Below are 269,753 nucleotides of genomic sequence, written 5' to 3' on the forward strand. Positions count from 1 at the left end.
AGGAGGGGTAGGGGGACTAGGGGAGAGGAAGGGGTGCCAGGAGGGGTAGGGGGACTAGGGGAGAGGAAGGGGTGCCAGGAGGGGTAGGAGGACTAGGGGAGAGGAAGGGGTGCCAGGAGGGGTAGGGGGACTAGGGGAGAGGAAGGGGTGCCAGGAGGGGTAGGAGGACTAGGGGAGAGGAAGGGGTGCCAGGAGGGCTAGGAGGACTAGGGGAGAGGAAGGGGTGCCAGGAGGGGTAGGAGGACTAGGGGAGAGGAAGGGGTGCCAGGAGGGGTAGGAGGACTAGGGGAGAGGAAGGGGTGCCAGGAGGGGTAGGAGGACTAGGGGAGAGGAAGGGGTGCCAGGAGGGGTAGGAGGACTAGGGGAGAGGAAGGGGTGCCAGGAGGGGTAGGAGGACTAGGGGGGAGGAAGGGGTGCCAGGAGGACTAGGGGAGAGGAAGGGGTGCCAGGAGGGGTAGGAGGACTAGGGGAGAGGAAGGGGTGCCAGGAGAGGTAGGAGGACTAGGGGAGAGGAAGGGGTGCCAGGAGGGGTAGGAGGACTAGGGGAGAGGAAGGGGTGCCAGGAGGGGTAGGAGGACTAGGGGAGAGGAAGGGGTGCCAGGAGGGGTAGGAGGACTAGGGGAGAGGAAGGGGTGCCAGGAGGGATAGGAGGACTAGGGGAGAGGAAGGGGTGCCAGGAGGGGTAGGAGGACTAGGGGAGAGGAAGGGGTGCCAGGAGGGGTAGGAGGACTAGGGGAGAGGAAGGGGTGCCAGGAGGGGTAGCAGGACTAGGGGAGAGAAGGGGGTGCATGGAGGGGTAGAAGGATTAGGGGAGAAAAGGGGGTGCCTGGAGGGGTAGGAGGACTAGGGGAGACTAAGCGATTCCAGGAGGGGTAGGGGGACTAGCGGAGAGTAAGGGGTGCCTGGAGGGGTAGGAGGACTAGAGGAGAGTAAGGGGTGCCTGGAGGGGTAGGAGGACTAGGGGAGAGTAAGGGGTGCCTGGAGGGGTAGGAGGACTAGGGTAGAGGAAGGAGTGCTTGGAGGCGTAGAGGGACTAGGGGAGAGGAAGGGGTGCCAGGAGGGCTAGGAGGACTAGGGGAGAGAAGGGGGAGCAAAAGTGCTAGGAGGACTAGAGGAGAGAAGGGGGTGCCAGGAGGGGTAAGGATGACTAGGGGAGAGAAGGAGGGGTAGGAGGACTAGGGGAAAGAAGGGTGTGCAGGAGGGGTGGGATGATTAGGGGAGAGAAGAGGGTACCTGGAGGGGTAGAAGGGCTAGGGGAGGGGAAAGAAGAGGGTGCCTGGAGGGGTAGAAGGACTAGGGGAGGGGAGAGAAGAGGGTGCCTGGAGGGGTAGAAGGACTAGGGGAGGGGAGAGAAGAGGGTGCCTGGAGGGGTAGAAGGATTAGGGGAGGGGAGAGAAGAGGGTGCCTGGGGGAGTAGAAGGACAAGGGTTGCCAGGAGGGGTAGGAGGACTAGGAGAGAAAAGGGGGTGCTAGTAGGGGTAGGAGGACTAGGGGAGAGAAGAGGGTGCTAGTAGGGGTAGGAGGACTAGGGGAAAGAAGGGTGTGCAGGAAGGGTGGGAGGACTAGGGGAGAAAAGAGGGTTCTAGTAGGGGTAGGAGGACAAGGGGAGAGAAGAGGGTGCCTGGAGGGGTAGGAGGACTAGAGGAGAGGGAGGGGTGCCAGGAGGGGTAGGAGGACTAGGGGAGAGGAAAGGGTACCAGGAGGGGTAGGAGGACTAGGGGAGAAAAGAGGGTGCTAGTAGGGGTAGGAGGACTAGGGGAAAGAAGGGTGTGCAGGAGGGGTAGGAGGACTAGGGGAGAGAAGGGGGTGCTAGTAGGGGTAGGAGGACTAGGGGAGAGAAGAGGGTGCGTGGAGGGGTAGAAGGACTAGGGGAGCGGAAAGGGTGCCAGGAGGACTAGGGGAGAGGAAAGAGTGCCAGGAGGGGTAGGAGGACTAGGGGAGAGGAAAGGGTACCAGGAGGGGTAGGAGGACTAGGGGAAAGAAGGGTGTGCAGGAGGGGTAGGAGGACTAGGGGAGAAAAGGGGGTGCTAGTAGGGGTAGGAGGCATAGGGGAGAGAAGAGGGTGCCTGGAGGGGTAGAAGGACTAGGGGAGCGGAAAGGGTGCCAGGAGGGGTAGGAGGACTAGGGGAGAGGAAAGGGTGCCAGGAGGGGTAGGAGGACTAGGGGAGAGGAAAGGGTGCCAGGAGGGGTAGGAGGACTAGGGGAGAGGAAAGGGTACCAGGAGGGGTAGGAGGACTAGGGGAGAGGAAAGGGTACCAGGAGGGGTAGGAGGACTAGGGGAAAGAAGGGTGGGAGGACTAGGGGAGAGAAGAGGGTGCCTGGAGGGGTAGAAGGACTAGGGGAGAGAAGAGGGTGCGTGGAGGGGTAGGAGGACTAGGGGAGATGAAGGGGTGCCAGGAGAGGTAGGAGGACTAGGGGAAAGAAGGGTGTGCAGGAGGGGGGGAGGACTAGAGGAGAAAAGGGGGTGCTAGTAGGGGTAGGATGACTAGGGGAGAGAGGAGGGTGCTACTAGGGGTAGTAGGACTAGGGGAGAGAAGAGGGTGCCAAGAGGGGTAGGAGGACTAGGGGAGAGAAGAGGGTGCCTGGAGGGGTAGAAGTACTAGGGGAGAGAAGAGGGTGCCTGGAGGGGTAGAAGGAATAGGGGAGAGGAAGGGGTGCCAGAAGGGGTAGGAGGACTAGGGGAGAGAAGGGGATGCCAGCAGGGGTAAGAGGAATAGGGTGCCAGGATAGTTAGAACTAGGGGAGAGAAGAGGGAGCAAAAGGGGTAGGTGGACTAGGGGAGAGAAGGGGGAGCAAAAGTGGTAGGAGGACTAGAGGAGAGAAGGGGGTGCCAGGAGGGGTAAGGATGACTAGGGGAGAGAAGGAGGGGTAGGAGGACTAGGGGAGAGAAGAGGGTGACAAGAGGGGGGGAGGAATAGGGGAGAGAAGAGGGTGCCTGGAGGGGTAGGAGGACTAGGGGAGCGGAAGGGGGGCCAGGGGGGGTAGGAGGACTAGGGGAGAGGAAAGGGTGCCAGGAGGGGTAGGAGGACTAGGGGAGAGGAAAGGGTGCCAGGAGGGGTAGGAGGACTAGGGGAGAGGAAAGGGTGCCAGGAGGGGTAGGAGGACTAGGGGAAAGAAGGGTGTGCAGGAGGGGTGGGAGGACTAGGGGAGAGAAGAGGGTGCCTGGAGGGGTAGAAGGACTAGGGGAGAGAAGAGGGTGCCTGGAGGGGTAGAAGGACTAGGGGAGAGAAGAGGGTGCCTGGAGGGGTAGAAGGACTAGGGGAGTGGAAGGGGTGCCAGGAGGACTAGGGGAGATGAAGGGGTGCCAGGAGGGGTAGGAGGACTAGGGGAAAGAAGGGTGTGCAGGAGGGATGGGAGGACTAGAGGAGAAAAGGGGGTGCTAGTAGGACTAGGGGAGAGAGGAGGGTGCTACTAGGGGTAGGAGGACTAGGGGAGAGAAGAGGGTGCCAAGAGGGGTGGAAGAATAGGGGAGAGAAGAGGGTGCCGAGAGGGGTAGGAGGACTAGGGGAGAGAAGGGGGTGCCAGGAGGGGAAGAAGAAATAGGGGAGGGAATGGGGTGCCAGGATAATTAGGAGGACTAGGGGAGAGAAGGGGGCGCCAGGAGGGGAAGGAGGAATAGGGGAGGGAATGGGGTTCCAGGATAATTAGGAGGACTAGGGGAGAGTAGGGGGTGTAGGAGGGGTAGGTGGACTAGAGGAGAGGAGGTGCCAGTAGGGGTAGGAGAAATAGGGGAGGGAATGGGGTGCCAGGATAATTAGGAGGACTAGGGGAGAGAAGGGGGTGTAGAAGGGGTAGGTAGACTAGGGGAGAGGAGGTGCCAGTAGGTATAGGAGAAATAGGGGAGGGAATGGGGTGCCAGGATAATTAGGAGGACTAGGGGAGAGAAAGGGGTGCCAGGAGGGGAAGGAGGAATATGGGAGGGAATGGGGTGCCAGGATAATTAGGAGGACTAGGGGAGAGAAGGGGGTGTAGGAGGGGTAGGTGGACTAGGGGAGAGAAGGGGAAGGTAGGAGGAATAGGGGAGAGATGGGGTGCCAGGAGGGGGGAGAGATGGGGGTGCCTGGAGGGGTAGGAGGACAAGGGGAGAGAAGGGGGTGCCTGGAGGGGTAGGAGGACTAGGGGAGACATGGGGGTGCCTGGAGGGGTAGGATGACTAGGGGAGAGAAGGGGAGGGCGAGGAGGACTAGGGGAGAGAAGGGGTGCCAGGAGGGGTATCAAGACGAGAGAAGGGGTTCCAGGAGAGGGAGGAGGACTTGGAGAGAGAAGGGTTGCCAGGAGTGGGAGGAGGACTAGGGGAGAGAAGGGGTGCCAGGAGGGGTATCAAGACCAGGGGAGAGAAGGGGTTCCAGGAGAGGGAGGAGGACTAGGAGAGAGAAGGGGTGCCAGGAGGGGTAAGAGGACTATTGGAGACAAAGGGGTGCCAGAAGGGGTAGGAGGACTAGGGGAGAGAAGAGGGTGTCTGGAGGGGTAGAAGGACTAGGGGAGAGTAGAGAGTGCCTGGAGGGGTAGAAGGAATAGGGGAGAGGAAGGGGTGCCAGAAGGGGTAGGAGGACTAGGGTAGAGGAAGGGGTGCCAGGAGGGGTAGGTGGACTAGGGGAGAGGAGGTGCCAGTAGGGGTAGGAGGAATAGGGTGCCAGGATAGTTAGAACTAGGAGAGAGAAGAGGGAGCAAAAGGGGTAGATGGACTAGGGGAGAGAAGGGGGAGCAAAAGTGGTAGGAGGACTAGAGGAGAGAAGGGGGTGCCAGGAGGGGTAAGGATGACTAGGGGAGAGAAGGAGGGGTAGGAGGACTAGGGGAAAGAAGGGTGTGCAGGAGGGGTGGGAGGACTAGGGGAGAGAAGAGGGTGCCAAGAGTGGTAGGAAGACTAGGGGAGGAATGGGGTGCCATAAAAAAACACATACATACATACACACTAGGGTTGCACCGATACTGATACTAGTATCGGTATCGGTGCCGATACCGATACCAAGTATTTGCATGAGTACTTGTACTCGTGCAAATGCACCGATACTTAAACCGATACCTCCAATTCCTACCCATATGCCATCTTGTGGCGTTTTTCAAACTGCATGTTCCCATTTCGTTTTAAGCTGGAGTGGAGACTTAACTAAAAATTGTTCACTTCTGTTCTGCCAATACAAATTGCTGTTATTTGTATTATTGTACCTCAGAGCAGTGCTCCAAAAGCTGCTATTTTACAGCTGGATGCCTCTCATCTTGCACAATTATGCTCAAAATATACTGTACTCTGAGGAACACCCTTAGCCAGGGCTGGACTGGGAATAAAAAGCAGCCCTGGAAAAATATGAAGACCGGCCATATTTTCTGTTGAGTCAGTAGAATACAAATGCCCCATATTTCTCAAAGGGGATTACTGGGATACTCCTTCCCCAATATTATTTTCAGAATTAAATTATATGACTTTGTATTAAGTACAAGTGTCAGATTTATCAGTTATATAGGCACCCTACAACCCAATTGCATCCAGTGATTGCCCCTTTAAATTGTAGCTTTCCAGTTCAAGCTGCTGCATTTATTGTTGATTTTATTTATATATGTTATTGTAATAATTTTATTTATAAACATGTTCTATGAACATTGTGACAACAAGCATATAAAACTGTTTTATTATTTAAAAATGTATTTTGAGATACAGTTCATAATTATAAAGAAGCGATCTTAAATCATTAGTCTGTATTGTGCTTGGTAAACTGTCATGACATTAAAAAGTATCGGTAATTGGTATCGGTGAGTATTTGAAAAAAAAGTATCGGTACTTGTACTCGGTCTTAAAAAAATGGTATCGGTGCAACCCTAATACACACACATATATATATATATATATATAATGTGTGTGAAAATATAAATATATATATAAACCATGTAGAGATAAGTGCATTCCCACTAACAAGCTTCATATGCCAGGGTGCTAAGTGTAATTGATAGAGCTGAAGGATGAAGCACTCTCTGGTCTTATCAAGTGTACAACACGATTTTATTTACAGTGACGTTTTGGGGTGTTTGTTGGTCTGATGAAGGGGTGAACACCCCGAAAGTCACTGTAAATAAAATCGTGTTGTACACTTGATAAGACCAGAGAGTGCTTCATCCTTCAGCTCTATCAATTACACTTAGCACCCTGGCATATGAAGCTTGTTAGTGGGAATGCACTTATCTCTACATGGTTTATATATATATTTATATTTTCACACACACACACACATATATATATATATATATACAAAACTAAGATTTGCACATAATCTCACACCGATGATTGCATACAGGCGGGGTACAAATCTAAGGGACCTGCTGGTCAAAACAGACCCCAAAAAATGCTATCTAAAGAAAGAAAAGGTTAACATCAAAGGTTCATATAAATGCCTGGGCTGCACAACGGGCAATGGCCTAATAGCCACTAAGACCTTCCACCATCCGCATACTAACAAGGTGTATCACATCAAACACTCTCTGTCGTGCAATACAACACATGTAATCTACCTACTCTACTGCCCATGTGCCAAATTCTATATTGGTAAGACCAGTGGGACATTACGTGAAAGAATGGCTAACCACAGGCGGGCGATAAGGGTGGCACTAGACACAGGCAATTCAGACCAACCTGTAGCCAGACATTGCACTCAAAAACAACATCAAGTCTCCAGCATCAGATACATCTTAATTGACCACATCCCCCAGCTTGACAGAGGAGGCGATCGTAATAAAGCCCTTCTCAGACGAGAAGCAGAATGGATGTATAGACTGGGCACAATACACCCAGGGGGGCTCAACTCAGCACCAGATTTTAAGGCACTGGTGTAGGTAGGAGATACATACAAAGGTACGATGGCCAGATACTGTGCACCGGATCAAGGTGGGGCTGAGACACAGACCCCAAGGGGGGTAGTGCCCTAGTCATATACCTTAGATCAGAGCAGGGGGAGACATGAAAGTGCCTCCCACTACTCTTGGAGTAAGACACAGAAGGGGCAGGTTACCAGTAAAACAACAACTCCCATAACCTTGATACACAGTAGCCTATTACAACAAAAGATAAGCATGGAAAGGATGAACAACATCTAAAGACACAGCAGGACGGAAATAGACTGATAACTGGAAGTGGAATGGCTATGCACACAGATCCAAGGCGTAGAAGTCTAGGAGACAGATGCACCACAGTGGGGACACTTGAAAATCCTGTATACAAAGAGACAACCTTAGTAAAATAAATAACAAACAACAACATAGAGAAAAAATAATAAAAGCACTAAATAAGAGGACATGCTACATCTAAATGTACAAAATAATATGATAATAGAATAGAAACTAAAGAAACTATATGTCAGAAATGTATGTGTAAAAGATGCAAGGTGCCTATAGGCACAAGTAGATCACTAGCCTCTAAGCAGACACCTTTTAAGACACAAGGGTCTAAGGAAAGAGGGGCTGAGTAACGCAATACGTGCACCTAGGGGAAGAGTAAATACACATGCATATTAGATTGCAGTGGGGCAACTAATAGACCTCTAAGTCTAAGTGCAATAAAGGAATTAATGGAATATGGCTACATAAAGATTGCAAGATACATAGAGAATACATAGCCAGCACTACTGGGTAACCACGGTAACCGAGATAAATATAAAAGGCACAATTAACACAAGCTATTGCAAATAAACACATAAAAGTTAATACCCACACAATACACAGTATATAGACTACACAGAGAAAGTGGAATGTAAAAATATAAAGTTTGCACAAATCAGCACACTAGTGTGAGAGTGATTAGATTACGCTGCAGTAGTGACAAGTCAGTGTATCACAAGATCACAAGTAAAATAAGGCAATAAAATGTCTATAGGAGAATAACAGGCATATAGTAAGCAAAAGTACTTAAGAGTATAAGTTGGAAATATGTAAATGCTGCACGGATAAGGTATATTGTGAATATACGAAACCGGAAGTCACATGACATGAGGTACTTCCGGTTACAAAGCACTGGAACGCATAGTGCGTTCCAAACACGAGTGGTTGGCGGTTTTCTGGGACACCAAGGGAGACACAGGTTATTAAGATTTGATTAATTGGTTTGTTTGTATAAATATATGTTTTGTTACACTTGAATGTTATGCTGATGATGGGGACAAGCTCCTCGAAAACGTTCCATTAAAAAAGAGAATTTTGTTGATCTCATTTTGAAAAAAGACCTGAGAGTGCTGTCATTTGTACAGGAAATATTTAAGGCATCATAGCACCCAGGCAGACGACCTTTGGAGGGTATAACCTGTGTGGTATGGACGGTATTATAATTTTCTATACACAGTGATACCCCCACCTCTCTACTGGTGACAATCCAGAAAAAAACCATCTTGATTATTATTATTATTTTGTATGCTACCACTGACTGAACATCACCTCTTAGTATACTGGACATTTACCACGACTGAAAGTGAATTGTAGAACCATTTGAGCCAGGAAGATCATTAACATTGCATGAACAGTATAACTAAAATGGAACCTGTCTTTTCCCAAACAACAGCATTACCACCACCAGGAAACACAGCAGTGCAACTGGAAGAAACCCCAGGTGAACATGCCCTGGTGGCACAAATAGGCACGGTGACCTATACACAGAATGATGCAGCGAGGATACTATTCGCCCCAATCAACAGAAGTACTGGTGAGACCCCTATAAATTTATACCACAACTTATTAAAACTCAAAAAACGTGAAATAGACCTTATGTTACATGGTAGCTACTTATCTGAATACTATAGAATTAGCCACATACCTAGGGGATTCAGGGTTAAAAACATCCCCACAATAGGACGTGACAACCCAGAGTTCAGAAGGAAATGGTGTCACATCCTAAACAAGTGCTCCCTAGATTTAGTACTCCTAGTAATTGAAGAGGTTACAAATATACTAGGAAGAGTGAAGATAGAAATATCAACATTTGAGGAAGCACATAACACCACACTTACATTAGACCAACAAGAAAATTGGCTACTCAAACTAAATCAGCAGATAGAAAAATATAAAACAGATTTAACAGTTTTCAAAAATAGAAAACTTGACACTGTTAACGCAGATTATACTCATGGTAGGGTATATAAATGGCTAACTAACTCTACAGAAGGTAGAAATAGAAGAACCTACAGACCCAGACGAGTGCAATTTGCAACAATAGATACAAGTGGTGCTGAATCGTCCGAAACGGACACTAACACCTCACACACGACCTCTATGTCACCAGGTACATATACACCACAAACAACACGAGGTGACACATATATACATAGGGGACACTCCACCCCAGAACGACATTTTTTAGGGGTAACCACCAGGTCACGGGGAGGAGGAGGAGACAGAGGCCACACATCAGGAGGGCGGGGAGGAAGATACAGGCCAGCACGCCGCAACAGAATGAGGACATAGTAGTCAATCTTAGTGAACACATACTAACCATAACAGAAAGACAAGTCCTCAACAAAGGCCTAACATTCATACCAAGCCATAGCACTCCAGAATTAGAACTTAAAATAGATATGTACAAACATAATAGAGTGCTAAAAATTAAGGAATTCTTCCAAGACACCCCCACACAAAAGATAGGAATGTCTCCAGTAGATAAATGTAAAAAGGCAAGTACATTTGAACCGCACAGTAATAGCGCGTCAACTAAGACATACATAAGACTCACCACGCAGGACCTTGAAACAATAAGAGTTAACAAAAAATGGGCACATAACTTAACACAAGAAGAAAGACAAGCCATCAAAACTTTGCAGGATGATCACTCAATGGTCATTCGCCCCGCAGATAAAGGCGGGGCTATTGTCCTTCTGAACTATTCAGACTATAGAGAGGACATCCTGCAACAGTTAAGTGATGCTGAAACATATACCACACTAACAAGAGACCCCACGGGCAAATTTAAGCAGGAACTTGACCAAGTATTAACACTTGGATTCCAGCAGGGATATCTCAATGAAAACTTATATGAATTCTGTACTACTAAATACCCAAAAGTGCCAATTCTATACACCACGCCTAAAATCCATAAAACTATGGATAGACCACCAGGGCGACCGATTGTGTCGGCGGTACAATCCATGACACAACCGGTAGCACAGTTACTCGATATATTACTGCAACCCACAGTAAAGAAAACAATATCCTACATCGCTGATACAAATGACCTCATACGCAAACTGGGGGATGTTGCTGTGGAGACTGGGGACATCCTGGTAACCCTGGATGTCAACAGTCTCTACACCATCATCCCTCATGACAAAGGGCTTACAGCAGTCAGGAACCATCTTATTGAAGATAGAGAATATGAGGGACCCCCAATTGAGTACTTCATGACACTTATGCAATTTTGTCTCACACACAACTACTTTCGATTTGAAACTCAATACTACTTGCAGACATCCGGCACGGCGATGGGGTCAAATATGGCCCCATCGTATGCCAACATATACATGTCTGAGTTTGAAAAGACATATCTGTGGAACAAAGATATAACATCTATAATTTTCTATGTAAGATATATAGATGATGTCTTTCTAGTCTGGAGGGGAGGACAAGACACACTATTAGAATGGTTCCAATACGTTAACAACACAAACACACCTGTGAGATTCAAAATAACACACAGTGCAGCAGAAGTACATTTCCTGGACCTTAATGTATACATACAAAATGGTACAATAGGCACTACACTGTATTATAAGCCCACCGATAGGAACTCCTTATTATGTGCCAATAGTTGTTACTCAAAGGAATCATAAAATCACAACTGATGCGAGTAATACGTAACAACACAGACAAAGCTACAGGGGTCTCCCAACTTCAGTTTATGAGGGACAAATTTATACAGCGAGGATACAAAAAGAATATGGTAGATACAATTGTACAAGAACTACTACCGTATACACAGACAACTCTTATGAACAAAGAAAAAAACAAAGATACAACCAACAGGCTCATAATGGCAACTACATTTTCACCAAATACCAGTGATGCTGGCAAGATCCTAAGGAAACATTGGCCTGTGATACAATCGGACCCAAAACTAAGATTTGCACATAATCTCACACCGATGATTGCATACAGGCGGGGTACAAATCTAAGGGACCTGCTGGTCAAAACAGACCCCAAAAAATGCTATCTAAAGAAAGAAAAGGTTAACATCAAAGGTTCATATAAATGCCTGGGCTGCACAACGTGCAATGGCCTAATAGCCACTAAGACCTTCCACCATCCGCATACTAACAAGGTGTATCACATCAAACACTCTCTGTCGTGCAATACAACACATGTAATCTACCTACTCTACTGCCCATGTGCCAAATTCTATATTGGTAAGACCAGTGGGACATTACGTGAAAGAATGGCTAACCACAGGCGGGCGATAAGGGTGGCACTAGACACAGGCAATTCAGACCAACCTGTAGCCAGACATTGCACTCAAAAACAACATCAAGTCTCCAGCATCAGATACATCTTAATTGACCACATCCCCCAGCTTGACAGAGGAGGCGATCGTAATAAAGCCCTTCTCAGACGAGAAGCAGAATGGATGTATAGACTGGGCACAATACACCCAGGGGGGCTCAACTCAGCACCAGATTTTAAGGCACTGGTGTAGGTAGGAGATACATACAAAGGTACGATGGCCAGATACTGTGCACCGGATCAAGGTGGGGCTGAGACACAGACCCCAAGGGGGGTAGTGCACTAGTCATATACCTTAGATCAGAGCAGGGGGAGACATGAAAGTGCCTCCCACTACTCTTGGAGTAAGACACAGAAGGGGCAGGTTACCAGTAAAACAACAACTCCCATAACCTTGATACACAGTAGCCTATTACAACAAAAGATAAGCATGGAAAGGATGAACAACATCTAAAGACACAGCAGGACGGAAATAGACTGATAACTGGAAGTGGAATGGCTATGCACACAGATCCAAGGCGTAGAAGTCTAGGAGACAGATGCACCACAGTGGGGACACTTGAAAATCCTGTATACAAAGAGACAACCTTAGTAAAATAAATAACAAACAACAACATAGAGAAAAAATAATAAAAGCACCAAATAAGAGGACATGCTACATCTAAATGTACAAAATAATATGATAATAGAATAGAAACTAAAGAAACTATATGTCAGAAATGTATGTGTAAAAGATGCAAGGTGCCTATAGGCACAAGTAGATCACTAGCCTCTAAGCAGACACCTTTTAAGACACAAGGGTCTAAGGAAAGAGGGGCTGAGTAACGCAATACGTGCACCTAGGGGAAGAGTAAATACACATGCATATTAGATTGCAGTGGGGCAACTAATAGACCTCTAAGTCTAAGTGCAATAAAGGAATTAATGGAATATGGCTACATAAAGATTGCAAGATACATAGAGAATACATAGCCAGCACTACTGGGTAACCACGGTAACCGAGATAAATATAAAAGGCACAATTAACACAAGCTATTGCAAATAAACACATAAAAGTTAATACCCACACAATACACAGTATATAGACTACACAGAGAAAGTGGAATGTAAAAATATAAAGTTTGCACAAATCAGCACACTAGTGTGAGAGTGATTAGATTACGCTGCAGTAGTGACAAGTCAGTGTATCACAAGATCACAAGTAAAATAAGGCAATAAAATGTCTATAGGAGAATAACAGGCATATAGTAAGCAAAAGTACTTAAGAGTATAAGTTGGAAATATGTAAATGCTGCACGGATAAGGTATATTGTGAATATACGAAACCGGAAGTCACATGACATGAGGTACTTCCGGTTACAAAGCACTGGAACGCATAGTGCGTTCCAAACACGAGTGGTTGGCGGTTTTCTGGGACACCAAGGGAGACACAGGTTATTAAGATTTGATTAATTGGTTTGTTTGTATAAATATATGTTTTGTTACACTTGAATGTTATGCTGATGATGGGGACAAGCTCCTCGAAAACGTTCCATTAAAAAAGAGAATTTTGTTGATCTCATTTTGAAAAAAGACCTGAGAGTGCTGTCATTTGTACAGGAAATATTTAAGGCATCATAGCACCCAGGCAGACGACCTTTGGAGGGTATAACCTGTGTGGTATGGACGGTATTATATATATATATATATATATATATATATATATTTTCACACACATATATATATATATATATATATATATATACAGGTAGCCCTCAGTTTACGCCGGGGTTAGGTTCCAGAAGGAATGGTTGTAAATTGAAACCGTTGTAAATTGAAACCCAGTTTATAATGTAAGTCAATGGGAAGTGAGGGAGATAGGTTCCAGGCCCCTCTCAAAATTGTCATAAGTAACACCTAATACATATATTTTTAAAGCTTTGAAATGAAGACTTTAAATGCTAAACAGCATTATAAACCCAATAAAATAATCAAACAACACAGAATATATAATTAAACTAAGTTAAATGAAAAAAAACTTTTGCTAAACAGCATTATAAACCTAATAAATTAATCACACAACACAGACTTCACTTGCATTTTTCTGAAAACATTTCTTTCTATGCATTCAAATATGGACTGATTTATAGACAGGAAGATCTTGTTCCTTTGAAATCTGCTCGATAGCTCAGGTCTGGTTCAACTGATTAATTTCAGCTTGCTTGGCTTTGCTGCAACACAAGCGGACAGCTCCACCTACTGGCTATTTTAATCAATGCACTGCTTCTCAATGCTTTTCAATAGCAGTCACATGACTGGGAAAAAAGGTTGTTATTCTGAAACGGTGTAAATTGAACCGTTGTAAAACGAGGGCCACCTGTATATATATATATATATATATATATATATATATATATATATATATATATAAATATATATTTTCACACACACATATATATATATATATATATATATATATATATTCCGGACTGGGGTTAACTGCCTGTGGCTCTGGTGACATCACAGCTTTTTTGGAGTGCTATTTAGCACCCAGGGCTGGATGTTGCTGAGTCACAGGATGTGTACCTGATCCGGTCTTGGAGTGCAGTTCCCTTCCATGTTTTGTATTTTCTATGGGTGATTACATCCACCTGTGCACCCCTTCTTTGATCTCAGTCTGTTTGGATTTGTGAGCTTGCATGATAGTGTGGCTGTGTTAGGGACTCAGGCAATGGAAAGGACCTTGACGTGGTGTCTGAGCTTTCCCATTTGGCCAGATGCGGTTACTAACCTTTCCAGTTGTGATTTTATCTTAGCTGTGAGCTAGCTGGTGAGTGCTGGGTGTTTCTATGTGTTGTATTACTTTTTATTTGTTATCCCCCTTGTTTCTTGCACCCATTCCGAACTGGGGTTAACTGCCTGTGGCTCTGGTGACATCACAGCTTTTTTGGAGTGCTATTTAGCACCCAGGGCTGGATGTTGCTGAGTCACAGGATGTGTACCTGATCCGGTCTTGGAGTGCAGTTCTATCCCAGTAGCTTCACAGCAGCGTAGAAAGCCAGCACCAGAATAAATCAATCACCTTTATTCACTGTATACATGTATACAGTGAATAAAGGTGATTGATTTATTCTCTGGTGCTGGCTTTCTACGCTGCTGTGAAGCTACTGGGATATACACCGGATTCCATTTTCACATGCTGCTTTTGTTTTGGATGGATCTTTATGGCCGTGCACAGAGTGGATGGTAATGTTGGTGAGTGCTGATCTTACTGTAAATTTATATACTGTGTGTATATGTATATATATATATATATATATATATATATATATACACACACTCTAATCTTTAGCATTGTTCATGCTTCTATTAAGCACTTCAAAAGCAGGAATATTCATTGGTTATCTTAGAACTTAAAACTGTGTCCCTACACAGTTATATTCCACACAGCCATTGGCTGCACACTTTAGTGACCTATTTATAAGTCTCCCTAATTGGCCACAACAGAGAATGTAACCTAAGTTACAACATGGCAGCTCCCATTTTTTAAAGACACTAAATCTTTACACTTAAACAGCTAATGAAAGTTTAAAAAATACATATACATGTTTTTCTCAGACTAATCTTTTCTTTGAATGCATCATTCTATCTAGAATTTGTTTAGTGTTTAATGTCCCTTTAAGAATTTTTAAAACAAAATAACATCTTGTTTATTGCATTTGTTTTTTCAATAGCCAAACTCCATCCAAAATTTGTCTTATTTTGAGAAGCCAATCAGGGCTTGAGTAACGACCATTGAGATAACAAGGCTAGCCACCGTCATTATGTTGGTATAAAATGCATTATTAGCAGCTGTTATGAGATAAAGACAATTAGGGATACATGTGTAGCAGGATTAGCCTTGGGAAGTCAGGAGGTTCATTTCATGTTTTGAAAATTAGAAAATAATACATTTTTAAGAACAAAATTACATGGAAATGGGGCAAATTAAATAATGAAAGTATACTGCAAAGTTGTTTTACTACACACGACTAAGCATTTTATATTAAAATCTCAATACTTAACTGTCCCTTTTATTGACTTTGTTTACCATTGGATTTCTATCATTGCATTTAATTGACTTTGTTTACCATTGGATTTCTATCATTGCATTTACCTCTGTTTTTATGTGTATATACAGAAAGGCAGGTTCACCAGCTGAGAACCTTGTCTGTCGCTCTTTAATTTAATAAATAGTGCCTACTGTGCCTTTATGTGTAATTCATAGATAAAGTGAGTTGATGGTTGACAGCATATTTCTTTATGTCATAGCATTACTTTTCATGCACTGTAAGTTAAAAGGACGTTAAAGTCACATTTTTATTTATGTATTATAAATTATTCACTGCATTATAAAACATGTGCATACAAAATAAGTTTTAAAAGCACTTAAAACTGTCATTTATTTTAGAAAATATGCATTGTTTTACAGACCTTTTACACACCCTCTTGAAAAGCCTTTTGTGTTGTTTACCTTACTTCCTTTGCTGTGGCCAATTAGGGACATGAGTTGCTGCACATAACAGCCAATCACTGTGAAGCATACAGGAGTTTCAGGTTTCTAAATTCTACGGAATGCTTTCCATCCTCTCTAGGGGAGTGAAAACAATACAGTTTTGAAAGGTAAAATATAGGAAATGCTTGCAAAATAAACCTATAAAACTGCATTCTAAAGTACTTTAATTATGCATGAATAAACATGAGAATTCATTTTTGAGTTTAACATCCCTTTAAATACTTCTCTCTCCTTACTGTAGTGAGGGGCGTACTGCATTATTAATGTTATACTTTTGGAGTAGGTAGATTTAAACACACATCTTTATATTCTTTCTGCTGGCTATAGTTCTTGACTCGTTTGGATATGGCAGTACAAGATGCTAGAGAGGTTGCAAAATTATTAGCGCTATTGAGTGCTAACTCCGCTCAAGGTAAATCAATAGCGCTCTTATTCTTGCGATCATGTTGCAAGATAAAAGTAAAATGTTAGCGCTCAAGCAACACCCTTGGGCATAGCTAACTACTGGAGGCTGGGTAGCATGGCCACGCTAAATAACTCAACTAATAGACTTCTAGGGGTGAACTTGAGAACTCCGGTCCTGGCTTTTGCTTAAGCACTAACTTAAAGGGACATAATACTCATATGCTAAATCAATATAAACCGGAAAATCTGTACTAATAATAACACAGATCACCTATAGGAGGCGATATACAAAAAGTTGCCCAGGTGTTAGACGTGCATGTTAAACACTAAATAAATGTTAAAAAATGTAAAAAATAAATAAGCACGAATGAGAAATATATATATATATATAAAACAATGTATACAAATAGATATATATACACACGTGGCACTGAGTAGTGGCCTATGTACGAGGTATATGGAGAAAGTCCCACAAAAGTCTGTATAAGGAAAAGGCAGCTCTCGGTCTTCACTCCAAAAATGATGTGACTTCTAAGATGGATAACTGTAATCAAAACACAAACAGAGGCGCCACATGTGTAGTTCAATAAAAAACACTGAATCCAAGCTGGACAAGATACAGGGTACTCACAAACGTGAAGGCACTCTCTTGTGCCTATTAGGAGCAGGCTGGTATTCAATCAGCAAACCAGCTGGCTGTAGAAGAGTCGTGGTGTCCTGTAACAGCGGATCTCCGGAACGGCAAACCTTGCCTAGATGGCTTCCAGAATAAACAGCTGCCTGCACTAGCATAATCCACATAGAACCTACTGCAAGACAACAAGCAACAGTTTCAAGACAACTTGAAACTGATGCAGCATAACTGTAAAAAGCTGACAGGAAAATATCACCTGAGCATCTCTATGTAAAAAAGGAAGATAGTTTACCTCACAAATTCCTCAGCTCAGCAGAGTAAGTTCTGTGTAAAAAACATAATTTATGTAAGAACTTACCTGATAAATTCATTTCTTTCATATTGGCAAGAGTCCATGAGCTAGTGACATATGGGATATACAATCCTACCAGGAGGGGCAAAGTTTCCCAAACTGCCTATAAATACACCCCTCACCACACCCACAATTCACTTTAACGAATAGCCAAGCAGTGGGGTGATAAAGAAAGGAGTAAAAAGCATCAACAAAGGAATTTGGAAATAATTGTGCTTTATACAAAAAAATCATAACCACCATAAAAAAGGGGTGGGCCACATGGACTCTTGCCAATATGAAAGAAATTAATTTATCAGGTAAGTTCTTACATAAGTTATATTTTCTGTCATGTAATTGGCAAGAGTCCATGAGCTAGTGACATATGGGATAGCAATACCCAAGATGTGGATCTCCACTCAAGAGTCACTAGAGAGGGAGGGAATAAAATAAAAACAGCCATTTTCCGCTGAAACAAATTAATCCACAACCCAAAAAAATAAGTTTATTTTCATAATTGAAAGAAAAAAAATTAAATCAAAAGCAGAAGAATCAAACTGAAACAGCTGCCTGAAGAACTTTTCTACCAAAAACTGCTTCCGAAGAAGCAAATACATCAAAACGGTAGAATTTAGTAAATGTATGCAAAGAAGACCAAGTTGCTGCTTTGCAAATCTGATCAACTGAAGCTTCATTCTTAAAAGCCCACGAAGTGGAGACTGATCTAGTAGAATGAGCTGTAATTCTCTGAGGCGGGGTCTGACCCGACTCCAAATAAGCTTGATGAATCAAAAGTTTCAACCAAGAAGCCAAGGAAATAGCAGAAGCCTTCTGACCTTTCCTAGGACCAGAAAATAAATAGACTGGAAGTCTTCCTGAAATCTTTAGTAGCTTCCACATAATATTTCAAAGCTCTTACCACATCCAAAGAATGTAAGGATCTTTCCAAAGAATTCTTAGGATTAGGACATAAGGAAGGGACAACAATTTCTCTATTAATGTTGTTAGAATTCACAACCTTAGGTAAAAATTGAAAAGAAGTGAAAGGTCTCGGCGTCAAGTATGACGCCGAAAATGACGAAGTTGTGTCATAGACGTATTTTTGCGCACCAAGAATGACGCAATAAAGTTTAGCATTTGACGCACCCGCGGGCCTAATACCGCCCGCAATTTGTAAGAAGTAGTCAATTGAAAAAAAAGACTAAACCCAGGTAAGAAATAAATTTCTTAAAAAAATGTTTATATTCCCCAAATATGAAACTGACAGTCTGCAGAAGGAAATACATGAACCTGACTCATGGCAAATATAAGTATAATACATATATTTAGAACTTTATATAAATGCATAAAGTGCCAAACCATAGCTGAGATGTCTTAAGTAATAAAAAACACCAAAAGACACCCATCCACATATAGCAGATAGCCAAACCAGTACCAAAACCGTTATCAGTAGAGGTAATGGTAAATTGAGAGTATATCGTCGATCTGAAAAGGGAGGTAGGAGATGAATCTCTACGACCGATAACAGAGAACCTATGAAATAGACCCCCGTTAGGGAAATCATCGTATTCAATAAGGGATACTCCCTTCACGTCCCTCTGACATTCGCTGTACTCTGAGAGGAATCGGGCTTCAACAATGCTGAGAAGCGCATATCAACGTAGAAAACAGCACAAACTTACTTCACCACCTCCATAGGAGGCAAAGTTTGTAAAACTGAATTGTGGGTGTGGTGAGGGGTGTATTTATAGTCATTTTGAGGTTTGGGAAACTTTGCCCCTCCTGGTAGGATTGTATATCCCATATGTCACTAGCTCATGGACTCTTGCCAATTACCTGAAATAAAGTTATAATTCAGCTGCTGGTAAAAAAAATTTTTTTAAAAAAAATGAAGAAATGAACAGCAGCCAATCAGCATCAACAGTGCTGAGGTCATGAACTCTTTTACTGTGATCTGATGAGATTTCACTTAACTCTGCCTGTAAAAAAAGAAGAAATAGTTTAGTTCTCCACACAGTATAAATTATGTTTTAATATAGATATATTTTGTGGAAAGAGAAAGAGAGTGTGTGAGAGAGAGTAAGAGAGAGATTTTATTAATAATTAAGAGATTTAAAGGGATATGGTGTTGGACTAGAAAGGGCTCAAATGTGTATATACAGTATGTTTGTGTGTTTTTGTATGTATATATGTATGTGTGTAATATGTATACATATATACAGTACATACAAATATATATATTTTCCATTAATATGAACAAACATGAGTGAAATATTACGTTTTTATATACTTATGTTGTAACCCTAACACTTTACTTCAGGTCTTCAGTTGAATTTTTTTTAGCACTATTATGTGTTGCAATACTTAACTCACCACTGATAGAGCACCCTGAGTAGGGCTGTCACTTCGGCCGTGTTTTCGTGGACAGTTATGATTTAAGCATGCTGCAGGGTGTGCCGAGAGGAACATGAATAGTTCTATCCAGCAGCACTATTCATGTGCTGTCCAGAGGCACAATGCTTGTTACTCCCTGCATATTGTGCAGTATGTGTAACTCATAACTGTCCAAGAAGATATAGCTGAGGTTGCAACCCTAACCCTGAGCTATCAATACATTTACATACAGTATGATATAAATAGAAAACCATATTAATGAAAAATGAATGCTCATTCCAACAACCAGGGGAAAAGGCAATGTTTGTAACTGCACAAAACATAGAAAGTACAGAAAGAATTGTCAGCATAGGCAAAACCTCACAATAGTACAGGGACATGTAATATCCTGGTATTATATTGTCAGAACTAAATATCAGCCATGCAGTCGTGTCCAAAAAAATTATTCTTGGGGGGGCACTTCCAGGAAGCCCACCAGTAAATACGGCCTTGGCAGGAGGGTGAGACTGGGCATGTTTGGAGGTGGGCCAGGCAGGATTGGGCGTGTCAAAGCAGGGCTGTTTATATCCCTTTAATGGTCCAGTCCTGCTCCAGTTATAATCCGTACATCAGATTGTACATTCTTTATCACTGTGTTGTTAATCTATGGGCCAGTGTGTATCTCCACATTTGTGTTCAATTATTAATACTCTCAGGTTGCAGTTCTGTATTCATAGTCATTTAAATTATTAGATTTGGTGCCTTGTTGACATTGCCAGATTGACAGCCTGTAGGCACTAAAATCTGAAGAACCCCCGTGCCTCGTTCACCGTTGTGCCGGAAACCTTAGCTTAGATGACCACCAGGGGCGGACTGAGACCAATTAGGGCCCTGGGCAACAATTAGGGAGGGGCCCCCATTATTTCACATTGACCCAAATGTATGCAAATAAATATGGTAGACCCCCTGCCCTGACCCCACCAGGCCTTCCAACCTCCAGGGCCTGAACCCATACTCCATGGCTCTCACAGCAACAGCCCCCCCACTCTAGGTCCCCCCGAGCAACAAAACCCCACATCCAGGCACAGGGCCCCCCACTAAACCCACACTTAATTGCTTAGTTACTGATAGGGCAGCTGTCAGGCCCAGCTTAATCAGCACACCAGGAGCCATGGAGATGCCATTTGTGGGGCCCCCTACATGCTAGGCCCTCGATCAAGGTCCGGCTGATCAGTCTGCCCCTGATGACCACCAGCAGTGAAATAAGAGCACTGCGCATGTGCATCGGCCATGTTTCTAAAGACCTCCTCAAGCACTGCGCATGCACGGGGGAAGCCGGATACTGCGCATGCGTAATACAAACAAAGATCAAGGTTGCTGGCTGACTGGTATATATAATAGGCAGAGACAGGCACCCCCCTATAGAGGTGCGTCTGTAGGCACATGCCTAGTCTGCCTTATTATAAATCCATCCCTGCTTGTCTTTTTTTCTGCATTAGAACTAGAGTTATTCTTTGGTGGCAGAGGCTTTCTGAAAGTCGTGCCTTGTCACACCACTATCTAGACATCTTGAGATTGAGTTGTCAGTGATGAAGAAATTGAAGTTGTAAGGAAAAGCTCATGAAAGTAAAAAAATTATTCTGTACATAAAGCTGCCACCATGAAGCTGGTAGATCTAATGCTATGGTTTGCCCCATCTTGTTGATAAAGGTGCTGTAGGCAAGACAGAAGGGTCTACCAATGAACAGGAGTGAGTGAGACTCTCCCGAAAGAAAAGCCCAGAAAGACTGAAGAAGGTGAAACTGGTAGAAGGGACTAAAGAATACATATGGAGAATGAACATTGACCTGTTATGTTGAACTATACTTTGGGTTCCCACTGAGGAATAAACTTTTCTATGGAGAATTCAAGCTTCTTCTACATAGAGTCCTCAAAAGAGCTACTGTGCTCAAGTAGAATGCTAATTTGTTTTGCCAAAACTTAGGCTGTGGCATCCACCAACTGGGGTGTTTGCTAGATTTACAAATAAGGTAAAGAGAGGAGAAAATTATTTCATTTCTGTGTACAGATGAAAGGAAAATGAAGCGATCTACAAGTAAAACAGCCTTCTCCAAACAGAAAACTAACAATCTGAGAGAAAAAAAGTGGACAGAAGCAGGAGGGTTTTTCACAGGACACTTTTTGCTTGTCTTCAGGTGGATGGCTTACTATTACACCAATTATCTAGAATCATCTCTTGCTTTTCGCTTTCATAGCGAACATGAGAGAAAACACGAATTATGCATCTTTTAATTTCTTCACTGACTGTTAACATATGAAGGCCCACCAACACACTGTTCATTGGACCTCATCAATATGTGTAAGGGCCAAAAGTCTGTGTCTATCAATCTCTCTCTATCTCTCTCTCACTCACTCTCTCACCTGTAAAGACTTTCAGGGCTTTATGTGTTTGCCAAATCTTAGTGTAGGAAATGTTCTGGAATTATCGCCAAGTGTACTCATTCAAACAGACATATATCAAATTAATTTTAATAACAAAACATAGTTGATTTGAAAATAAGTTTGAATAGCAAATTCTAAAATATTTCAAGCTAAAAATGTATTGGAATCTTAAACATGAAAACATGGATTATTTAGTCATAAAGTAAAATGATTTTGGTATTAAAGGGATTTTAAACACGTTGCAATATAATATGTTTATTTTGTCCCTTTTCCTGTAATGTAACTATGAAATTTGTGGAATTAACCACAAACCCTTCTGTAACCCTAATTCCTCTTAGATTGTATACCTTGGTAAATTACTGAACTATCCAAGGTGAAACATTAGTCTTCATTATAGATATTTGCAGTGTTATTGTGCACACAGGCAAATGGGTTTCCTTCTGTTCTGTCAACATAATTTGAGAAACATCTGACAGAATTCAAGCTGTACAATGATTTACCATTCACTATTTTCCTGTATGAGCAGTAATAGGGCCAGACTATACATATATACTTGTTATACATGAAGATCTGAAAAAACGTTGGTTCAAAATTTAGGACACCACCATATATTTATGGAGTGCAAACAACGTTCCTTTTACAGGAAGTAATCAACATTGTGGAACTCATCTAGCAGAAGTAATAGCCACAAAAAAGTTTTAACTGTGAGGAACCATACAGAGTAGCTAACACTTATATATATATATATATATTGAAGCTTTAGTTTGGTAGCTGGAGCTGAAATATCTAGCTGTGATTGTCTTTACCATTCAGGAACCAGGATGAAAAAAACTGGTCACCATGCCCTCTTTGGTCAGAGGGGGAATTACAATGAATGTTGCTTGTTGTCACAGAACATGGCTGTAAAACTAAAGCATCTAATCATTATTGTTGGATGCCTCTACTATTCTGTTTTCTTATTGAAAACTTTACTTTGAAGTTGACATTCTGCTGATAAATCAATACTGTGCTTAGGTAATCTACTTTATAGCTGCCAGATGGTGGACTGCAATTACATCCTCAATATATTTCTGAGTGTAAACAAACAATAATGGAGTGACTTCTTTGAGGACTCTGAATATATTGCTGTGTTGTTACTTATGAGTATATTTACCAATTCCTCCTGCAGTGTCCGCAGAGTTATTGCTCTCACATCTACTGTTTCTAGTCAATACAGATTCCCTGCATCATCTTGATTTATTGGAGTCTGTTTTTATCTGAATCCAAAAATGATTGGTGAAGGGAAGACCTCTGAAGATATTGTGACACCATTACAGATGTTATTTCAGATGAGAAGGAAAATATATCACCTTGTGACCTTATTTTTTTTTCTTCCAGGTAATATTGCAACAGACATCTTGTCCATTTGACTCCATGGATTGTTGATGCCAACCATTACAACATTCTCATTCATGCCATAGCCAAAAAAAACATAATTTATGCTTACCTGATAAATTCCTTTCTCCTGTAGTGTAGTCAGTCCACGGGTCATCCATTACTTATGGGATTATATCTCCTCCCTTACAGGAAGTGCAAGAGGATCACCCAAGTAGAGCTGCTATATAGCTCCTCCCCTCTACGTCATACCCAGTCATTCGACCAAAACCAAACGAGAAAGGAGAAACTATAGGGTGCAGTGGTGACTGGAGTTTAATTTAAAATTTAGACCTGCCGTAAAAACAGGGCGGGCCGTGGACTGACTACACTACAGGAGAAAGGAATTTATCAGGTAAGCATAAATTATGTTTTCTCCTGTTAAGTGTAGTCAGTCCACGGGTCATCCATTACTTATGGGATACCAATACCAAAGCTAAAAGTACACGGATGACGGGAGGGACAGGCAGGACCTTTACACGGAAGGAACCACTGCCTGAAGAACCTTTCTCCCAAAGACAGCCTCCGAAGAAGCAAAAGTGTCAAATTTGTAAAATTTTGAAAAGGTGTGAAGTGAAGACCAAGTTGCAGCCTTGCAAATCTGTTCAACAGAGGCCTCATTTTTAAAGGCCCAAGTGGAAGCCACAGCTCTGGTAGAATGAGCTGTAATTCTTTCAGGAGGCTGCTGTCCAGCAGTCTCATAGACCAAACGTATTATGCTACGAAGCCAAAAAGAGAGAGAGGTAGCCGAAGGCTTTTGACCTCTCCTCTGTCCCGAATAAACGACAAACAGGGAAGAAGTTTGTCGAAAATCTTTAGTTGCTTGTAAATAGAATTTCAGGGCCCGGACAACGTCCAGATTGTGCAGAAGTCGTTCCTTCTTTGAGGAAGGATTAGGGCACAATGAAGGAACAACAATCTCTTGATTGATATTCTTGTTAGTGACTACCTTAGGTAAGAACCCAGGTTTAGTACGCAGAACTACCTTGTCTGAATGAAAAATCAGATAAGGTGAATCACAATGTAAGGCTGATAACTCAGAGACTCTTCGAGCCGAGGAAATAGCCATTAGGAACAGAACTTTCCAAGATAACAGCTTGATATCAATGGAATGAAGGGGTTCAAACGGAACACCCTGTAAAACGTTAAGAACTAAGTTTAAGCTCCATGGCGGAGCAACAGTTTTAAACACAGGCTTAATCCTGGCCAAAGCTTGATAAAAAGGATGAACGTCTGGAACTTCTGACAGACGCTTGTGCAAAAGAATGGACAGAGCTGAGATCTGTCCCTTTAACGAACTAGCAGATAAACCCTTTTCTAAGCCTTCTTGTAGAAAAGACAATATCCTAGGAATCCTGACCTTACTCCATGAGTAACTCTTGGATTCGCACTAATGTAAGTATTTACGCCATATTTTATGGTAAATTTTCCTGGTAACAGGTTTCCTAGCCTGTATTAAAGTATCAATCACTGACTCCGAGAATCCACGCTTTGATAGAATCAAGCGTTCAATCTCCAAGCAGTCAGCCTCAGAGAAATTAGATTTGGATGTTTGAAAGGACCCTGAACCAGAAGGTCCTGTCTCAGAGGCAGAGACCATGGTGGACAGGATGACATGTCCACTAGATCTGCATACCAGGTCCTGCGTGGCCACGCAGGCGCTATTAGAATCACCGATGCTCTCTCCTGTTCGATCCTGGCAATCAGTCGAGGAAGTATCGGGAAGGGTGGAAACACATAAGCCATGTTGAAGACCCAGGGTGCTGTCAGAGCATCTATCAGAACCGCTTCCGGGTCCCTGGATCTTGATCCGTAACAAGGAAGCTTGGCGTTCTGGCGAGACGCCATGAGATCCAGATCTGGTTTGCCCCAACGCCGAAGCAGTTGTGCAAATACCTCCGGGTGAAGTTCCCACTCCCCCGGATGAAAAGTCTGGCGACTTAGGAAATCCGCCTCCCAGTTCTCCACGCCTGGGATGTGGATCGCTGACAGGTGGCAAGAGTGAGACTCTGCCCAGCGAATTATCTTTGAGACTTCCATCATCGCTAGGGAACTCCTTGTCCCTCCCTGATGGTTGATGTAAGCCACAGTCGTGATGTTGTCCGACTGGAACCTGATGAACCTCAGAGTTGCTAGCTGAGGCCAAGTCAGAAGAGCATTGAGAACTGCTCTCAATTCCAGAATGTTTATTGGAAGGAGACTCTCCTCCTGAGTCCATGATCCCTGAGCCTTCAGGGAATTCCAAACAGCGCCCCAACCTAGTAGGCTGGCGTCTGTTGTTACAATTGTCCAGTCTGGCCTGCTGAAGGGCATCCCCCTGGACAGATGTGGCCAAGAAAGCCACCATAGAAGAGAATCTCTGGTCTCTTGATCCAGATTCAGCATAGGGGACAAATCTGAGTAATCCCCATTCCACTTACTTAGCATGCACAATTGTAGTGGTCTGAGATGCAGGCGAGCAAAAGGTACTATGTCCATTGCCGCTACCATTAAGCCGATTACCTCCATGCATTGAGCCACTGACGGGTGTTGAATGGAATGAAGGACACGGCAAGCATTTAGAAGTTTTGTTAATCTATCCTCTGTCAGGTAAATTTTCATTTCTACAGAATCTATAGGAGTCCCCAAGAAGGGAACTCTTGTGAGTGGTAACAGAGAACTCTTTTCTACGTTCACCTTCCACCCATGCGACCTTAGAAATGCCAGAACCAACTCTGTATGAGACTTGGCAGTCTGGAAACTTGACGCTTGTATCAGAATGTCGTCCAGGTACGGAGCTACTGAAATTCCTTGCGGTCTTAGTACCGCCAGAAGAGAGCCCAGAACCTTTGTAAAGATTCTTGGAGCCATGGCTAACCCGAAGGGAAGAGCTACAAATTGGTAATGCCTGTCTAGGAAGGCAAACCTTAGGTACCGATAATGATCCTTGTGAATCGGTATGTGAAGGTAGGCATCCTTTAAATCCACTGTGGTCATGTATTGACCCCTTTGGATCATAGGTAAGATTGTCCGAATAGTTTCCATTTTGAACGATGGAACTCTTAGGAATTTGTTTAGGATCTTTAAGTCCAAAATTGGTCTGAAGGTTCCCTCTTTTTTGTAAAAACAAACAGATTTGAGTAAAACCCTTGTCCGTGTTCCGACCGCGGAACTGGATGGATCACTCCCATTAGTAAAAGGTCTTGTACACAGCGTAGAAACGCTTCTCTCTTTAGCTGGTTTGCTGACAGCCTTGAAAGATGAAATCTCCCTTTTGGAGGAGAAGCTTTGAAGTCCAGAAGATATCCCTGAGATATGATCTCTAACGCCCAGGGATCCTGGACATCTCTTGCCCAAGCCTGGGCGAAGAGAGAAAGTCTGCCCCCCACTAGATCCGTTTCCGGATCGGGGGCCCTCACTTCATGCTGTCTTAGGGGCAGCAGCAGGTTTTCTGGCCTGCTTGCCCTTGTTCCAGGACTGGTTAGGTTTCCAGCCCTGTCTGTAGCGAGAAACAGTTCCTTCCTGCTTTGGAGCTGAGGAAGTTGATGCTGCTCCTGCCTTGAAGTTACGAAAGGCACGAAAATTAGACTGTCTAGCCCTTGGTTTGGCTCTGTCTTGAGGCAGGGCATGACCCTTACCTCCAGTAATGTCAGCGATAATTTCTTTCAAACCGGGCCCGAATAATGTCTGCCCTTTGAAAGGTATGTTAAGCAATTTAGATTTAGAAGTCACATCGGCTGACCAAGATTTAAGCCACAGCGCTCTGCGCGCTTGAATGGCGAATCCTGAATTCTTAGCCGTAAGCTTAATTAAGTGTACTACGGCATCGTAAATAAATGAATTGGCTAGCTTAAGTACTCTAAGCTTGTCTGTAATCTCATCCAATGTAACTGAGTTAATGGTCTCTTCCAGAGAATCAAACCAGAATGCAGCCGTAACAGGCGCAATGCATGCAAGGGGTTGTAATATAAAACCTTGTTGAACAATCATTTTCTTAAGGTAACCCTCTAACTTTTTATCCATTGGATCTGAAAAAGCACAGCTATCCTCCACCGGGATAGTGGTGCGTTTAGCCAGAGTAGAAACTGCTCCTTCCACCTTAGGGACCGTCTGCCATAAGTCCCGTGTGGTGGTGTCTATTGGAAACATTTTTCTAAATATAGGAGGGGGAGAAAAGGGCACACCAGGTCTATCCCACTCCTTGTTAATAATTTCTGTAAGCCTTTTAGGAATAGGAAAAACGTCAGTACACGTCGGTACCGCAAAGTATTTATCCAGCCTACACATTTTCTCTGGAATTGCAACCGTGTTACAATCATTCAGAGCCGCTAATACCTCCCCTAGCAATACACGGAGGTTCTCAAGCTTAAATTTAAAATTTGAAATGTCTGAGTCCAGTTTACTTGGATCAGATCCGTCACCCACAGAATGAAGCTCTCCGTCCTCATGTTCTGCATATTGTGACGCAGTATCAGACATGGCTCTAATATTATCAGCGCACTCTGTTCTCACCCCAGAGTGGTCGCGTTTACCCCTAATTTCTGGCAATTTAGATAATACTTCAGTCATAACATTAGCCATGTCTTGCAAAGTGATCTGTATGGGCCGCCCTGATGTACTTGGCGACACAATATCACGCACCTCCCGAGCGGGAGATGCAGGTACTGACACGTGAGGAGAGTTAGTCGGCATAACTTCCCCCTCGTTGTCTGGTGAAATTTTCTTTACATGTACACTTTTATTTAAAGTAGCATCAATGCAATTAGTACACAAATTTCTATTGGGCTCCACATTGGCCTTTAAACATATTGCACAAAGAGTTTCCTCTGTGTCAGACATGTTTAACAGACTAGCAATGAAACTAGCAAGCATGGAAAATACTTTTGAAATAAATTTACAAGCAATATAAAAAACGTTACTGTGCCTTTAAAAACACCAATAAACTGTCACAGTTGAATTACAATGAACCAAATTTGTTATAGCAACCAAATTTTCACAATAAATGCAATAAGTTAGCAAAGGATTGCACCCACCAGCAAATGGATGATTAACCCCTTAATACCCAAAAAACGGATAACAGAATATAAAACGTTTTATCACAGTCAAAAGCACAGTCTCACAGGTCTGCTGTGAGTGATTACCTCCCTCAAAACTAGTTTTGGAGACCCCTGGGCTCTGTAGAGACGTCCTGGATCATGGAGGAAGGAATAGGAAGACTGTGAGTGAATTCTTACTGCGCAAGAAAGCCAAAATAGGCCCCTCCCACTCACATTATAACAGTGGGGAAGCTCAGTAAACTGAATTTATTCATAAATAAACGACAGCCATGGGGAAAAATAATGCCCAAAATTTTTTATCACCAAGTACCTCAGAGAAAAACGATTAACATGCCAGAAAAACGTTTTAAAATAAAATTATGAAATGATACTAATAAGCCTGCTGCTAGTCGCTTTCACTGCAGTGGGGGCTCAAATATAAGTTAAATGTATACAGTATTTTCTTAGTGAAGTTCCATTCCCCAGAAATACCTCAGTGTAACATACATATATATCAGCCTGATACCAGTCGCTACTACTGCATTTAAGGCTGCACTTACATTATATGGGTATTAGCAGTATTTTCTTAGTCAATTCCATTCCTAGAAAATAATATACTGCAACATACCTCCTTGCAGGTGAACCCTGCCCGCTGTCCCCTGTTCTGAAGTTACCTCACTCCTCAGAATGGCCGAGAACAGCAAATGGATCTTAGTTACGACCGCTAAGATCATACATAAGCTCAGGTAGATTCTTCTTCTAATGCTGCCTGAGAAAAAACAACACACTCCGGTGCTGTTTAAAATAACAAACTTTTGATTGAAGATATAAAAACTAATTTTAATAACCACAGTCCTCTCACACGTCCTATCTATTAGTTAGGTGCAAGAGAATGACTGGGTATGACGTAGAGGGGAGGAGCTATATAGCAGCTCTGCTTGGGTGATCCTCTTGCACTTCCTGTTAGGGAGGACATATAATCCCATAAGTAATGGATGACCCGTGGACTGACTACACTTAACAGGAGAAAGTTGAAGCTGGTTGGTCATGTATCAGATATCCTAATTCTAAGGATGCCTAGTCTGATGTAAGGGACACTGTGTATGTATGCGTGTGTGTATATATATATATGCAATGGTTTAGCCTTAAAATTCACATCAGCTAGCTGTGTAGTATTACCAAATATCCTCTAAAATCTGTCCAATAATTCAGGGTATGAACAGTACCTAGACAAGCTTTACAGTTCTGAAATGGAGAACAGCTGTATTTAATAGATATGTGCAATTCGTTTCGGATCGATTCGGAAAATTCGGAGATTCGGATCGAACCGAATTTCCGAATTAAAATACTGCCGAATTTACAGAATAAATCCGAATTAGTTCGGATTTATTCAGTAAATTCGGATGGCCATGGATTACACTAGTATTGTACAGTATATTAGGTTATATCACTCTGCTATGGGTTACACCTAATATACAGTACATAGTACTAGCCTAATCCCACCTAACACTTACCGAAATTCCGAATTTCCGAACCAAATTTCTTCGAATCCGAACCGATTCAAAATTTTCCGAATTCGAATCGATCCGAACCGAAATTCCAAAAATTCCAAATCGATCCGAACCAAATTTTTTCGCCATGCACATATCTAGTATTTAAACAGCTTTGAGGCTGCATAGAAGAACTGTAGAACAGAAGGACATACAGGTTACGCTTTCTGTGATGCACCAAATGTGATTTCACAAACGTCATGGTGACTCAAGAAAGCCAAGTCTCCAAAATCTCTCCCTTTTTGATATACACCCCTCCTTACCACACAACATCCACACACTCACAGTTACCCTGAAAATATGGTAGCGCTCCCAGGGGAATATAATAGAACAAAAGGCTCTGAAACAAGGTGATGATCGGATCCTTCTCTAGAGCTGTCTCATGCTCATTGGGACAACATTCAAGCTGCACGTAGGTAAGGACACTTACTTTGTCCTGTGCATTCCATGATGGACAAAAGTAAAAAGGAAGAAGCTGATGAGACTCATTTAATCTGACAAAAGAAGAGTTGTCAGTTTCTGTTAATTCCACTCAGGAGTAGGATCTCACCTAGTATTAGGAGAATCAACGTCTATTTCTTTAGATTCAGTTTAAATCAGGGGTCAAGTCCTACAAAATGAAGTGTGGGAACTCACCAAGACTTACACCTCCTTTACAATTAAAATTGTTTTATACACACACTGTATTTATATGTATATAATCTATACACTTTGGTTAATGAAAGCAAATTAAAACCAATGAAGGGTTGAATGGTTGCCTTTGGGCCTGAGACTCCTCCTCTGTCACAGAGTCTCACCCACTTAAGGTGCAATAGTCCTATTTCTGCTGAGGGGAGCTAAATAACCCCAGAGCAAGCCACACAGAAATGTAAGCACCATGTGTTCCACACAGTGCTTGGTGATTACACAGCAGGACCACTGACAGGCTTGCATTTAGTGCATTGTAGGAAGGTTACTAGAGGATCTCACTATCCCTTTAAACAGACTGTGCTCCAGCTCCTCCCACCAGCAGCAGCAGTGTTTACTGAAGTGTTTCTATTCTCTGTCCAGGGGGAACTGAGCTGAGCTGGGTCAGGGAACAGAGAGTCAGGAACCAGGAATTCAGTCAGCAAAAGCCAGGGTCATATTGAGAAGACAGAAACAAAATACAGATATGCACGTGCTAGGTCTGGACCTCACACAAGGGCGGAGACAGAATAGACTGGGTGATGCTTATATAGTAGTGATAGTGATCAACCTAAATGACTTCTGAGCCAGATTATTTTGCATAGAATCCAGCTCCAAATTGAAACCACTTGGTGACCTAAAAGAAATAGTCAATACATTTTCTTAGTAATCATATGCTTAATTAAAACACTACTTTGAGACACACCTTCAGAAGAAATGTCTGATCAGACCCTTAACAACTTTTGAGAAAAACTGTGCCTCCTGAATCCAATTCCTAAATATATTACTTATTATCCCCAGAAGAGAATTTGCTTCCCTCTTACGTATATATAAATGGAATGATAATTTCGGAGACAAAAAAAAGAATGGTGTAAAGTTTTTCTCCACCACAAAAAAAGCCTTAATTTCTGCATAAGTACAATAGATTAACTAAAAATTTCGAGCTATCTGATATTTTACCCTACATAAACTCAAATCTTTATATACTGTAAATGCAAAGATGGAAAGTGCTGGAAACAATGTGGGGAAGATGGAAATTTGCTGCATGTTTCGTAGGGATGTGAGAAAAGTAAATTTATGCTTACCTGATAAATTAATTTCTTCTATGGTACGACGAGTCCACGGATTCATCCTTTACTTGTGGGATATTATCTCCTGCTAACAGGAAGTAGCAAAGAGCACCACAGCAGAGCTGTCTATATAGCTCCTCCCTTAGCTCCACCCCCAGTCATTCGACCGAAGGTACAGGAAGAAAAAGGAGAAACTAAAAGGTGCAGAGGTGACTGAAGTTTAAAATAAAAAAATATAATCTGTCTTAAAATGACAGGGCGGGCCGTGGACTCGTCTCCCAAAAATAGCCTCCGAAGAAGCAAAAGTATCAAATTTGTAAAATTTGGAAAAGGTATGAAGTGAAGACCAAGTCGCAGCCTTACAAATCTGTTCAATAGAAGCATCATTTTTAAAAGCCCATGTGGAAGCCATTGCTCTAGTAGAGTGAGCTGTAATTCTTTCAGGAGGTTGCTGTCCAGCAGTCTCGTATGCCAAACGGATGATGCTTTTCAGCCAAAAGGAAAGAGAGGTAGCCATAGCTTTTTGACCTCTACGTTTTCCAGAATAGACAACAAAGAAGATGTTTGACGGAAATCTTTGGTCGCTTGCAAGTAAAACTTCAAAGCACGAACCACGTCCAAGTTGTGCAACACACACTCCTTCTTAGAGGAAGGATTAGGACACAGAGAAGGAACAATAATCTCCTGATTAATATTCTTATTAGTAACAACCTTAGAAAGGAATCCAGGTTTGGTACGCAAAACCACCTTATCAGCATGGAAAACAAGATAAGGCAAGTCGCATTGCAATGCAGATAGTTCAGAAACTCTTCGAGCCGAAGAGATAGCAACTAAAAACAGAACTTTCCAATATAGATTCTATGAATGCATAGGTTCAAACAGAACCCCTTGAAGAACTTTAAGAACTACATTCAAACTCCATGGCGGAGCAACAGGTTTAAACACATGCTTGATTCTAACTAAAGCCTGACAGAACGACTGAACGTCTGGAACATCTGCCAGACGCTTGTGCAGTAAAATTGATAAAGCAGATATCTCTCCCTTTAGGGAACTAGATGATAGCCCCTTCTCCAATCCTTCTTGGAGAAAGGACAAAATCCTAGGAATCCTGATCTTACTCCATGAGTAGCCTTTGAATTCGCACCAATAAAGATATTTACGCCATATCTTATGATAAATTTTCCTAGTGACAGGCTTTCGAGCCTGAATCAAGGTATCTTTGACCGACTCAGAGAATCCCTGCTTGGATAAAATCAAGCGTTCAATCTCCAGGCAGTCAGCCGCAGAGAAACTAGATTTGGATGCTGGAACAGACCTTGAATCAGAAGGTCCTGTCTCAGTGGCAGAGTCCATGGTGAAAGAGATGACATGTCCACCAGGTCTGCATACCAAGTCCTGCGTGGTCACGCAGGTGCTATCAAAATCACAGAAGCTCTCTCCTGTTTGATTCTGGCAATCAAACGAGGAAGGAGAGGAAAAGGTGGAAACACATAAGCCAGGTTGAATGACCAGGGTACTGCTAGAGCATCTATCAGTACTGCCTGAGGATCCCTTGACCTGGACCCATAACAAGGAAGTTTGGCATTCTGACGAGACGCCATCAAATCCAATTCTGGTGTGTCCCATTGCTGAATCAATTGTGCAAACACCTCCGGATGGAGTTCCCACTCCCCCGGATGAAAAGTCTGACGACTTAGAAAATCCGCTTCCAAGTTCTCCACTCCTGGGATATAGATTGCTGATAGATGGCAAGAGTGAGTCTCTGCCCATCAAATTATTTTGGTAACCTCTATCATCGCTAGAAAACTCTTTGTTCCCCCCTGATGATTGATATATGCTACAGTTGTGATATTGTCCAACTGGAATCTTATGAATCTGGCCGAATCCAGCTGAGGCCACGCCAGAAGCGCGTTGAATATCGCTCTCAGTTCTAGAATATTTATCGGGAAGAGAGCATCCTCCTGACTCCACACACCCTGTGCTTTCAGGGAATTCCAGACTGCACCCCAGCCCAATAGGCTGGTGTCCGTCGTCACTATGACCCATACTGGCCTGCGGAAACACATTCCCTGGGACAGATGATCCTGTGACAACCACCAAAGAAGAGAGTCTCTGGTCTCTTGATCCAGATTTATCTGAGGAGATAAATCTGCATAATCCCCAATCCACTGTTTGAGCATGCATAGTTGCAGTGGTCTGAGATGCAAGCGAGCAAACGGAACTATGTCCATTGCTGCTACCATTAATCCGATTACCTCCATACACTGAGCCACTGACGGCCGAGGAATGGAATGAAGAGCTTGGCAGATGGTTAAAATCTTTGATTTCCTGACCTCCGTTAGAAAAAATTTCATGTCCACCGAATCTATCAGAGTTCCCAGGAGTGGAACTCTTGTGAGAGGGACAAGTGAACTCTTTTTTACGTTCACCTTCCACCCGTGAGATCTTAGAAAAGCCAACACGATGTTCGTGTGAGACTTGGCTAGTTGGTAAGTCGAAGCCTGAATTAAGATATCGTCCAGATAAGGCGCCACAGCTATGCCCCGTAGCCTTAGAACTGCCAGAAGGGACCCTAGCTCCTTTGTGAAAATTCTGGGAGTTGTGGCCAACCCGAAGGGAAGAGCCACACTGGTAATGCTTGTCCAGAAAGGCGAACCTGAGGAACTGGTGATGATCGTTGTGGATAGGGATGTGTAGATACGCATCCTTTAAGTCCACGGTGGTCATATAGTGACCCTCCTGGATCATTGGCAAAATAGTCTGAATGGTCTCCATCTTGAAGGATGGGACTCTGAGGAATTTGTTTAGGATATTGAGATCTAAAATTGGTCTGAAGGTTCCCTCTTTTTTGGGAACCACAAACAGATTGGAGTAGAACCCTGCCCCTGTTCTATTTTCGGAACTGGGCAGATCACTCCCATGGTATATAGGTCTTCTACACAGCGTAAGAACGCCTCTCTTTTTGTCTGGTTTACAGACAATTGAGAAAGATTGAATCTCCCCCTTGGAGGAGAATCTATAAAATCTAGAAGATACCACTGGGTTACGATTTCTAAAGCCCAGGAGTCCTGAACGTCTCTTGCCCAAGCATGAGCAAAGAGAGAAAGTCTGCTCCCTACTAGATCCGGTCCCGGATCGGGGGCTACCCCTTCATGCTGTCTTGGTGGCAGCAGCGGGCTTCTTGGCCTGTTTACCCTTGTTCCAAGTCTGGTTAGGTCTCCAGACTGACTTGGATTGAGCAAAATTCCCCTCTTGCTTTGCAGCAGGGGAAGAGGTAGAGGAACCACCTTTGAAGTTTCTAAAGGAACGAAAATTATTTAGTTTGGTCCTCATCTTATTTGTCTTATCCTGAGAAAGGGCATGGCCTTTCCCTCCAGTGATGTCTGAAATGATCTCTTTCAGTTCAGGCTCGAATAGGGTCTTACCCTTGAAAGGGATGGCTAAAAGCTTAGATTTTGATGACACATCAGCAGACCAGGACTTAAGCCATAACGCTCTACGCGCTAAAATGGCAAAACCTGAATTCTTTGCCACTAATTTAGCCAGTTGAAAAGCGGCATCTGTAATGAAAGAATTAGCTAGCTTGACAGCCCTAATTCTATCCAGAATATCATCTAATGGGGTCTCAACCTGAAGAGCCTCCTCCAGAACCTTGAACCAAAAAGAAGCTGCAGTAGTTACAGGAACAATGCACGCTATAGGTTGGAGAAGAAAACCCTGATGAACAAATATTTTCTTTAGGAGACCCTCTAATTTTTTATCCATAGGATCTTTGAAAGCACAACTGTCCTCAATAGGTATAGTTGTACGCTTAGCCAGGGTAGAAATAGCTCCCTCCACCTTAGGGACCGTCTGCCACGAGTCCTGCATGGTGTCTAATATGGGAAACATTTTCTTAAAAGTAGGAGGGGGAGCGAACGGAATACCTGGTCTATCCCACTCCTTAGTAACAATGTCCGAAATCCTCTTAGGGACCGGAAAAACATCAGTGTAGGCAGGAACCTCTAGAAATCTGTCCATTTTACACAATTTCTCTGGAACTACAATAGGGTCACAAACTTCCAGAGTCGCTAAAACCTTCCTGATCAATAAGCGGAGGTGTTCTAGTTTAAATTTAAAAGTCTTCATATCGGAGTCTGTCTGAGGGAACATCTTTCCTGAATCAGAAATCTCTCCCTCAGCCAGCAAATCCCTCACCCCCAACTCAGAACATTGTGAGGGTACATCGGATATGGCTAATAAAGCGTCAGAGGGCTCAGCATTTGTTCTCACACCAGACCTACTGCGCTTCCCCTGCAACCCAGGCAACTTAGATAAAACCTCTGTGAGGGTACTATTCATAACTGCGGCCATATCTTGCAGGGTGAAAGAATTAGATGCACTAGAAGTACTTGGCGTCGCTTGTGCGGGCATTAATGGTTGTGACACTTGGGGAGAATTAGATGGCATAACCTGATTCCCTTCTGACTGAGAATCATCCTGCGACATACTTTTAGTAGCTAAAATATGTTCTTTGCAATTTATTGACCTTTCAGTGCATGAGGGACACATTCTGGGGGTTCCACAATGGCTTCTAAACATATTGAACAATGACTTTCTTCAATGTCAGACATGTTGAACAGGCTAGTAATGACTACAAACAAGCATGAAAACACTTTATTTAGTGAAAAAAATAACAATCTTAAAAAACGGTACTGTGCCTTTAAGAGAAAAAAAGCATACAAGTTCTGCAAAACTGCTTTAAAATGCACCACATTTTTCAAATTTTTGCAAGCAGACTCAATATGTGTAGTTAAGTTTGCCCCACAAGGAAATTTAACATTTAACCCTTTAATGTGTAAATCGGATTGAAATTAGGCCTAAATCCGGAAAAAACACCCCCAGCACCTTGCAACAGCCCTGCTGTGGCGCCTACCTGCCCTCAGGGGTAGTAAATATGGGGTTAAAGCTTCGATTTGGCCCAAAACATCCACAAGGGCCCTCAGAAGTTGGAGCTTGCTGCTTGCTGAGTGAAAATAACTGCGCATCTGAGGCGCGAAAATAGGCCCCGCCCATCTCACTCGATGTCTCTACAGCCTCAAAGAACCGCACCAGAGCGGTTTTAAACTAGCCATGTGGGTTCTGAGACCCAAAAAATAAGCCAAGTGTACCCTCAATAAAGTTGCCCAAAAAACGTTATTGCCCACTAAACTTTAACAGTGCTCCCAGTTCATAAAACGTTTGCCCACAAACATTCAAACTCGGTGTCAACCATTTTTGTAATTAGCCCCTTATGCAAGCTTAGTAATGCCTTTCTATAGCTATTAGGATTACTGCTTACCCTTACCCTCATGGGGATACTGTCAGCCTTTCTGAAATACACAGTCTCTCCAGAAAAAATGACTGAACATACCTCACTGCTATATAGCATGAAAACGTTCCTCACACTGAAGTTTCTTGTACCCCTCAGCCTCTGTGGGAACAGCACTGGATCTTAGTTACAAATGCTAAAATAATCATCCTCCAGGCAGAATTCTTCATCCATCTGCTGCCTGAGAGTAAATAGTACACACCGGTACCATTTAAAACAAAAAACTCTTGCTTGAAGAAATTAAAAACTAATATTTTATCACCTCTTTCACTTTACCCTTCCTAGTACTTGGAGTAGGCAAAGAGAATGACTGGGGGTGGAGTCAAGGGAGGAGCTATATAGACAGCTCTGCTGTGGTGCTCTTTGCCACTTCCTGTTAGCAGGAGATAATATCCCACAAGTAAAGGATGAATCCGTGGACTCGTCGTACCTTATAGAAGAAACTGAAGGACCTATGGGCAGATGTTTTTAACAAATGGAAAACACGTTGGGGACCTTACTCTCTAAACAATTTTATCATTATTATTATTACTAGGCGATAAGCCTGCCCAGAGGGCAGACTATGTTTAAAAAAATACAAACTCCCAAGCTAAAGTTAAAAAAAAATAAAAAAAGTAAATTTACAGAAAAAAATAAACAAAGCTATCCAAAATAAAAAATGTAAACCTAAACTAATACCCCTATAAAACCCCCAAAAATAAAAACACCCCCTAATCTAATACTAAACTACCAATAGCCCTTAAAAGGGCCTTTTGTAGGGCACTACCCTAAGTTAGACAGCTCTTTTACTTAAAAAAATACTAATTACCCCCTAGCAGTAAAACCCCCCACCCATCCCCTCCAAAATAAAAAAAAACTAATACTCAAAAAATCTAAGCTTTCCATTGTCCCTAAAGGGGCATTTGTATGGGCATTGCCCTTAAAATGGCATTCAGCTCGTTTACAGCCCATTAACTCCCTAATCTTAAAAATAAGCTAAAAACTAAAAATAAGCCCCAAATAGGTACTCACCGTTCCTGAAGTCCGGCTGTGAAGGTCTTCTTCCAGGCGGCTCCATCATCTTCTATCTTTATCCGGAGCGAAGTTGGAGCGGTGCGGAGTGGTCTTCCCCGATGCTTGGATCCGGAGCGGCGGTCCTCAGTGGCTGTTCTCAGCAGCGTGGAGGCTCCTCTTCATCTGATCTCCGGCGTACACTGAAAATTGAATGCAAGGTACCGCATTCAATTTGGGGTAACTTGCATTCCTATTGGTTGAAATGTTGAAATCAGCCAATAGGATTAGAGCTACTGAAATCCTATTGGATCCTCAAATCAGCCAATAAGATTTCAGTAGCTCTCTGTCAGGGTTTTTCCCTGTTTTGTTTGCCATGTGCTGCTGGCAGCCATTTTACTCACCTCTCTTGCTGACTATAGTGCATTGTGGGGGATGCTGCTCATTTCCTGTACTTCCGTTTATGGCCAGACTGGTGTGCATCATCTGTGTGAGACAGGATGCAGTCTCAGAATTGTGATGTCATCACTTATTATTTAAAGGGCCTCTGTTCAGTATGCTTTGCCTTTGCGTTGTCTCAGACCTGTTTGTGAGAGTTTCTGTGTAATACCTGGCTGTCTGACGTCCTTCCTGGTTCCTGATCCCTGGCTTGTTCCTGATTCTGCTGTTTTCCTTGTTCCTGATTCCGGCTCATCTGACTATTCGCTTTGGCTCCTGACTCGGCTCGTCTGACTACCAGCTCTGGTTTTGACTCCTGGCTTGTTATTTGACTTGTGGACTTTTTTAATTATTTTTTTGTTATTAAAAAGGTGTGATTATTTTTGCACTTCTCATCTCAGTCTGATTCCTGGCACCCTGACATTACGCAAAGGCCATGAATCCTGATGGTGCTAATAATCCACCTTTACCTGTCATCATTTCCAGGATGGATGAACAGGATCACCGCTTGGATCAATTTGCACTAGCCCTGCAAACCCTGCTGACTCGCACTGCACATTTGGACCAAAGTGTCCCACAACTTATGCCTGCTCCTGTTTCCACTGCTGCACCTAGTCCTACCAGGAGCATGTCTGGTTCTGCACCTCTACCTCAGCGATATGGAGGCAATCCTATTCAGTGCAGAGGGTTTTTGAACCAGGTGGGCATTTACTTTGAGATGTTACCTCAGGCGTTTCCCTCTGACAGAGCTAAGGTGGGATTTCTCATCTCGTTACTCTCTGACACAGCTCTTGCCTGGGCTAATCCCTTGTGGAAGACTAATAAACCTGTGATTTCAAATTACCCTGAATTTGTGGCCTCCTTTCGAAGGGTATTTGATGTTTCAGCTTGCTCCTCCTCTGCTGCTAAACGACTCATGTCCATTCAGCAAGGTACAGGATCTGTTGCTCAGTATGCTATTGAGTTCTGTACGCTTGCCGCAGAGGTTGGTTGGAACAATGAAGCCCTTGTTGCCACCTTCTTTCATGGGCTCTCTGATGCGATTAAAGACGAAGTTGCTGCCAGAGATTTACCAGAGGATCTCGAGGTATTAGTGTCTTTTTTGATCCTAATTGACATCAGACTCAGAGAGAGGCCCCCTTTCAAGGAGCGCTTGCGGAAGCCTCCTGTTCCGTTGTCTCCTACGTGTTCGTTCCCACCCATGCCTCCCTCTCCCATGCCTCCCTCTCCCATGCCTCCTGGTCCCGAGTCACCAGGTACTGCTGAGCCGATGCAGTTGGGATTCACGCGTCAATCCGCTGAAGAGAGGGCCTTTAGGAGGAGGGAGGGGCTCTGCCTCTATTGTGGGTTAAAGGGCCACCTTTTGAAGTCTTGTCCTACATGGCCAGGAAACGCTCACACCTAAGGTCCTGTCGGGGGCAGACCTTGGGTGGTTTATCCTCGTCCCTGGAACCGCTTAAGGAGAAACCTTTGGTCACGGTTGTCCTTTCCTGGGTGGACTCCTCCATAGTCACCCAGGCTCTTGTTGACTCCGGTGCTGCAGGCTATTTCATTGACAGTGGTTTTGTATCAAAGCACTCCATTCCTGTTTTGCCTCGGTCCGTTCCGCTTGCTATTGAGGCCATTGATGGCAGGCCCCTTCAGCCCGCACTTGTTACTCACGAAACTGCTCCGTTGTCCATGGCTGTTGGGTCTTTCCATTTTGAAACCCTCCAGTTCGGTGATAAACTCTCCACATTTTCCGGTTGTTCTGGGTTATCCCTGGCTCCAAAAGCACAATCCCAGTCTCGACTGGCGCAGGTCCGAAATTTTGTCGTGGTCCCCGCAATGTATTTCCACTTGTCTTCGGAAACCAGTTAAAGTTTTGTGCACTTCTTCGGTATCTAAATTGCCAGAGGAGTACCGAGAGTTCCTAGACGTTTTTGACAAGGTGCGTACTGGTACGTTGCCTCCTTACCGGTCTTACGATTGTGCCATAGACCTGCAACCCGGAGCCATTCCTCCTCGGGGCCAGGTTTACCCTCTGTCTGTTGCAGAGAATTGTGCTATGGAGGAGTATGTTGCCGATGCTCTGTCGTGGGGGATCATCCGCAAATCCTGCTCTCCTGCAGGGGCTGGTTTCTTCTTTGTGAAGAAAAAAGGTGGTGAGTTAAGACCATGTATCGATTATAGGGGTCTTAATCGTCTTAACAGTGGGAAGTGGTGAATACAGCGCCAGAAAGACAAGGGATATAAATACACACTACAAAGAGCTACGGTCTTTACTAAACTTGATTTGAGAGGAGCGTACAATCTCGTTAGGATCAAGGAGGGCCACGAATGGAAAACAGCGTTTAACACCAGGAGCGGGCATTATGAGTATCTTGTAATGCCTTTTGGCCTATGTAATGCTCCTGCTATTTTCAAGGAATTTATTAATGATGTCCTACGAGATATGTTGCAACAGTGTGTTGTGGTGTACTTAGATGACATCCTCATACACTCACCCACACTTGAGGCTCATCGTTCTGATGTTACACGGGTTCTTCAGAGACTACGTGAGAATGGCCTGTTTTGTAAACTCGAGAAATGTGAGTTCCATCAGACTCAAGTAACCTTCCTAGGTTATGTTATGTCCGTTGCAGGGTTCTCCATGGATCCTGACAAGTTATCTGCCGGCCTCGCTCAGTTGGTCTTCGGTCTATTCGACGTTTTTTGGGGTTCGCCAATTACTATAGAAAGTTTATTAAAAACTTTTCTACCTTGGTCAAACCTATCACAGACATGACCTGTAAAGAGAATGATCCACTCCATTGGTCACCTACTGCCATTAAGGCATTTGATAGTCTTAAGACTGTCTTTGCTGCTGCTCCAGTTCTGGCTCATCCTAACCCTGCCCTACCTTTCGTTCTTGAGGTTGATGCGTCTGAGACTGGAGTAGGTGCCCTCTTGTCTCAACGTCCTATGCCTGACGGTTCCTTGCATCCGTGTGGTTTCTTCTCTAAGAAATTGTCTCCAGCGGATTGCAATTATGAAATTGGCGACAGGGAATTACTGGCCATAATTTTGGCACTCAAGGAATGGAGGAATCTTCTCAAGGGTACTAGCGTGCCAGTGCTCATTCTTACTGACCACAAGAATTTAATGTATCTATCTGAAGCAAAATGATGGGCACTATTTTTGTCTCGGTTTAATTATGTGGTCTCCTACCTGCCTGGTAGTAAGAATGTTAGGGGCTGATGCCCTCTCTCGACAATTTTCGCCTCTGTCCAAAGAGGAGTCTGTACCTACTCCATTTATACCTCCTGACCATATTTTAGCTACCATACGTACTAATTTGACTTCTCCCGTGGGGGAGGAGATCCTGGCTGCACAAACCAATGCACCTCCTAAGAAACCTAGTGGTAAGTGTTTTGTTCCTGAGAATCTTCGAACTAAACTTTTGCACACTTACCACTATCCTAAAGCCGCAGGTCACCCAGGCAAGAACCAAATGATTTGGTCTGTCACTCGACAATTCTGGTGGCCAGGTCTTCGTTCTGATGTTGCTGCGTATGTTGCCTCCTGCTCAGTTTGTGCACAGAATAAGACTCCTCGACGTCTTCCTGTGGGTCTTCTTCAACCTATTGCTAATGGTGAGCGTCGACACATCTTTCCTTGGACTTCATTGTCGAGCTCCCTGTTTCCAATGGCAATACTGTTATCCTTATGGTGGTTGACCGTTTTTCTAAAATGTCACATTGCATTCCCTTGATGAAGTTGCCTACCGCTCAGGAGCTTGCTTCAATTTTTGCCCGGGAGGTCTTCCGTTTACATGGGTTACCCAAGGAGATAGTGTCGGACCGGGGTAGCCAGTTTGTCTCCAGATTTTGGCGTTCCTTTTGTGCTCAAATGGGGATCCAGCTTTCCTTCTCCTCGGCATATCACCCTCAATCCAATGGGGCTGCGGAACGGTCTAATCAAGCTCTGCAACAGTTCCTCCATTGCTATGTCTCAGATCACCACAATAATTGGTCTGAACTGTTACCTTGGGCAGAGTTTGCTCGTAATAATGCTATTAATGCTTCCTCCAAGTTATCTTCGTTCATGGCGAATTATGGGTTTCAACCATCCGTGTTGCCCGATTAATTTATGTCCCAGGGTATTCCACGTGGGTGCAGATTCAGGATTGCCTTCATGGTTTTATGCAACGCCAAAAGATCCAGGCTGATTGTAGGCGTCTGCCCGCGCCTTCCTACCAGGTTGGTGAGAGAGTTTGGCTGTCCTCCTGCAACTTGAACCTTCATGTGCCGTCCAATAAACTGGCTCCCCGTTATGTTGGTCCTTTTCGAATACTCCGACGGGTCAATCCTGTGGCCTACGCTCTTGAAATTCCTCCTGCAATGTGCATCTCCAATGTTTTTCATGTCTCCCTCTTGAAACCATTTATTTGTAATCGGTGTACCACTGTTTTGCCTCGTCCCCGTCCTATCTTTGTTAACAACCATGAGGAGTACGAGGTCAGCAGCTCGTATGTCCAGGGGCCGTGTACAGTATTTGGTTCACTGGAGGGGCTACGGTCCGGAGGAGCGTTCTTGGGTTCCCTCCTCTGATGTTCATGCTCCCACCCTCCTCCTTGCCTTCCATACCCGTTTCCTCAATAAGCCTTTTGCCCTCCCGCGGGGGAGGGGTTGTTGAGGGGAGGGTACTGTCAGGGTTTTTTCCCTGTTTTGTTTGCCATGTGCTGCTGGCAGCCATTTTACTCACCTCTCTTGCTGACTATGGTGCATTGTGGGGGATGCTGCTCATTTCCTGCACTTCCTTTTATGGCCAGACTGGTGTGCATCATCTGTGTGAGACAGGATGCAGTCTCAGAATTGTGATGTCATCACTAATTATTTAAAGGGCCTCTGTTCAGTATGCTTTGCCTTTGCATTGTCTCAGACCTGTTTGTGAGAGTTCCTGTGTATTACCTGGCTGTCTGACGTCCTTCCTGGTTCCTGATCCCTGGCTTGTTCCTAACTGCTGTTTTCCTTGTTCCTGATTCCGGCTCGTCTATTTGCTTTGGCTCCTGACTCGGCTCGTCTGACAACCAGCTCTGGTTTTGACTCCTGGCTTGTTATTTGACTTGTGGACTTTTTATTATTTTTTTGTTATTTATAAAGGTGTGATTATTTTTGCACTTCTCGTCTCAGTCTGATTCCTGGCACCCTGACACTCTCATCTTATTGGCTGATTTCAAAATTTTGCCACTGGGAAGCCAGCTCTGCACTTCCAATCCATGCCACCTTCGCTCCGGATGAAGATAGATGATGGAGCCGCCTGGAAGACCTCCGCTAGACTTCAGGAACAGTGAGTACCTATTTGGGGCATAAGGGGCATTATACACTAGATTTTTCTTTGCATAAATGTGTTGTAGATGATCCATTTATATAGCCCATACAGTTTTTGTTTTTTAAAAATTGATAGTTTTGCTTATTTTTAAATAACATTGCTCTGATTTTCAGACTCCTAACCAAGCCCCAAAGTTTTAGAATAATACCGACGTATACCTATACCAGCTTGCTTCTGTTTGTGTAAAGGGTCTTTTCATATGCAAAGGAAGGGGGAGGGGAGAGTGTCTGCTATTTCCCACTTGCAGTGGGTGTTCCAGTAACCTTTTAAACAGAGCTAAACTGGAAGCTTCTGAGTAAGTTTTTAAACGGTTTTATACTGGATTTTTATATCAGCATTTGTGCATATTATTCTTTATAGCAGTGTCTATTATATGCAGTTATATGAAAATTGGTGTATACTGTCCCTTTACTGTCCCTTTTTATAATTTTTTTTTTTTTTTTTAAGATTAGGGATTTAATAAGCTGTAAAAGAGCTGAATGCCCTTTTAAGGGCAATGTCCATACAAATGCCACTTTAGGGGCAATGGGTAGTTTAGTTTTTTTTTAGTGTTAGTTTTTTGTTTTTTTGGGGGGGGGTTGGTGGGTGGGGGTTTTTACTGTTAGGAGGAATTTAGTATTTTTAAATGTAAAAGAGCTGTTTAACTTAGGGCAATGCACTACAAAAGGCCATTTTAAGGGCTATTGGTAGTTTAGAGTAGGTTTTTTTATTTGGGGGTGGGGCTTTTTTAATTTTCATAGGGATTAGGTTTATTTTATAATTTTTGATAATTTAATTTTTTCTGTAATTTTAAAGTTTTTTATTTTTTGTAATTTTAGATAATTTTTTTGTAATTTAATGTTAGGTTTTATTTAAGTGTAACTTAGTATTGGGGTTAATTTAGGGGCTGTTAGGTTAGGGGTCTAAGTAATTAGTTACTTGTGTTGTGGGGGGTTGGCGTTTTAGGAGTTAATAGGTTAATTAGGATTATTGCGATGGTGGGGGTTGGCTGGGTGGTGAAAGAACCCCAACACCCTGCCGTTTTCGGAATCCACCAGAATGCAGCTTTGCTGCATCCAGGTGGATTCTTTTGGCTGCGTGGGCAACTGGCGACGAACGCGTTGCAAACACAATTATAGTATAGATGATCAGGTATTTGTAGAGCGACAACAGATTCTGCAGCGCTATGATGCGATCTACAAACAGCTGGGCTCATAGGCTTAAATTCTAAGGGGATCAAGGGGAAGGCAATGGAGTTAGGAAAGGTTAGTGTAGGTTGTATGCATCCCTGAATAGTCTTTAGGGAGCGCATGAAGCTGTTAAAACTAGGGGAGAGTCTTGTGGAGCAAGGCAGGGAGTTCCACAAGATGGGAGCCAGTCTAGAGAAGAAGTCCTGTAAATGGGAATGAGAGGAAGTAACAAGAGAGGATGAGAGTAGGAGATTGTGAGCAGAGCGAAGGGGACGGGAGGGAGTGTATCTGGAAACAAGGTCTGAAATGTAGGGGGGAGCAGTGCAGTTGAAGGCTTTGTATGTCAGAATGAGGATTTTGTGTTTAATCCTGGAGACAAAAGGAAGCCAGTGAAGGGATTAGCAAAGAGGTGCAGCAGATGAAGACATGAAGTATAAGGAAGATGAGCCTGGCAGAGGCATTCATTATGGATTGTAAAGGAACTAAGTAGCAGTTAGGGAGACCAGAGAGGACGGAGTTCCAGTAGTCGAGGCAGGAAAAGGTAAGAGAGTGGATTAAAATCTTAGTTGTGTCTTGTGTAAGGAAAGGTCTAATTTTAGAGATGTTTTTAAGGTGGAAGTGGCAGGCTTTAGCCAAGGACTGAATGTGAGGAGTGAAAGGTCTGAGTCAAGTGTGACCCCAAGACATCTGGCATGCAGGGTAGGGTTAATGATGGAATTATCAAAAGTTATAGAGAAATAAGGGGGGGGGGGGCGGGTGGAGATTTTGGAAGAAGGAGGGAAAATAAGGAGCTCAGTTTTAGAGAGATTTAGCTTAAGGCTGTGAGAGGACATCCAAGATGAGATATGAGAAAGACAGTTAGTGACATGAGTTAGTAAGGAAGGAGATAGGTCTGGTGCAGAGCGGTAAATTTGGGCGTCATCAGCATACAAATTATATTGAAACCCATGGGACTTTATTAAGGAGCCTAATGATGATGTGTAGATTGAAAAAAGAAGGGGACCGACGACCGAGCCTTGAGGTACCCCAACAGAAAGTGGTAACGGGGCAGAGTATGCTCCAGCGAAGGCTACACTAAAGGTACGGTTAGATAGATAGGAAGAGAACCACGAGAGAGATGTGTCACCCACACATCTTACTATTTCATGGTTTCCAAAAACTGAAAGACAAATTTTAAAAAGTACTTGATGTACCTGATGTTGAACAGTATAAAATATGTGATTCTTAAACACTGGAGATCCTCTACCGTCTCCACAGTGGAGGAATGGAAATCACAAATGGAATGGCTGTTGCAGCGTGAACGATTTCAATATCTACATGACGGCAGAACAGAAATGCATGAATATATGCTGGAACTGTGGAAATCTAATTCTAGTACTACTTAAAGTTAGTCGGCCTCCCCCCCTTCTTTTTAGATGTAATTTAGGATCTAGTCAATTAGTTAAAGGTCTTTGTGCATATGGTACCTGACCTCACCTGCAACTTGTAGGTTCCTTTTTTTACCCTCTCTCCCTTTACTGGACAATTTTCCCTGATGTAAAAGTGCTCACACACTGACATCAATTTAACCCTTTCCCACCATTGGACGTTCCATGCTGTTCTAATTGCGATGGGGTTTTAGCGTCATTAGGACGGCATGGAACGTCCTAGCCATTTGGCTGTCCTGAAGACATAGCGGCTTGGTAAATGTGATCATGGGCTGGAGGGCATGCCTAGTGTCATAGGCACTCCCCCAGACCCTATCCCATCATTGGGGCGTATTCTTCAGGCTCCATGGAAACAGAAGTTATGAAGCAGCGGTTAAAGACCTGCTTTGAGGCCGCGGACAGAAATCAACCCGATCAAATACGATCAGGTTTGATTGACACCCCTGCAGGGGATGGCATTGCACCAGCAGTTCACAAGATGTGCAGCGGACATGATACACTACTTCGTATCATTGATAAATATGCCCCATTGAAATCACGTGATTGCATGAACGATCGCATAATTTCAATTTGTTTTACATCGGAACTTTGTTATTTTATTCCAGGCAGGAAAGGGTTAATATGCTATATAGGTGTAGATGTTATTTGTTTACCATGTTCATTTTCAACAGATGCCTTGGTTCAGTTATGTAAGAATGCTTAAAGGGACAGTAAAGTCAAAATTAAACTTTAATGATTTGTATAGAGTATGACATTTTAAACAACTTTACAATTTACTTTGTTATCAAATTTGCTTCATTCTCTTTGTATATTTTATTGAAAAGTAAAACTAGGTAGGCTCATAAGAGCTCAGGAGTGTGCACGTGTCTTTAGTACTCTATTGTAGAAGTATTTTGCAACCATTTTTGTAGCTTTGTCATACAATGTATAACAAAGCTCTGCATGCTCTATCCAAATCATGATAGTTTAATTTTGACTTTACTGTCCCTTTAAATATATTGAAAACTTGAACATTTAAGTCATTAGCAGAATGTACTCTAAACCTCTATGGACTCTCTCTTCTGGATTCAGGATCACTTCATCAGACTTTATCATATTTTGACTCTCGTGTGACTGAATACTGTATTTGTTTGTCATTTGTGTTATGTTAAATGCTATTCTTCACTAAAGCTCTTTAAAAAACAAAATATGATAGCTAGTATATAAACAAATAATATATTTCCTAAAATTGCCCAGTGGCACAAGACATGTTTAGCTAAGGTTGTAGGGTTCCCTCGGTATGCTTTACTTACCTCAGAGGGCTTTTATGAATTGAGGTCACACAAGAGCAAACATTTTTAGTTCCAACTTTTCCAAGTCCACAAAAAACTGACACACATTGTTCTGCTTTTTCCTGGGGATTGCAAAAACTAGTGCAGAGGGCCACATGCAGGGCTGGATTAATAATAAGGCTAAGTAGGCATGAGCCTACAGGCGCCCTCCATAGAAAGGCAACAGTCTCTGCCTATTGTAAATACCAGTCAGTAGCAGCCTTAACTAAGATGACTGTCGGCAGTTAAATAACAGCACTGCGCATGATATCTTTGTTAAGGTCGCTGTGCGGCATCTGCACCGATTGCGGTGGCCTTAACACGCGCTGTGCTGTTAGTTGATCTTTTTAAGGTTGCGAGCACAGTGTGGAGTGCAGGGGGGGCGCTTTATCTTTTAGTTACTCTGAGTAATATGTTTAAAAATAGGTTTGCTATATTGAGACATACTATAGTCTTTATCTCTTGATATATCTGGGCTGTTTAGTTACAGACAATTGTATCTAAATAGATTGCACTCTGAGTTCTAGGTACATTTAGCAACCTGATACCAAAAGAATGCTCCCAAACTAAGTTTTCTGTAAGCCATCTTTATGATAACAATTATTTTTTCCCTGTTTGGATGACCCCTGGCCAGATTTGCTGGCTTCAGCCACTACTGTAATAGAAGTTTGAGGAAGTAAGGGAAAAGGATTTTAAGTTGCATTTTGATTCTTGTTCTCGATCTGGAGAAATTTTGTAATGAACACACATGCCACCTGACCCATTGGATTCTTGTCTTGAATATGCCATGTTGGATAGAAACTGAATAGAATCCTGAATGTTGATGTGAAAAAACAAAATTTATGCTTACCTGATAAATTTCTTTCTTTTGCGATGTACCGAGTCCACGGATTCATCCTAATTTGTGGGATATTGTCCTTCCTGACAGGAAGTAGCAAAGAGAGCACCACAGCAGAGCTGTCTATATAGCTACATAAAAAATACTATCTGTCTTGAATAGACAGGGCGGGCCGTGGACTCGGTATATTGCAAAAGAAAGAAATTTATCAGGTAAGCATAAATTTTGTTTTCTTTTGCAAGATGTACAGAGTCCACGGATTCATCCTAACTTGTGGGATACCAATACCAAAGCTTTAGGACACGGATGAAGAGAGGGACAAGACAGGAACCTAAACGGAAGGCACCACTGCTTGCAGAACCTTTCTCCCAAAAATAGCCTCCGAAGAAGCAAAAGTATCAAATTTGTAAAATTTGGAAAAGGTATGAAGCGAAGACCAAGTCGCAGCCTTACAAATCTGTTCAACAGAAGCATAATTTTTAATAGCCCATGTGGAAGCCACCGCTCTAGTGGAGTGAGCTGTAATTCTTTCCGGAGGCTGCTGTTCAGCAGTCTCATAAGACAAACGGATGATGCTTTTCAGCCAAAAGGAGAGGTAGCGGTAGCCTTTTGACGCTTTCCAGCACAAACAAACAAAGAAGATGATTGGCGAAAATCTTTGGTTGCCTGCAAATAAAACTTCAAGGCACGAACCACGTCCAAGTTGTGCAACAGACGTTCCTTCTTAGAAGAAGGATTAGAACACAGAGAAGGAACAACAATTTCCTGATTGATATTCCTGTTAGAAACAACCTTAGGGAGGAACCCAGGTTTTGTACGCAAAACCACCTAATCAGCATGGAAAACAAGATAAGGCGAGTCACATTGTAATGCAGATAGTTCAGAAACTATTCGAGCTGAAAAGATAGCAACTAGAAACAGAATTTTCCAAGATAGAAGCTTAATATCTATGGAATGCATGGGTTCAAACGGAACCCCCTGAAGAACTCTAAGAACTAAATTTAGACTCCATGGCGGAGCAACAGGTTTAAACACAGGCTTAATTCTTACTAAAGCCTGACAAAAAACCTGAACGTTTGGGACATCTGCCAGACGCTTGTGCAACAGAATAGACAAAGCAGATATCTGTCCCTTTAAGGAACTAGCGGACAATCCTTTCTCCAATCCTTCTTGGAGAAAAGACAAAATCCTAGGAATCCTGATCTTACTCCATGAGTAGCCTTTGGATTCGCACCAAAAAAGATATTTACGCCATATCTTATGATAGATCTTCCTGGTGACAGGCTTTCGAGCCTGAATCAAGGTATCTATGACCGACTCAGAGAAACCCCACTTTGATAAAATCAAGCGTTCAATCTCCAAGCAGTCAGTTGCAGAGAAATTAGATTTGGATGCTTGAATGGACCTTGAACCAAAAGGACCCGTCTCAGTGGCAGAGTCCATGGTGGCAGAGATGACATATCCACCAGGTCTGCATACCAAGTCCTGCGTGGCCACGCAGGCGCTATCAAAATCACTGCTGCTCTCTCCTGTTTGATTCTGGCAATCAGACGCGGAAGGAGAGGGAATGGTGGAAACACATAAGCCAGGTTGAACGACCAGGGTACTGCTAGAGCATCTATCAGTACTGCCTGAGGATCCCTTGACCTGGATCCGTAACAAGGAAGTTTGGCGTTCTGACGAGATGCCATCAGATCCAATTCTGGCGTGCCCCATAGCTGAACCAGTTGAGCAAACACCTCCGGATGGAGCTCCCATTCCCCCGGATGAAAAGTCTGACAACTTAGAAAATCTGCCTCCCAGTTCTCCACCCCTGGGATATAGATCGCTGATTGATGGCAAGAGTGAGCCTCTGCCCATCGGATTATCCTGGAAACTTCTATCATCGCCAAGGAACTCCTTGTTCCCCCCTGATGATTGATATAAGCTACAGTCGTGATGTTCAGGTTCAAGGATTAGCAGCACTCCAGAAGATAGAGTAAAAACACAGTCTTTATTCTTGCAAATTTAAAAACGAAAAAAATACACACAAAAAATGGTGCAGTACAGCACATCAGCAAAAAGGTTTACAAAGAAGGGGAGCGAGGTCCTGACATGTTTCGTGCTATTCAGCACTTAATCATGTTGTCCGACTGAAACCTGATGAATCTGGCCGAAGCCAGCTGAGGCCACGCCTGAAGAGCATTGAATATCGCTCTTAATTCCAGAATATTTATCGGTAGGAGGGCCTCCTCCCGAGTCCACAAACCCTGTGCTTTCAGGGAATTCCAGACTGCACCCCAGCCCAGTAGGCTGGCGTCCATCATCACAATAACCCACGCTGGCCTGTGGAAACACATTCCCCTGGACAGGTGATCCTGTGACAACCACCAAAGAAGAGAGTCTCTGGTCTCTTGATCCAGATTTATCTGAGGAGATAAATCTGCATAATCCCCATTCCACTGTTTGAGCATGCATAGTTGCAGTGGTCTGAGATGCAAGCGAGCAAACGGAACTATGTCCATTGCCGCTACCATAAGTCCAATTACCTCCATACACAGAGCCACTGACAGCCGAGGAATGGAATGAAGAGCTCGACAGGTGGTTAAACTCTTTTCCTGACCTCCATCAGAAATATTTTCATGTCCACTGAATCTATCAGAGTTCCCAGAAATGGAACTTTTGTGAGAGGAATAAGAGAACTCTTTTTCACGTTCACCTTCCACCCATGAGATCTTAGAAAGGCCAACACTGAGTCCGTGTGAGACTTGGCAAGTTGGAAAGTCGAAGCTTGAATTAAGATGTCGTCTAGATAAGGCGCCACTGCTATGCCCTTCGGCCTTAGGACCGCCAGAAGGGACCCTAGCACCTTTGTGAAGATTCTTGGTGCTGTGGCCAACCCGAAGGGAAGAGCCACAAACTGGAATGCCTGTCCAGAAATTCAAACCTGAGGAACTGGTGATGATCTTTGTGGATAGGAATGTGTAGATACGCATCCTTTAGATCCACGGTAGTCATATATTGACCCTTCTGAATCATTGGTAAAATAGTCCGAATGGTCTCCATCTTGAAGGATGGAACTCTTAGGAATTGGTTTAGGATCTTGAGATCTAGAATTGGTCTGAAGTTTCCCTCTTTTTTGGGAACCACAAACAGATTGGAGTAGAACCCCTGCCCCTGTTCTATTTTCGGAACTGGGCAGATCACTCCCATGGTAAAAAGGTCTTCTACACAGCGCAAGAACGCCTCTCTTTTTGTCTGGTTTACAGACAATTGAGAAAGATGGAATCTCCCCCTTGGAGGAGAATCTTTGAAATCTAGGAGATACCCCTGGGTTACAATTTCTACGGCCCAGGAGTCCTGAACGTCTCTTGCCCAGGCCTGAGCAAAGAGAGAAAGTCTGCCCCCTACTTGATCCGGTCCCGGATCGGGGGGCTACCCCTTCATGCTGTCTTAATGGCAGCAGCAGGCTTTTTGGCCTGTTTACCCTTGTTCCAAGCCTGGTTAGGTCTCCAGGTTGGCTTGGATTGAGCAAAGTTCCCCTCTTGCTTTGCAGCAGGTGAAGAGGAAGCGGGACCACCCTTGAAGTTTCGAAAGGGACGAAAATTATTTTGTTTGGTCCTTGTCTTATTTGACTTATCCTGAGGGAGGGCATGACCCTTCCCTCCAGTGATGTCTGAAATGATCTCTTTCAGTGCAGGCCCGAATAGGGTCTTACCTTTGAAAGGGATGGTCAAAAGCTTAGATTTAGATGACACATCAGCTGACCAGGACTTAAGCCATAACGCTCTTCGTCCTATAATGGCAAAACCTGAATTCTTTGCCGCTAACTTAGCAAGATGAAAAGCGGCGTCTGTAATAAAAGAATTAGCCAACTTAAGGGCCTTAATTCTGTCCAAGATATCATCTAGTGGGGTCTCCATCTGAAGAGCCTCTTCTAGAGCCTCAAACCAAAAAGCAGCTGCAGTGGTTACCGGAACAATGCACGCTATAGGTTGAAGAAGAAAACCCTGATGAACAAAAATTTTCTTTAGGAGACCCTCTAACTTTTTATCCATAGGATCAATGAAAGCACAACTGTCTTCAATAGGTATAGTTGTACGCTTAGCCAGAGTAGAAATAGCTCCCTCCACCTTAGGGACCGTCTGCCATGAGTCCTTTACGGTGTCAGAAATGGGGAACATTTTCTTAAAAACAGGAGGGGGAGCAAACGGAATACCTGGTCTATCCCACTCCTTAGTAACAATGTCCGAAATCCTCTTAGGGACCGGAAAAACATCAGTGTAAACAGGAACCTCTAAATATTTGTCCATTTTACACAATTTCTCTGGAAAGACAATAGGGTCACAATCATCCAGAGTAGCTAAAACCTCCCTGAGCAATAAATGGAGGTGCTCTAGCTTAAATTTAAATGCCGTCATATCTGAATCTGTCTGAGGGAACATCTTTCCTGAATCAGAAATCTCTCCCTCAGACAGCAAATCCCTCATCCCTACCTCAGAACATTGTGAGGGAATATCGGATACAGCTACTAAAGCGTCAGAAGCATCAGCATTTGTTTTTAACCCAGAGCTACTGCGCTTCCCTTGCAACCCTGGCAGTTTAGATAAAACCTCTGTGAGGGTAGTATTCATAACTGAAGCCATATCTTGCAAGGTGAAAGAATTAGACACACTAGAAGTACTTGGCGTCGCTTGTGCGGGCGTAACTGGTTGTGACACTTGGGGAGCACTAGATGGTGAAACCTGATTTCCTTCTGTATGAGAATCATTAAATACCAAATTCTTATAAGTCAAAATATGCTGTTTGCAATTTATAGACATATCAGTACAATTGGGACACATTCTTAGAGGGGTTTCCAAACAAATTGAACAATGAGTTTCCTCAGTGTCAAACATGTTTAACAGGCTAGTAATGAAGCAAGCAAGCTTGGAAAACACTTTATTTAATGAAAAAAAACACAATTTGCAAAAATGGTACTGTACCTTTAATAGAAAAAAAGGCATACACAAACTGCAAAACAGGTTAAAATTGCTTCAAAAATTCCGAATTTTTAACAGTGTACCCACTAAGCTTTAGAAGGATTGCACCACAAGTAAAAAAAGCAATAGACCCCCAAATGAAAAAAATGGATTGATAAATTGTCTAAAACCGGTTAAAAAACCCTAAAGCACCTTGCCACAGCTCTGCTGTGGCCCTACCTGCCCTTAGGAAGCGATAATATGGGGTTTAAAGCTTCAATTAGTCCCTCGGAAGACTATCAGGACCTCAGGAGAAGTTGCTTGCTGCTTGTAAATAGGTCCCGCCCACCTCACTCGATGTTGCTGGGGCCTACACAAAACTAACAAACCCTGCCTGAAAGCCATGTGGGTTATTAACAACCCCAAAGAACCCTCAAGCAAATGTCCCATAAAACAGAAAACGTTACTACCAGACACAAAAACGTTTGTCCCAAATTCACATAACAAACTGAGTGCCCACAAAAAATTAACCCTTTATGCAAGCTAGTAAAAACCTCTGATAACACTAGGATTACTGCTTACCCTTCCCCTAATGGGGACACTGTCAGCCTTTCTGAGTTAACACAGTCTCTGCAGAAAATATGACTGAACATACCTCATTGCTGTATAGCAAGAAACCGTTCCTCACACTGAAGTTTTCCTGTACTCTTCAGCTCATGTGGGAACAGCAGTGGACCTTAGTTACAAATGCTAAGATCATCATCCTCCAGGCAGAAATCTTCATCTATGTCCTGCCTGAGAGTAAATAGTACAACACCGGTACCAGTTAAAAATAACAAACACTTGATTGAAGATAAAATAAAACTAACAGTTTAACACCTCTTCTCTTTACCCTTCCTGCTTAGAGCCAGCAAAGAGAATGACTGGGGGGTGGAGTTAAGGGGGAGCTATATAGACAGCTCTGCTGTGGTGCTCTCTTTGCTACTTCCTGTCAGGAAGGACAATATCCCACAAATTAGGATGAATCCGTGGACTCGGTACATCTTTCAAAAGAAAGCAGTGCAGTTAGACTGAGTTCAGGCTTGTTCACTGAAGGACAATCAGGAGAATGTATTATAGGCAGCAAAGAAGAAAATAGCAGCTTCTGCCCTAGTACTGCAAGAAGCAGAAACTAAATCTGGGCAAATTGAGGCTGTGGAAATACCGAAAGGGCAAAGCTGTAAACTAGAAATGACAATTGTTGATCGCAAAGTGAAAAAAGTGCCTGTGAGATCCTGTAAGGCAGATTTACAGACAACAGGAAGGCATGTTGTGGGACTAGATTTATCAGAGCCAGCAGGGACTCCATCTTGAATTTCCAAATTGTGATAGAACCATTTACGTCTCAGATCTATTACTGGTCTCTAGGAGGCGTCTTTCTCCTTGAACACAAGAAGACTAAAATCCCTGGCAATATTATGCAGGGGGCAGATCCTGAGTAACTGTGAACTGAAGAAGCCTGTCAAACTGCTGCACTGCCAGTCTTGTTTGAGTCCACAAAATGTGGAAGGGAAGCACTTGACTTGTACACCAGTAGTCATTTGTCATTATCTTCATTACTCACTAAATCATGATAGATCTTGTACAGACATCTATAAAACAAGCATGTCCACCTCTCACTGGAGACATCTAGAAACCATCATTGTGATTTATATTTGGGGTCTTCAGGAGGGTTGACACAGCCTATCCTTTTAAATGGTGTATGAGGCCTCCATTTCTGGTAAATAAAATAAAAAACTCCTGCAAGGACTCACAAAATCAGGGTTTATGTAACCATGGTATTGTCGTTTTTTTCCTAGGGAAGTTGTAGATTTTCAGAATTTAGGAGTCAGAAGGAAAAACACTTAACACTAGACTGAATGGACAGTCAACGTCGGAGCCATAAGACTCTTTTTACCAATGTAAAATTTAAGTTAAGGCACAATATGTTGAACTTCAGGTGAACCAGATAAGGACTGATACAGATTAGTAGAAAAAGACTGTGGCTTTAATAACCAGGAATACGGCTACAATAAGATGAAACATGGCCCTCTGTTGCAAATAAGTGATTCCCAAATAATATTACATCTTTTTCTGCCCCACAGTCATTTGAGAGCAGCATCTCTTTATATAGTCTGATAATAACAGTGTCCCTCTGACCTAGAGAAGCAAATAATGCACATACTGAATTAGGCAAGAGAAAGTTTCAAACAATTTATCTGCCACTTGAAAATGTATTCCAGATTTAGAAAATTCTAAAAATAATGGTTTTAGGGTTTCAGAAAACTGTGTTTCCTTGGTAATAACACGTTGAAGTTTAAACCAATCTGTAGAAGAAGCAGATCATCTGCAACACCAAACAATTCCTTATAATATTAGATGAAATCAGATAAAGCAGTCGGACTAATAAAAGAGTCAGTGCCCAATCTTCCATCCTTAGAGGACAAAAAAAAAATGTAATAAACATAAATTGCGTAGTTTACTTCACATTTTCTATTACAATCTCAAAATTGCTTCATGCCCTTTTAACAAAAGGTATTAAAACTGTGATAACCACACACATTATATATTTTGTAATACACAATTACACGATTATTTGGCACTATTTATACACACTATACCTATTCTCAAATCTGCAGAGACAGAACAATGTTGCAGTCATTGCTGGTAAACATGTAACAAGCCTCAACAGAAACACTAATTCTGACACACACTAAAAAAGTGACAGAATAATACCACTTAAAGGGACAGTCTAGTCCAAAACAAACTTTCATTATTTAGATAGGGCATGTCATTTTAAACAATTTTTCAATTTACTTCTAATCACCAATTTTGCTTTGTTTTCTTGGTATTCTTAGTTGAAAGCTAAATCTAGGTGGTTCATATGCTAATTTCTAAGCCCTTGAAGGCCGCCTCTTAGCTCAGGGGATTTTTACAGTTTTTCACCACTAGAGGGTGTTAGTTCATGTGTTTCATATAGATAACACTTTGCTCATGCACGTGGAGTTCCTAGGAGCCCGCACTGATTGGCTAAAATGCAAGTCTGTCAAAATAACTGAAAAAAGGGGCAGTTTCCAGAGGCTTAGATACAAGATAATCACAGAGGTAAAACATATATTAATATAACTGTGTTGGATATGCAAAATTAGGGAATGGGTAATAAAGGGATTATCTATCTTTTAAAAGAAAACATATTCTGGCGTAGACTGTCCCTTCCCTTTAAAGGGATACTAAATCCAATTTTTTTTCTTTAATGATTCATGTAATTTTAAGAAACTTTCTAATTTACTTCCATTATCAATTTTTTTCCATTATCTAGCTATCTTTATTTAAAAAGCAGGAAAGTAAAGCTTAGGAGCAGGGTCATTTTTGTTTCAGAACCTGGGTTATGCTTGCTAAATGTAGCCACCAATAAGTAAGCACTATCCAGGGTGCTGAAACTAAAATGGGCTGGCTTATAAGCTTTATATTCCTGCTTTTAAAAACAGAATTTATGTTTACCTGATAAATTTCTTTCTCCTACGGTGTATCCGGTCTACGGCTTCTTCCTTACTTGTGGGATATTCTCTATCCCTACAGGAAGTGGCAAAGAGAGCACACAGCAGAGCTGTCCATATAGCTCCCCTCAGGCTCCGCCCCCCCAGTCATTCGACCGACGGTTAGGAGAAAAAGGAGAACCATAGGGTGCAGTGGTGACTGTAGTTTACAAAAATAAATTTAAACCTCACCAAATGCCAGGGTGGGCCGTGGACGGGATACACGTAGGAGAAAGAAATTTATCAGGTAAACATAAATTCTGTTTTCTCCTACATTGGTGTATCTGGTCCACGGCTTCATCCTTACTTGTGAGAACCAATACCAAAGCTTTAGGACACAGATGAAGGGAGGGAACAAGTCAGGTAACCTAAACGGAAGGCAACACTGCTTGTAAAACCTTTCTCCCAAAAATAGCCTCCGAAGAAGCAAAAGTATCGAATTTGTAAAATTTGGCAAATGTATGCAGTGAAGACCAAGTCGCTGCCTTACAGATCTGTTCAACAGAAGCCTCATTCTTGAAAGCCCATGTGGAAGCCACAGCTCTAGTAGAGTGAGCTGTAATTCGTTCAGGAGGCTGCCTTCCAGCAGTCTCATAGGCCAACCGGATGATGCTTTTCAGCCAGAAAGACAGAGGTCGCAGTCGCCTTTTGAGCTCTCCTCTTGCCAGAATATACGACAAACAAGGACGATGTTTGTCTGAAGTCTTTAGTTGCTTTTAGATAAAACTTTAAAGCACGAATCACATCAAGATTGTGTAACAGACGTTCCTTGTTAGAAACTGGATTAGGACACAGAGAAGGAACAACTATTTCCTGGTTAATATTCTTATTGGAAACCACTTTTGGAAGAAAACCAGGTTTGGTACATAAAACGACCTTATCTGTATGAAACACCAGATAGGGTGAATTACACTGCAAAGCAGACAATTCAGAAACTCTTCTAGCAGAAGAAATAGCTACTAAAAACAAAACTTTCCAAGATAGTAACTTAATATCTATGGAATGTAGAGGTTCAAATGGAACCCCTTGAAGAACTGAAAGAACTAAATTTAGACTCCATGGAGGAGCCACAGGTCTGTAGACAGGCTTGATTCTGACTAAAGCCTGTACAAACGCCTGAATATCTGGCATGGCTGCCAGACGCTTGTGTAACAAAACAGACAGAGCAGATATCTGTCCTTTTAAGGAACTAGCTGACAGACCTTTCTCCAATCCTTCTTGGAGAAAAGATAGTATCCTTGGAATCCTAATCTTACTCCATGAGTAACCCTTGGATTCGCACCAGCAAAGATATTTCCGCCATATCTTATGATAAATTTTCCTGGTGACAGGCTTTCTAGCCTGGATCAGAGTATCTATAACTGATTCCGAAAACCCACGCTTAGCTAGAATCAAGCGTTCAATCTCCAAGCAGTCAGTTGCAGAGAAACTAGGTTTGGATGTTCGAATGGACCTTGAATTAGAAGGTCCTGCCTCAAAGGTAGCTTCCATGGTGGAACCGATGACATATTCACCAGGTCTGCATACCAAGTCCTGCGTGGCCACGCAGGAGCTATCAGAATTACCGAAGCCTTCTCCTGTTTGATCCTGGTTACTAGCCAGGGGAGAAGGGGAAACGGTGGAAAGACATAAGCTAGATTGAACGACCAAGGCGCTACTAAGGCATCTACCAATGTCGCCTTGGGATCCCTGGACCTGGACCCGTAACGTGGAACTTTGGAGTTCTGACGTGACGCCATCAGATCCAGATCTGGAATGCCCCATAGTTGAGTTAACTGGGCAAAAACCTCCGGGTGAAGTTCCCACTCCCCCGGATGGAAAGTCTGACGACTCAGATAATCCGCTTCCCAGTTGTCCACTCCTGGGATGTGAATTGCTGATAGATGGCAGGAGTGATCCTCTGCCCATTTGATGATCTTGGATACCTCCCTCATCGCCAGGGAACTCTTTGTTCCCCCCTGATGATTGATGTACGCTACAGTCATGTTGTGAAATCTGAAATCTGATGAATTTGGCCTCCGCTAGTTGAGGCCATGCCTGGAGCGCATTGAATATAGCTCTCAATTCCAAAATGTTTATCGGGAGAAGAGATTCTTCCAGAGACCATAGACCCTGAGCCTTCAGGGACTCCCAGACCGCGCCCCAGCCTAAGAGGCTGGCGTCGGTCGTGACAATGATCCACTCCGGTCTGCGGAAACTCATTCCCTGAGACAGGTGATCCTGAGACAACCACCAGAGGAGAGAGTCTCTGGTTTTCTGGTCCATTTGAATCTGGGGAGACAAATTTGCATAATCCCCATTCCACTGTTTGAGCATGCACAGTTGCAATGGTCTTAAATGAATTCGAGCAAAGGGAACCACGTCCATTGACGCAACCATTAGTCCTATTACCTCCATGCACTGAGCTATGGAGGGTTGAGGAATGGATTGAAGAACTCGACAAGTGTTCAAAAGTTTTTACTTCCTGACCTCTGTCAGAAAGATCTTCATTTCTACGAGTCTATTATTGTTCCCAGGAAGGGAACCCTTGTGAACGGGGACAGAGAACTTTTTTCTATGTTCACCTTCCACCCGCGAGACCTTAGAAAGGCTAGAACAATGTCCGTATGAGCCTTTGCTTTGTGAAAGGACGACGCTTGTATTAAAATGTCGTCTAGGTAAGGTGCTACTGCAATGCCCCTTGGCCTTAGCACCGCTAGAAGGGACCCTAGCACCTTTGTGAAAATTCTGGGAGCAGTGGCCAATCCGAAGGGAAGAGCCACAAACTGGTAATGCTTGTCCAGAAAGGCAAACCTCAGGACTGATGGTGATCTTTGTGGATAGGAATATGCAGGTACGCATCCTTTAAGTCCACGGTAGTCATATATTGACCTTCCTGGATCATTGGTAAAATTGTCCGAATGGTTTCCATTTTGAATGATGGAACTCTGAGGAATTTGTTTAGGATTTTTAAGTCCAGAATTGGCCTGAAAGTTCCTTCCTTTTTGGGAACTACAAACAGGTTTGAGTAAAATCCCAGTCCTTGTTCTGTTGTTGGAACTGGGTGTATCATTCCCATTTTTAAAAGGTCTTCTACGCAATGTAAGAATGCCTGTCTCTTTATCTGGTCTAAAGATAAGCGAGACATGTGGAACCTTCCCCTTGGAGGAAGGTCCTTGAATTTTAGAAGATACCTCTGAGAGACAATTTCTAGTGCCCAGGGGTCCGGAACATCTCTTGCCCAAGCCTGAGCAAAGAGAGAAAGTCTGCCCCCTACTAGATCCGGTCCCGGATCGGGGGCTACCCCTTCATGCTGTCTTGGTAGCAGTAGCAGGCTTCTTGGCCTGTTTACCCTTGTTCCAGCCTTGCAATGGTTTCCATGCTGGTTTGGGCTGGGGTGCATTACCCTCTTGCCTAGTGGCTGTAGAGGTAGAAGCCGGTCCGTTCCTGAAATTGCGAAAGGAACGAAAATTAGACTTATTTTTAGCTTTGAAAGGTCTATCCTGTGGAAGGGCATGGCCCTTTCCCCCAGTGATATCTGAAATAATTTCTTTCAACTCTGGCCCGAATAGGGTCTTACCCTTGAAAGGAATATTAAGCAATTTTGTTTTGGACGACACATCCGCCGACCAAGATTTTAACCAAAGCGCTCTGCGCGCCACGATTGCGAAACCAGAATTTTTCGCCGCTAATTTAGCTAACTGCAAAGCGGCATCTGTAATGAAAGAATTAGCCAACTTCAGGGCGTGAATTCTGTCCATGACTTCATCATAAGAAGTCTCCTTCTGGAGCGAGTTTTCTAGTTCCTCAAACCAAAAAGCCGCTGCAGTGGTTACAGGAATAATACAAGAAATTGGTTGAAGAAGAAAACCCTGTTGAACAAAAATTTTCTTAAGTAAACCTTCTAATTTTTTATCCATAGGGCCTTTGAAAGCGCAACTGTCTTCTATTGGTATAGTCGTGTGCTTAGCTAGAGTTGAAACTGCCCCCTCTACCTTAGGGACCGTCTGCCACGCGTCCCTTCTGGGGTCAACAATTGGGAACATTTTCTTAAATATAGGAGGGGGAACAAAAAGGTACACCTGGCTTCTCCCACTCCTTAGTCACGATATCCGCCACCCTCTTAGGTATTGGAAACGCATCAGTGTGTACTGGGACCTCTAAGAATTTGTCCATTTTACACAATTTTTCTGGGACCACCAAAGGGTCACAATCATCAAGTGTAGCTAGGACCTCCTTAAGTAGGGCGCGGAGGTGTTCTAGCTTAAATTTAAATGCTATGGTATCAGGCTCTGCCTGCTGAGAAACTTTTCCTGTGTCAGAAATTTCTCCCTCAGACAGGCCCTCCCTCACCGCCAAGTCAGATTGATGTGAGGGCACTACAGATAAATTATCCTCTGCGTCTGCTTGCTCATTTTCTGTATTTAAAACTGAGCAATCACGCTTCCTAGGAAAAGCTGGCAGTTTGGATAAAAATGCTGCGAGAGAATTATCCATTACTGCCGCTAACTGTTGCATAGTAATAGCAATTGGTGCGCTAGATGTGCTGGGCATCGCTTGCGCGGGCATAGCTGGTGTTGACACAGAAGGAGGGGATAGCGGGCTATCCTCACTACCTTCAGCTAAAGAATCATCTTGGGCTATATCTTTAAGCGTGATTGTACGGTCTTTAAGCTGTTTGGACGCTATGGCACACTTCACACATAAATTTAATGGGGGAACCACCTTGGCCTTTGAACATACAGAACGTAGGCTATCTGAAGGGTCAGACATGTTTGACAGACTTAAACAGAACTTCAATGCAATAAAAATTATTTTTGACAAAAACGTTACTGTGTCTTTAAATAATAAAAGTGCACACTTTATTACTGAAACATCAAAAAACCATCAAATAAACATCCGATTTTAATGAAATTTTCACCACAGTGTCTTAATGCTTTGAAAAGATTGCACAGACCAATTAACCCCTTAATGCCCAAACCGGAGCTAATAACAGCAGTTAACCGGTTAAAACACTGCAGTACTATGCCACAGCTTCTACTGTGGCCTTTACCTTCCTTAGGGATTATTTAAGTAGGAAATAAGCCTCTCTGAAGTCTTTTCTGATGCCTCTGGACTCCCCACGTGAAGCTGCATGAACTGCCTAGTCAAAACAACTGCGCAATTGAGGCGCGAAAATGAGGCCTCCTCCCTCTTCATTCCAGAGTGGAGGGGCCTTTCTGACTAGATTAGGTGTCCAAATAAGTGCCAGGCGCAAATTAAACCCCAAAAGTGGTTTAAAGTCTGAAAAAACACCTTATTTATAGTGAAAACATGCTAAAAAGCAATCGATTAAGCCCACAATAGTGTCAACCAGCATAGAGCCCTTAATATAACACAACATACTCTTTACCACCCCCGTGGAGATGCTACTAGTTAGAGCGGCAAAGAGAATGACTGGGGGGGCGGAGCCTGAGGGGAGCTATATGGACAGCTCTGCTGTGTGCTCTCTTTGCCACTTCCTGTAGGGATAGAGAATATCCCACAAGTAAGGATGAAGCCGTGGACCGGATACACCAATGTAGGAGAAATAAAGATAGCAATAGAAAGAAGAAACATTGATAATTGGAGTAAATTAGAAAGTTGCTTAAAATGGCATGCTCTCTCTGAATCATGAAAGAAAATCATTATTTTGGTTTAGTATCCCTTTAATTCAGAGCTACAAACAAACTGTAGATGTCCCAGCATGAGCCTTGGCATCAACAGAACAAAAATGTAACTAGCACCTGCTACAAGGTGCACATGCTATGACAATCAGTTGACAACTAAAACTACCACACCCCCCATTTGAACCCACTTTTAAATGAGTGGTCTTATGATATATTTCTATGATAAAGAAGTGATTAGGGCCTCTTTAGAGTCTCTGGGCCCCCAAGATAGGACAAACTGGACCACTCATTAAAATAATAAAAAAAAAATATATATAAATTATGCTTACCTGATAAATTAATTTCCATTGAGGGGAGGAGAGTCCACGGCTTCATTCATTACTGTTGATAATTAAGAACCTGGCCACCAGGAGGAGGCAAATACACCCCAGCCAAAGGCTTAAATACTTCCCTCATCCCCCAGTCATTCTGCCGAGGGAACCAGGTACAGTAGTAGAAATTCAGGGTATAAATGGTGCCAGAAGAGTATTAAATTTAGGTCCGCCCATCGGAGACACGGCGGGAGCCGTGGACTCTCCTCCCCTCGATGGAAATGAAATTATCAGGTAAGCATAATTTTTGTTTTCCATCTAAAGGGGAGGAGAGTCCACGGCTTCATTCATTACTGTTGGGAACATATACCCAAGCTCTAGAGGACACTGAATGAAACCGGGAGGGTAAAAAGGCGGACCCTAATCCGAGGACACCACAGCCTGTAAAACCTCTCTCCCAAAAACAGCTTCCGCAGAAGCATAAACGTCAAATTTGTAAAACTTTGTAAAAGTGTTTACGGAGGACCAGGTAGCCGCCTTACAAATTTGCTCCATAGAGGCTTCATTCTTGAAGGCCCAAGACGAAGCCACAGCTCTAGTTTAATGAGTCGTAATCCTCTGAGGAGGCTTATGTCCCGCTGTCTCATAAGCCAAGCGAATCATACTCCTCAACCAAAAAGACAAAGAAGTAGCAGAGGCCCTTTGCCCCTTGCGCTTCCCAGAATACACCACAAAAAGGGACGTAGACTGTCTGAAATCCTTGGTAGCCTGAAGATAAAACTTCATGGCCCGAACCACATCCAGGTTATGAAGTAACCTCTCCTTAGAAGAAGGGTTAGGACACAAAGGAGGAACAATGATTTCCTGATTGATGTCACGGTTAGACACCACCTTGGGGAGAAACCCAAACCCAGTGCGCAGAACAGCCTTATCCGCATGAAACACCAGATAAGGAGGGTCACATTGCAAGGCAGCTAGCTCAGATACTGTGCGTGCCGATGAAATAGCAAACAGGAAGAGAACGTTCCAGGACAAAATCTTAATGTCTATGGAATGCATAGGTTCAAACGGTACCCTCTGCAAAACCTTAAAGGGACAGTTCACACAAACTTTTTCTCCCCTTTAAATTGTTCATAACGATTCATTTTACCTGATGGAGTGTTTTAAATTGTTTACAAGTAGCTCCTTTACCCCTATTTTGGCATTTTAAATAGCTGATTTAGCCTGTGGTATCCCAACCTATACTGAAAGTTTCTATACTGGAGTATGTTCTATTGACTAGCCTAAGTAAACACAGCCAGCTGAATAGATTACACTCTCAGTGGGGGGGGGGGCATGATAGTTAAGTAATAAGGTAATACATTTTCCATTGTTCTCTCTAAGTACAGGGAGTGCAGAATTATTAGGCAAGTTGTATTTTTGAGGATTAATTTTATTATTGAACAACAACCATAGTAACATAGTAGATAAGGTTGAAAAAAGACTGAAGTCCATCGAGTTCAACCTATACAAATCTAAAATACTTACAAAAAGCTCCAGTTAAGCTTAAATAACCCCATTAAAATGTGACCCATTTAATACTAGCAATCATATCCATGAATTTTGTTTATATACAGAAATTTATCCAGACTATTTTTAAATGTATCTATGGTATTGGCATTCACTACCTCCTTTGGTAATGAGTTCCACAATTTTATTGCTCTTACAGTGAAAAAACGTTTCCGTTGCAGGAGATTAAATCTCCTTTCCTCCAACCTTAAATTATGACCTCTTGTCAGAACCAATTTTCTTGGAATAAAAAGAGCTCACCTCTCAAGCGCCTTTTTTCTAAAGAGAACAGACCCAGTTTGGCTAGCCTCTCCTCATAGGTTAATTTCTCCAATCCCCTTATTAGCTTTGTGGCCCTTCTCTGAACTTTTTCTAGTTCTGCAATATCTTTTTTAGCAATCGGTCCCCAGAACTGCACTCCAAACTCAAGGTGAGGTCTTACCAGGGCTTTATATAATGACAGAATTATGCTTTCCTCCCTTGAATCAATGCCTCTTTTAATACATGCTAGTATCTTATTAGCCTTTGAAGCCGCTGCCCTGCATTGTGCACTCATTTTTAGCTTGTTATCTATTACTAGTCCCAAATCCCTTTCCTCCTGTGTTTGGCTAAGTCTTGTCCCATTTAAAAAATACATAGCCTGCTTATTTTTACTTCCAAAATGTAGAACCTTACATTTTTCCGTATTAAATCTCATTTTCCATTCACTTGCCCATAGTTCTAATTTTCGCAAATCCCTTTGCAAAGAGAGTTCATCCTGCTCTGACCTAATGACCTTACTTAACTTAGTATCATCTGCAAAAATAGAGATGTCGCTATTTAATCCTTGCTCCAAGTCATTTATAAAAATATTAAAAAGAACAGGGCCCAGTACTGATCCCTGGGGGACGCCACTGATTACATTTGTCCAATCTGAGTATGATCCATTTACTGCTACTCGTTGCTCCCTATCTTTTATCCAGTTATTTATCCATGAGCTAACATTTTCAGCTATTCCCAGTCCCTTAATTTTGTGCATTAATCTCTCATGTGGCACTGTATCGAATGCCTTTGCAAAATCTAAGTATATCACATCAACTGATTCCCCTTTATCTATATTTTTACTTACTTCCTCGTAGAATCTAATTAGATTAGTTTGACATGATCTATTTCTCCTAAAGCCATGCTGATTAGAACTCATAATCTTGTTTACACGAATATGCTCATCAATATAATCCCTTATAATCCCTTCAAATATCTTCCCCACTATTGATGTCAGACTAACTGGTCTATAGCTTCCTGGATCATCCCTGCTTCCCTTTTTGAAGAGTGGCAGCACATCAGCTTTACGCCAATCCTGGGGTACCATGCCTGGGGATAATGAGTCTTGAAAAATTAAGAGTAAAGATTTGTCTATAACAGTGCTAAGTTCACTTAACACCCTTGGGTGTATTCCATCTGGGCCTGGAGTTTTATTTACCTTAATATTTTTTAGTTTTTTTCCTGATATCCTCTAAACAAAACCCAGTTAGTGGTATGGACTGGCATGTTCTATTCTGTTCCAAAGTATCATTCAATGGTTCCTCTCTTGTGTATACTGAAGAAAAAAAAAACCATGTTCTCAATGAACCCAAAAAACTCATTAATATCAAAGCTGAATAGTTTTGGAAGTAGTTTTTAGTTTGTTTTTAGTTATAGCTATTTTAGGGGGATATCTGTGTGTGCAGGTGACTATTACTGTGCATAATTATTAGGCAACTTAACAAAAAACAAATATATACCCATTTCAATTATTTATTTTTACCAGTGAAACCAATATAACATCTCAACATTCACAAATATACATTTCTGACATTCAAAAACAAAACAAAAACAAATCAGTGATCAATATAGCCACCTTTCTTTGCAAGGACACTCAAAAGCCTGCCATCTATGGATTCTGTCAGTGTTTTGATCTGTTCACCATCAACATTGCGTGCAGCAGCAACCACAGCCTCCCAGACACTGTTCAGAGAGGTGTACTGTTTTCCCTCCTTGTAAATCTCACATTTGATGATGGACCACAGGTTCTCAATGGGGTTCAGATCAGGTGAACAAGGAGGCCATGTCATTAGATTTTCTTTTTTTATACCCTTTCTTGCCAGCCATGCTGTGGAGTACTTGGACGCGTGTGATGGAGCATTGTCCTGCATGAAAATCATGTTTTTCTTGAAGGATGCAGACTTCTTCCTGTACCACTGCTTGAAGAAGGTGTCTTCCAGAAACTGGCAGTAGGACTGGGAGTTGAGCTTGACTCCATCCTCAACCCGAAAAGGCCCCACAAGCTCATCTTTGATGATACCAGCCCAAACCAGTACTCCACCTCCACCTTGCTGGCGTCTGAGTCGGACTGGAGCTCTCTGCCCTTTACCAATACAGCCACGGGCCCATCCATCGGGCCCATCAAGACTCACTCTCATTTCATCAGTCCATAAAACCTTAGAAAAATCAGTCTTGAGATATTTCTTGGCCCAGTCTTGACGTTTCAGCTTGTGTGTCTTGTTCAGTGGTGGTCGTCTTTCAGCCTTTCTTACCATGGCCATGTCTCTGAGTATTGCACACCTTGTGCTTTTGGGCACTCCAGTGATGTTGCAGCTCTGAAATATGGCCAAACTGGTGGCAAGTGGCATCTTGGCAGCTGCACGCTTGACTTTTCTCAGTTCATGGGCAGTTATTTTGCGCCTTGGTTTTTCCACACGCTTCTTGCGACCCTGTTGACTATTTTGAATGAAACGCTTGATTGTTCGATGATCACGCTTCAGAAGCTTTGCAATTTTAAGAGTGCTGCATCCCTCTGCAAGATATCTCACTATTTTTGACTTTTCTGAGCCTGTCAAGTCCTTCTTTTGACCCATTTTGCCAAAGGAAAGGAAGTTGCCTAATAATTATGCACACCTGATATAGGGTGTTGATGTCATTAGACCACACCCCTTCTCATTACAGAGATGCACATCACCTAATATGCTTAATTGGTAGTAGGCTTTCGAGCCTATACAGCTTGGAGTAAGACAACATGCATAAAGAGGATGATGTGGTCAAAATACTAATTTGCCTAATAATTCTGCACTCCCTGTATTGAGCTTTGGTTTTCTAGACAAATATAAGATAAGGAACCAAGTCTGTGTACATAAAAGTGATAACATAATGAGATCTGATATTACCTGAAGCTCAACCCATTGTAATAAGCTGTGGTGTCAAAGCACAAAACCAGCTACTTCCTATACATAAATAAACCGAAAAATGCAATTTCTCATAAATGTTATACTCTGCAGCTGGTATAACAAGTCATTGAAAATACATTCATATAAAAACAATTTTACAGTGCACTGTCCCTTTAAGGACTAAGTTTAGGCTCCAAGGCGGACACGACTGCCTAAAAACAGGTCTGATTCTAGACAGAGCCTGAACAAAAGATTGGACGTCGGGGAGCTCAGCGAGTCTCCTATGCAACAAAACTGATCATGCCGAGATCTGTCCCTTTAAGGAACTAGCGGCAAGACCTTTCTCCAAACCATCTTGGAGAAAAGACAGAATCCTGGATACATTCACCTTATGCCAAGGATATCCATGCTTCTCACACCAGGACAAGTAAGTCCTCCACACCTTATGGTAGATGCGACGAGTGACTGGCTTCCTTGCCTGAATTAGAGTATCAATAACACTTTCAGAAAAACCTCTCTTGGCCAAGACTAAGCGTTCAATCTCCACGCAGTCAGCCTCAGAGAATCTAGGTTTTGATGCTAAAAGGGGCCCTGTGAAAGCAGATCCCTGCAACAGGGTAACCTCCACGGTGGAGAGGATGACATCCCCACTTGATCCGCAAACCATGTCCTCCTCTGCCATGAAGGAGCAATCAGAATGGCAGAGGCCCGCTCCTGTTTGATGCGTGCCACTATGCGAGGTACAAGTGGTAAAAGAGGAAAAATGTAAGCTAGACTGAATCCCCAAGGAACCACTAAGGCATCTATCAGCTCCGCTTGGGGATCCCTGGCCCTTGACCCGTATCAAGGTAGTTTGCAATTGAGTCTGGACGCCATGAGAACTATCTCCGGCGTTCCCCATCTGTGACAAATCTCCGCGAACACTTCGGGGTGAAGAGACCATTCCCCCGGATGGAGAGACTGTCTGCTGAGAAAGTCCGCTTCCCAGTTGTCCACACCTGGAATGTGAATCGCTGAGAGTGAGCAGTCATGGGACTCCGCCCACTCCAGAATCCGAGGCACCTTCCTCATCACGAGGGAGCTCCTCGTACCCCCCTGATAGTTGATGTAAGCCACAGAGGTAATGTTGTCAGTCTAGAATCTGATGAAACTGACCGATCCCAGAGAAGGCTAAGCCTTCAGAGCATTGTAGATTGCTCGTAGTTCTCCTCCCTGGACCACTTTCCTTGTGCCATCCTGGCACCCCAAGCAGCCTGACAGACTGGCGTCCGTGGTTACAATCTCCCAAGATTGTCAAAAGAAGGATGTCCCCATGGACAGTTGCTCCAGACGACTCCACCAAGAGAGGGAGTTCCGAGTCCGAGCATCCAGGGATATCAGCTGTGATAGATCTAAATGATCGCCGTTCCACTGTCTCAACATGCACAATTGAAGAGGTCTGAGGTGGAACCTGGCGAATGGGATGACATCTCTGTTCAACACCATGAGACCTATCACCTCCATACATTGAGCCACTGATGGGCTTGAGGAGGACTGAAGGGCAAGACAGGTGGACGCCCAGGAACTCCACACTGATGCTGGGAACCAGGGAACTCTTTCCTGAGTTGATCTTCCAACCGTGAGATTGGAGCAGAAGAAGAAGAGCCCTTGAATGATCCTCTTCAAGGCTGAGCGACAGCGACTGAACCAGGATGTCGTTCAGGTAAGGTGGCACCGCAACGCCCCTGGATTTGGCCACTGCAAGTAGCGCCCCCAGAACCTTCCTAAAGACTCTCTGGGCCGTCGCCAAACCAAAGGGAAGGGCCACAAACTGGAAGTGTTGGTCCAGAAATGCAAATCTTAGGAATCTGAAGTGGTACCTGTGAATTGGCACATGAAGGTAAGCGTCCTTCAAGTCTATAGTCATCATGAACTATCCCTCTTGAACCAGGGGCAGAATAGATCTGATCGTTTCCATTTTGAATGATGGAACACTCCGAAACTTGTTTAAACACTTTAGGTCCAGAATCGGACGGAACGTGCCCTCCTTCTTTGGAACCACAAAAAGGTTGGAATAGTACCCTAAACCTCTTTCGGCTAGGGGTACTGGTATGATAACCCTGAGAGAGGCAAGATGTCTCACACACTCTAGAAAGGCCTCTCTCTTCTCCGGTCTTGAAGACAGGTTTGACAGGAGGAATCTGCCCTTGGGCGGATGGGATCTGAACCCTATCCTGTAACCCTGGGAGACAACTTCTAGTACTCAAGGGGCCTGAACGTCCTGCAACCATGCTTCTGAGAATAGAGATAATCTGCCCCCTACGTGATCCGGAGACCGGTCGGGGGCCGCCCCTTCATGCCGATTTCGTCTCGTGGGCTTTTTGCTCTGCTTGGACTTATTCCAAGATTGAGCCGGCTTCCAAGATCCCTTGTACTGGTCCGCTTTCGCGGAGGGTTGTTGGCGCTGGGCCTTGCCCACACGAAAGGGATGAAAAGTAGATCCCTTAGGCTTTGCCTTCTTATCCTGCGGTAGGAAAGCTCCCTTGCCTCCCGTAACCGTGGATATAATCGAATCCAATCTTAGACCGAACAGGATCTTTCCTTGAAAAGGCAAGGACAACAGCCTCGCTTTAGAGGTCATGTCCGCAGACCAAGATTTTAGCCACAGAGCCCTGCATGCTAAAACAGAAAAACCTGACGCCTTAGCATTCAGGTGAATAATTTGCATATTGGCATCACAGATGAAAGAATTGGCGATCTTCAGCACCTCAATCTTCTCCTGTATCTCGTTGATGGAAGTCCCCCCTCGACCATTTCACACAGGGATTCACACCAATATGTCGCAGCTCCAGTGACCGCCGAAACGGCTGCTGCTGGCTGAAAAACAAACCCAGTGTGCTGAAACATCTTTCTCAACATGTTTTCCAGCTTTTTTATCCATGGGCTCTTTAAACAACAAACTATCCTCGAGGGGTATAGTCGTCCGTTTCGCGAGCGTAAAAATGGCCCCATCCACCTTAGGAATGGTCCCCCACAGCTCAAGATGAGAGTCCGGAACGGGGAACAGTCTTTTAAAAGAAGAAGGGGGAAAGGATGACCCTAATCGCTCCCATTCATCCTTAATATTTGCCATCTTAACGAGGACCGGGAAGGACTGAGGCACTACCCTTGTCAAGCTTAGGAATCGCAGGTTCCTCTGGTATCTTTGGTTCCGGAAACTCCAGAGTAGCAAGCACCTGTTGTAGCAGAAAGCGCAAATTCTCCATCCTAAACCTATAACCTGGCTCCTCCTCCGCCGGACCGCCCCTGCACTAAGGAAAAACGCGTCAAAAAATGGCCACGTAAAGTTTCCGCAAGTAACCTGAAAGTTCCACACATTGCCAGGGCCTCATCTTGCATATAACGCAGCAATAGCACAATAAACAATATCATGTATAAACCCCCCCTGTTCATAATCCCCCTTCCAGGAATATTAAGAGAAAAAGGCACCACACTGTGACCCTGTCTTCTATGTTATCATTAGTAATAAAAAATGAAACGATCTTACCAGAATCTATGCCATGGAACAGGAACATGGCCCTTCAAGTGTGACAGGTTAGTAGCCTCGCTCCTGACATGGACCTGAGTGAAGAAAGTAGGCAACAAAACTCGTCAACGAGTTATGGAGCTGTTAATATGAGTCGGGATGGTTTCGCAGAAAGACTCTCTCTGCATCTCCGGATTCTAACTTTCGTCCAAGCTCTCAGTGAGAGGCTGACAGGACTACTTAAAACTCCAGTCCCACTGCGAAGAGTACTACCCTCCATAAGAGACTACTCTGAAACTCCAGCACTCCTCTGCCATCCTCCTGTGACGAAAGGCAAAGAATGACTGGGGGATGAGGGAAGTGGGGGAGGTGTCTTTGCCTCCTCCTTAATTCTCAACAGTAATAAATGAAGCTGTGGACTTCTCCTCCCCTTTAGATGGAAATTGATTGTTTTACTGGTCTCATTATCACAAACAGGGACTGTGTGACCCTTTCTATATTGTGGGAGGCAACAGAGTAGGTACAGTATCCCCAGATATTGTTACATAGGATTATCATTCTGGTGATCACTGTTATGGTAATCACCTAATGTCACCCTATTTCTGTACTTATATAGGGGTGTTTCTTTAAGAGAGTATAGAAAACCCTTAGCGTTATTCACAGGTGGTTATTTCTGTACCAATCACCTGATACCTAGAGGGTAATATTGTCTTTGAAAACACTACCCCATAAGTAAATACATTAGGTAATTCTAATGACAACTACTTAATAATCACTGGTGTATGGGATCCCCTCATTCCAAAATGCCATCTTATGCCCGTTTGTTTTAAAAGAGGTTGATAGGGGTTTTAATAGAGTCCTCCTCCCCCTTACTAAATAGCACTCTGGTGCCTAGCTGGGGAAGGTGGTCACCATTACCATGGTGATTACACACAATGTAGAGGGGCATGTGACATTCAAAATAGGGTGACCCTAGGGAGAAAAGGTCCTCCTATTTTAAATGAGAGTTCCTTTGTCCCTCTAATTCAATATTTGTTAAAGACTGATTCCCCTCTCTCAGCCAAAACAAAGCAATTTGTCTGCTGATGCAAGCGATCACCATGTTTATATTTTAGAAAGACATTTGAATAGGCTAATATCAAACAAGTCTTTGCTTGTGGTGTTGATTGTGAGACTCTTACAGAACTCATATCACAACCTGCAACAATTAGAGGCCATAGTGGGTTCAAAACTTGTGATCACTACAGCTTGGCAAAAGGTTTTCCCCAGCTAGAGACATTATGGTTATGAACAAAAAAAAAAAACAATATAAAGTATTTGCCATGTGCTCAGAGGCCAGGTCCATGGTTGCCCTGTCTTCTTAACAGGGGCTGTTGAACTTGGGTACAGCCAGAACAACTAGATATAATGTTCAATATCTCCATCCCGGTTAGGCCATATGTGCTCCCTATTTCATGTTGACAGCGCCTGGTTGACCTTCATGTAATAACTTCTCCAAATTCTGCATCCTTGACTGTTTTTAGAAGTGATCTTTCACTTTCCTTTTTGTACCATTGTCCTCCTGTAGTGGTAGATAGGAACTAGCTTTTCCATTAGTGTTGATTATGTATTGTTTTGTTGTAATATAATTTTATAATCCCAAAAGCAAAGCTTATGACTGTATATTACTTTTTGTTTATTTTCTGGATTAAAATGAGTGATATATTGTCTTGTGAGTAGGTTAAAAGAGCATCCGTATTTGCGTATATTAAACTTTTTAAAAGCCCAAATAATAGCCAAAGCCTCTTTGTCAGTTTGGAGGATTTAATTCTTTACTCCCAGGACAGGAAAGCTACTGGTCTCTCTTAACTTTATTTGAGACATACAGCTCCCAAACCCATAAGGTGATGTTTCTCAGGTAGCCATAATACAAAGAGAGAAGCACAATTTCAAGAACTATCAACCAGCTCAATAACTAATTAGCTTGTTCTATGGAAATTTACCACCTGGGTGCAGCTTCTTTTAGCCCAGTAATGCTTTTCACAGAGTAAAACTTTCCTGTAGAATATTAGTCTGATCCTGCCTATTATGGTCAGTCCAGTGCCAAAATACCAGGTAATATCTCTCTGAACAAGGAACACAACAACCCCAGACAATCTTTTTTCGGGCTTCATTGGGCCTCATCAGTGAGGTGTAGCCATATTCCTCTTAGAACACAGAGCAAAAAGAGTCCACGACTGGTTGCCCCTTTTTTTCCTTAGTGAGACATAATACACACAGAGAGAGGCACACTCTCAGGAACAAACAACAGCTCAATAACAACATTTATGCTTACCTGATAAATTATTTTCTTTCCTGGCATGGAGAGTCCACGAATCCATTCCAATAACGAGTGGGAATTCAACTCCTAGCCACCAGGAGAAGTTATGAACACCACAGCAAAGCTTTAAGTATCACGCCTACTTCCCACAATCCCCCAGTCATTCAGCCGAAGGAATATGGGAAAGAGAAGAGGACACAAAGGATATAGAGATGCCTGAAGTTTAGAAAAATGTCAAAATAAAATAAAAAGCTGTCTAAAAATTTAGATAATGGTAGGTCATGGACTCTGCAGTGCACAAATCCATTCCAATTACTAGTGGGAACCAATACCCAAGCTAGAGGACACAGAATAAAAAGGGAGGGAGAATAAGACAGGTGGACCTAAACTAAAGGTACCACTGATTGAAGAACTTTCCGCCCAAAGAAAGCCTCAGCTGAGGCAAAAACATTGAATTTGTAAAATTTGGAAAAAGTATGCAACGAGGACCAAGTGGCTGCCTTGCAAATTTGCTCCATGGAAGCCTAGTTTTTAAAAGCCCAGGAAGAAGAGACAGCCCAGGTTGAATGAGCCGTAATCCTCTCAGGAGACTGTTGTCCAGCTGTCTCATAGGCCAACCGAATGACACTACTTAACCAAAAGGAAAGAGTAGTTGAAGTGGCTTTCTGGCCCTTAACTTTGCAAGACAAAAAACAAAACAAAAAGGGCAGAGGATTGCTGAAAATCCTTAGTAGCCTGCAGATAGATTTTTTAAGCACAAACTACATCCAGGTTATGTAATAGATGTTCCTTATGAGAAGGATTAGGACAAAGCGAAGGAACGACAATTTCCTGACTGATATTACGGTCCAAAACAGCCTTAGGAAGAAAACCCAATTTGATATGAAGGACCGCCTTATCCGCATGGATAATGGGGTCACACTGTAATGCCAAAAGCTCTGTACGAACAGAAGAAATAGCTAGTAAAAACAAAACTTTCCAAGGCAATAACTTATCAACAGAGTGTATAGGCTCAAACTGAGCCTTTTGCAGAACCCTAAGAACAAGATTAAAGCTCCACGGAGGAGCAACAGGTTTAAACACAGACCTGATTCTGACCAGGGCCTAAACAAATGACTGAACATCTGGTAAGTCATCCAAAGGTTTATGTAACAGAACAGAAAGAGCAGAAATCTGACCCTTCAGGGAACTAACAAACCCTTCTAAAGACCCTCCTGGAGAAAGGACAGAATGTGGGGAACCCTCATATTATTCCAAGAGAAACCCAGAGATTAGCACCAGTAAAGGTATGTGCACCAAACCTTGTGATATATCTTGCGAGTTACCAGATTACAAGCCTGGATCAAGGTTTCAATAACCTTTTCAGAAAAACCTTGTCTAGACAGGACTAGGCGTTCAATCTTCACGCGGTCAGTTTCAGAGAATCTAGGTTTGGGTGTAGGAAAGGACCCTGAAGTACAAGGTCCTTCCTCAGCGGCAATTTCCACGGGGGAGAGGATGACATCTTCACCAAGTCCGCAAACCATTCTGCGAGGCCAAGCTGGATCAATTAGAATCACCAAAGCCTGCTCCCGTTTGATACGGGTTATCAACTGAAGGGGGGGGGGGGCAAATGGAGGAAACAGGTAGCCGTGCGGATGTGACAGGGTGAAAAAGCATGCAATATTGCACTGCGCTGAAATCCACGAAAAGTAAACATACAAAAAGAATGGTGGTAGACTTGAATAACCAATAAAGAAAACGATATTAACCCCAAAAAACATAAGGGATTACTGTTTCAAATAAACATGTAAAGCATGTGAGTTGCAATATCATGCTGTTCCTATATAGCCTTCACATTAACCTCTCAAGAGACAATGCCTTCCAAAATATTAAAGGAAACAGTTTTAACCCTTTAAATACTCCTCAAAAAGCAGTACAGTGCCCTGCTTCTGCTGCCCAATAATACATATCCCCAATATGAAAAGATAATAAAGTCCCCTTTTTTATGTCCACTTGAAGGAATTAACCCCCAAAAGTGCCATATCCTAACCTAGAAGGCAAAAAGCACCTATGGATTATGCTGCAGAGCAGGTACAGCATCTCAGGTATGACAGACACAGTCGACCTCTGACAGGGTCCTGAAGAGAAAAGCAGAGTAACGAACCCTGGTTTTCTATATAGGGGTTAGCATAAGAGTTGGAAAAAAAGCATGGACTACCCTGCCGACTTCCAACAGCTAAAAGCCACCATAACTCTTAGTAAAAAGGATTACATAAACACAGCAAAGCCCCAATCCTTGCTAATTTTCTTCAGACACCATCTTCGCAAGCCTCCATGATGTACAAAGGCAAAGAATGACTGGGGGATTGTGGGAAGTAGGAGGGATACTTAAAGCTTTGCTGGGGTGTTCTTTGCCCCCTCCTGGTGGCCAGGAGATTAATCCCCACTAGTAATTGGAATGGATTTGTGGACTCTTCATGCCATTGGAAAGAAAACAGAATTTATGCTTACCTGATAAATTACTTTCTCTTGTGATGTATCGAGTGCACGGATTCATCCTCTACTTGTGGGATATTCTCCTTCCCAACAGTAAGTGGAAAACAGAGCACACAGCAGAGCTGTCCATATAGCTCCCCTTCCAGCTCCACCCCCCAGTCATTCGACCGAAGGTTAGGAAGAAAAATGAGAAACCATAGGGTGCAGTGGTGACTGTAGTTTAAACAAAAAAGCTACCTGACCTAATAGCCAGGGCGGGCCGTGGACTCGATACATCACAAGAGAAAGTAATTTATCAGGTAAGCATAAACTCTGTTTTCTCTTGTAAGATGTATCAAGTCCACGGATTCATCCTTTACTTGTGGGATACCAATACCAAAGCTTTAGGACACGGATGAAGGGAGAGAACAAGACAGGTACCTTAAACGGAAGGCACCACTGCTTGTAAAACCTTTCTCCCAAAAAAAGCCTCAGAAGAAGCAAAAGTATCGAATTTGGAAAATTTGGAAAAAGTATGCAGCGAAAACCAAGTCGCTGCCTTAAAAATCTGTTCAACAGAAGCCTCATTTTTAAAAGCCCATGTGGAAGCCACTGCTCTGGTAGAATGAGCAGTAATTGTTTCGGGAGGCTGCTGGCCAGCAGTCTCATAGGCCAAACGGATGATGCTTTTCAGCCAAAAAGAAAGAGAGGTAGAAGTCACCTTCTGACCTCTCCTCTTACCAGAATAGATAAACAATGAAGGTGTTTGTCTGAAATCCTTAGTTGCTTGTAAATAGAACTTTAAAGCACGAACCACATCAAGATTGTGTAACAGACGTTCCTTCTTCGAAGAAGGATTAGGGCACAGAGAAGGAACAACAATTTCCTGGTTAATATTCTTATTAGACACAACCTTAGGAAGGAAACCGGGTTTGGTATGCAAAACTACCTTATCTGCATGGAAAACCAGGTAAGGTAAATCACACTGTAAAGCAGATAACTCTGAAACTCTTCGAGCAGAAGAGATAGCTACCAAAAACAAAACTTTCCAAGATAAAAGCTTAATATCTATGGAATGTAAAGGTTCAAACGGAACCCCTTGCAGAACTGAAAGAAGTACATTCAGACTCCATGGCGGAGCCACAGGTCTATAAACAGGCTTGATTCTGACTAAAGCCTGACTAAACGCTTGAACGTCTGGTACCTCTGCCAGACGTTTGTGTAAAAGAATAGACAAAGCAGAAATCTGTCTTTTTAAGGAAATAGCTGATAATCCTTTCTCCAATCCTTCTTGGAGAAAGGACAATATCCTAGGAATCCTAATCTTACTCCATGAGTAACCCTTGGATTCACACCAAAAAAAGATATTTTCGCCAAATCTTATGGTAGATTTTCCTGGTGACAGGCTTTCTAGCCTGAATCAGGGTATCAATAACCGACTCAGAGAAACCAGGCTTTGATAGAATTAGGCGTTCAATCTCCAAGCAGTCAGACGCAGAGAAATTAGATTTGGATGCTTGAAAGGACCTTGTATTAGAAGGTCCTGCCTCATTGGTAGTGTCCATGGTGGGACAGATGACATGTCCACTAGGTCTGCATACCAGGTCCTGCATGGCCACGCAGGCGCTATCAGAATCACCGAAGCCCTCTCCTGCTTGATTCTGGCAAGCAGACGAGGGAGAAGAGGAAACGGTGGAAAAACATAGGCCAGATTGAAGGACCAAGGCGCTGCTAGAGCATCTATCAGCACCGCCTGGGGATCCCGGGACCTGGACCCATAAAGAGGAAGTTTGGTGTTCTGACGGGACGCCATCAGATCCAATTCTGGAGTGCCCCATAGCCGAGTCAGCTGGGCAAATACCTCCGGGTGGAGTTCCCACTCCCCCGGGTGAAAAGTCTGACGACTTAGAAAATCCGCCTCCCAGTTGTCTACTCCTGGGATGTGAATTGCTGAGAGATGGCAGGAGTGATCCTCCGCCCACCTGACTATTTTGGTTACTTCCGTCATTGCTGGGGAACTCCTTGTTCCTCCTTGATGATTGACGTAAGCTACAGTCGTGATGTTGTCCGACTGAAATCTGATTAATTTGGCCGCGGCTAGCTGAGGCCATGCCTGAAGCGCGTTGAATATCGCCCTCAGTTCCAGAATGTTTATCGGGAGAAGAGCTTCTTCCCGAGACCATAAGCCCTGAGCTTTCAGGGAGTCCCAGACTGCACCCCAGCCCAACAGACTGGCGTCGGTCGTTACGATGATCCACTCTGGTCTGCGGAAACAAATTACCTGAGACAGGTGATCCTGAGACAACCACCAGAGAAGAGAATCTCTGGTCCCCTGGTCCAGCTGTATTTGAGGAGACAAATCTGCATAATCCCCATTCCACTGTTTGAGCATGCATAGTTGCAGTGGTCTGAGGTGTATCCGTGCAAAAGGGACTATGTCCATTGCCGCTACCATTAATCCGATTGTCTCCATGCACTGAGCTACAGATGGCCGAGGAATGGAATGAAGGGCTCGGCAAGTGGTTAAGAGTTTTAACTTTCTGACCTCCGTCAGAAATATTTTCATTTCTACCGAGTCTATCAGATTTCCTAGGAAGGAAACTCTTGTGAGGGGGGAGAGAGAACTCTTTTTGATGTTCACCTTCCACCCGTGAGACCTCAGAAAGGCCAATACAATTTCCGTGTGAGACTTGGCTCTTTGGAAAGTCGATGCCTGAATTAAGATGTCGTCTAGATAAGGCGCCACTGCTATGCCCCGCGGTCTTAGAACCGCCAGGAGGGACCCTAGCACCTTTGCGAAAATTCTGGGAGCAGTGGCCAACCCGAAAGGAAGAGGCACAAACTGGTAATGCTTGTCCAGAAAGGCGAACCTGAGAAACTGGTGATGATCTTTGTGGATAGGAATGTGCAGATAGGCATCCTTTAAATCCACGGTGGTCATATATTGACCCTCCTGGATCATTGGTAAGATTGTCCGAATGGTCTCCATCTTGAATGATGGGACTCTGAGGAATTTGTTTAGAATTTTGAGATCCAGGATTGCTCTGAAAGTTCCTTCTTTCTTGGGAACCACAAACAGGTTTGAGTGAAAACCCAGCCCTTGTACCGCAATTGGAACTGGGTGGATCACTCCCATTGTATGTAGGTCTTCTACACAGCGTAAGAACGCCTCTTACTTTGTCTGGTCTGTAGACAGACGAGAAATGTGGAACCTTCCCCTTGGAGGGGAGTCCTTGAATTCTAGAAGATATCCCTGGGATACAATCTCTAAGGCCCAGGGATCGAGTACATCTCTTGCCCAGGCCTGAGCGAAGAGAGAGAGTCTGCCCCCTACTAGATTCGGTCCCGGATCTGGGGCTACCCCTTCATGCTGTCTTGGAGGCAGCTGCAGGCTTCTTGGCCTGCTTACCCTTGTTCCAGCCCTGGTAAGGTTTCCAGGCTGACCTGGGTTGGGAAGCGTTACCCTCTTGCTTTGCAGCAGGGGAGGATGAAGCGAGACCACTCCTGAAATTCCGAAAGGAACGAAAATTATTTTGTTTGTTCTTTATCTTGAAGGACTTGTCCTGAGGGAGAGCATGGCCTTTTCCCCCAGAGATTTCTGAAATAATCTCTTTCAATTCAGACCCGAAGAGGGTCTTTCCTTTGAAAGGGATGTTCAAGAGTTTGGATTTTGGCGGACACATTGGAAAGCGGCATCTGTGATAAAAGAATTAGCCAGCTTAAGAGCCTTAATTCTGTTCATAATGTTCTCATATGAGGTCTCCGTCTGGAGCGCATCTTCCAGCGCCTCGAACCAGAAAGCAGCTGCAGTAGTTACAGGAACAATGCACGCAATAGGTTGGAGAAGAAAACCTTGTTGAACAAAAATTTTCTTAAGTAAACCCTCTAATTTTTTATCCATAGGGTCTTTGAAAGCACAACCGTCTTCAATTCAATTCAAATAGCCCCCTCCACCTTAGGGACCGTCTGCCACGAGTCCCGCATGGGGTCAGATATGGGGAGCATTTTCTTAAAAACAGGAGGGGGAACGAAGGGAATACCTGGTCTATCCCACTCCCTAGTAACGATATCCGCAATCCTCTTAGGGACCGGGAACACATCAGTGTAAACAGGAACTTTCAGGTACTTGTCCATTTTACATAATTTCTCTGGAACCACCATAGGGTTGCAGTCATCCAGAGTAACTAATACCTCCCTGAGCAATAAGCGGAGGTGTTCTAGTTTAAATTTAAAAGCCAATATATCTGAATCTGTCTGAGGAGAAACCTTTCCTGAATCGGAAATTTCTCCCTCAGACAGCACATCCCTCACCCCAACTTCAGAGCGTTGTGAGGGTATATCGGATACGGCTACTAAAGCGTCAGAATGCTCATTATCTGTTCTTAAAACAGAGCTATCATGCTTTGCAGGTAACACGGGCAGTTTAGATAAGAACTTTGAGAGGGTATTATTCATAACTGCCGCCAAGTCTTGCAAGGTAAAAGAGTTAGACGCACTAGAGGTGCTAGGCGTTGTTTGAGCGGGCGTAACTGGTTGTGACACTTGGGGAGAGGTTGACGGGCTAACCTCGTTACCTTCTGTCTGAAAATCATCTTGGGCCACATTTTTAAGTGTAACAATATGTTCTTTAAAGTGTATAGACATATCAGTACAAGTGGGACACATTCTGAGACGGGGTTCCACCATGGCTTCTAAACACATTGAATAAGGATTTTCCTTGGTGTCAGACATGTTTAACAGACTAGTAGTAAAACAAGCAGGCTTGGAAATCACTTTAATCAAGTAAAAACACACTTTGAAAAAAAACGTTACTGTGCCTTTAAGAGATAAAAAAGGCACACAATTTTGCAAAACAGTGAAAAAATGCAGCTAACTTTTCGAAATTTTTACAGTATGTACCTAAAGCATTAGTAAGATTGCACCACTAGCAATAAAAACGATTAACCCCTTAATGCCCAAACCGGATCGACAGTAAGCCAAAAAAACGGTTAAAAAACGTTCAGCACCTTGCCACAGCTCTGCTGTGGCCCTACCTGCCCTTAGGAACCAGATTTGTGGGGAAAATGCTTCTTATAGGCCCTCAAACTGCAGCAGGACCCTCCATGTGAAACAGCCTGAACTTCTAGTCAAATATAACTGCGCATCTGAGGCGCGAAATTAGTCCCTTCCCACCTCACTACGGAGCTTGTGAGGCCTAAAGAAACACTCCAAAGTGTTTTAATATTAGCCATGTGGGAAACAACCCCTGAAAGAAACCCAAAGGAACCTTCAAAGTGTCTCAAAAAAACGATATTTTCAATAAAAACAGTTTGCCTTGAAAGTAGTGTCAACAAGAATAAACTAGCCCTGTTATGTAAGCTTGAAATTCCATACTTAGTCTCTGAATACAGCTTACCCTTCTCTCATGGGGATATTATCAGTCTTCTCTAGCATTATCACAGTCTTGTCTAGAAAAAAAAAAGACTGAACATACCTTATTGCAGCCTAACCTGCAAACCGTTCCCCCCAACTGAAGTTTTCTTGCACTCCTCAGTCCTTTGTGGGAACAGCAGTGGATTTTAGTTACAACATGCTAAAATCATCTTCCTCCCTGCAGAAATCTTCGTCTCCTTTCTGCTAGAGAGTAAATAGTACACACCGGTACCATTTAAAATAACAAAATCTTGCTTGTAGAAAATAAAAACTACATTTTTTTTTACCACATTCACTTTACCCTTCCGATTGCTTAGAGCCGGCAAAGAGAATGACTGGGGGGTGGAGCTGGAGGGGGAGCTATATGGACAGCTCTGCTGTGTGCTCTCTTTGCCACTTCCTGTTGGGAAGGAGAATATCCCACAAGTAAAGGATGAATCCGTGGACTCGATACATCTTACAAGAGAAAACTTGTTAGTTTGTTCTATGGAGATTTACCACCTGAGTGCAGCTTCTTTTTAGCCCAGTAATGCTTTTCACAGAGTATAACTTTCCTGTAGTATATCAGACTGATCCCGCCTATTAAAGTCAGTCCATCAAATAAATACCAGGCAATTCCTCTCTGAGCAAGGAATATGACAACCACAGGCGACCGTTCTAGCCTTCATTGGGTCTCATCAGTGAGGTGTAGCCATATTCCTTAGAGATAGATAATAAAAGAGAGAAGTGCACTCTCAGGAAAGAAGAACTAGCTCAATAATGTGTTAGTTTGTTCTATAGTATAGTAGTAGTTCCCCATAGTATGAGAGCAGACGGCTAGGGCTGATGCAAAAAAACACACCATATAGTTGTAATGGAACAGTCCATGTGTATTAAATACTTATTTAGAAATATTTTTTATTAGCTTTTATTTCAAACAAAGAGAAATAAAGTCCTAAAAATAAATAAAAAGAGCATACTTAACAGTCACATTTGTCCTTCATACCAGACCTTCCCATTTTAATCCATCATCTTATCAAAGTAGAAGACATCACTTGCAATCAGTAGTAGCTAATCATCATCTAGATAGCTTATACATTTCGTACATTAACTCAAACATTGACAGCTAGAAAGAAAGTTGAGAGCTGCCCTACAAATAAAGTAGGTCATTAATGCCCAATCCATGGATCTACTAGTACAGTATGCCGAGTGTACTGTATAAAAGGTAGATCTTGTTATACTATCCAAGTAAACCTATAATAACCAATATCATCATACTTTATACTATATGAAAAGATTCAGTTGTATCTTGCATCCATGGAACTCGGTCTGACATTGCAAAAATATACTTAATCCTATCATGTGTATTAAATATTTAGGAGTGTGAGCCTGGAAAAAAAGAGGAGTTAACAAGTCAAAATGTGTTAGTTGCCAATCTTACAAAGATGACCTCTATTTCTGGAACAAATATGGGAGGCCCAACCATTGCTCTGTAACCAGATTATTCCCAGTTCCTTCAACCCACACTGCAGCCTTCATTGCTGTGGTATTGCAACACCTTTAACAGTGCCCAGGTAGCCATCAAAAGGTAAATTTGTGTTTCAGCTCTTGCACCCAATTGGAGTTAGATGGTGTTTTGTAAACAACATGACAGGGAAAAGCTAAAACAGACATTCCTTGCGCTTGTATCCATTCCATGCCGGAAACAGCGGCTACTAACCAGCAGCACATAAAAGGGGTAGGACAGCTGAATAATACATTACTTCTGTCTAATAATTCTTTGGAATAGTTCTTGATACACAGCAGTACAGGAAATAGTCACAGATAGTTTTAATATCTTCTAGTCTTGCAGAATAATCAGACATCATGGAACCTATGTCTTAATCTATTGTGAGGTATTTTCCCTTTTTTCAGATACCATGGGGTCTAATGGAGCATATTCTAACATACAGTACATCCTCAAATTGTTAATAAGAATTTGACTATGTAATTCTCATATATGAACAGGTGCATTAACAACCATTCATTTCTGCCTCAGAACCTGGCTTACAATGTAGCACATCAGCATCTATAGTAGAATGGTCTATCATTAGTGCAATAACTACTTTTAGTGTGACCTGATTTACTTACAAACCCATTACAACCTGATTTCTGAGTGCTGTGGGTAAGCAATCCCCAAAGCAGCAGGTACTCACCATTTTCTGCAGCTTTATGACCTATTTAGAAAATTATTTGCCAGTCTTTTGGCATCTTTGAAGAAAATTTAAAGAACTCAGCCATTTCTGGCCGACATAGACAAAACGCTTCAGACAGAAAAGGTAATCAGAGGAGAGAAGCTGTTTCATGTTCCAGATGTAAAACGTCCCAGGATATGCAAATATCTGTGTCAGTGTCAGTCTTTTAGGTCTCAATATAAAGGTCTCTGCTCTGGTGAGATTATCTTGGTCTCCTCAGTACTGTAAGGTCCCTCAAATAATTTTAAAAAGGCAATTTTTAGCTTGAGAACTGTTTATCTCACTATACAGAGTTCTGGATTCAAATGAGACATTTGCATTGCAAAATAATGTTAAAAAAAGTCCCAACTGATTTTGTGAGATTTCTCTCCTTACCTGCAAGCTTTTGATCATCAGGCCCTTAGTGTCCCAAAATGGTCATAATATAAGTCTTAGCAGCCTTGTTGTCTGCAAGGGCAAGTGATCAGTATCTGTTACTGTCAGAATGCAGGCTGATAAGCAACAAGCAGTTCTTTGTTTAAATCTGAAGATCAACACAGTCAGTAATGCCTCAATGATGTGAGCCTTAGAAAAACCATAACAGCTATAGGCCTTCTCTTTGTGCCTGCCCTCCATTGGCTTCTTCTAACTGTTAATTCCCTAACTGGCGTCTTGTCAATGCACTTACTGCTGCCACTAGCTCTGTCTACCTTATTGTTGACTTACAACTGTTAGAATGCTAGAAATTAGACTTCCTAGAGTCCAAATAACAGGAGTCACAAAAGGCAAACCAAAACAAAGCAATCACCTGCCACCCAGTGACACTGCCAGTCTGCTTTCCTGGCAAGATTAGCTGTGACTTCAACTATCTGACGTTACATCTAGTGGGTCTTGAGATCGTACATCTGAGAGTGAATTTTACTGAGCAACATTTGCAGGTTATAAGATTACTAATTATGCAATACCAGTATCAATTTTAGGTTGATGATCCGCTTAGTGTTCAACTCTACAACAGATTCAGCTTACCAGAAGTAAACAATTCTCAGTTTAGCAGTAAGCAGCAGGAAATGTGGCAGTATCAGTCTCATAAATATGGAAATTATTTAATAATCCAGAGGCACAAACAGGCAAAAGGAAAGGGCTGTAAATTCAAGATCAGCTCCTCCACATAAGATAAATGAGGTGCATAAGACCTTACATTCAAATACAATTTCTGCACCAGGCTGCATACAAACTGCATGAACGTCTGTCTCTCTACAGCACACACAGTCACACACAGCACTCAACAAAAAGAAGCTTTGAATATTCCAGTTCCATTGAAATTTATTTTCTAAACTCTCAGAAAATAATATTCCTTGCTCTCCCTCTTTCAAAGGGTAGACTAAGAGTGGAAAATGCATCATCCGGGAGAAACAATCAAGTTACCAAAATGTATGCAGACTACGATGTACACAATTTCAAATTTATGTCACACGCCCAACTTGCTGTACAAGAAGACCACCTTTTTATAATGTTACCTAAAAAAATTGGGGGGAGGGGGAAATCAAATCAGTGTCTATAGGGTGCAGGCAGCAAAAACATAGCAGGGGACTGGGGTGTAGTGTAGCCTGACCGCCCACACATTTATGCTTTTGCCGACAGATGGGCCTGCAATATGTTGGCCTACTCTAGGAGCAAAGGCTTAAGTGCCGGTAATGCTGCAAAGCAAGATACACACTTCCCTGGCACAGACAGGGTTAATACAAGCACATTTCACTGTCCATCAGGCCCCGCAGGAAGCCACTCCCACATTGCTGGGAGGGTATTGGGGAAGTCTAATGGGAGAACATGAAAGCAGAGGTAAAAAAATAGATCAGTGAATTCTCGTCAGCTCTTCCACTATCTTAATAAGGTCGTCAATTGTCATTTCAATCTTCATCCCATTGCCATCATCAATCTGCAAGGTAGAGAGTGACACCAAATGTTTATGTTTGTGCTACTACTGTAAGAAGAAGAGAATTACATTTCTATTAACATCTCACCTGTAAATTTGCCACCACCTCCTGCATCTTTGGTCGGCTGATGTCCAGGAAGCTTTCAATCAGGTCCCCATCTATGAATCCTGTTGCAGGCTCAGTCTTCCGCTCTGTGTGGAACGACCTCCAAGTGATGCATAGTCAAGGAAAGCATTACCGTTTCATCAAAGCAAAAGAATAGAAAGCACGAGTGCTGAGAATATCACAAGATACATAGAAAGTTAATACCGCTGCAATATCTCCAAACTTATATGGCAAAAAAGGAAGTGTAGAACCATATTCTCACCAACGCAGGCACCCTCCCTACTGTGCTAATGACAAAGCAAGCCCCAAAGTAAGCCCTTCTCAAAATAGATCTATAAATAAGTTTTAAATCAATTTTACAGTTTGTGTTTGCAGCACATGAGAGATCGCTAATGAGTGATGTGCTCATTTATACCTTTTACAATTATAGGGAAGTTCTGGTGCAAAAACCACATGTCCTACCATGTCACTTTTACATTGCCTTTAAAGTCTAAGGGGAGTTTTGTAGATAATTATTTTTCTACAAAACTCCCCTTAGACTTTAAAGGTGAATTTTGTAAATCAGGGGTGATTAAAGGACATTTAAAATAACTGACAACTACACAATACGCACTTACTTTGAATTTAAAATGTGCAGTAGAATATTTTCGGGCTAACTTCAAAGTTAATCCAATTTTCCCTCCCCTTGTATCATGTGAAAGCCATCAGCCAATCACAAAATGCATAGATGTATATACTGTGGACTTTGCACGTAATGGAAGCATATTGGATTTTTTTTTTTACAAATGCTGCATTATCTGAATCGTAAAACTTTATTTTTTCATTTACTCTCACTTTAAGTGGAGGTCCATGGGCATAGACTACAGCATTATAGCCAAAAAGCATCGCCTATTAATGTGCATTCAGAACGCTACACAACCACTATACACCTCCCTTTGATGAACTTTTACAGTAGTTTGGTTTCACCGTTTTTGTTTTCAACAGATACCAATACAGAGGAAATGTTATCTCCGGTGCTGCTTGTTCCTGCTCTCTTATTGCGGCAAACAAGGTGGTCATAACTCAAAACAGCCCTCTTTAGAGAATTCCCTGCAACCTCACCTAAACTGGGCCCTGTATCACTGGACATTTTTAGGAAATATATTATAAGTGTATTTAATAGCCGTAAATGTATACATGATCCTTAAAGGGACAGTCTACAACTACAAGTTAGAGGACACGGACAAATAGGGAGGGACAAGACAGGCAGTCCTAAACAGAAGGCACCACCGCTTGAAGAACCTTTCTCCCAAAAGAAGCCTCAGCCGAGGCAAAAATATAAAATTTGTAAAAAGTATGTAGAGAAGACCAAGCTGCAGCCTTGCAAATTTGTTCCATAGGAGCTTCATTTTTGAAAGCCCAAGAAGAGGAAACAGCTCTTGTGTAATGAGCCGTAATTCTCTCAGGAGGCTGCTGTCCAGCAGTCTCATAAGCCAAACAAATTATACTTTGTAACCAAAAAGAAAGTAGTAGCAGTAGCTTTCTGACCTTTACGTTTCCCAGAGAAACAGACAAAGAGAGCAGAGGACTGGCGAAAATCCTGTAAGTAGAATTTAAGAGCATGTACAACATAAAGAATAAGGCAGAATACATATTATCGATTGTATTTTAAATCAAGCCCACATTTAAACAATTGTGATGACATATATGAAAAGCCACTTGATATGAAAAATATAGGAGTTGTAACAAGAAAAAGATACAATTGATGAATCAAATTAAATCCATTTATGTGATGAAAAAAACAGCACTGCTGTGACTTTAATTCAATGCAAGCAATCTGACCAATAACGAAAAAGGAAGTTGTATATAAGAAGGTAAACGCGGCACTAACAGCATCTTGATAAAGCCCAAGACAGAGGGTGAAACGCGTAGAAGCTGTAAGCCTAAACATTCGTCCGTATTGAGCATTTTACTGTAAACGCGTAGAAGCTGTAAGCCTAAACATTCGTATTGAGCATTTTACTAAGCACCCAGAGGATCTGTGTCTTTAGCTCCAATAAGTGTGAGTACTATCTGCGTACATTTGTACTAAGTGCAAAATATCACACTTTCTATTCAATACAGACAGCGGTGAGGGTGGCTTATTTTATCTTAAATCACTTGCTCAAGTGTATTCCTGAAACTTTTTGGAATAACAAATTCTACGCTGGATTAATTTAACGCTTGGTGACGTCACCCATTCTGAAAGTAGTAACTAACTGTTTTTCAAATCTGGCGGGTTTTCGCCAACCGGAACACAGAGTTTAGAACATAGGAGCTGTCGAGTCAAGGAGACTATCATCAGATACAAGTGCCCTTTCCCCTGCAAGGCATCAAGGTAAAGTAATTGAAATAACCGACTGTATCCATTTTTAAGAAGTGACGGTAAGACTGTTACAATTTAACTCCTCTAAGTGGCTTAAAAGCAACAAAATGTCAAGAATGGCTTGTTAGTTCTGTTGGGAGCGCGCTCCAGGACATTAACCCCTTAACGGAGACCTCGAGTGAAATCTTTATTCACATTATATATTTTAAAGGTCTAAATCTTTTAAATGTTTATTATTTATTTTGAATTTTCCATATAGATGTTGGTTTTTATTGTCAATTTGAATTTTATTTTAAATAGTCTGTGCATAAATTGGAGTGTAAGAAAATCTCAAGTTTAGATACTATTAGTACAAGGCAATTTTGAATACAATTATTGTCCACTATTGTGTACCTTACATTCCACATATATTGTAATCAAGAGAATATCTTGAAAGCGTTAAGTATTGCAACTTTCCGAGTTCCGAGACTCTTCGAGAAGAAGAGATAGCAACAAGAAACAAAATTCCCCAAGATAACAACTTAATGTCTATGGAAAGCAACGGCTCAAATGGAGCCAGCTGTAAAACTTTAAGAACAAGGTTAAGGCTCCAAGGAGGAGCAACAGACTTAAAGACAGGCCTGATTTTGACCAAGGGCTGCACATCTGGCACATCCGCCAAACGTTTATGTAGTAAAACTGATAAAGCAGAAATCTGACCCTTCAGGGTACTGACTGACAATCCCTTTTCCAGGCTTTTCTGAAGAAAAGATAAAATTCTAGGAATTCTAATTCTACTCCAAGAGTAGCCCTTGGATTCACACCAATAAAGATATTTACGCCATATATTATGGTAAATTTTTCTAGTAACAGGCTTCCGAGCCTGAATCATGGTCTCAATGACCGACTCATAAAAACCATGCTTAGACAGAATTAAGCATTCAATCTACAAGCAGTAAGCTTCAGAGAAACGAGATTTGGATGAAGGAAGGGACCCTGAATCAGGAGGTCCTTACTCAAAGGTAGTCTCCAAGGTGGGAGAGATGACATCTTCACTAGGTCTGCAAACCAGATCCTGCGAGGATCACCGACGCCCTCTCCTGTTTGATACGAGCAATGACTCGTGGAAGGAGAGCAAATGGAGGAAACAGGTATGCCAACCTGAAAACCCAAGGAACCGCTAGAGCATCTATCAGAACGGCCTACAAATCTCTTGACCTTGAACCGTGCCTTGGAAGCTTGGCATTCTGACGGGATGCCATCAGATCTAACTCCGGCACCCCCCATTTGAGGATTAAGCTGGAAAAACCTCTGGATGGAGTTCCCACTCCTAGGGAAAATCCGCTTCCCAGTTGTCTACTCCTGGAATGTGGATGGCAGATAGAAAGCAAATGTGGGTCTCCCCCCACTGAAGAATCCGAGTAACCTCCTTCATGGCTAAGGAACTCTGAGTTCCTCCCTGGTGATTGATGTAAGCCACAGAGGTTGTGTTGTCTGACTGGAACCTGATAAACTGGGCTGAGGACAACTGAGGCCAAGCCAATAGAACATTGTAAATCGCCCTCAACTCCAAGATTTTGATGGGAAGAGCAGACTCCTCCCGAGTCCAAAGGCCATGAGCTTTTAACGAGTTCCAGACTTCTCCCCAGCCCAGCAGGCTGGCATCTGTGGTCACGATCACCCAGGAAGGTCTCCAAAAGCATGTGCCCTGTTCCTGAGAAATCCACCATGGGAGAGAGTCCCTTGACAACTGATCTAACTCTATTCTCTGAAATAGATCTGCATGGTCGCCATTCCATTGTCTGAGCATGCACAACTGGAGAGCTCTCAAATGGAATCGAGCAAAAGGAATAATGTCCATGGAAGCCACCATCAGACCGATTGCCTCCATACATTGAGCCACTGAAGGATAAGCAGTAGCCTGAAGAGAGAGGCAAGAGGAAATTATTTTGTTTTTCCTGACCTCGGTCAGAAAAATCTTCATCAATAGAGAATCTATTATGGTCCCTAAGAATGCTACTCTTGTAGCAGTGGAAATGGAGCTTTTTTCCCAGATTCACATTCCATCCGTGGGAACAAAGCAAATACAACAACATCTCTGTGTGAGATTTTGCTTGTTGAAAAGATGGCGCCGGAACCAATATGTCATCCAGGTAGGGTGCCACAGCAATTCCACGAGAACGGATCACAGCCAAAAGAGCCCCCAGAACCTTTAAAACAATTCTGGGAGCCGTGGCTAGACCAAATGGAAGGGCCACGAACTGGAAATGTTTGTCCAGGAAGGCAAATCTCATAAATCTGTGATTTTTCCTTTGAATAGGAACATGAAGATACGCATCCTTTAGGTCTATGGTTGTCATGAACTGACCCATCTTGTACTAAAGGAAGAATGGAGCGTATAGTCTCCATCTTGTAGGATGGAACTTTGAGAAACTTGTTTAGACACTTCAAGACTAGAACCACAAATAGGTTGGAGTAGAAACCGAGACCCTGTTCCTGCACTGGAACTATCACTCCCAGGGAGGAAAGATGTTGTATACATTTCAAGAACGCCTCTCTCTTTAACTGGTCTGCAGATAATCTTGAGAGATGGAATCTGCCTATGGGAGGAAGTGTCTTGAATTCCAATTTGTAACCCTGGGATACTATGTCCATACTCCAGGGATCTGGAACATCTCATATCCAGGATTGAGAAAACTGAGAAAGTCTGCCCCACACCTGATCCGATCCCTGATCGGGGGCAAACCATTCATGCTGATTTGGAATCAGCTGCAGGTTTGTTTGATTGTTTCCCCTTGTTCCAAGACTGATTGGGTTTACAAGAAGACTTGGATTGTTCCTGCTTGGAAGAAGAAGGGGAAGGCTTTCCACTAAAGTTATGAAAGGAACAAAAATAACTCTGACGTCCTTTAGGCCTATTCTTCTTATCTTGAGGTAGAAAAGACCCTTTTCCACCTGTAATAGAGATAATATCTGCTAAACCGGGTCCAAACAAGGTTTTGCCCTTGTAAGGAATCACCAGAAGCTTGACTTTAGAGGAAACGTCTGTAGACCAGGCTAGGACAGCGAAATTAGAAGTTTTTAGAAGGAATTGGCCAATTTTAGAGCTTTAATCCTATCTTGAATTTCACCCAGGGAAGTCTCTACTTGAAGAGAATCAGAAAAGGCGTTGCACCAATAAGATGCCGCATGAGTCACGGTGGCAATACACACCGCAGGTTGACATTGGAGACCTTGATGAACATAAATCTTTTTCAAATAAGCCTCCAGCTTCTTGTCCATTGGATCCTTAAAAGAGCATCTATCCTCAATAGGAATAGATTTTCTTAAAAATGGGAGACAGGGAAAAACATAATTTATGTAAGAGCTAGTGACGTATGGGATATACAATCCTACCTACCAGGAGGGGCAAAGTTTCCCAAACCTCAAAATGCCTATAAATACACCCCTCACCACACCCACAATTCAATTTAATTTCTCGTGCCAAGAATGACGCAATAAATAACAGCATTTTGCGCCCTCGCAAGCATAATTTGCGTTCAAGTTTACCAAAGAAAAAAACAAGTCAAATTGAGAAAAGACTATACCCCAGGTAAGACAAACTTCCTAAAACATGATTCCCAAAACGAAACTGCTGGACTGCAAAGGGAAATACACATAGACTTGACTCATGGCAAATATAAGTAAAATACATATATTTAAAACTTTATATTAATACATAAAGCGCCAAACCATAGCTGAGAGTGTCTTAAATAATGATACATACTTACCAAAGACACCCATCCACATATAGCAGATAGCCAAACCAGTACTTAAAGCTATCAGCAGAGGTAATAGTATATGAGTATATTGTTGATCTGAAAAGGGAGGTAGGAGATGAATCCCTACGAACGATAACAGAGAACCCTTGAAAAGATTTCCCACAAGGAAAACCATAAAATAGGCGATACTCTTCACATTCCTCTGAAAAACTCTGTACTCTGAGAGGAATTGTGCTTCAGAATGCTTAGATGCGCTTATCGTAGAAGAAATCGTTAAAATCAAGCACAAACTTACTTCACCACCTCCATAGGAGGCAGTTTGTAAAACTGAATTGTGGGTGTGGCAAGGGGTGTATTTATAGGCATTTTGAGGTTTGGGAAACTTTGCCCCACCTGGTAGGTAGGATTATATATCCCATACGTCACTAGCTCATGGACTCTTGCCAATTACATGAAAGAAAAGACACCCCTGGTTTCTCCCATTTCTGTGAGATAATCTCCCTAGCACGGTCCGGCACAGGAAAAACCTACGAAGTGGAAGGTTCATCAAAGAAACTATTACGTTTACTAGATTTCTTAGGAGTGACAACGACAGGGGTATCGGAGTAATCTAAAGTAGCTAAAACCTCCTTTAACAATACACAAAGGTGTTCAAGTTTAAATCTGAAAGATACCACCTCAGTCTCAGAAGAAGGAATTATACTGTCCGAATCCGAGATTTCACCCTTAGAAAGTCCCAATGTATCTTCCTCATCAGAATTATGAGAAAGGGCAACTTGGGAAGCAGAACTGAGCACAGGCACCTTACTTTCTGAATTTCTCTTGCGTTTTCCCTGTAATCTGGGAATGGCAGCTAATGCCGCAGATGCCGCTGAAGATACCTGGGGAGCAATTTCTGCTTTTAAATAAACTCCACTAGGAGTTATAGAGGAACCGCAGGACACTGCATGTGACGCCATTGAGGCTTGTGACGTAGCAGGAGAAAGCTGAGGTATTATTTTAACAGCATCACCCTGAAAGACATTAGGCTCAAACATTTTACCTTTATTTTGCAAGGTTTTCTTGACACATGAAGAACAAAATTGCATATGAGCTGCAATTTGTGCATCTAAACATAATAAGCATGAATTCATGAGAGCAGGCTCTTGCTCCATATAAGACATGTTGTGAAACAGTAAATAAACTTGTACATATAAGTTTCAAAGATTTTAATATTCAATTAAAATAAGCTAAGGAAAAAATACACTTTAAATATTATCCCAAATTAGGATCGATCCCCAGCTAAAATTATGTTGGAAAAGTTAAGAAAAAACAGAATTTATGCTTACCTGATAAATTACTTTCTCCAACTGTGTGTCCGGTCCACGGCATCATCCTTACTTGTGGGAATATCTCTTCCCCAACAGGAAATGGCAAAGAGTCCCAGCAAAGCTGGCCATATAGTCCCTCCTAGGCTCCGCCCACCCCAGTCATTCGACCGACGGACAGGAGGAAAAATATAGGAGAAACCATATGGTACCGTGGTGACTGTAGATAGAGAAAATAATTCATCAGACCTGATTAAAAAACCAGGGCGGGCCGTGGACCGGACACACCGTTGGAGAAAGTAATTTATCAGGTAAGCATAAATTCTGTTTTCTCCAACATTGGTGTGTCCGGTCCACGGCGTCATCCTTACTTGTGGGAACCAATACCAAAGCTTTAGGACACGGATGAAGGGAGGGAGCAAATCAGGTTACCTAAACGGAAGGCACCACAAAAGAAATACTGTATATAATACAATATTAAGGTAGCGCCACACAGCAATGAATATAGATGAGCAAAAACACCGTATGAATACAGTGTAGTAAAAAATAAGCAATTCACAATGTTATCCAAAAAAATAGACAATCAATCAAAAAATAAAAAATCAGAGAATCATATGAATCAAATGATAAAGTCCCCTTTAAAAAGTCATTCCAATATATGAGAAAGTCACATGAAATTCAAACTTCCCTTTTGGAGAGTCCTTGTCTGAATGCGTGTTTGCGGTGCAGCTCCCTTCCAATCACTGGTGTGATCTCCGTGAGGTGTGGATCTGTAGGCAAAGAATCTGTAGAAACAGAAAGGGGTGTGGAGCGCAGCCAAGGGAAAACACACAGATCTAAGTGCAGATTAAAAAACACCTTTTCACTTTATTCAAAACAATAAAAACATCAGGATGTACACACTTACAAGCTTCACCCTCAAACATATGAGGTATGTGCTGACACTCTGTATAAGTTGTCCAAAACACGGATAAACTGGATACTGTATAGTCAAAAAGTGTCTGTGTCCCACTGTGAGATAACCACTGAGCCTACTGTGAATGTATAGCTGACCGGGATAAGTGTATCCCTTTGTATCTAGTAAATAGCACTGAGAATCAAAGTCCCAATATCACAGTGCAGAAACAGGTAGGGCCGTGATGCAACTCAAGGGAACAAACTGTAATCGTTGGGAGGCGGTAGATACAGTGGCAGCGCGGTCCTATGATAGTAGCCGGCTAAAGGAAACGCCGCTGCACACAATGCTAACCTGATCCTCCGTCAAAGAGATGGGCGTGGCCTTACGCGTTTCGCTGGGCTCCTCCCAGCTTCGGGAGGCTGCAAAACCTTTCTCCCAAAAATAGCCTCCGAAGAAGCAAAAGTATCAAATTTGTAAAATTTAGCAAAAGTGTGCAGTGAAGACCAAGTCGCTGCCTTACATATCTGATCAACAGAAGCCTCGTTCTTGAAGGCCCATGTGGAAGCCACAGCCCTAGTGGAGTGAGCTGTGATCCTTTCAGGAGGCTGCCGTCCGGCAGTCTCATAAGCCAATCGGATGATGCTTTTAAGCCAAAAGGAAAGAGAGGTAGAAGTTGCTTTTTGACCTCTCCTTTTACCAGAATAGACGACAAACAGAGAAGATGTTTGTCTGAACTCTTTTGTCGCTGCTAAGTAGAATTTTAGAGCACGGACTACATCTAAATTGTGTAGCAAACGTTCCTTCTTTGAAACTGGATTCGGACACAAAGAAGGTACAACTATCTCCTGGTTAATATTCTTGTTGGAAACAACTTTTGGAAGAAAACCAGGCTTAGTACGCAAAACAACCTTATCTGAATGGAACACCAGATAGGGCGGAGTACACTGCAGAGCAGATAACTCTGAAACTCTTCTAGCAGAAGAAATAGCAACCAAAAACAAGACTTTCCAAGATAATAACTTAATATCTATGGAATGTAGAGGTTCAAACGGAACCCCTTGAAGAACTGAAAGAACTAGATTTAGACTCCAGGGAGGAGTCAAAGGTCTGTAAACAGGCTTGATTCTAACCAGAGCCTGAACAAATGCTTGAACATCTGGCACAGCTGCCAGTCGTTTGTGTAGTAAGACAGATAAAGCAGAAATCTGTCCTTTTAGAGAACTCGCAGATAATCCTTTATCCAATCCTTCCTGCAGAAAGGAAAGAATCTTAGGAATTTTTATCTTATTCCATGGGAATTCCTTGGATTCACACCAACAGATATATCTTTTCCATATTTTATGGTAAATTTTTCTAGTCACTGGTTTTCTGGCCTGAACCAGAGTATCTATCACAGAATCTGAAAACCCACGCTTTGATAGAATCAAGTGTTCAATCTCCAAGCCGTCAGCTGGAGGGAGACCAGATTTGGATGTTCGAATGGACCCTGAACAAGTAGGTCCTGTCTCAAAGGTAGCTTCCATGGTGGAACCGATGACATATTCACCAGGTCTGCATACCAAGTCCTGCGTGGCCACGCAGGAGCTATCAAGATCACCGAGGCCCTCTCCTGTTTGATCCTGGCTACCAGCCTGGGAATGAGAGGAAACGGTGGAAACACATAAGCTAGGTTGAAGGTCCAAGGTGCTACTAGTGCATCCACTAGAGTCGCCTTGGGATCCCTGGATCTGGACCCGTAGCAAGGAACCTTGAAGTTCTGACGAGACGCCATCAGATCCATGTCTGGAATGCCCCATAATTGAGTCAACTGGGCAAAGATCTCCGGGTGGAGTTCCCACTCCCCCGGATGGAATGTCTGACGACTCAGATAATCCGCTTCCCAGTTTTCCACACCTGGGATGTGGATCGCAGATAGATGGCAGGAGTGATCCTCCGCCCATTGTATTATTTTGGTCACTTCTTTCATCGCTAGGGAACACCTTGTTCCCCCCTGATGATTGATATACGCAACAGTCGTCATGTTGTCTGATTGGAATCTTATGAATCTGGCCTTTGCAAGCTGAGGCCAAGCCCTGAGAGCATTGAATATCGCTCTTAGTTCCAGAATGTTTATCGGGAGAAGAGACTCTTCCCGAGACCATAGTCCCTGAGCTTTCAGGGGTTCCCAGACCGCGCCCCAGCCCACTAGGCTGGCGTCGGTCATGACAATGACCCACTCTGGTCTGCGGAAGCTCATTCCCTGGGATAGATGGTCCAGGGTCAGCCACCAACGGAGTGAATCTCTGGTCTTCTGATCTACTTGAATCACTGGAGACAAGTCTGTATAGTCCCCATTCCACTGTTTGAGCATGCACAGTTGTAATGGTCTTAGATGAATTCGCGCAAAAGGAACTATGTCCATTGCTGCAACCATCAACCCTACTACTTCCATGCACTGAGCTACGGAAGGACGTGGAACAGAGTGAAGAACTTGACAAGCGCTTAGAAGTTTTGACTTTCTGACATCTGTCAGAAAAATCCTCATTTCTAAGGAATCTATTATTGTTCCCAAGAAGGGAACTCTTGTTGACGGAGACAGAGAACTTTTTTCTATGTTCACCTTCCATCCGTGAGATCTGAGAAAGGCCAGAACGATGTCTGTATGAGCCTTTGCTTTTGAAATGGACGACGCTTGTATTAGAATGTTGTCCAAGTACGGTACTACTGCAATGCCCCTCGGTCTTAAAACCGCTAGAAGGGACCCGAGTACCTTTGTGAAAATCCTTGGAGCAGTGGCTAACCTGAATGGGAGGGCCACAAACTGGTAATGTTTGTCCAGAAAGGCGAACCTTAGGAACTGATGATGTTCTTTGTGGATAGGAATATGTAGGTACGCATCCTTTAGATCCACGGTAGTCATAAATTGACCTTCCTGGATAGTGGGTAGAATCGTTCGAATGGTTTCCATTTTGAACGATGGTACCCTAAAAAATTTGTTTAGGATCTTTAAATCCAGAATTGGTCTGAAGGTTCCCTCTTTTTTGGGAACTACGAACAGATTTGAGTAAAATCCCATTCCTTGTTCCGTCCTTGGAACAGGGTGTATTACTCCCATCTTTAACAGGTCTTCTACACAATGTAAGAACGCCTGTCTCTTTATTTGGTTTAAGGATAAGTGAGACATGTGGAACCTTCCCCTTGGGGGTAGTTCCCTGAATTCCAGATGATAACCCTGAGAAACTATTTCTAGTGCCCAGGGATCCTGAACATCTCTTGCCCAAGCCTGAGCAAAGAGAGAGAGTCTGCCCCCTACTATATCCGGTCCCGGATCGGGGGCTACTCCTTCATGCTGTTTTGTTAGCAGCAGCAGGCTTTTTGGCCTGCTTACCCTTGTTCCAGCCTTGCATAGGTTTCCATGCTGGTTTGGGCTGTGAGGCATTACCCTCTTGCTTAGAGGATGCAGAATTAGAGGCCGGTCCGTTCCTGAAATTGCGAAAGGAACGAAAATTAGACTTATTCTTGGCCTTGAAAGGTCTATCTTGTGGAAGGGCGTGGCCCTTTCCCCCAGTGATGTCTGGGATGATACATCCGCTGACCAAGACTTTAGCCAAAGCGCTCTGCGCGCCACAATTGCAAACCCTGAATTTTTCGCCGCTAATCTAGCTAATTGCAAAGCGGCATCCAAAATAAAGGAGTTAGCCAACTTAAGTGCGTAAACTCTGTCCATAACCTCCTCATATGGAGTCTCTCTACTGAGCGACTTTTCTAGTTCCTCGAACCAGAACCACGCTGCTGTAGTGACAGGAACAATGCACGAAATGGGTTGTAGGAGGTAACCTTGCTGTACAAAAATCTTTTTAAGCAAACCTTCTAATTTTTTATCCATAGGATCTTTGAAAGCACAACTATCCTCAATAGGAATAGTAGTTCGCTTGTTTAGAGTAGAAACTGCCCCCTCGACCTTAGGGACTGTCTGCCATAAGTCCTTTCTGGGGTCGACCATAGGAAATAATTTCTTAAATATAGGGGGGGAACAAAAGGTATGACGGGCTTCTCCCACTCCTTATTCACTATGTCCGCCACCCGCTTGGGTATAGGAAAAGCGTCGGGGTGCACCGGAACCTCTAGAAACTTGTCCATCTTGCATAATTTCTCTGGAATGACTAAGTTGTCACAATCATCCAGAGTAGATAACACCTCTTTAAGCAGTGCGCGGAGATGTTCTAATTTAAATTTAAATGTCACAACATCAGGTTCAGCTTGTTGAGAAATTTTTCCTGAATCTGAAATTTCCCCATCTGACAAAACCTCCCTCATGGCCACTTCAGATTGGTGTGAGGGAATGACAGAACAATTATCATCAGCACCCTCCTGCTCTTCAGTGTTTAAAACAGAGCAATCGCACTTTCTCTGATATGCAGGCATTTTGGATAAAATATTTGCTATGGAGTTATCCATTACAGCCGTCAATTGTTGCATGGTAATAAGCATTGGCACGCTAGATGTACTAGGGGCCTCCTGTGTGGGCAAAACTGGTGTAGACACAGTAGGAGATGATGTAGTATCATGTCTACTCCCCTCATCTGAGGAATCATCTTGGGCAATTTCATTATCTGTGGCAGTACTGTCCTTACTTTGTTTGGACGCTATGGCACAATTATCACACAATTTTGAATGGGGAGACACATTGGCTTTCATACATATAGAACATAGCTTATCCGAAGGCACAGACATGTTAAACAGGCTTAAACTTGTCAATAAAGCACAAAAACCGTTTTAAAACAAAACCGTTACTGTCACTTTAAATTTTAAACAGAGTACACTTTATTACTGAATATGTGAAAAAGTATGAAGGAATTGTTCAAAATTTACCAAAATTTCACCACAGTGTCTTAAATCATTAAAAGTATTGCATACCAATTTTCAGAGCTTTAACCCTTAAAATAACGGAACCGGAGCCGTTTACAAAATTAACCCCTATACAGTCCCAGCTACAGTCTTTGCTGTGACCTAACCAAGCCCAGAGGGGAATACGATACCAAATGACGCCTTCTAGAAACTTTTCCAACTATTTTCAGGTCCTCACACATGCATCTGCATGTCTTGCTCTCAAAAACAACTGCGCAGTAATGGCGCGAAAATGAGGCTCAGCCTACAACTGGGAAGGCCCTTCCTGACTGGAAAAGGTGTCTAACATAGTGCCTGACGTTAAAAAACGTTCCCCAAGTTAATAAGTGTGAATTATCAGCATTAACATGTATAAAATGTCCAAATAAAGCAATCGATTTAGCCCATAAAAGTGTCTACCAGTTTTATAGCCCATATTAAGCCCTTTATTCTGTTTGAAACTAAGAAAATGGCTTACCGGTCCCCATGAGGGGAAATGACAGCCTTCCAGCATTACACAGTCTTGTTAGAAATATGGCTAGTCATACCTTAAGCAGAAAAGTCTGCTAACTGTTTCCCCCAACTGAAGTTACTTCATCTCAACAGTCCTATGTGGAAACAGCAATCGATTTTAGTTACTGTCTGCTAAAATCATCTTCCTCTCACAAACAGAAATCTTCATCTTTTTCTGTTTCAGAGTAAATAGTACATACCAGCACTATTTTAAAATAACAAACTCTTGATAGTAGAATAAAAAAACTACATTTAAACACCACATACTCGTAACCATCTCCGTGGAGATGTTGCCTGTGCAACGGCAAAGAGAATGACTGGGGTGGGCGGAGCCTAGGAGGGACTATATGGCCAGCTTTGCTGGGACTCTTTGCCATTTCCTGTTGGGGAAGAGATATTCCCACAAGTAAGGATGACGCCGTGGACCGGACACACCAATGTTGGAGAAAACATTTTATAAACATCAAATAAACTTATAAAATACCCCTCAGGCAACCCCACACCTCAATTACTGAAATTATCAGGTAAACATAATTTATGTTTTTTCTCCATTTCGGGGTGATCCGGTCTTAATTGGTAGCGGTATAAAATATACCTTACCGCTACCAATTAAGACCAGATCACCCAGAAATGGAGAAAAACATAAATTATGCTTACCTGATACTGAGGTGCCTTACCGCTACCAATTAAGACCGGATCACCCAGAAATGGAGAAAAACAAATTATGCTTACCTGATAATTTCCTTTCCTTCTGATGGAAAGAGTCTACAGCTGCATTCATTACTTTTGGGAATTAAGAATCTGGCCACCAGGAAGAGGCAAAGACACCCCAGCCAAAGGCTTAAATACTCCTTCCACTCCCCTCATCCCCCAGTCATTCTGCCGAGGAACAAGGAACAGTAGAAGAAATATTAGGGTGAAAAGGTGCCAGAAGAATATAAGGGCGCCCGCATAAAATTACGGGTGGGGAGCTATGGACTCTTTCCATCAGAAGAAAACGAAATTATCAGGTAAGCATAATTTATGTTTTTCTTCTTAAATGGAAAGATTCCACAGCTGCATTCATTACTTTTGGGAAACAATACCCAAGCTATAGAGGACACTGAATGCCAAGACGGGAGGGTACAATAGGCGGCCCATACTGAGAGCACCAGGCCTGAACCTCTACCCAAATAAAAAATCCTGCTTCGTCCGAAGCAGAGAAAAAAACTTTAAAAGGAAAAGCCCCAGAGACACTGACTCGCAGCCAGTCCAGAGCCAAACTAGAGACCGCAAAACAAGTCTTCCAAGAGACATCGTCGCACAAAAGACGGCCCACCCACTCACCCCTCACAAATGAAGGGTAAAGCAGCCGAAATCCCCAAGGGGAACAAGGCAAAGGAGGACCGAGGAAACCGAAAGGCCCGTAATGCAAAAACAGCACCTCCAAGAATGGGCCTAGCACACAGACACCCAAATGAACCCAAACAGGGAAGGAGGCCACGCCTATATCAGGCGAAACCCGGGATAAAACCGGGCACGGAGACCAAAATACGTCTCCCCAACATCCTGCAAGCAAGGAACGCAACTAGAGAGGCAAAATCCTCCCAGCTCCTGCCCTAGAATACCCAAGTATTCGACTGTGACAGAGCGTGTAACAAACCCAGGCGAAACTCCAAGTTCGAGAACAGAGTCCCTAACAGGACGACACAGAGGAAGCTTGCAAGGAAGAAGAAGCAGTCATCAAAAAACAGACCGCACAAACAGCCCCCGACAGAGGGCACGCTCCAGGCAACCTAAGCCGCCGGACCTAGTCACCGGTCCCTAAAAAGGGGAACACAAAGCTTCCATCGAGGCCCCCCGAGGAGAGAATACCCTCAGAACCCAAAGGAAGAGGAAACAAACAATCTCCTGTCAAAGGAGAAAGGAAAAATCATCTCCTAGCAGACTGAGCTATCAAAATAGACTCAGCAAGCTCACACATCCCAAAGGATACTGTGACCCATAAACCACTTGGGCATCCTGACCTGCAGACTCACAATATAAGGGAACAAAAATCTTGAAACTGGTACAGGAATGAACATAAAAATGGCAGAGCCATCCCACCAGAGTACAAGTACAACCCTACTCTGAAACCAGACAAGGCCATAGACCATAGACCTAAGGATCTATCAAACAGGCCCCACAGTCTGACATGGAACCAGCAGGGTTCTAGGTGGAACCAAGTCCCCCTTCCACTTCCCAACCAGGAGAAGCCCCAAGTAAGGACTCCGTCTCGCTAAGAATAGAATATCCCCTAAAGAAAAAAGGGAAGAGGCCGGAAGGGCAATAACCGTCTTCAAGGCCCGAAGCCACCGACTAAACAGGAAGAAAAAATTCCCCGCAAATGTCCTAGAGAGGACCCCTTTACAAGTAGCTTGCCCCACAGAGGCACAGCCAACCCATTCGCCTGCAGAGCAGAGAATCCACGGGTACACTGGCAAACTAACAGGGGAATGCAACCCTAAGGCGCACCAGAAACTGGAATACAGTGCCAGCAGCATGGTAGAAACCCACATTCTTGAGGCGCAAGTCACCCAGCTATCCCCAGATGACATGGGTTACCAATGTTAGATGGAGCAAGGACATAGCTCCAGTTGCCACCATCGTGGAACATCCCGACCAGCCCTGAGATCCAAAACAACCCAAAACTGTGACCGGAGCGAAGCCCCAGACAGAGGAAGACTCAGGAGAAAAACAGGTCCGGGTACCTAATAGTTCAGGCAATTATACCCTGGAACTAAACACCCCGACTGGCCAAAAAAACAGACAAAGGGAATGCAGCATATCCAGAGAATCCGGACAGCGAAGAGAACTCGAAAGCCCCAACCAAAGGAAGGAACTACTCCTAGATAAAGTCCAACTCTCCAAGGAGCAAGGCTAGAAGTCAAATGAAAGGACTTCACAAGGCATCAGGGCAACAGAAGGGATACCTCGAGTTCCCAAAACCCTACTAGCAGGGCTAATCTCCCCATCACCTCCACACAGGCAGAGGACAGAGGGAAGAGAAAGGTGCTAAACCTTCCCAGCTCTGGGAAACCCCGAGCCAAGCAAGTCCCTAAAGGGATCAACCAACGTCCGGAACACAGATCTCCAAAAGGAGATCTAACCACCCAGAGACAATGGAAGAAGACCCAAAGGTCTCATAACTCAGACAGACCCTACGCGGCCCAGAGTAAGAGTCGTATCTAGATACACTAGAAACAGCTTACACGCACCCCCTTAAGGTACCAAATCTGCAACAGGTTTCAAAATAGAAAACCTTCCGCATGCTAAACAGCTATCCTACAAGCTGTTGGATCAAGCCCCAATAGGACCATCCAAAAGCCTAAAACTGAAGGCCAAACCACTCAACCAGTGGTAATGGGCGCTACACCTGCCAGCCCTCCCCCACATGGAGGAGGAAACTCTAGGTCCAGATGAAATCAGATGCCAGATAGAGTGATGCAGCGGAACCCTCCCCTGCCCGGTCATCTATGACTGAAGGCTATAAGGACTGAAACAATCCTTCCCTGCCTCGCAAACCCACAGGTCCTCTTGAATGCTTAGTTAAACATAAAAAACAGAATTTATGTTTACCTGATAAATTTCTTTCTCCAACGGTGTGTCCGGTCCACGGCGTCATCCTTACTTGTGGGATATTCTCTTCCCCAACAGGAAATGGCAAAGAGCCCAGCAAAGCTGGTCACATGATCCCTCCTAGGCTCCGCCTACCCCAGTCATTCGACCGACGTTAAGGAGGAATATTTGCATAGGAGAAACCATATGGTACCGTGGTGACTGTAGTTAAAGAAAATAAAATATCAGACCTGATTAAAAAAACCAGGGCGGGCCGTGGACCGGACACACCGTTGGAGAAAGAAATTTATCAGGTAAACATAAATTCTGTTTTCTCCAACATAGGTGTGTCCGGTCCACGGCGTCATCCTTACTTGTGGGAACCAATACCAAAGCTTTAGGACACGGATGAAGGGAGGGAGCAAATCAGGTCACCTAAATGGAAGGCACCACGGCTTGCAAAACCTTTCTCCCAAAAATAGCCTCAGAAGAAGCAAAAGTATCAAACTTGTAAAATTTGGTAAAAGTGTGCAGTGAAGACCAAGTCGCTGCCCTACATATCTGATCAACAGAAGCCTCGTTCTTGAAGGCCCATGTGGAAGCCACAGCCCTAGTGGAATGAGCTGTGATTCTTTCGGGAGGCTGCCGTCCGGCAGTCTCGTAAGCCAATCTGATGATGCTTTTAATCCAAAAAGAGAGAGAGGTAGAAGTTGCTTTTTGACCTCTCCTTTTACCTGAATAAACAACAAACAAGGAAGATGTTTGTCTAAAATCCTTTGTAGCATCTAAATAGAATTTTAGAGCGCGAACAACATCCAAATTGTGCAACAAACGTTCCTTCTTTGAAACTGGTTTTGGACACAGAGAAGGTACGATAATCTCCTGGTTAATGTTTTTGTTAGAAACAACTTTTGGAAGAAAACCAGGTTTAGTACGTAAAACCACCTTATCTGCATGGAACACCAGATAAGGAGGAGAACACTGCAGAGCAGATAATTCTGAGACTCTTCTAGCAGAAGAAATCGCAACTAAAAACAAAACTTTCCAAGATAATAACTTAATATCAACGGAATGTAAGGGTTCAAACGGAACCCCCTGAAGAACTGAAAGAACTAAATTGAGACTCCAAGGAGGAGTCAAAGGTTTGTAAACAGGCTTGATTCTAACCAGAGCCTGAACAAAGGCTTGAACATCTGGCACAGCTGCCAGCTTCTTGTGAAGTAATACCGACAAGGCAGAAATCTGTCCCTTCAGGGAACTTGCAGATAATCCTTTTTCCAATCCTTCTTGAAGGAAGGATAGAATCCTAGGAATCTTAACCTTGTCCCAAGGGAATCCTTTAGATTCACACCAACAGATATATTTTTTCCAAATTTTGTGGTAAATCTTTCTAGTCACAGGCTTTCTGGCCTGAACAAGAGTATCGATCACAGAATCTGAGAATCCTCGCTTCGATAAAATCAAGCGTTCAATCTCCAAGCAGTCAGCTGGAGTGAAACCAGATTCGGATGTTCGAACGGACCCTGAACAAGAAGGTCTCGTCTCAAAGGTAGCTTCCAAGGTGGAGCCGATGACATATTCACCAGATCTGCATACCAAGTCCTGCGTGGCCACGCAGGAGCTATCAAGATCACCGACGCCCTCTCCTGCTTGATCCTGGCTATCAGCCTGGGGATGAGAGGAAATGGCGGGAACACATAAGCTAGTTTGAAGGTCCAAGGTGCTACCAGTGCATCCACTAGAGCCGCCTTGGGATCCCTGGATCTGGCCCCGTAGCAAGGAACTTTGAAGTTCTGACGAGAGGCCATCAGATCCATGTCTGGAATGCCCCACAGGTGAGTGACTTGGGCAAAGATTTCCGGATGGAGTTCCCACTCCCCCGGATGCAATGTCTGACGACTCAGAAAATCCGCTTCCCAATTTTCCACTCCTGGGATGTGGATAGCAGACAGGTGGCAGGAGTGAGACTCCGCCCAAAGAATAATTTTGGTTACTTCTTCCATCGCTAGGGAACTCCTTGTTCCCCCCTGATGGTTGATGTACGCAACAGTCGTCATGTTGTCTGATTGAAACCGTATGAACCTGGTCCTCGCAAGCTGGGGCCAGGCCTGGAGCGCATTGAATATCGCTCTCAGTTCCAGAATATTTATCGGTAGAAGAGATTCTTCCCGAGACCAAAGACCCTGAGCTTTCAGGGATCCCCAGACCGCGCCCCAGCCTATCAGACTGGCGTCGGTCGTGACAATGACCCACTCTGGTCTGTGGAACATCATCCCTTGAGACAGATTGTCCAGGGACAGCCACCAACGGAGTGAGTCTCTGGTCCTCTGATTTACTTGTATCTTCGGGGACAAGTCTGTATAGTCCCCATTCCACTGACTGAGCATGCACAGTTGTAATGGTCTTAGATGAATGCGCGCAAAAGGAACTATGTCCATCGCCGCCACCATCAACCCGATCACTTCCATGCACTGAGCTATGGAAGGAAGAGGAACGGAATGAAGTATCCGACAAGAGTCCAGAAGCTTTGTTTTTCTGGCCTCTGTTAGAAAGATCCTCATTTCTAAGGAGTCTATAATTGTTCCCAAGAAGGGAACCCTTGTTGACGGGGATAGAGAACTCTTTTCCACGTTCACTTTCCAGCCGTGAGATCTGAGAAAGGCCAGGACAATGTCCGTGTGAGCCTTTGCTTGAGGAAGGGACGACGCTTGAATCAGAATGTCGTCCAGGTAAGGTACTACTGCAATGCCCCTTGGTCTTAGCACCGCTAGAAGGGACCCTAGTACCTTTGTGAAAATCCTTGGAGCAGTGGCTAATCCGAAAGGAAGCGCCACGAACTGGTAATGTTTGTCCAGGAATGCAAACCTTAGGAACCGATGATGTTCCTTGTGGATAGGAATATGTAGATACGCATCCTTTAAATCCACCGTGGTCATAAATTGACCTTCCTGGATGGAAGGAAGGATAGTTCGAATGGTTTCCATCTTGAACGATGGGACCTTGAGAAATTTGTTTAAGATCTTGAGATCTAGGATTGGTCTGAACGTTCCCTCTTTTTTGGGAACTATGAACAGATTGGAGTAGAACCCCATCCCTTGTTCTCTTAATGGAACAGGATGAATTACTCCCATTTTTAACAGGTCTTCTACACAATGTAAGAACGCCTGTCTTTTTATGTGGTCTGAAGACAACTGCGACTTGTGGAACCTCCCCCTTGGGGGAAGTCCCTTGAATTCCAGAAGATAACCCTGGGAGACTATTTCTAGCGCCCAAGGATCCAGAACATCTCTTGCCCAAGCCTGAGCGAAGAGAGAGAGTCTGCCCCCCACCAGATCCGGTCCCGGATCGGGGGCCAATATTTCATGCTGTCTTGGTAGCAGTGGCAGGTTTCTTGGCCTGCTTTCCCTTGTTCCAGCCTTGCATTGGTCTCCAAGCCGGCTTGGCCTGAGAAGTATTACCCTCTTGCTTAGAGGACGTAGCACCTTGGGCTGGTCCGTTTTTACGAAAGGGACGAAAATTAGGTCTATTTTTTGCCTTGAAGGGCCGATCCTGAGGAAGGGCGTGGCCCTTACCCCCAGTGATATCAGAGATAATCTCTTTCAAGTCAGGACCAAACAGCGTTTTCCCCTTGAAAGGAATGTTTAGTAGCTTGTTCTTGGAAGACGCATCAGCCGACCAAGATTTCAACCAAAGCGCTCTGCGCGCCACAATAGCAAACCCAGAGTTCTTAGCCGCTAACTTAGCCAATTGCAAAGAGGCGTCTAGAGTGAAAGAATTAGCCAATTTGAGAGCATTGATTCTGTCCATAATCTCCTCATAAGGAGGAGAGTCACTATCGAGCACCTTAAGCAGTTCATCAAACCAGAAATATGCGGCTGTAGTGACAGGGACAATGCATGAAATGGGTTGTAGAAGGTAACCCTGCTGAACAAACATCTTTTTAAGCAAACCTTCTAATTTTTTATCCATAGGATCTTTGAAAGCACAACTATCCTCTATGGGAATAGTGGTGCGTTTGTTTAAAGTAGAAACCGCTCCCTCGACCTTGGGGACTGACTGCCATAAGTCCTTTCTGGGGTCGACCATAGGAAACAATTTTTTAAATATGGGGGGAGGGACGAAAGGAATACCGGGCCTTTCCCATTCTTTATTAACAATGTCCGCCACCCGCTTGGGTATAGGAAAAGCTTCTGGGAGCCCCGGCACCTCTAGGAACTTGTCCATTTTACATAGTTTCTCTGGGATGACTAAATTTTCACAATCATCCAGAGTGGATAATACCTCCTTAAGCAAAATGCGGAGATGTTCCAATTTAAATTTAAATGTAATCACATCAGATTCAGCCTGCTGAGAAATGTTCCCTAAATCAGTAATTTCTCCCTCAGACAAAACCTCCCTGGCCCCCTCAGATTGGGTTAGGGGCCCTTCAGAGATATTAATATCAGCGTCGTCATGCTCTTCAGTAACTAAAACAGAGCAGCCACGCTTACGCTGACAAGGGTTCATTTTGGCTAAAATGTTTTTGACAGAATTATCCATTACAGCCGTTAATTGTTGCATAGTAAGGAGTATTGGCGCGCTAGATGTACTAGGGGCCTCCTGAGTGGGCAAGACTCGTGTAGACGAAGGAGGGAATGATGCAGTACCATGCTTACTCCCCTCACTTGAGGAATCATCTTGGGCATCATTGTCATTATCACATAAATCACATTTATTTAAATGAATAGGAATTCTGGCTTCCCCACATTCAGAACACAGTCTATCTGGTAGTTCAGACATGTTAAACAGGCATAAACTTGATCAGAAAGTACAAAAAACGTTTTAAAATAAAACCGTTACTGTCACTTTAAATTTTAAACTGAACACACTTTATTACTGCAATTGCGAAAAAACATGAAGGAATTGTTCAAAATTCACCAAATTTTCACCACAGCGTCTTAAAGCCTTGAAAATATTGCACACCAATTTTGGAAGCTTTAACCCTTAAAATAACGGAACCGGAGCCGTTTTAAGCTTTAAACCCCTTTACAGTCCCTGGTATCTGCTTTGCTGAGACCCAACCAAACCCAAAGGGGAATACGATACCAAATGACGCCTTCAGAAGTCTTTTATAAGTATCAGAGCTCCTCTCACATGCGACTGCATGCCATGCCTCTCAAAAACAAGTGCGCAACACCGGCGCGAAAATGAGACTCTGCCTATGCTTTGGGAAAGCCCCTAAAGAATAAGGTGTCTAAAACAGTGCCTGCCGATATTATTAAATCAAAATACCCAGAATAAATGATTCCTCAAGGCTAAATAAGTGTTAATATCAATCGATTTAGCCCAAAAAAAGTCTACAGTTTAAATAAGCCCTTGTGAAGCCCTTAATTACAATCGTAATAAACATGGCTTACCGGATCCCATAGGGAAAATGACAGCTTCCAGCATTACATCGTCTTGTTAGAATGTGTCATACCTCAAGCAGCAAGAGACTGCAAACTGTTCCCCCAACTGAAGTTAATTGCTCTCAACAGTCCTGTGTGGAACAGCCATGGATTTTAGTTACGGTTGCTAAAATCATTTTCCTCATACAAACAGAATTCTTCATCTCTTTTCTGTTTCTGAGTAAATAGTACGTACCAGCACTATTTGAAAATAACAAACTCTTGATTGAATAATGAAAAACTACAGTTAAACACTAAAAAACTCTAAGCCATCTCCGTGGAGATGTTGCCTGTACAACGGCAAAGAGAATGACTGGGGTAGGCGGAGCCTAGGAGGGATCATGTGACCAGCTTTGCTGGGCTCTTTGCCATTTCCTGTTGGGGAAGAGAATATCCCACAAGTAAGGATGACGCCGTGGACCGGACACACCTATGTTGGAGAAAACAATGATAACTTGAGCACTCAGCGCTACTACCGAATCAGTCCAGCAGAAACAGCGCCACGTGTCTGAACAGCCACAAAACCGAACGAACACGACAGGACCAGCCTGTACTCGGGGTCCTAATGGGCAAGCTGCATACATTCTCCAACATAGGGGAAAAACGGAAAACAGACATTATTAAACATAGGACTAACGTGTCCAAACAACATCCGGAGAAGTAACAACGAGTATTGATCCCATATGGTTCCCGAAGGAAACAAACACAAATAAAAGACATCCCATCGGATACAAAATAAAATATAAGGCAACCTGAAGGTTAAAGCCCAAAAGACACAGGCCTACCCACAGGACCAGCCAAACGGAGCCCTATCTTTAAAAAAAAAAAAAGGGAAAGTTCTCAAACAAATGATAAACAGGAGATAACCCCCCCATGTCTAAAGATGTGCACTATTCCAATTATCAGACTGAAATTCCCCATATCTGTTAACGATAGGGTCATTCAATAACTGAAAAAGATGTCTAAGCAACACACTAAGGCGCACAATCCTGTAACGAAAGGCACAACTCTCCGGAACAGTTACACCCGTGGGAAACTGTAGAGGCCCACCCCAAGGCGGAAGACCCAGGACAATAGGGCACAAGCACAATCTCAAATAAACGTCTGGACTTTGCAGACCATTGTTAACATTATCTGGAAGCGAAAACGTGCTGCAACCTCTGGGGGGGAACACGCCACCCTGCATGGAAGAACCATAAACTGGGTTACCCGCATGTGTAGAAGTATGAATTGGTAGGGGACTCGCCTCCTGGAGGACGGGCCCCCCCCCAAAGGCGGATGGCTCAGCAGGCCCCTGATTCCCCGCGCCGAGGAACCAGGCGCTCTAATATGGCATACGGAACATCGACATGTGTCAACGAGGCCAATCTGGAGTCATCACCAGACACTAAATCTGAAATCAAAACAGTCTTGGTATCAGAATCCTCTGTAACCGAATCTGAAATGAGCACAGTCTCAGCATCAGAATCCTCCATAACTGGATAGAGGAAATATCAATATAGACTAAAGTATTAAAACAAAAACGGCACCTGACACCCACAATGGCTGGGGCACTCACCACCTCCTATGACCAGACTCCTGCGGACTAGAATATTCTTCACCACACAGTCAGGAATGCGGAAATGGGGAACGGAACCACGCCCGAACACAAGGTGAACCATACAGTCTAAAAAAGTGTGCCCAACCAAAAGGCAGCGTCACTTCCAAAGGCCTCAAAGTTCCAACCACGAGCCCATAAACATCACACATAAGCACTTTGAATCACATAACCAACATGATTATAAACCCCCCTGTTCAATAACCCACTTCAGGAGATATTAACCCTCGATTCCAAGATACTAACGAGACTCACTGAGACCCATATGTCATATAGTTAGACCCGCAAGGTGTTGTAGCCTCTCGGGAAAAAACATTCACATTACAGTACATTGACGATAAAGTAAAATGAAACGATCTTACCAGAATCTACGCCGTGGAACAGGAACACGGCCTTTCAAGTGTGACGAATAGTGGCATCACCTCCGCCATAGACTTGAGAGAAGAAAGCAGGCAGCGGAGGGAAGGTTAACAACGCAGTTTGCTTGAGGAGCTGTTAATATGAGTCGGGATGGTTTTGCAGAGAGACTCTCCCTGCATCTCCGGACTCTAACTTTCATCCAAGCCCTCACTGAGAAGACTACTTAAAACTACCCTCCATAAGAGACAAAAACAAGAATTCTGACACTTCTCTGCCAACCTCCTGGGACGAAAGGCAAAGAATGACTGGGGGATGACGGGAGTGGGAGGAGTATTTAAGCCTTTGGCTGGGGTGTCTTTGCCTCCTCCTGGTAGCCAGGTTCTTAATTCCCAAAAGTAATGAATGCAGCTGTGGACTCTTTCCATTTAAGAAGAAAACAACTTTTTCCTCAGAAATGTTATGAAGTAAAGCCAGTCATGTGACCGCAACTGCTGAGCTCAAATTACTGCTGCGATACAGAGAGACTACTTACTGGTACACTGAGTACCAGAAATAACCATTTTTTCAAACCTGACAGTTTAAAATGTTGCATTGTTTTATTTTAAAGCAAAGGGGAAATGAATAAGCTGCTGAAATAGAAAATTCACCCTTAGTTTCAGTTTAAACTTGTATTGTTTTATCAAGTAAATACGTGTCAGAAAATAAAGCCTAATAAAAACATTTTACCCTTTCTTTTTAAAAGAGTTTAAATGTTAGTCTCACACTAACATTTCAAGCCCCAGTGTAACCCATACAACATGATTATCTATGTCCCAATAAAAAGCAGTGTATTTTAATTTGTTAAGTGCATGGTCTCCCTAACTGGAAGAAAAAGCACTTACCTGCTCCGCTGTCCGGCATGTAGACAGTTACAAGGTATGAGAAGACAGTTCCTCACAGAGACCTTTGAAAAAGAAAGAACAGAGTAGACAACTCTGGCTTTCTAAAATAGGGCAGCAATTGTTAGTAAAATGCAGTAAGCACCTCTTTACAAGTTCCTAACTGCTTTAAAGCCACCACTACCCGACTGCAAGGAATGACGTGGAAAACGGCTATACCCTAAAACTTGCTTGTAGATTAAATCAAAATTTTTCTTCAGACACCTAAACTTTACCTCCTCCATGCACCAAAGACAAAGAGAATGACTGGGGGTTGTGGGTAAGGGAGTGATACTTGGCAGTTTAACTGTGGTGCTCTTTGTCTCCTCCTGCTGGCCAGGAGTGATATTCCCCACAGTAATTACTCAAGCCGTGGACTCACATTATCTTAGGAAAGAAAATCCCTTTATTACCCATTCCCCAGTTTTGCATAACCAACAGTTATATTAATATATTTTTTACCTCTGTGATTACCTTGTATCTAAGCCTCTGCAGACTGTCCCCTTATCTCAGTGCTTTTGACAGACATGCAGTTTAGCCAATCAGTGCAGACTCCTAAATAACTCCACGGGAGTGAGCACGTTAGCTATATGACACACCTGAACTAGTACTGTCTAACTGTCTAACTTAAAATGCTCTGAGCTAAGAGGCGGTTTTTAACGGTTTAGAAATCAGTTTGAGCCTAGCTAGGTTCAGCTTTTCAAAAATACCACCAAGGGAACAAAGCAAATTTGATGATAAAAGTAAATTGGAAAGTTGTTTAAAATTACATGTCCTATCTGAATCATAAAAGTTTAATTTTGACTAGACTGTCCCTTTACGGCTTCTAAAATATTTGGCTCCTGAGTGATTTTTGCATCATAAAGTCCTTTTAACTTTTTTACAGCACACACGTGGAAGGCTGTTGGGTAACACAGGCTACACACTGCAAAAAAAGCAAACAAAGAACACCTATGCACAATACAAAAAAACAAAACAAAAAAAAAGATTTTGTGTGATTTCTCTCTATGCCAATGAGTTTTTGATCGTGTCAAGCCATATTCTCATATAATACTACACAAGATCTATTTCACAAAGGTCTGACAACTCATTCTGGCAGCATAATCATGCACACATCCATCTCCAAATTCACAGAAAGCACAATGGTGTACAACACAAATACAAAACAGAAAAATAAATAGTAAATCGTACAAATATTTCAGTAAACAAAACAACAAAAAATGGACAAGGAGATGCCAACGTTGTGTAACATATGGAAAAATAGGAAAAGTGTATTCATGCTCTCACAAACATGAGGCACATTCAGTGTGTGCCAACTCAGGCTGTGTGGGTATAAGACTTACCCAGTTCTCCTGAGTATAGCACCAATCCAACCACCAATGTGCTTAGGTGAATGTTCCCCTGATCTATGTAAATCTCAGAAGCTGAGCTTTCATGATAACCAGCATGCCTGATGAAATATAAAGTACTTAATAAAGATCATTACCATGAACTATTGGCTTTTGTGAGGCTGTACCTTTGTGTGGTATAAAGGGCTCTGAAAGGGCTGTTGTACAGGTGATCCCTTTTGAAACACAAGTCCCTCTTTCAAATGAAGTCATACGAGGGGGAGATGGGGGCTCTGTCCCCCTTCCTGCTCAGCAAAATACCTTGGGCCAGATTACAATTGGTGTGCTATATCGCTGGACCTCACTAACAGCGCACGACTGTAATGCTCGTGGGATTCTCCTCTATCAGACCGAACTCGGCCGGTAGTCTTGTTATCCCGGCGTCGAGCCAGAATGATAGGGAATATCCCTGAGGAGAGAATGTTAGTAAGTTGAGAAGAGCGGCACTCACCACAGGCAGGACAGTCCCCAGCGGCAACGGCAGAGCAGTCCAATGACACACCACTAGAATGGTCAGACAGGCAGGGTTCGGCAACAGTAAAGCAGTCCAAGAGTATACCACTAGAATGGTCCGACAGGCAGGGTTCGGCAACAGTAAAGCAGTCCAAGGGCACACCACTAGAATGGTCAAGGCAGGCAGGGTTTGGCAACAATATATCAGTCCAGCAATGTAGGGGTCAAACAGGCAGAGTAGTCAGACAGGCAGACTTCAGCAGCAGTAAATCAATCCAGCAATTCAGGGGACAAACAGGCAGAGTAGTCAGCAACAGGCAGGTTCAGCAACAAAGATCAGTCCAGCAGTTAAAGGGTTAAGGCAGGTAGAGTAGTCAGAAAACAGGAAGGTTCAGCAACAATGGTATAGAACGATCTGTCACACCCAGGAGCACACAGAGTAACACCTATACTTGGGCAGTGACAGATCGTTAGTGCAGGGTTTAAATAGGTGCCGGATTCACGCCAGAGAGCTCCCGGCAGCATCAGGGGAGTGCGGCTATGACATCAGCGCCGCACGAATCCTGAGCCGACACTGCTCCTGGCAACGAGCAGGAAGGAGACGCCGCGCCCCTAGCAACGGCTAGAGCGGCGCGGCGTGACATAGCCCCCTCCACAAGGGTTCCCTTTGGGAACCAGAGTCAGCCTCAAAGGATGAGTAGCATGGAATTTGGAGACCAAAGATGGGGGATGCACATCACAGGCAGGGACCCAGGGAGTAACCCTTCCAATGTACCAGGTATTGCAATTGTCTGCGCCTGTATCTGGAGTCCAGGATCTTAGCTACCTCATATTCGGACCAGGAGTGAAGAAGGAGGAGCTCGGAGCCGGGTATATCTATTCTTGATGTATGGTTTAAGCAGTGAGATGTGGAAGACTGGATGTATGCGTAGGGTTTTTGGCAAGGCCCCTTTGTAGGCAACAGGAGAGTCTTTTCAGGACCTTGTAAAGGGACGATAAATCTGGGACCCAATTTGTGACAGGGTTGACGTAGACGCATGTGTCGAGTAGATATCAAAACACGTTCACCCACTGGAATGGCACGTACAGAAGTCCTATGACGATCAGCAAATTTCTTATATCTGGAGACAGCTGAACGTAGCTGAGAGCGAATACGCTGCCAATGAGTGGGGAGTCCAGTGACGTGTCAGTCTGCGGCATGGACCCCAGTGGACTGAGTTAAAAGAGGGAACACACAAGGTTGATATCCTGCTGCGGCTTGAAATGGAGAACATTTAAGGGAAGAGTGCCAATGAGTGTTTCTTGCCAGCTCAGCTAGTGGTAGCAACTCAGACCAGTTGGTATGGCTAGCATTGACAAAGGCTCTAAGGTAGGCTTCAAAATCCTGGTTTGCTCTTTCAGTTAGTCTATTGGTCTGTGGATGGTAGCCAGAAGACAAGGAAACCGTGGTTCCAATCGATTTACAAATGGCCCTCCAAAAGGCAGAGATAAACTGTGAACCTTTGTTGGAAACAATGTTCACAGGAATGCCATGAAGTCGTACCACATGCAAGAGAAAAAGGGACGATAATTCTTGAGCAGAAGGTAGTTTGATTAGTGGTACGAAATGAGCCAGTCTGGAAAAGCGGTCTACCACAACCCAGATAACTGTATGGTGGTCAGAAGAAGGAAGATCCACAATGAAATCCATTGTTATATGTGTCCATGGTTGTTTGGGAATAGACAATGGTTGGAGCAAGCCAGGAGGCAAAGATCGGGGAGTCTTGTTGGCAGCACAAGTTGTGCAGGCTTTTACATAATCCTGTGCATCAGACTTCATAGTAGGCCACCAAACATGTTGGAAAAGACACTTGAAAGTCCTAGTTGAACCGGGATGTCCTGAGAGTTTGCTATCATGAGCCTAGGCTAACACAGGGATACCTCGATTCCGGGGTACAAAGAGGATATCGGAGAACATGGGGGTTCCAGGAGGTTTACTAGACTGAGCATGTTGCAGTCTCTGCAGAAGGGTAGTATTGAGTTGAGCAACCACACAGGAGGGGGGTATGATATGTTCAGTAGGAGCTTCTGAGGAATCACGTGAATGAGGGAACTGACGGGAAAGGGCGTCCGCCTTCTTGTTCTTGGTCCCAGGAAGACCACAAAGTTAAAACAAGAAAAGAACAAGGCCCACCTGGCCTGTCGAGGATTGAGTCGGTGAATAGTCTCTAGGTAAGTCAGATTCTTATGGTCGGTGAGAATCTGAATAGGATGGGCGGTGCCCTCTAACCAATGACGCCATTCAGTTAAGGCCATCTTAATGGCTAGGAGTTCACGATTACCTACATCATAGTTCCTCTCAGCAGGGGTAAAGCGTTTAGAGAAAAAGGCGACAGGGTGTGACTTGGAAGTCAAAGGGTCCCTTTGGGTGAGAACTGCTCCAGCCCCTATCTCGGAGGCATCAACCTCTAAAGTAAACTGTAGGTCAGGATCAGGATGGCGGAGCACAGGAGCTGAACAGAAAGCCTTTTTCAGGCAAGAGAAGGCATTAACGGCCTCAGGAGGCCAATGTTTGCAATCCTTGTTCTGTTTTGTCAATTCAGTGAGAAGAGCTACTGTTTGAGAAAAGTTCTTTATAAACTTGGAGTAATAATTGAAGAAACCCAGAAACCTCTGTAATTCCTATAAAGATGTAGGTTGAGGCCATTCTAGTACCGCGGTGAGTTTAGCAGGAGCCATGGCAAAACCCTCCTTCATGATGGCATAACCAAGGAATTGGATTTGCACTTGATCGAACTCGCACTTTTCTAGCTTGGCTACCAAGGAATTATCCCTGAGGCGAAGAAGCACCTGTCTCACGTGCCTATGATGCTTCTCTAAAATGGGAGAGAAAACAAGGATATCATCCAGATAAACAATGACAGTGCGGTTGAGGTGATCACGGAAGACATCATTGACAAATGCCTGGAAGACTGCAGGGGCATTACACAGCCCAAAGGGCATTACAAGGTATTCGTAATGCCCAGATCTTGTGTTAAAGGCAGTCTTCCATTTGTGACCTGGAGAGATGCGAATCAGATTATATGCTCCACGTAAATCCAGTTTTGTGAAAAAGCGGGCATCCTGGAGTGAGTCATACAGTTCGGTGATCAATGGTATGGGATAGCGATTCTTGATGGTTATGTTGTTCAAGGCCCTGTAGTCAATGCAGGGTCTGAGCCCACCATCCTTCTTACTGACAAAAAAGAAGCCAGCCCCAGCAGGAGAGGAGGAAGGACAAATTAAACCTTTAGCTAGGTTCTCTTGTATGTACTCCTCCATGGATTTGGTTGCAGCCTTGGAGAGTGGATAAGTCCTCCCTTTGGGAAGTGGGGCTCCGGGGAAGAGGTCGATCTTGCAGTCGTAAGGACGGTGTGGTGGCAGCACGTCGGCTGCTTTTTTCTCAAACACATCAGTGAAGTCTGCAAATACTGAGGGAAGGTTTGGAGGAGTCTGTATAGTGGCTATGGGAATACGGGTCAGAGGAATGACTTTAGCAAGGCAGGAGTGGAAACAGGAGGTGCCCCAGGAGGCCAATTGTCCCTCAGTCCAATTTAACCGTGGATTGTATTCCCTGAAGCCAAGGAAGACCAAGGATGACAGTCTGTGCTGGGGAATGAATAACCTCAAACTGCAGCTGTTCAGTGTGGAGGACTCCCACAGTCAGGGGTGTTGACTTGAAATGAATCAGGCCCGAATCAAGGGGGTGCCATCCAGGGTAGTTATTTTGAGACAATGTCTTTTCTGTAGAAGAGGCAAACCAGCTTGAATCATGAAACGGTGATCCAGGAAGTTTCCAGCTGCCCCTGAATCAATGAAGGCTTGAGTGTGGACTGTATTCTGAAGGAAGGTAAGGGTAACAGGTACCAGGATCCGAGAAGAGTGAGGGGATTTAGTTGAGACCATGCTTAGAGGTACCCCAGCGTTATCCTCTAATCATCGGCTTTTCCCGGCCGAACATCACAGTCCTTTAGTTGGTGGGTGTTAGATACACAATAAAAACATAGTCTCAGTCTCCTTCTTCTCTGCCTTTCAGACTCTGAGGGTTTGAAGGAGGAGAGATCCATGGGTTCCTCTACCGAGGTAACTGGAGCTGCTAAAGGGGTAGCGGATGCTGCCGAAACTGGGCAAATAGGAGGACGGGAGGGAAGGACCCTCCTTGTTCTGTCTCTCTCGGCTTGCCTTTCCTGAAAGCGAGAGTCCAGATTGATACAAAGCACTATAAAGTCATCCAAAGAAGAAGGTATATCACGATAAGTGAGTTCATCTTTGATGCGTTCATGGAGACCCCTCCTAAAGGCTGCCTTGAGAGCACTGCCATCCCAGGTGGTTTCAAGTGCCAAGGTGCGGAACTCGACGGCAAATTGTGCCACAGTTTTATTACCCTGGCAGAGATCCAGGAGAGAATATTCTGCAGCAGAGGTATGGCTAGAAGTCCCAAACACAGAAGACAAAGCAGATATGAACTCATCAGCATCATTCAGGAGTGTAGCGTTCTAGGGACTTGTCCTTTAGCAAAGCATCATGCAGGAGTGTAGCTAGGGCCTTGTCCTTTAGCAAAGAAATGATAAAGGTCACCCTTGACTGATGAGACCGAAAGGTGCGAGGATTGTTGCGAAAGTGCAGCCTGCATTGGTTTAGAAAGCCCCTGCAATCAGTAGTACCTTCATACTTGTCAGGCAAGGATATCCGGGGTATGCTTCCAGAAGCAGAGGAAGAAATCACAGTACTGGGAGTAGGGGCTGGTAGTGTAGCTACAGGAGCGGCATCCCTCGCTGCAACTAGTAAGGAGAGCTGAGCGGTAATCGCTTCTAGCTTGGAATCCATATTCTGCAACTGTGCGGTATGGGTTCCCAACATCTGTCCCTGAAGATAAACAGCTTGTGCCACCTCATCTGGCTGCATTGCCCAAGTATAATGTAATGCTCGTGGGATACTCCTCTATCAGACCGAACTCGGCCAGTAGTCTTGTTATCCCAGCGTTGAGCTGGAATGATAGGGAATATCCCAGAGCAGAGAAAGTTAGTAAGATGAGGAGAGCGGCACTCACCACAGGCAGGACGGTCCCCAGCGGCAACGGCAGAGCAGTCCAAGGACACACCACTAGAATGGTCAGACAGGCAGGGTTCGGCAACAGTAAAGCAGTCCAAGAGTATACTACTAGAATGGTCCGGCAGGCAGGGTTCGGCAACAGTAAAGCAGTCCAAGGGCACACCACTAGAATGGTCAAGGCAGGCAGGGTTTGGCAACAATATATCAGTCCAGCAATGTAGGGGTTAAACAGGCAGAGTAGTCAGACAGGCAGAGTTCAGCAGCAGTAAATCAATCCAGCAATTCAGGGGACAAACAGGCAGAGTAGTCAGCAACAGGCAGGTTCAGCAACAAAGATCAGTCCAGCAGTTAAAGGGTTAAGGCAGGTATAGTCAGAAAACAGGCAGGTTCAGCAACAATGGTATAGAACGATCTGTCACACCCAGGAGCCCACAGAGTAACACCTATACTTGAGCAGTGACAGATCTTTACTGCAGGGTTTAAATAGGCGCAGGATTCGCGCCAGAGAGCTCCCAGCAGCATCACGTCAGCGCCGCACGCATCCTGAGCCTACACTGCCCCTGGCAATGAGCAGGAAGGAGACGCCAGATCTGACACTGCCCCTGGCAACGAGCAGGGAGGAGACACCGCGCCCCTCGCAACGGCTAGAGCGGTGCGGCGTGGCAGCGACTTGAAATTACAAGTCCATAGTAAAGTGCGTTTACCAGAGAAGGGTTAGGGCGGATGACACCCAATATATAACAAAACCACATATATAACAAAACAAGAACACAAAATTGTTGTGTGTCTTTGATAACCTAAGTAACGTGGATAACCAAGATATTACCAGCTCACATAACACAATATTAAGACCATTCCCTGGGCGACACTGTTTTCTTCTTCATTGCACATCCTTTATACTTTATAATCCTCAGTTATCTGGAAGAGCAGACCCATAACAGTCATGTATGCACCCAATAAAGAACAATCCACATTTGTGCACCATTATTTATACAATTAAATAATACAACTGCTAGAAGGCTTCTGAAGACCACTGCATCCTAACCTCTCTGCAACATTTGAGGCAGCAAAATAAAATCACAGCAGACTTGTCTACCTGGGTGCTTGACAACCAATTGTGCTAGAGCAGTGAGTGTGATTGCACAAGAGACTGGTGACAAGAGTGGGTGGACAGGTTCCCTGCCTAAGAACCTCACCAGCCATACCTTGTTAAATGAGGGGCTGTAGTATATCAAACTGCTTTTGAATATAAAGCCTTTTGGATTACCTGAATTTAGCCCAACTTCCCTTACCATTGCACGCCATCCCTCATTGCCATTCACTACTTAACGGCAATGCCACCCCAGCAACCCCCCCCCCCCATTTAAATTTTCAGCAATATTTCCTAAACTTTGTTATCTCAACCTTAAAACACAAGGCTACATACATGTACACTGATGCCAATTAGTGCTCAAGACACATGTACACTCCAATCTCAGTATGCTCATAAAAAGAGCTAAGTTTCAACAAAACATAATTTATGATTACCTGATAAATTTATTTCTCTTGTAGTGTATCCAGTCCACGGATCATCCATTACTTATGGGATATTAACTCCTCCCCAACAGGAAGTGCAAGAGGATTCACCCAGCAGAGCTGCTATATAGCTCCTCCCCTAACTGCCATTACCAGTCATTCGACCGAAAACATGCAGAGAAAGGAAAACCATAGGGTGCAGTGGTGACTGTAGTTTAATGGAAAAATTACCTGCCTTAAAGTGACAGGGCGGGCCGTGGACTGGATACACTACAAGAGAAATAAATTTATCAGGTAAGCATAAATTATGTTTTCTCTTGTTAAGTGTATCCAGTCCACGGATCATCCATTACTTATGGGATACCAATACCAAAGCTAAAGTACACGGATGACGGGAGGGACAGGCAGGCTCTTTATACGGAAGGAACCACTGCCTGAAGAACCTTTCTCCCAAAAACAGCCTCCGAAGAAGCAAAAGTGTCAAATTTGTAAAATTTGGAAAAAGTATGAAGAGAAGACCAAGTTGCAGCCTTGCAAATCTGTTCAACAGAAGCCTCATTCTTAAAGGCCCAAGTGGAAGCCACAGCTCTAGTAGAATGTGCTGTAATTCTTTCAGGAGGCTGCTGTCCAGCAGTCTCATAGGCTAACCGTATTATGCTACGAAGCCAAAAGGAGAGAGAGGTAGCCGAAGCTTTTTGACCTCTCCTCTGACCAGAATAAACGACAAACAGGGAAGACGTTTGTCGAAAATCCTTAGTTGCCTGTAGATAAAATTTCAGGGCACGGACTACATCTAGATTGTGTAGCAGACGTTCCTTTTTCGAAGAAGGATTAGGACACAAAGATGGAACCACAATCTCTTGATTGATATTCCTGTTAGTGACCACCTTAGGTAGGAACCCAGGTTTAGTACGCAGAACTACCTTGTCTGAATGAAAAATTAGATAAGGAGAATCACAATGTAAGGCAGATAACTCAGAGACTCTTCGAGCCGGGGAAATCGCCATTAAAAACAGAACTTTCCAAGATAACAACTTGATATCAATGGAATGAAGGGGTTCAAACGGAACCCCCTGTAAAACATTAAGAACTAAGTTCAAACTGCATGGTGGAGCAACAGTTTTAAACACAGGCTTGATCCTAGCTAAAGCCTGACAAAAAGCTTGAACGTCCGGAACTTCTGACAGACGTTTGTGTAAAAGAATGGACAGAGCTGAAATCTGTCCCTTTAAGGAACTAGCGGATAAACCCTTTTCTAAACCTTCTTGTAGAAAAGAAAATATCCTCGGAATCCTAACCTTACTCCATGAGTAACTCTTGGATTCGCACCAATATAAGTATTTGCGCCATATCTTATGGTAAATCTTTCTGGTAACAGGCTTCCTAGCCTGTATTAAGGTATCAATAACTGACTCAGAAAAACCACGTTTTGATAAAATCAAGCGTTCAATTTCCAAGCAGTCAGCTTCAGAGAAATTAGATTTTGATGTTTGAAGGGACCCTGGATCAGAAGGTCCTGTTTCAGAGGTAGCGACCAAGGTGGACAGGATGACATGTCCACTAGATCTGCATACCAAGTCCTGCGTGGCCATGCAGGCGCTATTAGAATCACTGATGCTCTCTCCTGTTTGATTCTGGCAATCAATCGAGGAAGCATCGGGAAGGGTGGAAACACATAAGCCATCCCGAAGGTCCAAGGTGCTGTCAAAGCATCTATCAGAACCGCTCCCGGATCCCTGGATCTGGACCCGTAACGAGGAAGCTTGGCGTTCTGTCGAGACGCCATGAGATCTATCTCTGGTTTGCCCCAACGTCGAAGTATTTGGGCAAAGACCTCCGGATGAAGTTCCCACTCCCCCGGATGAAAAGTCTGACGACTTAAGAAATCCGCCTCCCAGTTCTCCACTCTCGGGATGTGGATTGCTGACAGGTGGCAAGAGTAAGACTCTGCCCAGCGAATTATCTTTGATACTTCCATCATTGCTAGGGAGCTTCTTGTCCCTCCCTGATGGTTGATGTAAGCTACAGTCGTGATGTTGTCCGACTGAAACCTGATGAACCCCCGAGTTGTTAACTGGGGCCAAGCCAGAAGGGCATTGAGAACTGCTCTCAATTCCAGAATGTTTATTGGTAGGAGACTCTCCTCCTGATTCCATTGTCCCTGAGCCTTCAGAGAATTCCAGACAGCGCCCAAACCTAGTAGGCTGGCGTCTGTTGTTACAATTGTCCAGTCCGGCCTGCTGAATGGCATCCCCCTGGACAGATGTGGCCGAGAAAGCCACCATAGAAGAGAATTTCTGGTCTCTTGATCCAGATTCAGAGTAGGGGACAAGTCTGAGTAATCCCCATTCCACTGACTTAGCATGCACAATTGCAGCGGTCTGAGATGTAGGCGTGCAAAGGGTACTATGTCCATTGCTGCTACCATTAAGCCGATCACCTCCATGCATTGAGCTACTGACGGGTGTTGAATGGAATGAAGGACACGGCATGCATTTTGAAGCTTTGTTAACCTGTCTTCTGTCAGGTAAATCTTCATTTCTACAGAATCTATAAGAGTCCCCAAGAAGGGAACTCTTGTGAGTGGAAAGAGAGAACTCTTCTTTTCGTTCACCTTCCATCCATGCGACCTTAGAAATGCCAGTACTAACTCTGTATGAGACTTGGCAGTTTGAAAGCTTGAAGCTTGTATCAGAATGTCGTCTAGGTACGGAGCTACCGCAATTCCTCGCGGTCTTAGTACCGCCAGAAGAGCACCCAGAACCTTTGTGAAGATTCTCGGAGCCGTAGCCAATCCGAATGGAAGAGCTACAAACTGGTAATGCCTGTCTAGAAAGGCAAACCTTAGATACCGGTAATGATCTTTGTGAATCGGTATGTGAAGGTAAGCATCCTTTAAATCCACTGTGGTCATGTACTGACCCTTTTGGATCATGGGTAAAATTGTCCGAATAGTTTCCATTTTGAACGATGGAACTCTTAGGAATTTGTTTAGGATCTTTAAATCCAAGATTGGCCAGAAAGTTCCCTCTTTTTTGGGAACCACAAACAGATTTGAGTAAAACCCTTGTCCTTGTTCCGACCGCGGAACCGGATGGATCACTCCCATTAATAAAAGATCTTGTACGCAGCGTAGAAACGCCTCTTTCTTTATTTGGTTTGTTGACAACCTTGACAGATGAAATCTCCCTCTTGGGGGAGAGAATTTGAAGTCTAGAAGGTATCCCTGAGATATGATCTCTAACGCCCAGGGATCCTGGACATCTCTTGCCCAAGCCTGGGCGAAGAGAGAAAGTCTGCCCCCCACTAGATCCGTTCTCGGATCGGGGGCCCTCGATTCATGCTGTCTTAGGGGCAGCAGCAGGTTTCCTGGCCTGCTTGCCCTTGTTCCAGGACTGGTTAGGTCTCCAGCCTTGTCTGTAGCGAGCAACAGCTCCTTCCTGTTTTGGTGCAGAGGAAGTTGATGCTGCTCCTGCTTTGATATTACGAAAGGAACGAAAATTAGACTGTCTAGCCTTAGGTTTGGCTCTGTCTTGAGGCAGGGCATGGCCTTTACCTCCTGTAATGTCAGCGATAATTTATTTCAACCCGGGCCCGAATAAGGTCTGCCCTTTGAAAGGTATATTAAGCAATTTAGATTTAGAAGTAACGTCAGCTGACCAGGATTTTAGCCACAGTGCTCTGCGTGCCTGAATGGCGAATCCGGAATTCTTAGCCGTAAGTTTAGTTAAATGTACTACGGCATCTGAAATAAATGAGTTAGCTAACTTAAGGGCTTTAAGCTTGTGTGTAATCTCATCTAATGGAGCTGATTCAAGTGTCTCTTCCAGAGACTCAAACCAAAATGCTGCTGCAGCCGTGACAGGCGCAATGCATGCAAGAGGTTGCAATATAAAACCTTGTTGAACAAACATTTTCTTAAGGTAACCCTCTAACTTTTTATCCATTGGATCTGAAAAGGCACAGCTATCCTCCACCGGGATAGTGGTACGCTTAGCTAAAGTAGAAACTGCTCCCTCCACCTTAGGGACCGTTTGCCATAAGTCCCGTGTGGTGGCGTCTATTGGAAACATCTTTCTAAATATCGGAGGGGGTGAGAACGGCACACCGGGTCTATCCCACTCATTAGTAACAATTTCAGTAAGTCTCTTAGGTATAGGAAAAACATCAGTACTCGCCGGTACCGCAAAATATTTATCCAACCTACACATTTTCTCTGGTATTGCAACTGTGTTACAATCATTCAGAGCCGCTAACACCTCCCCTAGTAATACACGGAGGTTTTCCAGCTTAAATTTAAAATTTGAAATATCTGAATCCAGTTTGTTTGGATCAGAACCGTCACCCGCAGAATGAAGCTCTCCGTCCTCATGTTCTGCAAATTGTGACGCAGTGTCTGACATGGCCCTAATATTATCAGCGCACTCTGTTCTCACCCCAGAGTGATCACGCTTACCTCTTAGTTCTGGTAATTTAGCCAAAACTTCAGTCATAACAGTAGCCATATCCTGTAATGTGATTTGTAATGGCCGCCCAGATGTACTCGGCGCTACAATATCACGCACCTCCCGAGCGGGAGATGCAGGTACTGACACGTGAGGCGAGTTAGTCGGCATAACTCTCCCCTCGTTGTTTGGTGAAATATGTTCAATTTGTACAGATTGACTTTTATTTAAAGTAGCATCAATACAGTTAGTACATAAATTTCTATTGGGCTCCACTTGGCTTTAGCACATATAGCACAGATATCTTCCTCTGAATCAGACATGTTTAACACACTAGCAAATAAACTAGCAACTTGGAAATACTTTTCAAGTAATTTACTATAATATGAAAACGTACTGTGCCTATAAGAAGCACAGAAAAAGTTATGACAGTTGAAAATTAATAAACTGAAAAGTTATAGCATCAAATCTTTGTAAAAAACACAATTTTAGCAAAGGATTGCTCCCATTAGCAAAGGATAACTAACCCTGATAGCAGAAAAAAAAAAAAAAAAAAAATACAGAAATAAACGTTTTTTTATCACAGTCAACTACAATCTCACAGCTCTGCTGTGAGTGATTACCTCCCTCAAAACAAGTTTTGAAGACCCCTGAGTTCTGTAGAGATGAACCGGATCATGCAGGGAAGACAATAAACTTCTGACTGAATTTTTTGATGCGTAGCAAAAGCACCAAAAAAGGCCCCTCCCCCTCACACATAACAGTGAGAGAGATCAGTAAACTGTCATAAATTAAATAAAACGACTGCCAAGTGGAAAAAAAAATAGTGCCCAAAACATTTTTTCACCCAGTACCTCAGAAAATTAAACGATTTTACATGCCAGCAAAAAACGTTTAACATTAATAAATTGAGTGTTATTAAAAAGCCTGTTGCTAGTCCCTGCAAATTAGGCTAAAGTTTTATGCATACAGTATAATTCCAGTGAAGTGCCATTCCCCAGAATACTGAAGTGTAAAATATACATACATGACAGCCTGATACCAGTTGCTGCTACTGCATTTAAGGCTGAGTTTACATTATATCGGTATGGCAGAATTTTCTCATCAATTCCATTGTCAGAAAATAATAAGCTGCTACATACCTCTTTGCAGATTAATCTGCCCGCTGTCCCCTGATCTGAAGTTTACCTCTCCTCAGATGGCAGAGAAACAGCAATATGATCTTAACTACTCCGGCTAAAATCATAGAAAAACTCAGGTAGATTCTTCTTCAAATTCTACCAGAGAAGGAATAACACACTCCGGTGCTATTATAAAATAACAAACTTTTGATTGAAGGTATGAAAATAAGTATAATCACCACAGTCCTCTCACACATCCTATCTATTCGTTGGGTGCAAGAGAATGACTGGTAATGGCAGTTAGGGGAGGAGCTATATAGCAGCTCTGCTGGGTGAATCCTCTTGCACTTCCTGTTGGGGAGGAGTTAATATCCCATAAGTAATGGATGATCCGTGGACTGGATACACTTAACAAGAGAAAGTTTATTTTAAACTTTCATGTGTCTATAATCTTCTTCCACCTCTCCACCCAAATTGTTCTTGTTTTCCCCCTTTTCTCCCTAAGAACTCTTAACTGATATGGTATTCTCTTTGCTAGGTTGTATCCAATGGTTTAGACCACACATTGTTTTTCATACGTAAATATTTCCACTTTTATATTTTCTTTTTTTATAATATTGCTTTTTACTAAAGGAGTCTTTGGATTGAACCAGGAAAATAAAAGAAATCAGGGTCACAAGGTAGCATATGTATACTTTTGTGGAAAGCTTGATCAGGTAGGACTTTTAAAAGGCACAAATTTATACCCAACAAGTATTAACATTCATTTATCTGGTGAAGGATATAAGGAGTGTTCAATTTTGCCCACACTCTTGATTACTTTGTTTAGTCTGTTCTGGACATCTAGGAGCAAATTGTACCAACTCTCTGAGACTGACGTTACCAGACCTGTAAAAGTACAGATATTAGTAATGGACACAGATAGTGACGGCAAAAAAACATCAAAGGCATCCTAGCTAAACCCACCAATCATTCCATTTACTGTTCCAAACAACACAGAACCCTGTGTAGGAGGGGATGTCTCTCCAAGGTTCTGCATCACAAGAGAGCCGTGGCAGAAGACATTCACAAATTCACCAAGGTGAAACAGACCAACTTCCTGCAAATGTTGCCGTTCCTCATCTGTGGTAGCAGCACTGAAAAGGAGATACAATAGACGCAGTTACTAGCCCTCTAATTATAAGTGAAATTATCACAGTTTTACCACTATTGTGCACATCCTATATCCCAACCTCTCGTAACACTCAAGACACCCAATTCATCCACACATACTAGCATCCCCCACGTCAGCTCTTGCTCTTACCTGTCTTTCTGGCACACAAATAAATTAAAAGCATTTTCAGCTCCCAGGAAGTTATCATCATCTAAAATTTCTACTGCACTCATCCAGTTGGGGTTAAAATCCCGAGCAATCTAGGGGAAAAAAAACAATGCTTTCTCAGCAAATGGGCAAAAACTGTGAGTCTACAAAACAAAGCACTCAAGAGACGACCATTGGGACACATAATTAAAGGAGAACAAAAGTCATAACAATTCATACATGCTTGCAATTTACTTTGGCTTCTAGTATTCTTTGCTAAAGAACATTCTGTACTCATTTCTCCTCTCACCGTTACACTACTCTAATCTTTCAAGTCTCTTGCTCATTCCCCTTTGCCATTTCCTACAATGTCTATGGATTTAAAGGTCAGTGGCCAATCACAGGGATTCACTTTCTGCATAATTTTGCTTTCCCAAATGACTTACTTCTTCAAAATTTCCCTCCATGGGCTTATAAGCCAGCAACAGCACAGAACGCATTAAGTCTCCCACCAGGATGAAATCCCCCTTGGTTTTTAAATACAGGGCCATGATGTTGTTGTAGTGGTTGCATTCTGTGCGTAACTCTTTTTCTGCTGTCCACTCGTAGAGACGCACCTGGTTAGAAAAATCAAACACACTATAAACCTTACTGCTGTACCCAATCAGTGGTCACCCATACGTTTGTAAAATTCCCTGCCGCCTCACCGTGCTGTTGATGCTGGCCAGCAGCTTTCCATTAAATTCCACCATAGAGTAAACTGCTCCCTTCACCTCCTTCTCTGCCACCGTCTGCAGCTTCCCTGAAAGCAGTAAAGACAGATTTAGCATGTAAGCTCTTGAACCCAGCTGTCTTGTAAATCACTTCTATGCAAGGTCATTTACCCATTCATATGGGCTATTATAGCCCCTTATAAATGTTACATTTGTATATTGCACCTATGTTTATAGCGCTGCAGAATCTGTTGGTGTTCTACAAACAGTAACAACAACAGACATGTTTACTTATACAAATATAATGTTGTGGAGAGTGTAGTATGACCTGTAAATTAATTTACAGATAGAGACAAAAACTAAATATCCAGTTGTAAAGTTCACAGTAGATAACAAAGTAATTAAAAAAAATGAGTCAGTTTATATGTGTTCAGTGCATAAACATTACATGTTAGCAACATATATTTTGTTTATCCCAAAGTCCACACAAACCGACACCAGTTTTACACAAATCAGCTTACTGTAAAAGTAACAAACACTCATTTAAATGTAACAAAATACAAAAGAAGATTTGCACAAAACCTTTAATTCTGTCTGGATCCCAATCCCTTTCTCACCATCGCTGTACTGGAACACCACAATTCTCCCTTGCTTTGGCTCTGCCTCATCTGGATACACCATTGCTGTCCCCACCAGGAAGTATGTGCTAGGGTCTTTCCCCAGCTTGCAGGAGACCAAGCTAAGCGCATACTCATTCTGTAGGAACTGATGTGTGTGTAATACTAAGACACAGAAAAGAAAGGGGTTAAATAAATTTCAGGTAGAATAGGAAGACCAGGTTTTTATCATCTTGATTGCTATGGAGAGTTACTATCCTATATATACAAAGCCTTGATGAGCCTAAAAATTGCACCTACCATGGACATAATAATATCAGTTACTTTTTGATCAAACAACATATTACAATTCAGTTTTTCTAGGTGTGCACTTACCTAGAGTCAATAAGTATTATGGAATTACCATATGTATAACATACTGCATTTGCAGCAAAAAGGAATTAAACATATTACATATAGAATACACACAGTGAGAAAGGACATGGGCCTATAGATATAGCCAAAGGTAAAATGTATCAGTCTCTGGTTAAAAGCACTGATTTATGTTAAAAAAATGTCTTATGAGCTGTATTGAAGGCTCTTATATCCCTGGCAGGCCGTCTATGCACATTATACACACAAAACTGTGTCTCTTCCAGCCCTCTTCCTTACCCTCAAATGTATGCTGGTCAATAATCAGTAGATTGTGAACTTCAACTTCCTCCCCAAACGATGTTTCATGGGGTGACGTACTCCCAGAGAAGAGCTTACTGCAACTCACACTGCTAGAGAGCGCCTGACCGCAAGAGAAATGAGAAAACACACTATACACACAGCAGATTTACATGAACCAAAAACCTGGTGAGAAGTTATCTGTGCAACAAATACTGTACAAGAAATGATGGGAGGAAAGGTCAACAAACCCAAATAGGAAACAGAAATAACATTTTAAGAATAATTCAGGACTTTAATTCAGGACTTATTAATGTCTGTTACAGCAGATCAAGTAGAATACAGTATAAAGAAGCATTTTAACAAGAAACTGTTTGCACTTTTTATAAGAGGGCTTGACAAATCCTAGATGTCAAGAAAATATGATGACTGGAATTTTTCACATGGCTCCTTCTGAGTGCTTACCATGTTACTGCCCTTGTTTTAAAATGTCAGGCACAAACGAACAGCCATTGTACATAAAATACAACTTTCAGTAAACATTTGGCAGTGTAAAAAGCTGGAACACTTAGGGCTAGATTTATCAAGCCCCTACGGCAGCAAGTTCTCACAAGAACTTGCTCGCCGTGATTTATCAAGCAGCGGTCACCAGACCGCTGCTTCCCTAAGTTCTTCGCCACCTCTAAGGTGGCGAAATTCAATCTCCTTAGTCGAGTCCGACCGAGGAGATTGACAGCTCCTGCCCGCGCGTGATTGGCTGTGCGCGGGCAGGGGGCGGGATTGCATGAGAGCGCAAAAACATAATTTTTGTAAGAACTTACCTGATAAATTCATTTCTTTCATATTGGCAAGAGTCCCAGTGACATAAGGGATATACAATCCTACCAGGAGGGGCAAAGTTTCCCAAACCTCAAAATGCCTATAAATACACCCCTCACCACACCCACAATTCAGTTTAACGAATAGCCAAGCAGTGGGGTGATAAAGAAATGAGTAGAAAGCATCAACAAAGGAAATTTGGAAATAATTGTGCTTTATACAAAAAATCATAACCACCATAAAAAGGGTGGGCATCATAGACTCTTGACAATATAAAAGAAATTAATTTATCAGGTAAGTTCTTACATAAATTATGTTTTCTTTCATGTAATTGGCAAGAGTCCATGAGCTAGTGACATATGGGATATCAATACCCAAGATGTGGAGTCTTCCACTCAAGAGTCACTAGAGAGGGAGGGAATAAAAATAAAAACAGCTATATTCCGCTGGAAAAAAGTTAATCCACAACCCAAAAAAATAAGTTTATTTCATTTGAAAGAAAAAAACTTAAATCAAAAGCAGAAGAATCAAACTGAAACAGCTGCCTGAAGAACTTTTCTACCAAAAACTGCTTCCGAAGAAGCAAATACATCAAAATGGTAGAATTTAGTAAATGTATGCAAACTGGAGACTGATCTAGTAGAATGAGCTGTAATTCTCTGAGGCCTGACCCAACTCCAAATAAGCTTGATGAATCAAAAGTTTCAACCAAGAAGCCAAGGAAATAGCAGAAGCCTTCTGACCTTTCCTAGGACCAGAAAATAAAACAAATAGACTGGAAGTCTTCCTGAAATCTTTAGTAGCTTCCACATAATATTTCAAAGCTCTTACCACATCCAAAGAATGTAAGGATCTCTCCAAAGAATTCTTAGGATTAGGACATAAGGAAGGGACAACAATTTCTCTACTAATGTTGTTAGAATTCACCACCTTAGGTAAAAATTGAAAAGAAGTCTGCAAAACTGCCTTATCCTGATGAAAAATCAGAAAAGGAGACTCACAAGAAAGAGCAGATAGCTCAGAAACTCTTCTAGCAGAAGAGATAGCCAAAAGGAACAACACTTTCCAAGAAAGTAGTTTAATGTCCAAAGAATGCATAGGCTCAAATGGAGGAGCCTGTAAAGCCTTCAGAACCAAATTAAGACTCCAAGGAGGAGAAATTTATTTAATGACAGGCTTAATACGAACTAAAGCCTGTACAAAACAGTGAATATCAGGAAGTATAGCAATCTTTCTGTGAAATAAAACAGAAAGAGCGGAGATTTGTCCTTTCAAGGAACTTGCAGACAAACCCTTATCCAAACCATCCTGAAGGAACTGTAAAATTCTAGGAATTCTAAAAGAATGCCAGGAGAATTTATGAGAAGAACACCATGAAATGTAAGTCTTTCTAGAGACAGATTTACGAGCTTGTAACATAGTATTAATCACTGAGTCAGAGAAACCTCTATGACTTAGAACTAAGCGTTCAATTTCCATACCTTCAAATTTAATGATTTGAGATCCTGATGGAAAAACGGACCTTGAGATAGTAGGTCCGGCCGTAACGAAAGTGGCCAAGGCGGGCAACTGGACATCCGAACCAGATCCGCATACCAAAACCTGTGTGGCCATGCTGGAGCCACCAGCAACACAAAAGACTGTTCCATGATTTTGGAGATCACTCTTGGAAGGAGAACTAGAGGCGGGAAGATGTAAGCAGGATGATAACACCAAGGAAGTGTCAGTGCATCCACTGCTTCCGCCTGAACATCCCTGGACCTGGACAGGTATCTGGGCAGTTTCTTGTTTAGATGAGATGCCATGAGATCTATCTCTGGAAGACCCCACATCTGAACAATCTGAAAAACACATCTGGATGGAGAGACCACTCCCCTGGATGTAAAGTCTGGCGGCTGAGATAATCTGCCTCCCAATTGTCCACACCTGGGATACGCACCGCAGAGATTAGACAGGAGCTGGATTCCGCCCAAGCAAGTATCCGAGATACTTCTTTCATAGCTTGGGGACTGTGAGTCCCACCCTGATGATTGACATAAGCCACAGTTGTGATATTGTCTGTCTGAAAACAAATGAACGGTTCTCTCTTTAGCAGAGGCCAAGACTGAAGAGCCCTGAGAATTGCACGGAGTTCTAAAATATTTATTGGTAATCTCGCCTTTTGAGATTTCCAAACCCCTTGTGCTGCCAGAGATCCCCAAACAGCTCCCCAACCTGAAAGACTCGCATCTGTTGAGATCACAGTCCAGGTTGGCCGAACAAAAGAAGCCCCTTGAACCAAACAATGGTGATCTATCCACCATGTCAGAGAGTGTCATACATTGGGAATCAAGGATATTAATTGCAATATCTTTGCATAATCCCTGCACCATTGATTCAGCATGCAAAGATGTAGAGGTCTAATGTGAAAAAGAGCAAAGGGAGTTGCGTCCGATGCTGCGGTCATGAGACCTAAAACTTCCATGCACATAGCCACTGAAGGGAATGACTGAGACTGAAGGTGCCGACATGCTGCAACCAATTTTAAACGTCTCTTGTCTGTTAGAGACAGAGTCATGGACACTGAATCTATCTGGAAGCCTAAAAAGGTGACCCTTGTCTGAGGAATCAAGAAACTTTTTGGTAAATTGATCCTCCAACCATGTTTCCGAAGAAACAACACTAGTTGATTCGTGTGAGATTCTGCAGTATGTAAAGACTGAGCTAGTACCAAGATATCGTCCAAATAAGGAAACACCGCAATACCCTGTTCTCTGATTACAGATAGAAGGGCACCCAGAACCTTTGAAAAGATTCTTGGAGCTGTTGCTAGGCCAAATGGAAGAGCAACAAATTGGTAATGCTTGTCTAGAAAAGAGAATCTCAGAAACTGATAGTGTTCTGGATGAATCGGAATATGAAGGTATGCATCCTGCAAGTGTATTGTGGACATATAATGTCCTTGCTGAACAAAAGGCAGAATAGTCCTTATAGTCACCATCTTGAAAGTTGGTACTCTTACATAACGATTCAAAATTTTCAGATCCAGAACTGGTCTGAATAAATTTTCTTTCTTTGGTACAATGAATAGGTTTGAATAAAACCCCAAACCTTGTTCCTGAGGAGGAACTGGCATGATTACCCCTGAAGACTCCAGGTCTAAAACACACTTCAGAAAAGCCTGAGCTTTTACTGGATTTACAGGCATGCGTGAGAGAAAAAATCTTCTCACTGGAGGTCTTACTTTGAATCCTATTCGATACCCTTGAGAGACAATGATTTGAATCCATTGATTTTGGACAGAATTTATCCAAAAATCCTTGAAAAATCTTAATCTGCCCCCTACCAGCAGAGCTGGAATGAGGGCCGCACCTTCATGCGGACTTAGGGGCTGACTTTGGTTTCCTAAATGGCTTGGATTTATTCCAATTTGAGGAAGGCTTCCAATTGGAAGCAGATTCCTTGGGAGGAGGATTGAGTTTTTGTTCCTCATTCTGACGAAAGGAACGAAAACGGTTAGAAGCCTTAGTTTTACCCTTAGGTTTTTTTATCCTGAGGCAGAAAAACTCCTTTTCCTCCAGTGATAGTTGAAATAATAGAATCCAACTGAGAACCAAATAAATTATTACCTTGGAAAGAAAGAGATAGTAATCTAGATTTAGATATCAGCATTCCAAGATTTAAGCCACAAAGCTCTTCTAGCTAATACAGCTAAAGACATGGATCTAACATCAATTTTGATAATATAAAAAATGGCATCACAAATAAAATGATTAGCATGTTGCAGTAAGCGAGTAATGCTAGATATGTCAGGATCCAATTCTCGTTGCGCTAAATTCTCCAACCAAAAGGTTGAGGTAGCCGCAACATCAGCCAAAGAAATAGCAGGTCTGAGAAGATGACCTGAATATAAATAGGCCTTCCTTAGATAAGATTCAAGCTTCCTATCTAAAGGATCCTTAAAGGAAGTACTATCTTCCATAGGAATAGTGGTACGTTTAGCAAGAGTAGAAATAGCCCCATCAACTTTGGGGATTTTTTCCCAAAACTCTATAGATTTTGCTGGTAAAGGATACAATTTTTTAAACCTTGAAGAAGGAATAAAAGAAGTACCTGGCTTATTCCATTCCCTAGAAATCATATCAGAAAAAGCCTCAGGAATAGGAAAATCCCCTGGGGAAACCACAGGAGGTTTAAAAACAGCATTTAAACGTTTATTAGACTGAACGTCAATAGGACTGGTTACCTCAATATCCAAAGTAATTAACACTTCTTTTAATAAAGAACGCATATACTCTATTTTAAATAAATAAGTAGATTTGTCAGTGTCAATGTCTGAGGAAGGATCTTTCATCAGCTAAATGAGAAGTTTTAAAAGACCTTTTACGTTTATTAGAAGGTGGAAATGCAGACAAAGCCTTCAGAATAGAATCAGAAACAAATTCTTTAAAATTTACAGGTATATCATGCACATAGAAGTTGAAGGAACTGCAACTGGCAATGTACTATTACTGATGGAAACACTATCTGCATGTAAAAGTTTATCATGACAACTATTACAAATGACATTTGGTGAAATAATTTCTACACTTTTACAACAAATGCACTTAAGCTTTGGTAGAACCGATGTCAGGCAGCAATGTTCCAGCAGAAACTTCTGAGACAGGATCAGATTGGGACATCTTGCTCAATGTAAGAGAAAAAACAACATATAAAGCAAAATTATCTATTTCCTTATATGACAGTTTCAGGAATGGGAAAAAATGCAAAAGCATAGGCCTCTGATAGAGAAAAAAGCAAGAGGCAAACATCAATGGGGTATTGAAATAATGCAAAAAATTACCGGAAATTACACACTCGCGTTACTAATGACGCCGCCGTGTGAAAGGTCTCGGCGTCACTTATGACGCCAGAAATGACGAAGTTGAGTCATAAACGTATTTTTTCGCGCCAAAAATGACACAATAAAGTTTAGCATTTGACGCACCCACGGGCCTTATACCCGCAATAGCAAGAAGTAGTTAATTGAAAAAAAGACTAAACCCCAGGTAAGAAATAAATTTCTTAAAGTGTTTAAATTCCCCAAATATGAATCTGACCGTCTGCTGAAGGAAATACATGAACCTGACTCATGGCAAATATAAGTACAATACATATATTTAGAACTTTATATAAATGCATAAAGTTCCAAACCATAGCTGAGGTGTCTTAAGAAATAAAAAACATACTTACCAAAAGACACCCATCCACATATAGTAGATAGCCAAACCAGTACTAAAACAGTTATTAGTAGAGGTAATGGTAAATTGAGAGTATATCGTCGATCTGAAAAGGGAGGTAGGAGATGAATCTCTACGACCGATAACAGAGAACCTATGAAATAGACCCCCGTTAGGGAAATCATCGTATTCAAATAAGTGATACTCCCTTCACGTCCCTCTGACATTCTCTGTACTCTGAGAGGAATCGGGCTTCAACAATGCTGAGAAGCGCATATCAACGTAGAAATCTTAGCACAAACTTACTTCACCACCTCCATAGGAGGCAAAGTTTGTAAAACTGAATTGTGGGTGTGGTGAGGGGTGTATTTATAGGCATTTTGAGGTTTGGGAAACTTTGCCCCTCCTGGTAGGATTGTATATCCCATATGTCACTAGCTCATGGACTCTTGCCAATTACATGAAAGAAATTGCGCTCGTGTGCAATGTTAATCACCTACGGGTAATTTCACCCCTCCACAGGCGAGCTGAGGCTTACAGGGGCGTGTATACGTGCCCCTGTACGCCTCAGCTATGATAAATCTAGCCCATAATGTCGCTCTGGTAATGTCAGTATATGCTGTACAAAGTAAAGGGCTTGTAACATATAAAAGCAGTACCCCAGTCTGGTCAATAAAAAGAGAAACATTTTGATGTATTTATGCTACAAAGGGGGCAAATAATGTGGTTAGATTATGTGTGTATTAGTCTTTGGCATATTTGAAGCTGCAAAAGTCTAAATTTAGAGTGAATGTAAACTTTAATCAATTAGTGCCCGGTTTTTAAATATACTATAAAAACAGCAGCACTTTCATTGATGAAAGTTTACATTGCACCGTATTTTTACAAATGCTTACCTTTTACTTCTTCAAAGCCGTATCGGCATCCCCCGCCTGCAGGTCCTCTGTAAATACGTCACCAATGACGAAACAGGATTCCTCTGATCATGGCAGGGCCTCACAAGATGGACGCTCTGGGGGTGAAGTCGTGATTGGAGGAAGCCGGTTTCGTCATTGGTGATGTATTTACAGGGGAGCTGCAGGAGGGGGATGCTGAACCGGCTTTGAAGAAGTAAAAGTTATTTGAAAAAATATGGTGCAATGTAAACTTTCATCATTGAAAGTGCCCCTGTTTTTAATAGTATATTTAGAAACTGGGCACTAATTGATGAAAGTTTACATTCACTTTAAGAATTGTTTACATTAATTTATATTGGGCATTTTCATTTATACCAGACATATTAAGATGGGGTAAATGTATTCTTATTTTATTTAGGATTATTGGTCTTAAAATTAAACACAGTTATTTAATTTATAAATAGGCATTTCTAGTAATAATTAACATTGTGGGTCTGAAGATAAAAAAACAAAAAACACTCAATAGTATGGAGAAAAATTACAACTTTATTTTAGCATTGTAATGCAAGGGTCTTGCCTTCACAGAAGCCTTCGTAGTGAGATAAACCGCTCTCAAGCTAAAATTTGCCTTTCTTAAATGCTTTGAGGGACGAGATTTCTTAGATAATCTCGCCACAGCAGAGAGCTTCAAATTGGGGCCTTAGTGTGAACTTTAATTTAGCATATTTACTGTTAACATAAACTGCCAAAAATAAGCATGCAATATTCACTAGCCATTAGCATGTGGCATAATTAGAGTTGAGTAACTTGTAATGGGCATGGAAGTCAATAGATTTTCATTTCTATTAGCGGCATTACACTGCAGTGGAATATAAAATGTTTAATTTCAAATGTTTAGAAAGAAGAATTAAATAATATTCGAAGTAGCTCAGCCAATTTACTTAGGTTCATATAAATAAAAAAACACAACTTTGGCTCAAGGACACTATGAATATATGAACCTAACGAAAACAATAATAAGGAAACTATGAATATATGAACCTAACGATAACAATAATAAGGATACTATGAATATATGAACCTAACAATAACAATAATAAGGATACTATGAATATATGAACCTAACGATAACAATAATAAGGATACTATGAATATATGAACCCAACGATAACAATAATAAGGATACTATGAATATATGAACCGAACGATAAAAATAATAGGGATACTATAAATTTATGAACCCAACAATAAAAATAAGGATATTATGTATATAGACCTAATGGTAAAAAAACAAAGTATGCTTACCTGATAATTTTCTTTTCTTCAGATGGAAAAAGTCCACAGCTGCATTCATTACTTTTGGGAATTTAGAACCTGGCCACCAGGAGGAGGCAAAGACACCCCAGCCAAAGGCTTAAATACTCCTCCCACTTCCCACATTCCCCAGTCATTCTGCCGAGGAACAAGGAACAGTAGAAGAAATATCAGGGTGAAAAGGTGCCAGAAGAACAAAAATAACACCCCACATAAAAAAGGGGGGGGGGGGGCTGTGGACTCTTTCCATCTGAAGAAAAGAAAATTATCAGGTAAGCATAATTTAAGTTTTTCTTCATAAATGGAAAGAGTTCACAGCTGCATTCATTATTTTTGGGAAAACAATACCCAAGCTATAGAGGACACTGAATGCAAAAGCGGGAGGGTACAAGAGGCGGCCCATTCTGAGGGCACCTGACCTGAAAACCCCTACCCAACAAAATCCCGCTTCATCCGAAGCCGAGAACAACCTTGAGAAAAAAAAAGGGAAAAGGCCCAAAGACACTGACCCGCAGATAGTCCACAGCCTTGCTAGAGACCGCAGGAAATAGACTCGACTGAGTCAACAGCCTCCAAGAGACACCGTCCCCAGCAGTTGGTCTCCAAACAACACGCCCCTTACTGAAGAAAGGGAACAAACTACCGTATTCTTCCACAAAGAAGAAAAGGCACAGAGAAAACATGACTGTACTTGTAAAGTGCGGCTAATCCCTCTTAAGGGACTCAAGGCGCTGCTCATTTTATCAACCTCGAAAGGAGGAAAGGCTGAGTAGACCTCGCCGGGGATCGAACTTGCAACCCTCGGTTTGCTACAGTGCAGAGTAGCCACAGTGCATTAGTATACTGAGCTAGCTTCCAGCTATCATAAGGAACTCCAGAAAAAAAACCTAAAAAGGCACAACCAGTCCTAAATAAAAACAGAGCAAAAACCTGAGAAACCGGGTCAGGCTAACAGAGACCCAACCAGTCTCATAGAAACAAGGGGAGTCAACGCCCAGACCTCAGAAATACAGAAACCACGGGATAAGGCCGGGAGTCTGAAACAGAGAGAGGATCTTCCCCTAACACAGTGCAACCGCACTCTAGAAAGCAACTGAAGACAAAGGTCCCCAAGTCGCAAAAAGGTATCTCAGAATACCGAAATATTCAGAACGAAACCTCGTGCAGCAAGCTCAGATAAGTCTGATGAACAACACCTGAAGCAAAAACACTGCACGCTGCAGTCATCTAAAAATGACTCAAATACTTGCAGGGCAAGTAGAAAGCAGCTTAAGATAGGATCCTTCAGATTGCTAAGTATCTACTAACCAGCGGACAACGTCGCAGGCTAAGAGCCGCCAGTCCTTCCCACAAATCTTGAAAGTGGAGAAAGGAGAAACCTCAAAAAGGCTTACTGTACCTCGAATGCTCCGAGGACAAGTAGCAGACCAACAAATCTCAGATCCTGTCCAACACCGGACCAGCCCAAGCGACAGACATGTCTGATAGACAGGGGGACAAAAAGACCCCAACCACAAGCCCCCAGGGAATGGAAAAAAAAGGGGGGGGACTCACCCAACCCAACAGAGCTTGGGTACCAACCCAATCCGCTCCTCCAAATAAGGCACTCCCAAGGAAAACCGTCCTAGAACGAACGACACCCTCAGGGAACACAAGATACCCCGTCTGAAGCAATCAGACCTCACAGGGGATGAGAATGGGTACAGGACTCACCCATAATTCCCAGTCCAAAGGGAAAAGAACATTCTTAGCCGGAGGTCAACACCCGCCTCCAGCAAGGTACTAGGCCGCAACAAAGTCACACAATTTCTCTAGAGCCCAAAGGCCCCAAGGGCTGCACTAAGGGAAATGAAAACGAGAACAGAGTCACCCGAAAGAGAGTAGAAGAAAGGCTAGTCTCCATAATCCTTTCAGATAAACGTTCCAGAGGACCACACCCAAGGGAGAAGAATGCATCCCGAACCCAGGCAGAAAAACATCCCCTAAGCAAAAAGCTTGGAAAAAGAGACAACACCTCCTATCGCCCCTGATATGGAGATGACTAACTCCCGAAGGAAGACAGAGCCTCACAGCCTTCACTTCCTAATTAAGTGGCCAAAGCTGCCATAAAAAACGGACAAAGTCCAGAAAGTCTTGACCCAAAGGAAGAGAACCTCTAAATGGAATAAGTCCTAAAAGGACACTTCCAAAGAGACTGTGAAAGGCAAAACTGTAAGAATGGCGGTATGAAGGGCCTAAATCCTCCAAGCCTCCAACGGGAAGGAACACTCTACGACTGAGCATGTTGCCGTGGATCTCAACGGAGTCCCGTCCCACTAGATTGAAAGGTGAATGAGGACTGAACCAATCATCCCCCATGTCCCTAAACAACCACGGGCCCTCAAGTCCTCTCAGGATGCCAGTTGAAGCTTGTAAAACAAGACAATCACACAATCATATTGTGATCACTAGGCGCCCTCACCGGACATAAAAAGGTGCCACGTGTCTAAACTAGGCCTCAAAGACAGAAGGATTTGTACCCAGTCAGGACCAGTCTGAAACCAAGGGCCCCAGCACTGTCAAGGCCACATAGAGTCTCCCCGATGATGGAGGGATAAAAAACAGTCAGACTTTTGTAAACAGAGCAACCACAAAATCGTGAGTATCAATTCCAGGGAGTTAAGTTCTCAAAGGAAACATCACACCACAACATGAGCTTTAAACCAAATAAAAAATCATCCTCACCGGATGAAAATAAAAGATAAGGCAACCCGTAGGTTATCGCCCAGAAAGAATGGACAGACCCGCAGGACCAGCCCAACAGGGGTCCGAGACTTCCAAGCTCAGAACTGGAAAAGGATACACAAATAATAGACTATAAGAAGATTACTTCATCCCCTTATGTCTATGTGTGCAAGCCAGTCGAAAAGTAAGACTGAGAATCCCCAGACCCATTAAGAGTGGAATCCTCCAGCAACGCCAAAAACGTGCCTTAGTAGGATACGAAGGCGCAACAGTCTATAACGAAAGGTGCAACATACCTCCGCCGGGACAAAAGGAAACACCGGCCCAGAAGGTTGACACCCTAAGGCCTCAGGGGCAGTTGTTCCCCCAGAAGGCTGAACTGGACCAGGCGATCCCACACCCGACGAGCCCCGGTTAACAAAACACGGACAATATCGCAAGCACACTCCCGGGAGGTGCAGATGCGCCAGCGCCAAAGATATGGCCATGCGGAACCGTTTTGTAACCTCCGGTGGGAACATGCCACAATCCCAAGAAAGGATAAGTAGCGTTTGGGTTACCTGCATGGGTAGTAAGAGTTGATAGTAGGGAACTCGTCACGTGAAAAATAGAATCCCCAGAAACGGATGGCTCAGTGGGCACCCGATTCCCCGATCCCGAAGAACAGAGCACTCTAAAATGGCATTCGGAAGTAGAGACTGAATCAGAGACATCAGTCTCCAAGAATCCTCCATAACTGGGACACTGCCGCCTACAGAGAACCAGACACCAGCGGACCAGGATTTCTCCGTCGCCACGCAATCAGGAAAACGGAAATGGGGTCACAAGGTAAACCGTGCAGTCCATGCAAAAGTGCGCCGACCGAAATGGCCGCATCACTAGACATAGACCATTATGTTCCAAAATAGCCATGAGCCGAAGCAACACTACACAGTAGCAGACAGAATCACATAATATCATTATAAACCCCCCTGTTCAATAATCCCCCTCAGGAGATATTAACCCTTGATTCCTAGATACAAAAAGGAGCCTCACTGAGACCCTACATTAAAGTTGAAATTACAATACATCCATGATGAAAGTAAAATGAAACAAACTTACCGGAACCACGCCGTGGAACAGGAACACGGCCCTTCAAGTGTGACAGATAGCAGGGTCGCCTATGCCATGAACTTGAGAGAAAAAAGCAGGCAGCGAAACTCGTCAACGCTGATTCCTTGTGGAGCTGTTAATATGAGTCGGGATGGTTTCACAGGAAGACTCTCCCTGCATCTCCGGACTCTCACTTTCACCCATGCACTCACTGAGAGGCTGACAGGACTACTTAAAACTCCAGTCCCATGCAGAAGAGTACTACCCTCCATAAGAGACTATCGAAAACTTCTGACACTTCTCTGCCAACCTCCTGAGACGAAAGGCAAAGAATGACTGGGGGATGCGGGAAGTGGGAGGAGTATTTAACCCTTTGGCTGGGGTGTCTTTGCCTCCTCCTGGTGGCCAGGTTCTAAATTCTCAAAAGTAATAAATGCAGCTGTGGACTTTTTACATTTATGAAGAAAATAATGATATTATGTGTATAGACCTAATGGTAAAAAAATGATATTATGTGTATTAACCCAACAATAAAAATAAGGATATTATGTATGACTTAACGATAAAAATAATAAGAATATTTTGTATATAAACCTTATTACACAAATGTTTCAGCAAAGCAAATAAATGATATTAGACTGCTAAATACAGTGTTGCTATAAAAGTATGTGTGGTGGATGTACACATGGTATGAAGTCATCAGACTGACCTGTGTGCTGGCACTGGGTCTCAGAGGGGAACTTCCACCACTTGCATCTTGTACTTCAATGCGGCTGGAAAGAACCCCAAAGCACTGTGATACCTCTTGATAACAGATTTTCCTGCAATTAAATAGGTAATTCAAGCACCAAGCAATTAATTTAGCTCCTGCAGTTCCACTTCCACATTTTGGTTCCACAAGGCTAACACAATATTAAAAAAAAAGAAAAAAACATACCGGGGTGATTCGTACAGCGGTACAGTGCGGATGTGAAGTTTCTGGATTTCATCTATAGTTCCGATAGTCAGAGTGCTGTTGTTAGCCAATGCCAGACTGTAGAGCACAGGAAAATGGTGACCAAAAAATTAAAGCGAATCAGAAAATACATTTGTGTTGAGGTAAAGAGAAATGTGAAAAAAAAGTAATACCAAGAAAAAAATGAAATTAAAATTTACTCCCCAGCTTTTAAAGTAAAGTTTACAGTAAGATAAAAGCACAGCAGAGTACTGTAGTTTTGATGAGAAGATATATAGGTACAAACTCCCAAATCCAAAACTTATTATGAAATCAAAACTTTATTATTTTTTTTCAAAAGAAAATTATCAGAAATTACTATATACTAATCTTCTCTGGCCGTTTTCTTTGGTTTAGTTTTTGTGTTCTAAAATGTAAATAATAGTCTATTTAAAAACAAAATGTATGCTTACCTGATAAATTTATTTATTTCCGGACATGGAGAGTCCACAACGTCATTCCAATTACTAGTGGGATATTCAACTCCTGACCAGTAGGAGGAGGCAAAGAGCACCCCAGAAAAGCGTAACTGCCTTACCCATAACCCCCAGTCATTCAACTGAAGGAAATGGAAAAAGGAAGAAACACAAGGGTGAAAAGTTGCCTGAGGTTTACTCAAAAAAAAAAAACAGCTGAATTAAAAAAGGGCAGGGTCGAGGATTCTCCATGTCCGGAAATAAAGAAATTTATCAGGTAAGCATAAATTTTGTTTTCTTTCCTATGACATGAAGAATGATATTATGTGTATTAACCCAACGATAAAAAACAGAATTTATGCTTACCTGATAAATTACTTTCTCTTGCGGTGTATCCAGTCCACGGATTCATCTTTACTTGTGGGATATTCTCATTCCCTACAGGAAGTAGCAAAGAGAGCACACAGCAAAGCTGTCCATATAGCTCCCCCTCTAGCTCCACCCCCCAGTCATTCGACCAAAGGTTAGGAAGAAAAAGGAGAAACCATAGAGTGCAGTGGTGACTGTAGTTTAAACAAAAAAATTTTTACCTGACTTAAATGCCAGGGCGGGCCGTGGACTGGATACACCGCAAGAGAAAGTAATTTATCAGGTAAGCATAAATTCTGTTTTCTCTTGTAAGGTGTATCCAGTCCACGGATTCATCTTTACTTGTGGGATACCAATACCAAAGCTTTAGGACACGAATGAAGGGAGGGAACAAGACAGGTACCTTAAACGGAAGGCACCACTGCTTGCAAAACCTTTCTCCCCAAAATAGCCTCCGAAGAAGCAAAAGTATCGAATTTGTACAATTTGGCAAAAGTATGCAGTGAAGACCAAGTCGCTGCCTTACAAATCTGTTCAACAGAAGCCTCATTTTTGAAAGCCCATGTGGAAGCCACTGCTGAGCAGTAATTCTTTCAGGAGGCTGCTGGCCAGCAGTCTCATAGGCCAAACGGATGATGCTTTTCAACCAAAAGGAAAGAGAGGTAGCAGTCGCTTTCTGACCTCTCCTCTTACCAGAATAGATAACAAACAAGGAAGATGTTTGTCTGAAATCCTTAGTTGCTTTTAAATAGAACTTTAAAGCACGAACTACATCAAGATTGTGTAATAGACGATGGATTAGGACACAGAGAAGGAACAACTATTTCCTGGTTAATATTCTTGTTAGAAACAACTTTAGGAAGAAAACCAGGCTTGGTACGCAAAACTACCTTATCTGCGTGGAACACCAGGTAAGGTGAATCACACTGTAAGGCAGATAATTCTGAAACTCTTCGAGCAGAAGAGATAGCTATCAAAAACAAAACTTTCCAAGATAACAACTTAATGTCTATGGAATGTAAAGGTTCAAACGGAACCCCTTGCAGAACTGAAAGAACTAGATTCAAACTCCATGGCGGAGCCACAGGTTTATAGACAGGCTTGATTCTGACTAAAGCCTGAGCAAACGCTTGAACGTCTGGTACCTCTGCCAGACGCTTGTGTAACAGGATAGACAAAGCAGATATTTGTCCTTTTAAGGAACTAGCTGACAATCCTTTCTCCAGTCCTTCTTGGAGAAAGGACAATATCCTGGGAATCCTAATCTTACTCCACGAGAAACCCTTGGATTCACACCAACAAAGATATTTCCGCCATATCTTATGGTAGATTTTCCTGGTGACAGGCTTTCTAGCCTGAATCAGAGTATCTATAACTGACTCAGAGAACCCACGCTTTGATAGAATTAAGCGTTCAATCTCCAAGCAGTCAGACGTAGAGAAACTAAATTTGGATGCTTGAACGGACCCTGTATTAGAAGATCCTGCCTCATTGGCAGTGACCATGGTGGGACAGATGACATGTCCACTAGGTCTGCATACCAAGTCCTGCGTGGCCACGCAGGCGCTATCAGAATCACCGAAGCCTTCTCCTGCTTGATTCTGGCAACCAGACGCGGGAGGAGAGGAAACGGTGGAAAAACATAAGCCAGATTGAAGGACCAAGGCGCTGCTAGAGCATCTATCAATACCGCCTTGGGATCCCGGGACCTGGACCCGTAGAGAGGAAGTTTGGTGTTCTGACGGGACGCCATCAGATCCAACTCTGGGGTGCCCCATAGCTGAGTCAGCTGGGCAAATACCTCCGGGTGGAGTTCCCACTACCCCGGGTGAAAAGTCTGACGACTTAGAAAATCCGCCTCCCAGTTGTCTACTCCTGGGATGTGAATTGCTGAGAGATGGCAGGAGTGATCCTCCGCCCACCTGATTATTTTGGTTACTTCCATCATCGCTAGGGAACTCTTTGTTCCCCCCTGATGATTGACGTAAGCTACAGTCGTTATGTTGTCCGACAGAAATCTGATGAATTTGGCCGCCGCTAGCTGAGGCCATGCCTGAAGAGCGTTGAATATCGCCCTCAGTTCCAGAATGTTTATCGGGAGAAGAGTTTCTTCCCGAGACCATAAGCCCTGAGCTTTCAGGGAGTCCCAGACCGCACCCCAGCCTAACAGACTGGCGTCGGTCGTTACGATGATCCACTCTGGCCTGCGGAAACATATTCCTTGAGACAGGTGATCCTAAGACAACCACCAGAGAAGAGAATCTCTGGTCTCCTGGTCCAACTGAATTTGAGGAGACAAATCTGCATAATCTCCATTCCACTGTTTGAGCATGCATAGTTGCAGTGGTCTGAGGTGTATCCGAGCAAAAGGGACTATGTCCATTGCCGCAACCATTAGTCCGATTGTCTCCATGCACTGAGCCACAGATGGCCGATGAATGGAATAAAGAACTCGGCAAGTAGTTAAGAGTTTTAGCTTTCTGACCTCCGTCAGAAATATTTTCATTTCTACTGAGTCTATCAGGGTTCCTAGGAATGGAACTCTTGTGAGGGGGGAGAGAGAACTCTTTTTGATGTTCACCTTCCACCCGTGAGACCTCAGAAAGGCCAATACAATCTCCATGTGAGACTTGGTTCTTTGGAAAGTTGACGCCTGAATTAAGATGTCGTCTAGGTAAGGCGCCCCTGCTATGCCCCGCAGTCTTAGAACCGCCAGGAGGGACCGTAGCACCTTTGTGAAATTTCTGGGAGCAGTGGCCAACCCGAAAGGCAGAGCCACAAACTGAAAATGCTTGTCCAGAAAGGCGAATCTGAGAAACTGGTGATGATCTTTGTGGATAGGAATGTGCAGATACGCATCCTTTAGATCCACGGTAGTCATATATTGACCCTCCTGGATCATTGGTAAGATTGTCCGAATGGTCTCCATCTTGAATGATGGGACTCTGAGGAATTTGTTTAGAATTTTGAGATCCAGGATTGGTCTGAAAGTTCCTTCTTTTTTGGGAACCACAAACAGGTTTGAGTAAAACCCCAGTCCTTGTTCTGCAATTGGAACTGGGTGGATCACTCCCATTGTATGTAGATCTTCTACACAGCGTAAAAACGCCTCTTTCTTTGCCTGATCTGTAGACAGACGAGAAATGTGGAACCTTCCCCTTGGAGGAGAGTCCTTGAATTCTAGAAGGTATCCCTGGGCTACAATCTCTAATGCGCAAGGATCGTGTACATCTCTTGCCCAGGCCTGAGCGAAGAGAGAGAGTCTGCCCCCTACTAGATCCGGTCCCGGATCGGGGGCAACCCCTTCATGCTGTCTTGGTGGCAGCTGCAGGCTTTTTGGCCTGTTTACCCTTATTCCAGCCCTGGTAAGGTTTCCAGTTTGCCTTGGGCTGTGAAGCGTTACCCTCTTGCTTTGCAGCCGGAGAGGATGAAGCGGGGCCGTTCCTGAAATTGCAAAAGGAACGAAAATTAGCTTTGTTCTTTGTTTTAAAGGCTTTGTCCTGAGGGAGAGCATGGCCTTTTCCCCCGGTGATATCTGAAATAATCTCTTTCAATTAAGGCCCGAATAGGGTCTTCCCTTTGAAAGGAATGTTCAAAAGCTTGGATTTAGACGACACATCGGCCGACCAGGACTTTAGCCATAGCGCTCTGCGCGCCAAAATGGCGAAACCTGAATTTTTCGCCGCTAACTTAGCTATTTGGAAAGTGGCGTCAGTGATAAAAGAATTAGCTAGCTTTAGAGCCTTAATTCTATCCATAATTTCCTCATAAGAAGGTCTCCGTCTGGAGCGAGTCTTCCAGCGCATCAAACCAGAAAGCAGCTGCAGTAGTTACAGGAATAATGCAGGCAATAGGTTGGAGAAGAAAACCTTGTTGAACAAAAATTTTTCTTAAGTAAACCCTCTAATTTTTTATCCATAGGGTCTTTAAAAGCACAACTGTCTTCAATTGGTATGGTTGTGCGTTAGGTAGTGTAGAAACAGCCCCTTCCACCTTAGGGACCGTCTGCCACGAGTCCCGCATAGGGTCAGATATGGGGAACATTTTCTTAAAAACAGGAGGGGGGACAAAAGGGACAACCTGGCCTATCCCACTCCCTAGTAACGATATCCGCAATCCTCTTAGGGACCAGAAAGGCATCCGTGTAAACAGGGATTTGGATCACCAAAGGGTCACAGTCATCCAGAGTAGCTAATACCTCCCTAAGTAAAACACGGAGGTGTTCTAGTTTAAATTTAAAAGCCAATGTATCTGAATCTGTCTGGGGAGGAACCCTTCCTGAATCAGAGACTTCTCCCTCAGACATCAAATGCCTCGCTCCCACTTCAAAGCGTTGAGGGTATATCGGATACGGCTACCAAAGCGTCAGAATGCTCATAATCTGTTCTTAAAACGGAGCTATCACGCTTTGCAGGTAACACGGGCAGTTTAGATAAGAAGGCTGTAAGAGAATTATCCATGACTGCCGCTAAGTCTTGTAATGTAAAAGGGTTAGACGCACTAGAGGTACTAGGCGTCGCTTGCGCGGGCGTAACTGGTTGTGACACTTGGGGAGAGGCAGACGGGCTACCCTTGTTACCTTCAGTCTGAGAATCATCTTGGGCCACATTCTTAAGTGCAACAATATGATCTTTAAAGTGTATAGACATATCAGTACAAGTGGGACACATTCTGAGAGGGGGTTCCACCATGGCTTCTAAACACATTGAACAAGGATTTTCCTTAGTGTCAGACATGTTTAACAGACTAGTAGAGTACACAAACAGGCTTGGAATCACTTTAATCAAATAAAAAACACAATTTGAAAAAAACGTTACTGTGCCTTTAAAAGATAAAAAGAGCACACGATTTTACAAAACGGTGAAAAATGCAGCAATCTTTCTATGTATGTAGCTAAAGCCTTAATAAGATTGCACCCCAAGTTTCAAAACGATTAACCCCTTAATGCCCAAACCGGAGCAGCCTAAAGCCAACACCTGGTTAAATCACTACAGCACCTTGCCACAGCCTTGCTGTGGCCCTACCTTCCCTTAGGGATCAGATTTGGGGGAATATAGCTTCTTTTAGGCCCTCAAACATCAGCAGGACCCTCCATGTTAAACAGCATGAACTTCTCTGCAATTCTAAGGCCCCTCCCACTCTACTCCGGAGCTGTGAGGCCTAGTAAATCACTCCTAAGTGACTAAAAAACAGCCATGTGGTAATAACCCCAGAAAGAACCCAAAGGGGCTTTCAAAGTGTCTTGCAAAACGATTTTTCCTTAGCCAAACAATCGATTGCCCTGAATAAGTGTCAACCAGTATATTAGCCCTATTATGTAAGCATTCAATTCCTTACTAAGTCTGTTAACATAGCTTACCCTCCCCTCATGGGGATATTGTCAGTCTCTTCTAGCATTATCTCAGTCTTGTCTAGAAATAAATGACTGAACATACCTTATTGCAGATCACCCTGCAAACTGTTCCCCCCAACTGAAGTTTTCTGGTACTCCTCAGTCCTGTGTGGGAACAGCAGTGGATTTTAGTTACAACATGCTAAAATCTTCATCACTTTTCTGCTAGAGAGTAAATAGTACAAACCGGTACCATTTAAAATAAACTTTTGATTGAAGATAATAAAACTACAATTCTAACACCACATTCACTTTACACTCCCGAGAGAGACCCTAGTGCTTAGAGCCAGCAAAGAGAATGACTGGGGGGTGGAGCTAGAGGGGGAGCTATATGGACAGCTTTGCTGTGTGCTCTCTTTGCTACTTCCTGTAGGGAATGAGAATATCCCACAAGTAAAGATGAATCCGTGGACTGGATACACCTTGCAAGAGAAATTTTGTATATAAACCTTATTACACAAATTTTTTACGTCATTCCAATTACTAGTGGGAACCAATATCCAAGCTAGAGGACACAGAATGAAAAGGGGGGGGAGAAAAAGGCAGGAGGACCTAAACAGGAGGACCTAAACAGAAGGCACCACCGCTTGAAGAACCTTTCTCCCAAAAGAACCCTCAGCCGAGGCAAAAGTATCAAATTTGTAGCCGTAATTTGTAGCCGTAATTCTCTCAGGAGGCTGCTGTCCAGCAGTCTCATCGGCCAAACGAATCAAACTTCTTAACCAGAGAGACAGAGAAGTAGAAGTGGCCTTCTGACCCTTACGCTTTCCAGAGAAAACAACAAACAGGGCAGAAAATTGCCTAAAATCTTTAGTAGCTTGTAAGCCCGCACAACATCCAAGTTACGCAAAAGACGTTCCTTTTGAGAAGAAGGATTAGGACAAAAAAAAGGAACAACAATTTCCTGATTAATGTTGCGATCCGATACTACCTTAGGGAGAAACCCCATTTTAGTACAAAACTTTCCAGGATAACAGTTTTATATCAACAACATGCATAGGCTCAAACGGAGCCTGTCGCAAAACTTTAAGAACTAAATTAAGGCTCCATGGGGGAGCAAAAGGTTTAAACACAGGCCTGATTCTAATCAGAGTCTGTACAAAGGCTTGAACATCTGGTAAATCTGCCAGACGTTTGTGCAAAAGGATAGTTAATGCAGAAATCTGACCCTTTAGAGTACTGACCGATAAACCCTTATCCAGTCCATCCTGAAGAAAAGACAAATCAGGGGAATCCTCACCCGGCTCCAGTAAAACCCCTTAGATTCACACCAAGAAATATATTTACGCCATATCTTATGGTAAATCTTGCGAGTAACCTGTTTCGACCCTGAATCATTTCAATGACCGCATCAGAAAAACCACGCTTAGACAGAACTAGGCGTTCAATCTCCAAGCAGTTAGCTTCAGAGAAGCTAGGTTTGGATGGAGTAAAAAACCCTGAAGTAGAAGGTCTTTCCTCTGAGGTAACCTCCAAGGAGGTAGAGATGACATCCTCACTAGATCCTGTGAAGCCATGCAGGAGCTATTGTAATCACTGATGCAATGACTCGTGGAAGGAGAGCAAACGGAGGAAACAGATAAGCCAGAGAAAACCTCCAAGGAACCGCTAGAGCATCTATTAGAATGGCCTGAGGATCCCTTGACCTTGAAACATACTTTGGAACCTTGTTGTTTTGACGGGATGCCATCAGATCCAACTCTGGATGAGAGAACATTTCCGGATGGAGAGCCCACTCCCCGGGAATGCTTCCCAGTTGTCCACTCCTGGAATGTGGGTGGCAGATAGGAGACAATCGTGGGCTTCCGCCCACTGCAGAATGCGAGTCGCCTCCTTCATGGCTAAGGAACTCCGAGTGCCTCCCTGGTGGTTGATGTAAGCCACTGAGGTGATGTTGTCTGATTGTAATCTTATAAACCAGACCAACGACAGTTGAGGCCACGCTGATAGGGCATTTAAGATAGCTCTCAACTCCAAGATGTTTATGGGAAGAGAGGACTCCTCTCGAGACCCAGGCCCTGAGCCTTTAGAGGGCCCCAAATGGCTCCCCAGTCTGACAGGCTGGCGTCCGTCGTCACAATTTCCCAGGAAAGTCTCAGAAAGCAAGTGCCCCGAGACAGATGTTCCTGTGACACCCACCACGAGAGAGTGTCTCTTATTAGAGGGTCCATATTTATCCGTTGAATTAAGTCCGAATGATCTCCGTAACATTGATGGAGCATACAAAGCTGCAGCCGGTCATAGATGGAACCGAGCAAAAGGAATGATGTCCATGGATGCCACCATCAGACCAATCACCTCCATGCATTGGGCCACAGATGGACGAAAGGCAGACTGGAGAGAAAGGCAGAAAGCAAGAATCTTGTCTTTTCTGGCCTCCGTCAGAAAAATCTTCATGGACAGGGAATCTATTATAGTCCCTAGGAAACACTTTGGTAGATAAAACAAGAGAATTTTTTTCCAAATTTACCTTCCACCCATGGGAACGTAGAAAAGACAACAGCATCTCTGTATGAGATTGGGCTAGTTGAAAAGATGACGCCTGAACCAAGATGTCTTCTAGATAAGGCGCTACAGCAATTCCCTGGGATCTGATCACAGCCAATAGAGCCCCCAGGCCAGGACAAAAGGAAGTGCAACAAATTGGAAGTGCCTGTCCAGAAAAGCAAACCTCAGATACTGATGGTGTTCCATGTGACTGGGAACGTGAAGGTGTGCGTCTTTCAGGTCTATGGTCGTCAAACTGACCTTCCTGTACCAAAGGAAGAATGGAACGAAGTGTTTCCATCTTGAAGGACGGAACCCTGAGAAATTGAGGTCTAGAATGGGCCGAAAAGTTCCCTCTTTTTTGGGAACCACAAATAGATTTGAATAGAATCCTAGACCCTGTTCTGCTAGAGGGACAGGAACAATAACTCCCAGAGAGTATAGGTCTTTTACAGTGTTTAAGAAAGCTTCCTTCTTTATTTGGTATGAGGATGGTCTTGACAGGAGAAATCTGCCCCTGGGAGAGCAAGACTTGAATCCCATTCTGTAACCCTGTGATACTATGTCCACCGCCCAAGGGTCTGGGACATCCCATATCCAGGCTTGACGAAAAAGAGAAAGCCTGCCCCCTACCTGATCCACACTGGAATCGGGGGCGGAACCTTCATGCTGATTTAGAGTCAGCAAAAGGCTTCTTGTTTTGTTTTCCCTTATTCCAGGGTAGGTTGGATTTCCAAGAAGATCTGGGTTGATCAAGTTTGGAAGAGGAGGACTTTGGTCCCTTAAAGTTACAAAAGGAACGAAAATTAGAGATCTGACTACCTCTAGGTCTATTCTTCTTGTCCTGAGGTAGGAAAGATCCCTTTTTAAGTAAGCCTCTAGCTTCTTGTCCATTGGGTCTTTAAAAGAGCAACTATCCTCTATAGGAATGGTAGTTCTCTTTAAAAGAGCAGAAATTACCCCTTCTACTTTAGGAACAGTGCGCCATGAGTCACGAATGGAGTCCGCAACAGGAAACATCTTCTTAAAAACAGGGGAAGGGGAAAAAGGAACCCCTGGCTTATCCCATTCCTGAGCGATAATTACAGACATCTTCATTGGGATAGGAAAAACCTCTTCAGAAGATGGGGAATCATAGACTCTTTCCAATTTAGAAGACTTTGTGGTTTTAACAGCAACCGAAGGTTCAGAGTCGTCTAAGGTAGTTAGGACCTCCTTCAATAGTAACCGGAGGTGTTCAAGCTTAAATCTAAAATTAACCTCTTAAGATTCTGAAGATTTCTCTGATAAAGTGTCAGAGTCTAAGATCTCGCCTTCAGAAGCTACTGAAGTATTCTCCTCATCAGACATCTGATCAAGGGTTGCTAAAACAGTCCTAGAATCAGAAGCCTTAGTATCAGGCAAATGTTTAGATTTTCTCTTACACTTACCCAATGCAGGGAAAGCTGACAAAGTCGCAGTTACTGCAGAAGAAATCTGAGCGGCAAAATCCCCAGATAAATAAACACTTCCAGGTGGAGGAGAGGACACAGTTTGAGAAACAATTAAGGCTTGGGACATCTGAGGAGAAAGCCGAGGCATATCATGCACAGCAGAATCCTGAGAGACACTTGGCTCAGAAGGGAGAATTTTTTCTTTACATTTCAAAGTCTTTGCTTAACAGGCAGCACAAAACTGCATAAGTAGGGCAATCTGGTTATCTAAGCCAGTGTTTTTCAACCAGTGTGCTGTGGCACACTAGTGTGCCGTGAGAGATCCTCAGGTGTGCCACGGCAGACTGACAACAGTGTGACATATTTTTTAAACTTTGCTTGTTTTTTACTCCCAGTGCAGGGGTAGTTTGTAGGAGGCATGGCATAACAGCACAATACATACAGTATGTGTGTGTTTGTGTATATATATATATATATATATATATATATATATATATATATATATATATATATATATATATATATATATATATATATATATATATGCTGTATTAGGCTACAATGTGTGTTTTTTTTAAATTTTGGGATGGTGGTGTGCCACAGGATTTTTTAATGTAAAAAAGTGTGCCACGGCAAAAAAAAAAAGGTTAGAAATCACTGATCTAAGCAAAGTAAACATCTATCTATAGAGATAGATTGATCCAGATCTGGGTCCATAGTCTGAATAAAGGCCCCACAAGTAATGTAGGAATATATGGATTTTTAATGCAAAATAAAAACAATGCTTCAGAAGATTATTTTAAATCATAAGGCAACAAAATAAAACAAAAAGAAATATTGCAATCAATATTGATTGCCTGAGGCTCCTACCAGTCAGAAGAATGTCCCACTAGTAATTTGTCTCTGAAAAACTCCTGATCGCTGAAAAACAGAAGCAGATTTCACAAAAAAACAGGCAGGACCAAAGACGGCTGTTCAATCTGAATAACCGCTCAGCTCTGTAAAAGCGGAAGTGCGGTCTACACGTGATCGGAACAAAAATCAACTGCGACACAGAATGTACTGCACTCTAAAAAGAGTGCAAAAACAACTGCAGTATGAAAAACGGTTTATATTTATAAGACCGTGTAAACTGACTAAGTATAAAAACTGAGCGGCAATCTCCTCTACTGTTATATAGAAGAATCCTGGTAGCCCAGTAAAGCAAATAATCCTCTACCCCAGAAACGCAATAAAAATAAAAGGTGACCAATAAAGAATCCATTGCCAATAGTAAATGCCCATAACTCATACTATAAACTAAAGTGCCATGTCCTAAATATGACTCCTTAACTAATAGGGAGTATCAAGTCCGAAATTAAGGATCTGAAAGAGGATTGACCTCCTAAGTGCTGGTATCCTTCTGTACCAAGAAGGCAAAAGCACTTACGTTAGATCCAAATGCATGATGAATGCTGATCCTTAGGTGTGGAAGGCGTCTTAGTTGCTGCCATAGACCTGTAGAAAAAGAAAGAACAGAGTAACCCACTCTGGCTTTCTGCAAAGGGGTAGCAAGTGTTAAAAGTAAAGCAAAGGACTTCCTCACTGCCTTTTAACTGCTAAAAGCCACCATTACTCTTACTCAAGAGATTAATGTGGACACAGCTAGACCCCAATCCTTGCTTGCAGGGACAAGTACCCATAAAAGGATTAAATTCTTCAGACACAAACTTCGCACAACCTCCATTGACAGAGGCAAAGAGAATGACTGGGGGTTATGGGTAAGGCAGTTACACTTAAAGGAACAGTACACTGTAAAATTGTTTTTCCATTAATGTATTTTAAATAACTTGTTATACCAACTGCAGAGTATAAAATATTTGAGAAATTGCATTTTTAGGTTTATTTGTGTATATGAAGTAGCAGATTTTGTGCTTTGAAACCACAGCCTATTACAATGGGTTGAACTTAAAGGGACAGTCAAGTATAAATTAAACTTTCATTATTCAGATAGGACTTTTAATTTTAATCAACTTTCCAATTTACTTTTATCATCAAATTTGCTTTTTTCTCTTGGTATTCTTAGTTTAAACTAAACATAGGTAGGCTCATATGCTAATTTCTAAGCCTTTGAGGGCTGCCTCTTATCACATGCTTTTTAAATCTCTTTTCAACACAAAGAGACAGAAAGTACACGTGGGCTATATAGATAACACTGTGTTCAGGCACAGAAAGTTATTTTAAGATCTAGCACAATACAATGCTAAATTTAAGACAATAGATAATAAACAGTCACAGTCATGTGATCAGGGGGCTGGAAGAAGGTTCCTAGATACAAGGTAATCACAAAGGTAAAAAGTACATTAATATAACTGTGTTGGTTATGCAAAACTGGGGAATGAGTAATAAAGGGATTATCTATCTTTTAAAACAATAACAATTCTATGGTTGACTGTCCCTTTAAAGGTAATATCAGATCACGTTATCACTTTGTGTACACAGACTTGCTTCCGTATCTTATATTTGTCTGGAACACCAAAGCTCAATACATAGTGAGAACAATGGACAATTATTTTATTACTTAACTATCCTGCACCCCACTGAGAGTGTAACTTCTTCTGCTGGCTGTGTTTACTTAGGCTTGTCAATAGCATATACTCCGGTATCAAAACTTTCAGTTTAGGTGGCTATAACACAGGCTAAATCAGCTATTTCAAATACTGAAATAGGAGTAAAGGAGCTACTTGTAACCAATTTAATACACTCTATCAGGAAAAAAGGATCATTGGGAATAATTTAAAGGGGAGATTTTTTTTGGGGTGAACTGGCCCTTTAACAGCTTTGCTGGGGTGCTCTTTGCCTCCTCCTGCTGGCCAGGAGTTGAATATCCCACTAGTAATTGGAATGACGATGTGGACTCTCCACGTCATAGGAAAGAAACAACAATATTACCTTTCTGATTACAGTACAGTAAGTACTATGTATACAAAAGTAATAATGATATAAAACTACCTTTAGGTTACATGTATAAGCTGTATTGTGACATAAATATTATGTAACTGACATAAGAAATAGTGGTTTACACTTGGTTCCATCCCCTCTCCAAAATTTTCCATTTTACAGATGCAAATATTACAAAATCCAAACTATTTTGAAATCCAAACTATTTTCGGTGCCAAGCAGTTTGGACAAAGGGTTTTCTACCTGTACTACATTTGCCAAAAATAAAAATAATTCTCAATTGCTTTTATGACAAAATATGCTATGCAATTTGAAGGATTTGTCTCTATGGCAAGGTATTAGTGCAAAATGTGCAAATCAGAGACTTAAGTAGCAAAGATTTCTCTGCAGCGTATTTGTACTCCCTCTACAGGATGATAGTGATGTGATTTTTAACATGTTTAAATAGTGTTTGTGCACAATATGTAATGATCCTTTTTTATACCCATTTTAATAATAGTAATAATAAAAAAAACATAATTTATGCTTACCTGATAAATTCCTTTCTTCTGTTGTGTGATCAGTCCACGGGTCATCATTACTTCTGGGATATAACTCCTCCCCAACAGGAAATGCAAGAGGATTCACCCAGCAGAGCTGCATATAGCTCCTCCCCTCTACGTCAGTCCCAGTCATTCGACCAAGAATCAACGAGAAAGGAGTAACCAAGGGTGAAGTGGTGACTGGAGTATAATTTAAAAGATATTTACCTGCCTTAAAACAGGGCGGGCCGTGGACTGATCACACAACAGAAGAAAGGAATTTATCAGGTAAGCATAAATTATGTTTTCTTCTGTTATGTGTGATCAGTCCACGGGTCATCATTACTTCTGGGATACCAATACCAAAGCAAAAGTACACGGATGACGGGAGGGATAGGCAGGCTCATTATATAGAAGGAACCACTGCCTGAAGAACCTTTCTCCCAAAAATAGCCTCCGAAGAAGCAAAAGTGTCAAATTTGTAAAATTTGGAAAAAGTATGAAGCGAAGACCAAGTTGCAGCCTTGCAAATCTGTTCAACAGAGGCCTCATTCTTAAAGGCCCAAGTGGAAGCCACAGCTCTAGTGGAGTGAGCTGTAATTCTTTCAGGAGGCTGCTGACCAGCAGTCTCATAGGCTAAACGTATTATGCTACGAAGCCAAAAAGAGAGAGAGGTAGCAGAAGCTTTTTGACCTCTCCTCTGTCCAGAATAAACGACAAACAGGGAAGAAGTTTGGCGAAAATCTTTAGTTGCCTGCAAGTAGAACTTGAGGGCACGAACTACATCCAGATTGTGTAGAAGACGTTCCTTCTTTGAAGAAGGATTTGGACACAAGGATGGAACAACAATCTCTTGATTGATATTCCTGTTAGTGACCACCTTAGGTAAGAACCCAGGTTTAGTACGCAGAACTACCTTGTCTGAGTGAAAAATCAGATAAGGAGAATCACAATGTAAGGCTGATAACTCAGAGACTCTTCGAGCCGAGGAAATAGCCATTAAAAACAGAACTTTCCAAGATAACAATTTTATATCAATGGAATGAAGGGGTTCAAATGGAACACCCTGTAAAACGTTAAGAACTAAGTTTAAACTCCATGGCGGAGCAACAGCTTTAAACACAGGCTTGATCCTAGCTAAAGCCTGACAAAAAGCCTGGACGTCTGGATTTTCTGACAGACGCCTGTGTAACAAGATGGACAGAGCTGAAATCTGTCCCTTTAATGAACTAGCTGATAAACCCTTTTCTAATCCTTCTTGTAGAAAAGACAATATCCTAGAGATCCTAACCTTACTCCAGGAGTAATGTTTGGATTCGCACCAGTATAGGTATTTACGCCATATTTTATGGTAAATCTTTCTGGTAACAGGCTTCCTAGCCTGTATCAGGGTATCAATAACCGACTCAGAAAAACCACGTTTTGATAAAATCAAACGTTCAATTTCCAAGCAGTCAGCTTCAGAGAAGTTAGATTTTGATGTTTGAATGGACCCTGTATCAGAAGGTCCTGTCTTAGAGGTAGAGACCAAGGCGGACAGGATGACATGTCCACTAGATCTGCATACCAAGTCCTGCGTGGCCATGCAGGCGCTATTAGAATCACTGATGCTCTCTCCTGCTTGATTTTGGCAATCAATCGAGGAAGCAGCGGAAAGGGTGGAAACACATAAGCCATCCCGAAGTTCCAAGGTGCTGTCAAAGCATCTATCAGAACCGCTCCCGGATCCCTGGATCTGGACCCGTAGCGAGGAAGTTTGGCGTTCTGGCGAGACGCCATGAGATCTATCTCTGGTTTGCCCCAACGTCGAAGTATTTGGGCAAAGACCTCCGGATGAAGTTCCCACTCCCCCGGATGAAAAGTCTGGCGACTCAAGAAATCCGCCTCCCAGTTCTCCACTCCCGGGATGTGGATTGCTGACAGGTGGCAAGAGTGAGACTCTGCCCAGCGAATTATCTTTGATACTTCCACCATTGCTAGGGAGCTTCTTGTCCCTCCCTGATGGTTGATGTAAGCTACAGTCGTGATGTTGTCCGACTGAAACCTGATGAACCCCCGAGTTGTTAATTGGGGCCAAGCTAGAAGGGCATTGAGAACTGCCCTCAATTCCAGAATGTTTATTGGAAGGAGACTCTCCTCCTGATTCCATAGTCCCTGAGCCTTCAGAGAATTCCAGACAGCGCCCCAACCTAGTAGGCTGGCGTCTGTTGTTACAATTGTCCAGTCTGGCCTGCTGAATGGCATCCCCCTGGACAGGTGTGGCCGATGAAACCACCATAGAAGAGAATTTCTGGTCTCTTGATTCAGATTCAGAGTAGGGGACAAATCTGAGTAATCCCCATTCCACTGACTTAGCATGCATAATTGCAGAGGTCTGAGGTGTAGGCGTGCAAAAGGTACTATGTCCATTGCCGCTACCATTAAGCCGATCACCTCCATGCATTGAGCTACTGACGGGTGTTGAATGGAATGAAGGACACGGCATGCATTTTGAAGCTTTGTTAACCTGTCCTCTGTCAGGTAAATCTTCATTTCTACAGAATCTATAAGAGTCCCCAAGAATGGAACTCTTGTGAGAGGAAAAAGAGAACTCTTCTTTTCGTTCACTTTCCATCCATGCGACCTTAGAAATGCCAGAACTAACTCTGTATGAGACTTGGCAGTTTGAAAGCTTGAAGCTTGTATTAGAATGTCGTCTAGGTATGGAGCTACCGAAATCCCTCGCGGTCTTAGTACCGCCAGAAGGGCACCCAGAACCTTTGTGAAGATTCTTGGAGCCGTAGCCAATCCGAATGGAAGAGCTACAAACTGGTAGTGCCTGTCTAAGAAGGCAAACCTTAGATACCGGTGATGATCTTTGTGGATCGGTATGTGAAGGTAAGCATCCTTTAAATCCACTGTGGTCATGTACTGACCCTCTTGGATCATGGGTAAGATTGTCCGAATAGTTTCCATTTTGAACGATGGAACTCTTAGGAATTTGTTTAGAATCTTTAAATCTAAGATTGGCCTGAAAGTTCCCTCTTTTTTGGGAACCACAAACAGGTTTGAGTAGAACCCTTGTCCTTGTTCCGACCGCGGAACCGGATGGATCACTCCCATTATTAACAGATCTTGTACGCAGCGTAGAAACGCTTCTTTCTTTATCTGGTTTGTTGACAACCTTGACAGATGAAATCTCCCTCTTGGGGGAGATAATTTGAAGTCTAGAAGGTATCCCTGAGATATGATCTCTAGTGCCCAGGGATCCTGAACATCTCTTGCCCAGGCCTGGGCGAAGAGAGAGAGTCTGCCCCCCACTAGATCCGGTCCCGGATCGGGGGCTCTCGGTTCATGCTGTCTTTGGGGCAGCAGCAGGTTTCCTGGCCTGCTTGCTCTTGTTCCAGGACTGGTTAGGCTTCCAGCCTTGCCTGTAACGAGCAACAGCTCCTTCCTGTTTTGGTGCAGTGGAGGTTGATGCTGCTCCTGTTTTAAAGTTCCGAAAGGGACGAAAATTAGACTGCCTAGCCTTAGCTTTGGCTTTGTCTTGAGGTAGGGCGTGGCCCTTACCTCCTGTAATGTCAGCGATAATCTCTTTCAAACCGGGCCCAAATAAAGACTGCCCCTTGAAAGGTATATTAAGTAATTTGGACTTAGAAGTAACATCAGCTGACCAGGATTTTAGCCACAGCGCCCTACGTGCCTGTATGGCGAATCCTGAGTTCTTAGCCGTAAGTTTGGTTAAATGTACTACGGCCTCCGAAATGAAGGAATTAGCTAGTTTAAGGACTCTAAGCCTGTCCGTAATGTCGTCTAGCGTAGATGAACTAAGGTTCTCTTCAAGCGACTCAATCCAAAATGCTGCCGCAGCCGTAATCGGCGCGATACATGCAAGGGGTTGTAATATAAAACCTTGTTGAACAAACATTTTCTTAAGGTAACCCTCTAATTTTTTATCCATTGGATCTGAGAAAGCACAGCTATCCTCCACCGGGATAGTGGTACGCTTAGCTAAAGTAGAAACTGCTCCCTCCACCTTGGGGACCGTTTGCCATAAGTCCCGAGTGGTGGCGTCTATTGGAAACATCTTTCTAAATATTGGAGGGGGTGAGAACGGCACACCGGGTCTATCCCACTCCTTAGTAACAATTTCAGTTAGTCTCTTAGGTATAGGAAAAACGTCAGTACTCGCCGGTACCGCAAAGTATTTATCCAACCTACACAGTTTCTCTGGTATTGCAACGGTGTTACAATCGTTGAGAGCTGCTAAGACCTCCCCTAGTAATACACGGAGGTTCTCCAATTTAAATTTAAAATTTGAAATATCTGAGTCCAATCTGTTTGGATCAGAACCGTCACCCACAGAATGAAGCTCTCCGTCCTCATGCTCTGCGAGCTGTGACGCAGTATCAGACATGGCCCTAGCATTGTCAGCGCACTCTGTTCTCACCCCAGAGTGATCACGCTTGCCTCTTAGTTCTGGTAATTTAGACAAAACTTCAGTCATAACAGTAGCCATATCTTGTAATGTTATCTGTAATGGCCGCCCAGATGTACTAGGCGCCAAAATATCACGCACCTCCCGGGCGGGAGATGCAGGTACTGCCGCGTGAGGCGAGTTAGTCGGCATAACTCTCCCCTCGCTGTTTGGTGAAATTTGTTCACATTGTACAGATTGACTTTTATTTAAAGTAGCATCAATACAGTTAGTACATAAATTTCTATTGGGCTCCACCTTGGCATTGGAACAAATGACACAGATATCTTCCTCTGAGTCAGACATGTTTAACACACTAGCAAAAAACTTACAACTTGGTTATAATCTTTTTTAGCAAAAAACGTACTGTGCCTCAAAGAGGTACTAACGATTAAATGACAGTTGAAATAGTGAACTGAAAAACAGTTATAGCATCAAACTTTAGAACAACAAAACTTTTAGCAAAGGTTTGTTCCCATTAGTAAAATAACAATAATTAAATTTGACATAAAAAATACAAAGCAACGTTTTTATTCACAGTCACTATAAGAATTCTCACAGCTCTGCTGAGAGAATTTACCTCCCTTCAAAGAAGTTTGAAGACCCCTGAGATCTATCAGAGATGAACCGGATCATGCAGGAAATGTAAAAGTAACTGACTGGTATTTTTTGATGCGTAGCAAAGAGCGCCAAAAACGGCCCCTCCCTCTCCCACACAGCAGTGAAGAGAAACGAAACTGTCACAATTAAAGCAAAAAAACTGCCAAGTGGAAAATAATGCCCAAATATTTATTCACACAGTACCTCAGCAATGTAAACGATTCTACATTCCAGCAAAAACGTTTAACATGATAAATAGTTATTAAAAAGGATTAGTGACCTTTAACAGAGTAGTTCCGGTGAAATACCATCCCCAGAATACTGAAGTGTATACATACATGTCATTTTAACGGTATGGCAGGATTTTCTCATCAATTCCATTCAGAAAATAAAAACTGCTACATACCTCAATGCAGATTCATCTGCCCGCTGTCCCCTGATCTGAAGCCTTTACCTCCCTCAGATGGCCGAGAACAGCAATATGATCTTAACTACTCCGGTTAAAATCATAGTAAAAAACTCTGACAGATTCTTCTTCAAACTCTGCCAGAGAAGTAATAACACGCTCCGGTGCTATTTTAAAATAACAAACTTTTGATTGAAGTCATAAAAACTAAGTATAATCACCATAGTCCTCTCACACATCCTATCTAGTCGTTGGGTGCAAGAGAATGACTGGGACTGACGTAGAGGGGAGGAGCTATATGCAGCTCTGCTGGGTGAATCCTCTTGCATTTCCTGTTGGGGAGGAGTTATATCCCAGAAGTAATGATGACCCGTGGACTGATCACACATAACAGAAGAAAAAAGAATTTTTTAAAGAAAAATAAAATATCCTTAAAACAATAGTTTACAGTTGGAAAGAATAACTGGATTATTTACGATTACCACACAGAGTGGATGAGCCTTACCTGTCAGGGTATCCTTCAGAGTTTAGGGGGCACATGTAGTTCACCTCTTTCAGGTTGACGTTAGAGAAGACCAGCTTATGGTTACTGCTGTATATTACAGTTGGCCGATCAGAGCAGGCAAACACATTAGTTGTAGACAGAGATCGGAAAGTTCTGAGCACAGTGGGCTGTGTACCAAGAGTCACTTTTTTCCTGTCACTCAGAACACCTTGGAAAAAGGGACACAGTATTTAGCGTTTCACAAAAACGAATATATATATATATATATATATATATATATATATATATATATATATATATTTTTATTTTTATTTAATTTATTATACCAAGACTGGTCTGAAGAAGGGGAGCTGCGTCCATGAAACGTTACCTAAATAAATGCTAATTGTCACTATAAGTTCAATGAGTGCGGATCTTGCATTCATATTACTTGAGTTTGTTCCTGACCCCCTGACAGCCGTTTTGGACATGGCGTGAGTAAGAATTCTTGAGATTATGTGACTTGTACATATAGATAGTACACACACTTTTGGAACACTTTCTAATTTACTTCTATTACCAAATATACCTCTCCCTCTCTCTTTGTCTATTCTTTGTTAAAACTTAACTCCTCTCCCTGAGAGCGTACTGAGGTAGGCTCAGGAGTGTGCACGTCTTGGGCACTATATACAGAACATTGTTACAAAAACGGCTGCCACATAGTACACACTGCTGAGCCTACCTTTGTATGCACTAATGGAAAGGAGCTAAGCTTCAACAGAGGAGACCAAGAGAAATAGTTTTTTATTACACAAGGTTTTAAAAAAGGTCTGTGTGCATTTAAATTGAACGGGATATTGGCATATCACGTACAATAAATATTACTTTACAAATGAATGATGTAGTAATGTAGTTGTAAAACAAACACTTCCCATTATGAAGTAAATAACCCCAGGGCATGGGCAGTACTACCCAGGGTACAAGTACCAGCATCTTACCAGTTTCTGTGTTGAGGCTAAAGTAAAACAAAGCTCCATCTCCCAATGCACAAAGCAGATAATGACTACTCTCAAATGATGTCATTAGTATGGATCGCGGGATGATTTCTAAGGAATAAAAACACAATCATTTTAACAAGCTATTATATAGAATACAAACATAAAATAGCTCATTCAAGCAGAACATTTAAATTTTATTATTTTGGGACCTTCTCTTCAATTAGATCCACTCCATGCAACCACCCTGGTTCATAAACCCAAACACAATTACCTCCCCCCAGCATTTCCTTGTGCAGGAGCTGGAAGTCCGGCAAGCTAAGGATGCGTGCAGATATATCGGTCCACAAGCCAATAGCACAGAGAGTTGACATGGCATCATTGCCTTTGAGAGGTGTGACATCAAGACAAGCGACTTCATGTTCCATCTCAGTGAAGCTGTGCAGAAAATTAATAGACAATTAAATAGGGTGAACAAACAGAACAAGAAATAAATAAATAAATCAAAAAGGTAAAAAAAATCATATTCTGCATCACCTGATCTGACGCAGCTCCCCAGCCAGGATCTCCAAGTAGTACAAGACCCTGCCCACAGCCAGCAGTACCTGACGGCTGTTACAGGAACAGACGCTGACCTTTCGGCCTTGTGGCTCTTTCCACTCACTCACCAAGCTCTGTGGATCCTGGGAAACCAGTCGCACAGAGGCCGACGTGATCTTATAAAATAAATAGAAGGAAACGTTTAGGGGTCAAGGTCGGATAGTACAGTACAGAGTATATGAAAATGTGATCTAATAGTAAGGCAAGTGTGCTGAGGGAATTCAGTATCACCTTCCATTATACCTGGATGAGCTGCTGATGGGCCACATTGCCACAGAAAAACGTTTGTTGATCATCAACAAAGCCGGCAAGGTCAGTCTCTTCTACTTCTTCCCCAGAAAGGGTCAGAACCCTGTGAGATATTCAAGAGAATAAGCAACCTAAATAAAAGAATTTATCACTACAAAATAGATAAAGTGATGACACAGAATGCACCAAAGACCTGACCTGGTCTGTCCTACAAATGACAAAACCAACGTGTCATCAGTTTCACGATTGACAGCTACTCTAAGAGGCCATAAACCTAAGGTGAAGAAGAAAATGAAATGAGTTTGTTAGAACCAACAGTCTCCGAACACCTCTAAATGATTCCCAGAAATAATAACAAGCGAAGTAGCCCCTGTATAAAGTATAACTCTGTCCACTCCCCACGTCGTTAGTATCGATGCTTTACTTCCCAGGCCAGACCTTTTCTTCAACTGCACTATGTCTTCAAAATACCTTTAATGCCTGGAAGGTCAATGCTGGCATGTTCATGAATCCCAATGCCATTCCTAATAATTCTCAAGGATCCTTCCTTAAAAGCCCCAGAGCAGGTCACCAGCTAAGGAAAATAAAATCACTGTAAGCCATTACTGAAGTCTGATATGGGAGTCACATGGAACAGAAGACGTCAGCAAGTCTAACCTGTCCTTGACCTTGTCTCTCCAGATCAACCACACACATGTCCACGATGGGTCCAAGGTTGGTGAAGGTTTCCATGGTCACAACATAGGAGCCCTGCTCATTACTATCTGCAGTGAGCTAAAGAGCCAGAGAGAGAAAATAGAGATAGGAGAGGGTTTGTGATGAACAAACAGGAGACACAATGTAGAGGTGATGAGACTACCTGTTTATACACAGTCCAACAATCGCATTATTCCTCTTCATTATAAAGTGTAAGAAAAATCACAGACAGCTCTAGAAGTGTATTTCTGTGTTTTAAAATCGTTATTATGTAAGAAATTATTACTGATTAACAAATAATGTGCTATCTAGTACTAACTAGAATGTTTTGAGGATTAAAAAGCAGAGTTGCACAGAGGAATTTTATAACAACATACTTGTCGCCCAATTTAAAGACATAATGTATTTTCAGCCATGCACTTAAAAACATCTATTGTAAAAATGACATGCTCAAATATGTTAGCCAGATAGGGTTAGTGATGCTATATGGGTTTAAACCTTGCAAAGTTTTGTTTAGGAGGTCCAAGGAAATTGTCAGTGCATGGGACTGCTGCTCCTCATTGGTTGTCCGACTGCTTAGTGTTCGGAATTTGCAGTGCTGCAGACTTTAAGTATGGGTTTAACTTCTTTGAGGGGGTTAAACACTTATCTTAGAACAAGTCAGTTTTGTACAGATTGGCTACTTCAAATAAGAAACATGTTGGATGGAGTTTGCCCAATGAAAAGCACTTGCAGCAAATAAGGTGCCAATTTGTTCTAATAACATTCAGATTCTGCTTATATGTTAATCTATTGGAAGAACGCAGTATTTTTGTTTTATTTTATTTTAATTATGAGGCATTTACTGTCCCTTTACGCAAATGTATATTAGTCATAGACATGCCATGAACAGAAAACACATGGCTCTAGGTGATTTTTGTAATACAAATTTGAATATTTACGAGTTCAGGGACATTTATAATTAAGTAATAACTTGCAGTAAAAGATCCAGAAGCTTACTTTTAGTTCAAATAGGTCTTTAAACCTGGCAGAAATTGTTTGAAAATAATATGCATGAAAAAAATAGTTAAATGATAAGGGAAAGGAGTAAGTCAATCAGTAGCAGACCTGATAGACACCCCCCCCCCATGGTAACTCCGTAGTAAGCAATAGTAATAATATACATGCTGCTCTATTTAATGAGGATAGATGGACCTGCAACAATAAATGGCTTTCCTACATTAGGATTGCACACAATCTGCTCATGACTAGTCAATAGACTGGCTACTATTGGTCCCAAGCACTTTATTACTAAAGCTACTGCAGCTGCTAGACCAATGGTAGTTCCGCCCCTGAAGTCAAGGACTCCATAATTAAATATTACCTTCACCAGCTGTGAATCTCCTAGTCGTGAGCCCACAAACACCACACCATTATCTAGGTATGTGAGGCACTCAGCAATGGAAGTCTGAGAAAGACAAAATGTAATAAGATATTGGCTAAGAGCTAACAACTCCAACACATCACACACAGATAATAACATATATGCCTTGTTATAAGGAAGATATATACAGGACTTATAATGGTGTTGTTCTAAAGAGTTGACACATTTGCAATGTTCTCACCTCCCCTAGAAGTTCCACACGCAAGTCCTTCAAAGTCACAGTGCCATCCATCTGCTCTTCCTTCTCCAACAGCAGCATAAAGAGTCGGCCCTCCATGTCTCCCAGCAAGTATCGTGAGCCATTCACATCTACACGGTTATGGCAAACAATGGTGCTTTGCTGAAAATAAAAGATCAGATAGCGCTAATTCTATTTCTCCCTTCTATATATTCCTCACACATATGGGATAGATTTATACATACATATATACGCACAAAAAAAATAAAAAAATAAAAAAAAAACATACATATTGCTCCATCCTATAGCCTTCATGAATGTAATTGTTCAAATACCCTTTAATCCCCTTCTCCTAAGCACTCATGTTCTTGGCCTCCATACATTCCATATAAACATACAAAGCCTCCTTTATAACCGCTGTATACATAAATGGCCATCTGTATACAATTTTAACATACATGCATGCCCCAGATATAAAGTCCTCACACATGTACTTACCCTCGGTCCTTATAATATTCTTGTAGACACGGCCTCTTTAGACACTTGCATATTCATGACGTTTCTCACATGCACCCTTCTCCCATTATGATTCAAGTAATGTTTTTCCTTCATACAAAACTATACATTCCCATATTATTATTATTATCAGTTATTTATAGAGTGCCGACAGGTACCGCAGCGCTAAAGACATGGGTCTAATATGCAAGGTGACAGTTATCGGAGCCAAAGGGATAGAGGGCCCTGCCAAGAGTTTCACTGTTGTAAATCATCTCTCATGAGGGTGATCTACAGAGCAGCTAGGCACGTAGGCTTACATGCTAAGGGGGTTCAGGGAGATAGCTAAAGGAGGAAAGGGACTAAGATAGAAAAATGTTAGTGTAAAATTATATGCATCCCTGAACAGTAGAGTCATAAACCCTTTAAATGCCAACGACGGCTCTGAGCCGTCACAAATTTTCACACTCAGGTGCCAACGACGGCTCTGAGCCGTCGCTAGCACTCCCGTACCTGGATGGAGGTTGGAGGACCCCATCCACTCTTACCCCGACGGTCACGTCATTGCGCAACTTTATTTAAAACTGACAACGGTCAGTTATAGGGAGATAGGGGCATGCTGCTTAGATGCCTGTATCTCAAAATACATTTTATAAAAATAAACTTTTTAAAAAAATAAATATCTGTTTAAGTATTATAGCTAAATGATCACTGTGGTAACCAGCGTTATCGCAGCGATCACCTAGCTGAGAAATGTCACATTTCCTTTTACAATATGGACCAATATTATATTTGTAATCCCATGATTAAATAGGAATGCTATTTAAAAAAAAATAATAATAATATTTTTATAATCAGTCTTTTAGCCTGCGTGGAAGATTAGTAAAACAGCCTCTTTACGCAGCTCTCTCCATCTTTCAAAACTTCTGTATTTTTACTGCAAAGAAGCTTATTTTTTGCAATAAAAATTATATATTTTTTAGCGACAGAATTATAGATAAGTGTCTCAGAGCTGAGGAAGCAGCTGAGTTCTCTATAAACTCAGACTCTGATTCCTTCACTGATGATGCATATGGTATATAAATGAAATATTTCTAGAAAGTACACACCAAGTCGCATCAAATGAGGGGCCACATGTATTGCTAGCACAAAAATAGAAAAATAGAAAATGTAATCAGTGGAATATGGCTCTTTGCTAAAACAACATATATATTTTTTAATGCTAAGTACCATATTGCGTTAATTGTTGTGCACCTCAATTATGTGCTAGAGATACATGTAGCCCCTCATTTGATGCGCCAAAGGGTATACTTTCTACAAATGTGTGCTTTATGTACCATATTTTAATTTTACAAGTGGCTAGCACTGTTTAATTGCAAACATGGCAATCATGAAATAGTCTAAAAAAAAAAATAGCCTTTCAACTTTTATGGGTTCGGTCTGCAGACAGACAGCTGTAGAACCCTGGGAAACTAAGATACATTAAATAAAAATAAAATGTATGCTTACCTGATAAATTACTTTCTTTCCGGACATGGAGAGTCTACAACGTCATTCCAATTACTAGTGGGATATTCACTCCTGGCCAGCAGGAGGCAAAGAGCACCCCAGCAGAGCTGTTAAGTGTCGCTTCCCTTACCCATAACCCCCAGTCATTCAGCCGAAGAGAAATAGAAAAAAGAAGATAACACAAAGGTGTAGAGGTGCCTGAGGTTTAGCAAAAAATACTGTAATCAAGAGGGTGGGGTCGTGGATTCTCCATGTCCGGAAAGAAAGACATTTATCAGGTAAGCATACGTTTTATTTTATTTCCTAAGACATGGAGAGTCCACAACGTCATTCCAATTACTAGTGGGAACCAATACCCAAGCTAGAGTACACGGAATGAACAGGGAGGGAGAACAAGACAAGCAGACCTAAATTGGGGTTTCTCCCAAAAGAGGCCTCAGCCAAGGCAAAAGTATTACATTTGGAAAATTTGGAAAAAGTATGCAGAGAGGACGATGTTGCCGCCTTGCAAATCTGTTCCACATAAGCTTCATTTTTTGAAAGCCCACGAAGAGGAGACAGCCCTAGTGGAATGAGCCATAATTCACGCAGGGGGCTGCTGTCCAGCAGTCTCATATGCAAAACGAATCATACTTCTCAACCAGAGGGAAATAGAAGTAGAGGTGGCCTTCTGAACTTTACACTTTCCTGAGAAACAAAACAAACAAACAAACAGGGCAGAAGACTGGAGAAAATCCATAGTAGCCTCTAGGTAGAATTTTAGAGCACGTACAACATCCAAGTTATGCAACAGATGTTCCTTATGAGAAGGATTAGGACAAAGAGAAGGAACAACAATTTCCTGATTAATATTTCTATCCGAAACAACCTTAGGGAGAAACCCCAATTTAGTACGATGGTCCTCCTTATCAGCACGAAAAATAAGTTAAGGCGAATCACACTGCAGAGCTGAGAGTTAAGAAACTCTGCGAAGAGAAGAAATAGCAATAACAAACAAAACTTCACATCCTCCATTAACAGAGGCAAAGAGAATGACTGGGGTTATGGGTAAGGGAAGTGACACTTAACAGCTCTGCTGGGGTGCTCTTTGCCTCCTCCTGCTGGCCAGGAGTGAATATCCCACTAGTAATTGGAATGACGTTGTGGACTCTCCATGTCTTAGGAAAGAAATACACATTTTTGGAAAGTACACCCTTTGGTACATCAAATAAGGGGATACATGTATGGCTAGCACATAAATAAACAATGTAATAAGTGGAATATGGCTCTTTGCTTAGAATTTTTTTTTTTTTTTAAGCAATGCAACTTATTTTATTTATTCGCTGCGCACCCCAAATTCATGCTAGAAATGCTTGAGGCCCCTCATTTGATGCACCAAGGGGTGTACTTTCTGCAAATGTGTGCTTTGTGTACCCCATTTTAATTTCTCAGGTGGCTAGAACTGTTTAATTGCTGAAAACAGTACAGTAAATTCTAAGATGCTTTTTTTTTATAATTTATCAAATTGACATGCCTGCAATAAGACAGTGGTAAAAAACTGTGAAATGTTCTTAATTTCTGCTTATTTCAGACAGGTCGCCTACTACAAATATTTATCCACACCGGTTTTGATGATAGAGCTTAGAAAAATAAAATTACATACTATTATTTATTGAGTCAGGAGTAAAAAAAAATACACTTATTTCACATTTTACCTGCTATTTTTTTAAACCTGATGATACATACACATATAATAATGGTATATTTTGAATCTGCTGGGTCTGCTGAAAAAAACAATATATAGTTTGTGTAGTTTACTCACACAAACTTTACTTCTAAAAGTCTTTAAACGTGAACTGCAACAAAAAGCTCAAAACAAGGCTTAGCACACAGGTGGGAAATGGCTTAGCAGCCAAAGGGTTAAGTAGCGCTTGAAAGTTTGAAAACTAGGGGAGAGTTGTGTAGAGCAAAGCAAAGAGTTCCACAAAATAGGGGCCAGTCTGGATAAGTCTTGTAGACGGGAATGTGAGGAGGTGACTAAAGAGGCGGAGAGGAGGTCATGAGCAGAGCGAAGGGGACAGGAGGGCAATTATCTTGAGACTTGGTTGGAGATATAGGGAGGAGCAGGGTTATTGAGAGCTTTAAAAGTTATAGTCAGGATTTTATGTTTTATTCTGGAGGTTAGAGGAAGCCAGTGAAGGACTGGTAGAGAGGTACAGCAGATGAGGAGCGATGTGTAAGGAAGCTGAGCCTGGCAGAGGCATTCATTATGAATTGTAACAGAGATAGACAGCAGCTATGCAAGCCAGAGAGGATGGAGTTGCAATATTTAAGGCGGGAAATGATGAGAGAGTGGATTAAAGTCTTAGTTGCTTCTTGTGTGAGAAAGTGGCGAATTTTGGAGATGTTTTTGGAGGTGGAGGCGGCAAGAAATGGTGGTTTTCAAAATCTTGAGCTGAGAGAGAAGTGGAAATAGCATGTGGGGGTGGGCGGAGAAGGGTGTTAAAAGTGGAGAACAGACGTTTTGGGTTTGAAGAAAGAGTAGAGAAGTAGTCCTGCTTGGAGAGGTTAAGGGCAGAATAGTAGGAGTTTAAAACGAACTTGTAATGCAGGAAGTCAGCTGAACAACAGGATTTTCTCCAATGTTGCTCAGCAGTGCGTGAACATCTATGTAGGTAGCATGTCAGTGGAGTATGCCAGGGCTGAGGACAAGTATGTGACTTTTTATTCCCATAAACTAAACATACCAGTCTCACATCTATGTCATACTAAGATACACTTTGCATCCTCAGGGGAAAAAAAAGAAATGTCTACATTGCATTTATTGATGTATAGACTCCTGTGATCACCTTGATAATGGGAGGGGCTATTGCCAGGTATTTGTCGCCATTGTGATAAGTAATAGATTCCTGCCCAATGATAATTGCTCCTCCAAAAGGCTCTGGTACTGAAAAGCACAAAGAAAAATGTAATTTGCTTTGAGTTCAAATATTTATCATCTTGCCCTTTTCACATGATTTTTCCCCCAATATATTTCTGTTTACCTGCAATTACCATGGTCGCTTCAGCTTCCACATTTTCTTGCTTCCAGGGCCCTTTGTTGAACTCTTTCTCCCTCAGGGATACCTCGTATGTCTTTACATGTCGTCCCTGGGGGTCTTGATATACAAAACAGATGGTAGGTGCCTGGCAACTGTATAGGAACTTTACATCAATCACCTGTAGTTCTTCCAAACGGATATTAAATGCCTTTAGTTCCTTGTTGTCTCTCTCAAGCGGAATCACCTTGAACAAACCATCGTAAAGACGTAGACCAATCATACGACAATCTGGATCAATGATCCCTATAATACCAGTCTCCGAGGGGCGACCAATGCGATCCTGAACAAAGGAATTTCAAGAAAAAAGCACATTTCAGAAATGAAAAGAAAACAGCAGAGAACCTAAACCGGTGGAGGGGAGATAACATAGAAGGTGAAGGAGTATAAAGGAACTTACAAGATAGACTAGCCTGTGAGAGACAGATTGTAACAAAGTGTGCATAAGAAGAATGTCTGCCCCCATCTCCTACCTGCACGTTGCCATGTGCTCGAGTGATGATATCAATGCTATCCCCACTTTGCTTGTACTCTAGGATGCAGGCGTTATATTTGGCCGTCAGCACAAACAGCAGGTCCTTACTTTCTCCCTGGACATAGAAGCATAATACAAGATGCACATTAATAATATTTAGCAATTCCTCCTCCTGGAAGCAATCCCCACTGTACACGTCCCCGTCCCCCCCCAACAGGAGTGGGAACATGACCAATGTTAAACAATCATTACTGCAACATGGGGATATATATGCAACATCCATGACCAGCACTTAAAGGGACATTATACATGTTTTCTTTGCATAAATGTTTTGTAGATGATCTATTTATATAGCCCATAAAGTTGTTGTTGTTTTTTTTTTGTTTTTTTTTTAAATGTATAGGTTTTGCTTATTTTTAAATAACATTCCTCTAATTTTCAGACTCCTAACCAAGCCCCAAAGTTTTATGAGAATACGGTCAGCTACCTTCTCCAGCATGTTCCTGCTTGTGTAAAGGGTCTTTTCATATGCAAAAGAAGGGGGAGGGGGAAGTGTCTTATTTCCCACTTGCAGTGGGCTTTCCAATAGAGCTAAATTGAGAGCTTCTAAGTAAATCTTTAAACCATTTTATACTGGATTTTTATATCAGTATCTGTGCATATTATTCTTTATAGTAGTGTCTATTACATACAGTTATATAAAAATGAGTGTGCACTGTCCCTTTAAGATACAAGTGTATGAAATAGGAGAACATGCAATGTTTTCCACAGGACATATTTAATGGGCACAACACTCGGCTTATTTTACTGACCACTGGTCTAGAACTAAAGCCAATCTTAAAAAAAAAATAAAAAAATTAGGTAATAATAAATGTTTTCATTGTTTGTTTTGCAAATAATCATTAATGTATGTAAAAATATGCAATTAATTTGTACTTTGGATAACATATTTATAAACAGAAAACATTACATTATTTCAAAGTATTAATCTTCCCCCACGAGGCTACTTTATTATGCCACCTGGTTGACAAAAAATTCTGTGGAGAACTGACATTTTACCACTATAAAGGAAACATTTCCAACATCTATGCTCAAAGAGAACATCACTGATATGCAGAAATCCAACATGGAAAGTACACCGAACAAACCATGACAAGGATATAATGAGAAAACAGCTTCTACGTCTGCAAATACTCAACATTATACATTATATTACAATATAGTTAACCCATTGGTAGTCAAAGAACAACAGCAATTTGTTATATTGATTTGGTAGCTAAGGGATTACAAGCAGAGTAAGGAACTAATTACAATAATCTTACTGTTCTGTCCAATGTCCATATATTCATATGTACATCTTTAAGTGCTATTTTAGTTATTGTGCTCCCTCTAGTAGTGTTATGTTTTATTATTGTATTAAATTTAATGTATATTCTCTGTTCTACCTCTGACCTTTTTGAGGTCACTTCCTGCCTCCATTTTAGTTTCACTTTGTGTGTGTAAATTAGTTTCACTTTGTGTGTGTAAAGTTTGCTACAACTTTCTGCTAATAGCTTTGTAGAGGCAAATTCTTTTTACCTGGCAATTATCCCTTCTGGAACTTCAGAATTCTTTCTTTGCATCAATAAAGCTTGAAGGATTCACAAATCTCTGCTGTGGAATTTGTCTGAGTTAAGCTACTACTGGATTCTACTAACTGAAAGTAGATTGCATGTCTAAACTTTCCATCAGAAGGCAGTCATCTTGCAAACAGTAGATGAAAACAGAATAGTAAAAAGAATTCCTTCAGAGTTATTAATCTTCAATAGAAAGACTCATGTTTGTTAAACTGAACACAGCTCAGTGTGTAACTAAAGGACTTTATATAAATGAGAAGCTGCATTGCTTGCTGCACCACAGCTCAGTAAATGTTTGTGCATTTAACAAGGAAATCTCAATTAAGCATTTGCACTGACTCACACAAGATGATCTGCAGCTGATAAGCTTACACTGAACTTTTGTATAAACTGTCAGTTTCCTCAGAGAAATTTATGACTGCAGTTAAAATAGCTCTAATCTAGTTACTTAAAATGTCTGAAAAGGAACTTGCAATACAAGCTACACTGTCACAGGAGAGAGAGCAGAACATTAGACCACAGCGTATAATAAAGCCCACTGAGAAAGTCATACAAAGTTATCAAGCTGAGAAAGATGAATTAGTGGATGCATTGGATGAAATGTGGGAGAAGGTTAGAAAATGTTTGTCTTTAGCAAATGAAACTCCTGATGACAGAGAACAGTTAAACAAGATTGCTGACAGACTTAATGCTTGTTATGAAAATTATGAAAAGTTGTCACGCAAATATTTTAATCTGCTATCAAAAACTAATGTTGAGGAAACTGTGCAAATTCAAACCCAGTTTAATGAATCTAGTCTACAGCGCAAGAAACTAGTGCAAAGCACATTAGCAACAGTTGAAAGCAGGATTGCAGACTTGCTAGAATCCAGATCACTGCGTGCTGCTTCAACAATTCGCTCTGCTAAATCTAGAAGTACTTCCTCTTCATCTATAAGCTCCGCCATTATCAAAGCACGTGCAGAAGCAGAAGCTGCAATGGTGCGCGCCTCTTTTAGCAAAAAAGAAGCAACACTGAAAATGGAGGCAGCAAAACAGGAGAAGGAAAAAGAATTAGAAGCAGCAAAATGGGAAAAGGAAAAAGAATTAGAAGCAGCGAAAAAAGAAACAGATTTAGAAATACTGCAAAATGAAAAAGAAGTAGCTGTCGCCAAGGCAAGATTAAAGGTACTTGAGGCAGCCAATACAAAAGAGCTCCTAGAATATTCTATCAGTCTGGTGGCATCAGACTACCCAGAGAAGCGAACATGTGATTATGTTCTTAACCAGAGTGGAAAACACTACAACTCCTTTGAGGAGGAAGAAGGAGGCAATGCTCTTAAAGACAGAGGTTGGAATGATGTGCACCCTACCACAAATTATATACATCTCAATAGCGATCCAATTGCTCCAGCCAGAACAGATGCAATTCAGCAGAAAAAAAAGCTCAGGTGTCAATGCACAAATCACACAACCTCTTGTAAACAAACAAGTATGGGGCCCATCACAGTCACCTCCATTAAGATCAGTAAAAGAAAAGGCTTCAGCTGGATTAAATGTATCAGCGAACCCATACTATCCCTCAGCATTCAATTCAGATTACCCAAGTGATCTTCAGGCACCTCAGGCACAAAGACTGAAAGGTTAGAGATGTCTGAGTTTGCAAGGTATATGATTCGACGTGAGCTTACTAATACAAGTCTTACAAAATTTGATGATCTGCCAGAGAACTACAGGTCTTGGAAGTCTACATTCAAGACTGCTGTTGAAGATTTAGGTATATCTGCTAGAGAAGAGCTTGATCTGCTGGTAAAGTGACTAGGTGCTGAATCTGCAGAACGTGTAAAGAGGCTCAGAGTTGTCCATGTAGACAACCCAGTTGCAGGTTTAAAAATGGTTTGGGAACGTTTGGATCTGACCTATGGTAGTCCAGAAGTAATTGAAAATGCCCATTTAAAGAAAATGCAAAAAGTTCCAAAAGTCACAGTTAGGGAGAATCGCAAGCTACAAGAGTTAAGTGATCTTCTGCTGGAACTAGAAGCAGCTAAAGCAGATCCATGTCTATCAGGACTGCGTTATCTTGATACTGCACAAGGTGTGAATCCAATTATGGTGAAGTTACCTCATGCTCTTCAAGATAAATGGGCAACACAAGGATCAAGATACAAGCAAGAGAATAATGTATCATTCCCTCCCTTTTCCTTTTTCAGTAAGTTCATCCAAGACATAGCATAGACAAGAAATGATCCAAGTTTCTCTTTAACCGAATTAAATCAGTGGGCAGTGACTTCTCCAGAACATGAGAAAGAAACTTCAAGATTCAAGAACTCAAAGAAATCAGTGTTTGTCCAAAAGACAGATGTTGCACCTTCCAGTCAGGGAATGCAAAGTGAGAAATTAAAGAATTTAATTCAAGAATGCCCATTGCACAAGAAGCCTCACCCACTTAAGAAATGTTGTAGCTTTAGAGAAAAACCTTTGCAAGAACCCATAGAGCTTCTTAAGAATGATGGACTAGGCTTCAGGTGCTGTGCTTCAACAGATCATCTTTCTAGAAACTGTAAAGCCAATATTAGATGTTCAGAATGCAATAGTGACAGACATGTGTTTGCTCTCCACCCAGAGTCTTCAAGTTTCCTTCCACTTGAAAGTATTGCCCCTGCTGAAAAGCATGACGGGGAGGAAGCAGAAGAGACAACAAACAAAACATCTGTTGCTTCAAAATGTACTGAAATATGCGGTGAAGGACTTAGTGGAAGGTCCTGCTCTAAAATATGTCTTGTCAAAGTGTATCCTAAGGGAGAGCCTGATAAATCAGTAAGAATGTATGCAATTCTGGATGATCAAAGCAATCGATCACTGGCTAGAACTGAATTCTTCAACATATTCAACGTAAATGGTAATCCTTCAGCTTACACCCTTGGTACATGTGAAGGTCAGTTTGAAACAAAAGGAAGAAGAGCTAGTGATTTCATAATAGCTTCTATTACAGATGGTACACAGTTGCCTTTACCTACACTTATTGAATGCAATCAAATACCAAATAACAGGGATGAGATTCCTACGCCAGAAATAGCACATTACCATCCTCACATGAAACACATAGCTAGTTGCATACCAGCTCTAGAGAAGAATGCCCAGATATTGCTTTTACTTGGTAGAGACATTCTAAGAATACACAAGGTACGCCAGCAATGTAATGGACCTCATAATACTCCATACGCTCAGAGACTTGACCTTGGCTGGGTAATAGTTGGAGATGCCTGTATAGGAAAGATCTACAGAACAGATATTACCAACTCCTTGAAAACTAATATGTTAATTAATGGAGTCCATCTTACTTTGAGCCATGCCCAAATCACTACCATGTTAAGGAGAGACCTGGAATCTATGAACATTCATACTATGCCAGTCAAGATGATATAGTTACTCCCTTACCAGATGATGACAACATTGGAAGTACAGTGTTCCACACAACACAGCATGACAATAAACTAGCTCCTTCTATTGAAGATAAAGAATTTCTTAAGTTAATGAACAAAGAGTTTTACAAGGATGACTCAAACAGTTGGGTAGCCCCTCTGCCATTTCACAATCCAAGACAAAGGTTACCTAACAACAGAGTTCAAGCACTCTCTAGACTTTCTTCTTTACAACGTACTCTAGACAAAGATCAAAAGATAAAAGAACACTTTGTATCATTCATGCAAAAGATATTTGAAAATAAGCATGCAGAGCCAGCTCCTCCACTAAATGAAGGTGAAGAATGTTGGTATATTCCTTCATTTGGCGTCTATCATCCACACAAACCAGGTCAAATAAGGGTTGTGTTTGATTCAAGTGCACAGTATGAAGGGCATGTCACTCAATAGTGTTCTTCTTACTGGACCTAACCTTACTAACAGTCTCCGAGTATTGATCAGGTTCAGGAAAGAACCTGTAGCATTCATGGCTGACATACAACAGATGTTCTATTGTTTCATTGTTCGAGAAGACAATAGCAATTACCTCAGATTTCTGTGGCATCGCAACAATGATACTAGTGCTGAGATAATAGATTATCGCATGAGAGTGCATGTCTTCGGCAACAGTCCATCACCTGCAGTGGCAATATATGGACTGAGAAGAACAACTCAAGAAGGTGAAAGGGAAAAATGGAACAGATGCCAGACAATATGTAGAAAGAGACTCCTATGTGGATGATGGAATCAAGTCTGTACCTACAGATGAAGAAGCCATTGATCTGCTTAAAAGAACACAAAAGATGCTATCTAGCAAACCTAAGGCTTCATAAAATAGTCTCAAACAGCAGCAAGGTGTTGAAAGCCTTTCCTCCTGCAGACCATGCAACGGACCTCAAAGAATTAGATCTAGGTACAGATACACCACCTGTACAACGAAGTCTTGGTCTATATTGGAACATATCAACTGATACATTCGTATTCAAAGTTTCTACTGATGAAAAGCCATACACTAGACGTGGTGTTTTATCAATTATTAACAGTCTTTATGACCCACTGGGGTTTGTAGCTCCAGGGACTATACAAGGAAAGTCTCTGCTTAGACAGCTTTCATCAGAGTCAAAGTCCTGGGATACTTTACTACCTAGAGAGAAATATCAGATGTTGGGAAAGTGGACAGATTCTTTGAAGGCTCTTGAAAAGCTCTGTATTCCACGTTGTTATGCTTCTACATATCTATCAACAGCTACAGAAACAGAGATCTACATCTTCTCAGATGCATCTATAGAAGCTATTGCAGCTGTGGCCTACCTAAAAGTGACCGACATTAAAGGAAAACCACATGTAGGATTTATCAGCAACCGAGTAGAACGCATCAGGAGATCTACAAAACCAGAGCAATGGTATTACGTACGTACTGACCAAAATACTGCAGATCTTACAACCAGGTCATTAACTTCAGCACAATGCATGAAATTGACATGGCTGACAGGACCAGCATTCTTGTTAAACTCTACAGATACAACATCAAGCAGTACTACATTTGAGTTTGTGGGACCTGATAAAGAGAACTACCTTCAAGCTACTACACTTCTTAGAAGTGTACCTGGTCTTGGATTACAGAAGTTGTACTTCTTCTATTTCACATGGACTGTGATTATACTCATAGACACTGGTTGACAATTTGTAAGGATTACAATAGAGAGATGACTGCAGGAGACAGTGCCAGCCCTGCTACAATTCAAGAATACTCGTGAAAATAACAGGGACTTATGTTTGCAATTGCATTTTGTATGTTTTTCTCTCTTTCTTTGTCTTGCAGGTCTCATGGATAAAGAGGCTTCAATCAACATTTTTATGTTTATTGGTTGATTTATATAGTGGTATCTACAGATACCAGACCGGGAGTGCTCTGTCCATATATTCATATGTACATCTTTAAGTGCTATTTTAGTTCTTGTGCTCCCTCTAGTGTTATGTTTTATTATTGTATTCAATTTAATGTATATTCTCTGTTCTACCTCTAACCTTTTTGAGGTCACTTCCTGCCTCCATTTTAGTTTCACTTTGTGTGTGTAAAGTTTGCTACAACTTTCTGCTAATAGCTTTGTAGAGGCAAATTCTTTTTACCTGGCAATTATCCCTTCTGGAACTTAAGAATTCTTTCTTTGCATCAATAAAGCTTGAAGGATTCACAAATCTCTGCTGTGGAATTTGTCTGAGTTAAGCTACTGTTGGATTCTACTAACTGTAAGTAGATTGCATGTCTAAACTTTCCATCAGAAGGCAGTCATCTTGCAAACAGTAGATGAAAACAGAATACTTACCATGATTACCAGAAAGGCTATCACAAGAAATAAAACCCTTATAGAGACACCGACACTCCATGAATGTCAGCTCAGCTACAACCAATTACCATATAAACTCCCATCACTGCCCCTTAGTAAGCAATTTCATTCTTCAGCCTTCACTGTTGGTGCCAGCAACAAGTAATGCACTTATGCGCCTGAGCTTTTCAACCTATTTATTAAGAGCATTTATGTTGCGCTTGGTTTTATGTTAAAGGGACAGGAAACCTAAATATTTTCTTTCATGATTTAGGTTGAGCATACATTTTTAAACTACTTTCCAGTTTACTTCTATTATTAAATATGCTTCATTCTCTTGGTATCATTTGTTGAAGGAGCAGCAATGCACTACTGGTTTCAAACTGAACACATGGGTGAGCCAATGACAATCAGTATATATATGCAGCCACCAATCATCAGCTAGAACCTAGGTTTTTTGCTGCTCCTGAGCTTTCCTAGATAAATCTTTCAGCAAAGGATAACAAGAGAAAGAAGCAAATTAAATAATAGAAGTCAATTGGAAAGTTGTTTAAAAATTGTATGCTCTGTCTAAATGATGAGTGTCTAAATATGACTTTACTGTCCCTTTAACCTCTTAGCGACTGAGGACGTGTCAGGCACGTCCTACAAAAAGTGTCCGTTAAGGACCAAGGACGTGCCTGACACGTCCTCTGGTAATCTGAGCGCTGGAAGCGATCGAGATCGCTTCCAGCATCTCAAACAGTATTAGAGCTAGAGAGAGATCTATCTCTATCTCTCTCTCTCTATATATATATATATATATATATATATATATATATATATATATATATATATATATATATATATATATATATATATATATATATATATATATAAAATATATATATATATATAAAATATATATATATATAAAATATATATATATATATATATATATATATATATATATATATATAGAAAGCCCCATATAGCCCCCCTCCCCATGTGGCTTCAAAGATGGCACTGCCCAGTGCATCATGGGGCTTCTGGGGGTATCCCTAGCATGCCTCATCATAGGGGCAAGCTAGGGTCATCCAATCTGAGCTTGCCCTATAATTAAATTTTTAATAATAAAATATCCCATTTGTCTGATCATGTCAATATTGACTCTGACCAGTATGGATCTCCCTCCCTCTCCTCACTTGCGTTTTTGTTGGAGAGAGATCTGTGTTTAGGAGAGAGAGATTTAGCTTAATATATTTGTTAAAAATTGTGAGACCCAAAAGGTTCTTTTCAGAGCCATTAACCCCTAACTTGCCAGTGATCACTATAAATCACTGGTACTCACAGCAGCACTTTTTTGCTCTCTGTGCATTTTTTTTAGGGGTTCATTTTTTTTTCAGTAATTTTTTGGTGAAATCCAAAAGCCATTTAGTTAATTGAAATTTAAATTGTGTTAATTTTTTTTTTTTAGTAATTTTTTTTTCTCTGTGACAGATACAAATAAATCATGTCAAAGAGAACATATAGTGCTGAGGAGGCGTATGCCATCCTTGCGTCAGAGTCAAACGCCTCTATGACCAATTTTGACCCTGCCATATGCTCAGATACATCATTAGATACAGTCTCAACTGATAGTGATGTATCTGTGGCTGCTAGCCCCCCTGCCAAAAGGAGACGTGTTGCTCCAGCTGCCATTGCTGCTAAAGGGTGGGTTATGCCTTATCACCAGAGGTCAAATATCCCACCCTTCACTGCAAATCCTGGCATCAATGTGGATGTGGCAGGATTTAGCCCCCAACAGTTTATGGAGGTGTTTCTGGGCAATGATGTGATGTATTGGAAAACATTGTCACCCAAACTAATTTATATGCCCATCAGTTCAGTGCTGCAAAGTCTGACACTTTTTTGGGAAAGCATTGATGTGCCAGAATTTAAAAAATTCTGGGCATTGACTATTCTGATGGGCATCATAAAGAAACTCTCCATCCACTCCTACTGGAGCAGTAGCCCCATTTACTCTACCCCCATTTTCTCCCAGTGTACGTCGAGGAAGAGGTATGAAATGATTCTACATTTCATGCATTTCAGCGACAACAGCCTGTTCCCCCCTAGGGAGCATCCCCAGTTTGACAGACTGTATAAAATCCGCTCCCTGATTACCCACTTTGCTGCCAGGTTTGCAGAGGCTTATACATGTGGAAGGAATATATGTGTGGATGAATCCCTGATGAAGTATAAGGGAAGGCTAGGATTCAAGCTGTATATTCCTTCCAAGCACTCCAGGTATGGTGTAAAGGTGTATAAGCTCTGTGAGAACGAAACTGGGTATACTCAGGCATTCCAGGTGTACAAAGGGAAAGGATATCCACCTTGACCCTCCAGGTTGCACAGAACATATAGGAACCACTGGCAAGATTGTCTGGGACCTGATATTACCCCTGATGAACAAAGGGTACCACTTGTATTTAGACAATTTCTATACAAGTGTCCTTTTGTTTAAGCTACTGTATTGTTTTGATACAGTAGCTTGAAGTACAATTAGAAAGAACCGCGCAGGTTTCCCAGGACAACTTGCACGCACCCGGCTACGATGGGGGTGAGACCTCAGCTCTGCGCCAAAAGGAGCTGTTGGCAGTTTAGTACAGAGACAAGAAGGATGTATACCTTCTTACCACCATCCACAATGAGAGGACTGTGGAGGTCTCTGTATGTGGCAGAGCTGAGAGCACAAGGAAGCCAGTGTGCATCAAGGCTTATAACCAGCATATGGGTGGGGTTGATCTGGCAGATCAGTTGCTGCAGCCCTACCTAATTATGTGGAAGACAACGGCCTGGTACAAAATGGTTGCAATTTACTTGATGCAGATTGCAACCCACAACGCTTTTTTGTTGTTCAAAAAAAATCAAACCCCGAAATGAAACAGACTTTATTACAGTTTCAGCTTCAGATCTCTGGGATTTTGTACCAAGATGCACCTGCTCCCCGGGCGGTGACGGGAGAAAGCAGAGTTGGGGCTACCCATTTTATTTTCAAAATCCCCCCTACTGCAGCAAAGCAGAATCCTCTGAAAAAAATGCAGACCACCTTTTACTTTCCTGATTGCCCTGGACAGCCTAGACTCTGCATTGGGGACTGCTTCAAGCGGTATCACACACTGGTAATTTTTTTACATTTTTTTTTACATTTGCCGTTGTGGTTTTTTTTTGGTTACGTTTACTGTTACTGAGTTTGTTTGTTGTTTTTTATTTTACTTTTACTGTGACAGATTTTAAAATGTTACTGTTCTATTTTTTATAAGTTCTAAAATTGGTGCTGTATTTTACAAAAACCCCTGTCAAACCTATGCATGGGGGGCATGGGTGTACTGAGGGGGTCTTGCAGAAAGCAACCTGGAGTGTTTTCTTGCAATAACTTACAACAGGCTCTCCTAAATCATAGTCAAAAAGCAATGTGTGTAAATTGAAAAAACATAATTTATGTAAGAACTTACCTGATAAATTAATTTCTTTCATATTGACAAGAGTCCATGAGCTAGTGGCATATGGGATATACAATCCTACCAGGAGGGGCAAAGTTTCCCAAACCTCAAAATGCCTATAAATACACCCCTCACCACACCCACAATTCAGTTTAACGAATAGCCAAGTAGTGGGGTGATAAAGAAAGGAGTAAAAAGCATCAACAAAGGAATTTGGAAATAATTGTGCTTTATACAAAAAAATCATAACCACCATAAAAAAGGGTGGGCCTCATGGACTCTTGCCAATATGAAAGAAATGAATTTATCAGGTAAGTTCTTACATAAATTAGGTTTTCTTTCATGTAATTGGCAAAAGTTCAAGCGTTAGTGACGTATGGGATAGCAATACCCAAGATGTGGAACTCCCCTCAAGAGTCACTAGAGAGGGAGGGGAAAAATAAAAACAGCCATTTCGCTGAAAAAAAAATTAATCCACAACCCAAATAAATTTATTCTCAAAAAATAAAAATAAAAACTTAAATCATAAGCAGAAGAATCAAACTGAAACTGCTGCCTGAAGAACTTTCCTACCAAAAACTGCTTACAAAGAAGCACATACATCAAAATGGTAGAATTTAGTAAAAGTATGCAAAGAAGACCAAGTTGCTGCTTTGCAAATCTGATCAACTGAAGCTTCTAAAAGCCCAAGAAGTGGAAACTGATCTAGTAGAATGAGCTGTAATTCTCTGAGGCGGGGCTTTACCCGACTGCAAATAAGCTTGATGAATCAAAAGATTTAACCAAGATGCCAAAGAAACGGCAGAAGCCTTCTGACCTTTCCTGGAACCAGAAAAGATAACAAACAGACTAGAAGTCTTTCTGAAATCTTTAGTAGCTTCAACATAATATTTCAGAGCTCTCATCACATCCAAATGTAAAGATCTCTCCAAAGAATTCTTAGGATAAGGACACAAAGAAGGGACAACAATTTCTCTATTAATGTTGTTAGAATTCACTACCTTAGGTAAGAATTTAAAATGAAGTCCGCAAAACTGCCTTATCCTGATGAAAAATCAGAAAAAGGAGATTCACAAGAAACAGCAGATAATTCAGAAACTCTTCTAGCAGAAGAGATGGCCAAAAGGAACAACACTTTCCAAGAAAGTAGTTTAATGTCCAAAGAATGCATAGGCTCAAATGGAGGAGCCTGTAAAGCCTTCAAAACCAAATTAAGTCTCCAAGGAGGAGAGATTGATTTAATGACAGGCTTGATACGAACCAAAGCCTGTACAAAACAGTGAATATCAGGAAGTTTAGCAATTTTTCTGTGGAATAAAACAGAAAGAGCAGAGATTTGTCCTTTCAAGGAACTTGCAGACAAACCTTTATCCAAACCATCCTGAAGAAACTAAAATTCTAGGAATTCTAAAAGAATGCCAAGAAAATTTATGAGAACACCATGAAATGTAAGTCTTCCAAACTCGATAATAAATCTTTCTAGAAACTGATTTACGAGCCTGTAACATAGTATTAATCACCGAGTCAGAGAAACTTCTATGACTAAGCACTAAGCGTTCAATTTCCATACCTTCAAATTTAATGATTTGAGATCCTGTTGGAAAAACGGACCTTGCGATAGAAGGTCTGGCCTTAATGGAAGTGGCCAAGGTTGGCAACTGGACATCCGAACAAGATCCGCATACCAAAACCTGTGAGGCCATGCTGGAGCCACCAGCAGCACAAACGATCGCTCCATGATGATTTTGGAGATCACTCTTAGAAGAAGAACTAGAGGCGGGAAAATATAAGCAGGTTGAAACACCAAGGAAGTGTCAACGCATCCACTGCTTCCGCCTGAGGATCTCTGGACCTGGACAGGTACCTGGGAAGTTTCTTGTTTAGGTGAGATGCCATCAGATCTATTTCTGGAAGCCCCCACATCTGAACAATTTGAGAAAACACATCTGGGTGGAGAGACCATTCTCCCGGATGTAAAGTCTGACGACTGAGATAATTCGCTTCCCAATTGTCTATACCTGGGATATGAACCGCAGAAATTAGACAGGAGCTGGATTCTGCCCAAACAAGTATACGGGATACTTCTTTCATAGCTTGAGGACTGCGAGTCCCACCCTAATGATTGACATATGCCACAGTTGCGATATTGTCTGAAAACAAATCAATGGTTCTCTCTTCAACAGAGGCCAAAACTGAAGAGCCCTGAGAATTGCACGGAGTTCCAAAATATTGATTGGTAATCTCGCCTCTTGAGATTTCCAAACCCCTTTTGCTGTCAGAGATCCCCAAACAGCTCCCCAACCTGAAAGACTCGCATCTGTTGTGATCACAGTCCAGGTAAGACGTACGAAAGAGGCCCCTAGAATTATACGATGGTGATCTAACCACCAAGTCAGAGAAAGACGAACATTGGGATTTAAGGATATTAATTGTGATATCCTTGTATAATCCCTGCACCATTGGTTCAGCATACAAAGCTGGAGAGGTCTCATATGAAAACGAGCAAAGGGGATCGCGTCCGATGTTGCAGTCACGAGACCTAAAACTTCCATGCACATAGCTACTGAAGGGAATAACTGAGACTGAAGGTTCAGAGAGGCTGCAACCAATTTCAAACGTCTCTTGTCTGTTAGAGACAAAGTCATGGACACTGAATCTATCTGGAAACCTAAAAAGGTTACCCTTGTCTGAGGAATCAAATAACTTTTTGGTAAATTGATCCTCCAACCATGTCTTCGAAGAAACAACACTAGTTGATTCGTGTGAGATTCTGCAGAACGTAAAGACTGAGCGAGTACCAAGATATCGTCCAAATAAGGAAACAACGCAATACCCCGCTCTCTGATTACAGAGAGTAGGGCACCTAGAACCTTTGAAAAGATTCTTGGAGCTGTCGCTAGGCCAAAAGGAAGAGCAACAAATTGGTAATGCTTGTCTAGAAAAGAGAATCTCAGGAACTGATAATGATCTGGATGAATCGGAATATGAAGATATGCATCCTATAAGTCTATTGTGGACATATAATGCCCTTTACCGGAATGCGTTAGAGAAAAAATCTTCTCACAGGCGGTCTTACTCTTTATCCTATTCTGTACCCCTGAGAGACAATACTCTGAATCCAATGATTTTAGACCTGATCCGGATGAATTGGAATATTATTTTAAATTTACAGGTATATCTTGTGCATTAGATGTTGAGGGAACAGCAACAGGTAATGAACTACTACTAATGGATACATTTTCTGCATGTAAAAGTTTATCATGACAACTATTACAAACCACATCTGGAGGTATAACCTCCACAAGTTTACAACAAATGCACTTAGCTTTGGTAGAACTGTTATCAGACAGCAGGGATCCAACAATGAATTCTGAGACAGGATCAGATTGGACATAGAAAAAAGCAAGAGGCAAAAAGGAATGGGGTCTTAAATAATGAAAATATTTGGTGCCAAGTATGATGCACAAAAATATTTTTTGGCGCCAAAAATGTCCGGAAACGACACACTCGCGTCATAGATGACGCAACCTTGTGAAGGACTCTGCGTCAACTAAGACGCCGGAAATGATGAATTTTGCGTCAACGAACGTAACTTTGCGCCAAAAAATCTCGCTCCAAGAATGACGCAATAAACTTTGGCATTTTGCGCCCTCGCGAGCCTAATTCTGCCCGCAAATTTAAAAGACAGTCAATTTGAAAAAAGAGACTATACCCCAGGTAAGAAAATACATTTTTATAAAAAAGCATTTCCCAGATATGAAACTGACAGCCTGCAAAAAGGAAATATACTGAAAACCTGAATCATGGCAAATATAAGTACAATACATATATTTAGAACTTTATATAAATACATAAAGTGCCAAACCATAGCTGAGAGTGTCTTAAGTAATGAAAACATACTCACCAAAAGACACCCATCCACATATAGCAGATAACCGTTTCAGTACTGGTTTGGCTATCAGTAGAGGTAATGAAATATGAGAGTATATTGTCGATCTGAAAAGGGAGGTAGGAGCTGAATCTCTACGACAGATAACAGAGAACCTATTAAATAGATCCCCATGAGGAAAACCATTGCATTCAATAGGTGATACTCCCTTCACATCGCTCTGACATTCACTGTACATGTAGCCCTCAGTTTACGCCGGGGTTAGGTTCTAGGAGGAATGGTTGTAAATCGAAACCGTTGTAAATTGAAACCCAGTTTATAATATAAGTCAATGGGAAGTGAGGGAGTTAGGTTCCAGGAACCTCTCAAAATTGTCATAAGTAACACCTAATACATTATTTTTAAAGCTTTGAAATGAAAACTTTAAATGCTAAACAGCATTATAAACCTAATACTATAGATTGTATCAAACTAAGTTTAATGAACAAAAACATTTGCTAACAGCACCTATTTAAATAATCACACAACAGACTGCATCATCATCAAACTAAGTTTAATGAACAAAAACATTTGCTAAACATCACCTAATAAAATAATTACACAACAGACTGCATCATCATCAAACTAATTTTAATGAACAAAAACATTTGCTAAACATCACCTAATAAAATAATTACACAACAGACTGCTTCATAATCAAACTAGGTTTAATGAACAAAAACGTTTTTTTACTTGCATTTTTTTGCAATCAGTTCTCTGCATTGTTAGCATGTTAGATAATATTGGGTCTGCACCTATTCTATGCATTTCAATCTGCAGTGATTAAGTAGTTAACCTCACCTGAAGCTGCTGGACAGGAAGATAATAGGGAAGTGCCTGCTAAATTTTGCTCGACAGATCTGGTCTGATCTGTGTACACAGATCAATTAAAGGCTGTTAAGTTGCATAACTTTGCTGCAAAACAAGAGGACAGCTCCACCTACTGGCTAATTTAATTAGTGCATTGCTTTCCAAAAGCTTTTCAATAGCAGTCACATGACTGAAATAAAGGTTGTTATTCTGAAACGGCGCAAATTGAAACGGCGTAAACCGAGGGCCACCTGTACTCTGAGAGGAATCGGGCTTCAAAATTGTGAGAAGCGCATATCAACGTAGAAATCTTAGCACAAACTTACTTCACCACCTCCATAGGAGGCAAAGTTTGTAAAAAATGAATTGTGGGTGTGGTGAGGGGTGTATTTATAGGCATTTTGAGGTTTGGGAAACTATGCCCCTCCTGGTAGGATTGTATATCCCATACGTCACTAGCTCATGGACTTTTGCCAATTACATGAAAGAAATTACCACCATTCACTTTCTCCAATTTTTTTGGCTAAAACGGTTACATCAAAGCACTCCATATACAATACCTAGGGGTATATCAAAGCGCCACCCTACTGGGGGCTGGGTCTGTCAGTAACTATGTATAAGACTCCACAAGTAGGTAAATGTAGGTGGTTTAAAAGTTACAATTTATTAAAATTAATTATAAATAGTTACAATTAATACAATGGTGAGTCATGGATCCATGAAGTTAACAATACTAATACAGCTTATAATCTTAATTAAGTGAAAGTAATAATAATAATTATTTAGAATTAAAGAGATAGAATTAAAACCAATAAAGCTGCGGGGCCTGATGGACTTCTGGCAGAATTCTATAAAATTATCAAGAATGATGATATCTCGGGAACATTAGTAGAACTTTAGCTATTTTGTACAGGGGAACCTAAAATCACCTTATTTTACGGACTCAACAGTGACTTTAATTCACAAGAAAGGGAAAGCAATAGACGAATTGGGGTCATACAGACCAATTTCACTTCTGAATCAAGACTACAAAATTTTAACGGCTATAATTGCAGATAGATTAAAGAAAGGAGTTGGTAAACTGATCCACAATGATCAATCTGGATTTATTCCAGGGAGAAACCCGGTTCGGAATATGCGCAGGGTGCTAGTTATTCTGGACCATTATTTTAACATTGCACAGATGTCTAATAAAAAAAATCACAAACAGACCTAGCTATGCTTACGATCGACACAGAGAAAGCGTTTGATTCCATAATTTGGGATCATCTATTTATGTCTCTCAAGAAATTTGGTTTTGAAGGAAACTTGATTCAGTTAATCAAAAGGATTTATACCAATCCACGGTCCCAATTGCTGGTTAACGGTGAATTATCTCAGTTTATAACTTTGCAAAGAGGTACGAGACAGGGTTGCCCACTGTCGCCCTTACTTTTTGATTTAGCATTAGAACCATTGGCGGTTCAACTCAGGCAAGAATTAAAGGGAATAGATTTTGGGGAACATAGTGTCGTAATTTCTTTGTATGCTGACGATATTATGTTGTTTTTACAACATACCAAAGAAAGTATTCCTAAATGTTTGGCAATCATCAATAATTTTACCTCTTTCTCTGGATATAAAATTAATAAGGAAAAGTCAGAGTTGCTTTGGATCAACCAAACAAGAGCGAGTTTGTCACAACATGGTTTCAAAGTAGTAAAATCGTTAAACTATTTAGGTATCAAAATAAGTAAAAACCCTAAAGAATGGTATAAGCTCAATTTCTCAGAGTTTTTTGATAGTCTAGAGCCTGGTTTCTCAACAGCCGGGCCGTGGCCCAGTACCGGGCCGTGATAGCCCTGCTGGTGGGCCCCGACCTGTCATGCCCCCCCTGCACACAAGGGGCAGACTGAGACCAATCAAGGCCCCAGGAACACTGTCTCACCCTGATCGAAATGTATTAAATTTTATGCAAATGAACATGGTAGCCTCTCTGCTCTGCCCCCAACAGGCCCCTCAACCTCCAGAGCCAGGACCCCCAACATTAAGGTCCAGAGAAAGGGCACCCAACCTCCAGGGCCAGACCCCACACTCCATGGCCCTCACAGCGACAGACCCCCGCCAGGGCCCCCACTAAACCCACACTTATTTGCTTAGTTACTGATAGGGCAACTGAAAACTCCAGCTTAAGGAATGTGCCAGGATCCGTGGAGATGTCATTTGTGGGCCCCCTACTTGCTGGTCCCTCGGCCCAGGTCCTATTTGCCTGGCTGATCAGCCCACCCCTGCTGCTCACTTTATATATATATATTTACACTGTATATATATATATATAAAACTACCGGGCCCTGGACATGTCTAGCTAAAATTTACCGGGTCTTGAGATCACTTTGGTTGAGAACCACTGGTCCAGAGGGTAGATTAGGTAAGTGGAACATACAATACTTATCGCTTTCTGCAAAAATAGTCTTGATTAAAACGATCGCTTTCCCCCGGTTATTGTTCCTAATGCAAAATCTACCATTATTGATGAATAAACAAGATGTTGCAAGGTACAATAGAGCGTGTGCGCAGTTTATTTGGAGTAAGAAGAAAATTCGAGAAACTACTGAGAAACTTGTTCAAAGCAAAAGATTCACAGGGCTGGCTTTGACGGACATTGTAAGATATAATATAGTGGCCCTTATGAAATATGGAGTAGACTGGTTAACGGAAGCTAACAATGTGACCTATTTTGACATGGAATCTATGCTATTAAAACCTTTTGATCTTAAGGCAATCCTACACCACCCATTTAGGAGGCTGCCCAGCAATGTTAGCATGCTCTTAACTTTTGCCAATGTGGTTCGTGCATGGCAGAAATTCTGCGGATTAGTAGGTCAAGATTTCCATATATCTAAATACTTGCCGCTTATTGGTACCCCCCGATTTTGTATCAGGGATAAATAATAATCCGGCCTTTAAAATTTGGTCACAGAAAGGGTTACGTTATTTTTCCCAGCTAGTTCAGGGTGAAGGGCAAGTGATACAAACATTTGAAAAATTGGCTGAACAATATCAGTTACCTACAAATACATTCTTCGCTTATTTACAAGCCCGAAGTTACCTCCTGAAATCTCTGCAAACACATAGAATTGTGTGGGACCAAGGAATTGATTCAGGAGTGAAATTATATGCGGCGGGGAAAAGATCTATATCATACTGGTATAAACTCTTATTAAATGTATCAGGGAAAGAACATATTAACAAAAGGAAAATGTTTCTCATTAAATATATTAATCCGGTGCAAGCCGAAGATATTGAGAGGAGTATTAAATTAGCAGATGCTGCCACGAGAGTAGTAAGTTGGAAAGAATCACAGGTTAAGCTTCTAAATAATTTTTATCTAACCCCAATGAGGATGAGCAAATGGGAACCGAATGGGGATAAGGGGAAATGCTTTAAATGTCAGAAAGTAGGAGCAGATCTGCAACATTGTATATGGAATTGCCCCAAGATCCGACAGTTTTGGAGCAGAATACAATTTTGGGTGAATAGGTTTTTACAAGAGGAGTGTGTTCTTCAATTAAGACATATTTTCCTTCTAAAAGAATATGGGCGACTTAAAGGTGAGGGACAATTAATCAATGATAAAGCTATTCCTTATATTAAAGGGACAGTCTACACCAGAATTTTTATTGTTTTAAAAGATAGATAATCCCTTTATTACCCATTTCCCAGTTTTGCATAACCAACACAGTTATAATAATATACTTTTAACCTCTGTGATTATCTTGTATCTAAGCCTCTGCAAACTGCTCCTTTTTCAGTTCTTTTGACAGACTTGCAGTCTAGCCAATCAGTGCCTGCTCCCAGATAACTTCTCGTGCACGAGCACAGTGTTATCTATATGAAATACGTGAACTAACACCCTCTAGTGGTGAAAAACTGTTAAAATGCAATCTGAAAGAGGTGGGCTTCAAGGTCTAAGAAATTAGCATATAAACCTCCTAGGTTAAGCTTTCAACTAAGAATACCAAGAGAACAAAGCAAAATTGGTGATAAAAGTAAATTGGAAAATTGTTTAAAATTACATGCTCTATCTGAATCATGAAAGTTTATTTTGGCCTAGACTGTCCCTTTAATGGTGGTGAAAAATAGTGAACAATCGCAACTAATAAATGGTGTGGCTCAAAACATTTAGGCTTTGTATTTAATAGTTGAATGAGAATCCAAATGTCTGCAGGTTAATAATGTTCGAATGAGACTAATAATTGGTGTGGCTCATAACATATATTTTGACTTTGTATTTAATGGTAAATGTGAATTCAAATGTCTGCAGGTTAATAATGTCTGTAAATGGGTAAACAGGGCAGTGGAGCGTGATGCAATACAGGTGTACAAATTAAAACAAATCAAAACAATGGATAATACATGTATGTGTTAACACGGAAAAAACAGTGGTAATCAATACAGTGGTAAACAATACAATAATGACAATAAAATGTCATTGGTGAAACAAACAGAATCTTTCTGCTAGAGTAATACAAACAATGGTTACTAAAAACCAAAATGTGAAAAAGTGTGAGTCAACAACGATAATGTCTTAACTCAAAAAAGTGTCTGAGAGAAATGTGTAGCAAACGATGATGGTAAAAATCCGGAAAGTGAAGGTAACTTGAAAATTAATAAGTGTCCAAACGTCAATAGTGTAGATGGCTTTTAAAAGTAATAAATACCAGAATGCTCCTTACCAGTCAACGCGTTTCGGTCTTCCAGTGACCTTTATCAAGACTTGATAAAGGTCACTGGAAGACCGAAACGCGTTGACTGGTAAGGAGCATTCTGGTATTTATTACTTATAAAAGCCATCTACACTATTATTTGTTTTTCTTTGGCAGAAGGATTATTCCTGAACCAACGCCAAAATTATTAACTGCCTTATCACTTTGAGAAGATTAGACAACATTCACACACTGAACATGGGAGCTGCTATAGACACACACTATTCACCTTTGGACACTTATTAATTTTCAAGTTACCGTCACTTTCCGGATTTTTACCATCATCGTTTGCTACACATTTCTCTCAGACACTTTTTTGAGTTAAGACATTATCGTTGTTGACTCGCACTTTTTTCACATTTTGTTTTTAGTAACCATTGTTTGTATTACTCTAGCAAAAAGATTCTGTTTGTTTCACCAATGACATTTTATTGTCATTATTGTATTGTTTACCACTGTATTGATTACCGCTGTTTTTTCCGTGTTAACACATACATGTATTATCCATTGTTTTGATTTGTTTTAATTTGTACACCTGTATTGCATCACGCTTCACTGCCCTGTTTACCCATTTACAGACATTATTAACCTGCAGACATTTGAATTCACATTTACCATTAAATACAAAGTCAAAATATATGTTATGAGCCACACCAATTATTAGTCTCATTCGAACATTATTAACCTGCAGACATTTGGATTCTCATTCAACTATTAAATACAAAGCCTAAATGTTTTGAGCCACACCATTTATTAGTTGCGATTGTTCACTATTTTTCACCACCATTAATATAAGGAATATCTTTATCATACAAGCCAAACTCAATTATCGAGGAGTGATTGTGTGTTGCAACCTTCCATCTCCTTATCTATTCAGATAATTATTATTACTTTCACTTAATTAAGATTTTAAGCTGTATTAGTATTGTTAACTTCATGGATCCATGACCCACCATTGTATTAATGTTAACTATTTTTAATTAATTTGAATAAATTGTAACTTTTAAACCACCTACATTTACCTACTTGTGGAGTCTTATACATAGTTACTTACAGACCCAGCCCCCAGTAGGGTGGCGTTTTGATATATCTCTGATTTCTTGCCAACATTCTTATTGACAACTAGGTGTCAACTTATTAAAGCCAGAGGTCTGTTTTTTAGCAGGCGCTTAGTATACCTTCCAATACCTAGGGGTGTCAACTTTTCAAATATATATACACTTTCATGGCAATAAATAAAACTGGGGTATGTGATACGCCCCAAACTAAAGATAGGCCTATCAGAAGAAATACTCTTACTTCCAACTCAAATTACAAGTCATACAACTGAAACTGAACCTTCCCAAAATCCTGGCAAATCTATGCATGGGGGGGCATGGGTGTACTCAGGAGGTCTTGCAGAAAACAACCTGGAGTGTTTTCATGCAATAACTTACAACAAGCTCTCTTAAATCACAGTCAAAAATCAATGTGTGTGTAAAAATAAAACATTACCACCACATACTTTCTCCAATTTTTTTGGCTATAACAGTTGCATCAAAACACTCCATATACAATACATTGGGATGTCAACTTTGCAAATATATGCATGTTCATGGCAAGCAAATAAATTGGGGTATGTAAAAAGGCCCCCAAATAGAAGATAGGCAAAGAAGATATGTTAAATGTGAAGAAAAAAAATCACAAACACATGCAAGAAGTTTGGCATTGCACCCCCCAAACAAGTCAACAAGCCTATGCATAGGTGGTGTATCACTGTTCTCAGGAGATGTTGCTGAACACATATTGGGGTGTTCTTTGGCAGTAACACATAACAGGAACTGAAAATCCATGCCTAAAGTACAATGTGTGTGAAAAACAGCACAAAAAAAATACTACCCAAAAGTTTGACAAAGACTGGTGGTTGAATTGGTGCGTGGAAAGTGTTAAAATACCAGCTTTTCAAATACCCTAGCTCCTGACTGCACGTGTAGTCTCCTCAACCGGCTCGTGACTGCACATGTAGTCAGTGAGTGGGACAGCAGTGTGTTTGCAAGTTGCAACGCGGGCAGTAGTCAGTCCGACTCGCAGAGCTCTAAGGACAGCAGCTTAAACGCTGAGCAGAAGTCAAAGGTTTGGGGTTTTTTGCAGCTAGCTCCCAGTAGTGCATTGCTGCTCCTGCTCTTGATATATGGATAGGAAGTGGAAGCTTAATAATGCTTGATAATGAAATGCGAGTGTCTTTATCTAATATTCCACTACATATTCAGAAACTGTGTTCATCCCATCAACCTCATACATCCCATTAAAATAGTAAGTATCTATTTATGTTATTAAACTTTTTTTAATTCTTGCACATACATACTGTTACTTGTAAATACATTTCGTTATTATATATATATGTATGTGTCCGTATCTCTTAAAACAAGTTAGTTTAACCTCCTGTTTGCTAGTACAACTGAATTACTGTGTCGCAAAATAATGTAGGTCTAAAAAGTGTGCCACCAACATGAAAGTTTGGAAAGCTCTGCCCTAGGGTGTCTACTTTTTAAATATATATATGGTTTGATAGGGGTAAATTACATTGGCCGGCTTCAAAAATGTCCCAAATAGGACATGGGTGCATGACAGATGTGAAAATTCCAAGTTGGAAAACTGGAATACACCCCCTAAAAATAAGGCCTTTTAGCCCCCAGAGAACCCGACACACCTTTACATGAGTGGTATGACTGTACTCCGGAGATGATATTAAATCCAAAGTTTTTTCCTTTTATTGTGACGTTTTGGGGTATTTAGCCCCTTCCTCAGACAGAAAAATACATATATTTTTCTATCTGAGGAAGGGGCTAAATACCCCGAAACGTCACAATAAAAGGAAAAAACTTTGGATTTAATACCGGAGAGTGCCTGTCTATTTTTGAAGTGTAGATACGAATGCTCAGGAGCACCCTGGATAATTGCCTTATTTTTTTTGGAGAGTGCTGGTCTATAATTGAATGAAGTATATATATATATATATATATATATATATATATATATATATATATATATATATATATATATATATATATATATATATATATATATATATATATCACCAGTTTGTGTTTCTATTGAAAATTTTCTTAAAATTGCTTGATCTCTCTGAATCATGTAAGTGCAATTCTGACATTCACATCCCTTTAATTATAGTGTCCCTGAGTGTTAATGGTAGCAAAGCACTAACAGCTAAAGGTTAATCACTATGTCTATGCATCACTATTATCCAAGGGGTTAAAAATCACTGTGATCCTGGCAGCAAATGGGTCAAGATAGATTTTGGGCTGGTTCCAGATTTGAAAGAAATTAGTCAAGCCGCAACATAAACAATAATCCAGCTCGGTCATACAATAAGAAGAATTTCTTCAACAATAAAAAAAACTAAAAAAACAAACAAACAACAAAAAAACATGGTCATCAAAATCCTATTCGTCCTATTGGATCACAACACTACCGTCCAAAACCTCCAATGACAAATAAGCACTTCCACCCACTACAAGCCCAATCCTTATTTACACACAACCTTGGCAAAGACCACCGATTACCATTCTCCAATAACACAGCTACTTTGCCCATGAACCCCAAATATTTCATCTCTATGCCAGACACACCCATTCCTCAATGACCTAAAGCCAATTCATTCAATGGTCTTACCTTAGGTCTGAAAAGCTCCATAACTGCAATCTTTCCGTACATCCCCACCTCTTTCACGGGCCGCAGGCCCTCTGGTGTCACAACATAGATTTCTAGCCTTGTGTTCTTAGCGATAAGGAGGTTCAAGTCATCTTCAGAGGTGAAGTGCCCTGTAATGGAGAATATACTATTTAAAGGCTATCAGTAGTAAGGATCTAACCAAAATGTAAAAAATTATGTGGCCAATCACTACATACGTTATAAAGAGTAAATGTAATCTATATTGTTGCATGAACTCCCCAGACTAAAAAGCAGGGCTTGACAAATGTGTGGCGCATTGCTTGGATTTGTGAGCCTGGTTGAGTGCAGTTGTCTCCTGTCATCTAACTCCAGCAGCCACCTACACAGTGCTGGGAATTCACAGTATTATGGGAATTACAGTTCCAATGAGCACAGCCACAGCATTCCATAATCATACAGACAAATATCTGGGACTAAATATCCCACAAACCCCCACTGCCAAACTGCTACTAAGCAGGTATTCACTTAATTTTCCATCTGTTTGCTTCTGTTTAGCATGCTTGAAGTATATCAAAATAATGGCTCAGGACACACTGCTCTTTTTACACACAAAAGTACCTGTTATCTGCACACCTAATTTCATGAATATTGTTTGCAGCCGTTTTTGATACAGGTTTGGGTTTAAAAAAATTTATAAAAAAAAAAATAGTGAAAAATCCTTTTTCTTTTTCACCAAAACACGCTTGTAGACATTGTAATCCACCAATAGAGGTTTAGCTCACACTAAGCCTCCTATTAGCTCGGATCAGGGCTCTGTGAAGAAGGTTCAGGATTAGCACGGCTTTCCATCGCCCTACAGGTAAGTATTTCTGCATTTTCTTTAAATTAAGTAGGTGCATTTGTTTGTATATTTGGTTCATGAAAACAAAACATATAGCCGTGTTTCGTCACAAATGCAAATGTCTAATAAATTATGCAAATATTGTTTTTGCATTACACATAACTAAACATTTTATATAAAAATATCAAGGTATTTCAAGTAGACTGATCCTTTAAGATCCCTGTAGACTTTTACTCTACCCTATATGTCCCTGTGTCCAATTTTAAGACGTTACCAATCATTGGCACAGGAGGTACCCAGGTTTAAAGGGACACTAAACCCAATTATTTTCTTTCATGATTCAGAGAGAGTAGAATTTTAAGCAACTTTCTAAATACTCCTATTATCAATTTTTAATCGTTCTCTTGGTATTTTCATTAAATGTTACCACCAATAAACAAGCACTATCCAGGGTGCCGAACCTAAAATGGGCTGGCGGTTAAGCTTTACATTCCTGCTTTTCAAATAAAGATAGCAAGAGAATAAAGATAATTTGACAATAGGAGTAAATTTGAAAGTTGCTTAAAACTGCTGCTCTATCTGAAAAAAGTGGGTTTAATATCCCTTAAGGAAGAAGTTGGTCATAGCTGACTTAATATGTATGTCAGGGTTGTATTGGATACAAACATGGGTTTTGTTCTGTGCCTTAAAGGGGCACTAAACCCAAAATATTTATTTCATGATTCTAGTAGAGAATACAATTTTAAATAACATTCCAATTTACTTCTATTATCTAATTTGCATCATTCTATAATTTCCTTTGTTGAAGAAATAGCAATGCACATGGATGAGCCAATCACATGAGGCATCTAAGTGCAGCCACCAATCAGCAGCTACTTCTAGATATGCTTTTCAACAAAGGATATTAACAAAATTAAGCAAATTAGATAATAGAAGTAAATTAGAAAGTTGTTTAAAATGACATGCTCTTTCTAAATCATGAAAGAAAAAAATGGTTTCATGTCCCTTTAATGTTCCAACTGTAATCCAGTGATTAAATAAAAATATTTGACTCATAATGTAACCCCCCATAAATCATTAAAACTGAAACACTGCCGTATACAGTCATTATTTATCCTACCTTTTTTTTTTTTTGCTAGAAAACTCCTGTATAAATTGTTATTCAGTGTTTAAAGGGATATTAAAAGGGACATGAAACCCAAACATTTTCTTTCATAATTCAGATAGAGAAAAAAATTTGAAACAACTTTCCAATGTACTTTATTATTTAATTTGCTTCCTTCTCTTGTTATCCATTGCTGAAAGATTTATCTAGGAAAGCTCAGGAGCAGCAAAGAATATAGGTTCTATCTGCTGATTGGTGGCATATATATATATATATATATATATACATATATATATATATATATATATATATATATATATATATATATATATATACACACACATACACACACCGATTGTGATTGGCTCACCCATGTGTTCACTTAGAAACCAGTAGTGCATTGCAGCTCCTTCAGCAAATGATACCAAGAGAATGAAACAAATTAGATAAAAGAAGTAAATTAGAAAGTTGTTTAAAATTGTAATCTGTTTCTAAATCATGAAAGAATTTTTTTGGGTTTCATGTCCCTTTAAGCAGCCCTTGCACTTGTGTAAAACTCTGCTCGTCTCCCACTCCATTGAGAGGTTAAAAAACAAGTTATGGAATCTGTGTTCTCATCAAAATGATGCAAGGTTTAAACCAGAGATTTGATCTGCAACATTTTGGGGGTTGGGGAATGTTGGTTTTAGTATTTAATCCCTTTGTAGAGGTTAAACACATAGTGTAGCGCTGCAGGAACCTATAAAGGGAATTTAAAATAATTAGAAGTACAAGGTTTTTAAACACCTTGTGGGGCTTAAACACAGAGTTTAGGCGTTGTTAGTATTAAAATGACTTTTTTATTATTGCCCTTTAAAATGATGGTAAAGAATACCCATTTGAAGCAGTCCCCACCATTTTATACTTTGCATAAAATTCACGTGCCTAGCCCCTGACAGTGTGCATGCGTAGTTGGCTTTATATTTGCAAATTTCAACACCAATTTAACCCCTTGACCCAATATGATGCATATATACACGTTGCAGCATCAGGAAGCTACAGCAGCCTCAGCTGTAAAGTGACTGCCAAGAGCTGTTGTTCCTGACTGAGCTGCAGGCATCTTTCGTAATATGACAACGGAACACGATCAGTACTCCGGTTCCATATGAAGGCAGATTTCTGCCCGCTACAGACAGTGACACTGTGCAGGTGGGAGGGAAGGTTGGAGACGGGTGGGAGGCCCAGCAGAAGAAAGGTGAGGGACCCTCCCTACAGAAAAATGGGTTTGAATGGAGGGAGGGGGCACTACACAAACATGGTGAAATGGGGGGAACCACTACACTGCAGAAAAAAAAATACATATTAAAAAAAAAAAAAAAATTAAAAAAAAACACATAAACTAAGTACTCGCAGGCAGCTGCCAGTACCAAAGATGGCTGCCACTAGTGGGAAGTATAGGGGGAAGATCACTACACTGCAGAAAAAGAAAAAAAATAAGCCCTGACTGCATACTGGCCAACTGTCTTGCAGTACCTAAGATGGTAGGATGAGTGTGAGTGGGGGTTAAGGGAGCAGTTTCAGAGGGGATCCAGGAGGTGGGAGGTGTCAGGTAGGAGGGTAATACCTACATTAATATAGTATTACCCTTACCAGCTAATTAATTAACCCCTTAACTGTCAGGAATTTCAGAACTGTGGTGTGCAGCTGCAATAGCAGCCTTCTAATTACCAAAAATCAAAGGCAAAACCATATATGTCTACTATTTCCAAATACCAGAGAAGCTTTTACAATCAAAAAAAGCCAAACATTTTTTTTTTATATGATCACATTTGGCTCGGAAATGGTGGCATGAAATATACCAAAATTGGTCTGGATCATTACCTTGGGTTGTCTACTGAAAAAAATATATATAGTTTTGATAGGTAAAAAACAAACAAAACAAGGCTCTATTTCTGTTTAAATGCTAAACATTCTCCGGTGCTCTGTGGTGGGCACATAGGGAGGTGGGCAGTTAGTGAGGTACTGAGCAGTGTAGCGCTGTGTTGCGGGCACACAGTGAGGTGTAGTGTTTTGTGCATACAGTGAGGTGTTGTGGGTACACAGTGAGTTGTTGTGGGTACACACTGTGTAGTTTAGTGTTGTGGGCACACAGTGTGATGTAGTGGGCTGTGCACACACTGTGCGGTGTAGAGTAGGGTTGTAGGTACACACTGTGGTGTATTATATGTGCTGTGGGCACATACTGTAGTGTAGTATATGTTTTGCTTGCACACAGTGTATGTTAGTGTGGTGTAGTGTTATGGGCATGTAGTATTGTGGGCACACAGTGAGGTTTAGTGTAGTGTTGTGGGCACACACTGTGGTGCAGTATATATGTTGTGGGCACACACTGTGGTGTAGTATATGTGTTGTGGGCACACACTGTGGTGTAGTATATGTGTTGTGGGCACACACTGTGGTGTAGTATATGTGTTGTGGGCACACACTGTGGTGTAGTATATGTGTTGTGGGCACACACTGTGGTGTAGTATATGTGTTGTGGGCACACACTGTGGTGTAGTATATGTGTTGTGGACACACACTGTGATGTAGAATATGTGTTGTGGACACACAGTGTATGTTAGTGTGGTGTAGTGTTATGGACATGTAGTATTGTGGGCACAGTGAAGTTTAGTGTTGTGGGCACACACCGTGGTGTAGTATATGTGTTGTGGGCACACAGTGGGGTGCGAGGAACACAGCAGACAGTTCATGCCTTGCTAAGCACCGTGGCTTCTACACTCAGATCCCCCAGCCTGTACCTGTCACGCAGCCGTTGACCGCGGTGGGCTTCTGGGCCGTCACTACATAGTTGTAGGACATGGTGCGCGGGGACTGAGAACCCGGTGACAAGCGCCAAAATAGTCGTCAACAGGCCGTGGGTTACAGACACCGGAAGCGAGGAACCAACAAGACAGGAAGAGGGGTACAGAGCGGCAGAGGGTGAGAGAGTTTGCGGTTTCAGCGGTCCCGTAGGATAAGAACTGGATAACTAGTCAGTGCCAGGACCCGTGCACGAGCAGCACCGCCTGTCATCAGCCTGTAATAAACAACCAGTTGTTGCCATTATTGTCTCCTATCGAAGTGGTTTGGGGACTGCCCGAAACAAATATGGCCACTGAGTCTAAATTCACCCGCAGTGGTTCTGGTTTCCCATTGGATGCTAACTGCAGATCGGCTGCGGCTCAAACGCAGTCACGTGACCAGTTGGTAATGGTTGCCATAGCACCGGGAAGATTACTGTCCTAGGACCATAGCGGTTGTGCTTAGCGTCTGCTCCGGTTACTTGTCCGTCACGGATCTCGCTCACTGCCAGACGATGCTGCAGCCGGGGAACTACAGCCTGGTGCTCTCCCTGCAGTTCATGTTGCTGCTCTTTGATCTGTTTGTTAATTCGTTCTCGGAGCTCCTGCGCTCTGCTCCGGTTATACAGCTCGTGCTGTTCATGTGAGTTATTCTTCCCAGGGCAATGCAGTGGTGAATGAGACCCACTGCACTTTATATAGTAAATAATAAACTTCTAAATACACTGCCTATGTTAGCTGTTTATACCGAGAGGCAGTGTATGTAGTAGTTTATTACTTACTATATAAAGTGCAGTTTTACATTATTTAGCTGTTAGCTGTTTATACCGAGAGGCAGTGTATTTAGAAGTTTATTATTTACTATATAAAGTTCAGTGTTTACATTATTTAGCTGTTTATACCGAGAGGCAGTGTATGTAGTAGTTTATTATTTACTATATAAAGTTCAGTGTTTACATTATTTAGCTGTTAGCTGTTTATACCGAGAGGCAGTGTATGTAGTAGTTTATTATTTACTATATAAAGTGCAGTGTTTACATTATTTAGCTGGTATCTGTTTATACAGAGAGGCAGTGTATGTAGTAGTTTATTATTTACTATATAAAGTTCAGTGTTTACATTATTTATCTTGTATCTGTTTATACAGAGAGGCAGTGTATGTAGTAGTTTATTATTTATTATATACAGGTGAGACTCGAAAAATTAGAATATCGTGCAAAAGTTAATTTATTTCATTAATGCAACCTAAAAGGCAAAACTAATATATGAGAGAGACTCATTACATGCGAAGCAAGATAGTTCAAACCGTGATTTGTCATAATTGTGATGATTATGGCTTACAGCTCATGAAAACCCCAAATCCACAATCTCGGAAAATAGAATATTGTGAAAAGGTGCAATATTCTAGGCTCAAAGTGTCCCACTCTAATCAGCTAATTAATCCATAACACCTGCAAAGGGTTCCTGAGCCTTTAAATGGTCTCTCAGTCTGGTTCAGTAGGAATCACAATCGTGGGAAAGACTGCTGACCTGACAGTTGTGCAGAAAACCATCATTGACACCCTCCATAAGGAGGGAAAGCCTCAAAAGGTAATTACAAAAAAGTTGGATGTTCCCAAAGTGCTGTATCAAAGCACATTAATAGAAAGTTATGTGGAAGGGAAAAGTGTGGAAGAAAAAGGTGCACAAGCCGCAGGGATGACCGCAGCCTGGAGAGGATTGTCAGGAAAAGGCCATTCAAAAGTGTTGGGGACTTTCACAAGAGCCACCACACACAGACGGATCCTGGACATGGGCTTCAAATGTCGTATTCCTCTTGTCAAGCCACTCCTGAACAACAAACAACGTCAGAAGCGTCTTACCTGGGCTAAAGAAAAACAGACCTGGGGTCTGTTGCTCAGTGGTCCAAAGTCCTCTTTTCTGATGAGAGCAAATTTTGCATCTTATTTGGAAACCAAGGACCCAGAGTATGGAGGAAGAATGGAGAGGCACACACTGCAAGATGCTTGAAGTCCAGTGTGAAGTGTCCACAGTCTATGTTGATTTGGGGAGCCATGTCATCTGCTGGTGTTGGTCCACTGTGCTTCATTAAGTCCAGGGTCAACGCAGCCGTCTTCCGGAGATTTTGGAGCACTTCATGCTTCCTTCCGCAGATAAGCTCTATGGGGATGCTGACTTCATTTTCCAGCAGGACTTGGCACCTGCCCACACTGCCAAAAGCACCAAAACCTGGTTCAATGACCGTGGGATTACTGTGCTTGATTGGCCAGCAAACTCGCCTGACCTGAACCCCATAGAGAATCTATGGGGCATTGCCAAGAGAAAGATGAGAGACATAAGACCGAACAATGCAGAAGAGCTGAAGGCCGTTATTGAAGCATCCTGGTCTTCCATAACACCTCAGCAGTGCCACAGGCTGATAGCTTCCATGCCACGCCGCATTGAGGCATTAATTGCTGCAAAAGGGGCCCAAACCAAGTACTGAGTACATACATACAGTATGCATGCTTATACTTTTCAGAGGTCCGATATTGTTCTATGTACAATCCTTGTTTTATTGATTGCATGTAATAATCTAATTTTCTGAGATTGTGGATTTGGGGTTTTCATGAGCTGTAAGCCATAATCATCACAATTATGACAAATCGCAGCTTGAACTATCTTGCTTTGCATGTAATAAGTCTATTTCATATATTAGTTTCACCTTTTAAGTTGCATTAATGAAATAAATTAACTTTTGCACGAAAATCTAATTTTTTGAGTTTCACCTGTGAAGTGCAGTGTTAACATTATTTAGCTGTTTATACCGAGAGGCAGTGTATGTAGTAGTTTATTATTTACTATATAAAGTGCAGTGTTTACATTAGTGGGCGGATTTACGGAAATTGCAGATCACCGGTCTTTATAGTGAAACAACATAGAGGTGCATATGGCACACCAGGTGCTCACTTCCTGCCACTGCTGATTGCTGGGCACTTTAGGCTAGATTATGAGTGGAGCACAAATTAGCCCCTTGCTGGGCACTTTAGGCTAGATTATGAGTGGAGCACAAATTAGCCCCTGCTCATGTGTTAAAGGGCCATGATACCCACATTTTTTACTTTCATGATTTAGACAGAGCATACAATTTTAAACAACTTTCCATTTTACTTCTATCTAATTTGCTTTATTTGCTTGATATCCTTTGTTGAAAAGCATATCTAAATAGGCTCAGTAGCTGTACATAGATGCCTTGTGTGATTGGCTCCCCAATGTGTATTGCTATTTCTTCAACAAAGGATATCTCAAGAATGAAGCAAATTAAATAATAGAAATAAATTGCAAAGTTGTTTAAAATTGTTTTCTATACCAGAATAACAAAAGAAACATTTTGGGTTTCATGTCCCTTTAACTCAGCTTGAAGTTTTTTTTTTGTGCATGTCGGGTTGCTTTCATATTACAAGTTGAAAGTAAAATGTTTGCTGACAAGTGGAACTTGGAATATCAAAAATGCGTTAATGTATTCCCCCATAGACTTCAATGGAGCGTGAAAAGTGTGTGGGGGGGATTAACACTCTACTCGCGCGCTAACCCAATCGCGTTTAACCAAGTGCACTAACCCAACATGAAATATGAATATTTCACATAGCAGAATATGATATATATCTATATAATTTTATATATAGGTATTGATATATACAGATATGTATGTATATTAAAAATAACATATTAACTTACTTTCAACTCGTAACACGAGCACTTCTTCTGATGCGCGCAAAGAGCCGCTATATACCCCTTATCACTCGCACACAACGGTTACCGCGCCACTGATAATCTAGCCCTTTGTGCACCCTCACCTAATTCCTGCTCTAATTAGTGACATGTTTATATCTTATCATTTCACAGTGTACATCACAGGCTGCAGATAGCGTCAGTACACAGTATGTCAGGGGTGAGCAAATGTATTTGCCATTTACAAGCTATATGTACCTAGAGTACAATTTAATAAAGTGATGGTAAAATTTCCAATTTGTATAATCCGATTAATAATGGAAATACAATTTTAGATGGTCTCCAATTCATCCATTCTAACAAAGATGAGGTATGACTTTTTAACATAGCAATGAAGTTCTAATACCCAGCGCTCCGGCCACCCACTTCAAAAGTAATTTTTTTTTTTTTGTGAGCAGATGGTTTGAACTGTTCTCCAATCAGCGCTCTAGTCCTATGGGCTTCACATTTTTTGTAGTTAGAGCGCCAATTGGAGAATAGTTCGAACTGTTAGCTCCCCAGAGTGGCCGTAGCATGGAGTATTTTAATTTCAATGCTACATTAAAGGGGCAGTAAACCTAGAAAATAATGTTATAGAATTCTGCACATATTGCAGAATTATATAGCATTAGCTTACCGCCATGTTTCTAAAGCAAAGGGTTATAGAGGTATTTCCCAACGAAAACAGAACGCCGTTCCTGGCTCTACTGAGGGGGTCTGTTTTTTTTTCTCCTAAGTGCATCTGGGCACGCTGTCTAATCACAGCCGGCTGATTGCGCTATTAAACTCAATGTAGCTCGCTCACGCTACCAGAGACTAGACAGCGTGCCCGCGATGCGCTTAGGAGAAGAAAACAGACCCGCTCAGTAGAGCCAGGAGCGGCGTTCTGTTTTTGTTGCGAAATATCTCTATAACCCTTTTTGTTGCAAAATATCTATATAACCCTTTGCTTTATAAACATGGCCGTAAGCTAATGTTATATAATTCTGCACTATACAGTACAGCATGTTCATAGAATTAAACAGAATAGTGATAGGCGTATCACTATACAGTACAGCCTGTTCATAGCATTAAACATAATAGTGTATTCATTAAGTTTATATAAGCTTATCACTATACAATACAGCATGTTCATAGAATTAAACAGAATAGTGTATTCATTATTAAGTTTATATAGGCGTATCACTATACAGTACAGCATGTTCATAGAATTAAACAGAATAGTGATAGGCGTATCACTATACAGTACAGCCTGTTCATAGCATTAAACAGAATAGTGTATTCATTCTTATCACTATACAATACAATACAGCATGTTCATAGCATTAAACAGAATAGTGTATTCATTATTATCACTATACAATACAATACAGCATGTTCATAGCATTAAACAGAATAGTGTATTCATTATTAAGTTTATATATAAGCTTATCACTATACAGTACAGCATGTTCATAGAATTAAACAGAATAGTGATAGGCGTATCACTATACAGTACAGCCTGTTCATAGCATTAAACATAATAGTGTATTCATTAAGTTTATATAAGCTTATCACCATACAATACAGCATGTTCATAGAATTAAACAGAATAGTGTATTCACTATTAAGTTTATATAGGCGTATCACTATACAGTACAGCATGTTCATAGAATTAAACAGAATAGTGTATTCATTATTAAGTTTTTTATATATATATATATATATATATATATATATATAAAAGCTTATCACTATACAGTACAGCATGTTCATAGAATTAAACAGAATAGTGTATTCATTCTTATCACTATACAATACAATACAGCATGTTCATAGCATTAAACAGAATAGTGTATTCATTATTAAGTTTATATATAAGCTTATCACTATACAGTACAGCATGTTCATAGAATTAAACAGAATAGTGTATTTATTATTAAGTTTATATAAGCTTATCACTATACAGTACAGCATGTTCATAGAATTAAACAGAATAGTGTATTTATTATTAAGTTTATATATAAGCTTATCACTATACAGTACAGCATGTTCATAGCATTAAACAGAATAGTGTATTTATTATTAAGTTTATATAAGCTTATCACTATACAATACAGCATGTTCATAGCATTAAACAGAATAGTGTATTTATTATTAAGTTTATATAAGCTTAACATCACTATACAGTACAGCATGTTCATAGCATTAAACAGAATAGTGCATTCATTATTAAGTTTTTATAAGCTTATCACTATACAATACAGCATGTTCATAGCATTAAACAGAATAGTGCATTAATTATTAAGTTTATATAAGCTTATCACTATACAATACAGCATGTTCATAGCATTAAACAGAATAGTGTATTTATTATTAAGTTTATATATAAGCTTATCACTATACAATACAGCATGTTCATAGCATTAAACAGAATAGTGTATTTATTATTAAGTTTATATATAAGCTTATCACTATACAATACAGCATGTTCATAGCATTAAACAGAATAGTGTATTTATTATTAAGTTTATATATAAGCTTATCACTATACAATACAGCATGTTCATAGCATTAAACAGAATAGTGTATTTATTATTAAGTTTATATATAAGCTTATCACTATACAATACAGCATGTTCATAGCATTAAACAGAATAGTGTATTTATTATTAAGTTTATATATAAGCTTATCACTATACAATACAGCATGTTCATAGCATTAAACAGAATAGTGTATTTATTATTAAGTTTATATATAAGCTTATCACTATACAGTACAGCATGTTCATAGCATTAAACAGAATAGTGTATTTATTATTAAGTTTATATATAAGCTTATCACTATACAGTACAGCATGTTCATAGCATTAAACAGAATAGTGTATTTATTATTAAGTTTATATAAGCGTATCACTATACAATACAGCATGTTCATAGCATTAAACAGAATAGTGTATTCATTATTAAGTTTATATATAAGCTTATCACTATACAATACAGCATGTTCATAGCATTAAACAGAATAGTGTATTCATTATTAAGTTTTTATAAGCTTAACATCACTATACAGTACAGCATGTTCATAGCATTAAACAGAATAGTGCATTCATTATTAAGTTTTTATAAGCTTAACATCACTATACAGTACAGCATATTCATTATTGGTACACAGATACACAGTTAATTATACAATACAGATTGGGAGCTGAGGTGTTTTCATCATGGGCCATTAAGTTGATCCTTCCCCTGGGCTAAGTAGTTGCCCCCTTTTAATAAACCATATTTTTAATCATCCCCTCTGACTTAATAGGCTATGATTCCACATTGTCATCTCCTGTAAATATCTGCACTGTGGTACCCTAATCCTTGCTATCTTCAATCAGGCTTATACCAGTGGTGAGGTTCTCACTGGTTCATGCAAACCTGTTCCTACAATTCTCAAGGACTGCACGAACCGGTGAGCGGGCACCACTATTTTGCAGGAAGATGACGCGTGCATTGGGGTGTAGAGGACACTGTGTTCCTGCACAGAAGCCAGTTAGATGTTTGGTGCAACTGAGTGTTGAGAGAACTTGCAATAACAGGAAGTGCCCCTGTCTATCACTCCCTCCTTACCTTGGTTGACCTTTAACCTGGCAGTAAGAGTATGATTTATATAGAGAATATGATTTTAAACAACTTTCCAATTTACTTCTATTGTCTTTTTTTGCTTCCTTCTCTTAATATATTTTGTTGAAGAAATGGCAATGCACATGGGTGAGCCAATAGCATTAAGCATACATATGCAGCCACCAATCAGCAGCTCCTAGATATGCTTTTGAACAAAACAAATTGGATAATAGAAATAAATTGGAAAGTTGTTTAAAATCGCATGCTTTCTTAATCGCAAAAGAAAAAAATGGGTTTGATGTCCCTTTAATTATCTGCAGATCCGATGCGGTGGGTCAGAGAAATTGAGTTGCCTACACATAGTTTGTTCAAGCTAGTTCTGAACCCTGAGCAATCCCCCTGATGTTATAGTGCTCACATACATTGTATTCCTTTCACAGCTTTTCACAACACAACATACTAGGTACATTTGTTTTTAGTACCCTATATGACATTAGGGAACCAAATAACAGGCACATCTAAATGGACCATGTGACATAGTATTGAGTTGAACTCTATGTATGTATATAAATGCATATGCTCTATACCAGTGATGGCAAACCTTGGCACTACAGATGTTTCTGGACTACATTTCCCATGATGCTCAACAGGACCGCTTAGTGCCTAAGCATGATGGGAAATGGGAAAAACAAAAAGCAACATTTCTGATATATATGTGTGTGTGTGTGAATGAGCAAGTGTGTTCTGTTGCTAACATTTCTGAATCCCCACTTCATATACCCTCACAAATCATTTCTGAATATCAAGCAGAACAAGTATATGACCAGGTACTTTTCATTTTATTTCAGTTTACAGGACGTAGGCACTCTCTTCGCAGCTATTGTCCTGTTCCTTATGCTGTTTAACACATTCGTATTCCAGGCTGGGCTTCTTGGCATTCTGGTTCAGCGTTTCCAGGTCACTGTGCTTATGTGCGCCCTGCACTTGGCACTCAGCATTGCATTACACGTATGGCTTATGGTGAGACATTTCCCTTCCTATTCTATGGTCCACAGACACATGTATATATTGATATGATATTCAAGATCTTGTGTAAATAATCATAAGGGAACATTATAGTGCTAAAACTACATGCTTTAATTGTTCAGAGCATGCAATACGTGCACTACTCATCACGGAAATCTGTGTATAACCCCTACAAAGAGCTGAACACAGCAGGTGATTGGCAGGGATAAGCAATTGCTACTGCTGTTAAAGGGACAGTATACACCAATTTTCATATAACTGCATGTTATAGACACTACTATAAAGAAGAATATGCAGATATACTGTTATAAAAATCCATTATAAAACCTTTGAAAAATGTACTTAGAAGCTCCCAGTTTAGCTCTGTTGATGAGGTTTGGCTGGGACACGCAGTGAAAGGGGCTGGGAAAACAAGAAGAGCAGCCGCCCCCCCTTCTCTGCATATAAAAAGACAGATTAGACCAACAGAAGCCAGCAGGAGTCTGTAAACGTGTGTACACATCTGACACTGTGGGGCTTGGCTAGGAGTGTGAAAATCAACACAATGTTATTTAAAAAAAAAAATAAAGAAAACCTATAGATTTTTACAAAAAACACTTCCATTTATGCAAAGAAATATCTTGTGGACAATGTCACTTTAAGGCATTAATAGCAAACTACTATAATGCAGAGCCCAGCAAGCTTTTAACCAAGAACAGCTATTTTCACAAATAAGCGCTCGTCAGGGGGCGCCAAGCAACATTTTGAATTTATTTTTTTGGCTTCCTAGTTGGCAACTATCAATTTGGAATCCAGCTATCAAGAATTAAGCACCATGCAAGGCCTGTACACAGTAAACCATATTACAAAACAATACTGAGTCTACTGAGAACAAAAGATGCAGGCACTCCCAGGTGTAAAAAAAAGTATACAAAATACTTTTTATTGTCAAAAATTAAAAAAAAAGTTTACAAACAGACATGACAATGATGGGCTGACGCATTTTGCGGCCCCTAGAGGCACTTATTTATATGAATAAGCGCCTCTAGGGGGCACAAAACGCGTCAGACCATCGTTCTCTGCTAGGGACCATGTCTGTCTGTAAACTTATTTTTTCACACCTGTGAGTGCCTGCATCTTTCGTTTTCAGTTGGCATTTTCCAGCGGTTTGATCTTCCGCGGCAAAGGCACTCCGGACTTGGAGAGTAGTGTTTGGGCTGTCTTCAGTTTTCCTTCAGGTGCACCCGGATGTGGTACCCTGCTACGTTGGACACTATGTGTACAATACTGAGCCTACCTTGTTATGCTCTTCAACAAAAAATACCAAGGGAACAAATTATATGTATTATATACAACAGACATAACCCTAACACACAGCAGTACACAAGTATTAATTAGCAGAAATTACCAGATCTGTTGTTCAAAAATCAGAAAATGTGTCACCACATGCTGCTTAATAAATGTCAATAAATCAGCCAAAAAGTGCCACTGCATAATCTAATCCTACAGCAGTCTGACAGTATACTCACTAGCAACAATGCCAAATGCAAGCATAGTTACACAAGTGCAATGTTTTTTACAATTACCATGTTGCCTGTGTTGCATTGGTGCTTGAAAGCGGATGGCATGGTGCAAGCCTTAGCAATGCACACAGTGGAAGAAAAAAGTAAATAGATCGTTTTCAGAGCAGTGTTTCAGACTCTGGCTGCAGGAGGATGCCATTAGGGCTCTGTGCTGCAGCAGCATTCTGGGACTTATAGTTCCTAACTGCAAAGCCTAGAAAGGGAGTCATGGTGTGAGCTTTAGCAGCATATACAGTAGATAAAAAAGTAAATAGCAAATGGAGTTTTCAGAGCAGTGTGCTTGACCCTAGCTGCAGGAAGATGCCATGAGGGTGCTGTGCTGTGTTTGGGCGACAATCCTGAGACTTTTCATTCTTAGCTGCACAGCTTAGAGAGGATCCAGCTTCACCGGATAAGACTGTGTACATTCTGCATCTTGGCTAGGTAGGTGCCTTAATGACCTCATTACCTTAGAAGAGCACTTTTGTGCACGCTGGTGATGCTAACCTGGGCTCTAATGCATTACAACATTTTATTATTGCACTAAGTGTTATTTGTTTGACTCTCACAAAGGTTAAAGTGTGCTCCAAAATGCAATGAACTGGCAATTCTGAGTTAAACAGGGCCAGTGATTGGCAGATACACACATATGCTGTCCCTGATTTAGCTTTGGACCAGTGGGGCTTTGCTGGTTCAGAGCCGACTTTAAAAGTACATTTTTTTTTTAAAAAAATTTATTATTTTTTTTTAGGGATGCACCGAAATTTCGGCCGCAGAAACATTTTGCTCGAAAATTGCATTTTTGGCTATTTCGGGTTTTTTTTGGGGGGGTTTTGTCTGTTATTTTCGGTAAAATTTGTGTAGCATATTTCACATTTGATTTAAGCCTAGAGCTGCTGTTTGAGTTCATTTCTTGACTTACTGTTTTGCATATAATACTTTTCTAGGACAATACTTTATTTGGATAATTGGTAAAAAAAACTGAATCTGATTCTGTTACACAGAACTAAATAAAGAATAATACAGTATATTGATATTTAATATTGTTTTAAGTAGGGATGCCGAAACATTTTAAGTAGTGTGTTGCTTTCAATAAAAGTGTGGTCATTTTATTTTATTGGCTTGCAGGTTTTCAATTCAGATTCATTCATTATTTATTCTAATTATGCAAAAAAAAACTAAATAAATAAAAAATATTTGAAAATAATTTGGAAAAAAAGACTTTCGGTTTTCAGCCAGGCGCATCCTGGATTTTCGGGTTCGGTCCAGAATTTCCATTTCGGTGCATCACTAACATTTTTGTATAGAATTGTGCTTCTCCCTCAGTCTCTTGAAAGACCTGTAAATGCTGAAAAACAAATAAGTGGTTTATGCAATATACAGATTTTGTTTTATGGACTCATGAGACAAGAACAGGCTTTATACAAATACAAGAGCTACTTAATGTCTATTTTAAAAGGGTTATTAAAGTCCAAATTAACGTTTCATGGTTTATAGAGAGCATGCAGTTTTATAAACCTTAGCAATTTACTTATGTTATCAAATTAGCTTTTTGGTATCCTTGTTACAGTGTAGGAGCTCAGGAGCGTGCATGTGTCATTAGCACTCTGACTTCAGTGCTCACAACTATGTCTGCAGAAATATTTTACATTGTTGCAAACATTGCTGCCATATAGTGCTAAAGACGTGCACAATCCTACATTGTTATGCTATTCAACAAAAAAATACAAAGGGAACAAAGTGTATGCGTTATGAGAAATACATTGAAAAGGTTTTTGGGTTTTTTTTAGTTTTTTTTTTTTTTTTAAATATTTCATTCTCTATCTGAATCATTAAAATTATACTTAAAAGTGAATGTCAAGTCACGTTCACCACTCTTCCTCATCTTGTTAATTACCTAAAATAAACGTTAGTTTAATTCATAATTTTTTTATAATTTAAGACTAAAACCATAATCGAAGGATTTATAAACCTACTTCGCTTACTTTCTTCCTCCACCCGCCATCTTGTCCCTCGTATCTAATTTGATTGACATTGCCCTTAACGAATTAAGCTAATTTGATTGACATTGCCCTTAACGAATTAAGCTCTAGCTCATACCCCGTGGCGTCCAGCCCCTTTTTGCACACGTAACGCGATCAAACTGCGCATGCGTTCCCTAACAAATCGTCATTGACAATCCATGCTCGTTCACATGTAGCACATGCGCAAACAATTCCGAACACCTAACGCATGCACAATGTCTATCTACCTGTCAACCGCGGTCCGCGATACCCAATGAAGTGTTTAACCCCTAAACCGCCGATCAAGGACCCCGCCGCTACCTAATAAAGTTATTAACCTCTAAACCGCCGCCATCTAACTTAACTACCCCGCCGCCATCTACCCCGCTGACATCTACCGCGCCGCCATCTACCCCGCCGACATCTAACCCATCTACCCCGCCGACATCTATTTTAAAAATATTAACCCCTAATTTAATCCCCCTACACCGCCGCCAGCTATACTAACTATATTAACCCTAATTATATTAGGGTTAATATCGTTATTATAATATATATATATATATATATATATATAATAACCCTATCTAACTCTAACATCCCTAACTAAACTCTTATTAAAATAAATATAATATTAATATTATTAATGAAAATATTCCTATTTAAATCTAAATACTTACCTATAAAATAAACCCTAAGGCCTAGATTTGGAGTTTGGCGGTAGATGGGCTGTTAACGCTCCGCGGGCTTTTTTCTGGCCGCACCATAAAATTAACTCTGGTATCGAGAGTTCAAAAAAATGCTGCGTTAGGCTCCAAAAAAGGAGCGTAGAGCATTTTTACCGCAAATGCAACTCTCCATACCAGAGTTGCTTACGGACGCGGCCAGCCTCAAAAACGTGCTCGTGCATGATTCTCCCATAGGAAACAATGGGGCTGTTTGAGCTGGAAAAAAACCTAACACCTGCAAAAAAGCAGCGTTCAGCTCCTAACGCAGCCCCATTGTTTCCTATGGGGAAACACTTCCTACGTCTGCACCTAACACTCTAACATGTACCCCGAGTCTAAACACCCCTACCCTTACACTTATTAACCCCTAATCTGCCGCCCCCGCTATCGCTGACCCCTGCATATTATTATTAACCCCTAATCTTCCGCTCCGTAAACCGCCGCAACTTACATTATCCCTATGTACCCCTAATCTGCTGCCCCTAACACCGCCGACCCCTATATTATATTTATTAACCCCTAACCTGCCCCCCTCAACGTCGCCGCCAGCTACCTACACTTACTAACCCCTAATCTGCCGACCGCAAAGCGCCGCCACCTACGTTATCCTTATGTACCCCTAATCTGCTGCCCCTAACACCGCCGACCCCTATATTATATTTATTAACCCCTAATCTGCCCCCCTCAACGTCGCCGACACCTGCCTACACTTATTAACCCCTAATCTGCCGAGCGGACCTGAGCGCTACTATAATAAAGTAATTAACCCCTAATCCGCCTCACTAACCCTATCATAAATAGTATTAACCCCTAATCTGCCCTCCCTAACATCGCCGACACCTAACTTCAATTATTAACCCCTAATCTGCCGACCGGACCTCACCGCTATTCTAATAAATGTATTAACCCCTAAAGCTAAGTCTAACACTAACACCCCCCTAAGTTAAATATAATTTAAATCTAACGAAATTAATTAACTCTTATTAAATAACTTATTCCTATTTAAAGCTAAATACTTACCTGTAAAATAAATCCTAATATAGCTACAATATAAATTATAATTATATTATAGCTATTTTAGGATTTATATTTATTTTACAGGCAACTTTGTAATTATTTTAACCAGGTACAATAGCTATTAAATAGTTAAGAACTATTTAATAGTTACCTAGTTAAAATAATAACAAATTTACCTGTAAAATAAATCCTAACCTAAGTTATAATTAAACCTAACACTACCCTATCAATACATTAATTAAATAAACTACCTACAATTACCTACAATTAACCTAACACTACACTATCAATAAATAAATTAAATACAATTGCTACAAATAACTACAATTACATAAACTAACTAAAGTACAAAAAAATAAAAAAGAACTAAGTTACAAAAAATAAAAAAATATTTACCAACATTAGAAAAATATTACAACAATTTTAAACTAATTACACCTACTCTAAGCCCCCTAATAAAATAACAAAGACCCCCAAAATAAAAAATTCCCTACCCTATTCTAAATTAATAAATGTAAAAGCTCTTTTACCTTACCAGCCCTGAACAGGGCCCTTTGTGGGGCATGCCCCAAGAAAATCAGCTCTTTTGCCTGTAAAAAAAAACATACAATACCCCCCCCCCCCCCAACATTACAACCCACCACCCACATACCCCTAATCTAACCCAAACCCCCCTTAAATAAACCTAACACTAAGCCCCTGAAGATCTTCCTACCTTGTCTTCACCATCCAGGTATCACCGATCCGTCCTGGCATCCGGTGCTGAAGAGGTCCAGAAGAGGCTCCAAAGTCTTCCTCCTATCCGGCAAGAAGAGGACATCCGGACCGGCAAACATCTTCTCCAAGCGGCATCTTCGATCTTCTTCCATCCGGTGCGGAGCGGGTCCATCTTGAAGCAGCCGACGCGGATCCATCCTCTTCTTCCGTTGTCTCCCGACGAATGACGGTTCCTTTAAGGGACGTCATCCAAGATGGCGTCCCTCGAATTCCGATTGGCTGATAGGATTCTATCAGCCAATCGGAATTAAGGTAGGAATATTCTATTGGCTGATCGGAACAGCCAATAGAATGTGAGGTCAATCTGATTGGCTGATTGGATCAGCCAATAGGATTGAACTTGATTCTGATTGGCTGATTCCATCAGCCAATCAGAATATTCCTACCTTAATTCCGATTGGCTGATAGAATCCTATCAGCCAATCGGAATTCGAGGGACGCCATCTTGGATGACGTCCCTTAAAGGAACCGTCATTCGTCGGGAGACAACGGAAGAAGAGGATGGATCCGCGTTGGCTGCTTCAAGATGGACCCGCTCCGCACCGGATGGAAGAAGATCGAAGATGCCGCTTGGAGAAGATGTTTGCCGGTCCGGATGTCCTCTTCTTGCCGGATAGGAGGAAGACTTTGGAGCATCTTCTGGACCTCTTCAGCACCGGATGCCAGGACGGATCGGTGATACCTGGATGGTGAAGACAAGGTAGGAAGATCTTCAGGGGCTTAGTGTTAGGTTTATTTAAGGGGGGTTTGGGTTAGATTAGGGGTATGTGGGTGGTGGGTTGTAATGTTGGGGGGGGGTGTATTGTATGTTTTTTTTTTTTTACAGGCAAAAGAGCTGATTTTCTTGGGGCATGCCCCGCAAAGGGCCCTGTTCAGGGCTGGTAAGGTAAAAGAGCTTTTACATTTATTAATTTAGAATAGGGTAGGGAATTTTTTATTTTGGGGGTCTTTGTTATTTTATTAGGGGGCTTAGAGTAGGTGTAATTAGTTTAAAATTGTTGTAATATTTTTCTAATGTTGGTAAATATTTTTTTATTTTTTGTAACTTAGTTCTTTTTTATTTTTTGTACTTTAGTTAGTTTATGTAATTGTAGTTATTTGTAGCAATTGTATTTAATTTATTTATTGATAGTGTAGTGTTAGGTTAATTGTAGGTAATTGTAGGTAGTTTATTTAATTAATTTATTGATAGGGTAGTGTTAGGTTTAATTATAACTTAGGTTAGGATTTATTTTACAGGTACATTTGTTATTATTTTAACTAGGTAACTATTAAATAGTTCTTAACTATTTAATAGCTATTGTACCTGGTTAAAATAAATACAAAGTTACCTGTAAAATAAATATTAATCCTAAAATAGCTACAATGTAATTATAATTTATATTGTAGCTATATTAGGGTTTATTTTACAGGTAAGTATTTAGCTTTAAATAGGAATAATTTATTTAATAAGAGTTAATTAATTTCGTTAGATTTAAATTATATTTAAGTTAGGGGGGTGTTAGTGTTAGGGTTAGACTTAGCTTTAGGGGTTAATCCATTTATTATAGTAGCTCCGGTCGTCAGATTAGGGGTTAATAATTGAAGGTAGGTGTCGGCGATGTTAGGGAGGGCAGATTAGGGGTTAATACTATTTATGATAGGGTTAGTGAGGCGGATTAGGGGTTAATAACTTTATTATAGTAGCGCTCAGGTCCGCTCGGCAGATTAGGGGTTAATAAGTGTAGGCAGGTGTCGGCGACGTTGAGGGGGCAGATTAGGGGTTAATAAATATAATATAGGGGTCGGCGGTGTTAGGGGCAGCAGATTAGGGGTACATAAGGATAACGTAGGTGGCGGCACTTTGCGGTCGGCAGATTAGGGGTTAATTATTGTAGGTAGCTGGCGGCGACGTTGTGGGGGGCAGGTTAGGGGTTAATAAATATAATACAGGGGTCGGCGGGGTTAGGGGCAGCAGATTAGGGGTACATAAGTATAACGTAGGTGGCGGTCGGCAGATTAGGGGTTAAAAAATTTTAATCGAGTGGCGGCGATGTGGGGGGACCTCGGTTTAGGGGTACATAGGTAGTTTATGGGTGTTGGTGTACTTTAGGGTACAGTAGTTAAGAGCTTTATGAACCGGCGTTAGCCCAGAAAGCTCTTAACTCCTGACTTTTTCAGGCGGCTGGAGTTTTGTCGTTAGAGCTCTAACGCTCACTTCAGAAACGACTCTAAATACCGGCGTTAGAAAGATCCCATTGAAAAGATAGGATACGCAATTGACGTAAGGGGATCTGCGGTATGGAAAAGTCGCGGCTGAAAAGTGAGCGTTAGACCCTTTAATCACTGACTCCAAATACCGGCGGTAGCCTAAAACCAGCGTTAGGAGCCTCTAACGCTGGTTTTCACGGCTAACGCCAAACTCTAAATCTAGCCGTATGATAGCTACAATGTAATTAATAAATTACATTGTATCGATTTTAGGGTTTATATTTATTTTACTGGCAACTTTGTATTTATTTTAACTAGGTACAATAGATATTAAATAGTTATTTACTATTTAATCGCTACCTAGTTAAAATAATAACCAATGTACCTGTAAAATAAATCCTAACCCAAGTTACAAATACACCTACACTATCAATAAATTAAATAAACTACAAATATCTAAACTAAAATACAATAAATTAAACTAAACTAAATTACAAAAAATAAAAAAAAATATTACAAGATTTTTAAGCTAATTACACCTATTCTAAGCCCCCTAATAAAATAATAAAGCCCCCCAAAATAAAAAAATTTCCCTGCCGTATTCTAAATTAAAAAAGTTCAAAGCTCTTTTACCTTACCAGCCCTTAAAAGGGCTTTTTGCAGGGCATGCCCCAAAGAATTCAGTTCTTTTGCCTGTAAAGATAAACACAATACCACCCCCCAACATTACAACCCACCACCCACATACCCCTATTCTAAACCCACCCAAACCCCCCTTAAATAAACCTAACACTACCCCCCTGAAGATCTCCCTACCTTGTATTCACCCAGCCGAGCAGAACTCTTCATCCGATCCGGGCGATGTCTTCAATCAAGCGGCAGAGAAGTCTTCTTCCATCCGGTGATGTCTTCAAGCAAAGCGGCATCTTCAATCTTCTTTCTTCGCTCCTCCGCCGCGGAGCATCCATGCGGCACGAAGACTGAACGAGGAATGAGGTACCTTTTAAATGACGTCATCCAAGATGGCGTCCGTCGAATTCCGATTGGCTGATAGGATTCTATCAGCCAATCGGAATTAAGGTAGAAAAATCTGATTGGTTGATTGAATCAGCCAATCAGAATTAAGTTCAATTCGATTGGCTAAACAAATCAGCCAATCGAATTGAACTTAATTCTGATTGGCTGATTCAATCAACCAATCAGATTTTTCTACCTTAATTAGGATACTATCAGCCAATCGGAATTCGACGGACGCCATCTTGGATGACGTCATTTAAAGGTACCTCATTCGTCGGGAAGTCGTCGTGCCGGATGGATGCTCTGCGGCGGAGGAGCGAAGAAAGAAGATTGAAGATGCTGCTTTGCTTGAAGACATCACCGGATGGAAGAAGACTTCTCTGCCGCTTGATTGAAGACATCGCCCGGATCGGATGAAGAGTTCTGCTCGGCTGGGTGAATACAAGGTAGGGAGATCTTCAGGGGGGTAGTGTTAGGTTTATTTAAGGGGGGTTTGGGTGGGTTTAGAATAGGGGTATGTGGGTGGTGGGTTGTAATGTTGGGGGGTGGTATTGTGTTTATCTTTACAGGCAAAAGAGCTGAATTCTTTGGGGCATGCCCCGCAAAAAGCCCTTTTAAGGGCTGGTAAGGTAAAAGAGCTTTGAACTTTTTTAATTTAGAATAGGGCAGGGAAATTTTTTTATTTTGGGGGGCTTTATTATTTTATTAGGGGGCTTAGAATAGGTGTAATTAGCTTAAAAATCTTGTAATATTTTTTATTATTTTTTGTAAATTTAGTGTTTGTTTTTTGTAATTTATTTTAGATTATTTTATTGTTTTTTAGTTTAGATATTTGTAGTTTATTGAATTTATTGATAGTGTAGGTGTATTTGTAACTTAGTTTAGTATTTATTTTACTGGTAAATTGGTAATTATTTTAACTAGGTAGCTATTAAATAGTTATTAACTATTTAATAGCTATTGTACCTAGTTAAAATAAATACCAAGTTACCTGTAAAATAAATATAAACCCTAAAATAGCTACAATGTAATTATTAATTACATTGTAGCTATCTTAGGGTTTATTTTATAGGTAAGTATTTAGATTTAAATAGGAATATTTTCATTAATAATATTTATATTATATTTATTTTAATAAGAGTTTAGTTAGGGATGTTAGAGTTAGATAGGGTTATTATACTTAATATTTAGATAATATAATAACGATATTAACTATATTAACCCTAATATAATTAGGGTTAATATAGTTAATATAGCTGGCGGCGGTGTAGGGGGATTAAATTAGGGGTTAATACATTTTATTATAGGTAGGACCAGTGTAGGGGGATTAGATTAGGGGATAATACATTTATTATAGGTAGGGCCGGTGTAGGGGGATTTAGATTAGATGCAAAAGAGCAGTTTACTTTGTGACAAAGTCCCACCAAAAGCCCTTTTAAGGGCTGGTAAAAGAGCTGAATTCTTTGGGGCATGCCCCGCAAAAAGCCCTTTTAAGGGCTGGCAATAGAGCAGTTTACTTTGGGGTAATGCCACGCAAAAAGCCCTTTTCAGGGCTATTTGTAGGGTTAGACTTGGGTTTAGTGGTAGGGATAGTTTAGTATTTTAGGGGTTAAATAATTTAATATAGGTGGCGGCGTGGTAGGGGGATTAGATTAGGGGTTAATTAATTTAATATAGGTGGCGGCGGGGTAGGGGGATTAAATTAGGGGTTAATAATTTTAAAATAGATGGCGGCTGGGTAAGAGCTCACATTAGGGGGTAGGTAAGGTAGATGTCGGTGGTGTAAGGGGCTCACTTTAGTGGGTAGGTAAGGTAGATGTCGGTGGTGTAAGGGGCTCAATTTAGGGGGTAGTTTAATATTGTTGGCGACGGTGTAGGGGGATCACATTAGGGGGTAGTTAATGTAGATGGCAGCGGGGTCCGGGAGCGGCGGTTTAGGGGTTAAATACTTTATTAGGGATTGCGGCGGGGGATCGCGTTTGACCGGTAGATAGACATTGCGCATGCGTTAGGTGTTAGGTTTATTTTGTAGCTAGTTTAGGGAGTTACGAGGCTCCAATAGATAGCGTAAGGCTTACTACGGCTGCTTTTTGTGGCGAGGTGAAAATGGAGTAAGATTTCTCCATTTTCACCACGTAAGTCCTTACGCTGTATATTGGATACCAAACTGCGCTGGTTTGGTATACCTGCCTATGGCCCGAAAAACTACGGGCGACGGCAGAAATATACGAGCGTAACTTCTAGGTTACGCTCTTATATAGGATACCAAACCAGCGCAAATTTCAGCGTCGCCGGCATTGAATACTATCATTGATAGCTAGTCATTGAATGCAACGATTGACGCCTGCGCTTTAGGCATAACATTTTTTGTGTCACGCAGGCGCAAATCGATTGTATGGGGAATGGTGCGCATGCGCAATTGGTTCGGCAATCGGGAACGCGCATTTGAAGTAATAAAGGCATTATCCGGAAATACATGGAGGGCGGAGCTAGGAACGGCCGGGAATGTAAATCTAAAGTGTATTTATAACTATAATATATATATATAAAAAATATAAAAAAAGTTGCGATCATACTATATATTAGATGAGGAATAGAATACAGGCTGCAAAAACCAAAAACTTTACATTCACTTTAAATGTCCCTTTAACACATGTGTAGGCAAGCAATGCTCTGAAGCTTTTTACCATTGCAGTGTTATGTCCCTTTAATAACAAAATGTTCTTATAGCAATTTTTACAAAAATTTAACAAATGTTGCACAGCAGAAAGAAAAAGAGGCTTACTCTAGTTTAGACAATTGATACAAAAGTATAGAATTGGAAACATTAAAATCAAAATAACTTTATTTAAAAATAATCATGAAAAAAAAATTATAATTGCGTACGCTTACACACACACAAGTTAAAAAAATCTTAAAGGGACAGTCAAGTCCCATGTTTCAAATAGGGCATGTAATTTTAAACAACTTTCCGATTTACTTTTATCACCAGTTTTGCTTTGTTCTCTTGGTATTCTTAGTTGAAAGCTAAACCTAGGAGGTTCATATGCTAATTTCTTAGACCTTGAAGGCCGCCTCTAATCTAAATGCATTTTGATAGTTTTTCACCACTAGAGGGCATTAGTTCACGTGTTTCATATAGATAACATTGAGCTCATGCACGTGAATTTACCATGGAGACAGCTCTAATTGGCTAAAATACAGAACTAAAATAAGGGGGCAGTCTGCTGAGGCTTAGCTACAAAGTAATTACAGAGGTAAAACGTGTGTTGGTTATGCAAAACTGGGGAATTGTAATTAAGGGATTATCTATCTTTTAAAACAACAAAAATTCTGGTGTTGACTGTCCCTTTAAACCCAGGGTGATACGTATGGTTTGTCTCCACTAATCAATCAAATAAGGAGTCAGATCTAGTATTTTAGCTAATGCCAAGTGGTGAAACAGCTAATGTCAACTAATACCCAAAATAAATAGGTTAAATAGTGCGTAGCAAAACCACTATATTAAAGCTTAGCTAATAAAAAGCTCCTTCTATATCGAGAACTTGATTACTTTTTATCTGACTACTGAAGTAAAGTAAATGACCATAACAGCGGAGGAGACTAGATATTATTATTATTATTATTATTACATCCTGGTAAGCAACATAAAAAGAGAGACTATGCCCACAGTGAAAGTGCCACCAACGCGCATTTCACAAACACTTTCTCAGAGGGGTCATGGTGTTACCTGTTCTTGTAGCATCAGGGGATGAGAAGCCATTCTTGGACAAACGTAGGTGTGTGATGCAACGAAACATATACTGGTAGCCCTCAGTTTACACAGCCTTATGTCCCTGCAGGAACTATTGTAAAAAGAATGTGTGTAATAAACCCACTTATGTAAAGTAAGTGAAAGGGAAGTGAATGGGTTTATATTCCAGATCCCTCTCATACAGCAGTGTGTGTGACCATCTAAGAAAAATATCAAACTACTAAATGAATTTACTTGATTTTTCATGATTTTTCTGTCTATGCTCACAATCTAGAAAACGCTTCAATCAGAATATTCTAAAGATGCAGAAGAGAGAGAGAGTTATATTCAGAAATGAAGGAATGAAAACAACCTTTGCTCTATCTGTGCATCTATAATAAAATGTAGATTTATAGGTGTTATTTCACGAGAATAAGAATATTTTATGTTTTCGTTTGGAGAAAACAAATATTTTATATCAGTTTCATGATGTTCATTTTACTTACAATGTTGTTGATCTTTTGATCCCATAGAATCTGCGCTGGAAAACTCAGAATGTCTTTATCTGGTCAGACGGGTTACAGGCTCTGTATGTGCTGCAGAGAGTCGGTAAGGCAGAATCCATATTATAGGTCTAGAGTTTTTTTTTTTCTTTTTGTAATACCTTTTTAATTTGTTTTTCTTGTTTGCCTTTTTTTCCTGTTCTGGAGCGCTAGCTGTGCCTGATACATTTGATACGAAAGACGGGCCAGCTCATAAGCTTACATTCCTGCTTTTTAAAATAAAGAAAGTTGTTTAAAATTGCATGTCCTATCTGAATCATGAAAGTTAAATTTTTGACTAGACTGTCGCTTTAATAAATGCACTAGAATGTCATTTAAATGTATTAAACACATAGTTAAAAGTTATGCAATGCACTACTGGGACCTAGCTGAGCAAATCTGGTGAGCCAATAACAAGAGGCATATGTGTGTAGTCACCAATCACCAGCTAGCTACCAGTAGTGCAGTATAAGCACATACTATTTTTCAACAAAAGATACCAAAAGAACAAAGACATTTTGATAATAGAAGTAAATTGAAAAGTTGTTTTAAATCACATGCTCTATCCGAATCATAAATGTTTAATTTATATTTTACTGTCTTTTTAAAAAATGCTAATATTCTTTATTTTTCCTATGCACCGCCCTGGAGCAAAAGCAATTCTCATAGCTTAACATACATGTGAGCAATGAACATTTAATATTAGATCATTTTAGCTTTATATGGGCTAAACTTTTATCCAAGTGGTCAGTAAAATCGCCCAGTTAGTGCACCCATCAAAAAGATCCTGGTAGAACACTTTTATTTTTAAGTTAAAGGGACACTAAACCCAATTTTTAAGCAGCTTTCAAATTTACTTCTATTATCAATTTTTCCTTTGTTCTCTTGCTATCTTTATTTTAAAAAGCAGGAATAACAGCTTTGGAGCCAGCTCATTTTAGGTTGAGAACCTGGGTTGCGCTTGATGATTGGATGGCTAAATGCAGGCACCAATCAGCAAGCCCTATCCAGGGTACTGAAAAAAAATAGGCTGGCTCCAAAAGCTTTCATTCCTGGTTTTCAAATAAAGATAGCAAGAGAACAATGAAAATTTTAAAATAGGAGTTAATTAGAAAGTTGCTTAAAATTGGTGCTCTATGTGGTTTCATATCCCTTTAACTTAGTGTTTCCCATTATTGTTTACTCTTCTGTACAATATACATGTAAGACTGTTTTGTTTGGTATTGCACTGTTCAATACTATCTACAATGGGATTTAGTCACTTTTTTCAATGAAAAATACTTTTAACAAAAAGTTTAAATATCTGAGTTTGATATTTGTCAACAAAAATTGCATAAGTCACTATTTCAAAGCAATCAAGGGATACACCACTTAAAAAGCCTCAAGAATATTCAGATATAAACAACATGTAGGTGGGTCAGCTAAAACTACATCATAACTAAACAGATACCTTGTTAAAAAAATCTGCCATCCCTATAAAAGAGCTGCACCAAAACATTATTTTTTTTGGGGGGGGGGGGATATAAATATATTAAAATGTTTAACTGCTTCTTGTTGATATGGATGATTGAACACGTTTTAGTATGTGTGGAAATAGAAAAAAATCAGTTTGTAGAAGAAAATTACAAGAAAGGCAGGTACTATAAATAATGTAGGTTGCAAAAAAAACATTTAATTATGCATTTTATTTAGTCTGCTTTTACTGTAATTATTCCTTCCCCAGAGGGAATGCAGATCCCTGACACTGCTACATGCTGCACAGTTATTGGTTGATATTTGCAGGAGGTCATTGGCATCTGTCCCTAATTGGCAAGGAGGTAGCGCAAACAATATTTGAGGCTTTTCAAGGGGTGTGTCCCATGCCTGCAATGCATGTTTTTCTAACAAAATGGCAGGTTTAAAATGTTTTTAAAACTTTTGCTCTGTTAGTAGATCTCTTGCAATACACTGAATCATTTCGGATACATTCATACAAAAAGAGCTTTAATGTTCCTTAATCTTCTGTATTTACAGTGGCTGTGTTATATTTCTACTTCTACAAGAGGACGATTCTGAACTTGGGTGATTCACGTTTCTATCATGACTCTCTCTGGTTACGTAAGGAGGTTGCGCGAGTACGAGGATAAGACAAGCGCTCCTGTGGTACATGTGTGCACACCTACCTAGTGGACATTACTCTGCTCACTGACAGATGTATGGATTACCGGATATGATCTGCACAAACTAGACTAGTTTCTTCTCCGCCGTGCACACACATATTTGTTAGATATCTTCACGCTGTCCCAAGCAGAGCAAACAGAACAATGCGGCAGAACATTTTCCCATTCGTCATTAGACACGTACCCTGCGAGCGGGACTAAACAGCAGAAACAAATTAGAGCAGGGCTAGACAAATCCCAGGAGTTGCAGAGCCATGGCTTTTAAAATGAGTATCTGCCTCCTAACTTGTTACATTATTCTGTACATATCTATATTGCCTCTTAAAATAGCTCATGAATTGTCTGTTTGGCTGCTACATTACACACTAAGGCCTAGATTACAAGTGGAAAGCTAATTTATCATGCGCTTGTAAATAGGAAAATTCAAGCTCACGTTCGCATTGCGCTGAACCTCTAATACCAGCGCACATTTGCGTGCACCGTTATTACTGAGTGGCGCACAAATATCATGCTAACGAAAGCGCAATTTTGCGCTCCACTCGTATTCTGGCCCTAAATGTATAGCCCTGCTTTATGGACATTATCTGGCACAAGAGCCAAACTGTGCGTTTAGCAGAAAAATCTGTTAGCGTCATTTGGTTTAAACTTTTCTAAACTTTGTATTCAGTGTTATTAATGATTTTTTTTTAATCTGGGATGGAACAAAGTGTTTCTATTTTGTGTACAACAGAGAAAAGTGTGTTATATTAATAAGTTATATTTTCATATACATAGTGTTTTTGTTTTTTCAGCTATAAATCTATTTTGAAAGGACTTTGTGATTGTGATGTTTATGTCTCTGTAATATTTATTATTAAACAGCCTCTGAAAACCTTTATTTACTGTATTCTCACGAACAATAATATATCTAATAGATGTGTTTTATAAGAATATATTTATTTCTAAAGCGCCACTAAATTCTCTAGTAGTGCTAGGTACATAATGTATATAAAATATATTGGTATATTTCTGCTGGAGCCCCGCTCAGCAACCTGAAAGGAAGATTCTAAAGCAAATAAATATATGCTGTATCATTTTTGTCTTACTGAGAAGGTTAAACACACAAGTCCCCAGAAGCGATGCAGCTCCCAAAGAGAACACACGGGGGATTGTTCATTAGCAGCAGACGAATGTCTAAAGAGCAACATTCCACCCCTCTCTGACTCCTATGGATGTTTTATTACTGCTTTGATGTAGTCTGTTCCATTAAAGGGACATGGAACTCAAATTTCCAATGTACTTCTATTATTTAATTTGCTTTGTTCTCATGTTACTCTTTGTTGAAGATATACCTAGATAGGTAGCGTGCACGTGCCTGAAGCACTACATAGTGCTGCCATCTAGTGCTCTTGCTAATGTATAACATTGTTGTAAAACTGATATGGATAGAGGATTCAGTAGAACGCTCGGGTCTAGATATCAAACACCTTACAGAGGATTGAATAGCTCCTTTAATTCTGTTCGAGGCAGTATTTATATAAATAAAGGGTAGTAAGGGCGCTAGTTGCTTAAGATATCAAAAAAATAGGTTTCAGCCAAAATTAGCAATTATATTTATAAGACTCTCATTGGTAAAAATGTATTTCTGCTCTCCTGGGATAGCAAATAATGGGAAGGCCATATATCGGCCAAAATGTGCAGCAGTGATAGATACAATCGGCTCAAAGCGGTGAATATATATTCAGCCCTTCTAGGATTTAAAGAACAGGTTATATGTGAAAAATAAGAATTCACTTAAAACAATAAAAACAGGGACTTCTCCCTTGAGTATGTGCACAGAAATCCAATATGCATCAAACAGATTTAAAATAGGCAACAAAAGGAAAAAATTGACTTTACAAGAGACGGTATCGTTACTACGTTGCAAAATTCAGCTTAATACTGTTGACCTGATGCGGTTAAGTACAAATTATGCACAACAATGGTTATTGGTGTACCGCTAATAAAAGTCTTTCTGACAAAGCCACATATATTTGGATCCAAAAGGTTTCTTTTTACAGTCCCGCCTTGGAGAGTATAGTCATTTTATCGGTGCCAGTATTTGGAATAAAATTACCTGTAATTTAGTTCATACCTTAGCTCCCATGTTCCTGGAGAATTGGTCTGTATCGTTCGGCTGGAAGTGTAATCACAACCGCAAGTTCACCCCACGTGACTCTGGCGGGTGACACTCAGGAGGCTTGTCTTTGCCAGCAATCCGGCCGTTCTGATTTTTTTTATGATATACCAATATTGCAATCAGGAGGGAGCAAGAGGAAACAAAGTGAAACAAACTTCTCTATGAGAGTGGTCCACAATCTACACCTGCACTTAGTGCCACGCACGCAGACCACAGGCTTGATGGACTATTATAAGAGCAAATAACCCGTGTTAAAGCGTCTCTTAAAAGAAAGTATAATACAGATTTCCAAAGTGAATAAAAACCACAGCTTTCGACGCGTTTCACCCTACAGGAGGGCTTTATCAAGATAAGTGTGCCTTATTCAACCCTTCTTATTTAACCCCTTAACGACCGAGGACGTGCAGAGTACGTCCTCTAAAAAAAAATACCCTTTACGACCAAGGACGTACCCTGCACGTCCTCAATCTGGAAAGCAGCTGGAAGCTTTCCGGTTATTGCAGTGATGCCTCGATATCGAGGCATCCTGCAATAACCTTTTTAAGCCATCCGGTGCAGAGAGAGCCACTCTGTGGCCCTCTCTGCACCGGAGATCGGTGGCTTACCTCGTTGGTGGGTGGGAGGCGGGTGGCAGCCATCGATGGCCTTGGTGACATGGAGGGGGGGCGGGATCGTGGGCGGGGATGATTGGGGGCACGCACTGACACACGCGGGCGCGGATGGGAACCGCTACACTACAGAAAAAAGTTTTAAAAAAATTGGGAATAAGTTTTTTTTTATAAATCAATCAAGGTGTGGGGGGGGGGGAAGCTACATTACAGGGAAAAAAAATTAAAGTTTTTTTCTGCAAACTGGGTACTGGCAGACAGCTGCCAGTACCCAAGATGGCCCCCAATAATGCAGAGGGGGAGGGGTAGAGAGCTGTTTTGGGCGGGGGATCAAGGAGGTTGGGGGCTAAGGGGGGATCCTACACAGCAGCATATGTAAATATGCTAAAAAAATGAAAACAAAAAATAAAAAAAACTTTTTAGTACTGGCAGACTTTCTGCCAGTACTTAAGATGGTGGGGACAATTGTGGGGGGGGAGCTGTTTGGGAGGGATAAGGGGGTGGGATGTGTCAGGTGGGAGGCTGATCTCTACACTAAAGCTAAAATTAACCCTGCAATCTCCCTACAAACTACCTAATTAACCCCTTCACTGCTAGCCGTAATACACGTGTAATGCGCAGCAGCATTTAGCGGCCTTCTAATTACCAAAAAACAACGCCAAACTCATATATGTCTGCTATTTCTGAACAAAGGGGATCCCAGAGAAGCATTTACAACCATTTGTGTCATAATTGCACAAGCTGTTTGTAAATAATTTCAGTAAGAAACCTAAAATTGTGAAAAATTTTACGTTTTTTTAAATTTGATCGCATTTGGCAGTGAAATGGTGTCATGAAATATACCAAAATGGGCCTAGATCAATACTTGAGGTTGTCTACTACGCTACACTAAAGCTAACATTAACCCTACATGCTCCCTAATTAACCCCTTCACTACTGGGCATAATACACGAATGGTGCGCAGTGGCATTTAGCAGCCTTCTAATTACCAAAAAGCAAAGCCAAAGCCATATATGTCTGCTATTTATGAACAAAGGGGATCCCAGAGAAGCATTTACAACCATTTATGCCATAATTGCATAAGTTGTTTGCAAATAATTTCAGTGAGAAATATAAAGTTTGTGAAAAAGTGAACAATTTTTTTTATTTGATCGCAATTGGCGGTGAAATGGTGGCATGAAATATACCAAAATGGGCCTAGATCAATACTTTGGGATGTCTTCTAAAAAAAATATATACATGTCAATGGATATTCAGGGATTCCTGAAAGATATTAGTGTTCCAATGTAACTAGCGCTAATTTTGAAAAAAAGTGGTTTGGAAATAGCAAAGTGCTACTTGTATTTATGAACCTATAACTTGCAAAAAAAGCAAAGAACATGTAAACATTGGGTATTTCTAAACTCAGGACAAAATTTAGAAACTTTTTAGCATGGGATTTTTTTGGTGGTTGTAGATGTGTAACAGATTTTGGGGTCAAAGTTAGAAAAAGTGTGTGTTTTTTCCATTTTTTTCCTCATATTTTATAAAAAATAAATTGGAGTAAATTATAAGATATGATAAAAATAATGGTATCTTTAAAAAGTCAATTTAATGGCAAGAAAAACGGTATATAATATGTGTGGGTACAGTAAATGAGTAAGAGGAAAATTACAGCTAAACACAAACACCGCAAAAATGTAAAAATAGCCTTGGTCCCAAACGGACAGAAAATGGAAAAGTGCTGTGGTCATTAAAGGGTTAAAGGTCATGCTTTTTCTTTATTGGTTCAGATTTTAAATTGTTTGGGTTTAAGGTGATATTTCAAAATGTAGTTCCTAAGGTGGTGTCTTTGTATTAGGCTTTGCTTAACTCAACTTAGATAATGCATTATAACGTTATGTCCCAAACATAGTTGGTATACATCAATAGCGTTTCTACTTCTTTGTATGTGCTTTATATAAATACATAATTATATACAATCCATATAAATACACAACGTGAAACAGTAGTAATCTGAAGCAGACATCTATCCTTCATATATAAACCATGTGGTATTTAGTGTAGAAAGATAGTAAGAATATATCTAATCGATATGTGGATATTTAAATATGCAAAAGAATATGGGATAAAAGACGAATTAAGAAAAAGAGATCTATTATGTGAATTGCTAGATGAATATGTGTCATCAAAAGAGGGATAAAAATGTGCCCTATATAAAATTATTAAGTGATAGATCTATAATGAATATAGTAAGTTGCTTAAAAATAAGAGGTTCTTAAACCATGTGTTTATAAAGATACATATAAAGTCCAATTTTTATAAGAATATTTTTATTCGAAAAGGAAAGGTGATAGGTCCAATTCTGAATTGAGACCTTTTGGGAATAAAGTGTCTTCTCTATATTGCCTCCACTCCAATGCCCCAATACAGCATATTTCTCACATTTCCTTTATGAACAGTTTTTAAGTGTTGGTATAGGTGGTGATAGGTCCAATTCTGAATTGAGACCTTTTGGGAATAAAGTGTCTTCTCTATATTGCCTCCACTCCAATGCCCCAATACAGCATATTTCTCACATTTCCTTTATGAACAGTTTTTAAGTGTTGGTATAGGTGGGTGTCTTCAACACCATTTTCAATATTTCATAGATGTTCCCTAATGCGATCTCTTATAGATCTTTTGGTTTCACCAATATAGAATACCGGTAAATTGCATGTGCATTTAATTATATATATTACTCTTTTGTGTGCATCTTATTATATCCTATATTAGAAAAATATCTTCTGAATTATTGATATTTATACTCTTTATTTTTGTGCTATGGTTACAAGCCTTGCAAGTATAACAAGGAAAAAAAACCTTGTATAGTGTTGCCCATAAGATCTTTTTGTATTTTAGCCTTTCTTTGTTTCCTCAGTTCACTAGGTGCTAAGATAGATTTAAAATTCTTGGGTTTTTTGAAGACAAAATTAGGTTTATCGGATATTTTATCACCTATTAGTGTATCCTCTTTCAGGAGGTGCCAATGTTTTTTGATGATTTTTTTAATTAAGTATTGGTCAGCATGATAGTCAGTTATAAGGAATTTCTATAGAATCCGTCTTTTCAGTGGTTCTATCTTTGTATTGTAATAGGGATCCCCTACTTGTGTGTTTAGCTCTATCTATAGCTTTGTCAATATTTTCTTTAATATAACCTCTTGCATTGATCCTATCTCCTAGTATCTCTACTTGCTGTTCAAAATCTTCTAGTCTGGAACAGTTCTTTCGAATACGAAGGCATTGTCCTACTGGGATATTTTCTTTCCAGATATCTAAATGACAACTCCGGGCATGAATGTAATTATTACAGTCTACTTTTTTGAAGTGAGTTTTTGTCTCTAGTTTTTGGTTTATTGCCATAATCTCTAAATCTAGGAATGTTACCACGTTTTACTATAATTATAGGTGAAAGTTAGACCGCAATTATTTTTATTCATTTCTTCAAACATCATTATTAGGTCTTGTTCAGGGCCCTTCCAGACTAATAGCAGGTCATTTTATATACCTCTTGTAGAGTACAAGGTTTGCACCATAGCTGCCATTGCCAAAAAAGTCTGTTTCCCAGGCTCCCATAAATAAATTGGCGTAGCTAGGTGCAAACCTTGTACTCATTGCCGTTCCTTCAACTTGAAGGAAGAATTTATCATCAAAAGAGAAATAGTTGTTTTGTAGTATATATTTGATGCTGTTAAGAATAACATTTCTATGTTTTTTTCAGTCATATTTGTATCATTACTTAAAAATTGACTAACAGCCTGGATACCTTTTCTATGGTTAATTACCGTATATAATGATGTGACATCACAGGTAGCTAGAAGATATACGGTAATCAACCATATAAAAATGTATCCAGGCTGTTAGTCAATTTTTAAGTAATGATACAAATACACTGTGTGCAGAATTATTAGGCAAATTAGTATTTTGACCACATCATCCTCTTTATGCATGTTGTCTTACTCCAAGCTGTATAGGCTTGAAAGCCTACTACCAATTAAGCATATTAGGTGATGTGCATCTCTGTAATGAGAAGGGGTGTGGTCTAATGACATCATCACCCTATATCAGGTGTGCATAATTATTAGGCAACTTCCTTTCCTTTGGCAAAATGGGTCAAAAGAAGGACTTGACAGGCTCAGAAAAGTCAAAAATAGTGAGATATCTTGCAGAGGGATGCAGCACTCTTAAAATTGCAAAGCTTCTGAAGCGTGATCATCGAACAATCAAGCGTTTCATTCAAAATAGTCAACAGGGTCGCAAGAAGTGTGTGGAAAAACCAAGGCGCAAAATAACTGCCCATGAACTGAGAAAAGTCAAGCGTGCAGCTGCCAAGATGCCACTTGCCACCAGTTTGGCCATATTTCAGAGCTGCAACATCACTGGAGTGCCCAAAAGCACAAGGTGTGCAATACTCAGAGACATGGCCAAGGTAAGAAAGGCTGAAAGACGACCACCACTGAACAAGACACACAAGCTGAAACGTCAAGACTGGGCCAAGAAATATCTCAAGACTGATTTTTCTAAGGTTTTATGGACTGATGAAATGAGAGTGAGTCTTGATGGGCCAGATGGATGGGCCCGTGGCTGGATTGGTAAAGGGCAGAGAGCTCCAGTCCGACTCAGACGCCAGCAAGGTGGAGGTGGAGTACTGGTTTGGGCTGGTATCATCAAAGATGAGCTTGTGGGGCCTTTTCGGGTTGAGGATGGAGTCAAGCTCAACTCCCAGTCCTACTGCCAGTTTCTGGAAGACACCTTCTTCAAGCAGTGGTACAGGAAGAAGTCTGCATCCTTCAAGAAAAACATGATTTTCATGCAGGACAATGCTCCATCACACGCGTCCAAGTACTCCACAGCGTGGCTGGCAAGAAAGGGTATAAAAGAAGAAAATCTAATGACATGGCCTCCTTGTTCACCTGATCTGAACCCCATTGAGAACCTGTGGTCCATCATCAAATGTGAGATTTACAAGGAGGGAAAACAGTACACCTCTCTGAACAGTGTCTGGGAGGCTGTGGTTGCTGCTGCACGCAATGTTGATGGTGAACAGATCAAAACACTGACAGAATCCATGGATGGCAGGCTTTTGAGTGTCCTTGCAAAGAAAGGTGGCTATATTGGTCACTGATTTGTTTTTGAATGTCAGAAATGTATATTTGTGAATGTTGAGATGTTATATTGGTTTCACTGGTAAAAATAAATAATTGAAATGGGTATATATTTGTTTTTTGTTAAGTTGCCTAATAATTATGCACAGTAATAGTCACCTGCACACACAGATATCCCCCTAAAATAGCTATAACTAAAAACAAACTAAAAACTACTTCCAAAACTATTCAGCTTTGATATTAATGAGTTTTTTGGGTTCATTGAGAACATGGTTGTTGTTCAATAATAAAATTAATCCTCAAAAATACAACTTGCCTAATAATTCTGCACTCCCTGTATGACCGAAAAACATAGAAATTTTATTCTTAAAAGCATCAAATATATACTACTAAACAACTATTTCTCGTTTGATGATAAATTCTTCTTTCAAGTTGAAGGAACAGCAATGAGTACGAGTTTTGCACCTAGCTATGCCAATTTATTTATGGGAGCCTGGGAAACAGACTTTTTTGGCAATGGCAGCTATGGTGCAAACCTCGTACTCTACAAGAGGTATATAAATGACCTGCTATTGGTCTGGAAGAGCCCTGAACAAGACCTAATAATGATGTTTGAAGAAATTAATAAAAAATATTTGAGTGTTGAGAAAGGCCAAGAGGCCGTAACGCGTTGACCACAGCTGGTAAGCACTATTTTGATTTTATTTAAGTTTTTAGTACCATCTACACTATTGTTGTTTTTATTTGCTTTTAGGTTTAATTTATGATTTAAAAGGAAAAAAAATATATATATATTTGATTGGAGTTTCTCCCAACCACCAAAGGCTCTCGCCATCAGGAACACTAGCCCATTAATTGGGTTTGACCTAAAAGACTGACTTTATTCTCACCATCAGGAACCTCAGACAGACTCTCACCACTAGGAAAATAAGGTTTCCTTTTCTACACATTATTAACTTTTGACTTTTATTTGGATCTTCACATTTAGCCTTTTTTAGGATTTTGTTTCTTGGATTGCAATCACTGACTTTGTTCTCTTTTTTTCCTTTTTTTTTTTTTTTTTAGCACTCTCTTTTTTTCATTTTTTGAGCAGCATTTTTTCATTTTTTTGCTTTGTAATTTTTTCAATTTTTCACATCATTTTTTTCACTTTTGAATAAGCAAGTTGACACTGTCTGTTTTCTTTATATTTGCAATCGCTAAGGATAATTTTTCACTCCCTTTTTATACACATTATCACCACCAACACTGGTACATAATATCTCTTACAGTATTCTCCTCCTAGTCGATATCAGCAATCCATTCATTTGATTTATTTTTTTAATCCACACGTTGGATTGATTTCTTTCAAACATTGTTTGGAATCTTAACTTTCTCATATTTTTATTGGGGCTACCATTATTATTGCCTCTGTATCATTTTATATTCAGTGTTTTTATATAGATATATTCAATATTTAATTTGTACAAGAGTGGATTCATATCTTATTGTTTTTATTGTCATTTATTACCACTGTACCCACTGTGGCATGTTTTTTTTTTATTCTTGTGTAAAGTACTAGATTTACAATTAAAATATTTCTAAACACACACTCTACACATTGTACAACACCTAGCCCATTTGAGGCGTTCTGAACACATTTATTTTCTTAATAAACCAAAAACTAGAGACAAAAACTCACTTCAAAAAAGTAGACTGTAATAATTACATTCATGCCCGGAGTTGTCATTTAGATATCTAGAAAGAAAATATCCCAGTAGGACAATGCCTTCGCATTCGCAAGAACTGTTCCAGACTAGAAGATTTTGAACAGCAAGTAGAGATACTAGGAGATAGGTTCAATGCAAGAGGTTATATTAAAGAAAATATTGACAAAGCTATAGATAGAGCTAAAAACACAAGTAGGGGATCCCTATTACAATACAAAGATAGAACCACTGAAAAGACTGATTCTATAGAAATTCCTTATAACTGACTATCATGCTGACCAATACTTAATTAAAAAAATAATCAAAAAACATTGGCACCTCCTGAAAGAGGATACACTAATAGGTGATAAAATATCCGATAAACCTAATTTTGTCTTCAAAAAAGCGAAGAATATTAAATCTTACTACCTAGTGAACTGAGAAAACAAAGGCTAAAATACAAAAAGATCTTATGGGCAACACTATACAAGGTTTTTTCCTTGATATACTTGCAAGGCTTGTAACCATAGCAACAAAATAAAGAGTATAAATATCAATAATTCAGAAGATATTTTTCTAATAAAGGATATAATAAGATGCACACAAAAAAAAGTAATATATATATCCTTAAATGCACATGCAATTTATTCTATATTGGTGAAACCAAAAGATCTATAAGAGATTGCATTAGGGTACATCTATGTAATATTGAAAATGGTGTTGAAGACACCCACCTATACCAACACTTTAAAACTGTTCATAAAGGAAATGTGAGAGATATGCTGTATTGGGGGATTCAGAGGGTTAAAGGGCATTGGAGTGGAGGCAATATAGAGAAGACACATTAGGGAACATCTATGTATCGATTAGATATATTCTAACTATCGTTCTACACTAAATACCACATGGTTTATATATGAAGGATAGATGTCTGCTTCAGATTACTACTGTTTCACGTTGTGTATTTATATGGATTGTATATGATTATGTATTTATATAAAGCACATACAAAGAAGAAGAAACACTATTGATGTATACTAACTATGTTTGGGACATAACATTATAATGCATTATCTAAATTGAGTTAAGCAAAGCCTAATACAAAGACACCACCTTAGGAACTACATTTGGAAATACCACCTTAAACCCAAACAATTAAAATCTGAACCAATAAAGAAAAAGCATGACCTTTAAATAAGAAGGGTTGAATAAGCCACACTTATCTTGATAAAGCCCTCCTGTAGGGTGAAACGTGTTGAAAGCTGTGGGTTTTATTCATTTTGGAAATCTGTATTCTACTTTATTTTAAGAGACGCTTTAACCCGGGTTATTTGCTCTTATAATATTCCATCAAGCCTGTGGCCTGCGTGCGTGGCACTAAGTGCAGGTGAAGATTGCGGACCACTCTCATAGAGAAGTTTGTTTCCTCTTGCTCCCTCCTGATTGCAATATTGGTATATCGTAAAAAATCAGAACGGCCGGATTGCTTGGCAAAGACAAGCCTCCTGAGTGTCACCCGCCAGAGTCACGTGGGGTGAACTAGCGGTTGTGAGTACACTTCCAGCCGAACGATACAGACCAATTTTCCAAGAACATGGGAGCTAAGGTATGAACTAAGTTACAGGCACTATTTACCAGATTATACAGACACAGGTAATTTTATTCCAAATACTGGCACCGATAAAATTATTATACTTTCCAAGGCGGGACTGTAAAAAGAAACCTTTTGGATCTAAATATATGTGGCTTTGTCAGAAAGATTTTTATTAGTGATACACAAATATATGTGGCTTTGTCAGAAAGACTTTTATTAGCGGTACACCAATAACCATTGTTGTGCATAATTTGCATCAGGTCAACAGTATTAAAGGGACAGTATACACTCATTTTTATATAACTGCATGTAAAAGACACTACCATAAAGAATAAGATGCACACATACTGAAATAAAAATCCAGTATAAAACTGTTTAAAAACTTACTTAGAAGCTGTCCGTTTAGCTCTGATGGAAAGCCCACTGCAAGTGGGAAATAAGACCCTCCCCCCCCCCCCCTCCTTTTGCATATGAAAAGACCCTTTACACAAACAGGAGCAAGCTGGAGAAGGTAGCTGATGGTATTCACATAAAGCTTAGGGGCTTGGTAAGGAGTCTGAAAATCAGAGCAATGTTATTTAAAAATAAGCATAACTATACATTTTTATTTAAAAAAAAACTTTATGGGCTATATAAAAAGATCATCTACAAAACATTTATACAAAGAAAAAATCAGTGTATAATGTCCCTTTAAGCTGAATTTTGCGTCTACCATAGAATTGTTATTGTTTTAAAAGATAGATAATCCCTTTATTACCCATTCCCCAGTTTTGCATAACCAACACAGTTATATTAATATACTTTTTACCTCTGTGATTACCTTGTATCTAGGAACCTTCTTCCAGCCCCCTGATCACATGACTGTGACTGTTTATTATCTATTGTCTTAAATTTAGCATTGTTTTGTGCTAAATCTTAAATAACCCCCTGTGCCTGAACACAGAGTTTTCTCCAACATTGGTGTGTCCGGTCCACGGTGTCATCCTTACTTGTGGGATATTCTCTTCCCGAACAGGAAATGGCAAAGAGTCCCAGCAAAGCTGGTCACATGATCCCTCCTAGGCTCCGCCCACCCCAGTCATTCTCTTTGCCGTTGCACAGGCAACATCTCCACGGAGATGGTTAAGAGTTTTTTGGTGTTTAAATGTAGTTTTTATTCTTCTATCAAGTGTTTGTTATTTTAAAATAGTGCTGGTATGTACTATTTACTCTGAAACAGAAAAGGATGAAGATTTCTGTTTGTAAGAGGAAGATGATTTTAGCAGACAGTAACTAAAATCGATTGCTGTTTCCACATAGGACTGTTGAGATGAAGTAACTTCAGTTGGGGGAAACAGTTAGCAGACTTTTCTGCTTAAGGTATGACTAGCCATATTTCTAACAAGACTGTGTAATGCTGGAAGGCTGTCATTTCCCCTCATGGGGACCGGTAAGCCATTTTCTTAGTCAAAAACAAACAGAATAAAGGGCTTATTATGGGCTAAAAAACTGGTAGACATTTTTATGGGCTAAATCGATTGCTTTATTTGTGCATATTATTCAAATTTAGGCTAACAATTGACATTTATAATCTTGGGGAACGTTTATAAACGGCAGGCACTGTATTGGACACCTTTTTCAGTCAGGGGGCCTTTCTAGTCATAGACTGAGCCTCATTTTCGCGCCATTAATGCGCAGTTGTTTTTTGAGAGCAGGGCATGCAGATGCATGTGTGAGGATCTAAGAATCTCTGAAAAAGCTTTTAGAAGGCGTCATTTGGTATCGTATTCCCCTCAGGGCTTGGTTGGGTCTTAGCAAAGACTGTATATGGGACTGTATAGGGGTTAAATTGAAAAACGGCTCCGGTTCCGTTATTTTAAGGGTTAAAGCTCTGAAATTTGGTGTGCAATACTTTTAAGGCTTTAAGACACTGTGGTGAAAATTTGGTAATTTTTGAACAATTCCTTCATACTTTTTCACATATTCAGTAATAAAGTGTTTTCTGTTTGAAATTTAAAGTGACAGTAACGGTTTTATTTTAAAACGTTTTTTGTGCATTGTTGACAAGTTTAAGCCTGTTTAACATGTCTGTACCTTCAAATAAGCTATGTTCTATATGTATGAAAGCCAATGTGTCTCCCCATTTAAATTTATGTGATAATTGTGCCATAGCGTCCAAACAAAGTAAGGACAGTACTGCCACAAATAATGATATTGCCCAAGATGATTCCTCAAATGAGGGGAGTAAACATGATACTACATCATCTCCTACTGTGTCTACACCAGTTTTGCCCATGCAGGAGGCCCCTAGTACATCTAGTGCGCCAATACTTATTACCATGCAACAATTAACGGCTGTAATGGATAACTCCATAGCAAATCTTTTATCCAAAATGCCTACTTATCAGAGAAAGCGCGATTGCTCTGTTTTAAACACTGAAGAGCAAGAGGACGCTGATGATAACTGTTCTGACATACCCTCACACCAATCTGAAGGGGCCATGAGGGAGGTTTTGTCTGAGGGAGAAATTTCAGATTCAGGAAAAATTTCTCATCAAGCTGAACCTGATGTTGTGACATTTAAATTTAAATTAGAACATCTCCGCGCACTGCTTAAGGAGGTGTTATCTACTCTGGATGATTGTGACAATTTGGTCATTCCAGAGAAATTATGCAAGATGGACAGGTTCCTAGAGGTTCCGGTGCCCCCCGACGCTTTTCCTATACCCAAGCGGGTGGCGGACATAGTAAATAAAGAGTGGGAAAAGCCCGGCATACCTTTTGTTCCTCCTTCTATATTTAAGAAATTATTTCCTATGGTCGACCCCAGAAAGGACTTATGGCAGACAGTCCCCAAGGTCGAGGGGGCAGTTTCTACTCTAAACAAACGCACTACTATTCCTATCGAAGATAGTTGTGCTTTCAAAGATCCTATGGATAAAAAATTGGAAGGTTTGCTTAAAAAGATTTTTGTACAGCAAGGCTACCTTCTACAACCAATTTCATGCATTGTTCCTGTCACTACGGCAGCGTGGTTCTGGTTCGAGGAACTAGAAAAGTCGCTCAGTAGAGAAACTCCATATGAGGAGGTTATGGACAGAGTTCACGCACTTAAATTGGCTAACTCTTTTATTTTAGATGCCGCTTTGCAATTAGCAAAATTAGCGGCGAAAAATTCAGGGTTTGCTATTGTGGCGCGCAGAGCGCTTTGGCTAAAGTCTTGGTCAGCGGATGTGTCATCCAAGACAAAATTACTTAACATTCCTTTCAAAGGTAAAACTTTATTTGGACCTGATTTGAAAGAGATTATTTCAGACATCACTGGGGGAAAGGGCCACGCCCTTCCACAGGATAGGTCTTTTAAGGCTAAAAATAAGCCTAATTTTCGTCCCTTTCGCAGAAATGGACCAGCCTCTAATTCTGCATCCTCTAAGCAAGAGGGTAATGCCTCACAACCCAAACCAGCCTGGAAACCAATGCAAGGCTGGAACAAGGGTAAGCAGGCCAAGAAGCCTGCCACTGCTAACAAGACAGCATGAAGGAGTAGCCCCCGATCCGGGACCGGATCTGGTGGGGGGCAGACTCTCTCTCTTTGCTCAGGCTTGGGCAAGAGATGTTCAGGATCCTTGGACGCTAGAAATAGTTTCTCAAGGTTATCTCCTGGAATTCAAGGAACTACCCCCAAGGGGAAGGTTCCACAAGTCTCACTTATCCTCAAACCAAATAAAGAGACAGGCATTCTTACATTGTGTAGAAGACCTGTTAAAGATGGGAGTGATACACCCAGTTCCAATAAAGGAACAAGGAATGGGATTTTATTCCAATCTGTTCGTAGTTCCCAAAAAAGAGGGAACGTTCAGACCAATTTTGGATTTGAAGATCCTAAACAAATTTCTCAGGGTACCATCGTTCAAAATGGAAACTATTCGAACGATTCTACCCACCATCCAGGAAAGTCAATTTATGACTACCGTGGATCTAAAGGATGCGTACCTACATATCCCTATCCACAAGGAACATCATCAGTTCCTAAGGTTCGCTTTTCTGGACAAACATTACCAGTTTGTGGCTCTTCCATTCGGATTAGCCACTGCTCCAAGGATTTTCACAAAGGTGCTAGGGTCCCTTCTAGCGGTTCTAAGACCAAGGGGCATTGCAGTAGTACCTTACTTGGACGACATTCTAATACAAGCGTCGTCCCTGTCAAAGGCAAAGGCTCATACGGACATCGTTCTAGCCTTTCTCACATCTCACGGATGGAAGGTGAACAAAGAAAAGAGTTCTCTGTCCCCGTCAACAAGAGTTCCCTTCTTGGGAACAATAATAGATTCCTTAGAAATGAGGATTTTTCTGACAGAGGTCAGAAAATCAAAACTTCTAAGCTCTTGTCAAGTGCTTCATTCTGTTCCTCGTCCTTCCATAGCGCTATGCATGGAAGTAATAGGATTGATGGTTGCAACAATGGACATAGTTCCTTTTGCACGAATTCATCTAAGACCATTACAACTGTGCATGCTCAAACAGTGGAATGGGGATTATACAGACTTGTCTCTAATGATTCAAGTAGATCAAAAGACCAGAGATTCACTCCGTTGGTGGCTGACCCTGGACCATCTGTCCCAGGGAATGAGCTTCCGCAGGCCGTAGTGGGTCATTGTCACGACCGACACCAGTCTAGTGGGCTGGGGTGCGGTCTGGGAATCCCTGAAAGCTCAGGGTCTATGGTCTCGGGAAGAGTCTCTTCTCCCGATAAACATTCTGGAACTGAGAGCGATATTCAATGCTCTCAGAGCTTGGCCTCAACTAGCAAAGGCCAAATTCATAAGGTTCTAATCAGACAACATGACGACTGTTGCTTATATCAATCATCAAGGGGGAACAAAGAGTTCCCTGGCGATGAAAGAAGTGACCAAAATAATTCAATGGGCGGAGGATCACTCCTGCCACTTGTCTGCGATCCACATCCCAGGAGTGGAAAATTGGGAAGCGGATTTTCTGAGTCGTCAGACATTTCATCCGGGGGAGTGGGAACTCCATCCGGAAATCTTTGCCCAAATAACTCAATTATGGGGCATTCCAGACATGGATCTGATGGCGTCTCGTCAGAACTTCAAGGTTCCTTGCTACAGGTCCAGATCCAGGGATCCCAAGGCGACTCTAGTAGATGCACTAGTAGCTCCTTGGACTTTCAACCTAGCTTACGTATTCCCACCGTTTCCTCTCATTCCCAGGCTGGTAGCCAGGATCAATCAGGAGAGGGCCTCGGTGATCTTGATAGCTCCTGCGTGGCCACGCAAGACTTGGTATGCAGACCTGGTGAATATGTCATCGGCTCCACCATGGAAGCTACCTTTGAGACAGGACCTTCTTGTTCAAGGTCCATTCGAACACCCAAATCTGGTCTCCCTCCAACTGACGGCTTGGAGATTGAACGCTTGATTCTATCAAAGCGTGGGTTTTCAGATTCGGTGATAGATACTCTGGTTCAGGCCAGAAAACCTGTAACTAGAAAAATTTACCATAAAATATGGAAAAAATATATCTGTTGGTGTGAATCCAAAGGATTCCCATGGAATAAGATAAAAATTCCTAAGAGAGACTTCCGGTGGGCAGGCCAGCAAAGCAGACGCACTCAGATTGAGCTCCGCTGGTCGGAACATTTATATCGAACGATTTACTTTATTTCTGCTGGGCCCCGCATGATAGACTTACTGGGCTAAAGTTCCGTAATGCCAGTTGTCAATTTAAGTGCTTCTCCCCAGCTTCTGTAGTCTGTCTCTATGCCAGTACCAAGCCCAGTCTTTAAGTGCGCGGAGCATTTACTATCAGCTCCGGCAACCGGAGGGCAATACCTGTTGGAGCGGTGTTTTACCGCCGGCGTCATCTTGGATCCTACCCGTCCCTGGCAGTGAAAAAGAGAGGTGAGGGACCTCGACCCACAAAAGCTGAACAAGCAAAGTGAACACTGATCGCACGCCTCTGCATATCGCTAATCACGGGCAGCTGTAAGTAACCGGAAAGTAACCGGAAAGACTGGGCTTGGTACTGGCATAGAGACAGACTACAGAAGCTGGGGAGAAGCATAGCAGAGGGAAACGCAATATTGAAGGGTCAATCCAGTTTAACATAACTTTACAGACAACCGATTAACCCCTTCTGAGAAAGAGGATTACAGAGGCTATTATTGGGGGAAAATGCTGTGCAGCAACACATATCTTTTGTATGACTTTCACTTTTAGTGGCACTGAATCCTGGCTGCACCACGCTGTCCTAGAGCGGGAAAAGTGTTACCTACATCCTAGTTAAAAACCTACACATTTTATGCCCACAAGGCCCCCCTGGTACATAACATCACGATTGCTGGTACACCTGTGTTTGCGCTGTTTCGGACTGTGCCTCCACCATTTATGAATGATCACAGCGAGACAGGTTATACTATCTGAATCATCAAGATAGGAATATACATAACTACAGAGAGACTCTGAGCGTGCACCTCTGCCCGCCACCTTACCTACAAGGCACCCGTTTGTACTGTCTGCAGGTGACAACGACTGCAACATCTGAGTACTTTCCCATATAATTTGTTTGCCCTGCACCCAGAAGATTTCATACCCCACTCTAATGAAAGTAGATAAATACTTCCACAAGCTGTCTCCCTCTGCCAAACCAGATATGTCTCACAGATCAAAGACCAGCGAAAAGAGACTGAAACATTTATCTGACCCCCATGCTGAGGGCCCAGCTGTACCTGACCCAATAGCGATCTCAGATTCAGTTTCACATTCTGCTCTCCTACACGAGTTAAAATCATTCTTTCTCCCTAGAATGGATTCCTTACAAGCAGGGGTAGACACGCTAACGAGCGAGGTGCGGCAGTTCTCCACACGCTTAAACGCAGCCGAAACCCGCATCTCAGATGTAGAGGACAGGCAATTTGCCTCGGATACTACAGTCAAACAATTAGTGAAGAAAACTCAACTACTCCAAGAACGCATAGATGACCTGGAGAACAGGAGTCGCCGCAATAATTTGCGGATTGTAGGAGTGCCAGAATCAATCAAAGGCAAAGACCTGCTTGAGTTTACGGCACTGAAACTCCCCAGACTACTGGGTATCCATGATGACATCCTACCCATTGATGTAGAACGTGCACACCGAATAGGTCCTGAAAAGACCTTGGAACAGATGGGAACTAAACCTAGACAGGTGATATTCAAATGTCTGAATTTCCAGGAAAAATTGAAAATTCTGAGAGCCTATAGATCGCACAAGGAACTGATATATGAGGGCTCGAAGCTACTTCTGTTTCAGGACTTCTCACTGGAGGTCTCTAGACAAAGGAAGGAATTCGCACCGCTCTGCTCCCAACTCCACGAACAGGGACGTCAAGTGGCACTCCTCTTCCCTGCAAAACTTCGTCTACAAACACCATATGGTGTTAAATTCTTCCACTCACCACAGGCGGTGAAAAGTTACCTGGCAACAGAAAATCAGCACCCCCCAACCTGAAGATCGTCTGCCCAAATGGGAGGTCCTCTCCCTTTGACTCTCTCTTCTGCTCCTTTGGGCCATAGTAGATAAAAAAATGGCTGAACTTTTTTTTTGTTACTCAATGTTGTTTTTCAAGAATGGAACTTATCTAGTTCCTAAAGGTTTGATGGACTTCAAAGAGAGGCGGGACGTTGCCTCTTGGGTAATGTTGAAATGTGTCTTGTTTTTTTATGTTTTACATGTTTCATTTGTTTTATTACTGTTCTGTTTGTTCTTGATTTGTTTACAGTTTCTAGCAGATTATGACACTGGGTCACTAACGCATACACTCCTCCCTGGGAGTGCTGAGCTGCCTCAGAGTAATGATCAAGCTGATCCAATTAATACAGGCCATAGTAGTTACACATATCTAAATGCTTGGATAGCGTATCTTGACAGTTGTGCTGAAGCGGGCACGAGGATAGTCACAAGCACACCATGTAGACAGGACACTAAGCAGGACACCCTTATAATTGCCATTACAGCAAACCCCTCCCTTAATTTCCCATGCCTCACGAGCAAAAAGTACACCATGGAGGTGCCCTATGCGCCTATTGTCCAAGAGGCACCATTCTTACTTCAAACAGGGACTCAGATAGACTCAGGCTCAAACCCTTCAGCACAAGTAGCTACTCCTCCTAGGGATAAGGGTTTGGAACAATTGCACTTGGTTAAAATTAGAACTGTTAATGCTTATGTTGGGAATATACTGTATATATGGTTCTGTTGTGTACACGCTAAACTTAATGAATACTTATTGTATATCAAGGTTTCTGTTGAAGGCACAAAATGCACTACATATGATGTTAGTTACATGGAAATAGGTCAAGATACTACCTTAATCCTTCAGTGTCCTTTCCCGCCCCTCCTCCCCTCTCTTTCTCTCTCTCTCTCTCTCTCTCTCTCCCCCCCCCCCCCCTTTTTATTTATTTATTTATTTATTTTTTTTCTTCTTTCTTCTCCCCCCTCTACTCATCCTTTGTAATTGGGAATGTCGCATAAAATAGTGACCTGGAACGTGGGTGGAATACACTCACCCATAAAACGTAAACTGATACTCACTCGCCTTAAGAAACTGGGCACAGACATAGCTTTATTACAGGAGACGCACCTAACAGACCCAGAACACCAGAAACTACAGAGAGATTGGGTGGGACAGGTAGTCTTTCTATCTCATACAAGTGCCAGCCGGGGTTTAATTATTATGTTCGGGAAAAAGTTAACAACTAGGATAGACAACACCTATTTAGACAAAGACGGACGGTTCCTGATAGTGCAAGCTACGGTAGATTCTGTGAAATATGTGTTCTGTAACTTATATGCCCCCAACCATAGAACTACTGGTTTCTGGTCGGAATTAACCCAGCAACTAGCTCCCCACATAGGCTCAAGTTTAATAATTGGTGGGGATTTCAATATCTCACCCACACACATTCTGGATACACTTTGGCTGGTACCCCACCATATCAGGGACCCTAAGGTAAATTACAAGGCCTGATTTGAAACTAAAATCTTTAACATGCTGGAGGCGGACCTGGGGGTCTGTGACATCTGGAGGCTGATGAATCCAGAGGGGAAGGACTATACTTGTCTGACCAAGGCTAAACATACCCTCTCCAGAATTGATTTATTCATGATTGCTGGGGAACTGACCACACTGGTACACCACTGTAAGATACACAATATTCTGATTTCAGATCACGCTCCAGTGGAATTGTCACTTGGGACCCGAAGACGGCACACTAACAGAAACATTCTTAGATTTCCGACCTATCTGACCACCTCAGAGGCATTTACCAAATATTTACAACACACTTGGACGGACTTTCTCACTGATAACGCAGTGCATACTGACAACACCCAACTCCTGTGGGAGACGGCCAAGACAGTGTTTGCTGGAGCTATAATTTCATATGTCTCTAAGTTAAGACACAAAACACAATATAAATTAAAGAGCTTACAAAAACAACTGGGCCTAACATACCAAACATATCTACAAGCTAACACGAAAATAACCTATGAGACATACTTAACAGCAAAAGCGGACCTTGAGGCTTTTATGAAACAACAGGCGACTGCTGGACTCTTAAAGACAGCAGGAAAATTCTATAGATTCGGTGGGAAGGCAGGCAGGATGCTGGCTACCTTGTCGAAACCCCAGACAGCTAGAGCCAACATAACAGCAATCAGAGCGCAAGGCCTAACACACACTAAACCAGAGGACATAGCGCAGTGCTTCGCGCAGTACTATGCAAAACTCTATACCCAACAGGACACGGCTCCAGAGGGAGCCCAGACGCAATTCTGGCGTTCGCTGCAGCCGCCCCAACTAACACAGACCCAAATTGATAGCTTAAACGCCCCAGTGACACTCGAGGAACTTACCTTCACCCTGGGATCCTTGCCAGTAGGCAAGGCACCAGGGCCAGACGGTCTACCGGCTGAATTTTACAAGTCACTACAGGCCCAGATTACGCCCACCCTGACCAGATTGTACAATATCTTCATTCAGACGGACACCCTCCCCTCTAACAACTTCACTTCAGCGCACATCACGCTGATTCCCAAGCCGGGCAAGGACCGCTCAAAGCCTGAATCTTACAGACCAATATCTCTGTTAAATACAGATTACAAATTGTTCATGAAGATTCTTGCTAACAGATTCAAGGTGATTCTCCCTGACCTAGTCCACCCGGATCAAACGGGCTTCGTCTTAAAACGTTCATCGGTGGTGAATCTTCGCAGGGTCATGCAGGTGATAGAATATTATTGGGCACAGGGGCAGGAAAAAGATAGGAAAGACACTCCGGAGGCCTTCCTGCTATCCTTGGATGCAGAGAAGGCCTTCGACCGGGTAGAATGGCCACATCTCCTAGATACTATGCAGAGGTTTGGTTTTACGGGTCCGTTCTTGGAGGTTATAGGTAAAATGTACCACCATCCGGTGGCACGGGTCATCGCAAACGGCCTCTTCTCCTCGGATTTTCAGCTACATAGGGGCACCAGACAGGGTTGTCCCCTTTCACTGCTGCTGTTCAACCTAGCACTGGAACCCCTCGCGATGAAACTTCGGCAACTCTTCCCAGGGATCACGATAAGAGGGATCCCCTTGCACCTGGCGTTATACGCCGATGACATGCTACTGTTTGTCGACACACCAGCCGTCCATATACCACACATACTACACATGATTTCGAACTTCGGTACCTTCTCGGGATACCAAATAAACACCTCAAAGTCAGAGATACTATGGCTACATAGACATACGTCCTCTACCCATAGCTATCCATTCGTAGAGGTCTCGGAGGGGCTAACCTACCTTGGCATTAAGCTCCATAGAGATCCCTCCAGGATGTATGATCTTAACATATCACGTAAATGTTCAGAGCTGGCTTCCCAGCTAACGAATTGGGCTAACCTCCCTCTAGGCCTCTCGGGTCATATTGGCTTGATCAAGATGACAATACTACCCAAAATCTTATACCCACTGCTTATGCTACCGTTTTTGCTGTCCAGACGGGACCTGAGGACACTCTCGCGTGCCATGTCGAGATTCATCTGGAAGGGAGGTAGGCCCAGAATAGCAGCGAACAAGCTACACCTCCCATACCTGGGGGGAGGCTTAGGATTGCCAAATCTCAAGTTGTACAACTGGGCAGCATTAGCCAGATTGGTCACCGATTGGCAGATGAATACGAAACATTTTACTGACATAGCGCTTGAAGAAGCGATTGTCGCCCCGCTAGCACCGGCTTATCTCCCCTATGCGGGAATGTCATCTCTTCCCCCTAGAGTTGCTAACAGTGCCCTATACCGTGACCCACTGAAGGCATGGCAGCTGATTCACAAATTTCTAAAAATCAACATCCCCTCCCCAAGGTATATCCCTATCCGCGGGAATGCAGACTTCCCAGCAGGTGATGAACATGCACCATTCCGTGTATGGGAAACCCGGGGCATTAGGACAGTGGGAGACATCCTGGACCCATTGCTACACACGATACGCTCTTTCCAGGAGCTAAAGGCGAAATACCAGCTTCCAAATCAGCATTTTTATGCTTACCTTCAGCTGCGGCACTATGTGATGTCTTTACAAACATCCCATGATAGCTTCTGGAACAAATCACCCTTCGCTATCGCTCAGACACTATTCTTAGTAGGTCGGTTCTCCCTCACACATTTTTACACACAACTAATAAAACATACTGAGGCCACCATACAGACCAACATGCTAGCTAGACTAGCTACAGACATCCATACTGAAATATCGGTACAAGATTTGAAAGACAGTCTAGACAGCACAAAACAAGCCACTCTTGCAATAACCTATAGAGAGGCGCAGACTAGACTATTACACAAGGACTATATTACTCCTAATAGATTAGCAAAATGTAACAACACATGCCCCAACCAATGTATTAAATGCAGCAGTCCAGCCCCCTCTTTCCTGCACTACTTCTATACCTGCCCAGCTATTAGACGTTTCTGGGGACATTTTCAATACTGGGCAAAAATCACCCTTGGGGTTGAAATAGAATTCACTACGGCCGAAATATATCTCTTCAAATGGGGAGATACACATCAACGACACCACAAGATCCTTACGATGTGCACCATACTGGCAAGGCACTGTATTCTGACAAGATGGCTTTCGAAACATCCCCCAACAATAGCACAATTTAAACACTTATTGATCAAACAACTTTACATAGAACAGTATGACGTAAGATTAGACGTGACCAGACGACTAAGGCCCTTCTGGAAAAAGTGGTGTTACAGAAGCATTAGTTATTTTGTTGTGAAGAACTTATTTCCCAGCAGCAATGCCTGAACCAGCCAAGCCAGCGCCTAAGAAGGGCTCCAAGAAAACTGTAACAAGTATCATTTCATAAAGGGTTAACTCTGTTCAGTTTTGAGAAAACTATTTTCTGAGGCAGGTTTCCTAGCATATTGTGTACTGTAATTAAGTTTATGTGATAAGCATTCCCTGCTAGGTGATAAGAAGGACTCAATTGTTTTCTTGTGTGTACTTGTTATCTGCGGTGGCCTGTCACAAGGGCGTTGTCTAAATGTGTGATGGGGGATTTTATGCTTCCCCCCCTGGGAGTGCCCTGTGTGCATGTAACCTAAATAAAAAGCAGGCTGGGCATCCCAGTCCTCAGTTCTTGGTTGTCCCTCAATCGCAGCGTTGACTCGTTTTTGTGGGCAGAAGGGTATCCTAGCTGTACTACAGCTAAGGGGGATTATTCTACATTTGCGAGACTCATATAGAATACTATGGAAAGCAGCTTCTCCCCTCTTCAGCAATAGGAATCCAGGCTACTAAGCGGTCCATCTCTCAGCGAGACTAAGAGTAACCGTAACAAGTGGTGCCCTCTTATTAATACGTTCCACACAGACCTGAAACAGCAGATTTTGAAACCCTTTCTCCAGTCGGAGATGATGCCTCAGCTTTCTCTTAACTCTAACTCCGGTGAAACTGAAGGGGAGACCCTTAAAATCACCAATTACCCGACTGAGGAAATGCTTTTCTAGATTTCGCCTTTTTTTTTTTTTTTTTTTCTCTTCTTCCCCCTTTCCTCCCCACCTTTCCTTTCCATATTGAACTCCACCCCTTTATCACAATGTTAGTATATTATAGTTACTGTTATTGTTAATTGTTATGTTATTAAAATATTTTGAAAAATGGAGACAGATGTGGCATACAAAGTTTACTGAACGGTTTCTGCTGCATCAAAATGCTACAGATTAAAGCATATAAAGACAATACATAACCTTCCTCTCTCATGGACTGCTCTGCGCACCTGGCTCTAACAAGCCACCTGCAGAAATGTAAATGTAAATGTAATCATTATGTACGCAAAATACTGATGCAAACTGTATAACTCTATAATATCTATTGTAATGTTTGATTTTCTGTTGTATCACATTTGTTTCCGGTAATAAAAAAAAGAATTTAAAAAAAAAAAAAAAAAAATTCCTAAGATTCTCTCCTTTCTTCAAGAAGGTTTGGAGAAAGGATTATCTGCAAGTTCTCTAAAGGGACAGATCTCTGCTTTATCTGTCTTACTACACAAAAGACTGGCAGCTGTGCCAGATGTTCAAGCATTTGTTCAGGCTCTGGTTAGGATCAAGCCTGTTTACAGACCTTTAACTCCTCCCTGGAGTCTAAATCTAGTTCTTTCAGTTCTTCAAGGGGTTCCGTTTGAACCCTTAGATTCCATAGATATTAAGTTACTATCTTGGAAAGTTTTGTTTTTGGTTGCAATTTCTTCTGCTAGAAGAGTTTCAGAGTTATCTGCTCTGCAGTGTTCTCCTCCTTATCTGGTGTTTCATGCAGATAAGGTGGTTTTGCGTACTAAGCCTGGTTTTCTTCCTAAAGTTGTTTCTAACAAAAATATTAACCAGGAGATAGTTGTACCTTCTTTGTGTCCGAATCCAGTTTCAAAGAAGGAACGTTTGTTACACAATTTGGACGTTGTCCGTGCTCTAAAGTTCTATTTAGAGGCTACTAAAGATTTCAGACAAACATCTTCCTTGTTTGTTGTTTATTCTGGTAAAAGGAGAGGTCAAAAAGCGACTTCTACCTCTCTTTCCTTTTGGCTTAAAAGCATCATCCGATTGGCTTATGAGACTGCCGGACGGCAGCCTCCTGAAAGAATCACAGCTCACTCCACTAGGGCTGTGGCTTCCACATGGGCCTTCAAGAACGAGGCTTCTGTTGACCAGATATATAAGGCAGCGACTTGGTCTTCACTGCACACTTTTGCCAAATTTTACAAATTTGATACTTTTGCTTCTTCGGAGGCTATTTTTGGGAGAAAGGTTTTGCAAGCTGTGGTTCCTTCCGTTTAGGTGACCTGATTTGCTCCCTCCCTTCATCCGTGTCCTAAAGCTTTGGTATTGGTTCCCACAAGTAAGGATGACGCCGTGGACCGGACACACCAATGTTGGAGAAAACAGAATTTATGCTTACCTGATAAATTACTTTCTCCAACGGTGTGTCCGGTCCACGGCCCGCCCTGGTTTTTTAATCAGGTCTGATGAATTATTTTCTCTAACTACAGTCACCACGGTATCATATGGTTTCTCCTATATATATTTCCTCCTGTCCGTCGGTCGAATGACTGGGGTGGGCGGAGCCTAGGAGGGATCATGTGACCAGCTTTGCTGGGACTCTTTGCCATTTCCTGTTGGGGAAGAGAATATCCCACAAGTAAGGATGACGCCGTGGACCGGACACACCGTTGGAGAAAGTAATTTATCAGGTAAGCATAAATTCTGTTATCTATATCAGTGATTTTTAACCTTTTTTTTGCAGTGGCACACTTTTTTACATTAAAAAAATCCTGTGGCACACCACCATCCCAAAATTTAAAAAAAAATCACACATTGTAGCCTAATACAGCATATATATATATATATACACATACACACAAACACACACATACTGTATGTATTGTGCTGTTATGCCATGCCTCCTACAAACTACCCCTGCACTGCGAGTAAAAAACAAGCAAAGTTTAAAAAATATGTCACACTGTAATCAGTCTGCCGTGGCACACCTGAGGATCTCTCACGGCACACTAGTATGCCACGGCACACTGGTTGAAAAACACTGATCTATATAGCCCACGTGTACTTTCTGTCTCTTTGTGTTGAAAAGAGATTTAAAAAGCATGTGATAAGAGGCAGCCCTCAAAGGCTTAGAAATTAGCATATGAGCCTACCTATGTTTAGTTTAAACAAAGAATACCAAGAGAAAAAAGCAAATTTGATGAGCATAAACAGGAAAAATGTTAATGTTTTTTTACAGCATTAATTAAAGGGACAGTCTATACCAGAATTTTTATTGTTTTAAAAAGGTAGATAATCCCTTTATTACCCATTCCATAGTTTTGCATAACCAACACAGTTATATAAATACACTTTCTTTCATGTAATTAGCAAGAGTCCATGAGCTAGTGACGTATGGGATATACATTCCTACCAGGAGGGGCAAAGTTTCCCAAACCTCAAAATGCCTATAAATACACCCCTCACCACACCCACAATTCAGTTTTACAAACTTTGCCTCCGATGGAGGTGGTGAAGTAAGTTTGTGCTAGATTCTACGTTGATATGCGCTCCGCAGCAAGTTGGAGCCCGGTTTTCCTCTCAGCGTGCAGTGAATGTCAGAGGGATGTGAGGAGAGTATTGCCTATTTGAATGCAGTGATCTCCTTCTACGGGGTCTATTTCATAGGTTCTCTGTTATCGGTCGTAGAGATTCATCTCTTACCTCCCTTTTCAGATCGACGATATACTCTTATATATACCATTACCTCTGCTGATTCTCGTTTCAGTACTGGTTTGGCTATCTGCTATATGTAGATGAATGTCCTGGGGTAAGTAAGTCTTATTTTCTGTGACACTCCAAGCTATGGTTGGGCACTTTGTTTATAAAGTTCTAAATATATGTATACAAACATTTATTTTCCTTGACTCAGAATGTTCAACTTTCCTTATTTTCAGACAGTCAGTTTCATATTTGGGATAATGCATTTTAATTTAACATTTTTCTTACCTTAAAATTTGACTTTTTCCCTGTGGGCTGTTAGGCTCGCGGGGGCTGAAAATGCTTCATTTTATTGCGTCATTCTTGGCGCGGACTTTTTTGGCGCAAAAATTCTATTTCCGTTTCCGGCGTCATACGTGTCGCCGGAAGTTGCGTCATTTTTTGACGTTATTTTGCGCCAAAAATGTCGGCGTTCCGGATGTGGCGTCATTTTTGGCGCCAAAAAGCATTTAGGCGCCAAATAATGTGGGCGTCTTATTTGGCGCGAAAAAAATATGGGCGTCGCTTTTGTCTCCACATTATTTAAGTTTCATTTTTTATTGCTTCTGGTTGCTAGAAGCTTGTTCTTTGGCATTTTTTCCCATTCCTGAAACTGTCATTTAAGGAATTTGATCAATTTTGCTTTATATATATGTTGTTTTTTCTTTTACATATTGCAAGATGTCTCACGTTGCATCTGAGTCAGAAGATACTACAGGAAAATCGCTGTCAAGTGCTGAATCTACCAAAGCTAAGTGTATCTGCTGTAAACTTTTGGTAGCTATTCCTCCAGCTGTTGTTTGTATTGATTGTCATGACAAACTTGTTAAAGCAGATAATATTTCCTTTAGTAAAGTACCATTGCCTGTTGTAGTTCCTTCAACATCTAAGGTGCAGAATGTTCCTGATAATATAAGAGATTTTGTTTCTGAATCCATAAAGAAGGCTATGTCTGTTATTTCTCCTTCTAGTAAACGTAAAAAATCTTTTAAAACTTCTCTCCCTACAGATGAATTTTTAAATGAACATCATCATTCTGATTCTGATGATTCCTCTGGTTCAGAGGATTCTGTCTCAGAGGTTGATGCTGATAAATCTTCATATTTATTTAAAATGGAATTTATTCGTTCTTTACTTAAAGAAGTACTAATTGCTTTAGAAATAGAGGATTCTGGTCCTCTTGATACTAATTCTAAACGTTTAGATAAGGTATTTAAAGCTCCTGTGGTTATTCCAGAAGTTTTTCCTGTTCCTAATGCTATTTCTGCAGTAATTTCCAAAGAATGGGATAATTTGGGTAATTCATTTACTCCTTCTAAACGTTTTAAGCAATTATATCCTGTGCCGTCTGACAGATTAGAATTTTGGGACAAGATCCCTAAAGTTGATGGGGCTATTTCTACCCTTGCTAAACGTACTACTATTCCTACGTCAGATGGTACTTCGTTTAAGGATCCTCTAGATAGGAAAATTGAATCCTTTCTAAGAAAAGCTTATCTGTGTTCAGGTAATCTTCTTAGACCTGCTATATCTTTGGCTGATGTTGCTGCAGCTTCAACTTTTTGGTTGGAAACTTTAGCGCAACAAGTAACACATCGTGATTCTCATGATATTATTATTCTTCTTCAGCATGCTAATAATTTTATCTGTGATGCCATTTTTGATATTATCAGAGTTGATGTCAGGTTTATGTCTCTAGCTATTTTAGCTAGAAGAGCTTTATGGCTTAAAACTTGGAATGCTGATATGGCTTCTAAATCAACTCTACTTTCCATTTCTTTCCAGGGTAACAAATTATTTGGTTCTCAGTTGGATTCCATTATTTCAACTGTTACTGGTGGGAAAGGAACTTTTTTACCACAGGATAAAAAATCTAAAGGTAAAAACAGGGCTAATAATCGTTTTCGTTCCTTTCGTTTCAACAAAGAACAAAAGCCTGATCCTTCATCCTCAGGAGCAGTTTCAGTTTGGAGACCATCTCCAGTCTGGAATAAATCCAAGCCAGCTAGAAAGGCAAAGCCTGCTTCTAAGTCCACATGAAGGTACGGCTCTCATTCCAGCTCAGCTGGTAGGGGGCAGGTTACGTTTTTTCAAGGAAATTTGGATCAATTCTGTTCACAATCTTTGGATTCAGAGCATTGTTTCAGAAGGGTACAGAATTGGTTTCAAGTTGAGACCTCCTGCAAAGAGATTTTTTCTTTCCCGTGTCCCAGTAAATCCAGTAAAAGCTCAAGCATTTCTGAAATGTGTTTCAGATCTAGAGTTGACTGGAGTAATTATGCCAGTTCCAGTTCCGGAACAGGGGATGGGGTTTTATTCAAATCTCTTCATTGTACCAAAGAAGGAGAATTCTTTCAGACCAGTTCTGGATCTAAAAATATTGAATCGTTATGTAAGGATACCAACGTTCAAGATGGTAACTGTAAGGACTATCTTACCTTTTGTTCAGCAAGAGAATTATATGTCCACAATAGATTTACAGGATGCATATCTGCATATTCCGATTCATTCAGATCATTATCAGTTCCTGAGATTCTCGTTTCTGGACAAGCATTACCAATTTGTGGCTCTGCCGTTTGGCCTAGCTACAGCTCCAAGAATTTTTACAAAGGTTCTCGGTGCCCTGCTGTCTGTAATCAGAGAACAGGGTATTGTGGTATTTCCTTATTTGGACGATATCTTGGTACTTGCTCAGTCTTTACATTTAGCAGAATCTCATACGAATCGACTTGTGTTGTTTCTTCAAGATCATGGTTGGAGGATCAATTTACCAAAAAGTTCTTTGATTCCTCAGACAAGGGTAACTTTTCTGGGTTTCCAGATGGATTCAGTGTCCATGACTCTGTCTTTAACAGACAAGAGACGTCTAAAGTTGATTGCAGCTTGTCGAAACCTTCAGTCACAATCATTCCCTTCGGTAGCCTTATGCATGGAAATTCTAGGTCTTATGACTGCTGCATCGGACGCGATCCCCTTTGCTCGTTTTCACATGCGACCTCTTCAGCTCTGTATGCTGAAGCAATGGTGCAAGGATTACACGAAGATATCTCAATTAATATCTTTAAAACCGATTGTTCGACACTCTCTAACATGGTGGACAGATCACCATCGTTTAATTCAGGGGGCTTCTTTTGTGCTTCCGACTTGGACTGTAATTTCAACAGATGCAAGTCTCACAGGTTGGGGAGCTGTGTGGGGATCTCTGACGGCACAAGGAGTTTGGGAATCTCAGGAGGTGAGATTACCGATCAATATTTTGGAACTCCGTGCAATTTTCAGAGCTCTTCAGTTTTGGCCTCTTCTGAAGAGAGAATCGTTCATTTGTTTTCAGACAGACAATGTCACAACTGTGGCATACATCAATCATCAAGGAGGGACTCACAGTCCTCTGGCTATGAAAGAAGTATCTCGAATTTTGGTTTGGGCGGAATCCAGCTCCTGTCTAATCTCTGCGGTTCATATCCCAGGTGTAGACAATTGGGAAGCGGATTATCTCAGTCGCCAAACGTTGCATCCGGGCGAATGGTCTCTTCACCCAGAGGTATTTCTTCAGATTGTTCAAATGTGGGAACTTCCAGAAATAGATCTGATGGCGTCCCATCTAAACAAGAAACTTCCCAGGTATCTGTCCAGATCCCGGGATCCTCAGGCGGAGGCAGTGGATGCATTATCACTTCCTTGGAAGTATCATCCTGCCTATATCTTTCCGCCTCTAGTTCTTCTTCCAAGAGTAATCTCCAAGATTCTGAAGGAATGCTCGTTTGTTCTGCTGGTAGCTCCGGCATGGCCTCACAGGTTTTGGTATGCGGATCTTGTCCGGATGGCCTCTTGCCAACCGTGGACTCTTCCGTTAAGACCAGACCTTCTGTCACAAGGTCCTTTTTTCCATCAGGATCTGAAATCCTTAAATTTAAAGGTATGGAGATTGAACGCTTGATTCTTGGTCAAAGAGGTTTCTCTGACTCTGTGATTAATACTATGTTACAGGCTCGTAAATCTGTATCTCGAGAGATATATTATAGAGTCTGGAAGACTTATATTTCTTGGTGTCTTTCTCATCATTTTTCCTGGCATTCTTTTAGAATACCGAGAATTTTACAGTTTCTTCAGGATGGTTTAGATAAGGGTTTGTCCGCAAGTTCTTTGAAAGGACAAATCTCTGCTCTTTCTGTTCTTTTTCACAGAAAGATTGCTATTCTTCCTGATATTCATTGTTTTGTACAAGCTTTGGTTCGTATAAAACCTGTCATTAAGTCAATTTCTCCTCCTTGGAGTTTGAATTTGGTTCTGGGAGCTCTTCAAGCTCCTCCGTTTGAACCTATGCATTCATTGGACATTAAATTACTTTCTTGGAAAGTTTTGTTCCTTTTGGCCATCTCTTCTGCCAGAAGAGTTTCTGAATTATCTGCTCTTTCTTGTGAGTCTCCTTTTCTGATTTTTCATCAGGATAAGGCGGTGTTGCGAACTTCTTTTGAATTTTTACCTAAAGTTGTGAATTCCAACAACATTAGTAGAGAAATTGTGGTTCCTTCATTATGTCCTAATCCTAAGAATTCTAAGGAGAAATCGTTGCATTCTTTGGATGTTGTTAGAGCTTTGAAATATTATGTTGAAGCTACGAAATCTTTTCGTAAGACTTCTAGTCTATTTGTTATCTTTTCCGGTTCTAGAAAAGGCCAGAAAGCTTCTGCCATTTCTTTGGCATCTTGGTTGAAATCTTTAATTCATCTTGCCTATGTTGAGTCGGGTAAAACTCCGCCTCAGAGAATTACAGCTCATTCTACTAGGTCAGTTTCTACTTCCTGGGCGTTTAGGAATGAAGCTTCGGTTGACCAGATCTGCAAAGCAGCAACTTGGTCCTCTTTGCATACTTTTACTAAATTCTACCATTTTGATGTATTTTCTTCTTCTGAAGCAGTTTTTGGTAGAAAAGTACTTCAGGCAGCGGTTTCAGTTTGAATCTTCTGCTTATGTTTTTCGTTAAACTTTATTTTGGGTGTGGATTATTTTCAGCAGGAATTGGCTGTCTTTATTTTATCCCTCCCTCTCTAGTGACTCTTGTGTGGAAAGATCCACATCTTGGGTAGTCATTATCCCATACGTCACTAGCTCATGGAGTCTTGCTAATTACATGAAAGAAAACATAATTTATGTAAGAACTTACCTGATAAATTCATTTCTTTCATATTAGCAAGAGTCCATGAGGCCCGCCCTTTTTTTGTGGTGGTTATGATTTTGTATAAAGCACAATTATTCCAATTCCTTATTTTATATGCTTTCGCACTTTTTTATCACCCCACTTCTTGGCTATTCGTTAAACTGAATTGTGGGTGTGGTGAGGGGTGTATTTATAGGCATTTTGAGGTTTGGGAAACTTTGCCCCTCCTGGTAGGAATGTATATCCCATACGTCACTAGCTCATGGACTCTTGCTAATATGAAAGAAATGAATTTATCAGGTAAGTTCTTACATAAATTATGTTTTTTACCTCTGTGATTACCTTGTATCTAAGCCTCTACAATCTGCCCCCTTATTTCAGTTCTTATGACAGACTTGCATTTTAACCAATCAGTGCTGACTCCTAGGTAACTCCACGTGCATGAGCACAATGTTATCTATATGAAACACATGAACTAATGCCCTCTAGTGGTGAAAAACTGTCAAAATGCATTCGGATAAGAGGCAGCCTTCAAGGTCTAAGAAATTAGCATATGAACCTCCAAGGTTTAGCTTTCAACTAAGAATACCAAGAGAATAAAACGAAATTGGTGCTAAAGTAAATTGGAAAGTTGTTTAATATTACATGCCCTTTATGAATTATGGAAGTTTATTTTGGACTTGACAGTCCCTTTAAACAATGCAATGATTTGTGGATATCACTCATGCTAAGTACACAGATCTTAAATAGACATGAAAGTTAAAATAAAACTTTATTCAGATAGAGCTCGCAAATTTCAGAGACTTTTCAATTTTCTTCAGTCAGCAATTTTATTTCATTTTCTAGGTAGCCTTTGTTGAAAAGCATACCTAGGTAGGATCATCAGCTGCAATGCACTATTGGGAGCTAGCTGCTAATTGGTGACTGCACATATGCCTCTTGTCATTGGCTCACCTGTGATAAGCTAGCTCCCAGTAATACATTGCTGCTCTGCTGAACACATAGTTACATGAAAGAATCATTGCAATAATAAAATTCTCCAATGTATTAAAGTATTTTCATTTTGCCCTTAAATGTAATTTTAAGTACTCTCAATTCAAACAGTAAGCGGCTCACAAGATAAGTACTGTGGCTTTTTTTAGGTTAGTCTAGTTCTGTATATTCAAATGATTGCCAGCAGATGGCGCTAAAGGATATGTAAACTACATACATCTGTATATAGGACAGATTCTCAATACTACAGGGGATCAGACTGAACACATAGTTATTTTATTTTAACCCCTGCACCTCCGGCCCCTTTATAGCTGATCAGCGCTGTATATAGACCTCTATACACGTCTTACGGATAAGTTGCGGTTTCCATGGTTACCGGTGGGCGGGGTGCTGCTGCCGTATCCAGGAAGTGATGCATTTGGCGTCCTTAGAAGAACAATATGGCGCCCAAAGGTGAGTGACGGGTGTATTAACTGGTCCGCTCATTCGTCGGTGTCATTGTCACCTGTGTATAGCGATCTGCTCATTTGCCGGTGTCACTATCATATGTATTACCGGACCTCCGTATAACGCTCACACACCCCTGTCACTATCATCTATATTACCTGACTTCTGTACAAAGCTCCGCACCGTTACCAACTCATTAGCCGGTGTCACGATCACCTCCGTGTAACGAGCAGTGCATCACCTGCCCTCCTATTTATACCGCGCGTAGACTGTAATGACTAATGGTGTTAGATTATAGAAAAGTAACTGTGTTATAGTATTATCTATTATACATCACTCAGTATTATACTAGTTATAGTAGATAGTGTGTAACCAATTCATTAACCCCCTGGCAAAACTCACATACACTGTGTGCTCATCAGACACCTGGGTACACTCAGGCAGGTAACCCCAGACATCCCCTGGTGCTCATCAGACAGCTGGGTACAGTCACTCAGGCAGGTAACCCCAGACATCACCTGGTGCTCATTAGACGCTCTCAGACAGCTGAGTACACTCAGGCAGGTAACCCCAGACACCCCCTGGTGCTCATTAGACACTCTCAGACAGCTGGGTACACTCAGGCAGGTAACCCCAGACACCCTGTGTGCTCTTCAGACGCTCTCAAACAGCTGGGTGCACTCAGGCAGGTAACCCCAGACACCCTGTGTGCTCATCAGACGTTCTCAGACAGCCGGGTACACTCAGGCAGATAACCCCAGACATCCCCTGGTGCTCATCAGACGCTCTTAGACAGCTGGGTACACTCAGGCAGGTAACCCCAGACATCCCCTGGTGCTCATCAGACAGCTGGGTACACTCAGGCAGATAACCCCAGACATCCCCTGGTGCTCATCAGACGCTCTTAGACAGCTGGGTACACTCAGGCAGGTAACCCCAGACATCCCCTGGTGCTCTTCAGACGCTCTCAAACAGCTGGGTGCACTCAGGCAGGTAACCCCAGACACCCTGTGTGCTCATCAGACGTTCTCAGACAGCCGGGTACACTCAGGCAGATAACCCCAGACATCCCCTGGTGCTCATCAGACGCTCTTAGACAGCTGGGTACACTCAGGCAGGTAACCCCAGACATCCCCTGGTGCTCATCAGACGCTCTCAGACAGCTGGGTACACTCAGGCAGGTAACCCCAGACATCCCCTGGTGCTCATCAGACAGCTGGGTACACTCAGGCAGGTAACCACAGACATCCCCTGGTGCTCATCAGACGCTCTCAGACAGCAGGGTACACTCAGGCAGGTAACCCCAGACACCCTGTGTGCTCATCAGATGCTCTCAGACAGCTGGGTACATTCAGGCAGGTAACCCCAGACACCCTGTGTGCTCATCAGACTCTCAGACAGCTGGGTACACTCAGGCAGGTAACCCCAGACACCCTGTGTGCTCTTCAGACGCTCTCAAACAGCTGGGTGCACTCAGGCAGGTAACCCCAGACACCCTGTGTGCTCATCAGACGCTCTTAGACAGCTGGGTACACTCAGGCAGGTAACCCCAGACATCCCCTGGTGCTCATCAGACGCTCTCAGACAGCTGGGTACACTCAGGCAGGTAACCCCAGACATCCCCTGGTGCTCATCAGACAGCTGGGTACACTCAGGCAGGTAACCCCAGACATCCCCTGGTGCTCATCAGACGCTCTCAGACAGCAGGGTACACTCAGGCAGGTAACCCCAGACACCCTGTGTGCTCATCAGATGCTCTCAGACAGCTGGGTACATTCAGGCAGGTAACCCCAGACACCCTGTGTGCTCATCAGACGCTCTCAGACAGCTGGGTACACTCAGGCAGGTAACCCCAGACATCCCCTGGTGCTCATTAGACAGCTGGGTACACTCAGGCAGGTAACCCCAGACACCCTGTGTGCTCATCCGACGGTCTCAGACAGCAGGGTACTCTCAAGCAGGTAACCCCAGACATCTCCTGGTGCTCATCAGACGCTCTCAGACAGCTGGGTACACTCAGGCAGGTAACCCCAGAAAACCTGTGTGCTCATCAGAAGCTCTCAGACAGCAGGGTACACTCAGGCAGGTAACCCCAGACACCCTGTGTGCTCATCAGACGCTCTCAAACAGCAGGGTACACTCGAGCAGGTAACCCCAGACATCTCCTTGTGCTCATCAGACGCTCTCAGACAGCAGGGTACACTCAGGCAGGTAACCCCAGACCTCCCCTGGAGCCGGTGTCACTATCATATGTATTACTGGACCTACGTATAACGCTCACACACCGCTGTCACTATCATCTATATTACCTGACTTCTGTACAAAGCTCTGCGCCGTTACCCACTCATTAGCCGGTGTCACGATCACCTCCGTGTAACGAGCAGTGCATCACCTGCCCTCCTATTTATACCCCGCGTAGACTGTAACGACTAATGGTGTTAGATTATAGAAAAGTAACTGTGTTATAGTATTACCTATTATACATCACTCAGTATTATACTAGTTATAGATACTCTCTAACCAATTCATTAACCCCCTGGCAAAACTCACATACACTGTGTGCTCATCAGACAGCTGGGTACACTCAGGCAGGTAACCCTAGACACCCTTTGTGCTCATCTGACGCTCTCAGACAGCTGGGTACACTCAGGCAGGTAACCCCAGACACCCTGTGTGCTCATCAGACGTTCTCAGACAGCCGGGTACACTCAGGCAGGTAACCCCAGACATCCTGTGTGCTCATCAGACGTTCTCAGACAGCCGGGTACACTCAGGCAGGTAACCCCAGACACCCTGTGTGCTCATCAGACACTCTCAGACAGCAGGGTACACTCAGGCAGGTAACCCCAGACATCCCCTGGTGCTCATCAGATGCTCTCAGACAGCCGGGTACACTCAGGCAGGTAACCCCAGACATCCTGTGTGCTCATCAGACGTTCTCAGACAGCCGGGTACACTCAGGCAGGTAACCCCAGACATCCTGTGTGCTCATCAGACACTCTCAGACAGCTGGGTACACTCAGGCAGGTAACCCCAGACAACCTGTGTGCTCCATCAGATGCTCTCAGACAGCTGGGTACACTCAGGCAGGTAACCCCAGACATTCCCTGGTGCTCATCAGACACTCTCAGACAGCTGGGTACACTCAGGCAGGTAACCCCAGACATCCCCTGGTGCTCATTAGACACTCTCAGACAGCTGGGTACACTCAGGCAGGTAACCCCAGACACTCTGTGTGCTCATCAGACGCTCTCAGACAGCAGGGTACACTCAGGCAGGTAACCCCAGACACCCTGTGTGCTCATCAGACACTCTCAGACAGCAGGGTACACTCAGGCAGGTAACCCTAGACATCCCCTGGTGCTCATCAGATGCTCTCAGACAGCCAGGTACTCTCAGGCAGGTAACCCCAGACATCCCCTGTGTGCTCATCAGAAGCTCTCAGACAGCAGGGTACACTCAGGCAGGTAACCCCAGACACCCTGTGTGCTCATCAGACGCTCTCAGACAGCAGGGTACACTCAAGCAGGTAACCCCAGACATCCTGTGTGCTCATCAGACGTTCTCAGACAGCTGGGTACACTCAGGCAGGTAACCCCAGACACCCTGTGTGCTCATCAGACACTCTCAGACAGCAGGGTACACTCAGGCAGGTAACCCCAGACATCCCCTGGTGCTCATCAGATGCTCTCAGACAGCCGGGTACACTCAGGCAGGTAACCCAAGACATCCTGTGTGCTCATCAGACGTTCTCAGACAGCCGGGTACACTCAGGCAGGTAACCCCAGACATCCTGTGTGCTCATCAGACACTCTCAGACAGCTGGGTACACTCAGGCAGGTAACCCCAGACAACCTGTGTGCTCCATCAGATGCTCTCAGACAGCTGGGTACACTCAGGCAGGTAACCCCAGACATTCCCTGGTGCTCATCAGACACTCTCAGACAGCTGGGTACACTCAGGCAGGTAACCCCAGACACCCTGTGTGCTCATCAGACGTTCTCAGACAGCCGGGTACACTCAGGCAGGTAACCCCAGACACAGTGTGTGCTCATCAGACACTCTAAGACAGCAGGGTACACTCAGGCAGGTAACCCCAGACATCCCCTGGTGCTCATCAGACGCTCTCAGACAGCCGGGTACACTCAGGCAGGTAAACCCAGACATCCCCTGGTGCTCATCAGACGCTCTCAGACAGCCGGGTACACTCAGGCAGGTAACCCCAGACATCCTGTGTGCTCATCAGACGTTCTTAGACAGCCAGGTACACTCGGGCAGGTAACCCCAGACATACTGTGTGCTCATCAGACACTCAGACAGCTGGGTACACTCAGGCAGGTAACCCCAGACAACCTGTGTGCTCATCAGATGCTCTCAGACAGCTGGGTACACTCAGGCAAGTAACCCCAGACATCCCCTGGTGCTCATCAGACACTCTCAGACAGCTGGGTACACTCAGGCAGGTAACCCCAGACATCCCCTGGTGCTCATTAGACACTCTCAGACAGCTGGGTACACTCAGGCAGGTAACCCCAGACATCCCCTGGTGCTCATCAGACGCTCTCAGACAGCTGGGTACACTCAGGCAGGTAACCCCAGACATCCCCTGGTGCTCATCAGACGCTCTCAGACAGCCGGGTACACTCAGGCAGGTAACCCCAGACATCCTGTGTGCTCATCAGACGTTCTCAGACAGCCGGGTACACTCAGGCAAGTAAACCCAGACATCCCCTGGTGCTCATCAGACGTTCTCAGACAGCTGGGTACACTCAGGCAGGTAACCCCAGACATCCCCTGGTGCTCATTAGACGCTCTCAGACAGCCGGGTACACTCAGGCAGGTAACCGCAGACATCCTGTGTGCTCATCAGACACTCTCAGACAACTGGGTACACTCAGGCAGGTAACCCCAGGCACCCTGTGTGCTCATCAGACGTTCTCAGACTGCCGGGTACACTCAGGCAGGTAACCCCAGACATCCTGTGTGCTTATCAGACACTCTCAGACAGCTGGGTACACTCAGGCAGGTAACCCCAGACATCCTGTGTGCTCATCAGACACTCTCAGACAACTGGGTACACTCAGGCAGGTAACCCCAGACAACCTGTGTGCTCATCAGACGCTCTCAGACAGCTGGGTACACTCAGGCAGGTAACCCCAGAGAACCTGTGTGCTCATCAGATGCTCTCAGACAGCTGGGTACACTCAGGCAGGTAACTCCAGACATCCCCTGGTGCTCATCAGACACTCTCAGGCAGCTGGGTACACTCAGGCAGGTAACCCCAGACATCCTGTGTGCTCATCAGACGTTCTCAGACAGCCGGGTACACTCAGGCAGGTAACCCCAGACACCCTGTGTGCTCATCAGACGCTCTCAGACAGCTGGGTATTCTCATGCAGGTAACCCCAGACATCCTGTGTGCTCATCAGACGCTCTCAGACAGGTAACCCCAGACATCCCCTGGTGCTGATCAGACGCTCTCAGATAGCTGGGTACTTTCAGGCAGGTAACCCCAGACATCCCCTGGTGCTCATCAGACACTCCCATACAGCTGGGTACACTCAGTCAGGTAACCCCAGACATCCCCTGGTGCTCATCACTCAGGCAGGTAACCCCAGACATCCCTGTGTGCATCACATAAGTATAAGGCACACAGGGCAGCCAACACTCACTCGCATGCACACAGCTATATACAATTTATTTTTACATTATACTTTTCTCTTGTAAGGTGTATCCAGTCCACGGATCATCCATTACTTGTGGGATATTCTCATTCCCAACAGGAAGTTGCAAGAGGACACCCACAGCAGAGCTGTAATATAGCTCCTCCCCTAACTGTCATAGCCAGTCATTCTCTTGCAACTCTCAACAATCAAGGATGTTGTAGGAGAGAGTGGTTAAATATAGCTAGTTTATTTTCTTCAATCAAAAGTTTGTTATTTTTAAATAGTACCGGAGTTGTGCTATTTTATCTCAGGCAGTAAATAGAAGAAGAATCTGCCTGAGGTTTCTATGATCTTAGCAGGTTGTAACTAAGATCCATTGCTATTCTCACATATGTCTGAGGGGATTAAACAGATGAGGTAACTTCAGCGAGAGAATGGCGTGCAGTTTATTCTGCTATCAGGTATGTGCAGTTATAATTTTTTCTAGAGATGGAAAACACTAGAAAATGCTGCTGATACCGGATTAATGTAAGTTAAGCCTGAATACAGTGATTTAATAACGACTGGTATCATGCTTACTCCCAGGGGTAATACCCTTATGATATTTACAATATATAACATTTGCTGGCATGTTTAATCGTTTTTATATATGCTTTGGTGATAAAACTTTATTGGGGCCTAGTTTTTTCCACATGGCTGGCTTAAATTTTGACTAGAAACAATTTCCACTGTTGTAGTATAAAAGTTACAGTTGGTGCAGTTAAAATTACAAACTGTGACATCCAGCTTCCCTCAAAGGCCCTCTGAATGCTATAGGACATCTCTAAAGGGCCCAAAGGCTTTCCAAAGTCGTTTATTGGGGAAGGTAGGGCCACAGCTTGCTGTGGCAGTTGGTTGTGACTGTTAAAAAACGTCTATTTCTTTTTTTTGATCCGTTTTTGAACTAAGGGGTTAATCATCCATTTGCAAGTGGGTGCAATGCTCTGTTAGCCTATTATACACACTGTAAAAATTTCGTTTGATTTACTGCATTTTTTCACTGTTTTTCAAATTCTGACAAAATTTGTTTCTCTTAAAGGCACAGTACCGTTTTTTATATTTTCTTGTTAACTTGATTTAAAGTGTTTTCCAAGCTTGCTAGTCTCATTGCTATTCTGTATAAACATGTCTGACATAGAAGAAACTCCTTTATTATGTTTAAAAGCCATGGTCGAACCCCCTCTTAGAATGTGTACCAAATGTACTGATTTCATTTTATGCAATAAAGATCATTTTCTGTCTTTAAAAAATGTATCACCAGAGGAATCTGACGAGGGGGAAGTTATGCCGACTAACTTTCCCCACGTGTCAGACCCTTTGACTCCCGCTTAAAGGGACAGTCAACACCAGAATTTTTGTTGTTTAAAAAGATAGATAATCCCTTTATTACCCATTCCCCAGTTTTACATAACCAACACAGTTATATTAATACACTTTTTACTGCTGTGACTATCTTGTATCTAAGCATCTCCTGACCGCCCCTAATCACATGACTTTTAGTTATTATCTATTGACTTGCATTTTAGCCAATTAGTGCAGTGTCTGCCACAACTCACGGGCGTGCTCACAATGTTATCTATATGGTTTACCTGAACTACTCTCCCCTCTTGTGAAAAGCAAATACAAAAGCATGTGATTAGAGGCGGCCTTCAAGGGCTTAGAAATTATCATATGAGCCTTCATAGGTTTGCTCTCAACTAGAATACCAAGAGAACAAAGCAAAATTGTTGATAAAAGTAAATTGGAAAGTAGTTTAAAATTACATGCCCTATTTGAAAAATAAAAGTTTTTTTTGGCCTTGACTGTCCCTTTAAGGGACTCACGCTCAAATGGCGCCAAGTACATCTAGGACGCCCATAGCATTTACTTTACAAGACATGGCGGCAGTCATGGATAATACACTGTCAGCGGTATTAGCCAGACTACCTATTCGGGCCTGGTTGAAGGAGATTATTGCTGATATCACTGGAGGAAAAGGTCATGCCCTTCCTCAGGACAGGTCCAAATCTAGGGCCAAACAGTCTAATTTTCGTGCCTTTCAAAACTTCAAAGCAGGTGCGGCATCAACTTCCTCTAATAATAAACAAGAGGGAACTTTTGCTCAATCCAAGACGGTCTGGAGACCAAACCTGACATGGAAAAAAGGTAAGCAGGTAAAAAAGCCTGCTGCTGACTCTAAGACAGCATGAAGGAACGGCCCCCTATCCGGGAACGGATCTAGTAGGGGGCAGACTTTCACTCTTTGGCCATGCGTGGGCAAGAGATGTTCAGGATCCCTGGGCGTTGGAAATTATATCCCAGGGATATCTTCTGGACTTCAAAGCTTCCCCCCCAAAAGGGAGATTTCACCTTTCACAATTATCTGCACACCAGATAAAGAGAGAGGCATTCTTACACTGTGTATGAGTCCTCCTAGTTATGGGAGTGATCGATCCAGTTCCAAAGGAGGAACAGGGACAGGGTTTTTACTCAAATCTGTTTGTGGTTCCCAAAAAAGAGGGAACCTTCAGACCAATTTTGGATCTAAAGATCTTAAACAAATTCCTCAAAGTTCCGTCGTTCAAGATGGAAACTATTCGTAACATCCTACCACTGATCCAGGAGGGTCAATATATGACTACAGAGGATCTAAAGGATGCTTATCTTCACATTCCGATACACAAAGATCATCATCGGTTTCTCAGGTTTGCCTTTTAAGACAGGCATTACCAGTTGTAGCTCTTCCCTTGGGATTAGCTACAGCCCCAAGAATCTTTACAAAGGTTCTAAGGTCACTTATGGCGGTCCTAAGGCCGCGGGGCATAGCAGTAGCCCCTTATTTAGACGACATCCTGATACAGGCGTCAAACTTCCAAATTGCCAAGTCTCATACGGACGTAGTACTGGCATTTCTGTGGTCGCATGGGTGGAAAGTGAACGAGGAAAAGAGTTCTCTATCCCCACTGACAAGAGTTTCCTTTCTAGGGACTCTGATAGATTCTGTAGAAATGAAAATTCACCTGACGGAGTCCAGGTTATCAAAGCTTTTAAATTCCTGCCGGGTTCTTCATTCCATTCCGCTCCCTTCGGTGGTTCAGTGTATGGAAGTAATCGGCTTAATGGTAGCGGCAATGGACATAGTGCCGTTTGCACGCTTACATCTCAGACCGCTGCAACTATGCATGCTCAGTCAGTGAAGCGGGGATTACACAGATTTGTCCCCTCAACTGAATCTGGACCAAGAGACCAGGGATTCTCTTCTCTGGTGGCTATCTCGGGTCCATCTGTCCAAAGGTATGACCTTTCGCAGGCCAGATTGGACAATTGTTACGACAGATGCCAGCCTTCTAGGTTGGGGTGCAGTCTGGAACTCCCTGAAGGCTCAGGGATCGTGGACTCAGGAGGAGTCTCTCCTTCCATTAAATATTCTGGAACTAAGAGCGATATTCAAGGCTCTTCAGGCTTGGCCTCAGTTAGCAACTCAGTCGGACAACATCACAACTGTAGCTTACATCAACCATCAAGGGGGAACGAGAAGTTCCCTAGAGATGTTAGAAGTTTCAAAAATAATTCGCTGGGCAGAGATTCACTCTTGCCACCTATCAGCTATCCATATCCCAGGTGTAGAGCACTGGGAGGCGGATTTTTCATCCGGGAGAGTGGGAACTCCATCCGGAGGCATTTGCACAACTGATTCATCGTTGGGGCAAACCAGAACTGGATCTCATGGCGTCTCGCCAGAACGCCAAGCTTCCGTGTTACGGATCCAGGTCCAGGGATCCCAAGGCGACACTGATAGATGCTCTAGCAGCGCCCTGGTCTTTCAACCTGGCTTATGTGTTTCCACCGTTTCCTCTGCTCCCTCGACTGATTGCCAAGATCAAGCAGGAGAGAGCATCGGTGATTCTGATAGCACCTGCGTGGCCACGCAGGACCTGGTATGCAGATCTAGTGGACATGTCATCCTTTCCCCCATGGTCTCTGCCTCTGAAACAGGACCTTCTACTTCAGGGTCCTTTCAACCATCCAAATCTAATTTCTCTGAGGCTGACTGCCTGGAGATTGAACGCTTGATTTTATCAAAGCGTGTCTTCTCCGAGTCAGTTATTGATACCTTAAGACAGGCACGAAAGCCTGTCACCAGGAAAATTTACCATAAGGTATGGCGTAGATATATTTATTGGTGTGAATCCAAGGGTTACTCATGGAGTAAGGTCAGGATTGCTAGGATATTATCTTTTCTCCAAGAAGGTTTGGAAAAAGGATTGTCAGCTAGTTGAGCGTCTGGCAGATGTTCCAGACGTTCAGGCATTTTGTCAGGCTTTAGTTAGAATCAAGCCTGTGTTTAAACCTGTTGCTCCACCATGGAGCTTAAACTTGGTTCTTAAGGTTCTTCAAGGAGTTCCGTTTGAACCTCTTCATTCCATAGATATCAAGCTTTTATCTTGGAAAGTTCTTTTTTTGGTAGCTATTGCCTCGGCTCGTAGAGTCTCTGAGCTATCTGCCTTACAATGTGATTCTCCTTATCTGATTTTTCATACGGATAAGGTAGTCCTGCGTGCCAAACCTGGGTTCTTACCTAAGGTGGTATCTAACAAGAATATCAATCAAGAGATTGTTGTTCCATCCATGTGTTACACAATTTGGACGTGGTCCGTGCTTTAAAGTTTTACTTACAAGCTACTAAAGATTTTCGTCAAACATCTGCTTTGTTTGTTGTCTACTCTGGACAGAGGAGAGGTCAAAAGGCTTCGGCAACCTCTTTTTCTTTTTGACTAAGAAGCTTAATCCGCTTAGCCTATGAGACTGCTGGACAGCAACCTCCTGAAAGGATTACAGCTCATTCCACTAGAGCTGTGGCTTCCACTTGGGCCTTTAAAAATGAGGCTTCTTTTGATCAGATTTGCAAGGCGACGACTTGGTCTTCGCTTCATATTTTTTCAAAATTTTACAAATTTGATACTTTTGCTTCTTCGGAGGCTGTATTTGGGAGAGAGGTTTTACGGGCAGTGGTTCCTTCCATTTAAGTTTCTGCCTTGTCCCTCCCTTCATCCGTGTACTTTAGCTTTGGTATTGGTATCCCACAAGTAATGGATGATCCGTGGACTGGATACACCTTACAAGAGAAAACACAATTTATGCTTACCTGATAAATTTATTTCTTGTGGTGTATCCAGTCCACGGCCCACCCTGTCATTTTAAGGCAGTTAAATTTTAAATTTAAACTACAGTAACCACTGCACCCTATGGTTCCTCCTTTCTCGGCTTGTTTTCGGTCGAATGACTGGCTATGACAGTTAGAGGAGGAGCTATATTACAGCTCTGCTGTGGGTGTCCTCTTGCAACTTCCTGTTGGGAATGAGAATATCCCACAAGTAATGGATGATCCGTGGACTGGATACACCACAAGAGAAATAAATTTATCAGGTAAGCATAAATTGTGTTTTTATTCTAAACACAGATTCATATCCCCAACACATCAACTGGCAGAGCGTGATTGATAACTACGAAGTATAAATCATGACCAGAGCTTTTGTGACTCACACACGCAGGCTTCCGTTTAGCTTTGTTCTTTAATTTTAATTTCTTAGCACCACAAAGTTTAAGGTCTTTCACATTTACTGTAATCTCTGACTTCCCTGTTTTGTTTATGTTTATAGTACCCCTGTATAGCTGCAGAAAGTGTAGGCTCCCTAGAAATAAAGATACTGTATAGCTGCAGAAAGTGTAGGCTCCCTAGAAATAAAGATACTGTATAGCTGCAGAAAGTGTAGGCTCCCTAGAAATAAAGATATTGTATAGCTGCAGAAAGTGTAGGCTCCCTAGAAATAAAGATACTGTATAGCTGCAGAAAGTGTAGGCTCCCTAGAAATAAAGATAATGTATAGCTGCAGAAAGTGTAGGCTCCCTAGAAATAAAGATACTGTATAGCTGCAGAAAGTGTAGGCTCCCTAGAAATAAAGATACTGTATAGCTGCAGAAAGTGTAAGCTCCCTAGAAATAAAGATACTGTATAGCTGCAGAAAGTGTAGGCTCCCTAGAAATAAAGATACTGTATAGCTGCAGAAAGTGTAGGCTCCCTAGAAATAAAGATACTGTATAGCTGCAGAAAGTATAGGCTCCCTAGAAATAAAGATACTGTATAGCTGCAGAAAGTGTAGGCTCCCTAGAAATAAAGATACTGTATAGCTGCAGAAAGTGTAAGCTCCCTAGAAATAACGATAATGAAGAAAACATAATAATACAGGAGTTGAATGGTATTTGTTCAGCTCTTTTTTTCTCCTTTTATACATCTCTTATATTATCTACTATCCTATATAATTACTACCTATACTGTATATTATATTTCTATATAAATGTTCAATAGCCAGTGTGAAAATGTGACCGGCTCTCATCACTCGTGACTAAATGTAGCGTCCTGCAGAGAGATCATGAAATTCTAGTCTGTTGTCCGCAAGAATTTGGTCTGGCCACCCCCTGTTCTGTACTTGGCATTGCAACCTGTTCTGTAGATTAATACCTTTTATATGAAGTGCATTGTTCTCCATGTAACTGTTCTTTCTCTATAATATTGTTTCATCAGGGAGAAGACGTGGGGTTGTATCCTTACTGAGTGACAAGCACTAACAACACGTAGAAATAAACCAGAGAAATTAGTTGTATGATCACACTAACCTGCCTTCTTCCGTACTACCCTCAGCATTCCCACTTATTAACAAATAAAAAGTCTGTTAATGAAACTTT

General features: G+C 41.7%; 2 protein-coding genes across 2 annotated transcripts; one reads left to right on the forward strand and one right to left on the reverse strand.

Annotated features, from left to right (window-relative positions):
- Positions 1-85,096: 85,096 nt before the first annotated feature.
- On the reverse strand, positions 85,097-199,771 carry DDB1 (damage specific DNA binding protein 1). Its single transcript, XM_053720453.1, has 26 exons — positions 199,614-199,771; positions 194,888-195,036; positions 170,884-171,000; positions 170,357-170,693; positions 170,162-170,259; positions 165,333-165,491; positions 165,092-165,175; positions 163,690-163,806; positions 163,504-163,606; positions 163,231-163,306; positions 163,027-163,135; positions 162,721-162,899; positions 162,458-162,621; positions 162,187-162,294; positions 161,210-161,417; positions 141,628-141,723; positions 141,400-141,511; positions 128,648-128,771; positions 127,997-128,161; positions 127,374-127,468; positions 127,113-127,283; positions 126,670-126,779; positions 126,333-126,502; positions 126,152-126,254; positions 85,813-85,936; positions 85,097-85,727 (listed from the first exon to the last, which is right to left on the reverse strand). The coding sequence occupies exons 1-26, from the start codon at positions 199,672-199,674 to the stop codon at positions 85,644-85,646; spliced, it is 3,423 nt and encodes a 1,140-aa protein (XP_053576428.1). The 5' UTR covers positions 199,675-199,771; the 3' UTR covers positions 85,097-85,643.
- Positions 199,772-200,086: 315 nt separating this feature from the next.
- On the forward strand, positions 200,087-224,542 carry TMEM138 (transmembrane protein 138). Its single transcript, XM_053688921.1, has 4 exons — positions 200,087-200,298; positions 207,845-208,016; positions 221,562-221,637; positions 223,584-224,542. Exons 1-4 carry the CDS (start codon positions 200,171-200,173, stop codon positions 223,694-223,696), a joined length of 489 nt encoding a protein of 162 aa, XP_053544896.1. The 5' UTR covers positions 200,087-200,170; the 3' UTR covers positions 223,697-224,542.
- Positions 224,543-269,753: the final 45,211 nt, after the last annotated feature.

The sequence above is a fragment of the Bombina bombina genome, chromosome 7 (assembly GCF_027579735.1).
Source record: "Bombina bombina isolate aBomBom1 chromosome 7, aBomBom1.pri, whole genome shotgun sequence".
Taxonomy (NCBI): domain Eukaryota; kingdom Metazoa; phylum Chordata; class Amphibia; order Anura; family Bombinatoridae; genus Bombina; species Bombina bombina.

Bases quoted from the DNA above. Each gene is read 5' to 3' on its own strand.
- DDB1 (XM_053720453.1), bottom strand. From the start codon at position 199,674: ATGTCCTACAACTATGTAGTGACGGCCCAGAAGCCCACCGCGGTCAAC. The intron at 165,492-170,161 runs GTGATCACAGGA...TTTTATTTTCAG, and splicing joins TAGCCCCTCCCATTATCAAG to CAAAGCACCATTGTTTGCCA. The intron at 162,295-162,457 runs GTAATTGTGTTT...TTTATTCCTTAG, and splicing joins CAAGGAAATGCTGGGGGGAG to AAATCATCCCGCGATCCATA.
- TMEM138 (XM_053688921.1), top strand. From the start codon at position 200,171: ATGCTGCAGCCGGGGAACTACAGCCTGGTGCTCTCCCTGCAGTTCATG. The intron at 208,017-221,561 runs GTGAGACATTTC...TTGATCCCATAG, and splicing joins CATTACACGTATGGCTTATG to AATCTGCGCTGGAAAACTCA. The intron at 221,638-223,583 runs GTAAGGCAGAAT...CTGTATTTACAG, and splicing joins GTATGTGCTGCAGAGAGTCG to TGGCTGTGTTATATTTCTAC.